Source organism: Anomaloglossus baeobatrachus, chromosome 3 (genome assembly GCF_048569485.1).
Source record: "Anomaloglossus baeobatrachus isolate aAnoBae1 chromosome 3, aAnoBae1.hap1, whole genome shotgun sequence".
NCBI lineage: Eukaryota > Metazoa > Chordata > Amphibia > Anura > Aromobatidae > Anomaloglossus > Anomaloglossus baeobatrachus.
The window spans coordinates 473071134-473359491 of NC_134355.1; the positions used below are offsets into that span (position 1 = coordinate 473071134).

Here is a 288358-nt window from a genome sequence, read left to right on the forward strand (position 1 = left end):
ATGTAGCCAGTCGCCGTCTTATAGGGCATAAAAATTCAATGTTTGAAAATTGCAAAATTTTCAACATTATTGATATTTTCACAAATAAATACAATAAATATCATCCTCAATATCTCGCTATCATTAAGTAAAATGTGTCCTTTAACTACAGTCTCAGAATCACTGGGATCCGTTGAAGCGTTCCTGAGTTATTACCTCATAAAGTGACACTGGTCAGAATTGAAAAAACTGGCCTGGTCATGATGGTGAAAACCAGAGCAATTTTATTTTATCTTTGGTATTCTTGGGGTTTGAACTTGCAGTAGATACTTCTAAAGGCCACTTTACACACAGCGACATCGCTAGCAATGTTGCTGGTGAACGTACCCACCCCCGTCGGTTGTGCGTCACAGGCAAATCGCTGCCCATGGCGCACAACATCGCTTACACCCGTCACACGTACTTACATCCTAACGACGTTGCTGTGGCCGGCGAACCGCCTCCTTTCTAAGGGGGCGGTCCGTGCGGCATCACAGCGGCGTCATTAAGCAGCCGCACAATAGAAGCAGAGGGGCGGAGATGAGCGGGCCGAACATCCCGCCCACCTTCTTCCTTCCTCATTGCGGGCGGCCGCAGGGACGGTGATGTTCCTCGTTCCTGCGGTGTCACACATAGCGATGTGTGCTGCCGCAGGAACGACGAACAACCTACGTCCTGCAACAGCAACGATAATCGGGATTAGAGCAACCGGACAACGATCAACGATATGGTGAGTATTTTTCATCGTTAGCTGTCGTTCGTGCGTTTCACTTGCAATGACGTAACTGATGAGGCCGGATGTGCGTCACGAATTCCGTACCCCCAACGACATCTCAATAGCGATGTCATTGCGTGTAAATCGGCCTTAAGAATAGACATTGGCAGCACTGTATCTTTTTAGCAGATTGACCCACTGTTCTGTATATGTAGGGCTTGCTTGACTACCCAAAGTGGATATTAGGTAGTAAGGAACAAACGTAACTGTAGGCTATGTGCGCACGTAGCGTAATTTCATGCATTTACGCTGGGTTTAGCACTGCAGCGTAAATGCATGCGTCCTGAATCCCCTGCACAATCTATGAAGATTGTGCATAATCTGTACGCATGATGCTTTTTTGAACACAGCGTTTTCAGAGTCAAAAATTTGACAAAAATCCGTGCGTTCAAAAATGCAGCATGTCACTTATTCCGTGCGCTTTGGATGCTGCTCCCACTCTGTCTATGGGAGAGGCAGTATCGCGAGTGCATGAATTTGGCATCTATTCTGTAGCCACACTGCATCCATTACGCAGTGTTTCTGCAGCGATTTGAAGCGCACATGCACTGCCAAATCGCTGCAGAATTTGCAGCATGGACATGACGCAATGTGTGTAGCCTAAAACTCCACTTCCTATATGATCTGCACAGGGGTATATTCCTCTGATTCAGCCATTTATTTAAATGCTTGATAATATCAATACATTTGTAAAATATACGGTACTTTTTGAGGCTGATTATGAAAAGCTGCATCAATTTTGTCCGCTGAGATTATATATATATATATATATATATATCTCTATCTATCTATCTATATATATAGATAGATATAAATAGATATATATACAGTGCCTACAAGTAGTATTCAACCCCCTGCAGATTTAGCAGGTTTGATAAGATGCAAATAAGTTAGAGCCTGCAAACTTCAAACAAGAGCAGGATTTATTAACAAATGCATAAATCTTACAAACCAACAAGTTATGTTGCTCAGTTAAATTTTAATAAATTTTCAACATAAAAGTGTGGGTCAATTATTATTCAACCCCTAGGTTTAATATTTTGTGGAATAACCCTTGTTTGCAATTACAGCTAATAATCGTCTTTTATAAGACCTGATCAGGCCGGCACAGGTCTCTGGAGTTATCTTGGCCCACTCCTCCATGCAGATCTTCTCCAAGTTATCTAGGTTCTTTGGGTGTCTCATGTGGACTTTAATCTTGAGCTCCTTCCACAAGTTTTCAATTGGGTTAAGGTCAGGAGACTGACTAGGCCACTGCAACACCTTGATTTTTTCCCTCTTGAACCAGGCCTTGGTTTTCTTGGCTGTGTGCTTTGGGTCGTTGTCTTGTTGGAAGATGAAATGACGACACATCTTAAGATCCTTGATGGAGGAGCGGAGGTTCTTGGCCAAAATCTCCAGGTAGGCCGTGCTATCCATCTTCCCATGGATGCGGACCAGATGGCCAGGCCCCTTGGCTGAGAAACAGCCCCACAGCATGATGCTGCCACCACCATGCTTGACTGTAGGGATGGTATTCTTGGGGTTGTATGCAGTGCCATCCAGTCTCCAAACGTCACGTGTGTGGTTGGCACCAAAGATCTCGATCTTGGTCTCATCAGACCAGAGAACCTTGAACCAGTCTGTCTCAGAGTCCTACAAGTGATCATGAGCAAACTGTAGACGAGCCTTGACATGACGCTTTGAAAGTAAAGGTACCTTACGGGCTCGTCTGGAACGGAGACCATTGCGGTGGAGTACGTTACTTATGGTATTGACTGAAACCAATGTCCCCACTGCCATGAGATCTTCCCGGAGCTCCTTCCTTGTTGTCCTTGGGTTAGCCTTGACTCTTTGGACAAGCCTGGCCTCGGCACGGGTGGAAACTTTCAAAGGCTGTCCAGGCCGTGGAAGGCTAACAGTAGTTCTATAAGCCTTCCACTTCTGGATGATGCTCCCAACAGTGGAGACAGGTAGGCCCAACTCCTTGGAAAGGGTTTTGTACCCCTTGCCAGCCTTGTGACCCTCCACAATCTTGTCTCTGATGGCCTTGGAATGCTCCTTTGTCTTTCCCATGTTGACCAAGTATGAGTGCTGTTCACAAGTTTGGGGAGGGTCTTAATTAGTCAGAAAAGGCTGGAAAAAGAGATAATTAATCCAAACATGTGAAGCTCATTGTTCTTTGTGCCTGAAATACTTCTTAATACTTTAGGGGAACCAAACAGAATTCTTGTGGTTTGAGGGGTTGAATAATAAATGACCCTCTGAATAAACTTTTCACAATTTAAAAAATAAAAATAAAAAAAGAAATAACATTCTTTTTTGCTGCAGTGCATTTCACACTTCCAGGCTGATCTACAGTCCAAATGTCACAATGCCAAGTTAATTCCGATTGTGTAAACCTGCTAAATCTGCAGGGGGTTGAATACTACTTGTAGGCACTGTATATATAGATATATATATATATATATATATATATATATATATCTATATATATAATTGCCTTATTCTGTCTGTCTGTCTTGCTCCAAAATGACGTCATTACAGTGAAACCGTCGCCACACCGCTTGCGCTAAAGAGCCTGTGACCAACGGCTCAGCTAACTGAACAGCCCGAACTACGGGCCAACAGGACGATGCCTGACACTTTTCCCCGCAACCACAAGGAGCCCCGACTTCCTGGTGAGTGCTGCACCTCCGGGAGCCCAAACCGGCAACCCAGCCGACACATACCCACGTCTCGCCTCCGCCCCCGCACACATTACCCCACTCAGCTCCACCCCCCGCATGTATACACTGAACACACACATACACACACACACACACACACACACACACACGAATAGTCACCTGCTTCCAGCCATGCAGTCCCCAGCACTGACATCCTCAGCCGCGCGGCGTCGCTCAGTCCCACAGATGAAGGAGATGGCAGTGCCAGACAGCGACCCCCAGCACAGCACTTCCCTCTGGTGCTGTGTGGGCCCCCTCTCCTTCATGACCAAGTGGTTTGTGCTACACCCCTCCCCCCCACTCAACCTGTATGTTATTTCCCAGCCACCCCGGAGCCGCCTGTGTGGGCCCCCCGGAGCTGCGTGTGTGGGCCCCCAAGAGCCGTGTGTGTGTCTATGTGTATGCAGCAGAGTTGTGTGTGTCTATCTGTATGTATGCAGCAGAGTTGTGTGTGTCTGTCTGTCTCCTGGCACTTAGTTTGACTTCAACTTGATGGCCCGGTAGCATGGAACTAGCCGGGCCCCGCTCCCTACTATGGCTAAGTATGGGAGCTTGCTCTCAGGGCTCACGCTTGGGATTTTCTGGACCGTTTTGGATTGGAAAGTCCTATCCCCCTCGTTGCGCTAATGCTCCGATTCTGGAGTGGGTGGGAACAGATCATAAAGGCTCCGTTCTCCTCAGGTGAATTGTCGGGTTACCTGAAGCTATTCCCCGACATAGGGTCCGTGTACCCCGTTGTGCCAACGGTTCCAGACCAGTGATGGTGCTAGGCTGCCAGCTGTCCTCCTCGACAGGTCCGAGCACCTCGCCACAATCACAATTCCTCTAGGCCCAGACCACTGTCTGCAACCTAGATAGTTCTAGAAATATCCTAGAAATATCATCCGAATCATCTGGATGAAACTCGGACTATATTTCATTCTCCAGTCTGTTGGATTCAACCAATTAAGCATTTGTCCCTGTGCTGCTTCTCACGCACCCCCTGCGGAGTGGCAATGGCTTCTTGCAGAGGAGATGCAGTTATTAGTACTCTGCGGGCAGCTTCCTCCCGGAGAAATTCATTTTAGGTTAGGACAACAAAGTCCTAATATTAAGAAGCTTATCACTGTATGAAATACTTTTACTTTTCCATGTTTGTAGAGAAACAGAAATATTTTTAACAAAAAAAAATGAAATGTGCACATGATAACAAGAATTTTTACTGTTTTAAGGGAAGCCTTTTCTCCTGTACCCGGCAAGGCAAAAAGAAAAGAGAGCAGCACCGATGGGGTGAGAGCTGCAGATAAAGTGAAGAAACAGGTATCCAATGCTGGAGAAGACAGGGCAATGCTGTTGGGGTTCACTATGATGGGGCTCTCTGTCCTCATGTTCTTCTTGCTGGGGATCGCAATTTTGAAACCATTCATGCTCAGGTGAGTAACTTCCAAACAATGTAGTGAAGTAATGGAAACAGCAGGTTGCTTGTGTTTACTAGTTGACTTTTAGCTGGAACCATTTGATAGACGCAGGAGCTTCAGAAGCACAAAACAATTACAGAAAATTTAGATACACATAAAATGATAATGAAGTAATTGCTTTCAGTACAGAAAACCATAGGAACGTCATGGACAGACCACCCCATAGGGCTTGTTCACATATGTTCTCTCGTTGCTTTTCTCTCCCCAGCATAAAACCAACATGGCAAAAGAAAATTAATCACAAAACAGATCCCATAGGTTTATGTCTAGTCAGGCTTGTGTCTGGTCCCTCAGCTGGATAGCGAAATGCTGCATGCAACGTTGATTTGTCCTTCTTTGGATGTTGGACAGGTGGACCACTCAGTTATGTCTAGTTTGAGGAAAGGAACTACCCACAGAGGACCTTTCTGAACCAGGCCTTGGAATCCAAAATGTTGAAAAACTTGTGTATGATGCAAGATTTATGACGCCACACTACAAAACAGCAGCGAGGAAGTGTCACGCTTGGTATGGGGGAATACCAGACGAACAGCAAAAGGGGGAAGGTGAAATCCTGCCTCTAGGGAAAGGGAAGGTGGTAACCCCTGGTAAAACCTACTGCTGGCCCTCGGCTCCCCTGACGTCCCTAGATAGGTTACGCACCTATCTGCTGAACAGGATACCTAGGCCCTGGCTGACCCTGAACTGGTCCCTAGGTAATGACCGGACAGGATGAGCACTAGTCAATCCCACTAGATCCTAAAGAGCACACAGAAAAAACCAACAGAGGAATGCAAATAGACAACTTATCTCCAAGATGACTTTGGGAGAGAAACAGCAACATGCAACAATGTTTTTCCAGGAGATTACAAGCCAACTGCTTGTAATCTGGACAGTTTAGGAGTAAAATTCTATCTCGGGCAACAAGCCAAGGGGAAATGCAAGTATATAAAGACACAGGAAGTGGGGATAAGGATTTGCAGCTGAAAAGATCAAGATGTCCGCATGGTCCTAAAGGCAAAGAGTTAAGGCCCAGTCACACACAACGACTTACCAGCGATCCCGAAAACGATGTGACCTGATAGGGATCGCAGGTAAGTCGCTGGGAGGTCGCAGAAGAGATGTCACACAGTCAGATCTTACCAACGATGCAGGAACAATAGAGGTCGCAGTAGCGACCTGTATAACGATCTCAGCAGTCACTGTGACCCTGTCACACAATGTCACACACAGTGATGTGTCCTGCCCAGCAGGACATCGCCTTTGAGGAAAATGGCCTGGACCATTCTGCAACGACTAGAGATCTCACAGCAGGGGCCTGATCGCTGGTAGGTGTCACACAGAACAAGATCGCTAACGGGATCGCTACTGCGTCACAGAAACCGTGACTCAGCTGCGATCTCGCTAGCGATCTCGTTATGTGTGACGGTACCTTTAACCTTAATAGAAAATATACATAGAACTCCATTCATATAAAAAAGAAAGAATGAAAATCAAGGAACAGTTTGTGCAGCGAAAAGCAGCGACCTTCTACAGCCGGACACCACAGGGTTGTCTATCAACCGTGACACACCAGTGACAGGAAGGGAAAGCATTAGAAGTTACTGATATTCGTTTAGCCTTAAAAAAAAGTTATTATTTCACCATATGACAGACTGTGTCCCATTCACAGCCAGTGGTCTTAAAATGAGAAGAAAAAAAAGCAAGTTTGAAGATAGATTTAATTAAGAATTTACTATTAGTTTGTATATAATGCTTCCATGCAAAGCTATGCTTTTTCATGGTAATAGAGAACAAAGAAACCCTTTTTGATCTGATCCTGTAGTTACATTCCCTACTATACACTACTTATGTCTTCCTAAGCCTTTACCATGTTCAGTTTTGTTCCTGAAAAAAAAAAGGTCCAAAGTCCATGATTTGTGACAAGTCTATGAAACAAGCAGCACATGGACGTTTTTTTGTGTATATTTCATTTTTTTCTCACTCCTATTGACTATAATATCTGAGTCTAATCCTCAAAAACAGATTAGAATATCAGATTTCTGGGTTTTTCTGATATCAGGATCTAAGGTCCATAAAAGAAATGGACACTAGAAAAAAAGAAATCCTAAAAAGTCAGGATTGTGGCTAACCTACTAACCCTCTGTATCCCAAGCAGAGACTAAGCTGCACAAAAGTAAAATAAAAGTATAAAATAATGCCTATGCTTAGATGTACATATGATCAAATATGCAGCAGAACGCAATAGACTATAAATCTCGTTGATCCAGATGTCAGTAAAAACCAGAACACATCAGTCATAAAGATGATAATTGGCCTCATTAGGCACAGCGGGGGACTGTGCACAACTGTGCATCTTATCATTCATTTAGCAGAAAAATAGACAATCTGAATGTCACAGAGCTCATGTACTCATGGGGAGAGAGGGTGATAACATGAAAAAAGTTCCTGATTTCCCCCTCTAGGGTCACTAATGTCTGTACTTGGAGAAAGATGACAGTTAATGGGCTGATATTGTTCTTTCTGATGTATTTTGCGGCATTCTCCATCTTTTACACATAAATAGGCAGTAAATAGTTTTATTCTGCTTCCTGACTTAAACTGAGTGCTGTTCTACAAAATATTTCCACCTTGCTATTTACCTGCAAATATAGGGTTAATTTGCAGGTAAATAGCCTTACAATGCTTTACAATGTGCAGTCACCTTATTGTAAGTTTGGCTACCAAGAAAAATTAACTCATTTCCTCCAGGGAGCTGCTTGCTTTCAGTCATGGGTACATGCACAAAGCAATTACAGTTACCGCTAACAGCACCACTCTTTATAAAGTGAGTGGCGGCTGCAAGCATGCCCCGGGACTTTGACTGATAGCTCGCTGAGCATGGATGTGCTGTATAGCCGGCTGTCAGTCCAAGTGCTTGGGCACCCTCTAGTAAGCGGTGATGTAAGCGCTAACTGTAATTTCTCTGTGCACACCCCCATGACTGAAACCTGTGGCTCCTGGGAAGCAAAAACTTGATTATCTCCTGGTAGCTGCACTTTCAATAAGGTGGCCGTACAGTATTGTAACACTATTTACCTGCAGATTACCTCTATTTTCACAGGTAACAGCACTTTCTGAGGTGAGGGGTTCACTTTAGGCCTGCCATTATTTGAACGCTTAATGTGGGCTTTAATGTGACTATGACTCTAGTTGTGGCAAGTGATTAAAGGGATCCAATCACCAGGATTTTCATATATATAAGCTAAAGTCAGTGCTATACTGCCGCTATCAGGCTGATTCTATACATACCTGTAGTGGTCAGCTCGGATGTTTAGGTTTTGAGTAAAGTTTATAAAATTAGCTGCTTGTTGAGTGATATGAGCTGAGGAGCAGATAATATATTCATGAAAAAATGAATGAATTCATGAACAGGAAAAAAGAAAAAAAGAAAAGAGAAAAGCTAAGGGGAATGTACATAAGAGGGGGAGGGGGGTGGGGGGGGGAGGGAAAGGAAAGGGGGTAGGGATTGGCTGGGGGGGGGGGAGGGGGGGGGGAAGGGGGGAGGAGGGGAAAAGGGGGGGGGAGGAGGGGAAAAGGGGGAAGGGGAAGGGGGAGGGAAGGGGAAGGAAAGACTATGGAAGAAAGGGATCAAGGGAAAATTAGTAATGTATAAAAAAAAAAACTAAAACTAGGGAAAAAGCAGGAATTACACAGATCAATGAATAAAATATAAAACAATTTCAGTTGAATGCTTTGAGTGCTGGATTTTTTTCAATTTTTTGATCTGGGGTGGGACCCTATCCAAGCACCAGCGATTATAGAAGGAGTGCCACATTTCTATATTTTATATAGATTGGGACAAAGTCATGGTAACTGGGGATACCGAACATAAATGGGGTAAGTTTAAGGATATACTACTAGAGTCCTGTAAAAAACGTATACCCTCTGGTAATAAAATGTCCAGGAATAAAAAGAAACCACTATGGATAAATAAGACTGTACAAAGTATAATAAAACAAAAACAAAGGGCATTTAAAATCTTAAAGGCTGAGAATACAGAAATAGCATTGCAGGAGTATAAAGATATCAATAGGAAATGTAAAAAAGAAATCAAACAAGCAAAATTAGCTACTGAAACAAAAATCGCCAATGACATTAAAATAAATCCCAAAATCTTTTATAAATACATTAATGCCAAAAGGAAAACAAAGGATAGTATCGGCCCCTTAAAATATAACTGTAATACTATTGTATGTTTTGAGGATTTCGATAGCGTTAGGGCAATGACAGCCAGAGACGAGTTTGTGGTACAAGATGTTTATGATATGTAACCACGGTAGATACACAACGGAAATACACAGTATAACAAACACATGAAAATACCTTTCCGAAACGGAGCGAAGGGGATTCCCGGGGCCACGCACCGGACTCTCCCAGGGAGACCACCAGAGCGAACCCCTATACAGGGACTGTCCGGCAATCAACCCCGGAAGGCCTAAATGCGCCGCAGCCGGGACACAAGGGGCAAGCGGTAAAGTCCAGAAGTGTCCGTACGGGATGAAAGTCCAGAATGGTTATGAACCGGAAGAAACCGGGCAGACGTGCTGACCAAAGACGGCAGACGGAGTCCGGGCACAGTTTGAAGAAACCGGGTGTGGTCCAGAGTCGGTCGGTAGATTTTCAGGAGGATCCAAAGGTAATCAAGTAGCAGCAAAGCAGGAGCACACAGCAAGCAGTATACTCAGGCACTGGACTAGGCTTAGAGGCGGCCTTTTAAGCAGCTGGACAGGAAGTAGGGCAACAGAACATAAAACTCCATGTTAACCGAGGGCAAGCTCTTTCAAAAGAGGACTGGAAAACCCGGAAACCTGACATTAGTCCCCCCCCCAGAAACGGCCTCAGGACGGGTCAGGGCCCGGCTTGTCCGGGTACCGTCGATGAAACTGAGCGATCTTCCGGGGTGCTCGAATGTTACCCACCGGTTCCCAGGAATCGTCCTCGGGGGCGTACCCCTGCCAACGTACCAGATACTGAAGCCGACGACGATGGAGCCGGGAGTCAATAATGTCCTCAACCACGAACTGCTCCTCGCCGTCGACCATCACAGGCGGAGGAGGAGGCATGACACGACCATGAAACGTATTGGGAGAGACGGATTTGAGGAGAGAAACATGGAAGACCGGGTGTACCTTTAGATGGTGCGGTAACCGCAGCCGACAGGCCACAGGGCTCACGATCCCGGTGATCTTGAACGGACCGATGAATTTTTGTCCCAGCTTCTGCGAAGGGACACCCAATCTCAGGTTCTTGGTGGATAACCATACAGAGTCCCCTACCTTATACATGGGTGCCGGTTTCCGGTGAGCGTCTGCCGACCTCTTGTAACGCTCCTGAGCTGTAGCCACAGTGTCCTTCAGAACCTCCAGATTTTGTCGTAGCTCTGTCAATCTGTCCTCCACCGCAGGCACTGAGACCGCAACCGGTGACCTAGGCAAAATAGTCGGATGGTAACCCAAGTTAGCAAAGAAGGGCGTTACCTTAGTGGAGCTGCTCTGAGTGTTGTTATACGAGAACTCCGCCAACGGAAGCATCTTCAACCAATCGTCCTGCAGATGGCTGACATAACAGCGAAGGTATTGTTCCAGGGTTTGATTGGTCCGTTCGGTTTGCCCATTTGTCTGAGGATGGTATGCAGAAGACAAACAGACATCAATCTGGAGTGCCGTACAAAACCCCTTCCAGAACCTAGACGTGAACTGCACGCCCCGGTCAGAGATGATCTCGTCTGGTACCCCATGCAATCGGAATACGTTCTGGATAACCAGATCCACTGTCTCTGCGGCTGAGGGAAGACCGGCACACGGAATAAAGTGAGCAGCTTTAGTCAACCGATCCACCACCACTAAAATGGTATTGTGACCGTCTGAGACGGGCAACTCCACAATAAAATCCATTGAGATAGACCCCCAAGGGCGAGATGGCACGGGTAACGGTTGGAGGAGTCCTTTAGGAGCCACACGAGGGACCTTGCACCGGGCACAAACCACACATGAGTGGACATAGTCCTTTACGTCCTTTAAACAGGTAGGCCACCAGAAAAAACGGTTCAGAAATTCCTGCGTCTTCTGTACCCCCCTATGACCAGCCAACACTGAGTCATGGACCAACTTGAGAACCCGAAGTCTTACGGCCTCCGGGACATAAATGCGTCGCTCTCTCAACCACACACCATTCCGAAGAACAAGAGTTACATCATTCGGGGGGGCAGCAAGAAATACGTCACCATCATAGGCCAGCTTGATGTCCTTCCACAAGTCCTGGTCCTGGATTACTCCAACGAAATTGGCATCCGATAACACGGTCTGAGACGGGGTTCCAGGCACGGAGTCCACGGCGTGGATTCGGGACAAGGCATCGGCTTTCCCATTACGTGAACCTGGACGGTATGTAACGACAAAATTGAACTGGTTAAGGAATAGGCTCCAACGGGCTTGCCGTGGAGACAGGCACCTGGCAGACTTAAGAAATTCCAGATTACGATGATCTGTGAGTACTATCACTTGCTGCGCGGCTCCCTGTAAGTGGTGTCTCCATTCCTTGAAAGCGGAAATAATCGCTAACAATTCTTTGTCCGCAATGTCATAGTTCCTTTCTGCAGGGGACAACCGGCGGGAAAAGAAAGCACACGGATGTAAGAGACTCTTGTCCCCAGTCCTTTGAGAAAGGATGGCCCCTAATGCGTAGTCGGAAGCGTCGACTTCCACGATAAAGGGAAGTGCGGGATTCGGATGTACTAATATTGGCGCTGAGGTAAAACATACCTTGAGACGATTGAAAGCTTCCTGGGCCTGGGCGGACCACACAAACTTCTGTCCTTTCTTGGTTAACAGAGTGATGGGACGAACGATCTCTGAAAAATTACGGATAAAACGTCGGTAAAAGTTGGCAAAACCGACAAAGCGTTGTACCTCTTTGATGTTTCCCGGTTCCGGCCAGTCTAGAATTGCTTGTATTTTGCCAGACTCCATGTTCAGTCCCTGAGGAGAGATGACATAACCTAAGAATTGTATCTGTGAGCAATGGAATTCGCATTTCTCCAGTTTGATGTACAGGTGGTTTTCCCTCAGCCGGGTAAGTACGGTCTTAACGTGCTCCTGGTGTTCCTGTAGGGAATCAGAAAAGATTAGGATATCGTCCAGATAAATCACCATGAATTGGTCCATGATATCCCTAAAAATATCGTTAACTAGATGTTGGAAAGCCGCGGGAGCGTTACAAAGTCCAAAAGGCATCACTAGGTACTCAAAATGTCCATACCGACATCGGAACGCGGTCTTCCACTCGTCTCCGGGACGTATGCGGAGTAGATTGTATGCCCCACGGAGGTCCAATTTGGTGAATATTTTTGCCTGTTGGACCCTCTCCAATAGCTCAGGAATCAATGGTAACGGATACCGGTTCCGGATGGTTATTTTATTCAGTTCCCGGTAGTCAATACAGGGTCTTAGAGTCCCCTCTTTCTTTTTCACAAAAAAGATGGGTGCCCCTGCTGGTGAGGTAGACGGACGAATATATCCCTTAGCTAGACTTTCATCAATGTAGTTTTTTAGTGCTTCTAGCTCAGGTGCCGCCAACGGGTAGACATGACCAAACGGGATCTCCGCCCCTGGGAGTAAGTCTATGGGGCAATCATACGGTCTATGCGGGGGAAGCCGATCGGCTTTTCTTTTGTCGCATATGTCCGCAAAGTCGTTATACACCGGGGGTAGAACAGGTACCTGTACAGTGCCCTCCGCATTCGGTGTTACTGGAACCGGAACAGTTGGACTAATGGTCGGAATACTCTGCGGTGGGAAGGATATTTCCTTAGTTTCCCAATCGATGACCGGATTTGTAGACCGTAGCCACGGAATACCTAAAATAATCGGAAAATGAGGAGAAGAAATTAGCATGAAAACAAGGGTCTCCTGCTGACCTGGCTTCATGACGCATTCTAGCGGTACGGTTTCCCGATCAACTGGTCCAGAGATTAACGGAGATCCGTCTACCGTCTCCATGGTAACCGGTGAGGCTCTTTGCTGAGTCCGGATACCGTGTTTCCTGGCAAAAGAGGAGTCCATGAAATTTCCCCCTGCCCCAGAATCTATCATTGCAGAGGTAGGTATTAGCTGTCCCTCCCACCGGATCTGAATGGGGAGCGAGCAATGGGTATATTTCCCTTCCGAGTCCTTCGGTGAGGTTGACATTACAGTCAAGGGAAATACCGCATCCAAGTGTCCACTTGCCTCAGAGATATCGGACTCTGCGTCCGTGTTGTCACACTCTGCCATGGCTGCCAATACCTTATTTGGGCGATTCGGACGTTTCGGGCAGTCGATCAAGAAATGATCCGATTGACCGCAATAGAAACACAAACGCTCACGGAGCCGGTGTTCGCGACGTTCGTTGGTCTCTCGTTTTTGCAGAGAGTCCACTTGCATAGGAACGTCCTCGGCCTCCCGTGGCGTCCTGAGAGCGGGTTCTCTGGAAGGAAATGCAAAGTTGTTTACACGGTTTACAGCTGCCCATTTTTCCTGTCTACGTTCCGTCAAGCGGGTATCAATACGCACACAGTGCTGGAGAAACAGTTCAAAATCCCCTGGAGATTCAGAACGAGCTAACTCGTCCTTGATGGTACCGGACAACCCCTTTCTGAAAACAGACAATAATGCATTGTTTCCCCAGTCGGTGTCTACCACTAACCTCTTAAATTCAGTGGCGTATTCAACGACAGAACGCTTTCCCTGACGTAAGGAAAGGAGAGCCGATTCAGCGGTAGCACGGCGATTCGGATCATCAAATATCTGCGCCATTGCGGTCAGAAAATCATCTAGGTGATTTAAACGGATGTCCCGGTTCTCTATCATAGGATTAGCCCAAGCCAGTGCTCGTGAGGTTAATAACATAATTATACATAACACTTTGGACCGGTCAGAACGGTAATAATCGGCATGTACATCAAAAAACAGTATACATTGGTTCACAAATCCACGAAACTGACTACGGTCACCATTGAAACGGAATGGGGGTAACCTAGGCATACCGGCAGCTGATACGGACGTAGTGGGGCCGGCTTCCTGAGCCTCCACTCTGACTTGCAAGTCCTGTATAGCCGGACCCAGTACCTGGTGATCATGGCCCAGCTGTGCCTCCACATCTCTAAGTTTAGTCTGCACCACCTGCATCTCCTGCTGCAAGGAGTTAATCATAGAAAAGAGCTGATCTACTCCTCGTGTCTCAGTCATTGCCCCAGCGAAATCCTCTTAAGGCCTGAGTATAATGTAATACTATTGTATGTTTTGAGGATTTCGATAGCGTTAGGGCAATGACAGCCAGAGACGAGTTTGTGGTACAAGATGTTTATGATATGTAACCACGGTAGATACACAACGGAAATACACAGTATAACAAACACATGAAAATACCTTTCCGAAACGGAGCGAAGGGGATTCCCGGGGCCACGCACCGGACTCTCCCAGGGAGACCACCAGAGCGAACCCCTATACAGGGACTGTCCGGCAATCAACCCCGGAAGGCCTAAATGCGCCGCAGCCGGGACACAAGGGGCAAGCGGTAAAGTCCAGAAGTGTCCGTACGGGATGAAAGTCCAGAATGGTTATGAACCGGAAGAAACCGGGCAGACGTGCTGACCAAAGACGGCAGACGGAGTCCGGGCACAGTTTGAAGAAACCGGGTGTGGTCCAGAGTCGGTCGGTAGATTTTCAGGAGGATCCAAAGGTAATCAAGTAGCAGCAGCAGCAAAGCAGGAGCACACAGCAAGCAGTATACTCAGGCACTGGACTAGGCTTAGAGGCGGCCTTTTAAGCAGCTGGACAGGAAGTAGGGCAACAGAACATAAAACTCCATGTTAACCGAGGGCAAGCTCTTTCAAAAGAGGACTGGAAAACCCGGAAACCTGACAATAACAACAAGTTAGTTATAGAGGACAAACAAAAGACTGAGATATTAAATAGGCATTTCTCATCTGTATTCACCAAGGAACTGACTGTACCAGGGATCATTCAACAAGTGAAAAATCAAAGTCCACCACCCGATATAATTAATTTAACACAAGATGAAGTACGCCTACATCTGAGTAAATTAAACATTGACAAATCCCCAGGGCCAGATGGCATTCATCCACGAATATTGAGGGAATTGAGCTCCGTAATCGACAGACCGCTGTATCTCATCTTTTTAGACTCACTTGTAACAGGGTTGGTGCCTCAGGATTGGAGGATTGCTGATGTGGTACCGATATTTAAGAAAGGTAAGAGGGTAGATCCAGGCAACTACCGTCCAGTAAGCCTGACATCAGTAGTATGCAAAGTTTGTGAGGGCATTTTAAGGGATGACATGCAAAAATATATTGCAGAAAATAATATAACTGACAAACAGCATGGATTCATGAAAGATAAGTCGTGTCTAACCAACCTGTTGGGGTTCTATGAGGGGGTAAGTTCAAACCTGGATATTGGTAATGCAGCTGATGTGATTTATTTGGACTTTGCAAAGGCATTTGATACTGTACCACATAATAGCCTTATACTAAAGCTCCAGAAGCAAGGACTAGGGGACACAATATGCAACTGGGTAAGGAATTGGCTAAAAGATAGGAAACAAAGAGTAGTCATAAATGGTACATTCTCTAAATGGGCTATAGTCAGCAGTGGGGTGCCGCAGGGATCTGTGCTTGGACCGATTCTTTTTACTCTCTTTATTAATGACCTTGTGGATGGGATTGATAGTACAGTGTCAGTCTTTGCCGATGACACCAAACTATGTAGGATATTAAAAACTGACCTGGATAGTACAATATTACAAAAAGATCTGGATAAGATGTCAGAATGGGCAGATACTTGGCAAATGAGATTTAATGTTGATAAATGTAAAGTAATGCACCTAGGACGGAGTAATCCTATAGCTGCGTATACATTAAATGGAAGTAAACTCGGGACTACAGAACAGGAGAAGGACTTGGGTATTCTCATTACAAATAAGCTGAGCAGCAGCACTCAATGTCAAGCAGCAGCTGCTAAAGCAAACTAGATTTTAGGGTGTATAAAAAGAGAGATTAGATCCCGTGATCCCAACGTATTGTTACCCCTCTATAAATCACTTGTAAGGCCACATCTGGAATACGGGATCCAGTTTTGGGCTCCACATTTTAAAAAGGACATTCAGAAGTTAGAGTCAGTTCAAAGGCGGGCAACTAGACTATTACAAGGAATGGAAGGTCTCCCATATGATGACAGGTTGAAAAAGTTAGATATGTTTAGCTTAGAAAAAAGACGTCTCAGAGGAGATCTCATTTATATGTAGAAATACATGTGTGGTCAATATAAAGGACTGGCACATGACTTATTTCTTCCAAAGACAGTACTAAGGACCAGGGGGCACTCACTGTGAGTGGAAGAAAAGCGATTCTGACACCTAAATAGGAAAGGGTTTTTACAGTTAGAGCGGTCAGACTGTGGAATACACTACCACAAGAGGTAGTAATGGCAGATACTATAACAGCTTTTAAAAAAGGGCTGGATGATTTCCTCAGTACACACAACATTGTTGGTTATAAATGACTTAGTGACTAAATGTACAACTGGTGGAGGAAGGTTGAACTAGATGGACCTAGGTCTTTTTTCAACCTAAGTAACTATGTAACTATGTAACTACTTTCTTGGATTTCAAAACCTATATATTCGAGCTGACCACTGCAGGTATGTAAAGAATCAGCCTGATAGTGCCACTATAGCACTGGCTTTAGCTTATATATGAAAATCCTGGTGATTGGTTCCCTTTAAAAGAAAGAATATTATATAATAATTAAGGGGCTTGACAACAGAGCATATGTACCACCATAATCATCAGATGGTCCTTGAAGGACTCAAGATCAGGACAAATGACAAACCAAACCTTTTTATTGCTTACTAGTGTTTGGAACGAAGAGGCGAACTGCACAATTATCCAAACTGATATTATGGATGACTGGATAGACTGTTCATTCACATGTGGCGTTGATTGCCATGGACAATCCAAGTATCCCTGTCTTCAGATACTGGTGAACGTATCCGGCTCTGACTATGTGGCCGCTCTGCATTACAACGAAGAAGCTATCCAGATAAATCCCAAAGTAAGTTCCATACAAATCTGAAGTGCAGTGGATGCTAAGTGATGTAGACGTCTATTGTCATGTTACATCTATTTACTAAGTTTAACAGTACCTCCCATAGTAATATCATGTGTTATCTGTTACTGATTTCGGCCTCACATTGGTATCATTGTCAGTAGGTCAATACAAGTGTTATTTTTCTTTTTTTTTTTACAAGAGCAATTCAGTATGTGCCACTAATTTCTGTTCCTAAATTCTGGATTTCTCACTGAAATCTACAGAAGCCAAGTGACTTGGGTTAATTTGGAAGTAGCTATTTGCCAATTTATGTGAGATAGCTGTCATGGCCAATTATAACTGGAGAATTGTCACTGAATTTTTGGGACGGAGAACTAAATAGAATTAATCATAATCAAATCTCCCAATTTAGATAACTAATCTCTTAAACCAACATACGGTATACCAATAACTCAATATTTTGTACCATGGTTTTCCCTTTGGAGAATGGACCCAAAAGTGTTAGGGCTCTCTCACACAAGCGTATAATTCAGACTAGCGCTATCCCTTGTTTTATCAGATAGCAGTCGCTCCAGTGTAATACTATGGGGCAGTGCCGTCCAGTGCTTTTTTTTTCGCATGCCTGAGAAAATAGTTGTTGCATGCTGCAATTGGCAGCGTATATCGGATTCTGTGAATCCATTCATGTGAATAGGTGTGTACAAAACATCAGGCTGCACTCAGATGTCATCCGAGTGCAGTCCAATTTACGTTGACACAAACAAGAGAAGATGGAGAAATTAAGTTCTCCATCTTCTCCACACCTGTGCACCAATTCTTGCATGCCAGAGAATCGGATCATAGTCAATGACAGTCGGCTCACACTCGGAGCAGTGTTTGTGCCAAGTATCATTTGCATACAGTTAGGTCCAGAAATATTTGGACAGTGACACAAGTTTTGTTATTTTAGCTGTTTACAAAAACATGTTCAGAAATACAATTATATATATAATATGGGCTGAAAGTGCACACTCCCAGCTGCAATATGAGAGTTTTCACATCCAAATCGGAGAAAGGGTTTAGGAATCATAGCTCTGTAATGCATAGCCTCCTCTTTTTCAAGGGACCAAAAGTAATTGGACAAGGGACTCTAAGGGCTGCAATTAACTCTGAAGGCGTCTCCCTCGTTAACCTGTAATCAATGAAGTAGTTAAAAGGTCTGGGGTTGATTACAGGTGTGTGGTTTTGCATTTGGAAGCTGTTGCTGTGACCAGACAACATGCGGTCTAAGGAACTCTCAATTGAGGTGAAGCAGAACATCCTGAGGCTGAAAAAAAAGAAAAAATCCATCAGAGAGATAGCAGACATGCTTGGAGTAGCAAAATCAACAGTCGGGTACATTCTGAGAAAAAAGGAATTGACTGGTGAGCTTGGGAACTCAAAAAGGCCTGAGGGTCCACGGATGACAACAGTGGTGGATGATCGCCGCATACTTTCTTTGGTGAAGAAGAACCCGTTCACAACATCAACTGAAGTCCAGAACACTCTCAGTGAAGTAGGTGTATCTGTCTCTAAGTCAACAGTAAAGAGAAGACTCCATGAAAGTAAATACAAAGGGTTCACATCTAGATGCAAACCATTCATCAATTCCAAAAATAGACAGGCCAGAGTTAAATTTGCTGAAAAACACCTCATGAAGCCAGCTCAGTTCTGGAAAAGTATTCTATGGACAGATGAGACAAAGATCAACCTGTACCAGAATGATGGGAAGAAAAAAGTTTGGAGAAGAAAGGGAACGGCACATGATCCAAGGCACACCACATCCTCTGTAAAACATGGTGGAGGCAACGTGATGGCATGGGCATGCATGGCTTTCAATGGCACTGGGTCACTTGTGTTTATTGATGACATAACAGCAGACAAGAGTAGCCAGATGAATTCTGAAGTGTACCGGGATATACTTTCAGCCCAGATTCAGCCAAATGCCGCAAAGTTGATCGGACGGCGCTTCATAGTACAGATGGACAATGACCCCAAGCATACAGCCAAAGCTACCCAGGAGTTCATGAGTGCAAAAAAGTGGAACATTCTGCAATGGCCAAGTCAATCACCAGATCTTAACCCAATTGAGCATGCATTTCGCTTGCGCAAATCCAGACTTAAGACGGAAAGACCCACAAACAAGCAAGACCTGAAGGCTGCGGCTGTAAAGGCCTGTCAAAGCATTAAGAAGGAGGAAACCCAGCGTTTGGTAATGTCCATGGGTTCCAGACTTAAGGCAGTGATTGCCTCCAAAGGATTCGCAACAAAATATTGAAAATAAAAATATTTTGTTTGGGTTTGGTTTATTTGTCCAATTACTTTTGACCTCCTAAAATGTGGAGTGTTTGTAAAGAAATGTGTACAATTCCTACAATTTCTATCAGATATTTTTGTTCAAACCTTCAAATTAAACGTTACAATATGCACTTGAATTCTGTTGTAGAGATTTCATTTCAAATCCAATGTGGTGGCATGCAGAGCCCAACTCGCGAAAATTGTGTCACTGTCCAAATATTTCTGGACCTAACTGTAATTGATCCATTTCTGTCATATGAGAGAATCAACGACCGTGTGAGTGCAGCCTCAGGGTATGTGCACATAGCGTCTTCGGTGGATTCCGCCTGGTTTCCACCAGAAAAAAACCCTTAAAAAAAATGAAAAAAAATAATCAATATCTGCTCAGCAATGTCAAAATGACTCACTTTGTATATGTTCAGTCTTTTGTAATTTCTTTAAAGGCCATGAAGCGGCTAAAATAAGTGACTGGTTCATACTTCAGGCAGTTTTTGTGAAACCCAGTTACATTTTGGTACCTCCTGAATATTTTGGATTTAGTCAGCAAGGAATCTACATTAAAACCCCATGGAAATCAATGAGAAACAATTGATGAAATTCTTTAACTATAATTATGTGTAAAATAATATTTAAATACCCTCTGTCCTGTTAAATTCCCTCATTACTGCCGTTCCAGTGGTCCTTGCCTGTGTTTGTTTACTTCTCTGCAGTGATGCATTGTACAAACAAGTGTATGTTGTGGACCACCGAGGCCAATGACTGGATGCAGCAGCCATGTGGTTCTACATGATGTCATTGCTGCAGGACAAGTAAACCCAGAATAACTGGAATTACCAGAGCATTGATCCTGGAGTCATGCAGGATTTAGTTGTTGGTTATTTTTTATTTTACCACATTGCCTGATAATAGGATATATTCTTTTTAATGTTGGATAACTCTTTAAAGGGAACCTGTCAGCAGGTTTTTGCTACCTCATCTGAGAGCAGCATGATGTAGGCGAAGAGATTCTGAATCTAACAATGTATCACTTAGATTACTGAATGCAGCTATTGTGACACAATCAGAATTTTTAGATTTAGCCACGTAGCAGAGCTGAGTGGGTTTCCATGCACACACCAGGGTCTCAATAGAGATAGTAAATTGACAGTGAGGTTTTAATTAGAATAGGGGGTGTGCCAGACTGCTGTGTGTGTGATATTGTAGTCTGAATAATGATAAGCAGCAGGATTTAAACATAGTAAATAAACAGGTCGGACCTTGACATGACAGGCATCCCTGAATTTTCTGTATTAATCCTTGCAGCATGCTGGCTTCAGCTTACATAGCAAAAACCTGCTGATAGAATCCCTTTTAAGTTTCCGCTTATGGTTTTCAGTTCCTGGGGTTTTTTTTGTGCTTTTGTTTGCTGCCTGATTAAATTTCATTACATTTTTTGTCATATGTAACTGAAATATTTCTTCATACAGTGCTTTTATGTTCCTAAGTGCCAGCGAGACAAAAACGATTTGCTGGGTGGAGTGCTTGATGTGAAACAATATTTCGAACGCAAGAATGACACTCCTTTTGCGTGTTTCCATCCACCTGACAGTAAACCAGAAGATGTCATACTGATTAAAAAGTATGACCGGACTGTGGTCTTTCACTGCTTGTTTTGGCCAACACTAATGCTGATTGGAGGAGCTTCCATAGTTGGAATGGTTAAATTAACGCAGCATTTATCCTTACTGTGTACGATGTATTGCAATTCACCAAGAGAAGAACAAGGAAGCATGACACCGCGGGCAGACTCTCAGCAGAGCAGAACCAGAAAAGACGATAAAACTTTAAGGTGGAGATCAAATTCCCATACTACAAATACAATTTAATTAACGCTGGACAGGAGCTGTGCGTAATTAGTGTCAGGAGGCTAATATGGCAGACGCAACTGTAGCATATAACAGGTATATATTATGAAGAGTAAATGTTTTCTAGTTGTAAATTTATTTTTATAGAATGTTATAATGTGGTGAAAATGTTTTTAGTACTTACAATGTTTATAATAAACATAATAAACCAATTGTTGCCTACATTCTGTCATAGAAATTGATTCCGAATACATAGTGTAAAGTGCATCTCTACCTTGAGATCTGTAGATTACATTATTGGATAAACATGTTTTTAGATTAAATGCTCCTACGGTATAATAGGTTGTGTCACATTGAGAAAATAATGTGCAAGCAAAACAAATATATATTCATAACATTTTTCTTGTTTTTGTTGACCTAGTAGAACATTATCTGCATGTGTGAATACAATCCTAGGACCTTATGTACATATCATGGAGGCTGTTTGGCAGCACAATTAGTCCAATATGGCTCTACAGAATAGATCATCCTGGGACGTATGTTGTCGTACAATGATTCAGTTGGGGCAGTTTTATTAAAACCCAGTTTTAGGGCTAGCTCACACGAGCATATAATATGTCTGAGTGCCATCCACTGTTTTGTTGGATAATGCTTTACCCAATGTTATACTGTGGGGTAGTGCCGGCCGGTGCTTTTTTTCTCATGGTGACTGCATGCTGTGATTGGCAGCATATACTAGACAGTGCACACCCATTCAAGTCCATGGGTGCATGCAAAACATCAGACTGTACTCGGATGTCATCCGAGTGCAGTTTGATATAAGCTAATGTACCACCCTGGGCTCGGCTGCAACTGAGCTGCTCGGATCCGGGCTCGCTGGTGGGTGGCTCAAGCGTCTCCGGACCCGGGGGCCCTGTGGTCACTCCGATCTGAAAGGGGCTGGCGTTTTCAGGGATGTAGGTTTACGGCCGGAGCCGTGGTTAAGTTCATGACGCCACCCACGAGATGTGGTGAAGGTTGACACCACCGCTGCAGTTATGGGGCACCCAGGGGAGTTATGCAGCAAGTTGTTAAACCCTCCGTGGGCAGGGATGGTGGCCCCGAGACCCTTTGGGGGAAGCCCTGGCGGTGCAAGGAGCTGGGCGGCCAAAGGGCACTGGTGTACTCACTATTGGAATGAAACACTCGAGTCTCTGGTAAACCAAGATGATGGTGGTTGGTGTCCGCAGCCAGCTGCAGTCTGGTCCCCCACCCGGTTGGTGGTCTTTGCCTTTTTCCTGCACCGTGTTGTGTATCTGTGGACTGCCTGCGCTTCAGCGACGGGAGTCCACTCCCTGGCTTCGTGGATGTCGGGAGAGCCCTTTTGCCCGCAGACGCTGGCCCGTGGGATCTCTGTGACTGTGCGGTGGCTTTCAATCCCCCTCGTTGGGCTGTTGTCTTCAGTCGGGACTTTGGGTGGGAAAGGACCTATAGTCCAGACCGCAATCAGTTAATTAACTCGGTCCAGTGGCTTCTCGACCTCATTTCAGGGTCTGAATACCCCCCTTTGTGCTTCGGTTTCCGAGTCTGTTCCCCGGGTCGGTACCGGCGGGCCACTACCCTGTCCCGGTCCACCACGGTTCCACCGAGCCGTCTTCCCGGCTCCTGCAGGCTGAGGCCACTGCTTGCCTCATAGCCAAAGGTGCCCGGGTTCCAACCCCGGCACCTGTCAGTCTGTCACAGGCCTGTCACACCGGCCTGACCTCCTCTACTGCACTCTCAAACTCCACTCTAAACTGAACTCAACTCCAACTGTTTCCTGCCTCAGGCTCTCTGAACTCCTCGGTGGGCGTGCCAACCGTCTGGCTCCACCCCCCTGGTGTGTCCATCAAGCACTGAGAGAGGTGACTATGGTTTAATGGTTGGCTGAAGACACCTTTTTAGGGGACTGGTGTTGTGCGGGGCGCTATCTGTGACTACCTGGCTAGTCCAGGGCGTCACACTAACATAGACAATGGAGAAGATGGAGAAATTAAGTTCTCCGTCTTTTCCACACCTGTGCTCCGATTCTTACATGCAAGAGAATCGGATCACTGTAAACTGACACTTGACTCAAGCTCTGCTCAGAGTTTGAGCCGAGTGTCATTAACATAATCGGCGCAAAAATCGTACGAGAGAATCTATGGCCTTGTAAATGAGCCCTTAGATTGTGTAAGCTTAGACCAGACCATCTCAAATGCCCCAGATTTGTCACAGTGGTTCATGCTGATTGGTAAATTTTATGCTAATTTAGACTGTCTATTCCATGTTTACACTTTTTATTAGTCTACTTATTTTATGCAAGAAATTTGGCAACATTTTTGGCCTTTATGCTGATGCATGATCCCCTATCCTGGTACATGGTCCCACATCTTGGTACATAGCCCCCCCCCATCCTATTACATACCCTCCCATTCTGGTACATATGATCTCCCATCCTGGTACATGGCAACCATCACACCACACAATAAAAAAAAAATTATACTCTCCCTCCCTATGGTACACCGCAAGGTGGCATCCTCATCTCATGCAGTAAGCTGGTCAGCGTGTGAGAGCGCAGCACTCACGCGTCGATCAACTGACTGTTCTCACACGCCAATCAACTGACAGCTTTCACACGCCGATCAGCTGACGACTCTCACACGCTGATCAGTTGACCCGCTCTCACACGCAGATCAGCTCACTTCTCTCATGCGCTGATCAGTTCATCAGTCGCACACTCTGATCAGCTGCCTGCCTGCATGAGATGAGGACGTCGTGCTGTGGGGGATCGGAGGGAGGGTGTGTATAAACTGTTCATACGTCACATTTCTGCTCACATCATGAAGCAAAAAAAGAGACAGAGCGACAGCTCGTATCTTGAAAAATTCGTAACTTGGTGCACTCTTAAATCAAAGTATTACTGTATTTCTATATACCATATATAAAGAAATCTGTGTGCTAGCCCATTGAATACAAAACCACAGTTTCACCCACTTTGAGTGAAAGCTTTAACTGCCCATCTTTAACACCAGATTAAAAATGTTGTGAACATTAAAACACAAACGTTCTCCCTTCTATGAGATTTACCCCCAAATTTAGGCTCTATAGAAATAAAGGAGAAAATGGGTGTCTGTGTGTTGAATGCAAAACCACAGTTTTTGCCCAAAAGGTTTTAAAGAATTAAAGCAATTCCATCCAAATAGTCGCCCTTAGGGCCAGCAACCATATAGTCTGCAATGTGGGCAATCTGATAACTGGCCCTAAAGTCTATAACTATAGCAAAAGCTGTCAACCACAAGTGCACAAGTAACTGGGGCCTCATTTATGAAAATGGCTTCAAATTAAGATTGTTATGGTTGCCTATAGCCCCTGCAAAAGTAACTAAGGCCTTATTTATGAAAATTGCCTCACAGTAAGATTGTGCTGGTTGCCTATGGCAAACAGAATGCAGCTTTCAGCATTCAAACTGGTTAGATCAAGTGAAACCTGAGCGCTGATTAGTTGCTATGGACAACTAGAACAGTCTGACTGTGAGGCGGTTTGTATAGTTGAGATGTGAGATCCTCCAGGACACATTTTCTGATATATATATATATATATATATACATAAACACACATACAGGGTGGTCCAAAGGTAGGTGGACTGTGTAAAGTGAAACTGACCCAGTTGCCCTTAGCAACTAATCAGATTCCACTTTTTATTCTTCACAGACTCTTTGGATAATGAAAGGTGGAATCTGATTGGTTGCTAAGGACAACTCACTCAGTTTCCCAGATCCAGTTTTCACAGATAAATCTCCCCCAAATCTGTTTTCTTTTCAGATAATTCAGATAAACCATGATGGCAAATAATTTAAATACAGATCAAGGAAAATGGATTTTAAAAGCGTATTGAAAATCTCAAAATGATGAAACCGTTGAAGCAAATTGTTGTTATTCTCTGTCCACCTACTTTTGGACCACCCTGTCCAAATGTAGGTGGACAGTATGTGTAATAGGGTTATCAAACATGGTGTAAAGTGAAACTGACTCAGTTGCACTTAGTAAACAAATCAGATTCCACCTTTCATTTTCCAAAGAGTCTGTCAAGAATAAAAAGTGGAATCTGATCGGTTGCTAAGGGCAACTGAGTCAGTTTCACTTTACACCATCTTTGATAACCCTATTACATATACTGTCCACCTACTTTTGGACCACCCTGTATATTCACCTTTTAGTTCTCTGATAAGTGTGAGGTGTCATAATACTAAGGATTGTTCTTTTACATGCTGCTCAAAAATGACCATCTATTGGGCAAGTAAATCGAAAAGCTAAAAAAGCAAAACTCTCTCAAACAGCGGAGACAAATGAACAACGCGAGTCTCGGCTTGACAGGAAACGGAGAGTACATTTTCATATTTAATAAAAATTTGTTCAAAAAGTAGTTGTTATTCTCAGAGTTACAACAAATGTGTTATATTAAACAACTGTTATCGACAAACTTACAATAAAGAAGACTTGAAAAAACACATTTTAAACGCTAAAGACGTCAACTTCAGGGTGAAACTGAAAATGTAACCTTAGCAAGCATAATCAACAATTCAACATTTTATTTTACGAGAGAAAAACTGCTGGTACAGTGGTACCTCGGTTTTCGTTGAATTTTTCCAGTAAATATTTGCCTCGGTTTTCGTTGATTGCCTCAGGTTCGTCTGTTTTTGTCTGCATGCCCATGTGACTACGATGCTATTTTTGCAAACAACAACAAAGGGTGATCCATGCATTCTCCTGCGGTGTGTGGCATTATGTGTGTCACCCCGCTTGTCAGTTTCAAAATGTAAGTAAGAAAAGTAAGATGTATTTATTCTTTACATTAGTATTTTATATTCATTTAATATTCCTTTTATATTCATTACTTATTGTTTTTAGTATTAATCACGATCTTTATTCCCTATGTATTTTAGAGTGTCTAAGGCTAGTTTCACACATCCGGCTTTTCGCCGGTTTGTCGGATTCGGCGCACGCCTTTACAGTGTATACAGTACAATGGCAGTGCGACAAGCGCAGGTCACATGCTGTCATGTGACCGGAGCATGTGACCCGGAAGTTGCGGCGCTGCCATTGTACTGTACACATTGTACTAGCGTGTGCCAAATCTGGCAAACCGGCGAAGAGCCAGATGTTTGAAACCGGCCTAAAACGGATTAATTGGATTTACATTGATTCCTATGGATTGACGGTTTTAGTCGGTTTCGGTTTTCATTGATTTTAGTCAGATGGATTATCAACAAAAACCGAGCTATCACTGTATTTTGCTAGTATTACAATGAAATGAAGCTCTGGTGTGCAGGGCAGCAATGAACGAGTCAGGGATAGATGGGCAGAAGGATGGAATTGTGGTAATTTGTAATTAACTATTATGGTTTTGCAGTGAGGTTTTTGGTCATATGACAAATTACCATCACACGGCTAAAGCATGTGAACCTAGTGTAACACATTGAGGGTTTCCTTAAAGGGAATCTCTCAGTAAGATCAACCTTGCTAAGCTGTCTTTATGAGCATGTAGGTCATAGGAAGCTGAATAAAATGATAGGTTGATATCTGTGATCTGATGTCTTATTTTAGAGAAATCCATGTTTTCCTTATATGTAAATGATCTGTTTGAGGCTATGGGCCGGACATGGATCTGCATGAGAATCTGCGTCCAGAGATTATTTTAATAAAAGGGAGCAGCGCAATGCTGGTAATCAGTGTGAGACCTGTAACTAATACAGAACAGTAGACCTGAACTTTGTTTTCTTATAATCTTGTTAGCAGCTGCAGCTCTCACAGCTCTGCTGTATTTCACCAATAATGTAACACTGGCTGCCTGTGAGATGGAAGCTGAAGCTGAGAGTAACCTGCAGATGTGTCAGTTATAATCACACACAGCTCTGCAGAGAGATCAGGAGAGTGGAGAGCGGCCATCACATATCACATTAGTAACTCCATCTGCACTTCAAATAGTCTCTGGAGGCAGCTTCTCCTATAGATCAGTGTCCAACCCATAGCCTGGAACAGCTCATTTACATATAAGAAAAGCGTGAATTTCTCTGGAATAAGACTTTGGATCGCAGATATCAATATGCAAAATTGTTGCAAGTCAAATTTATGCATGAGATAGCCAAGATGATTGTCTATAGAATAACAATAGTCTCACAGTCGAAGCTGTAGTGGATGGTGGGATATGGAGCCTGAAAATCAAAAGTTCTTTCTCTCTCAATTCATGGGAAATATCTTTATTGATAAAATATGGACTTTACCATTACTGAGATAGTTGATGACAATTGGTGCTTTTAATATTCTGGGAAGAGGGAAGGGGACTTAGAGGCAGATACAAACATTCTGCTGCAAGTTATCTAAAAATGACTGAAGACACGTTTTACCCATGAATTGAGAGTTTTGAGAATGAAGGAGAAAGAAGCAGATTTATCTCAAACAATATATTACAAAGTTTCTTATTTTCACATGTACTATTGATGTATTAAAAAGAATAAATTAAAATGACTGTTACACTGCAAGTACAATGTGTAATGAGGCCAGCATCTTCTCAGTAAAACTGGAAAGCTCAAATAATCAGCTAAAAAACACAGTTGGAGAAATCAATACAGCATAGACCATGAATAAAGAGATTATAAAGAGATTAGTTTAATATCTACTGTGCTACAACAAATATTTCTAATCTCTATAGAACCTATCTCTTCAAAAGGTACAAACTGCAACACAATTGGATCAACATGTTAGGGTTTAGATTGAACTAGATGTAATTGTGTCTTCTTCCATCTTAAAAGGAATCCGTCAGCAGGATTTTAGTGGAATCAGGGTCTGTTTCTACATTATGTTGCTCTCAGATTAGGTGCTATGTTGCATTTAGAACCATCGAGGTTCTACAACAGAAACCTCGCAATAGTGACAGCATTTTGAAAACTACAACCCTCAAGGAATTTATCTAAGGGTGTGGTGAGAAATTTGGACCTATTGGTGTTTCACAGAATTTTAGAATGGCCAAATGTAAGGGCAGCAAGCGGTGGACTCACTGGACCACAGGGGGAACCTGGGCTTACACTTTAGTGGGAGGGGCTTAACTAAGTGCCTACTGCAAGCCAGACGCCAGGTACTACTCCCACGGAAGTGACAGGGACTGTGCCAGCTGACCCCCAGGACAGGAGACGGACTCAGGTATAGACACAGGTGCAGGCAGGATGGCTGAGGCAGGCAGACAGACAAGTGGAAATGGACAGGTATGGTGGGCACAGTAGGGACAGATAGGTATGGGAAGACAGGTAAAGGTGACAGACACAGGGATAATGGGACAGGAGCTCGAGACCTGACAACTAGCTAGCAGACTGGTAACCAAACAAAGGATTTTGCGCAGGCACCTCCCCTAATGGGATGGTGGCTTAAATACATAGTGCCTCTCAGTCATAGGCTGAGAGGCATTTCCTGAAAATAGTGCACCGACCCTTTAAGAGGATTGCTGCTGCGCTAAGCACACTTCCGGGAGACCTGAGCTGCGTGCACAGGCCCCAGGAGGAGGAAAAAGCAGGAGCACATGTGGACGGCCGCAGGGCAGCAGGGGATGAAGAAACCCGGCCAGAGCGGTGAATAAGACGGCGTCCCTTCAGGGACGCTGGTACTACACCATGAAAATTAAATATTATGTTTTTTTCAACAAAAATGATGCTAAAGGCCCAAGTTTTAAATTTTGACAAGGGTAACAGGAGAAAATGGACATCAAAATTTGTTACACAATTTCTCCCGAACATGGCAATACCCCATATGTGGTCGTAGCTACTTTTCAAGCAGAGTACAATGCTCAGAAAGGAAGGAGCGCCATATCGGAGTGCAGATTTGACTGGAATGGTTTGCAGTACCATTTCACAGTGACAGAGAGGTGTCAGGACAGCAGAACCTCCCATTAGTGATGCCATCTTACAAACCACACCTCTCAATGAAATAATCTAGCAGTGCAGTGAGCATATTGACACCACATTTTTCACAAAATGTTAGACAAATTGGGTAATAAAGAACATTTTGTATCAGTTCACATTTATCATGTGTGCTACACTGAGCACTTACATCAGTGTCTGCATCTAAATCTACATAATATGTGATTCAGCTGAAACGTCCAACTGATCCATTCACGAATAAGACAACGGAGATACTGTGGACTCTGTATGGATAAGTTCACACAGGGCATCTTTTGATGCATTTTTGACATTACAAAGATGCACCAAAATGCATGCATTTCCTTCCTCCAGCAAAGTCTATGAGATTTCTATTTTGCTGTCCACACTGGGCATCTTTTGTTGGCTGTATCTTGGCTGCGTTTTTGAAGATGCACCCAAGATGCAGCATGTCAATTATTTTTGCGTTTTTGCAGCGTTTTGGAGCCTTCCAGTCAATAGATTTGACTTAAAAACACATTGGGCAAAAAACGTGGCAAAAACACAATGCGTTTTTACCGCGTTTTTGGTGCATTTCTGATGCACCCAAGATGCACTGGCAAAAAGATGTCACGTGTGAACATAGCCTAAAGTGTTTGTTTGGCAGGATCCAGCTTTTAAGATGTGCACAAATGAGGTGGTCAATTGCACTTTTATGCATGCCTAAAAAGACTGATATGGCTGGATTATAGGCCACAGAGATTCCAAAGTGTTTCCATCTGCCTCATTATAGGGAATTTCCTGTCTGAATCATGGAAACCCCCCAAATAAGTGCCCATCGTAGAGTACAGGATAAATGTGAGCTGAGCCGTACTGTGAACTTTGGGAGGCAGAATAAACAATTATTTTTTTGCCACTCACCATGCGGCATAAGTGATTAGACAGTGCTATGGGTCAGTACAATTACAGCAACACCAGATTCATATCGGTTTTATGTTTGGCTTATATCACACACTAAAACCCGCTTTTATAACAAAAAAACGTTTTTGCATCACCATATTTTGAAAGCTATAATTTTTCTATATTTCTGCACATCATCATGTGAGGGCTTGATTTTTGCGAGATGAGTTGACAATTTAATTGGTTACATTTTCAGGCACATAATATATATATTTTTTTATCACTTTCTATTCTGATTTTTGGAATGCAGAATGAACAAAAACCATCAACTCAGACATTTTTTTGGTAGCATTTTTTTTTTATGCAGTTCATCATTTGGTAAAAGGGTCAGTACGATTACAGTGATACCACATAATTTTTTTATGTTTTGCCACTTTTACATGGTACCGATATGTAAGAAAGGTAAGAGAGTGGATCCAGGCAACTACTGTCCAGTAAGTCTGACATCAATGGTGTGCAAGGTTTTTGAGGACATTTTAAGAGATGACATGCAACAATATATTAGAGAAAATAATATAAAAACTGACAGACAGCATGGATTCATGAAAGAGAAGTTGTGTCTAACCAACATGTTGGTGATCTATGAGGAGGTAAAAGCAAATCTGTATATTGGTAATGCAGCTGATGTAATTTATTTGGACATTGCAAAGGCATTTGATACTGAACCACATAATAACCTTTTACTAAAGCTCCTGAAGCAGGGACTAGGAGAAACTATATGCAACTGGGTAAGGAATTGGCTAAAAGATAGGAAACAAAGAATAATCATAAATGGTAAATACTTTAAATGGGCTATTTTCAGCAGTGGAGTACCACAGGGGTCTATGTTAGGACTGATTCTTTTTAATCTCTTTACTAATGACCTTGTGGATGGGATTGATAGTAAAGTGTCAGTCTTTGCTGACGACACCAAACTATGTAGGATATTAAAAACAAAATGCATTTGTAGGTAGTGGTACTTTTTAGTACCTTCACAATATTGCCAGCTCAGACAGGAAAGTAATGATTAATCTTTTGTGTCAGGTGTCTGAACCATGAGTTGTAAATCACGACGAGGTTGTCATGGAAAGGGGAATAGGCGAGGAGTTGGAGGTGCACGTGTGGGAAGTTCTGTTAGTCATGGGTCTAGTGCTAGAGAGCAAACACCCGGATAGTTGCTGCAACAGATTGCATAACAAAATAATTTATGTACAAACTGTCAGAAACAGTCTCGGGAAAGATCATCTGTCTGCTTGATGTCCTCATTGGGGTCTGCATCCTGACTGTAGTTCGTTGTCTTAATTGACTTGATTGACCAAATGCTCAACTTTGATGGAGTCTGGCAAGTCAGAGAGGTATTCTCTTCGCAGATGAATCCCGGTTTTCACTGTACAGGACAGGTGGGAGACTGCGTGTATGGTGTCATGTGGGTGATCGTCATCATTGTAAATCAAGTGGCCCATGGGGGCAATGGGGTTATGGTATGGGCAGACATATGTTATGGACAACGAACATAGGTGCATTTTATTGATGCCATTTTAAATGCACAGAGACTGTGCAGCGATCCTGAAACCCACTGTTGTGCCTTTCATCCATGACCATCACCTCATGTAGCAGCATGATAATGCACAGCCCCATACTGCAGGGATCTATAAAAAATTACTAGAAGCTGAAACCATCCCAGTTATTGCATGGTCAGCATACTCACCAGACAGGACACTGGCATGTTTGGTATGCTTTGGAATCGGCGCATAGGACAGCCAGGACGAGCTCCAGTACAATAATCATGCCGTCTAATCAGATTGATTTCCCACACTTGTGAAGTGAATGGATTATCTCAGCAAAGGAGAAGTGCTCAAATACACAGATTTACACAAATTTGTGAACAATATTTGAGAGGGAAAAGGCCTTTTGTACATAGAAAAAGTGTAAGATCTTTGAGTTCAGCTCATGAAAATTCTGAGCAAAAACAAGTGTTGAATTTATATTTTTGTTCAGTATATATTTGTTGACTACATCATGGGCAGTGAGTCACTTTTGTCAAGCACCATTTTTCTTTGTAAATCCAAATATTACGAGTGTTTAAAGTGAATCTGTCACCATATTTTTAAATTTAACATTTTAATTGATTTTCATAACATAAGCAATCCCAATCATTGATCATTGACATACAAAGTAGAGAGAGTAGCATCAAGGTGCACTCAATAACAACACTCTATATTCCATAACATTAGAGGCAGGAATCACTTAAAGGAGAGAAGGAAAGAGTGAAGAAGGAGGAGAGAGAAATAGAAAAGAAGAGAGGTATGCTATGAACACCCCCGTCCGTCCGGACCAAGACCCATAATTAAATAGCACTCAGGAAGGTCTCACTTCGTTCACACGAGTGCATGTCACAATTTACCTCGTGTTACAGAAACTAGGACTAGTCAGGAAAGATTCCCAATGGGACCACTTTGTAACGGTGGTCTCAACATCATTACGAGATTGGGCCAGAATTCGCTCCATCCGGTAGATTAAGTCCACCTCACTTATCCATTCCTCCACAGAAGGCGACTCGGCGGTCTTCCAGTGGCGAGGTATAACAGTCTTGGCCGCCTGAAGGAGGTGCCTGAGTAGCGATTGTTTATATATTTTTTTTGGCAGCGAGAACATATATAGGAGAACGGCCTCGGGTCGTCTGGGCACCGCCACCCCCGAGATCTCCTGAGTCGCTCTCAAGACACTGTCCCAAAAGGCAGCCAGGACTGTACATGACCACCATATATGGGTCATGGTACCTTCCTGCCGTCCGCAACGCCAACACACATCTGGGACCACCGGGCACCACCTGTGGAGCAAGGAGGGGACCCTATACCACCTTGAGATAACTTTATAACTTGTCTCCTGGGACCTGGTGGCAGTTGCTGACTTGTGAGATAGATGGAAGCAGCGGTCCCATTGTTCTCTAGAGAACTCCTGTCCAAGCTCATTCTCCCAAGCTCTGCAAAAGGGAGGAAGGTGGACCGAGTCATTGATGGTCAGTAACTTATAATTGACGGATATGGCTGGATTATAGGCCACAGAGATTCCAAAGTGTTTCCATCTGCCTCATTATAGGGAATTTCCTGTCTGAATCATGGAAACCCCCCAAATAAGTGCCCATCGTAGAGTACAGGATAAATGTGAGCTGAGCCGTACTGTGAACTTTGGGAGGCAGAATAAACAATTATTTTTTTGCCACTCACCATGCGGCATAAGTGATTAGACAGTGCTATGGGTCAGTACAATTACAGCAACACCAGATTCATATCGGTTTTATGTTTGGCTTATATCACACACTAAAACCCGCTTTTATAACAAAAAAACGTTTTTGCATCACCATATTTTGAAAGCTATAATTTTTCTATATTTCTGCACATCATCATGTGAGGGCTTGATTTTTGCGAGATGAGTTGACAATTTAATTGGTTACATTTTCAGGCACATAATATATATATTTTTTTATCACTTTCTATTCTGATTTTTGGAATGCAGAATGAACAAAAACCATCAACTCAGACATTTTTTTGGTAGCATTTTTTTTTTATGCAGTTCATCATTTGGTAAAAGGGTCAGTACGATTACAGTGATACCACATAATTTTTTTATGTTTTGCCACTTTTACATGGTACCGATATGTAAGAAAGGTAAGAGAGTGGATCCAGGCAACTACTGTCCAGTAAGTCTGACATCAATGGTGTGCAAGGTTTTTGAGGACATTTTAAGAGATGACATGCAACAATATATTAGAGAAAATAATATAAAAACTGACAGACAGCATGGATTCATGAAAGAGAAGTTGTGTCTAACCAACATGTTGGTGATCTATGAGGAGGTAAAAGCAAATCTGTATATTGGTAATGCAGCTGATGTAATTTATTTGGACATTGCAAAGGCATTTGATACTGAACCACATAATAACCTTTTACTAAAGCTCCTGAAGCAGGGACTAGGAGAAACTATATGCAACTGGGTAAGGAATTGGCTAAAAGATAGGAAACAAAGAATAATCATAAATGGTAAATACTTTAAATGGGCTATTTTCAGCAGTGGAGTACCACAGGGGTCTATGTTAGGACTGATTCTTTTTAATCTCTTTACTAATGACCTTGTGGATGGGATTGATAGTAAAGTGTCAGTCTTTGCTGACGACACCAAACTATGTAGGATATTAAAAACAAAATGCATTTGTAGGTAGTGGTACTTTTTAGTACCTTCACAATATTGCCAGCTCAGACAGGAAAGTAATGATTAATCTTTTGTGTCAGGTGTCTGAACCATGAGTTGTAAATCACGACGAGGTTGTCATGGAAAGGGGAATAGGCGAGGAGTTGGAGGTGCACGTGTGGGAAGTTCTGTTAGTCATGGGTCTAGTGCTAGAGAGCAAACACCCGGATAGTTGCTGCAACAGATTGCATAACAAAATAATTTATGTACAAACTGTCAGAAACAGTCTCGGGAAAGATCATCTGTCTGCTTGATGTCCTCATTGGGGTCTGCATCCTGACTGTAGTTCGTTGTCTTAATTGACTTGATTGACCAAATGCTCAACTTTGATGGAGTCTGGCAAGTCAGAGAGGTATTCTCTTCGCAGATGAATCCCGGTTTTCACTGTACAGGACAGGTGGGAGACTGCGTGTATGGTGTCATGTGGGTGATCGTCATCATTGTAAATCAAGTGGCCCATGGGGGCAATGGGGTTATGGTATGGGCAGACATATGTTATGGACAACGAACATAGGTGCATTTTATTGATGCCATTTTAAATGCACAGAGACTGTGCAGCGATCCTGAAACCCACTGTTGTGCCTTTCATCCATGACCATCACCTCATGTAGCAGCATGATAATGCACAGCCCCATACTGCAGGGATCTATAAAAAATTACTAGAAGCTGAAACCATCCCAGTTATTGCATGGTCAGCATACTCACCAGACAGGACACTGGCATGTTTGGTATGCTTTGGAATCGGCGCATAGGACAGCCAGGACGAGCTCCAGTACAATAATCATGCCGTCTAATCAGATTGATTTCTCACACTTGTGAAGTGAATGGATTATCTCAGCAAAGGAGAAGTGCTCAAATACACAGATTTACACAAATTTGTGAACAATATTTGAGAGGGAAAAGGCCTTTTGTACATAGAAAAAGTGTAAGATCTTTGAGTTCAGCTCATGAAAATTCTGAGCAAAAACAAGTGTTGAATTTATATTTTTGTTCAGTATATATTTGTTGACTACATCATGGGCAGTGAGTCACTTTTGTCAAGCACCATTTTTCTTTGTAAATCCAAATATTACGAGTGTTTAAAGTGAATCTGTCACCATATTTTTAAATTTAACATTTTAATTGATTTTCATAACATAAGCAATCCCAATCATTGATCATTGACATACAAAGTAGAGAGAGTAGCATCAAGGTGCACTCAATAACAACACTCTATATTCCATAACATTAGAGGCAGGAATCACTTAAAGGAGAGAAGGAAAGAGTGAAGAAGGAGGAGAGAGAAATAGAAAAGAAGAGAGGTATGCTATGAACACCCCCGTCCGTCCGGACCAAGACCCATAATTAAATAGCACTCAGGAAGGTCTCACTTCGTTCACACGAGTGCATGTCACAATTTACCTCGTGTTACAGAAACTAGGACTAGTCAGGAAAGATTCCCAATGGGACCACTTTGTAACGGTGGTCTCAACATCATTACGAGATTGGGCCAGAATTCGCTCCATCCGGTAGATTAAGTCCACCTCACTTATCCATTCCTCCACAGAAGGCGACTCGGCGGTCTTCCAGTGGCGAGGTATAACAGTCTTGGCCGCCTGAAGGAGGTGCCTGAGTAGCGATTGTTTATATATTTTTTTTGGCAGCGAGAACATATATAGGAGAACGGCCTCGGGTCGTCTGGGCACCGCCACCCCCGAGATCTCCTGAGTCGCTCTCAAGACACTGTCCCAAAAGGCAGCCAGGACTGTACATGACCACCATATATGGGTCATGGTACCCTCCTGCCGTCCGCAACGCCAACACACATCTGGGACCACCGGGCACCACCTGTGGAGCAAGGAGGGGACCCTATACCACCTTGAGATAACTTTATAACTTGTCTCCTGGGACCTGGTGGCAGTTGCTGACTTGTGAGATAGATGGAAGCAGCGGTCCCATTGTTCTCTAGAGAACTCCTGTCCAAGCTCATTCTCCCAAGCTCTGCAAAAGGGAGGAAGGTGGACCGAGTCATTGATGGTCAGTAACTTATAATTGACGGATATGGCTGGATTATAGGCCACAGAGATTCCAAAGTGTTTCCATCTGCCTCATTATAGGGAATTTCCTGTCTGAATCATGGAAACCCCCCAAATAAGTGCCCATCGTAGAGTACAGGATAAATGTGAGCTGAGCCGTACTGTGAACTTTGGGAGGCAGAATAAACAATTATTTTTTTGCCACTCACCATGCGGCATAAGTGATTAGACAGTGCTATGGGTCAGTACAATTACAGCAACACCAGATTCATATCGGTTTTATGTTTGGCTTATATCACACACTAAAACCCGCTTTTATAACAAAAAAACGTTTTTGCATCACCATATTTTGAAAGCTATAATTTTTCTATATTTCTGCACATCATCATGTGAGGGCTTGATTTTTGCGAGATGAGTTGACAATTTAATTGGTTACATTTTCAGGCACATAATATATATATTTTTTTATCACTTTCTATTCTGATTTTTGGAATGCAGAATGAACAAAAACCATCAACTCAGACATTTTTTTGGTAGCATTTTTTTTTTATGCAGTTCATCATTTGGTAAAAGGGTCAGTACGATTACAGTGATACCACATAATTTTTTTATGTTTTGCCACTTTTACATGGTACCGATATGTAAGAAAGGTAAGAGAGTGGATCCAGGCAACTACTGTCCAGTAAGTCTGACATCAATGGTGTGCAAGGTTTTTGAGGACATTTTAAGAGATGACATGCAACAATATATTAGAGAAAATAATATAAAAACTGACAGACAGCATGGATTCATGAAAGAGAAGTTGTGTCTAACCAACATGTTGGTGATCTATGAGGAGGTAAAAGCAAATCTGTATATTGGTAATGCAGCTGATGTAATTTATTTGGACATTGCAAAGGCATTTGATACTGAACCACATAATAACCTTTTACTAAAGCTCCTGAAGCAGGGACTAGGAGAAACTATATGCAACTGGGTAAGGAATTGGCTAAAAGATAGGAAACAAAGAATAATCATAAATGGTAAATACTTTAAATGGGCTATTTTCAGCAGTGGAGTACCACAGGGGTCTATGTTAGGACTGATTCTTTTTAATCTCTTTACTAATGACCTTGTGGATGGGATTGATAGTAAAGTGTCAGTCTTTGCTGACGACACCAAACTATGTAGGATATTAAAAACAAAATGCATTTGTAGGTAGTGGTACTTTTTAGTACCTTCACAATATTGCCAGCTCAGACAGGAAAGTAATGATTAATCTTTTGTGTCAGGTGTCTGAACCATGAGTTGTAAATCACGACGAGGTTGTCATGGAAAGGGGAATAGGCGAGGAGTTGGAGGTGCACGTGTGGGAAGTTCTGTTAGTCATGGGTCTAGTGCTAGAGAGCAAACACCCGGATAGTTGCTGCAACAGATTGCATAACAAAATAATTTATGTACAAACTGTCAGAAACAGTCTCGGGAAAGATCATCTGTCTGCTTGATGTCCTCATTGGGGTCTGCATCCTGACTGTAGTTCGTTGTCTTAATTGACTTGATTGACCAAATGCTCAACTTTGATGGAGTCTGGCAAGTCAGAGAGGTATTCTCTTCGCAGATGAATCCCGGTTTTCACTGTACAGGACAGGTGGGAGACTGCGTGTATGGTGTCATGTGGGTGATCGTCATCATTGTAAATCAAGTGGCCCATGGGGGCAATGGGGTTATGGTATGGGCAGACATATGTTATGGACAACGAACATAGGTGCATTTTATTGATGCCATTTTAAATGCACAGAGACTGTGCAGCGATCCTGAAACCCACTGTTGTGCCTTTCATCCATGACCATCACCTCATGTAGCAGCATGATAATGCACAGCCCCATACTGCAGGGATCTATAAAAAATTACTAGAAGCTGAAACCATCCCAGTTATTGCATGGTCAGCATACTCACCAGACAGGACACTGGCATGTTTGGTATGCTTTGGAATCGGCGCATAGGACAGCCAGGACGAGCTCCAGTACAATAATCATGCCGTCTAATCAGATTGATTTCTCACACTTGTGAAGTGAATGGATTATCTCAGCAAAGGAGAAGTGCTCAAATACACAGATTTACACAAATTTGTGAACAATATTTGAGAGGGAAAAGGCCTTTTGTACATAGAAAAAGTGTAAGATCTTTGAGTTCAGCTCATGAAAATTCTGAGCAAAAACAAGTGTTGAATTTATATTTTTGTTCAGTATATATTTGTTGACTACATCATGGGCAGTGAGTCACTTTTGTCAAGCACAATTTTTCTTTGTAAATCCAAATATTACGAGTGTTTAAAGTGAATCTGTCACCATATTTTTAAATTTAACATTTTAATTGATTTTCATAACATAAGCAATCCCAATCATTGATCATTGACATACAAAGTAGAGAGAGTAGCATCAAGGTGCACTCAATAACAACACTCTATATTCCATAACATTAGAGGCAGGAATCACTTAAAGGAGAGAAGGAAAGAGTGAAGAAGGAGGAGAGAGAAATAGAAAAGAAGAGAGGTATGCTATGAACACCCCCGTCCGTCCGGACCAAGACCCATAATTAAATAGCACTCAGGAAGGTCTCACTTCGTTCACACGAGTGCATGTCACAATTTACCTCGTGTTACAGAAACTAGGACTAGTCAGGAAAGATTCCCAATGGGACCACTTTGTAACGGTGGTCTCAACATCATTACGAGATTGGGCCAGAATTCGCTCCATCCGGTAGATTAAGTCCACCTCACTTATCCATTCCTCCACAGAAGGTGACTCGGCGGTCTTCCAGTGGCGAGGTATAACAGTCTTGGCCGCCTGAAGGAGGTGCCTGAGTAGCGATTGTTTATATATTTTTTTTGGCAGCGAGAACATATATAGGAGAACGGCCTCGGGTCGTCTGGGCACCGCCACCCCCGAGATCTCCTGAGTCGCTCTCAAGACACTGTCCCAAAAGGCAGCCAGGACTGTACATGACCACCATATATGGGTCATGGTACCCTCCTGCCGTCCGCAACGCCAACACACATCTGGGACCACCGGGCACCACCTGTGGAGCAAGGAGGGGACCCTATACCACCTTGAGATAACTTTATAACTTGTCTCCTGGGACCTGGTGGCAGTTGCTGACTTGTGAGATAGATGGAAGCAGCGGTCCCATTGTTCTCTAGAGAACTCCTGTCCAAGCTCATTCTCCCAAGCTCTGCAAAAGGGAGGAAGGTGGACCGAGTCATTGATGGTCAGTAACTTATAATTGACGGATATGGCTGGATTATAGGCCACAGAGATTCCAAAGTGTTTCCATCTGCCTCATTATAGGGAATTTCCTGTCTGAATCATGGAAACCCCCCAAATAAGTGCCCATCGTAGAGTACAGGATAAATGTGAGCTGAGCCGTACTGTGAACTTTGGGAGGCAGAATAAACAATTATTTTTTTGCCACTCACCATGCGGCATAAGTGATTAGACAGTGCTATGGGTCAGTACAATTACAGCAACACCAGATTCATATCGGTTTTATGTTTGGCTTATATCACACACTAAAACCCGCTTTTATAACAAAAAAACGTTTTTGCATCACCATATTTTGAAAGCTATAATTTTTCTATATTTCTGCACATCATCATGTGAGGGCTTGATTTTTGCGAGATGAGTTGACAATTTAATTGGTTACATTTTCAGGCACATAATATATATATTTTTTTATCACTTTCTATTCTGATTTTTGGAATGCAGAATGAACAAAAACCATCAACTCAGACATTTTTTTGGTAGCATTTTTTTTTTATGCAGTTCATCATTTGGTAAAAGGGTCAGTACGATTACAGTGATACCACATAATTTTTTTATGTTTTGCCACTTTTACATGGTACCGATATGTAAGAAAGGTAAGAGAGTGGATCCAGGCAACTACTGTCCAGTAAGTCTGACATCAATGGTGTGCAAGGTTTTTGAGGACATTTTAAGAGATGACATGCAACAATATATTAGAGAAAATAATATAAAAACTGACAGACAGCATGGATTCATGAAAGAGAAGTTGTGTCTAACCAACATGTTGGTGATCTATGAGGAGGTAAAAGCAAATCTGTATATTGGTAATGCAGCTGATGTAATTTATTTGGACATTGCAAAGGCATTTGATACTGAACCACATAATAACCTTTTACTAAAGCTCCTGAAGCAGGGACTAGGAGAAACTATATGCAACTGGGTAAGGAATTGGCTAAAAGATAGGAAACAAAGAATAATCATAAATGGTAAATACTTTAAATGGGCTATTTTCAGCAGTGGAGTACCACAGGGGTCTATGTTAGGACTGATTCTTTTTAATCTCTTTACTAATGACCTTGTGGATGGGATTGATAGTAAAGTGTCAGTCTTTGCTGACGACACCAAACTATGTAGGATATTAAAAACAAAATGCATTTGTAGGTAGTGGTACTTTTTAGTACCTTCACAATATTGCCAGCTCAGACAGGAAAGTAATGATTAATCTTTTGTGTCAGGTGTCTGAACCATGAGTTGTAAATCACGACGAGGTTGTCATGGAAAGGGGAATAGGCGAGGAGTTGGAGGTGCACGTGTGGGAAGTTCTGTTAGTCATGGGTCTAGTGCTAGAGAGCAAACACCCGGATAGTTGCTGCAACAGATTGCATAACAAAATAATTTATGTACAAACTGTCAGAAACAGTCTCGGGAAAGATCATCTGTCTGCTTGATGTCCTCATTGGGGTCTGCATCCTGACTGTAGTTCGTTGTCTTAATTGACTTGATTGACCAAATGCTCAACTTTGATGGAGTCTGGCAAGTCAGAGAGGTATTCTCTTCGCAGATGAATCCCGGTTTTCACTGTACAGGACAGGTGGGAGACTGCGTGTATGGTGTCATGTGGGTGATCGTCATCATTGTAAATCAAGTGGCCCATGGGGGCAATGGGGTTATGGTATGGGCAGACATATGTTATGGACAACGAACATAGGTGCATTTTATTGATGCCATTTTAAATGCACAGAGACTGTGCAGCGATCCTGAAACCCACTGTTGTGCCTTTCATCCATGACCATCACCTCATGTAGCAGCATGATAATGCACAGCCCCATACTGCAGGGATCTATAAAAAATTACTAGAAGCTGAAACCATCCCAGTTATTGCATGGTCAGCATACTCACCAGACAGGACACTGGCATGTTTGGTATGCTTTGGAATTGGCGCATAGGACAGCCAGGACGAGCTCCAGTACAATAATCATGCCGTCTAATCAGATTGATTTCTCACACTTGTGAAGTGAATGGATTATCTCAGCAAAGGAGAAGTGCTCAAATACACAGATTTACACAAATTTGTGAACAATATTTGAGAGGGAAAAGGCCTTTTGTACATAGAAAAAGTGTAAGATCTTTGAGTTCAGCTCATGAAAATTCTGAGCAAAAACAAGTGTTGAATTTATATTTTTGTTCAGTATATATTTGTTGACTACATCATGGGCAGTGAGTCACTTTTGTCAAGCACCATTTTTCTTTGTAAATCCAAATATTACGAGTGTTTAAAGTGAATCTGTCACCATATTTTTAAATTTAACATTTTAATTGATTTTCATAACATAAGCAATCCCAATCATTGATCATTGACATACAAAGTAGAGAGAGTAGCATCAAGGTGCACTCAATAACAACACTCTATATTCCATAACATTAGAGGCAGGAATCACTTAAAGGAGAGAAGGAAAGAGTGAAGAAGGAGGAGAGAGAAATAGAAAAGAAGAGAGGTATGCTATGAACACCCCCGTCCGTCCGGACCAAGACCCATAATTAAATAGCACTCAGGAAGGTCTCACTTCGTTCACACGAGTGCATGTCACAATTTACCTCGTGTTACAGAAACTAGGACTAGTCAGGAAAGATTCCCAATGGGACCACTTTGTAACGGTGGTCTCAACATCATTACGAGATTGGGCCAGAATTCGCTCCATCCGGTAGATTAAGTCCACCTCACTTATCCATTCCTCCACAGAAGGCGACTCGGCGGTCTTCCAGTGGCGAGGTATAACAGTCTTGGCCGCCTGAAGGAGGTGCCTGAGTAGCGATTGTTTATATATTTTTTTTGGCAGCGAGAACATATATAGAACGGCCTCGGGTCGTCTGGGCACCGCCACCCCCGAGATCTCCTGAGTCGCTCTCAAGACACTGTCCCAAAAGGCAGCCAGGACTGTACATGACCACCATATATGGGTCATGGTACCCTCCTGCCGTCCGCAACGCCAACACACATCTGGGACCACCGGGCACCACCTGTGGAGCAAGGAGGGGACCCTATACCACCTTGAGATAACTTTATAACTTGTCTCCTGGGACCTGGTGGCAGTTGCTGACTTGTGAGATAGATGGAAGCAGCGGTCCCATTGTTCTCTAGAGAACTCCTGTCCAAGCTCATTCTCCCAAGCTCTGCAAAAGGGAGGAAGGTGGACCGAGTCATTGATGGTCAGTAACTTATAATTGCCCGAGATAGCGTGTTTGGGGCTGGGACTCGAGGTACATAGATTTTCAAAGGGTGACATAGGTTGTGTGGGCTCGTGTGACCGACTAGCAGATGAAAGGAAGTGCTGAAGCTGTGCATATTCAAAATGATAGCGTGGCCTCAGCGGGCGGTCCCCCAAGACCAGAGTGAGTGGGAGAACCGTCCCCTGGGGTGCCACGTGGAGCACGCGTAACGGGGCCTGTCTGGTACCGCCCAGGAAAAGGGCATTAGACGCACCAGGGGGGAACTTCAGGTTATCGGTTATTGGCATCAACGGGCCTAGTGGCTGGATCAGAGTATTTTTCCCCCCGGGAGCATTTCAGGGTTCGCAAGGTCTGCCTCACACTACAAACCACCATGAGTTTGTTCTTGTTCAAAAAGGGCCAGGTCCCAGGCAGGGTTGGTACTGACAAGGTGCATGCATCGTGAGCAATGTTTACCCATAACTTGGAACCCCTACCATGCAACAGGTCAAGAACCCTCGCATGGGCTGCCGCTTGATGGTACCTCCTACAGTTCGGTAGCCCCAGGCCACCCGCATCCTTCGGGCGGGACAGAACCGCTCCCCGAATTCTAGGACGGCCCTTGGACCATATAAATTGGATAAATAATTGCTGAACTTTGCGCCAGAACGACGCAGGGAAATGAACGGGCACCGTCTGCAGGAGATATAGTAGTCTAGGAAGTACAGTCATCTTGAGTGCACCAACCCTGCCAAACCAAGACAAGACCCCCCGATGCCACGTCGCAAGATCCTTCTCCAGCCTAATAGCAAATTGTTGGAAATTAAGGGAGAACAGCCTGGAGAGGTCAGATGGAATAGTAATACCCAGGTAACCAATACTGTTGCCACAGGGCCATCTGAAGGGAAAACCGGACTGCAGCGAAGAAACCTGACACTGGGGTAGGGTCACATTCAGAGCCTCTGATTTGTCAAGATTAATTTTGAAACCGGACCACTTCCCAAATCGCTCCAGCTCGGACATCAACACCGGGAGTCCAACCAAAGGGTTGGAGAGATAAATCAGAAGATCATCGGCGAATGCCAAACATTTATATTCACTATTCGCTATTTTAATTCCCCGAATGTCCGGGCTGGTCCGAAGAGCCACCATCAGATGCTCCATCACCAGAATGTATAATAAGGGGGACAGGGGGCATCCCTGTCGAGTCCCATTGCGTATAGTAAAGGGGGCGGACAGAGTACCATTAATTTTTATACGTGTTGACGGGGAACGATAGAGTGCCAATATTTTAGAAGTGATGTTGGGGCCCAACTCCAAGTGGTTCAAGGTTTGCGAGAGCGAGTCCCATGATATTCTGTCGAAAGCCTTTTCCGCATCCAGTGACAGTATCATGAGTGGCAGTTTATTAATATGAGCATAATGGATGATGTCCAGGGTTTTCAGGGTGTTGTCCCTGGCTTCTCTTCCAGGGACAAAGCCCACCTGGTCCGGGTGTATCAAGTCCGGCAGGAGGGGGTTCAATCTGTTAGCAATAAGTTTGGCATACAATTTGAGGTCCACATTGAGTAGGGAAATTGGCCTGTAGTTCCCACATGTGTTCGGATCCTTCCCTGTCTTAGGGATGACCGTAATGTGTGCTAACGTGGAATCAGCCGGAAAGGATGCAACCTCCGAAATAGAGTTAAAGGATTCCAGCATTAGAGGGGCGAGAAGTTCCGGAAAGGCTTTATAAAATTTGGCTGTCAGGCCATCTGGGCCTGGGCTCTTATTTGCAGGTGTGTCCCGGATGACTTGCAGAAGTTCCTCCAATCCAAACGGGGCCTCTAAATCATCAATTATGGTTCTAGCCAGTTTTTTAAACGGGGAGGGGGGGGGAGTGCCTTTCCTCACCAGGGACTACCGGAGGTGGGGTCAGGTTATATAGCTTAGAATAATAGTTGTGGAAGGCGCCAGCGATATCGGGTGTAGTGTGCACCAACGTATCCAGGGAATTTTTAACACAGGAAATAAGAGATGTTGCTTTTTTGGCCCGTATCGCATTGGCTAACATTCTACCCGGTTTGCCCCCGAATTCATAAAATCGACTTTTACCTAGTTGGATAATATGGCTGTATGCTGAGTCCATCAGTTTCTTAACCTCCAGTCGTGCCCCTAGAAGCGCCCTCAAAGTGGGAGCACTCAGTGCCCGCTTGTGAAGAAGTTCTAAGTTTGCGACCTTCTGTAGGGCTTCTTTTATAGCCTGGGCTCTCAGTCTTTTAATCCTCACACCATGTTTAATTAATACACCCCGTAGGACGCATTTAAGGGCCTCCCACTTGAAAGAGAGTGCCGTAGTGTCCGACATGTGATCCACCCTAAAATTGGAAATAGAAGCACGTATATCTGAGGCACAGGGCTCATCCAGGAGCAGGGATTCGTTCAGCCGCCACGACCCCATCGTCCTCGACAAGGAGGGGACACGTATAGAGCAAAACACCGGGGCATGATCTGACCACAGGATGTTTCCGATCCCCGTGAATGAGAGCCAGGACAGCGCAACATGCTGAACCAAGATGTAGTCCAGGCGGCTGTAAGAATCCTGCGGGTGTGAATAAAAACTGTAGTCCCTCTCTGAAGGGTGTTGTATTCGCCATGCATCGAACACTTGTAAATGTAGTAATGACCTCTTAATCCGCTTGATAAATGTATAGGAGAGACTGGATTTACCCTTAGAATTATCTAGCGCCGGGTCCAGTGTCACATTCAAATCCCCACACAAAAGTACCGTACCTCTCACCAAAGGCAGGGCGGTATCCACCAGGCCGGTGACAAACAGGTCCTGACCTCGGTTAGGGGCGTATGCGTTAATAACCGTAAAAATATGGTCACCCAGGGACAATGACAGGATAATGTAGCAGGCACCCTCATCTATTTTGAGGTCCAGGATTTGATGGGGCAGCGATCTATGCACTGCAATTGCCACCCCCTTTGAACGTGACTCTGGATTATTGGCGAAAAACCAAGTAGGGCAATATTTGTTTTTAATCTTAGGGGAATGGTTGGTCTTAAAGTGGGTCTCCTGAAAACAAGGTATGTGTATCTTACGTTTGTGGAGGTGGTACAGAATCTGTGCCTTTTTCTCCGGCTTGTTGAAACCTTTCACGTTGAAGGAGGCGATGTTCAAATTTGCCATTTATGACATAATCGGGGTTCTGCACTCGTATATAAACTGGGTCGTGACCTCAGCGGAGGGTGCCCGTGGCTAGAGCGAGCAGAAGAAAGAGAAGGCAGAAAAGGAACAAGAGATGAGAAAACAGAGAACACACAAACAAGCAGAGGGACAGTCTCTGCGCTTAACTTAAGGCGCTCAATTGCGCACCGTCGGAGCATGCCCAGCACCAACCGGCAGGGCAGAGGTTCCCGACCTATGTGGGGGAGAAAATGGCAAGGCATAACATGAGAACAGCTCTTGTAAAGGAAAAAACCAGTAAGCACTAATAAACGGATGATACTATATGAAACACCGGCATCCGAGTAGGCAATTAATACTTGAACTTCTGGGCAAATAACCTAAGAGAGGGAACCTTAATCGAACAAAGGCCACATAGGGGGTCTCAGGTCGTCCCTCCCCCTATAATCATCCTCCCAGGTGTAGGGCGGTTGGGCTCACTAGGAGGAACCCAAGACACCAGTCACCCTTCTGTTGGACACAAGTAGTCCGCCTAGGTCTGGTCTCGTGACCTCTGGGGACCCGGGCACGGGTGCCTCCTCTCTCCAGGTCGAGCCACCCTCTGCGGCAGGCCCGTCAACTGCACACGGGCTGTTGGATTCTTGGGTGGCCCAGAGCTCCTCCCCGGGTGCCAGGGACGAAGCAGAGTGTCGGGCCAAAGGGGGAGAGTCATAGTTGGCAAGTCCAGTCTGGACAAAAATGTTGGTAAGTCCTCCGGGGAACGCAGGACATGATTTATAGAACCTCTGCGGACCGACAAGGAAAAGGGAAAGCCCCACCGGAACTGGATCCCCCTCTCTTTCAGGAAGTCCAGCAGGGGGTTTAAGGGCTGCTCTTTGGGCCAGGGTATGTCTGGATAAGTCCGGTAAGATCCTTATCGGCTTCCCATTATGGGCAAGGCCGGATTTCTTTCTGGCCACCTGCAGGATGGCTTCTTTAAGTCCATAGAAGTGGACGCGGCACACAATGTCCCTTGGTCTGGGGTCCTCTGGATCTATGGGACGGAGCGCCCTGTGGGCTCTATCAAGCTCTATTCTGGTTCCCGGTGGACGCTTGAGGAGGTTGTTGAAAATGGAGATCAAAACTGAGGGAATGTCCGCTGGAGCGATGGATTCGGGCAAGCCCCTTACACGGAGATTATTTCTTCTGTTTCGATTTTCTAGGTTATCAATATTTTGTTGTAAGGAAAACAATTGCTTGGATTGGTCTTGTAATTTGGTTTGCAGCACTTGTATGGAAGCAGTATTAGAATCTTGGGCGGAAGAGAGATCACCCACTCTGGAGGCGAGAGATGAAAGGTCTGATCGGAATTGTGCAAATTCCTGCTTGCACTCCGCCACCACCTGGTTTGCCAAGGCCATTATATCATTTTTAGTAGGTATTGCCTGAAGAAGCGTGCGGAGATCCGCCAAAGAGGCTGGCCTATCATCTCCCACCGGGGCCATTGGAGGGGCCAGGGGGGTCCCATCTGGTAAGGGCCACACGGATTTGTATAGAAAGTCCATTGTGGTGCACTGGACATGTGGGGTCCCTCCCTCAAGGACACAAGCGCTGTTTGCTGGGGAGCAGGCTGGTGTGGGTTAGGGCCCAGCAAAGCAAGATAATGCAGCGTTTCTGGTAGCATATGTGGGCCCCGGGGGGGGCTGCCTGCCCAGGAAGAGCCCGACGACCACTGAGGTGAGTTGCTGGAGGTTTGGGTCCCCCCCGGCAGTGCCCACGCTGGCACCTCTGTGTCCTCCGTGGGCTGGGGGGAGGGTAGACTTTTGTCAGCTTGTATATCCTCTTGTGCATTTATATAGGCCTCACTTAGCCCTCCAATGCTTCCTCCACACTGTGACCTAGCGGAGATATGGTCACAGATCGGAGCTGCCTGGGTAAGCAGCACTTTGCGTGGGTCTCCCTCCCCCCCGCAGGAGCCGCCTGGTGCTTCTCCCTGCTGGGATCCCCCTGGCAGTGCGGCCTTCTGCTGGCTCCGTCGGCCATCTTGTGATGACGGTTCCCCCACGTGGCGTCCCCCAGGGTCTGGGATCAGGGCTTCTCCCGGGGCATCCAGGCACTCACCCCTCTCCTCGGTGGCCTCGGCTGGCTCCGGATGGTGGCAGGATCCGGTCTCCCCCGCCGCGTGGATATCAGCCGCGTCCCCCGGCTCCGTCTCCTGAGCAGGCCGCATGGGAGCCTCGGCTGACAGGCTCCTCGCTCCTGACAGATAGGGAATGATGTTGTCGCTCCTCTGTGGCCCCGGGCGGGTAGAGGAGCGAGCCCTGGATTGCTTGATGCCAGTCTTGCCCATTCTAATAGTCTGATGCCGGTGGATTGTGCTGGAAGTGCTGTGGAGCTGGAATGGTGCACGTCCTCATTCGGCCATGTCAGGCCACACCCCCCCGTCACCATATTTTGGCTACCTCATCAAAAGATTAACATGATGTAGGAAGGAGAAAAAAATAAGAGGGAGAGGGGATTATATAATTTATAATAAAAAAAAATAAAAAGGAGGGAGCAGAGACCCATATTCCAACGATGTATCACTTAGTTTACTGGGTGCAGCAGTGGTGATACAGAGTTGTTACATGTAGCCCTGCCGACACCACGGCTCTTTGTGTAAATTGGCTGCTGCTTATCAGAGGACAAGGCATGGTTGGTCTAGCAGGTGCGTAAGCGTAATCTCCTGGTGACAAAAACTTCATTGTAAATAAACAGAAGCACACATCCTAGTAAAAGAATCATCACTGAATTCAGTGTTTTAACCTCTACATCATATGGTCCTCAGGTTACATAGCAAAAACCTGTTGCCAGATTCCCTTTAATGTAAGCATTTTTAACTTAGTTTTATACTCTACATACATGTATAACCCGACAATCACATTTAAGGATCAGCAAAACATGACTGCCTTCAAGACTCCAGTGAGAAATATCCACCCACTTGGACTTAGCTCATGCTAACTTATTAGGCGCCAAATACTTTAATTGCAAATACACAACAGTTCAAACGTTTAGGGTCACTTAGAAATGTCCTTATTTTTGAAAGGAAAGTACTTTTTTTTTTTTTTCCAATGAAGCTAACATTAAACAGAAATACTCTATACATGGTTAATGTGGTAAAATCCCCTCAGAGCCTGGATCTCCTCCTCTCCCGCACCTCAAGCTCAGTATCAATATTCGAGCCTGTCACAGAAGAAGTGACGTGTCTCCTCGCCTCTTCCCGCCCAACAACATGCACCAGTGACCCTCTTCCCTCACATTTCCTTCAGGCTCTCTCCCCAGCTGTCACTACCTATCTAACCAAAATGTTTAACCTCTCTCTTTCATCAGGTAGCTTCCCTTCATCATTGAAACATGCCATCATAACCCCTCTACTTAAAAAACTTCCCTCAATCAGAACTGTGCCGCTAATTACAGATCAGTCTCTAACCTTCTCTTTATCTCTAAGCTCCTGGAACGCTTGGTCCACTCTCGGCTAATCCGCTATTTATCGGAAAACTCACTTCTTGATCACTCTCAATCTGGTTTCCGCTCTTTACACTCCACCGAAACGGCCCTCACCAAAGTCTCAAATGATCTATTAACAGCAAAATCTAAAGGCCACTATTCCCTATTGTTGCTCTTGGATCTCTCAGCTGCTTTTGACACTGTGGATCACCAACTTCTCCTCACCATGCTCCGCTCTATTGGCCTCAAGGACACCGCTCTCGCCTGGTTCTCCTCCTATCTCTCCGACCACTGATTCACTGTTTCCTTTGCTGGCTCTTACTCCACTACTCTCCCCCTCACCTTCGGGGTTCCTCAAGGCTCAGTCTTGGGCCCTCTCCTTTTCTCTCTATACACCGCCCCTATTGGACAAACCATCAGCAGATTCGGTTTCCAATACCATTTCTATGCTGATGACACCCAATTATATACATCATCTCCAATCATCACCCCTGCTTTGTTACAAAACACCAGAGATTGTCTGTCTGCTGTCTCTCAAAGCATGTCCTCCCTCTATCTGAAACTGAATCTCTCCAAAACGGAGTTTCTCGTGTTTCCTCCCTCTACTAACCAACCTACACCCAACATTTCAATTACCTTTGATGATTTAATCATCATTCCCAAGCAGCATACTCGCTGTCTTGAGGTCATATTTGACTCAGAACTCTCCTTCATTCCCCATATACAATCACTCACTCGCACATGTCACCTGCATCTCAAAAACATCTCCAGAATCCGACCATTTCTTACTTTCGAAACTGCAAAAACCCTTACTGTCGCTCTTATTCATTCCCGCCTGGATTACTGCAACTCTTTATTGATTGGTCTTCCTCAGACCAAACTCTCCCCTCTCCAATCTATCTTGAATGCAGCAGCCAGGGTCATATTCCTGTCCAGCCGTTTCACCTATGCTTCCACCTTGTGCCAGTCACTACCCTGGCTAACTATCAGCTACAGAATAGAATACAAACTCATGTCCCTCACTCACAAAGCTCTCCACAGCTCTGCACCACCATATATCTCATCCCTCATCTCTGTGTATAATCCTACCCGCCCTTCGTTCCGTAAATGATCTTAGACTAACATCCTTCATAATACGAACCTCACACCTTCGTCTCCAAGACTTTTCTCGTGCTGCGCCAGTTTTCTGGAATGCACTACCCCAAAGAATGCAACTAATATCCAGCCCCCATGTTTTTAAGCGTACATTAAAAACACATCTCTTCAGACAAGCTTATCTTAATAACTTACTAACCTAACTCTCCCCTGTCCCACCTTCTAAATGCTACTCGTAACCTTCTCTCTCTTATTTCTGTCCTCACATCCTACATACAACCAATAGCATGTAAGGGCACCCAAAAGGTTACTGTCTAATGACCAGATCATTCATCTTTATATGTAACCAATAAACTAGCATAACGATGGCCGGCCAGATCTACAAGTGTGCTTCACCTTTTGTGTCCCCCTTCTTCCACATAGATTGTAAGCTTTCAAGCAGGGGCCTCATTCCTACTGTAGCTGTTGAATTATGTACTATTTTGTTTTGTTTTTGTCTATACAAGCCCCCACCTGATTGTAAAGTGCTGCGGAATATGTTGGCGCTATATAAATAAACATTATTATTATTATTATTAAATGACTATTCTAGCTTCAAACGTCTGGTTTTTAATGCAATATCTACATAGGTGTACACAGGCCCATTTAAAACAACCACCACTCCAGTGTTCTAATGGTACATTGTGTTTGCTGTGTTAGAAAGCTAATGGATGTTTAGAAACCCCTTGAAAACCCTTGTTCCTTAGCCCAGCTGAAAACAGTTTTGCTAATTAGAGAAGCTATAAAACGGACCTTCCTTTGAGCTAGTGAAGAATCTGGAGCATTGCATTTGTTGGTTCCATTAAACTTTCAAAATGGCTAGAAAAAGAGAACTTTCATGTGAAACGCGACAGTCTATTCTTGTTATTAGAAATGAAGGATATTTCATGCGAGAAATTGCCAAAAAACTGAAGATTTCCTACAACGGTGTGTACTACTCCCTTCAGAGGAGAGCACAAACAGGCTCTAACCAGAGTAGAAAGAGAAGTGGGAGGCCTCGCTGCACAACTGAGCAACAAGTACATTAGAGTCTCTAGTTTGAGAAATTGATGCGTCACAGGCAGGGCTGTGGAGTCGGAGTCGTGGAGTCGGAGCTCATTTTGGTGGAGTCGGTATAAAGTGCACCGACTCAGACTCCTAAAATATATAATAAATTGGGGACAGTAGTGCAATGCAGAATGTGCTGAATATTTTTTCATAGGAAATTGGGAAAGTTATGAAATGTCCTATAAATATGTGTTCTATTCATGATCTAAGGCTACATTCACACACAGCGTTTTTGCTGCATTTTTTGAGGATACATTTGTCAGCTGCAAAAGTAGATCCGCTTTTTAAAAAACCGCATCACCTGAAAGGTTTTTGAGCTCATAAACAATGCTTTCAATAGCAAAAGCAGATTAGAAAACTGCCACAAACTGACTTGCTCATTCTTTGTGAGGATCTGTTTTTGAGCACAAAACTGGATCCTCACAAAACGATGTGTCTGAATGTCCTATCTTGAAACCGATAGCCTTTGCTGGGACGCCCGAAGTCACTGCATTTCACTGAATTATTTTGCCATCAATGTTCGATATGTTTGTGACAAGAAAGAAATTGTTAGCAAGACACTGGCAGTAAAAGATACTAACGCTCATCACAGCAGCCAGTTTCTCCAGGCCTTAGTGGAAAAAGTTCTGCAAGATTACAAACTCAAAAAAGAACAGGTTCTTGCTATTGTAACGTACAATGCTTCAAACATGATAAGTTTAATTAAACTGATGAATGAGAGTAATGAACAACATCTAGAAGAAAATTTAGGATTCAGTATGTTTGAGATGGAAGGCCACAGTGCTGTTCATGTAACTGAGGAACAAACAGATAATACAACAGAAGAACAGCAAAATGATACTTTAGGATTATATGATCTTGTTGAAGCTGCTTCAAAACACTTTCATATTCATCACATGTGCTGTGTTGTGCACACGCTGCAGCTGGCAATAAGAGATAGTCTGCAAGAGGGACCCCGATTTCACACATCCGGTTTTTCGCTGGTTTGGCGGATGCGGCGCACTCCAGTACAGTGTATACAGTACAGTGGCAGCGCAACAAACGCCGGTCACATGCTGTCATGTGACCCGGAAGTTGCGGCGCTGCCACTGTACTGTAGCTTACTGTACTGGCGTGCGCCACATGCACCAAACCGGTGAAAAGCCACATGTGTGAAACTGAGCAGACATGCTGGAAATCTAATTGGGCGGCACGGTGGCTCAGTGGTTAGCACTGAAGTCTTGCAGCGCTGGGTTCCTGGGTTCAAATTCCACCAAGGACAACATCTGCAAGGAGTTTGTATGTTCTCCCCGTGTTTGCGTGGGTTTCGTCTGGGTTCTCCGGTTTCCTCCCACACTCCAAAACCATACAGATAGGGACTCTAGATTGTGAGCCCCAATGGGGACAGTATTGCCAATGTATGTAAAGCGCTGTGGAATTAATAGCGCTATATAAATGAATACAATTATTATTATAATTGGAATAGTGAGGAAATTGGTTATTGCCGCCAGAACCCCTATAATTGATTCCATCTTGAAGAGACGTGCTGGGAAAGGGGCAATTGTTGATCAAGCCACTCGGTGAGGTAGCACTTATTTAATGATTGAGCGATTGCTTGAACTAAAATAATTTCATAGATATGGTGAACCCTCAAGTAACCTTAAATGAAAGTCAATGGACACAGGTGGCTGAATTGAAGGAATTGCTTAATCACCCATTTACCTTGACTAAAAAATTACAAGCTGAGGATTTAACTCCTGACATTTTCATAAGGGAGTGGAATAACTTGCTATTTTGCTTGTCCCAAAGAGGAGATTTAATCCCAGATGGCATTTCTGCTTCAATGAAACGGAGACACAGATATTGGAGAATAAAATTCTTCTGGCAGCTTTTTATGTGGACCCAAGTCATCATATACTGCTTGATGATCAACAGCTTACTAAAGGAAAAGAAGCTTTGAGTGAGGTAGCAGTTAGGATAAGTGGCTACAGGACTGCCAGGCGGAAGAGGACTTGGGCCCTGACAGTGCTACTGCTGCCATATCTTCATCCTCATCAGATGAGTTTAACTTTGACAAGTATTTGGATGACATGGAGCAGGCAAAGCGTTGGCGCAAGGAAAAATATTTCACTCAGTCTCCTATAGCAAGCAGATTGACTAGATTTCAGTAAAATTTTGCACTTGCTCTCAAAGAAATAGAAAATGCAACCATTCATCAACACTGACTGCGCATGAGACAATTCCTTTATACCCAAAAATTGTTAGGGATGTCACCCATGTGCTTTCCATCAAACTTGATGTTTGCTCACTCTCCCCAGTCTCACAAGCTCGTTGCCTTGGAGTAACCCTCGACTCTGCTCTATCCTTCAATCTACACATCCAAGCCCTCTTCACCTCATGCAGACTACAACTCAAAAATATCTCCCGGATCTATGCTTTCCTTAACCAAGAATCAGCAAAAACATTAGTGGATGCCCTCATCATCTCCCGCCTCGACTACTGCAACCTCCTGCTCTCTGGCCTCGCCTCCAACACTTTCGCACCCCTCCAATCTATCCTAAACTCTGCAGCCCGCTCAATCCACCTCTCCCCTCGCTATTCCCCAGCCTCACCACTCTGCCAATCCCTTCATTGGCTTCCCATCGCCCATCGACTCCAGTTCAAAACATTAGCCATGACATACAAAGCCATCCACAACCTGTCTCCTCCTTACATCTGTGACCTAGTCTCCTGGTACCTACCCACACGCAACCTCAGATCCTCACAAGATCTCCTCCTCTACTCCTCTCTTATCTCCTCTTCCCACAATCGCATACAAGATTTCTCCCGTGCCTCCCCCCATACTCTGGAATGCTCTACCTCAGCATAATCAGACTCACCCCTAACGTGGAAAGCTTCAAGATGAACCTCAAGGCCCATATCTTCCAACAAGCCTACAACCTACATTAACCCCCAGTCTAGTACACCACTGTGCAACCAGCTCTGTCCTTACCTATTGTACCATCTCCCATTACCTGTAGACAGTGAGCCCTCGCGGGCAGGGTCCTCTCTCCTCCTATACCAGTCTGTTTTGTACTGTTAATGATTGTTGTATGTATACCCTCTTTCACTGTAAAGCGCCATGGAATAAATGGCGCTATAATAATAAAATAATAATTTATTTTCCAAAGCCTTTAAATATATCAACAGATAAACCAAAAAATATATATATATATATATATATATATATATATATATATATATATATATAAAACACATGCACACAGCACTGTGCAAAAGATTTAGGCGGGTGTGGAAAATATTCTGCAAAGTAAGAATATCGTGAAAAATAAGTGCTAGGAGTTTATATTTATTAATTAAAATGCTAAGTAAGAAACAAGAGACATCAAATCAGTATTGGCTGTGACTAGTTTTGAACGAGTACGGTTTGCAACTTACATATTCGTTACGAGTAGTGGGTACGATGTAAGTCAAAGGAGAATACTCACCAAGTAGCGAGTAACCCGTACTATTCGCTACTCGCATGAAAAGTATGGCTTTCGGGTTACTCGCTACTTTGCAAGTATTTTCCATTGACTTGCATGTTCGTTACGAGTAGTGGGTACAATGTAAGTAGCGGACAGTACTCGCTAACAGCATAGCGAGTACAAATAGCCAACTACTCACTCAACTCTAGAGGTCACCACCTTTTCTCTCCACAATAGCATCATTTTTTCTAGGTACACTTGTAGTTTACCAGCACTCAGCAGAGACGCTCTAAACACTTTGCAGACCTAAACCCAAATCTTCTGATGATGGTGATATTAGGGCTGTAGCTACCATTTCATCACTTCAAGGACTCCTTGTTCTTTACGCCGAAGATAGTTCTTAATGACATTGGCTGTATGTTTTGGAGTCGTTGTCCAGCTGCAGATTACATTACTCTGAGGGCATCGTATGATGGATAAGTATCACCCTACATTTCTCAGGACTTAGGGTATTTGGCCAAGATTAATGGTGTCCTAACTCAATTTGCTTAAATTCGAACAGACTTCAGGAACCACCATGCTTCACTATTGAATGCAAACCTAAGCCACGTTTCAGTCCTTTAACTGTAACAGAAGGCTGTTCACCATACATTTCACATTTTAATTCAGTTTATAGCACAAGCTGACAGTTTTCTGCTTCCAGTTGATTCCTGTTTTTGGTAATAATTGAGCCGCTCGTCCTTGCCTTCATGTCCAGCGTACGGTTGTTTTTTTTTTTTTGGGTTTGTTTTTGGCCGCCATTCTAGCATGAAGACCACTTTTGGCTAGCACCATAAGACCAGTACTTGGATGCAGCTAGGTCTTACTGGATACTGCTAATAAGGAGCGAGCACTACAATGCACAGGTGCTTGTAAAGAGCAAGGAGATGGGCTCGACTCGTGTACAGAGTATAATGGAAGTCAAAGGGGAACTAGAGTATTTTGCAGGAAGCCTCTGGAAATATACTCAAGTTCCCCATTGACTTCCATTATACTCAGTACACGAGTCAAGCCTGTCCAAGCATTAAACTGCTCGTTATGAGTACAGAGTATGGTAGTGCTCATTTACCGTTCTGAGCCGATATCTCTCCTGTACATCTTCTAGTTTAGAAGGAAAGTAAAAGTGATGTGTCTTTCATCTGCTGCACTAAATTTCATTGGCCAAGTACTGAGCTTTCATTTCAGTGTTCTCAAAGCTGAGAAAATTAGATACTTATCAATTATGAAGTACCATCAGAAGGCATTTGATTGTCCTTTTGCAGAATAAATTTGTAGCCAATGACTCCAAATACACAGTAAATGTAACTAAGAACAATAAGTCAAGGAAGTGATTAGCTATGATCTTAACATAATCAAATCTGTCAGATTTCACAAGCCTCTATCCACAGATAATCTGTGGTTAGCTCTCCAAGGTGTTTCAAACAACCTACCTGCTGAGTTTCTTCAAAGATTGTGGACAAGGGTACTTAGAATTGATGCTTTGATACTGTTTGAATGCAAATGGCAGTCATACCAAACTTGCTGCCCCTGTTAAAATGCCAGCGTTTCTGTAATGTGGATGTATATTTAATAAGCAATTAGAACTTTTGCCCCATGTGTTTTTTTTTTTTTATGTGACCCCCCTCCCCATTCATTTGAACAGGTGAAAATACTGGAAAAATCAACATGCTGCAGCTGTGACACAGATTCAAATCTGCAAGGAAAAAAAAAAGCAGCTTGTGCATGACATTTTAGAAATCTCATTCACTTTGCTTGTACAGTAAAGCACGTTTTCACACCAAACACAAAAGGTCAGTACACAGATGCCATCATGTTAACTGATTGGAAAATCCTAGAATAGATGGACAGTATGTGATTATTTCTAGCAATTTTCTTAGTTAAATTTAACAGCAAAAACCATAATCCATAAACAGCTTACAACACAGTAAAGGTATCCCATTGTTAAAAGTTATCAGATGAAGCCTACAACAAATTTTCAAGGCATTAGATATACCATGGAACATTGGGAAGACAGGCATCGGGAAGTGGTACAACAATGACATTACTTGGACTGACATCCCTCTAAAATTGATGAAAAAACAAGAAATTTGGTCTCTTTCTGGCAAGTGAATAAAATCTAAACGAAGTTTGACTCAACGAACAGATTTTTTTTTTTATTCCAATATAGGTTACATGATTAAGGGTGGAAACATACCTGAAACATGTAGATGGGAGTGCAATACATGTGCTATTTTATGTGCCCTGTAAATGACCCGATTGTAACTCATTTTTTAATAAAGAAGACTCTGTTCGTCGAGCCGGACTTAGAGTTTATTGACTGAACTTAGACCATGGCAGAGCCAATGCCCGAGCAAAGGGGGACTGGCACTAATGGTGAGCTGGATTCTACAATTATTTCTGGCTCATACTGGTGGTGTACTGCATGCAACAGTATTCTTTAGGGCTGCTTCTCACTTGAGAGTTTCTCGCAGTAGAGCAATGCGAGAAAATCTCGCATTGGAATCGGACACATGTTAGTGAATGATTCAGCTCGCATTTGCGATTTTTTTCTCAGTCCAAATCGGATTGAGAGAGAAAAAAAAAAAAAAAAATCGCAGCATGCTGCTTTTTTGCGAGTTTCTACTGCGAGTCTCTCCAATGCAAGTCTATGGGAGCGTGTAAAAAAAAAAAAAAAAAAAAAAAAAAAAAAAAATCGGATGCCACGGGACGGCACTCACACCATCCTAGTGACATCCGATTTTCTAAATACATTTCTCGCATGTTTCCTAAAACACTGGAAACGAGTGATGTCTCACAAGGTCTGTCAATCACTATTCTCTGTCAGTCGGTCTCTCCCTCTCGCTCTCTGTTCTCTCTCTGTCGGTCGGTCTGTCGGTCACTATCTCTGTCCCTCACTCTCTGTCCATGTCGGTCTATCCCTCTCCCCCCCCTCTCTCATACTCACCGATCACCAGCGCGACGCTGCATGGCGTTCACACTGCTCCGGCGGCTTCTCGTCTTTTGAAAAAGCCGGCCGCTTATTATTCAATCTCGTACTCCCTGCTTTACCCGCCCACCGGCACCTATGATTGGTTGCAGTCACACGCCCCCACGCTGAGTGACAGCTGTCTCACTGCAACCAATCACAGCAGCCAGTGGGCGTGTCTATGCTGAGCAGTAAAATAAATCAATGAATAATTAAAAAAAACAGCATGCGTTCCCCCCCCCCCCCCCCACAATTTTAATACCAGCCAGATAAAGCCATACGGCTGAAGGCTGGTATTCTCAGGATGGGGAGCTCCACGTTATGGGGAGCCCACCAGCCTAATAATATCAGTCAGCAGCCGCCCAGAATTGCCGCCTACATTATATGCGACAGTTCTGGGACTGTACCCGGCTCTTCCCGATTTGCCCTGGTGCGTTGGCAATCGGGGTAATAAGGAGTTAATAGCAGCCCATAGCTGCCACTAAATCCTAGATTAATCATTGCAGGCGTCTATGAGACACCCCCAATGATTAACCTGTAAATTAAAGTTAATAAACACACACAGTGAAAAAATCCTTTATTTGAAATAATAAACAATAACAAAGACCCTCGTTCACCACTTTATTAAGTACGCAAAAACCCCATCCTTGTCCGACGTAATCCATGGAGGTCCCTCGACGCTCTCAGCTCTGCTACATGAAGGTGACAGGAGCTGTAGAAGACACCGCCGCTCCTGTCAGCTCCACGCAGCAACTGAGGTGAGTATCGCGATCAGCTGATGATGTCAGTCAGGTTACTCGCGACCACCGCTGGATCCTCCAACAGTGACAGCAAGTCGCCCTAGTGACAGCAATGCAGTCACAGGTGAGTTGCGGTCACGGGGGGGGGGGGGAATCCAGCTGGCCGCGGCTAATTTGAGTGACGGCAGCGCTAATCGCGCTGCTCAATTCAGTCACTCAGGGGATTAGCGGTCACCGGTGAGTGCTTCACGGGTGACCGCAAATCAGGACGCGACACAGACAGAGCCACGGCATGACAATGAAGTCAGGTGAAGTTCACCAGAGTTCATTCTGATCGTGCGGCTCTGTCTGTGTCTGCTGTCATCTGCCATTCAGCTCTACTACATGGCTGTCTGTGGCTGCTGTCAGCGGCCATGTAGCAGAGCTGAATGGCAGATGACAGCTGCTGACAGAAAAAAAAAAAAAAGGATCAGACACTGATCACACACGCATTGCACACGCACTGCAATCATGAGAAAAATCTCAGGATTGCAGTGCAGTTGCATTGCACTCTGACCTAACGTGAACTAAAATCAGCCGAGTTTTTTTTCAGCTAACTCGGACCGATTTTACTCGCATAGATGTGTTTCCAGCCTTAAATGTTCAGTTTGTGGTGTAGTATGGCAAGACAGAAGCCTTTTCAAGAAAAACATCCAAGCCCGACTAGGTTTTTCCAGAATCCTGCATGGAAAACATTGTATGTTCTGAGGAGACCAAGGTTGCACATTTTGTCCATAATTCCAAAAGGTAGTTTTTCTTTTTGGACCTGAAAAGATTTTTTCCAATTGAAATCGTACAGATTAGAGTAAACAGTAAATGGGAGGAGGGGGGAGAATGTTCTAAGCAACTCTTCTTGATATTTTTTCTTTTTGCAGGTCAGAAAAATGACATCTTAACAGGGATGGTAAGCCTTTTTATCTAATGTATGATAGACATACAGTATGTGTATGCAAGGCACAAACCCTATAAAGAAGGGAATTTTGTTTACTTACCGTAAATTCCTTTTCTTCTAGCTCCTATTGGGAGACCCAGACAATTGGGTGTATAGCTTCTGCCTCCGGAGGCCACACAAAGTATTACACTTTAAAAGTGTAACCCCTCCCCTCTGCCTATACACCCTCCCGTGCATCACGGGCTCCTCAGTTTTGGTGCAAAAGCAGGAAGGAGGAAAAACTTATAAATTGGTCTAAGGTAAATTCAATCCGAAGGATGTTCGGAGCACTGAACCATGAACCAAAAGAACAATTCAACATGAACAACATGTGTACACAAAAGAACAACCAGCCCGAAGGGCACAGGGGCGGGTGCTGGGTCTCCCAATAGGAGCTAGAAGAAAAGGAATTTACGGTAAGTAAACAAAATTCCCTTCTTCTTTGTCGCTCCATTGGGAGACCCAGACAATTGGGACGTCCAAAAGCAGTCCCTGGGTGGGTAAAAGAATACCTCGATAAAAAGAGCCGAAACGGCCCCCTCTTACAGGTGGGCAACCGCCGCCTGAAGGACTCGCCTACCTAGACTGGCGTCTGCCGAAGCATAGGTATGCACCTGATAGTGTTTCGTGAAAGTGTGCAGACTAGACCAGGTAGCAGCCTGACACACGTGCTGAGCCGTAGCCCGGTGCCGCAATGCCCAGGACGCACCCACGGCTCTGGTAGAATGGGCTTTCAGCCCTGAAGGAAGCGGAAGCCCAGAAGAACGGTAGGCTTCAAGAATCGGTTCCTTGATCCACCGAGCCAAGGTTGACTTGGAAGTCTGCGAACCCTTACGCTGGCCAGTGACAAGGACAAAGAGCGCATCTGAACGACGCAGGGGCGCCGTGCGAGACACGTAGAACTGGAGTGCTCTCACCAGATCCAAAGAGTGCAAATCCTTTTCACATTGGTGAATTGGATTAGGGCAAAATGAAGGCAAGGAGATATCCTGATTGAGATGAAAAAGGGATACCACCTTAGGGAGAAATTCCGGGACAGGACGCAGAACCACCTTATCCTGGTGAAAAACCAGGAAGGGGGCTTTGCATGACAGCGCTGCAAGCTCCGACACTCTTCGGAGTGATGTGACTGCCACTAGAAATGCCACCTTCTGCGAAAGACGTGATAAAGAGACATCCCGCAGCGGCTCGAAAGGTGGTTTCTGAAGAGCCGTTAGCACCCTGTTAAGGTCCCAGGGTTCCAGCGGACGCTTGTAAGGTGGGACTATGTGGCAAACTCCCTGCAGGAACGTGCGGACCTGCGGAAGCCTGGCCAGGCGCTTTTGAAAAAACACGGAGAGCGCCGATACTTGTCCCTTGAGAGAGCAGAGTGACAAACCCTTGTCCATTCCGGATTGGAGGAAGGAAAGAAAAGTGGGTAAGGCAAACGGCCAGGGAGAAAAACCATTATCAGAGCACCAGGATAAGAAGATCCGCCAAGATCTGTAATAGATCTTGGCGGACGTTGGTTTCCTGGCCTGTCTCATAGTGGCAATGACATCCTGAGATAATCCTGAAGACGCTAGGAGCCAGGACTCAATGGCCACACAGTCAGGTTGAGGGCCACAGAATTCAGATGGAAAAACGGCCCTTGTGACAGCAAGTCTGGGCGGTCTGGAAGCGCCCACGGTTGACCCACCGTGAGATGCCAAAGATCCGGGTACCACGATCGCCTCGGCCAATCTGGAGCGACGAGAATGGCGCGACGACAGTCGGACCTGATCTTGCGTAACACTCTGGGCAGCATCGCCAGAGGAGGAAATATGTATGCGACGGCAGTGGCGTTGTCCGACTGTATACGGATCTGTCTGCCCTCCAGCCACCGATGGAAGGCCAATAAGGCTAGATACACTGCCCTTATCTCCAGAACATTGATCTGAAGGGAGGACTCTACCGGAGTCCAGGTTCCCTGAGCCCTGTGGTGGAGGAAAACCGCTCCCCACCCTGACAGGCTCGCGTCCGTGGTGACCACAGCCCAGGTTGGGGGTAGGAAGGATTTTCCTTGCGATAGAGAATTGGGAAGGAGCCACCACTGAAGAGACGTCTTGGTTGCAAGGGACAGAGAGCCGTTCCTGTCTAGGGAAGTCGACCTCCTGTCCCATTTGCGGAGAATGTCCCATTGGAGTGGCCGCAGATGGAATTGCGCGAACGGCACTGCCTCCATCGCTGCCACCATCTTCCCCAGGAAGTGCATGATGCGCCTCAAGGGGTATGACTGACCCCGAAGAAGAGATTGCACCCCTGCCTGCAGAGAAAGCTGTTTGTCCAGCGGTAGCTTGACTACCGCTGACTGTGTATGAAACTCCATCCCGAGGTAAGTCAGTGATTGGGTCGGTGTCAACTGGGATTTTGGGAAGTTGATTATCCACCCGAACTGCTGGAAAGTCGCCAGAGCGACTGTAAGGCTGTGTTGACACGCCACCCGGGAAGGTGCCCTGACTAGGAGATCGTCTAAGTAGGGAATCACCGAGTGGCCCTGAGAGAGTGTAGGACCGCTACAACGGATGCCATGACTTTGGTGAACACCCGTGGGGCTGTCGCCAGGCCGAAAAGCAATGCCACGAACTGAAGGTGTTCGTCCCCGATGGCGAAACGCAAGAAGCGTTGATGTTCGGGTGCGATCGGCACATGGAGATAAGCATCCTTGATGTCGATCGATGCTAGGAAGTCTCCTTGTGACATCGAGGCGATGACCGAGTGGAGAGATTCCATCCGAAACCGTCTGGTGCTCACATGTCTGTTGAGCAGTTTGAGGTCCAGAACGGGGCGGAATGATCCGTCCTTCTTTGGCACCACGAACAAATTGGAGTAAAAGCCGCGACCCTGTTCCTGAGGGGGAACAGGGATCACAACTCCCTCTGTCTTCAGAGTGTCCACTGCCTGAAAAAGTGCGTCAGCCCAAGCGGGGGGCGGAGAGGTTCTGAAGAACCGAGTCGGAGGACGAGAGCTGAACTCTATCTTGTAACCTTGAGACAGAATGTCTCTCACCCATGGGTCTTGAACATGTGGCCACCAGGCGTCGCAAAAGCGGGAGAGCCTGCCACCGACCGAGGATGCGGTTCGGGGATGCCGAGAGTCATGAGGAGGCTGCCTTGGAGGCAGCGCCTCCGGCGGCCTTTTGGGGGCGTGACTTAGACCGCCACGCATAGGAGTTCCTCTGGCCTTTCTCCGGCCTGCTGGACGAAGCGGATTGGGACTTGGCGGAGGGACGAAAGGACTGAAACCTCGATTGGATTTTCCGTTGCTGAGGTCTCTTAGGTTTGGACTGGGGTAAGGATGAGTCCTTTCCCTTGGATTCCTTAATAATCTCATCCAATCGTTCGCCAAACAATCGGTCGCCAGAAAACGGCAAACCGGTTAAGAACCTCTTGGAGGCCGAGTCTGCCTTCCATTCGCGCAGCCACATGGCCCTGCGGACTGCCACAGAATTAGCGGATGCCACCGCTGTACGGCTAGCAGAGTCTAGAACTGCGTTCATGGCGTAGAAAGAAAAAGCTGACGCTTGAGAAGTCAGAGACGCAACCTGCGGAGCAGAATTACGTGTGACAGCATTAATCTCAGCCAGACAAGCTGAGATAGCTTGGAGTGCCCACACGGCCGCAAAGGCCGGGGCAAAAGACGCGCCCGTGGCCTCAAAGATGGACTTCACCAGGAGCTCTATCTGCCTGTCAGTGGCATATTTTAGCGATGAACCATCTGCCACCGATACCACAGATCTAGCCGCCAATCTAGAGACTGGAGGATCCACCTTGGGACACTGAGCCCAACCCTTAACTACGTCAGAGGGGAAGGGGTAACGTGTGTCAGTAAGGCGCTTAGTAAAGCGCTTGTCCGGAACCGCTCTGGGCTTCTGGACAGCATCTCTGAAGTTAGAGTGATCGAAAAACGCACTGCGTGTACGTTTGGGGAACCGAAACTGGTGTTTCTCCTGCTGAGAAGCAGACTCCTCTACAGATGGAGGCGGGGGAGACAGATCTAACACCTGGTTGATGGACGAGATAAGATCATTTACTAAGGCGTCCCCTTCAGGTGTATCAAGATTGAGTGCAACGTCAGGTTCAGAGCCCTGAGCTGCGACGTCCGCCTCATTCTCCAGAGAGTCCTCGAGCTGGGAACCCAAGCAGCGTGAAGAAGTCGGGGAAGATTCACAGCGGGCCCGCTTAGTCTGTCTGGGACTGTGGTCCGGGCAGGAGTCCTCCGCGTGGGACCTAGGGCCCAACCTGGGAGCGAGCTGCGGCGCGGAGCGAGAGGGGCCTGGAGGCGACGAGCTAACGGGGACCGGGGCCTGTGTAAGGACCGGTCTGGACTGCAAAGCTTCCAGCAGCTTGGCAGACCATTTGTCCATACACTGAGCCATGGTGTGAAAGTGACTCAGAGAGTTTCTCAGCAAACGCAGCAAACTCTGTCCCTGCCGCCTGGACAGGGGGAGCAGGGGGGTCTACATAAGCCGAGGGGTCCACTAGTGACCGAGGCTCCGGCTGAGCAAGTGAAACAGGGGTCGAGCATTGCGCACAGTGAGGGTAGGTGGAACCCGCAGGTAACATAGCCCTACAAGAGGTACAGGTCGCAAAAAAAACCCTGTGCCTTAGCACCTTTGCTCCTTGTGGACGACATGCTGTTGTCTCCTAGGAGAGTGATCACTGAGGGTATATGGGAAGGGGTATACAGCCAGACCGAACAGAAATATGTATATAAATACGTATCTATTCCGGCACCCTGGGGGGGGGACCAGCACCGGGTGACCGGTGTGGCTTACCGACCGCTAAAAAGCGGAATGTGTGTCCTCCAGATTCCCTGCCTTAGGTCTCCCAGAGCTGCAGAGCTCTTCTTTGATAATCCTCCACCGGCAGAATGCCAAAAACATGGCTGCCGGAGCTCTCAGGGGAGGAGTGGAGCCATGGGCGGTGCTAGAAAAGTGCGGGAATCTGGGGTCCCCACAGTGATCAGTGAGGGGGGAGGAAACATACAGGATGCTCTGGCCCGCACAGCCGACATCAGGCCGGCCGTCCCGCCCTTACCCCTGACAGGCAGGCCCGGGGGCGGGATTTTTGCTACTAGGCCGCGATGAAGCCGGGGACTAAATTTAAGACCGCGGCCGACAAGCAGGCGCGGTCGGCGCGGAAGTCCGCCGGTCTTCACAAATCAGCAGCTGCTGCAGCGTCCGGGAAGAAGGCGCTCCATGCACAGTCCCCATGGGGACACAGAGTACCTTATAGATGCAGGGCCCGGTCCCTGAGGATGAATAGACTCCTGTCCAGCAGATTCCCACAGGGGCTGCGGAGGGAGCCCGGTCCCAGTGAATGGATGACCGGTCAGGATCCCACTTCTCCCAGAGCCACTAAGGGATGGTGAAGGAAAACGGCATGAGGCTCCGGCCTTTGTACCCGCAATGGGTACCTCAACCTTAACAACACCGCCGGAACATGCCGGGGGCCCCGTGGGGGTCCTCTTTTCTTCCAACCGATATAACTAATCTGAGAATGCATGAGTGGATGTGTGCCTCCTTCCACACAAAGCATAAAACTGAGGAGCCCGTGATGCACGGGAGGGTGTATAGGCAGAGGGGAGGGGTTACACTTTTAAAGTGTAATACTTTGTGTGGCCTCCGGAGGCAGAAGCTATACACCCAATTGTCTGGGTCTCCCAATGGAGCGACAAAGAAAGGTTTATCTTTGACTATTACCAAACACTAGAAACCATATTGCATTTTACTCTACAAAACAAGGCCTGGTGTATGCAACTGTAAGGACTAAAACACACGACGAGTAAAACAGACCAAGTGGAATGCAATATAATAAAAAAAAATTTTGCATTCCACCTGGACCTATGTTACTCTGTGGGGCTGTTCCCATCTGCGATTTTCTTTCTCAGCCCTAATCGTAACGAGAAAACAGTCAATAGCATAATGCGGGTAGAATCTCATCAGTTTTTACTCACAACCATACAAGTCTTTGGGTGTGGGAGAAACTTTACACTGCACTCACATGACACAGGAGTGCAGTGCGATAATCGCATCAGCTGATAACAAAGGAGATAGGGAGATTAGTCCCTCCCTCTTCTCTGCAGCTGTGATCGGATTGCAGGATCACATCACAGTATAAGGACACCCAGCTTGCACTCACAGCATAGCAGGAGCTGGGGGTCATTAGAATAACGCATCCGATGCACTCGCATCGCATGCTAAATGCTTGTGTGGCCTTAGCCTAACCTAAATTTTTATTTTTTTAGCAGATGTCACAGTATCATTTTTTACAAAATTAAAAAGCAAAAACAATAGAAATACGTTCTAAAACGTATTGCCATCTATGAATTCAGCATCGTATAGAGCCCTATAACATCATGTCTGCAGTATGCCCTACCTTCAGCAGAATACAGAACCCCAGATATTGCTTGGTGTCCTCATAACTCTACAGTAAAGTCCTATTGGAACATAATGTCCTCAAACTCATTGAGGAAAGGCGTATTGATTATGAAAGAACTTGAATGTCCACACATTATGCTGCTGTATTGTTTTTTTTTTTGTTTTTTTTTTTTTAAGTAATTGTCAGTGGTCGTCAAACATCCCCAGAAATAATTCAAAATGATGCATGCTGGATCAGGCTCAGATATGCTACAAAAAAGCAGGGCGTGTAATAATATATATACACCATTGTAGGGTATAAGTATAAAATCTGAATCTGTGGATCTGACTTCCAGTAGTGGAGTTTAATATAGTTTATAAAAAAAGCCATCTGTAAATTTATTTTACGTAAATCTTAATGGATAAATGTATCTGTGTGCAAAAACCGTAGGCATACATAAAGTCAGGTACACTCAAACTTGCAGGCATCAGAAGACGGGGGATTGGGAATAACATAACATAACTGCATAAACCTTTATAAAAAAACAAAAACATCCAGAGAACTGAACATGGATACATAGTACTCAAAATAACTTCTGAAACAAAAGAGAAAATGCTTACAGGGAAGATTAAAATAAACCTAGTTTTTTTTAACATAGTCGAGGAAGACTATATATAAAAAAAAAAAAAAAAAAAAAAAAAAAAAAAAAAATATAAGAGCAACATTCTTCAGTGCAATAAGCAGTTATCTTAAAACAATGCAAAATCCTTCTGGTCTCATTTTGTAGTATTTAACAAAAAAAAAGAATATTGTAATACATACATATATATATATACATACGAGTGTGCGCCTGTGCATAATATATATATACACGTACACAATACCTCTCAGTTTCGCAATGACCACACACCGGTACAGTGTGCATATCAGACACGTCAGGAAAGTTGTGTTCTTAACAACGGTGCAACTTTTGCAGAGTATAAAACAAAGGCTTAGAAAAACAAAAATAAAGGAGAAAGACAGAACAAGACCATTATCCTCTTCACAAGACTTGTATGGTATCTCATTTTCAAAAGAAAAAAAAATGGACACTTGTCAAGCGCATCTAAAGTTGCATTGCAGTTAAAAACAATACTGTGAGGCATTTGGGAAGGGTTGTGCCCTTCAGTTTCCTAGTTTTTACTGCACCAAGGTAGAGAAATCAGCATTCCAAAACGCACATGGGAATCACAAAAATATTCTCTATGGCAAACTTCTATTTGTATCAAACAGACCATGACCATATACATTGGGTGCTAAAACGCAAGTTAAGAGGGTTAGCCTCCTGTTTGACCTTAAGGCATAATATATGAAATCCAGACTCTTGAAATGTATTCCTTTAGTGTTGTAGACCCTGTTAGTGTTAATGGTTCTGGTAACGCCTTCTGTGATAGTAATGCTCTTTGTGACTTGTGCAATTCCCATGCAGCTGGTCTATGCTGCTTGTCCATATTAATAGTGCAGTGTGTGACCCACAAAGTGGCTGGCAAGACCACCGACTTTTTTCGGCTCAGTTCAATGCTCGCTGTTTTATCGTGTGGAAGATCCAGTCCACTTTCGTTGTCCAGCCACCATGATGAGCGTCATTCATCTGTTTCATGAAATACTCCAGAGCTTCCTGCTCAGTTTTGTCCAGTGCCAGTGTCTTCCTAATGTACGCAATGTCGTCAAAAGACTGCAGTTCAGGCATGCCAGAGCCAAGCATCATCGAAAATAAATTGATGAACAGATTGGCGTGCTGGCGAATGGCCAAATAAGCTTTGTAACACATCTCCTGAAACCTAGGAGGAGAAGACAAATATTGTGACGTCAAGAATTTCCCATAGTGTTACTACTTACTAAAAAAGTAAAATGACTATTTCCGATGCGCACTGTAAAATCTGTTTCTCATAGTCTTCATTTGTGGATACAGGAACCATGGAGCAAAAGCGACCACTTCTCCATGGTTCCTGTGTCCCCCAATGAAGCGACTGAGAAAGATTATTGGAAGAGGGACACTGACTTGTGACCAGCACAGAAATACTCATTGCCCAATAGGGATGCTGGCTGGGATAGTTACCACTAAATGACTTCATTGGCACACTGTATAAAATACAGACAAGTACAACTGTGATAAAATGGGACAGTTTGACGGATCACTTTATATTGTCCCAAAATTATACTACAAAAAAAATAAAGTAAATAAATAAACCTACCATTTAAGATCTAGTTGTGCCTTATCCTTAGGGGTGCCAAGGGTCATACCTGTCAATCAGCTTTCTGACGTGCATATAGGAAACCAGCCAAGGCCATTTTGATCAATAAAGCACTTTGTTTAGTAGAGACTAAGAGGCCGGTTTCACATCTGCGTCATTTTTACGGAAACAGAATCCAGCACAGATGCAGTACAGTTCATTTATTTACAGTGGAAGCGCGACACCATGTGGACACATGCGGGTAGTGTATGAAGCACATAACCACATGGTGTCTCGCTTCCAATGTAAATAAATGAACTGTACTGCATCTGTGCTGGATTCAGTTTCCGTAAAAATGACGCAAATGTGAAACCGGCCTAAGACTGGTATTGCAGCGTAGTCCCGCTCAATTGAAGAGTACAGTCAGACTTGCATATTCAAGATATAATAATTTTTATGTTCCCATTTAAAAAGGACATCATAGGCTTCACAATTTCTATTAGATTTTTTGGGGGGGGGGGGGCAAAACTGTCCTGTGTGAAAGTGTTCCCATGCCTTAATTTCTACAGCTACTCTTCTTTCTTACCTTTCAAAGTCCCTGGTCTTTGTACACTCCTGAATTCCCTTACTGATCACAATTAAGAAGTCCTGGGTTAAGACAAATGGTACACGTTCTCGCTTGTAACCAAATTTTTTCTTCTTATGATCCAAAAAGTGCCCAAAATCTATATGAAATAGCTGACAAAAATAAAAAAATTCAGTTTTAAAAACACAAGAAAACGCTATGTGAAGAACTACCACCAACTGTATCATTTATACAACCTCACCAGTGCTCAGCATAAAACAAAGACTTAAGACATCACTGCAGTTACAACTACCTCTTTATTGCATCATAACTGTGAAACTTGAAGAAATTAAGCAGACATTAGGTTCCAACGTACTTGCCCATTGTCTTTCACCATAATGTTACTGTTGTGACGATCACCTATTCCAAGAATGAAAGTGGCAACGCAGTACCCAGCACATGATCGAGTGAATAAGTCAATGGCAGCATCATACCTAAGAGAGAAGAGAGGCAGATGGATTAGAGGCCTAGTGATCATTTCTATAAGTAAAAGTGGCCACACGTGACATGCTTAGTGAGGCCTCTTGCACTTGGAAATATTCAGGACTTCTGTAAAATAGATCCCAAACAAAACCTTGACCCTACTGTACCTCACTGTGCCTTGGAAGCACACAAACCTTCTGGATCCTCTACTAATATACACAAGATAGTTTTCACCATTGCCTTTTGGGAAGGGAGGGGCGGGTAAGATAAGGGGTGGGTGGTGGGGGGGGAGAAATACCATGCCTCCCTGATAACCTCACACTTCGCCAGTGAGTGAAATAGAAGAAACTGTGCTAGTTATAGCAGCATGCAATTACTTGCTGCAGGACGGATCGCTGCTAACAGGTAAATTTAGGGCAGTGGTCTGGGCCTGTGATGTGTGGCTTGAGGCCTTCCGCCAGCTTGGCACATTAGCAGCAGGTCTAGCAAACAGTTATGCAGAGCAGATTTCCAGGTAATGCAGGAGATTGATGTCACTACTCGGGGGGCTCTGGAAATAAGTTCCCGACTCTCCACGAGAGCTGAAAACTGCCTCTCAGTTTGGGATCCATCATGTAGGGAGTAGCAACCTGCTCCTGCCAGGACAAATGGAAGACTGAAATGGTATGCATTAGCCCAGCTCTGTGTGTTCAGCAGTGGCAGCTGCATGTTGGTAGAGTGTAGAGTAAATGTTCTGTGGGTACTCAGAGGGACTGTCAACAGAGAATGACTGTTCAAACCAAGCACAGGCGCTCATGCATCATGGCAGGGATAAAACATATAATACACCTTCCCATCTACTTGTTTTCGCCTCTATAGGGTGGCTTTACACGCTGCAACATCACTAACGACATACAGTTAGGTCCAGAAATATTTGGACAGTGACACAATTTTGGCGAGTTGGGCTCTGCATGCCACCACATTGGATTTGAAATGAAATCTCTACAACAGAATTCAAGTGCAGATTGTAACGTTTAATTTGAAGGTTTGAACAAAAATATCTGATAGAAATTGTAGGAATTGTACACATTTCTTTACAAACACTCCACATTTTAGGAGGTCAAAAGTAATTGGACAAATAAACCAAACCCAAAAAAAAAATTTTTCTTTTTCGCTCCTAATTGGGAGACCCAGACAGTGGGTGTATAGCTACTGCCCTCTGGAGGCCGCACAAAGAACTACACTTAAAAGTGTAAGGCCCCTCCCCTTCTGGCTATACACCCTCCCGTAGGAGTACAGATTCCTCAGTTTTAGCTTTGTGCGCAAGGAGGTCAGACACGCACGCATAGCTCCATTGTTTTTAGTCAGCAGCAGCTGCTGACTATGTCGGATGGAAGAAAAGAGGGCCCATACAGGGCTCCCAGCATGCTCCCTTCTCACCCCACTGTATGTCGGAGGTGTTTGTAAGGTTGAGGTACCCATTGCGGGTACGGCGGCAGGAGCCCACATGCTGATTCCTTCCCCATCCCTTTTTACAGGGCTCTGGGTGAAGTGGGATTTACTGGTCTCCAGGCACTGAGACCGTGCTCCATCTACAGCCCCTGGAGAAGATGCTGGATGGAGCGGAGTACATCAGGGACATGGCCCTGCTTCCTCAAGGTACTCTGTGTCCCCGTGCATTTGGCGCTCACACCGCAGCATGCTGGGTGTTGTAGTGCGCCGGGGGACATCAGCGCTACGGCGCTTGTGCCATGGCCTCATTCAGCTTCGCTGAAGCAGGCACACTTCTAGGAATCGGTCGCGCCGGCCGCTGGGACTGCGGCGCGGCTGGCACTTGTGGTGCGCCGGGGACTTCAGCGCGGCCCGCGCTTTTACGGCGGCCGCGCTGATAACTCGAGTCCCCGGCTTTTGCGGCCTGCTTCCATTCGTTCCCGCCCCCGGACCTGCCAGTCAGGAGAGGGGCGGGACGCTGGCCACGTCTAGGAATCGGTCATGCCGGCCGCTGGGACTGCGGCGCGGCTGGCACTTGTGGTGCGCCGGGGACTTCAGCGCGGCCCGCGCTTTTACGGCGGCCGCGCTGATAACTCGAGTCCCCGGCTTTTGCGGCCTGCTTCCGTTCGTTCCCGCCCCCAGACCTGCCAGTCAGGAGAGGGGCGGGACGCTGGCCAGTGCATCAGCGCTGAGGGCTGGAGTCGTTTTTACATACTCCAGCCCTCACAATCGGCACAGAGGGGACACTGTTTCCCGCACTTTTGTTTGGGAACTCCCACGGACCGCCCCTCTCCACAGACGCCGGCAGCCATTCCTGCTGACACGCTGAGCTGCAGAGGGGAGCCGGGGAGACCCAGACAAGGAATTCTGCAGCCTCTTACCCGCTATTCAGCGGGCGGTAAGCAGCCCTCAGGGCTCACCCCCTCTTGTGCCAGTAGTATTCTTAGTATTTTGTTTCTACAAATACTTTGTATTGCATAGCGCTGGTCGCCCTTTGGCTATAGACTCTCTCACATTGCAGAGAGCCAGCAGCATGTCGTCCGTAAAACGCAAGGGTGCCAAGGCACAGACATTATATGCTTCCTGCACCGCATGTGGGACTTTTCTACCGGCAGGCTCCACGGACCCCCATTGTGTGCAGTGCTCGGCCCCTGCGGCGCTTGCACAGTCGGGACCTCTGCTGGACGTGACCCAGGGTGTACCACCTGTGAATGCTGTCCAGGTGACAGGAACTGAGTTTGCAGCTTTTGCTGACAGAATGTCTCTCACTATGTCACAAATTCTTGACACATTGCGAGCTAGGCCTGTACTTCAGGCCACGGACACTGTGCAATCATTGCCCCCTGGTCCCCCTCAGCTCCAAGCTCCGGGACGGGCATATACACCTCAGGGTGAAGACTCTGACTCGGACGATGGCCCCGGGCAGCCTAAGCGGGCTCGCTATGACGGGCCTTCACATTCATCTCAATGGTCAGGATCCCAGCGAGATGAATCTATGGGTGATGAGGCGGACGTAACTGATCAGGATTCTGATCCTGGGACCGCTCTCAATCTAGATACACCAGATGGTGACGCCATAGTTAATGATCTTATATTTAACATCAATAAGATGTTAAATATTTCCCCACCAGCTCCTCTTGTGGAGGAGTCAGCTTCGCAGCACGAGAGAATCCATTTCAGATACCCTAAGCGTACTTTAAGCACTTTTCTGGACCACGCTGACTTTAGAGACGCAATCCAGAAACCCCACGCTTATCCTGAAAGGCGTTTTCCTAAACGGCTTAAAGATACACGCTATCCTTTTCCCCCTGAGGTGGTCAAGGGTTGGACCCAGTGTCCAAAAGTGGATCCTCCAATTTCCAGGCTTGCAGCTAGATCCTTGGTTGCAGTTGAAGATGGAGCGGCACTTAAAGATGCCACTGACAGGCAGATGGAGCTCTGGCTGAAATCCATCTATGAAGCGATTGGAGCGTCATTAGCGCCTTCTTTTGCAGCCGTATGGGCACTCCAAGCTATCTCAGCCGGGCTTGCGCGAGTTGACTCCGTCACACGTGCATTTGCCCCGCAGGTAGCACCATTGACCTCGCAAATGGCGGCATTCGCGTCGTACGCGATTAATGCTGTTCTTGACGCTACAAGCCGCACGGCAGTGGCATCAGCCAACTCCGTTGTTTTGCGTAGGGCCCTGTGGTTGAGACATTGGAAAGCAGATTCTCATTCCAAGAAGTGCTTAACCAATTTGCCTTTTTCTCGTGACCGATTGTTTGGAGAGCGTTTGGATGAAATCATCAAACACTCCAAGGGTAAGGACTCATCCTTACCGCAACACAGACAAAACAGACCCCAACAGAGGAAGGGTCAGTCTGGTTATCGGTCCTTTCGAGGACCGGGCAGGTCCCAATTCGCCTCGTCAAAAAAGACTCAAAAAGACCAGAGACGCTCAGATTCTTGGAGGTCTCAGTCACGCCCAAAAAGGACAGCCGGAGGAACCGTTGCCAAGACGGCGTCCTCCTGACTTGCGGTCTCCGATTCCCACACCCGCGGTCGGTGGGAGGCTTTCCCACTTTGGCGACATCTGGCTGTCACACGTCAAAGACCGTTGGGTGAGGGATATTCTGTCTCACGGGTACAGGATAGAGTTCAGTTCTCGTCCGCCAACTCGTTTCTTCAGAACTTCTCCACCACCAGACCGAGCCGATGCTCTGTTGCAGGCGGTGGCCGCTCTAAAGGCGGAAGGAGTGGTGACCTCCGTCCCTCTTCAGGAACAAGGTCACGGTTTTTACTCCAATCTGTTTGTGGTCCCAAAAAAGGACGGATCGTATCGGCCCGTCCTGGATCTAAAGTTGCTCAACAGACACGTAAAGGTCAGGAGGTTCCGGATGGAATCCCTACGCTCCGTCATAGCCTCAATGTCTCAAGGAGATTTTCTAGCATCAATAGATATCAAGGATGCGTATCTCCACGTGCCGATCGCACCAGAGCATCAGCGTTTCCTACGCTTCGTCATACACGACGAACACCTGCAGTTCGTAGCGTTACCTTTCGGTCTGGCAACAGCCCCCCGGGTCTTCACCAAGGTCATGGCAGCAGTAGTAGCTGTTCTGCACTCGCAGGGTCACTCGGTCATCCCGTATCTAGACGACCTGCTTATAAAGGCACCCTCTCAAGAGGCATGCCAACACAGTCTGAAGGTGGCACTAGACACTCTCCAGAGTTTCGGGTGGATTATCAACTTTCCAAAGTCTCATCTAACCCCGACCCAATCTCTGACTTATCTTGGCATGGAGTTTCATACTCTCTCAGCGATAGTGAAGCTTCCACTGGACAAGCAGTGCTCGCTACGGACTGGAGTGCAATCTCTCCTTCAGAGCCAGTCGCACTCACTGAGGCGCCTCATGCATTTCCTAGGAAAGATGGTAGCAGCAATGGAGGCAGTCCCGTTCGCGCAGTTTCATCTGCGCCCTCTACAATGGGACATTCTACGCCAATGGGACGGGAAATCGACGTCCCTCGACAGGACTGTCTCCCTCTCTCAGACTGCCAAGGACTCTCTGCGTTGGTGGCTTCTCCCCACCTCATTGTCACAGGGAAAGTCGTTCCTTCCCCCGTCCTGGGCAGTGGTCACGACGGATGCGAGCCTATCAGGGTGGGGAGCGGTGTATCTCCACCACAGGGCTCAGGGGATGTGGACTCTGGAAGAGTCCACCCTGCAGATCAATGTTCTGGAAATCAGAGCAATCTATCTTGCCCTGCGAGCCTTCCAACAATGGCTGGAAGGCAAGCAGATTCGGATTCAGTCGGACAATTCCACGGCGGTGGCGTACATCAACCACCAAGGGGGAACACGCAGTCGCCAAGCTTTTCAAGAAGTCCAACGGATTTTGACGTGGGTGGAAAGCAGAGCGTCCACCATATCCGCAGTTCACATCCCAGGCGTGGAAAACTGGGAAGCAGACTTTCTCAGTCGCCAGGGCATGGACGCAGGAGAATGGTCCCTTCACCCGGACGTGTTTCAGCAGATCTGTTGCCGCTGGGGGACGCCGGACGTCGATCTGATGGCGTCACGGCACAACAACAAGGTCCCAGTTTTCATGGCACGGTCTCACGATCACCGAGCACTGGCGGCAGACGCCTTGGTTCAGGATTGGTCGCAATTCCGACTCCCCTATGTGTTCCCACCTCTAGCATTGTTACCCAGAGTTCTCCGGAAAATCAGGTCCGACTGCCATCGAGCCATACTCGTCGCTCCAGATTGGCCAAGAAGGTCGTGGTACCCGGATCTGTGGCATCTCACGGTAGGCCAACCGTGGACACTACCAGACCGTCCAGATTTGCTGTCTCAAGGGCCGTTTTTCCATCTGAATTCTGCGGCCCTGAACCTGACTGTGTGGCCATTGAGTCCTGGATCCTAGCGGCCTCAGGTTTATCTCATGAAGTTGTTGCCACAATGAGACAGGCTAGAAAACCATCCTCTGCTAAGATCTATCACAGAACGTGGAAGATATTCTTAGCGTGGTGCTTGGCTCAAGGGTTTTCTCCCTGGCCATTTGCATTGCCAATTTTTCTTTCCTTCCTGCAGTCTGGGTTGGAAAAAGGTTTGTCGCTTAGCTCGCTTAAGGGTCAAGTCTCCGCGCTATCCGTATTCTTTCAGAAGCGCTTGGCACAGCTTTCTAAAGTACGCACGTTTCTCCAAGGAGTTTGTCATATCGTTCCTCCTTACAGACGGCCATTGGAACCCTGGGATCTGAACAAGGTTCTCATTGCTCTCCAGAAGCCGCCTTTCGAGCCTTTGAAAGAGGTTCCCCTTTCTCGGCTTTCACAAAAGGTAGTTTTTCTTGTGGCGGTCACGTCTCTTCGAAGAGTGTCCGAGCTAGCGGCGTTATCTTGCAAATCTCCCTTCCTGGTGTTTCACCAAGACAAGGTAGTACTGCGTCCAATTCCAGAGTTTTCTCCCAAGGTGGTTTCTTCCTTTCATCTCAATCAGGATATCACTTTACCATCTTTGTGTCCGCATCCAGTTCACCAATTTGAAAAGGGTTTACATCTGTTGGACCTGGTGAGAGCACTCAGGATTTACATTTCTCGCACGGCGGCTCTACGCCGTTCTGATGCGCTCTTTGTCCTAGTCGCTGGTCAGCATAAGGGATCGCAAGCTTCCAAATCCACCCTGGCGCGGTGGATCAAGGAACCAATTCTTCACACATACCGTTCTGCTGGGCTTCCGATTCCATCTGGACTGAAGGCCCATTCTACCAGAGCCGTGGGTGCGTCCTGGGCATTGCGGCATCAGGCTACGGCTCAGCAAGTGTGCCAAGCGGCTACCTGGTCGAGTCTGCACACGTTTACCAAACACTATCAAGTGCATACCTACGCTTCGGCAGATGCCAGCCTAGGTAGACAGGTCCTTCAGGCGGCGGTGGCCCACCTGTAGGAAGAGGCTGTCTGACAGCCCGTTCATGTGGTATCTTTTTACCCACCCAGGGACTGCTTTTGGACGTCCCACTGTCTGGGTCTCCCAATTAGGAGCGAAAAAGAAGAAGGGAATTTTGTTTACTTACCGTAAATTCCTTTTCTTCTAGCTCCAATTGGGAGACCCAGCACCCGCCCTATTTGTTCTTAGGGTTTCGTTTTTCGGGTGCACATGTTGTTCATGTTGTTTCTTAAGTTCTCCGATCGTGTTATCGGATTGAATTTGTTTTTGAAACTGTTATTGGCTTTCCTCCTTCTTGCTTTGGTACTAAAACTGAGGAATCTGTACTCCTACGGGAGGGTGTATAGCCAGAAGGGGAGGGGCCTTACACTTTTAAGTGTAGTTCTTTGTGCGGCCTCCAGAGGGCAGTAGCTATACACCCACTGTCTGGGTCTCCCAATTGGAGCTAGAAGAAAAGGAATTTACGGTAAGTAAACAAAATTCCCTTCTTTATTTTCAATATTTTGATGCGAATCCTTTGGAGGCAATCACTGCCTTAAGTCTGGAACCCATGGACATCACCAAACGCTGGGTTTCCTCCTTCTTAATGCTTTGGCAGGCCTTTACAGCCGCATACTTCAGGTCTTGCTTGTTTGTGGGTTTTTCCATCAAGTCTGGATTTGAGCAAGTGAAATGCATGCTCAATTGGGTTAAGATCTGGTGATTGACTTGGCCATTGCAGAATGTTCCACTTTTTTGCACTCATGAACTCCTGGGTAGCTTTGGCTGTATGCTTGGGGTCATTGTCCATCTGTATTATGAAGCGCCGTCCGATCAACTTTGCGGCATTTGGCTGAATCTGGGCTGAAAGTATAACCCGGTACACTTCAGAATTCATCCGGCTACTCTTGTCTGCTGTTATGTCATCAATAAACACAAGTGACCCAGTGCCATTGAAAGCCATGCATGCCCATGCCATCACGTTGCCTCCACCATGTTTTACAGAGGATGTGGTGTGCCTTGGATCATGTGCCGTTCCCTTTCTTCTCCAAACTTTTTTCTTCCCATCATTCTGGTACAGGTTGATCTGTCTCATCTGTCCATAGAATACTTTTCCAGAACTGAGCTGGCTTCATGAGGTGTTTTTCAGCAAATTTAACTCTGGCCTGTATTTTTGCAATTGATGAATGGTTTGCATCTAGATGTGAACCCTTTGTATTTACTTTCATGGAGTCTTCTCTTTACTGTTGACTTAGAGACAGATACACCTACTTCACTGAGAGTGTTCTGGACTTCAGTTGATGTTGTGAACGGGTTCTTCTTCACCAAAGAAAGTATGCGGCGATCATCCACCACTGTTGTCATCCGTGGACGCCCAGGCCTTTTTGAGTTCCCAAGCTCACCAGTCAATTCCTTTTTTCTCAGAATGTACCCGACTGTTGATTTTGCTACTCCAAGCATGTCTGCTATCTCTCTGATGGATTTTTTCTTTTTTTTCAGCCTCAGGATGTTCTGCTTCACCTCAATTGAGAGTTCCTTAGACCGCATTTTGTCTGGTCACAGCAACAGCTTCCAAATGCAAAACCACACACCTGTAATCAACCCCAGACCTTTTAACTACTTCATTGATTACAGGTTAACGAGGGAGACGCCTTCAGAGTTAATTGCAGCCCTTAGAGTCCCTTGTCCAATTACTTTTGGTCCCTTGAAAAAGAGGAGGCTATGCATTACAGAGCTATGATTCCTAAACCCTTTCTCCGATTTGGATGTGAAAACTCTCATATTGCAGCTGGGAGTGTGCACTTTCAGCCCATATTATATATATAATTGTATTTCTGAACATGTTTTTGAAAACAGCTAAAATAACAAAACTTGTGTCACTGTCCAAATATTTCTGGACCTAACTATCGTCGGGGTCACGTCGTTAGTGACGCACATCCGGCGCCGTTAGCGACATCACAGCATGGTGACACCAAGAAGCAACGATCGCAAAAACAGCAAAAATCATTGATCGTTGACACGTCGCTCCTTTTCATAATATCGTAGGTGGTGCATGCCGCTGGTTGTTCGTCGTTCCTGCGCCATCACACATCGGTATGTGTGACACCGCAGAAACGAGGAACATCTCCTTACCTGCGTCCACCGGCAATGAGGAAGGAAGTAGGTGGGCGGCATGTTCCGGCCACTCATCTCCGCCCCTCCTCTGCTATTGGGCGGCCGTTAAGTGACGCCGCTGTGAAGTTGCTATGATGCCGAACGCACCTCCCCCTTGAAGGGATTGTTCGGCGGTCATAGCGACATCGCTGAAAAGGTATGTACGTGTGATGCTGTTGTACCGATAATGTTCGCTACGGCAGCGATCACCAAATGTTGCACCGACGGGGGCGGGTGCTATCGCTCGCGACATTGCTAGCGATGTTGCAGCGTGTAAAGCACCCTTGTCTCCACCTTCTCTTTCTTCAATTAACAGCTCTGGCTTCAAAACGCCTGGAAGTGCAGAGATTTAGGGAAAACCAGCAGGTGGGAAGGTGTATTAAATGTTTAGCCCCATCATGATGTACAGTACGACTTGCTTTTTCCCCCTAATTCTCTGCACTTCCCAGGCTTTTTGAAGCTAGAACTATCAATTAAAGAAGAGGGGAGGGTGGAGATAGAGGGGAAAACAAGCAGGTGGGAAGGTGTATTAAATGTTTGCCCCTGCCATGATGCATGAGTGCCTGCGCTTGGTTTGAACAGATATTCTGTACTGTGCTGTCCATTTAGCTTGATAGTTTGCTGAACAACCAACTCAAGAAAACTGCTTAAGTTAAGATCAAAAACATGTATACGAGACACATTAGAAAATAGCGTGGAAGATTGCAACTCACGTTTCTCCCTTGTTTTTATCCCTGAGCCATTGATGTAAGGTATGACTGTTGAACTGCAGAGCACCTTTTAATCCTCCTTTACATTGAATTTGCATAATAGTATGAGAACATCTGACCACTTCAATGAGTCCTACGCAATCTCCTATAGAGAGGCACCCATAAGGAAGCATCCTGAAAGAGATTATGGCATTTACACAGTGACCATCGAATGCAACATTTCCCTCAGTGTCGCAGGGACATGGGTTCTGTTCCATTTCAGTGCAGTAAAGTCAAAGTCTAAGATTTCCTGCTTCTCTGGGAGGTACCAGCTGCAAACGTGTATCTAAGTGACACATGGAGGCTTGTGCTCAGATGTAACCGGGTTAGGCTGCTTTCACACATCCGGTTTTTGCAGTGCGGCACAATACGGCGCTTTTTGGAAAAAACGCAACCGTTTTTTTTGCCGCCGGTTGCGTTTTTTTCCACATAGACTTGCATTAGCGTCATATTGTGCAGCATGCGGCATATTTAGCCCATGCGGCGGCCGGATGGAACGTTGCCTGGCACGTTTTTTTGTGCGGCGAAAAAACCGCATTGCAACGGATCCGGCGCGATGCGTCGCAATTTACAATACAAGCCTATGGACGCCGGATGCAGTTTTTTGCACGGCGCATGCTCAGTATCAAGCCGCATCCGTCAAACGGACGGGCCGCGTGGAAAAACGTATGCAACGGATCCGTTTTTTTCGCCGCATCCGTTGCATAGGTTTTTGAGCCGGATTGAGCCGCACTGCAAAAACCGGATGTGTGAAAGCAGCCTTAGGAGTACCTGAATTCTCTCAGCATTTTGTTAAGCTGAACAGATCAAATACAAATTTAGTTTTTTTGTTTCTAATCATTAATTTGATAATCCTGGTAAATTATTTGCCAACGCATTCTAGTAGCCACTGGATCATACAAATTGTCAAAATGCAAATTGGCTGATATTTTTTTTTGATCTTTAGACAAAGCCTAAATGTCAAAAATTATATTTTATCAACCATATAACAACAGTGCTTTATAAGCCCAGCCAGGTGTCAGCTGATTTTAAAGAGTTAACTTTAGTATCTACAATCACAGTGTGCAGCCATATGACAAAAGCGGAGAACAGGAGAAACCGGTGTGACCGCATTTATTATTTTATATCTGCTACAGCTTCCTCCTCCAGCTACATGGGAAAATCATACATTTACAGCAAGTCATATCCATCCTGGAGAAAACCAAAATGCCAGGAACGAGCATATATATATATATATATATACATATATACATATATACATACATACATACATACATACATACATACATACATACATACATTATATATATATATATTATATATATATATATATATATATATATATACACACACATACACACACACACAGCCTTGCTAAAGTATTCAGCCCCTTTGAATGTTTCTACCTTTTCTCACATTTCAGGCTTCAAACATAGAAAGATAAAAATTTTAATGTTCTGGAAGAATCAACAAGTGTGCCACAATTGTGAAGTTGAACGAAACTTATTGCTTATTTTAAACATTTAGAAAAAATAATAAATTGAAAATTGGGGCGTGCAATATTATTCGTCCCCTTTAAGTTAATACTTTGTACCGCCACCTTTTGCTGCGATTACAGCTGCAAGTCACTTTGGGTATGTGTCTATCAGTTTTGCACATCGAGAGACTGAAATTCTTGCCCATTCTTCTTTGCAAATCGCTCGAGCTGAGTGAGGTTGGATGGAGAGCGTTTGTGAACAGCGATTTTCAGCTCTTTCCACAGATTCTCGATTGGATTCAGGTCTGGACTTTGACTTGGCCACTCTAACACCTGGATATGTTTATTTGTGAACCATTCCATTGTAGATTTTGCTTTATGTTTGGGATCATTGTCTTGTTGGAAGACAAAGCTCCGTCCCAGTCTCAGGTCTTTTGCAGACCAACAGGTTTTCTTCAAGAATGGTCCTGTATTTGGCTCCATCCATCTTCCCATCATTTTTAACCATCTTGCCTGTCCCTGCTGAAGAAAAGCAGGCCCAAAGCATGATGCTGCCACCACGTTTGACAGTGGGGATGGTGTGTCCAGAGTGATTAACTGTGTTGCTTTTTCGTCAAACATATCATTTGTCATTGTGCCCAAAAAGTTCGATTTTGGTTTCATCTGACCAGAGCACCTTCTTCCACATGTTTGGTGTGTCTCCCAGGTGGCTTGTGGCAAACTTTAAACAACACTTTTTATGGATATATTTATGGAAAGTGGCAAGAAGAAAGCAATTTCTCAAAGGCCAGATTTGTGCAGCGTACGACTGATTGTTGTCCTATGGACAGACTCTCCCACCTCAGCTGTAGATCTCTGCAGTTCATCCACAATGATCATGGGCCTCTTGGCTGTATCTCTAATCAGTCTTCTCCTTGTTTGAGATGAAAGTTTGGATGGACGGCCGGGTCTTGGTAGATTTGCAATGGTATGATACTCCTTCCATTTCAATATTATCGCTTTCACAGTGCTCCTTGGGATGTTTAAAGTTGTGGAAATCTTTTTGTAACCAAATCCAGCTTTAAACTTCTCCACAACAGTATTACAGACCTGCCTGTTGTGTTCCTTAGTCTTCATGATACTGTGCTTTAAACAGAACACTGAGACTATCACAGAGCAGGTGCATTTATACGGAGACTTGATTACACACAGGTGGATTATATTTATCATCATCAGTCATTTTAGGACAACATTGGATCATTCAGAAATCCTCAATGAACTTCTGGAGTGAGTTTGCTGCACTGAAAGTAAAAGGGGGTGAATAATATTTCCCACGCCACTTATAAGTTTATTCTTTTTAACAAAAAAGAATTTTGTTTACTTACCGTAAATTCTTTTTCTTATAGTTCCGTATTGGGAGACCCAGACCATGGGTGTTTAGCTTCTGCCTCCGGAGGACACACAAAGTACTACACTTAAAAGTGTAGCTCCTCCCTCTGAGCTTATACACCCCCTGGTAGCCAGTCCTAGCCAGTTTAGTGCAAAAGCTGAAGGAGAATAGCCACCCACAAGTAGAACCGAGCAAGAACCGGAACAACCGGAGACTCTGTCCATGACAACAGCCGGTGATAACACGGAACAAGAAAATTGCCAACAGACAACAGGGAGGGAGCTGGGTCTCCCAATACGGAACTATAAGAAAAAGAATTTACGGTAAGTAAACAAAATTCTCTTTTTCTTTATCGTTCCTTTGGGAGACCCAGACCATGGGACGTTCCAAAGCTGTCCCTGGGTGGGAATAAACAGAAAAAACTAAGAAGTAGGCGGAGCCTAACTTCACAAGTGGGCGACAGCCGCCTGAAGGATGCGTCTGCCCAAGCTCGCATCTGCCGAAGCATGAGCATGCACTTGGTAGTGCTTCGAAAAGGTATGCAGGCTAGTCCAAGTGGCAGCCTGACAGACTTGCTGAGCCGTAGCCTGGTGCCTAAATGCCCAAGAGGCACCGACAGCTCTGGTCGAGTGTGCTTTGATCCCCGGCGGGGGAGGCACCTGAGTACTCTGGTAGGCGTCCGAAATGGTCGATCTAATCCAACGGGCCAAGGTCGGCTTAGAAGCAGAGAGACCCTTGCGCCACCCTGTGGTTAGCACAAAAAGAGAGGTGCACCGCCTAAGCGCAGCGGTGCGAGACACATAAATCCGGAGAGCACGCACCAGATCTAGAGTATGCAGCGCTTTCTCAAAGCGATGAACAGGGGCCGGACAGAAGGAAGGCAAGGAAATGTCCTGGTTAAGGTGGAAGGGAGAGACGACCTTAGGAAGAAAGTCCGGAGTCGGACGGAGAACTAGCTTGTCTTGGTGAAAAGCCAAAAAAGGTGACTCCGAGGAGAGCGCAGCCAAATCAGAGACTCTCCTGAGAGAAGTTATGGCAACTAGAAAGGCCACCTTTTGAGAAAGACGATACAAAGAAACCTCCCTAAGGGGCTCAAAAGGGGGTTTCTGCAATACCGTGAGGACCAAGTTAAGGTCCCAGGGATCCAAGGGCCGCCGATAAAGCGGAATGATGTGAGACGCACCTTGCATGAAGGTGCGGACCTGAGCCAGCCTGGCGAGACACCGCTGGAACAGCACTGATAGAGCTGAGACTTGTCCCTTGTGCAGAGAATGAACCCCAGGGAGAATATACAGAGGTCCACAACCGGAGACCGGCTATGGCTTACCAGACTGCTGGGCGCGGTGTTGTGTGCCCTCCAGGTCCCGAAGCCCAGTCCCCCAGAGCACAGCACCTCAGCAGAGATGCAGAATGTCCCAGAGCAGAGTGAACTCTGCATGAGAAATGGCCGCCAAAGCGGAGAGGGGGCGGGACTAAGGGGCCGTTCCTATAGAAGAGCGGGAACTGGAGGGCTATAGAGACCTGCAGGGAAGGAGGGACGCCCCAGCAGTGGGGAGTGTCCCTCCCCTGTGTAGCACGGCCGCCGGGAGGAGCCGAACCTGTCCCTCTGCATGAGTGACATGCGAGGGCAGGAAAACCAAACTAGGCCTCCGGCGAAGCCGGGGCCTGAATTTAAGCGGCGAGGCCGACAAGCAGGCACCATCGGCGCGTTTCTCGGGCAAAAGCTAGAGAACCCACCGGAAAAGTCAAAACAAAATCACATACAGCATACTCTCCCCATACAATAAAGAACCGGGACCCCCAACACATAAACGTCTCAGGTACTTAGCTAATGAGACGCAGGGCCAGGTCCCTGGGGATGAGTGCTCCGGTCCAACAGAATCCTCAAGGGGCTGTGGATGGAGACCGGACTCCTGCCAGGCATGGAGACCGTGCTGGCTCCCACTTAAAGCCAGAGCCCAGAAGGGATGGTGAAGGAGCGCGGCATGTAAGGCTCCAGCCTTGTAAATCAACCTTAACAACACCGCCGACACAGTGGGGTGAGAAGGGACATGCCGGTAGTCCAGAACTGGACCCGCTTTTCTTCAAACTCTTTCCAAAATTCAAACAAATCAGATGAGAATGCATGTGTGGATGTATGCCTCCTGAACACAAAGCGATAAACTGGCTAGGACTGGCTACAAGGGGGTGTATAAGCTCAGAGGGAGGAGCTACACTTTTAAGTGTAGTACTGTGTGTGTCCTCCGGAGGCAGAAGCTAAACACCCATGGTCTGGGTCTCCCAAAGGAATGATAAAGAAAGTTTAAAATAAGCAATACATTTTGTTCAAATTCCCAATTGTGTCCCACTTGTTGATTCTTCACCATAACATTAAAATTTTTATCTTCATGTTTGAAGCCTAAAATATGGGAAAAGGTTGAAAAATTTAAGATGGCAGAATACTTTCGCAAGACACTGTATATTATACCGTGTATATATATTTCGAGAAAGCTTTTAAAAAAAAGTGGAAGTGTCCTATTTGGGTTAAGTTCCCGCAATGAGTTTTTGGCTCGGACTGCACAAGAAATTCCAGATCTTACCGTTACAGCAAAGTGTATGTGGTTATAGAAATCTCATGCCCACTGTTTTGTTTATTTTTTTACATGCAGCATAAACTGATCTGTGGTGCATGTTTGAAATTCGCAACATGGCAATTTCTCGTGAGTGTGCTGAGTTTTAGGCTTCTCCCAACAGAACTGCACTAGATGGGGAAGAATCCGAAGGTAAAAGACGCACGTGTTTTTAATGTGTTCCATTGCACAGATGCACTAAGACCGCATGTAATCCACACATGACTGCATCAATAAGGTTTTGTCAAAGCCAAAAACTAGGAATCAGCTATCCATTTGTACTGGAAAAGAAACGAGAAAAAAAAAAAAAAAAAGTATTTAACCCCTCAACGACCTCCGATAAGCATAAAAAGGGTGGTCGTTAAGGGGGCTTATTCTCTCAGCTGTTTTGAAACAGCGATCTGGAATAAGTGTACACTGAATTGCAATTCTCCAGAGGGGGAAAAAAAAAAAAAAAAAGGAATGGCATGGATATGACAAGATCTGACAATAGATACTGCAGTCGTATACGAATTCATGGGGTTTCTATTTGTACAGTGAGGTCACTTTTGCGTTTTTTCCTGCTTTTTTGGCACCTCAGGGGCTCTGCAATGTAACTCCCTGTCCAAATTTGCGTTCCAAAAATTAAAAAGCGCTCTTTGCTTTCCGTTTTTAAATGTGCCCAAACATTAGTTTTTGACCACATATTGTGTTCGGGAGAAAGTGCATAACAAATTATGATATTTTTTTCCCGATTACCCCATTTTGTACTAAAATACTATTTTAGTGAGGAGAGAAAAAAAAATATAAGTCTCAGAATCACTGGGGTCCGTTGAAGCAATTCAAAGTTCTTACATCATAAAGTGACACTGGACAGATTTCCAAAATTTAGCCTGGTCATTAAGGTACAAAATTGGCTTGCTCAGAAAGGGGTTAAACGGATATTTCTATTTACTTAATTTGGTATCCATTTGACAAACGTTTGTGCAGATATCCATATTTTATTTACAAAAAGAAAAGCAGAGATCACTGGTTAGTGTGTGGTACGGATTGAAGGATATCTTACTGGGGATCCCACTGTTATAACCAGTAATTCAACCTTTATACTAAATTATTGCCACTGATCCAGATACCAACTCGGCAATTATGGAAGGGCAGTTCTCTGGCTATGTACAGTGCCATGCAGTGCCATCACTCCGGTCTACCACAGGCAGGGACACAATCACACAGTGGTGGCACTTTAAATTGATATTATTCACGTTTTCCATCATTATTCATATATGTTTGATATTTCTTTGCTTTCATCTTTAAGCAAGAAAAAAGGGAATTTTGTTTACTTACCGTAAATTCCTTTTCTTCTAGCTCCAATTGGGAGACCCAGACAATTGGGTGTATAGCTACTGCCTCCGGAGGCCACACAAAGCATTACACTTAAAAGTGTAAACCCCTCCCCTCTGCTATACACCCTCCCGTGCATCACGAGCTCCTCAGTTTTGGTGCAAAAGCAGGAAGGGGGAAACTTATAAATTGGTCTAAGGTAAATTCAATCCGAAGGATGTTCGGAGAACTGAAACCATGACCAAGAACAGTTCAATCTGAACAACATGTGTACACAAAAGAACAAACAGCCCGAAGGGAACAGGGGCGGGTGCTGGGTCTCCCAATTGGAGCTAGAAGAAAAGGAATTTACGGTAAGTAAACAAAATTCCCTTCTTTGTCGCTCCATTGGGAGACCCAGACAATTGGGACGTCCAAAAGCAGTCCCTGGGTGGGTAAAAGAATACCTCGGTAAAAGAGCCGTAAAACGGCTCCTTCCTACAGGTGGGCAACCGCCGCCTGAAGGACTCGCCTACCTAAGCTGGCATCTGCCGAGCGTAGGTATGCACTAGACAGTGCAGCGTGCAGACTCAACCAGGTAGTCGCCTGACACACCTGCTGAGCCGTAGCCTGGTGCAGCAACTCCCAGGACGCACCCACGGCTCTGGGAGAATGGGCCTTCAGCCTTGAAGGAACCAGAAGCCCAGCAGAACGGTAGGCTTCGAGAATTGGTTCCTTGATCCACCGAGCCAAGTTGACTTGGGAGCTTGCGACCCTTTACTCTGGCCAGCGACAAGGACAAGAGCGCATCCGAGCGGCGCAGGAGCGCCGTACGAGAAATGTAGAGTCTGAGTGCTCTCACCAGACCTAACAAGTGCAAATCCTTTTCACGTTGGTGAACCGGATGAGAACAAAAGGAAGGTAAGAAGGTATCCTGATTGAGATGAACAGAGGATACCACCTTCGGGAGAGATTCCAGAACAGAGCGCAGAACCAGCTTGTTCTGGTGAAACACCAGGAAGGGGGACTTGCATGACAGCGCTGCTATGTCAGACACTCTGCGGAGTGACGTGACTGCACTAGGAAGACCACCTTCTGCGAAAGGCGTGAAAGAGAATATCCCTCATTGGCTCGAAGGGTGGTTTCTGATCCCAGGGTTCTAGCCGACGCTTGTAAGGAGGGACTATGTGGCAAACCCCCTGCAGGAACGTGCGTACCTGAGGGAGTTTGGCTAGACGCTTTTGAAAAAAACACAGAAAGCGCCGAAACTTGTCCCTTAAGGGAACCGAGAGACAACCCCCTTTTCCATTCCGGATTGAAGGAAGGACAGAAAGTGGGCAAGGCGAATGGCCAGAGTAAAACTCTGATCAGAGCACCAGGATAAGAAGATCTTCCACGTCCTGTGGTAGATCTTGGCGGACGTTGGTTTCCTGGCCTGTCTCATAGTGGCAATGACCTCTTGAGATAACCCTGAAGACGCTAGGATCCGGGACACAATGGCCACGCAGTCAGGTTGAGGGCCGCCGAAATCAGATGGAAAAAACGGCCCTTGAGACAGCAAGTCTGGCCGGTCTAGTAGTGTCCACGGTTGGCCTACCGTGAGATGCCACAGATCCGGGTACCACGACCTCCTCGGCCAGTCTGGAGCGACGAGGATGGCGCGGTGGCTGTCGGATCTGATCCTGCGTAACACTCTGGACAGCGGGGCCAGAGGAGGAATACGTGAGGCAGGGAAACTGCGACCAATCCTGCACTAATGCGTCTGCCGCCAGAGCTCTGTGATCTTGAGAACGTGCCATGAATGCCGTGACTTTGTTGTTGTGCCGGGACGCCAATATGTCGACGTCCGGCTTCCCCCGGCGGCAACAAATCTCTTGAAACACGTCCGGTCGAAGAGACCATTCCCCTGCGTCCATGCCCTGGCGACTGAGAAATTCTGCTTCCCAGTTTTCTACGCTCGGGATGTGAACTGCGGAGATGGTGGAGGCTGTGGATTCCACCCACAGCAGAATCCGCCGGACCTGCTGGAAGGCTTGCCGACTGCTTGTGCCGCCTTGGTGGTTGATGTATGCCACCGCCTTGGCGTTGTCCGACTGAATTCGGATCCGCCTGCCTTCCAGCCAGGCTGGAACGCCTTTAGGGCTAGAACACTGCCCTTATCTCCAGAACATTGATCTGGAGGGAAGACTCAGCTGAGTCCATGTACCCTGAGCCCTGTGGCGGAGGAAGACTCCCTGACAGACTCGCGTCCGCCGTGACCACAGGCCAGGATGTGGGCAGGAAGGACTTTTTCCTTTGACAAGAGTGCGAAGAAGCCACCACTGAAGGGAGGCCATGGCTGCCCGAGAAGGAGCAACGTCCTTGTCGAGGGACGTCGATTTGCTGTCCCATTTGCGGAGAAAATCCCATTAAAGTGGGCGCAGATGAATCAGCGCAAACGGAGCTGCCTCTATTGCTGCCACCAACTTCTCTAGGAAGTGCATGAGGCGCCTCAAAGGGTGTGACTGGGCTCGAAGGAACGATTGCACCCCTGTCTGTAGTGAACGCTGTTTGTCCAGCGGAAGCTTCACTATCGCTGAGAGAGTATGGAACTCCATGCCGAGATATGTCAGTGATTGGGCCGGTGTCAATTTTGACTTTAGGAAAAATTGATGAACCACCCGAATCTCTGGAGAGTCTCTAGAGCCATGTTCAGGCTGTGCTGGCATGCCACCCGAGAGGGGGCCTTGACCAGCAGATTGCCTGAGAGAGTAGGACCGCTACCACAGTTGTCATGACCTTGGTGAAGGCCCGTAGGGCTGTCACCAGGCCGAAAGTTAGTGCCACGAACTGAAGGTGTTCGTTCCCTATGTCGAAGCGCAGGAAGTGCTGATATCCTGATACAATCGGCACGTGGAGATAAGCATCCCTGATGTCGATTGATGCTAGGAAGCCTCCTTGGGCCATCAAAGGCGATGGCAAGCGGAGAGATTCCATCCGGAACAGTCAGGTTCTCTGTCCGTTGAGCAGTGTGAAGTCCAGAACGGGGCGGGGTGATCCGTCCTATCTGGTACCACGAACAAGCTGGAGTAAAAAGCCGCGACTACGTTCTTGAAGGGGAACGAGGATCGCAACTCCTCCTGCCTTCGGAGTGTTCACCGCCTGGAAACGTGCATCGGCTCGCTCGGGGGACGGAGATGCTGTGAAGCAACGAGTCGGAGGACGAGAACTGAGCTCTATCCTGTGACCGTAAGACAGAATGTCTCCTACATCGGTCTTGGACATGTGAGGACCACTCCCCTGACCTGGACCGCCATGCAGAAAAGGTTCTCTGTGCCCGGCGGAGGATGAAAATACCCTCGCCTGAGACGTCAAAGACGCTAATTGCGGAGCCCAGGATGACTGCATTGATCTGAGACAGAGCAGCTGAGATAGCCTGGAGTGCCCACCACTGCAAAGGCCGGGGCAACGGACGCGCCTATGGCTTCATAGATGGATCCCATTAGGAGTGCCATCTGTCTGTCCGTGGCATTTTTGAGCGTGGACCCGCCAGCCACTGCTACTACTGATCTAGCCGCCAGTCCAGAGACTGGAGGGCACCTTATGACACTGAGCCGAAACGTTAACGTCAGAGAGGAAGGGGCAACGTGTGTTATAAGGTGTTCAGTAAAACGCTTGTCCGTCCGTCGCAGACAGATAGAGGCCTGGGGCGATCCCGCAGTGCCCGGGCCTGTGTAAGGGGCCGGTCTGGACTGCAAACTCCTAGTCTCTTAGCCGACCATTTGTCCATAGCCTGAGACATGGATAGTGAAAATGACCCAGAGAGTTTCTCAGCAAAGCTGTAACTCTGTCCCTGCCGCCTGGACAGGGAACGCCGGCGAAGTTTTCATCATGCAAACTCTGTCGCTGTCATCTGTGCAGTGCCCGTAATATAGGCGCACAAGAGGTTAAAATAAGCCAGTGTCTTGGCACCCTTACTCTTTAAGAGCAGACAACAGCCTGTCGTCCGCAGAGTAATCAGTGAGGGTATACAGCCAAAAACAAATAATGCTGCCGAACAGTGAAATCATATACCATATAAATAAACACACATTATAATTATATATATATATATATATATATATATATATATATATATATATATATATATATATATATATATATATATATATATATATATATATATATATATTATATATATATATATATATATATATATATATATATATATATATATACACACACACTGCGGCACCAAGGGGGGGACAACACCCTAGGAAGACCACCTTTGAAAAACTGGTGCCCCCCAGTGCTCAGTGAGGGGGGAAGGAGGATAGCAACGTATGCTCCAGCCCTCCCTACGTTATGATGCAGGGCTCTGTCTGCGGGAATCCGGTGGTCTATAGTGATCAGTGAGGGGGGGTGGAGGACAGCGAGGTGTGCTCCAGCCCTCACTGTCGGCAACATACCGACCATCCCGCCCTTCTCCCTGAATGGCAGGCTCAGGGGCGGGAGTTTAACACACTAGGCCGCAAAAACCGGGGACTAAAGTACAAACCGCGGCCGGCAAACGGGCACGGTCGGCGCGGTAGTCCCGGACAAAAAATGCACACCGCAGTCGCAGCTGCGTCTGAGGCCAAGGTGCTTCATGCACCGTGCCAACGGGGACACAGAGTACCTGTAGCTGCAGGGTGTCCCTGACGATACTCCTTCTCCTGCCCGGCAGGGGCTGCGGATGTGGCTTGTAGCCATCAGATTCTCTGCCCCGGGTCTCCCTCAGCTGCAGCCAGAAGTTGCTGAAAAACATGGCTGACGGCATTCTCTGAGGAGGAGGGAGGCGTGGGCGTAGTCACAAAAAAGTGCGGGAATCTGGTGCCTCAGCGTGGGTAGTGAGGGGGGCGGAGGACAGCTCAATGTACTACAGCCCTCACTGTCGGCGTCATACCGACCGTCCCGCCCTTTTTCCTGACTGGCAGGTCTGGGGGCGGGAGACTCCCATACTAGGCCGACCTCAGTGCTGACTTCTCGTACAGCGTCCCGCCCTTCCCCTGACTGACAGGCCTGGGGGCGGGAAAAGAGTGAGACTAGGCCGCAAAAGCCGGGGACTAAAGTTATAAGCGCGGCCGGCGTATAAGCCCGGTCGGCGCGGTAGTCCCCGGCGCACTAACAGTCCCAACCGCGCCGCAGTGTAAAAATGGCAGCGGCGGTCAGCGCGGTAGTCCCCATAAACTAACACACCCAGCCACGCTGCAGTGTGTGATGGCACAAGCGCGGTCAGCGCTGCGGTCCCCGGCGCACTAACACACCCAGCAATGCTGGAGTGTTTCTGTGCGCGGTCCCCACGGGGACACAGAGTACCTTAAAGTAGCAGGGCCTTGTCCCTGACGATACTCGGCTCCTTATCCAGCAGAGTCCCCAGGAGCTGTGGATGGAGCACGGTCTCAGTGCCTGGAGACCGATTAGGATCCCACTTCACCCAGAGCCCTAAAGGGGATGGGGAAGGAAAACAGCATGTGGGCTCCAGCCTCCGTACCCGCAATGGATACCTCAACCTTAACAACACCGCCGACAAGAGTGGGGTGAGAAGGGAGCATGCTGGGGGCCCTGTTATGGGCCCTCTTTTCTTCCATCAGACATAGTCAGCAGCTGCTGCTGACTAAGCTGTGGAGCTATGCGTGCATGTGTGCCTCCTTCGCACAAAGCTTAAAAACTGAGGAGCCCGTGATGCACGGGAGGGTGTATAGCAGAGGGGAGGGGTTTACACTTTTAAGTGTAATGCTTTGTGTGGCCTCCGGAGGCAGTAGCTATACACCCAATTGTCTGGGTCTCCCAATGGAGCGACAAAGAAAAAAAAAAATCTGACACTCACCGTAAATCAAGTCCCTGATTTTGCCAAATATTTTCCATAATGCGTAAGATTTGAAGTGTTAGCATATCCTGACGCAAGTCTGGGGGAAAAAAAAGGAAAATTAGGAAACATACCCTGTGTTGCAATAATACGTAAGCCGATATAACAAGTTGTCTACTTATTTAGCCTGTGACATTGGAACATGTTTTCCCACCCTAAATTTAATACTATAGAGTAAGGCTGGGTTCACACTGTGTTGCACATTTCAGAAATGTCACCAGAATGGATCCGCCTTTGCCGTTTTTTCTGGTAATGCACACAGTTTTTATCTATGTTGTTAAACTAATTCTCATCATGGATAGTCTATTTCAATCACGCAATGGCCTCCAGATCAATGAATGTGCCTGCATAGTGCGCTCACTTCCGCATGGCAATATCGTAGCGCTTGGTATTAGAAATGATGATAGTCATTGCTCCATATATATTACACATCTTTACATCACTGGCATTTTCACTTTAACATACCATCTCCATTTTTAAAGATTATCTCATTATTCAGAAACAGCATTTCAGACATAATATCAGGGTTCTCCCAGTTTAGCCAAAGTGGTCTTTTAGCAGAAGACATTATTCTGCATTCTTCAAGCCTAAAGAACAAAGGAATGGTTTAGAAAACATATCAGCAGGATGATCAGACAAAGGGGAAATAAGGGAAAAAGAAATTAACACATGGACATACCTGAGGGTCCCCAACTGATGCGCAGGATTGAGAGGAGAGGTAAAGTTTTGTAATGCATCCATAAAGTCTGGCCTCTTCATCTGCTCAACAAGAAACTTCATCTGCACCTACAACAAATATAGCTGTTATTTTACAGCCTCCAATACAAATAAAATATATACATAGGAGCCCTTTAAAGGCATTTCAGCATTTAATACATAAGCAAAAGCAAAATTGGGGGATGCCCCACTGCTTCTGAGGACAGGGGGTCCAAAGTTCCCAATTTGTATGAGGCAGTAATGCACATGCGTGATCACAGCTACTTTCGCATTCAAGAGACTGATGAGATAGCCAAACTGTCAGTCCCATACCATTAAATGGGGCAGTGGTTACATGCGCACTACCACTCCATTCACAAATGCAACTTAATAATCTTGCTTTTCAAGGGTGTTCGCGGTCTTGCATAAATTGCCTTTCCTGCAGCTAAATGAAACGTTGATAATAAGAAAACCCTCTAACAACCAGACAAGAGAATAAGAACATCACATTTCCTAATGGCAATGTTGTCACAAGTGACCTTAAAAAGGGAACCTGTCACCACATTTTCAGCCTATAAGCTGCAGCCACCAACACGAGGCTCCTATATACAGCATTCTAACATGCTGTATATAAGAGCCCAGGCCGCTGTGAGAACATAAAAAACACTTTATAATACTTACCCAACGGTCGTGCGGTTGGCCATATGGGCATCTGTTCTCCGGTCCCGCCTCTTTCGGCCATCCTCAGCCTTCTCTAGCCGCGGTACATGACAAGTCCGACGTAATCCACACTCGCCGGCATTCAGGTCCTGAGCAGGGCAGATCAAAGTATTGTAGTGCGCCTGCGCAGGACCGGCGAGTGTGTATGACATAGATGCGTCATGCACACAGGCTTCTGAAAGAAGACGAAGATGGCCGAAAGAGGAGGCGCCAACACCGGAGACGCCCATATGGCCAACCGCGCGACCGTTAGGTGAGTATTATAAAGTGTTTATGTTCTCACAGCGGCCTGGGCTCTTAGATACAGCATGTTAGAATGCTGTATATAAGAGCCCGGTGGTGGTGGCCGCAGCTTATACGCCAAAAAAGTGGTGACAGGTTCCCTTTAAAAGGGGTGGTTCACCCGTATTTTTTATTGTCTAGTTCGATATTATATTAATAAACAAGGTTTCTCTCAAATACCTTATGTTGGCAATAGTGCCTGTGAGAGTCAATATTGCAGACCGCTGTTCCCCGTTCCGGTGACGTCACGTCAAGTGCCGCACACGTCCCATCCCTGCGGTCGGCTGCAGTCTTCTTGACTCACTGAGCTGTGAGCGGTGTTTCACCACTCGTCACAGCACATCTGCTCCCTGATCCCTCCTCCCTCACAGCAGAACGCTGCAAGCAGGAGACGCGCTGTGCTGTGACAGCGGTGAAACACTGCCCACAGCTTAGTGAGTCAGGAAGACTGCAGCCAGCCGTAGGGATGTTGTGACGTGTGTGGCACTTGACGTGACATCACCGGAGCAAAGAACAGCGGTCTACAATAGCGCCTCTCACAGGCACTATTGCCAACACAAGGTATTTGAGAGAAACATAGTTTCTCAATATAATATCGAACTAGACAATAAAAAATATGGGTGAACCATCCTTTTAACTTTCCAATTAATTATAAGGCAAAAAAATGTACAGAGTGTTAATTTTTTTTTTTTATCTAGGCAAAACATTGTTTTCTAGAATACACCTTGAAGTGAAAATGTTCCATATTCTGGAAACACCGCTAGGTAGACTGAATGCTGCCCTTACTTTGTGAGGCTCATCCTTCTTCTCCTGCTTCAGGATGTCGGTGAGGTTAATGAGTTTCTCCATTGCCTCCACTTGTCGGCTTAAATGCTTGAGGTACATGCCACAGGCTCTGCAGTAGGATTCCAGCAGCAGGCCGAACCTCTGACTGACCGTCTTGTTGTGCATTTCTGACCTAATATGAGTTTAATAGGCATCATGGTTAGATAATAAAAAGGCTAGCAGCCAAACATTGAACGTGTTAGTGATGCATGCCTACAAATGTCTTAGACTATGTTCTTCCTAGACTGACACATGACAGATGCACTGTCGAAGAAAATCCCAAAAAGGATTAAATCACCCCTTCACTTCGCCAACCAAATGAACTACAGGAACTGAAGCAGATGCCAGAGTGTCAGTGTAGGAGCCCACTGGGTGCGCACATACAACTTTCCTAGCTGCTGCTCGCCAACACACCTCTGTGGATAAGTAGATGGATGTGTGTGCACCCATTAGGCCCATACTTTCTCTCACACAGATTAGTATTCAGTTCAAGCAACCATTGCTCAAAGCACTATAAGGCTCTGTGCGCACTGGGAAATGGAATTTTCTTGAGAAAATTCCGCATGCCCTCAAAGATTACCGCACCCGCGGTAAAAAACCGCGGGAAACCGCACCCGAAAACCGCATGCGGTTTGCCGCGGTATTATTCGCGGTATTGCCGCGGTTTTGGGATGGGATTGGGATGTGCTTTATTGCATTCAATGCAATAAAGCACATTGAAAAAAAAAAAAAATACATTTAATTCTGATAGTGGATAGACAGAAGAATAGATAGAGGGATAGATAGATAGATAGAGGACAGATCGCTGCATTTCCCACGGTCGGCAGTGAGTTCACATTACCGGCCGTGGGAAATGACCGGTAATTACCTCTGCTGTCTGCTGCATTCAGCCTGTGTCTGTGACAGTCGCGGCTGGATGTCAGCAGTGCAGGACGCCGGAGCCGGAGCTGTGGATTATGTCGGACCTGTGGACTACGCCGGAGCTTTGTTTGGGGGGGGTTAATAAAAGGGTGAACGAGGCTTGTTGGTTTTATTTAAAATAAAGGATTTTTCGGTGTCTGTGTTTTTTTCACTTTACTTACGGGTTGATCATGTCAGCTGTCACATAGACGCTGCCATGATCAAGCCTGGGGTTAATGGCGGTGGTCCCCCATCACCATTAACCCCTTGTATTACCTTGCCACCACTGCTACACGGTGGCAAGAAGAGCCGAGGACACGCCGGTATTGTCGCATAATGCATGCGACAGTGCCGGGGCAGCTGCGGCTGATATTCTCGGCTGCCGGAGGGGGAGTGAGGCGGGGGACATTATCCCTGCCCCTCTCCCTCCCCAGCCTGAGAATACCGGGCCGCCGCTGTGTGCTTACCTCGGCTGGAAGGTGAATATACAGCGGAGCCCACGTTCTTTTTTTCCTGTGTGTCTGTGTGTGTCTGTGTGTGTCTGTGTGTGTCTGTGTGTGTCTGTGTGTGTCTGTGTGTGTCTGTGTGTGTCTGTGTGTGTCTGTGTGTGTCTGTGTGTGTCTGTGTGTGTCTGTGTGTGTCTGTGTGTGTCTGTGTGTGTCTGTGTGTGTCTGTGTGTGTCTGTGTGTGTCTGTGTGTGTCTGTGTGTGTCTGTGTGTGTCTGTGTGTGTCTGTGTGTGTCTGTGTGTGTCTGTGTGTGTCTGTGTGTGTCTGTGTGTGTCTGTGTGTGTCTGTGTGTGTCTGTGTGTGTCTGTGTGTGTCTGTGTGTGTCTGTGTGTGTCTGTGTGTGTCTGTGTGTGTCTGTGTGTGTCTGTGTGTGTCTGTGTGTGTCTGTGTGTGTCTGTGTGTGTCTGTGTGTGTCTGTGTGTGTCTGTGTGTGTTCTGTGTGTGTTCTGTGTGTTCTGTGTGTTCTGTGTGTTCTGTGTGTGTCTGTGTGTTCTGTGTGTTCTGTGTGTTCTGTGTGTTCTGTGTGTTCTGTGTGTTCTGTGTGTTCTGTGTGTTCTGTGTGTTCTGTGTGTTCTGTGTGTTCTGTGTGTTCTGTGTGTTCTATGTGTCTATGTGGTCTATGTGGTCTATGTGTTCTATGTGTTCTATGTGTTCTATGTGTTCTATGTGTTCTATGTGTTCTATGTGTTCTATGTGTCTGTGTGTTCTATGTGTCTGTGTGTTCTATGTGTCTGTGTGTTCTGTGTGTCTATGTGTTCTGTGTGTCTATGTGTTCTGTGTGTCTATGTGTTCTGTGTGTCTATGTGTTCTGTGTGTCTATGTGTTCTGTGTGTCTATGTGTTCTGTGTGTCTATGTGTTCTGTGTGTCTATGTGTTCTGTGTGTCTATGTGTTCTGTGTGTCTATGTGTTCTGTGTGTGTGTGTGTCTGTGATCTGTGTGTTTACTCTGCACGGCTTCCTCTTCCTGTAATGACATCACTTCCCTGCAAAACCGCAGACAAGCGATGCACATTACCGGAGGTAAACCGCGAAATACCGCAGGGAATAACGCAGGAAAACGCAGAGAACCGCACAGAATTTGCTGCCTGCGTTATTCCCTGCGGGATTTCATGATTAACATTGAGTCAATGGAGTGAAATCCCGCAGCGATGTGCGGAAAAGAAGTGACATGCACTTGTTTTTGCTGCGGGATTCCCGCAGCAAAACATGCAGCTGTCAAATTCCGCCCAGTGCGCACAGGATTTTTTTTCTCCATAGGATTTGCTGGTGATTCACTGCAGAGATGTTATGAACATTTTCTGTAGCGAAACATGCAGCAAATCCGCGGAAAATCCGCGGCAAAATCCGGTAAGTGCGCACATAGCCTAAATGTAGGGACAGGAGGCAGTACGGTGCATAGCGCCTGGACACGTCATAGGAATTTCCCAAGCACCAATATTTGCATAATAAAAAAAACATTTTTCTGAATAAACATATCTGAGGAAACTAGACCAGGAAGAGGATTTCATCAGAGGCCACATTCCGTATCACTATCTGATTACGGTAGTTTTGATTGCACTTTGCAGGTGACAGAGCCCCGTAACAGGAGCTTCCCTACAAGAGGAGCTCAGCCAGTGGATCGAAGCAGAACAATAAATGACCACTTATAAATCTAGATTAACTAAACTGTATTTGTCTTATAATAGGTGCCCACTGAGAATGAAAATTTAGGAATTCTACAGCAATATGAATAAATAGAAGTTACAAAATTGAAGGCTTCAATGGTAAGATGTTGGTATCTCATTAGTAAGGAAAAGACATGTTTATAGGTTTCTAAATTCTTCCTACTGGCCATAACTTCTTCCATAAACCCACAAGTACAGTGCACATGAAAAAGCAGTACAAAAGCCCGGTATAGTTGTAAACCTACTTCAAATGCCAGAAAAAGAAGTGTCCGATTCTCTGATTGGTCAGGGCCTTCTTCAGCAGAAATCTAACTAGTAAATTGTCAAGGTACTGTTCATACTTCAGAACCTGCAGAACATAATAGAGTAGTGAAGCAATAGGATTCAAATGAGGTGATTGCTATGTTCTCATGTATTTATATAGATACCATATGAACATTCGCATAGATAAACACTGTTAAAAAGAAATATGTCTTCCAACACTCAAAATAGAGTTAAATTTGCTGCGACTTGTAAGCCTATTGAATGACTGAATGCTGCCATCTGTTTTTAAAGTTGCTTATATAGCCATAAAATTGCTACAGACCGTTTTTAACTGCTTATTAAAAGCAGTCTTCCTATTAGTTATACCAACTGCGTATTCAACACATCTAAATAATATGATTATATATAAAATGTTACGTTATTACTTTAAGTGTTTCTTAAAGCGTTTTGTGGAAAAACCAGACATTACTGAAGGAAACAAATGTGATATTTGGATTCAGCACACCAAAATAAGGATCACATGTTATCAGTTCTCAGTGTCACCGGGCCTGAGTTTATCGCATATCATGTAACAATTCGTTATTTTCCTGTGAAATGCCGCTCTATCTGAATCATGGTGGATAAAAATCAGTTTTGTTTTTTTTTAAAAAAAAAAAAAACACGGATTTTTTTGATTTAAAAATCGGATTTTTTTCAATAAACTGCTTTTTGAGGAAAATATTTTACCATCCAAATGTTCTTCCATCATGAGATAAAGCTGAGTTGTTTAACTCAGTAGAATAAAGGCTGTATATGTGTAACATTCACAATGCCATGCTCTTCCAGAGGTTTCTGTAGGATTAATGGGCAGTTTCTCTCCTATATTATCACAGGTGCTCGCTTTACTTACACAGTTCTCAAAACTGAATTTGACTCCGCAGAGGTCCCAGCCTCTTCTTCACGGCAAAAATATTACAACATGAACAGAGTTGAGAAAAAGACCTTAATCCTATTGTTCTACAAACCTATGAATACAGAATCAACCCCTTCAGTGTCAAGTCCAAGAAGTTAGACAATATGTTTGATTGTTTGGAGTGGAATAGATCTGCACAACACAAGAAGAATGTGAATCTAAGTGTGAGTAGGAGGAAGGGCAAGCAGACAAGAAAATGAAAGTGAAACTTTGAGCACAATACTGCAGCATAGCCACAGACAGACAAGTCTGGATCTGTTTGTGTGTACGATCTGAGGTTTATTACATTCTTTCCTTATAATGGCAGCAGCCCGCAAAAGAGACCCAGTTTGGGAATATTTTAATGAAGCTCCTTCGCCTATCGGTAAGGCAGGCATGCGTGCAAAATGCAAACGATGCAACAAAGAGATGCAAGGCCTTGTGGCGCGAATGAGGCAACATCATGAGAAGTGCGGTGATGAAGATGACCAAAGAAACACTTCTGAACAGGCAGGATCTTCAGGTTGGTAAACATTTTTATTGAATCCTATTTCTAAAGACTGAACTGTCATGTGTGAGAAAGAAGGGAATTTTGTTACTTACCGTAAATTCCTTTTCTTCTAGCTCCTATTGGGAGACCCAGACGATTGGGTGTATAGCTACTGCCTCCGGAGGCCACACAAAGCATTACACTAAAAAGTGTAAGGCCCCTCCCCTTCTGGCTATACACCCCCCGTGGGATCACGGGCTGCTCAGTTTTAGTGCTAAAGCAAGAAGGAGGAAAGCCAATAACTGGTTCAAACAAATTCACTCCGAAGTAACATCGGAGAACTGAAAACCGTTCAACATGAACAACATGTGTACCCGAAAACAACCAACAATCCCGAAGGACAACAGGGCGGGTGCTGGGTCTCCCAATAGGAGCTAGAAGAAAAGGAATTTACGGTAAGTAACAAAATTCCCTTCTTCTTCGGCGCTCCATTGGGAGACCCAGACGATTGGGACGTCCAAAAGCAGTCCCTGGGTGGGTAAAGAAATACCTCATGTTAGAGCTGCAAAGACAGCCCTCCCCTACGGGGAGGCAACTGCCGCCTGCAGGACTCTTCTACCTAGGCTGGCGTCCGCCGAAGCATAGGTATGCACCTGATAATGTTTGGTGAAAGTGTGCAGACTCGACCAGGTAGCTGCCTGGCACACCTGTTGAGCCGTAGCCTGGTGTCGTAATGCCCAGGACGCACCCACGGCTCTGGTTGAGTGGGCCTTCAGCCCTGATGGAACCGGAAGCCCAGCAGAACGGTAGGCTTCAAGAATTGGTTCTTTGATCCATCGAGCCAGGGTGGCTTTGGAAGCCTGCGACCCTTTGCGCTTACCAGCGACAAGGACAAAGAGTGCATCCGAGCGGCGCAGGGGCGCCGTGCGGGAAATGTAGATTCTGAGTGCTCTCACCAGATCTAGCAAATGCAAATCCTTTTCATACCGATGAACTGGATGAGGATAAAAGGAAGGTAAGGAAATATCCTGATTAAGATGAAAAGAGGATACCACCTTAGGGAGAAACTCCTGAATGGGGCGCAGCACTACCTTGTCCTGGTGGAACACCAGGAAGGGAGCCTTGGATGACAGCGCTGCTAGCTGAGACACTCTCCGAAGAGACGTGACCGCTACTAGAAAGGCCACTTTCTGTGAGAGTCGAGAAAGTGAAACATCCCTCAGAGGCTCGAAAGGCGTCTTCTGGAGAGCAACTAGTACCCTGTTTAGATCCCATGGATCTAACGGCCGTCTGTACGGAGGGACGATATGACAAACCCCCTGCCGGAACGTGCGCACCAGAGAAAGTCGTGCTAGACGCTTCTGAAAAAACACGGATAGTGCCGAGACTTGCCCTTTAAGGGAGCCGAGCGACAAGCCCTTTTCCAACCCAGATTGCAGGAAGGAAAGAAAAGTAGGTAACGCGAATGGCCAGGGGGATACTCCTTGTGCAGAGCACCAGGATAAGAAAATCCTCCACGTTCTGTGGTAGATCTTAGCAGAAGTGGACTTCCTAGCCTGTCTCATGGTGGCAACGACCCCTTGGGATAATCCTGAAGACGCTAGGATCAAGGACTCAATGGCCACACAGTCAGGTTCAGGGCCGCAGAATTCCGATGGAAAAACGGCCCTTGGGACAGTAAGTCTGGTCGGTCTGGTAGTGTCCACGGTTGGCCGACCGTGAGATGCCACAGATCCGGGTACCACGACCTCCTCGGCCAGTCTGGAGCGACGAGTATGACGCGGCTGCAATCGGATCTGATCTTGCGTAGCACTCTGGGCAAGAGTGCCAGAGGTGGAAACACATAAAAGAGCCGGAACTGCGAGCAATCTTGCACTAGGGCGTCTGCCGCCAGAGCTCTTTGATCGCGAGACCGCGCCATGAAGGCCGGGACCTTGTTGTTGTGCCGAGACGCCATTAGGTCGACGTCCGGCACCCCCCAGCGGCGACAGATTTCCTGAAACACGTCCGGGTGAAGGGACCATTCCCCTGCGTCCATACCCTGGCGACTGAGGAAGTCTGCTTCCCAGTTTTCTACGCCCGGGATGTGAACTGCGGATATGGTGGATGCCGTGTCTTCCACCCACATTAGAATCCGCTGGACTTCCTGGAAGGCTTGCCGACTGCGTGTCCCTCCTTGGTGGTTGATGTATGCCACCGCTGTGGAGTTGTCCGACTGAATTCGGATCTGCTTCCCTTCCAGCCACTGCCGGAAGGCTAGTAGGGCAAGATACACTGCCCTGATTTCCAGAACATTGATCTGAAGGGTGGACTCCTGCTGAGTCCACGTACCCTGAGCCCTGTGGTGGAGAAAAACTGCTCCCCACCCTGACAGACTCGCGTCTGTCGTGACCACCGCCCAGGATGGGGGTAGGAAGGATCTTCCCTGTGATAATGAGGTGGGAAGAAGCCACCATTGCAGAGAGTCCTTGGCCGTCTGGGAAAGGGAGACTTTCCTGTCCAGGGAAGTTGACTTCCCGTCCCATTGGCGGAGAATGTCCCATTGAAGTGGGCGCAGATGAAACTGCGCAAACGGGACTGCCTCCATTGCTGCCACCATCTTCCCTAGGAAGTGCATGAGGCGCCTTAAGGGGTGCGACTGACCATGAAGGAGAGACTGCACCCCTGTCTGTAGTGACCGCTGCTTGTCCAGCGGAAGCTTCACTATCGCTGAGAGAGTATGAAACTCCATGCCAAGATACGTTAGTGATTGAGTCGGTGACAGATTTGACTTTGAAAAGTTGATGATCCACCCGAAAGTCTGGAGAGTCTCCAGCGCAACATTCAGGCTGAGTTGGCATGCCTCTTGAGAGGGTGCTTTGACAAGTAGATCGTCCAAGTAAGGAATCACCGAGTGTCCCTGAGAGTGTAAGACTGCTACCACTGCCGCCATGACCTTGGTGAAAACCCGTGGGGCTGTCGCCAGACCAAATGGCAGAGCTACGAACTGAAGATGGTCGTCTCCTATCACGAAACGTAGAAAACGTTGGTGTTCTGTAGCAATCGGCACGTGGAGATAAGCATCTTTGATGTCTATTGATGCAAGGAAATCTCCTTGAGACATTGAGGCAATGACGGAGCGGAGGGATTCCATCCGGAACCGCCTGGCGTTCACATGCTTGTTGAGCAGTTTTAGGTCCAGAACAGGACGGAACGAGCCGTCCTTTTTTGGAACCACAAAGAGATTGGAGTAAAAACCTTGCCCTTGTTCCTGAAGAGGAACAGGGATCACCACTCCTTCTGCTCTTAGAGAGCCCACCGCCTGCAGAAGGGCATCTGCTCGGTCGGGATGTGGGGAAGTTCTGAAGAACCGAGGCGGAGGACGAGAACTGAACTCTATCCTGTACCCGTGAGACAAAATGTCTGTTACCCACCGGTCCTTGACCTGTGGCAGCCAAATGTCGCCAAAGCGGGAGAGCCTGCCACCGACCGAGGATGCGGAGGGAGGAGGCCGAAAGTCATGAGGCAGCCGCCTTGGAAGCGGTTCCTCCGGTTGCTTTCTTGGGGCGTGAGTGAGCCCGCCAGGAATCTGAGCTCCTTTGCTCCTTCTGAGTCCCTTTGGACGAGGAGAATTGGGCCTTGCCCGAGCCTCGAAAGGACCGAAACCTCGACTGCCACCTCCTCTGTTGAGGTTTGCTTGATCTGGGCTGGGGTAAGGAGGAGTCTTTACCCTTGGACTGTTTAATGATTTCCGCCAATTGCTCACCAAACAGTCTGTCTACAGATAATGGCAAGCTGGTTAAACATTTTTTGGAAGCAGAATCCGCTTTCCATTCCTTTAACCACAAGGCTCTGCGCAAAACCACAGAGTTGGCGGACGCCATTGAGGTACGGCTCGTAGAGTCCAGGACAGCGTTGATAGCGTAGGTCGCAAACGCAGACATTTGCGAAGTTAAGGACTCCACTTGCGGCACTGCTGGACGTATGATAGAGTCCACCTGTGCCAGACCAGCTGAAATAGCTTGGAGTGCCCACACGGCCGCGAATGCTGGAGCAAACGACGCGCCGATAGCTTCATAGACAGATTTCAACCAAAGGTCCATCTGTCTGTCATTGGCATCTTTAAGTGAAGCCCCATCCTCCACTGCAACTATGGATCTAGCCGCAAGCCTGGAGATTGGGGGATCCACCTTTGGACACTGGGTCCAGCGTTTGACCACGTCAGGGGGAAAGGGATAACGTGTATCCTTAAGACGTTTGGAGAAACGCTTGTCTGGATAAGCATGGTGTTTCTGGACTGATTCTCTGAAGTCAGCGTGGTCCAGAAAAGTACTCAGTTTACGCTTGGGATACCTGAAAAGGAACTTCTCCTGCTGTGCAGCTGCCTCTTCTGCTGAAGGGGCTGGGGGAGAAATATCCAACAGTCTATTGATGGCCGCTATAAGGTTATTTACCATGGCGTCACCATCAGGAGTATCCAGATTGAGAGCGGTCTCAGGATTAGACTCCTGATCACCCTCCTCTGTCTCATCATACAGAGACTCGTCTCGCTGAGACCCTGACCAGCGTGATGACGTGGAGGGTCTCTCCCAGCGAGCTCGCTTAGGCTGCCTGGGACTGTCATCCGAGTCAGAGCCTTCAGCCTGAGATGCCTGGGACCCCCTAGAAGCACGGATTAGCTCCAACTGAGGGGGACCGGGGAACATTGACACAGCAGTGTCCATGGTCTGAGTAACTGGCCTGGCCTGCAAGGTCTCTAGGATTTTTGTCATAGTCACAGACATCTTGTCAGCAAAAACTGCAAACTCTGTCCCCGTCACCGGAACAGGGTTCACCGGTGACTCTGCCTGGGCCACTACCACCATAGACTCCGGCAGACGAAGTGGCACAGGGACTGAACATTGCACACAATGTGGGTCATTGGAACCTGCCGGTAGATCAGCCCCACAAGCGGCACAAGCAGCGTATACAGCCTGTGTCTTGGCACCCCTGCGTTTTGCGGATGACATGTTGTTGTCTCCTCAGAGCAATATAGGGTATACAGCCAAGAAGCGACCTTACAGTGCTATATATATATATATATATATATATATATATATATATATATATATATATATATTATATATATTATATATATATATATATATATATATATATATATATATATATATATATATATATATATATATATATATATATATATATATATATATATATATGGTACAGAGACGCGGGTGTGTGGTCGCCCGAATCCCTTGCCTGGGTCTCCCAGAGCCTGTGTCCGTTCCCCAGCCAGACTGCATGCAGGAATGGCTGCCGGCGTCCTGTGGAGAGGGGCGGGCCCTGGGTGTGTTCAGACGAAAAGCGGGAAACTTGCGTCCCACTGTGCCCAGTGAGAGGGCTGGAGTATGTAAATAAGACTCCAGCCCTCGGCGCTGACTATAGGACAGCGTCTCTCCCTTTCCCTGATTGACAGGGTGGGGGCGGGAACGAAGCGGAGCTAGGCCGCAAAAGCCGGGGACTAGATTTATAAGCGCCGCCGTCCGGTCGGCGCGAAGTCCCCGGCGCACCACAAGTCTCAGCCGCGCCGCCGCTCCAGGGGCGGCCGGCGCGGCGGTCCCCAACACATAAAGTCCCTCAGAGAAGCTGCAGTGACTGTAACCCCCGCGCGCAGCGCTACTGTCCCCGGCGCACTAGCACACCCAGCAAGTCTGGAGTGTGCGCGGCCTGTCCAAACGGGGACACAGAGTACCTGAATGTTGCAGGGCCTTGTCCCTGAACGGTACCCAGCTCCGTATCCAGCAGGTTCTACGGGTCTGTGGATGGAGCCCGGCCTCAGGGCTTGGGGGCCGGTAAGATCCCACTTCCTCAGAGCCCCTCAGGGGGATGGGGAAGGAAAGCAGCATGTGGGCTCCAGCCTCCGTACCCGCAATGGGTACCTCAACCTTAACAAACACCGCCAATAGGAATGGGGTGAGAAGGGAGCATGCTGGGGGCCCTATATGGGCCCTCTTTTCTTCCATCCGATATAGTCAGCAGCTACTGCTGACTAAACAGTGGAGCTATGCGTGGATGTCTGACCTCCTTCGCACAAAGCTTGAAAACTGAGCAGCCCGTGATCCCACGGGGGGTGTATAGCCAGAAGGGGAGGGGCCTTACACTTTTTAGTGTAATGCTTTGTGTGGCCTCCGGAGGCAGTAGCTATACACCCAATCGTCTGGGTCTCCCAATGGAGCGCCGAAGAAAATTATATTTCTTATTATTACTGCATGTTACTGTCATTTGGTACAGTTATGAAGAAAAACAAATATTCCTTTTGGGGCAGGGGCAGTGATGTGTTGTGTACAATAAGCAGAAATTGTATAATAAACAATAAAATAACAGCATTGACTTTTTTTGTTTAGGGGAATTCATGGATTCTGGAAACTATCCACCTCCAAGATTACCATCATCCTGTTCTACAGTTTCAGACTTATCCATCCAGGATAGTGCTTCATTAGCAGCATCATCATCATCAGACACCCACAGCCACATATCACCATCACCCAAAAGGAAGAAAAAACCTTTACCTCCTGGAACCATCATAGATAGGTTTGTGATAAGAACTAGCAGATTAGAAAAAGTTGATTGATGAAAAAATTGCCCAGTTTATTTATGCAACGAACTCTTCTTTCCGTCTGACACAGAACCCACATTTCATTAATATGGTTCAGTCACTGAGACCAGGATACAGTCCACCCAGCAGAGCTGATGTTGCAGGGAAACTGCTGGATCAAGTGTATGACAGAGAAATGGAGCAATGTGCAACAGCTCTGGAGGGTAAAATTGTTAACCTAAGTATTGATGGGTGGAGTAATGTCCACAATGATCCTATTGTATGTGCTTGTATAACAACAGAAGAAGGTAAAGTATTCCTTGCACAAACAACTGATACGTCAGGAAATGCACACACAGCAGAATACTTACAAGAAGTGGCAGTAAAAGCTATAACAACATGTGAACAAAAATTCAAATGTCTAGTACGCAGTTTGGTCACTGACAATGCTGCAAACGTATCCAAGATGAGAAAGAGATTTAGAAGAGCAGGGAGGGAATACAAAGCTGCTAATAACATATGGTTGCAGTGCTCATTTGCTGCACCTCTTAGCCAAAGACTTAAGTGTTCCAGAAATAAAAGCTAATGTTGTTGAAATTGCTAAATACTTCCGTAATAATAATTTTGCTGCAGCAACTCTGAAAAGGATGGGTGGAACCAAGCTAACGCTCCCACAAGATGTTAGATGGAACTCTGTGGTGGACTGTTTTGAGCAGTATATCAAAAACTGGCCTATTCTGATGACACTTTGTGAAGAAAATCGAGATAAAATAGATGGTACTGTCACGGCCAAAATCTTCAACAATGGGCTTAAGAGAAATGTTGAACATATGCTGAGTTTCCTGAAACCCATCTCTCAAGCTTTAAACAAAATACAGAAAAATAGCTGTTTTATTGCGGATGCTGTTGAAATTTGGAAGGAACTGAGTGAACACTTAAAAACAGAACTACACATGGACAGAATTAAATTACAAGCAGTAAACAAACGAATGGGACAAGCACTGACTCCAGCTCATATTTTGGCAAATATTGTCAATATCCAATATCAGGGGCAAAACCTAAGTGCTGAGGAAGAGGAGTTAGCTAGGACATGGGTATCCAGCAATCATCCATCTTTAATGCCAACTATAATAAACTTCAGAGCTAAGGGGGAACCATTCAAGAAATATATGTTTGCTGAAGATATTTTAAGGAAGGTCACACCAGTAAACTGGTGGAAGTCACTTAAGCGCTTGGATTTAGAGACTGTTCAAGTAATGATTTCCCTTTTAACAGCAGTAGCTTCTTCTGCAGGCGTTGAAAGAATATTCTCTTCCTTTGGACTCATTCATTCTAAATTGAGAAATCGGTTGGGACCCAATAAAGCAGGAAAGCTTGTTTTTCTTTTCCAGATTATGAATAGGAACAAAGAAGAAGATGATGATGATGAAGATGACGACAAGTAAACTACAGAGGACAGCAGGGACAGTAGTATTTAAGTTTTTCATGTGTTGGCTGGGCTGACAGTCTAAGTTTCTTAAAATGAAGGGAATTTTGTTTACTTACCGTAAATTCCTTTTCTTCTAGCTCCAATTGGGAGACCCAGACAATTGGGGTGTATAGCTTCTGCCTCCGGAGGCCACACAAAGTATTACACTTAAGTGTAAAGCCCCTCCCCTTCTGCCTATACACCCCCCCGTGCATCACGGGCTCCTCAGTTTTGGTGCAAAAGCAGGAAGGAGGAAACTTATAAATTGGTCTAAAGTAAATTCAATCCGAAGGAAGTTCGGAGAACTGAAAACCATTCAACACGAACAACATGTGTACACAAAGAACAACAGCCCGAAGGGAACAGGGGCGGGTGCTGGGTCTCCCAATTGGAGCTAGAAGAAAAGGAATTTACGGTAAACAAAATTCCCTTCTTTGTCGCTCCATTGGGAGACCCAGACAATTGGGACGTCCAAAAGCAGTCCCTGGGTGGGTAAAATAATACCTCGTAATAGAGCCGTAAAACGGCCCCTTCCTACAGGTGGGCAACCGCCGCCTGAAGGACTCGCCTACCTAGGCTGGCATCTGCCGAAGCATAGGTATGCACCTGATAGTGTTTCGTGAAAGTGTGCAGGCTCGACCAGGTAGCCGCTTGACACACCTGCTGAGCCGTAGCCTGGTGCCGCAAAGGCCAGGACGCACCCACGGCTCTGGTAGAATGGGCCTTCAGCCCTGAGGGAACCGGAAGCCCAGAAGAACGGTAGGCTTCGAGAATTGGTTCCTTGATCCACCGAGCCAGGGTTGATTTGGAAGCCTGTGAACCTTTACGCTGGCCAGCGACAAGGACAAAGAGTGCATCCGAGCGGCGCAGGGGCGCCGTACGAGAAATGTAGAGCCTGAGTGCTCTCACCAGATCTAACAAGTGCAAATCCTTTTCACATTGGTGAACTGGATGAGGACAAAAAGAAGGTAAGGAGATATCCTGATTGAGATGAAAGGGGGATACCACCTTAGGGAGAAATTCCGGAACCGGACGCAGAACCACCTTGTCCTGGTGAAACACCAGGAAAGGGGCTTTGCATGACAGCGCTGCTAGCTCAGACACTCTCCGAAGTGATGTGACTGCTACTAGGAAGACCACTTTCTGCGAAAGGCGTGAAAGAGAAATATCCTTCATTGGCTCGAAAGGTGGTTTCTGAAGAGCCATCAGCACCCTGTTCAGATCCCAGGGTTCTACCGAACGCTTGTAAGGAGGGACTATGTGACAAACCCCCTGCAGGAACGTGCGTACCTGTGGAAGTCTGGCTAGGCGCTTCTGAAAAAACACAGAGAGCGCTGAGACTTGTCCCTTAAGGGAGCCGAGCGACAAACCCTTTTCCAATCCGGATTGAAGGAAGGAAAGAAAAGTGGGCAAGGCAAATGGCCAGGGAGTAAAACCCTGATCAGAGCACCAGGATAAGAATATCCTCCACGTCCTGTGGTAGATCTTGGCGGACGTTGGTTTCCTGGCCTGTCTCACAGTGGCAATGACCTCTTGAGATAACCCTGAAGACGCTAGGATCCAGGACTCAATGGCCTCACAGTCAGGTTGAGGGCCGCAGAATTCAGATGGAAAAACGGCCCTTGAGACAGCAAGTCTGGTCGGTCTGGTAGTGCCCACGGTTGGCCCACCGTGAGATGCCACAGATCCGGGTACCACGACCTCCTCGGCCAGTCTGGAGCGACGAGGATGGCGCGGCGGCAGTCGGACCTGATCTTGCGTAACACTCTGGGCAGCAGTGCCAGAGGAGGAAACACATAAGGCAGTTGAAACTGCGACCAATCCTGAACTAAAGCGTCTGCCGCCAGAGCTCTGTGATCTTGAGACCGTGCCATGAATGCCGGGACCTTGTTGTTGTGCCGGGACGCCATTAGGTCGACGTCCGGCATCCCCCAGCGGCAACAGATCTCTTGAAACACGTCCGGGTGAAGGAACCATTCCCCTGCGTCCATGCCCTGGCGACTGAGAAAGTCTGCTTCCCAGTTTTCTACGCCTGGGATGTGAACTGCGGATATGGTGGAGGCTGTGGCTTCCACCCACAGCAGAATCCGCCGGACTTCCTGGAAGGCTTGCCGACTGCGTGTTCCGCCTTGGTGGTTGATGTATGCCACCGCGGTGGAGTTGTCCGACTGAATTCGGATCTGCTTGCCTTCCAGCCATGGCTGGAACGCCTTTAGGGCAAGATACACTGCCCTTATCTCCAGAACATTGATCTGAAGGGAGGACTCTGGCTGAGTCCAGGTACCCTGAGCCCTGTGGTGGAGAAAGACCGCTCCCCACCCTGACAGACTCGCGTCCGTCGTGACCACCGCCCAGGATGGGGGTAGGAAGGATTTCCCCTTCGACAATGAAGTGGGAAGAAGCCACCACCGAAGGGAGGCTTTGGCTGCCTGAGAAAGGGAGACGTTCCTGTCGAGGGACGTCGACTTCCTGTCCCATTTGCGGAGAATGTCCCATTGAAGTGGACGCAGATGAAACTGCGCAAAAGGAACTGCCTCCATTGCTGCCACCATCTTCCCTAGGAAGTGCATGAGGCGCCTCAAGGGGTGTGACTGGCCTTGAAGGAGAGATTGCACCCCTGTCTGTAGTGAACGCTGTTTGTCCAGCGGAAGCTTCACTATCGCTGAGAGAGTATGAAACTCCATGCCGAGATATGTCAGTGATTGGGCCGGTGTCAGATTTGACTTTGGGAAATTGATGATCCACCCGAATCTCTGGAGATTCTCCAGAGCAATGTTCAGGCTGTGTTGGCATGCCACTCGAGAGGGTGCTTTGACAAGCAGATCGTCTAAGTAAGGGATCACCGAGTGTCCCTGAGAGTGTAGGACTGCTACCACTGTTGCCATGACCTTGGTGAAAACCCGTGGGGCTGTCGCCAGGCCGAAAGGCAGTGCCACGAACTGAAGGTGTTCGTCCCCTATGGCGAAACGCAGGAAGCGCTGATGCTCTGGTGCAATCGGAACGTGGAGATAAGCATCTTTGATGTCGATTGATGCTAGGAAATCTCCTTGGGACATTGAGGCGATGACGGAGCGGAGCGATTCCATCCCGAACCGCCTGGTTTTTACGTGTTTGTTGAGCAGTTTTAGGTCCAGAACAGGACGGAAAGATCCGTCCTTTTTTGGCACCACAAACAAGTTGGAGTAAAAACCGTGACCCTGTTGCTGAAGAGGAACAGGGATCACCACTCCTTCTGCCTTCAGAGTGCTCACCGCCTGAAGAAGAGCATCGGCTCGCTCGGGGGGCGGAGATGTTCTGAAGAATCGAGTCAGAGGACGAGAGCTGAACTCTATCCTGTAACCGTGAGACAGAATGTCTCTCACCCAACGGTCTTGTACCTGTGGCAGCCAGGCGTCGCAAAAGCGGGAGAGCCTGCCACCGACCGAGGATGCGGTTTGAAGAGGCCGAAAGTCATGAGGAGGCCGCTTTGGGAGCGGTTCCTCCGGCGGTCTTTTTAGGACGTGACTTAGACCGCCATGAATCGGAGTTCCTCTGACCCTTCTGTGGCCTGTTGGACGAGGAGAATTGAGACCTGCCCGCGGGCCGAAAGGACCGAAACCTCGATTGTACCTTCCGTTGTTGAGGTCTGTTTGGTTTGGACTGGGGTAAGGATGAGTCCTTTCCCTTGGATTGTTTAATGATTTCATCCAAATCGCTCACCAAACAGGCGGTCGCCAGAAAATGGCAAACCGGTTAAGAACTTTTTGGAAGCAGAGTCTGCCTTCCATTCACGTAGCCACATGGCCCTGCGGACTGCCACCGAATTGGCGGATGCTACCGCCGTACGGCTCGCAGAGTCCAGGACAGCATTAATGGCGTAGGACGCAAACGCCGACGCCTGAGAGGTTAAGGACACCACCTGCGGAGCAGAGGCACGTGTGACTGCATTAATCTGCGAGTGACAAGCTGAGATAGCTTGGAGTGCCCATACGGATGCGAATGCCGGAGCAAAGGACGCGCCGATAGCTTCATAGATGGATTTCAACCAGAGCTCCATCTGTCTGTCAGTGGCATCTTTGAGTGAAGCCCCGTCTTCCACTGCAACTATGGATCTAGCCGCCAGTCTGGAGACTGGAGGATCCACCTTGGGACACTGAGCCCAACCCTTGACAACGTCAGGGGGGAAGGGATAACGTGTGTCCTTAAGGCGCTTAGAAAATCTGGACAAGCTCGGTGTTTCTGGACTGCCTCTCTGAAGTCGGAGTGATCCAGAAACGTACTCATTGTACGCTTGGGAAACCTAAAACGGAATTTCTCCTGCTGAGAAGCTGACTCCTCAATTGGAGGAGCTGGGGGAGAAAGATCCAACACCTGATTGATGGACGCTATAAGGTCAATCACTATGGCGTCTCCTTCAGGTGTATCTAGGTTGAGAGCGGCCTCAGGATCAGAATCCTGATCTGCCACCTCCGCTTCATCCTCTAGAGAGTCCTCTTGCTGAGACCCTGAGCAGTGTGATGAAGTCGAGGGAAGCTCCCAGCGAGCCCGCTTAGGCGGTCTGGGACTGCGGTCCGTGTCGGAGACCTCACCTTGGGACCTATGAGTCACCCCAGGAGCACTTTGCTGCTCCAACCGAGGGGGGCCTGGGGTCAATGATTCAACAGTGCCCGGGGCCTGTGTTACCGGTCTGGACTGCAAGGCTTCTAGTATCTTAGCAGACCATTTATCCATAGACTCAGAAAGTTTGTCAGCGAATACTGCAAACTCCGTCCCTGTCACCTGGACAGTGGTAGCAGCTGGTTCCACCTGGGCCACCAGTGGCAGAGGCTCCGGCTGAGTAAGTGCCACAGGGGCCGAGCATTGCACACAATGAGGGTAGGTGGAACCTGCCGGTAGCATAGCCGCACATGAGGTACAGGTTGCAAAGTAAGCCTGTGCTTTGGCACCCTTGTTTTTTGCGGACGACATGCTGTTGTCTCCTCTGAGTACAATCCGGGAGGGTATATAGCCAAAAACCAACAGTGCGACCGTACAGAGTATATGTATAGCATATAAATATATATAAGTATATATATATATAAATATATATATATATAAATATATATAAGTATATATATATATAAATATATATATATATATATATAAATATATATATATATATATATAAAATATATATATATATATAAAATATATATATATATAAATATATATATATATATATATATATATATATATACATACATACATACATACATACATACATACATACATACATACATACATACATACATACATACATACATACATACATACATACATACATACATATATATATATACACTAGTAACAGGTGCGGCTTACCGACCGCCCAAAGCGGTTGTGTGACCACCAGATTCCCTGCCTGGGCCTCCCAGAGCCGTGTTGTCTCTCCTCTCCAGCTTCAGAAGTGCTGACAGGAATGGCTGGAGGCGTTCTGTGAGGAGGAGGGGGCCGTGGGCGTACCCTAGAAAGTGCGGGAATCTGGTGCCCCACGGTGCTCAGTGAGGGGGGAGGAGGATACAAAGTATGCTCCAGCCCTCAGCGCTGACTTCCAGTGCAGCGTCCCGCCCTTCCCCTGACTGGCAGGCCCGGGGGCGGGAGTATGCGGTACTAGGCCGCAGAAGCCGGGGACTAAAGTTATAAGCGCGGCCGGCAAACAAGCGCGGTAGTCCCGGCGCACTAACACACCCAGCAGTGCTGCGTGTATAACACAAGCGCTCCATGCGCCGTCCCCAAGGGGACACAGAGTACCTCACAGTAGCAGGGCCTTGTCCCTGACGATACCCGGCTCCTGTCCAGCAGATTCCTCAGGGGCTGCGGAGGGAGCACGGTCCCAGTGCCTGGAGACCGATTAGGATCCCACTTCACCCAGAGCCCTTAAGGGATGGGGAAGGAAAACAGCATGTGGCTCCTGCCTATGTACCCGCAATGGGTACCTCAACCTTAACAGCACCGCCGACCAGAGTGGGGTGAGAAGGGAGCATGCCGGGGGCCCTGTTATGGGCCCTCTTTTCTTCCATCCGATATAGTCAGCAGCTGCTGCTGACTAAATTGTGGAGCTATGCGTGCATGTGTGCCTCCTTCGCACAAAGCATAAAAACTGAGGAGCCCGTGATGCACGGGGGGGTGTATAGGCAGAAGGGGAGGGGTTTACACTTTTAAGTGTAATACTTTGTGTGGCCTCCGGAGGCAGAAGCTATACACCCCAATTGTCTGGGTCTCCCAATGGAGCGACAAAGAAATATATATATTTTGTTTAGTCAAATTAGTTAACAAACATGGATGTTTGTTTAAGCAAATAACTTATGCTGTAATGTTATTGCTTCAGTTGAATAAATCTATTTAAATTGTTAAGGTCAGGATTATTTTTCTCCTTCCTAAGTACAACAGAACAGTGGTGTCCAAATATGAATGATTAACCCATTAAACTGGGGAGAAAAAAGTAATATAAAAAGTGATCCTAAAAATCTTCATCTACTTGCATGTTAAAGTAGCAAGAACTAGTTTAGGTAGAAATTTTGATTTAAATCAAGCCTTACTGACTAGTGATTTAAATCGTGATTTAAATCAGTTAGATTTAAATCAAATCCACCCTGATCTGAATTGGTCACATCACTTCCTATCTTAGTGGCTAATCTCCAGAACGTCATGGACACAAGAAGTAGTTATGAAAGCTGGCCAGAGAATTTAGTGTCGCACACCGGCTAGTCAAGCATATGAAAATCCCAACTGAGCATGCACTGCTCCCCATGCCCACCTCTCCCATGCAGGCATCAGTGATAGTAAATGACAGTAAAGATTTTTACTATCACTGTGGAGAGGTGGAAGTGCGGAGCAGTGCATAATCAGTTTGGATTTACACATGACTAGCCAGTGCGCAACACTGAATTCTCCAGGACTCACAGCAAAATATCAGGAGAAGGTGGAGAAAAAGAGAATTTTGTTTACTTACCGTAAATTCTTTTTCTTATAGTTCTGACATGGGAGACCCAGACCATGGGTGTATAGCTACTGCCTCCGGAGGACACACAAAGTACTACACTCAAAACGTGTAGCTCCTCCCTCCGGGCTATATACACCTCCTGGATGACAATCTAACCAGTTCAGTGCAAAAGCTGAAGGAGGACATCCACCCATAAGTAGAGATAGAGTAAAACTCGGAAAAAACTGAACTCTGTCTACAACAACAGCCAGTGAAAACACACGGAACAAAAACTGCCAACAGGCAACAGGGAGGGTGCTGGGTCTCCTATGTCGGAACTATAAGAAAAAGAATTTACGGTAAGTAAACAAAATTCTCTTTTTCTTCATCGTACCTTATGGGAGACCCAGACCATGGGACGTTCCAAAGCAGTCCATGGGTGGGAAATAAACCAAACTGAGAAGTAGGCAAAACCTAACTTCACAAATGGGCGACAGCCGCCTGAAGGATGCGTCTGCCCAAGCTCGCATCTGCCGAAGCATGAGCATGCACTTGGTAGTGCTTCGAAAAAGTGTGCAGACTGGACCAAGTGGCAGCCTGACAAACCTGCTGAGCCGTAGCCTGGTGCCTGAAAGCCCAGGAGGCACCGACAGCTCTGGTCGAGTGCGCCTTAATCCCCGGCGGGGGAGGCACCTGAGAACACTGGTAGGCATCGGCGATAGCCGACCTAATCCAACGAGCTAGGGTCGGTTTAGAAGCAGAGAGACCCTTGCGCTGACCCGTGGTTAGCACAAAAAGTGAGGTGCACCGCCTAAAAACGGTGGTGCGTGACACATAGATTCGGAGCGCCCGCACCAAATCCAAGGTGTGCAATGCCTTCTCAAAGCAATGCACAGGGGCCGGACAAAGAGAGGGCAATGAAATGTCCTGGTTAAGGTGGAAAGAAGACACCACCTTAGGGAGAAAGTCCGGAGTCGGACGAAGAACCACCTTGTCTTGGTGAAACACCAAAAAGGGGGATTCCGAAGAGAGCGCAGCCAAATCAGAAACTCTCCTGAGAGAAGTTATGGCTACTAGAAAAACAACTTTCTGTGAAAGTCTAAACAAGGGAATCTCCCTAAGAGGCTCAAAGGGGGGTTTCTGTAAGGCCGTGAGGACCAGATTAAGGTCCCAGGGATCCAAAGACCGCCGGTAAGGAGGAATGATGTGAGCTGCGCCCTGCATGAAGGTGCGCACCTGAGCCAGTCGGGCGATACGCCGCTGGAATAATACCGACAGAGCCGACACCTGTCCTTTGAGGGAATTGAGGGACAGTCCTAGCTGTAGACCAGACTGTAGAAAAGACAGGATGGTCGGCAAGGAGAACGGCCAAGGAGCATGGTCGGAAGAGCGACACCAGGACAGGAAGATCCTCCAAGTCCTGTGATAAATCTTGGCCGAAGAAGACTTTCGAGCCTGAGTCATGGTGGAGATGACCTCAGAGGGAATGCCTGAAGCCGTCAGGATCCAGGACTCAAGAGCCACGCCGTCAATCTGAGAGCCGCAGAATTCTGGCGGAAAAACGGACCTTGAGAGAGAAGGTCTGGGCGGTCTGGGAGATGCCACGGCACCTCTACAGACAGGCGGAGCAGGTCTGGGTACCAAGCTCGCCTGGGCCAGTCCAGAGCAATGATTATGACCCGACGGCCCTCCATTCTGATCTTGCGCAGAACCCTGGGCAAGAGAGCTAGAGGGGGAAACACGTAGGCCAGACGGAACTGGGACCAATCCTGAACCAGCGCGTCCGCTGCGAAGGCCTGAGGATCGTGGGAGCGAGCCACGTAAACCGGAACCTTGTTGTTGTGCCGGGATGCCATTAGATCCACTTCCGGAGTACCCCACTTGCGGCAGATTGACCTGAACACTGCCGGGTGCAGGGCCCACTCGCCGCTGTCCACGGTTTGACGGCTGAGATAATCGGCCTCCCAGTTTTCTACGCCTGGGATGTGGACTGCTGATATGGTGGACTTGGATTCCTCCGTCCACTGGAGGATTCGTTGAACCTCCAACATCGCCAGGCGGCTGCGAGTTCCGCCCTGGTGATTGATGTAGGCAACCGCTGTCGCGTTGTCCGACTGGACTCGAATGTGCCTGCCCGCCAACAGGTGGTGCAAGGCTAGGAGAGCTAGAAACACAGCTCTGATCTCCAGCACATTGATCGGGAGGGCTGATTCGGACGGAGTCCAAGTGCCCTGTGCTCGGTGATGGAGAAACACTGCTCCCCAACCGGAGAGGCTGGCATCCGTGGTGAGAATCACCCAGGACGGAGTCAGGAAGGAGCGTCCCTGTGACAGAGAGAGGGGCCGAAGCCACCACTGAAGAGAGCTCCTGGTCTGTGGCGACAGAGCCACTAGCTTGTGCAGGGAAGAGGTCCGCTTGTTCCAACAGCGGAGAATGTCCAACTGCAGGGGACGCAGATGGAACTGTGCAAATGGAACCGCTTCCATTGACGCCACCATCTGACCCAGCACCTGCATGAGGTGTCTGATGGAATGACGGCGGTGCCTCAGCAGAGAGCGCACCGCTAGCTGAAGGGACTGCTGTTTGACCAAGGGCAACTTCACAAGTGCCGGCAGAGTCTCGAATTGCATCCCTAGGTACAGAAGTCCCTGGGTCGGGGTCAGAGTGGACTTGGGCAGGTTGACAAGCCACCCGAACTGAACAAGCGTGGCGAGAGTGAGCGAGACACTCCGCTGGCAGTCTGCCCTGGATGAGGCCTTGACTAGAAGGTCGTCCAGGTAGGGGATTACTGCCAACCCCTGAAGATGCAGGACCGCAACCACTGCTGCCATAACCTTGGTGAAAACACGAGGGGCCGTGGCTAACCCGAAGGGGAGAGCCACGAATTGGAAATGTTCCTCTCCGATTGCAAAGCGGAGCCAACGCTGGTGTGAAACCGCGATAGGCACGTGCAGATAGGCATCTCTGATGTCGATGGATGCCAGAAAATCTCCTTGGGTCATTGATGCAATGACCGATCTCAGAGATTCCATGCGAAAACGCCGCACCTGAACATGCTTGTTGAGAAGCTTGAGATCCAGGATGGGCCGGAAGGAACCGTCCTTCTTGGGGACTAGAAAGAGGTTGGAGTAGAAACCTCTGAACCGTTCCCGAGCGGGAACCGGAACAATAACACCGTTGGCCTGCAGGGATGCCACGGCCTGAGAGAAGGCGGCGGCTTTGGAGCAGGGGGGGGGGGGGGTGGACAGAAAAAAATCTGTTTGCCGAGCTGGAAGAAAATTCTATCCTGTAGCCGTGGGAGAGGATATCCCGCACCCACTGATCGGAGACGTGTTGAAACCACACGTCGCCAAAGTGGGAGAGCCTGCCACCGACCAAGGACGTTGCTGGCGCAGCCAGAAAGTCAAGAGGGGGCTGCCTTAGTGGTAGCGGCTCCTCCGGACTTCTGAGGACGCGGCTTCGCGCGCCAGATGGGTTTACGATCCTTGGCTGCGGTAGTGGACGAGGCTGAGGGCTTAGAGGATGACCAGTTAGAGGAACGAAAGGAACGAAACCTCGATTGGTTCCTGCCCTGGACAGGTCTCTTGGCTTTAGCTTGTGGCAAGGAAGTACTCTTCCCTCCAGTAGCTTCCTTAATTATTTCATCCAGTTGTTCACCAAACAGCCAGGACCCAGCAAAAGGGAGGCCCGCAAGGTACTTCTTAGAAGAAGCGTCTGCTTTCCACTCTCGAAGCCACAAGATCCTGCGGATCGCGAGAGAGTTAGCGGAGGCCACCGCCGTGCGGTGAGAAGCCTCCAGAATGGCAGACATGGCGTAGGATGAAAAAGCCGAAGCCTGAGAAGTTAAGGCCTCCATCTCAGGCATAGAGTCCCTGGTGAGGGAATGTATCTCCGCCAGAGAGGCAGAAACTGCCTTAAGAGCCCACACTGCCGCAAAAGATGGGGAGAAGGAGGCTCCTGCCGCCTCATATGCAGACTTGGCCAGAAGGTCAACCTGGCGGTCAGTGGGATCCTTAAGAGAGGTGCCATCGGCCACCGCTACGACTGTGCGGGCTGAGATTCTAGACACCGGAGGGTCTACCTTTGGGGACTGAGCCCACTCCTTCACCACATCTGGTGGAAAGGGAAAACTGTCATCAGAACTACGCTTTGGAAAGCGTTTGTCAGGACAGGCCCTGGGTTTGGTGACAGTGGCCTGAAAACTGGAGTGGTTAAAAAACGTACTCCGAGCTTTCTTAGGTGAGGCAAACTGATGTATCTCTACCAGAGAGGCTTGTTCCTCTGACACTGGTGGAGTGAGGTTCAGAACGGAGTTAATGGACGCAATCAAGTCACTAACATCCGCATCATCCTCAGACAAGGCAATGGGGTACCTAGAGCTAGCGTCTGAACCCACAGTAAAAGTATCCTCCTCGCCCCGTGAATCAGAGCCGTGGGACGAGGAAGGAGAAGGGTCCCTACGTCTCCGTTTAGGAGAACGGGGTCCTAGAACATGCTCTGAGGGCTCTGCAGAGCTCGGAGCAGCAGAGGCGCCCTGAGAAGGGGGCTGATGCATGGTCAGCAGTGTCCGGGACAGTTGTCCCATAGAGTCGGCAAAAGACTGGGAAATAGCTCTGGAAAAAGATGCTACCCAAGCCGGGGGATCAGTCACCGGGGCTGGAGCAGCCGGAGGAACCCCTGAGGAGGCTCCAGGCTGAGGGACCACCATATCAGAGCAGGCATCACAATGTGGGAATGTGCTTGGCTCTGGCAGAATGAGCTTACATGCAGTGCATATAGCGTACAGCTTTGCAGCCTTGCTCCTAGTGACAGACATGCTGCTGAGGTGGAGGCTCTGCAGCAAGAATACACTCCTGTAGAATGCCCTGAGAGTGTATAATAAAAAGCCCACAACCAGAGGTTGTGGCTTACCAGACCGCTCTCTGTGTGCCCTCCGGATTCCACAGCTCAGACCCCCAGTGAAGCGTCAGTCTTCCTAAAAAGCAGCAGCTGCAGCATCCAGCGCCGATCAGTGTAAGAACGCTGAGAAAATGGCGCTGGAAGGAGGAGGTGGGCGGGGAGAAGCCCAAGAGCGGGAAACCGGAGGGCCAAGGAGAGATACAGGGGAGGGAACATCTCCTCAGAGAGGAGTGTCCTCCCCTCTGCTGGCCGGCCGGTGGGCGGCGCCACGCTATGCATCTGCATGAATGACATGCAGGGAAGCCGAAACCGAAACTAGGCCCAAACTGAAGCCGGGGCCTAGATTTTAACATGCGGCCGACGAGTAGGCACCCCCGGCGCGGTTCTCCGGAAAAACACCGAGAACCGGCCGGAATTACAGTAAAAGACAAAAAACATACTCTCCCCTCAATAAAAGTACCCGGGACCCCTGAAAAACGTCTCAATACTTAGCTTTTGAGACGCAGGGCCATGTCCCTGAGGGAAGGTCAAACGCTCCGTCCAGCAGGAACCTGACAGGGCTGCGGATGGAGACCGGTCTCCTGCACAGCAGAGAGGACAGAGACGGCTCCCACTTCAAACCAGAGCCTGAAAAGGATGTTGAAGAAGCGCGGCATGTGAAGGCTCCAGCCTTGTAAAGTCAACCTTAACAGCACCGCCGACACAGTGGGGTGTGAAGGGACATGCCGGGAGTCCAGATTGGACCCGCTTTTCTTCCATATCTTTAAAAACAAAATCTTAAAAATGAAAAATCAGAGAATGCATGTGTGTGTGTGTGACCTCCTGAAACACAAAGCATTGAACTGGTTAGATTGTCATCCAGGGGGTGTATGTAGCCCGGAGGGAGGAGCTACACGTTTTGAGTGTAGTACTTTGTGTGTCCTCCGGAGGCAGTAGCTATACACCCATGGTCTGGGTCTCCCATAAGGAACGATGAAGAAATAAAAGTTACTCAACCTGAAAGGGATGGCAAAGCTCTATTCCAGGATACTATTAGTTTTGTACTAGAAAATCAGTTGAAATATCCAAAGTGTCATCAGCCTTGAAAACGTATGTCTTATATGATCACAAAGCTTGATCTCATGGGGACACAGAATTGTCATTGAACACTAGTTTAACATTGATTGCCTATCCACATTGATCAGCTGTTCTCTGTCTCAGCAGCGAGCTGCCCCTTTTTTTTTTTTTAGAGAGTGGCTGCTGCCGGGTACTGCACATCCGCATCCTATTGATTTGAATGGGAGGTGGATATGGAGTATCCTGCCGCAGTCGCTATCTATCGACAGGGCAGCTCCGGAACTAAGCATTTATGTCTGCTTTCTGCTGCGGCACCGAAAACAGTTGATCAGTGGGGGTGCAGGGTGTCTGACTCCAGCTGATGAGACATGACGTATCCTAAGGATAGGCCAATGTTAAAGTAGTGACCAACCTCTAATTTCCCCCTCCTGCCCTACAAAGTCATAAAATGTACTGGTACGTCATATATCAGGTGCAGATCTATAAAGTGGGTTCAGCAACTGAGCTCATACAATACCAAAAACATGCAGGCTGTAATACACAGCCAGCATTTTTCTGTAAAAACTGAAAATAGAGCTAGCTCTGATATCTGATATTGAATTACTCACATGCAGCTGTCAATCACTTACAGATTAATTTACATAGCGTGCAATAGGGTTGTACTTCAGTATAGCAGACAAGCGGTAATATAATTGCATTTTAATAATGATGGAATCTTGGTTTAAGAGTAACTTTGTTTGAGAGCGTTTTGCAAGACAAGCAAAGCTTTTTAAAAATGTGTTACTTTGTTTAAGAGCAATGCTTTGCAATAAGAGCAAATTCCCACAGTGCAGACTTCTGGCTCTATCCTTTCAACGCACTCTGACCCGCTCTGGAGGTAATTTTCTGTCCATATGTGCTGTACACAGTATACCATTGCACAGTACAGACAACCGAGGAAAGGAGAAAAAAAAAAAAAAATAATAATCAGCTCACCCAGTCCAATGGAGGCGCCAAATGAGGGACAGGTGCACGGAGGCACCCTCCCCCACTCTTTCCCTTTAAATCTCCACCATGCTTTGAAACATTATGAATTGGGATTAGGAGCGTTAAGCTCAAACGCGTACCATCTGTACATTCTTTATCTCCATGGGGATTTTTATGCCCAGGATGTGAAATTTGTCATCCTCCTTTTTAAATGGATATTTAATAAAGATTCATTTTTTATTGCACCTGGACGTGGATGCTGGATCTTTCTTTGCATGGCACAGTACAGTATTTACTACCGTGTTTCCCCGAAAGTAAGGCCCTGTCTTACATTAATTTTACCCCCAAAAGTCCCACCCTGCCTTACTTTCGGGGGAGGCCTTAAACCATTTTTTTTTTAACAATAAAGAAGGGAATTTTGTTACTTACCGTAAATTCCTTTTCTTCTAGCTCTTATTGGGAGACCCAGACGATTGGGGTATAGCTACTGCCCTCCGGAGGCCACACAAAGCACTACACTAAAAAGTGCAAGGCCCCTCCCCTTCTGGCTATACCCCCCCGTGATATCACGGGTTCTCCAGTTTTAGTGCCAAAGCAAGAAGGAGGAAAGCCAATAACTGGTTTAAACAAATTAACTCCGAGTAACATCGGAGACCTGAAAAACCGTTCAACATGAACAACATGTGTACCCGCAAACAACAAAAAAATCCCGAAGGACAACAGGGCGGGTGCTGGGTCTCCCAATAAGAGCTAGAAGAAAAGGAATTTACGGTAAGTAACAAAATTCCCTTCTTCTTCAGCGCTCTATTGGGAGACCCAGACGATTGGGACGTCCAAAAGCTGTCCCTGGGTGGGTAAAGAAATACCTCATGTTAGAGCTGCAAGACAGCCCTCCCCTATGGGGAAGCCACTGCCACCTGCAGGGCTCTTCTACCTAGGCTGGCGTCCGCCGAAGCATAGGTATGCACCTGATAATGTTTGGTGAAAAATGTGCAGGCTCGACCAGGTAGCTGCCTGTCACACCTGTTGAGCCGTAGCCTGGTGTCGTAATGCCCAAAACGCACCTACGGCTCTGGTAGAATGGACCTTCAGCCCTGAAGGAACCGGAAGCCCCGCAGAACGGTAGTCTTCAAGAATAGGTTCTTTGATCCATCGAGCCATGGTGGCTTTAGAAACCTGCAACCCCTTGCGCGTACCAGCGACAAGGACAAAAAATGCATCAGAGCGGCGCATGGGCGCCGTGCGGGAAATGTAGATTCTGAGTGCTCTCACCAGAACTAACAACTGTAAATCCTTTTCATACCGGAGAACCGGATGAGAACAAAAGGAAGGAAAGGGTATATCCCGATTAAGAAGAAACGCGGATACAACCTTAGGGAGAAACTCCTGAATAGGGCGCAGCACTACCTTGTCCTGGTGGAACACTAGGAAGGGAGCCTTGAATGACAGAGCCGCCAGCTTAGACACTCGCCGAAGCGACGTGATCGCAACCAGAAAGGCCACTTTCTGTGACAGGCGCGAAAGGGAAACTTCCCTCAGAGGCTCGAAATGCGGCTTCTGGAGAGCAACTAGTACCCTGTTCAGATCCCATGGATCTAACGGCCGCTTGTACGGGGGCACAATATGACAAACCCCCTGTAGTAACGTGCGCACCTTAGGAAGACGTGCTAGACGCTTCTGAAAAGAACACGGATAGTGCCGAGACTTGCCCTTAAAGGGAGCCGAGCGACCAACCTCTTTCCCAACCAGATTGCAGGAGGGAAGGCAAAGTAGGCAATGCCGATGGCCAGGGAGACCCTCCCTGAGCAGAACACTAAGATAATAATATCTTCCACGAGTTGTGGTAGATCTTGGCAGACCGCGGCTGGCTAGCCCGTCTCATGGTGGCAATGACGTCGTGCTCACGGTCGACCGACGGTGAGATGCCACAGATCACGGTACCACGACCTCCCCGGCCAGTCTGGGGCGACGAGGATGGTGTGGCAGCAATCGGTATCTGCCTGGAATCACTCTGGCGCCTTGAGATGCTCCAGATCAGGGCGGCCAGGGTCATTGCAACCATATTGCCCACGGTCTGCTTGGGGTGCAAAGTCTGTAAGATGTCAGTCATAGTCACAGACAATATATCAGCGGAAAAACTGCAACTTCGTCCCTGTCTCTGGACAGAGATCACAGGTGGTTCCTTTGGCCACATATAGCAGAGACCCCGGTTGAGCAATTGCACGCACTGGGGGTCCTGAAACCGTATGACATGCAGTACAAGCAGCATAGAAAGCCCGTGCATTGGCAACTTGTCTTTTTCTGCTGTTGTTGTCTAGCTATCTAAGAGCCTAGCCGAGGATAGCGACCGTACAGTGAATAGTCATACAAGCATGAAGTACAAATAAACACTTCAGCACATGTAGTACACGCAGCATTGAAAACTTGTGGCTTGGCACATTTGCTCTTCTGCTGCTGTTGTCTATTTATCTAGGAGCATGAGACAAGGATAGCGACATACAGTGAATGTATAGCATACAGCATGACAGTAAACACTGCAGCCCATGCAATCCAAGCAGCATTGAAAGCTTGCGCGTTAGCACCCTAGCCTTTCTGCTGCTGTTGTCTATTTATCCAGGAACATTAGCCAAGGATAGCGACATACAGTGAATGTATAGCATACAAGCATGACAGTAAACACTGCAGCCAATGGAAGTCAAGCAGCATTGAAAACTTGTGCCGTAGCACCATTGCTCTACTGCTGCTTTTGTCTGTTTATCTGGGCGCATTAGCCAAGAATAGCGACATACAGTGAATGTATATCATAACAATAAACCGTGCAGCACATGCAAGCGAAGCAGCATTGAAAGCTTGTGCCTTAGCACAAATTGCTCTACTGCTGCTGTTGCCCAATCTGACAGTAAACACTGCAGCACATGCAAACGAAGAAGCATTGAAAGCTTGTGCCTTAGCACAAATTGCTCTACTGCTGCTGTTGCCCAATCTGACAGTAAACACTGCAGCACATGCAAACGAAGAAGCATTGAAAACTTGTGCCTCAGCAGCATTGCTTATTTGCTGCTGTTGCCCAGGATAGCGACAGTACAGTACAGTGCATAGCATATCAGCACACAGCCCAAAAGCCCACTTCAGCATTAGTGGTGTCAGTTGCTTACCGCCCGCACAAGAGCGGGTGCGAGGTCGCCCAAAAACCTGTGACTGGTTCCGTTCTCCCAGAGTGGAAACCATAATGGCTGCCGGCTTCTCTTCCCCGTCCTGTGCAGAGGGGCGGGCCGTGGGCGAGCCCCAGCCAAGAGCGGGAACCCGGCGTCTCACTGTGTTCAGTGAGAGGGGGCTGGAGAATGCAAAGCAGACTCCAGCTCCCTGCGCTGAGCTACTGTACAGCGTCCCGCCCCTCCTCTGACTGGCAGGGCTGGGGCGGGAACGAAACGAAAACTAGGCCGCAAAGCCGGGGACTCTAGTAATAAGCGCGGCCGTCCTATGTGCACGGCCGACGCCGAAGTCCCCCGGCGCACCACAAGTCCCAGCCGCGCCACAATGTAAAAAACAACCAGCAGCGGCCGGCGCGGCCGTTTTCAATACATAAATTCACTCAGCAAAGCTGCAGTGAATAATAGCACCAGCGCTCCGCGCTGTTGTCCCCGGCGCACTAACACTCCCAGCAATGCTGGTGTGTGTGGGCGCGATGTGCATGGGAACACAGAGTACCTTGATGTAGCAGGGCCCTGTCCCTGACGATACTCAGCTCCATATCCAGCAGGTTCTTTTGGGTCTGTGGATGGAGCTCGGTCTCTGTGCCTGGAGACCGGTAAGATCCCACTTCACCCAGAGCCCCTCATGGGGATGGGGAAGGAAAAACAGCATGTGGGCTCCGGCCTCTGTACTAGCAATAAGTACCTCAACCTTACAACACCATCCACGGGTGAGAAGGGAGCATGCTGGGGGCCCTACATGGGCCCTCTTTTCTTCCATCCGACATAGTCAGCAGCTGCTGCTGACTAAAATCTGTGGAGCTATGCATGGATGTCTGACCTCCTTCGCACACAAAGCTAAAACTGGAGAACCCGTGATATCACGGGGGGGTATAGCCAGAAGGGGAGGGGCCTTGCACTTTTTAGTGTAGTGCTTTGTGTGGCCTCCGGAGGGCAGTAGCTATACCCCAATCGTCTGGGTCTCCCAATAGAGCGCTGAAGAAATTAACATTTATTAACAGGCTGAACAGTATGGTCTAACAAATAATCAAACAAATGTCTGTTGTACAGTACGGCATCCCTCCCCATACAGTATCCCTACAGCCTCCACATTGTTGTACGGTACAGTACGGCATCCCCTGCAGCCTCCCCATTGTTTGAGAGTCCGGCATCCACCCCATCCTCCCTCCTGCAGCCTCCCCATTGTTTCACAGTCCGGCATCCACCCCATCCTCCCCCCTGCAGCCTCCCCATTGTTTCACAGTCCGGCATCCACCCCATCCTCCCCCCTGCAGCCTCCCCATTGTTTGAGAGTCCGGCATCCACCCCATCCTCCCCCCTGCAGCCTCCCCATTGTTTCACAGTCCGGCATCCACCCCATCCTCCCCCCTGCAGCCTCCCCATTGTTTGAGAGTCCGGCATCCACCCCATCCTCCCCCCTGCAGCCTCCCCATTGTTTCACAGTCCGGCATCCACCCCATCCTCCCCCCTGCAGCCTCCCCATTGTTTCACAGTCCGGCATCCACCCCATCCTCCCCCCTGCAGCCTCCCCATACAGTGGTTCTGCCCCCCACTCTGCCACCACACACACTGACACATACGGTACCGGTACAGCCCCACACACATATCGTACCGGTACCGTACACACACACACACACTGACACATACAGCCCCATACGGCACCCATACTCATACCATACACATACCGTACACACACACACACACACACACACACACACACACACACACACACACACACACACACACAGAGAGAGTTTCGGAACTTACCGTTACTTTCCTTCTGTTTCGATCTCCTCTGCGGTGCCGGGCTGACGATTCGGATGCCGGGGACGCTGAACCAATCGGAGCGAGCCTGCAGGCGGTGACGTCGCGGCTGATTCGGCCAATCAGCTGCGAGCCGGCTGACTGGCCAATCACAGCTCGAGCTGATGGCCAGCAGGGAGCCTGTGACGAACAGGCTGATCGGCCAATCAGCATCGAGCAGGTAAGTTCCTGTACTTTCCCCAGGGACCCCACCCATATGCGGCCATACTGTCCCCAGTGACCCCACCCATATGCGGCCTTACATTACGCCGCGACCACCACCCATAGGCGGCCTTACATTCCCCGGGCCCCCCCGCTACCCTGCCTTACAATCGGGGGGGTGCCCTACATTGGCGGACCCCCCCGAAACCCCCACCCTGCCTTACTTTCGGGGGGGTCCTACTTTCGGGGAAACACGGTATATAGCATTTCTATCAATTTGCATTTTTGGATACAGTATTGTACTCTTTCGGCAAACCAGTACAGCACATTGCTTGTACTGTACCTCCCGAGCACCAACAATTCTACTGGAAGCTAATGTGCAGTTTAATTTTTTTTAGTTTTACTGTACAGTATTTTGCATTAGTGTACTGTAATAATTGTATATGAACACAGTACATTTTGTATTACTGTAATAAGTTTGTATAAATACTGTAAATTTTGTTGGGTTGTGGAACGAATTGTCTGCATTTCAATTATTTCCTATGGGAATTCGCTTTGATATGAGTAACTTGGTTTAAGAGCATAGTCCTGGAATTATGCTCGTAATTCAATGTTCCACTGTACAGTTAATGTTCAATAAATAAAACATTGTTCAAAAGAAAATTACCTGTACTAGCTGGATAAGATACTGTGACAGCTTGTCGTCGGTCAAATACTTCTCAAGGCAAGTAACTGCAAACGACCGTACCATCCGGTCTGAGTAATTAAAATCCAGCAGTTCCATCGCCTGCTCTGGCCGGATGGGGGGCCAGTCCTTCAGCAGACAGTACATCTGTATATTTTTAACAATAGGAATGTTAGGAGTTAGACTAGTGATTAAAACAGTCATAAATATAAGGATCTATCACTGCACAGAAAGAAAGTTTACGTGCATATCCCTTCCAGGAGGAGTGCCACAATTTTTTTTTTTTCTTAATGAGCATGATTGTGCACTACATCTTTTAGTGTTAAGCACCATCCTTATGGTCTGGTATCCGGGAAATGCATGATAATCTGACATGGTTGCTTTAGGAGAGCAGCCAAGTCATCTATAGTGGTAGACAGTTTCCCTCTACTTTTTTTTCCGTTTTTATAGTTCCTTATCAAATCAGACAGACATGGATCACAGGTTATCTAATCAGGGTAAACCTAATAATGGAGTTTGATACAGATACTACAAGTCATGAAACACAAGGTGCTCCAGTGTAGTTCTCAACGAGGGGTGCCAAAGTGCAGGCACATTTTTTAGCTCATGGAACTTATAAAGAATGAATTACAAATTCTAAGCACAAAGAAAAATATGTACGCTTATTTTGGACTGTTAATTCATTGCGATCCTGTGATGCATGCGGAAGAGCTCCACATGGATTAAGATCATATGGGGAACTAACACAATATTACACAGCTGAATCTTTAAGGAATGGCAAAAAGTCCTTAAAAAAAACAAAACAAAACCAGGAGTTTGGGGTTTTAGGGGGGGGGGAGGGAGGGGGGGTGGAGTGTGTTATTCATATTCTCAGAAAAGAAGGCAAAGAAAGCAAAAAAAATCTGCCGAGCACATCTGTATTTGGGGGCAAATCTAGTGTTTGAACGCACGGCAGAGCTCGGAAGAAAAAAAAAAAAAAGCAGCATTTGAATGAAGTATTGTCTAGAATAAATAGAACAGTGCAGCTCCCCCACAAGTGACTCCATTTTGTAAACTAGATCCCTCAGAAAACATATCTAGATGTTTGGTGAGCTTCTTAAACCCCAAGGTGCTGCACAGAATTTTATAACGCTGAGCCGTGAAAGAAGTGAAGGAGTGCCATATTTAGCTCAGATATCATTGGAGAGGTTTGCTGATGCCAACTCATATTGGCAGAGCTTCCGAGAGCATTTATCCCCCACAAGTGATCCCATTTCAGAAACTACACCCATCAATTAACTCATACAGTGGTGCAGCGAGCATTTTGACATCACAGGTGTGTTCCATTGGGCGGCAAAGAAAAAATAATGACATGTTTAAACACTATAATGTTGGAAATTAGGTGTTAAAACAATTTTCACGCAGGAAATAGGTTTTAAGAAAAAAAAAAAAAGGGAATTTTGTTTACTTACCGTAAATTCCTTTTCTTCTAGCTCCAATTGGGAGACCCAGACAATTGGGTGTATAGCTTATGCCTCCGGAGGCCACACAAAGTATTACACTTTAAAAGTGTAAAGCCCCTCCCCTTCTGCCTATACACCCCCCGTGCATCACGGGCTCCTCAGTTTTGGTGCAAAAGCAAGAAGGAGGAAAAATTATAAATTGGTTTAAAGTAAATTCAATCCGAAGGAATATCGGAGAACTGAAACCATTCAACATGAACAACATGTGTACACAAAGAACAACAGCCCGAAGGGAACAGGGGCGGGTGCTGGGTCTCCCAATTGGAGCTAGAAGAAAAGGAATTTACGGTAAGTAAACAAAATTCCCTTCTTCTTTGTCGCTCCATTGGGAGACCCAGACAATTGGGACGTCCAAAAGCAGTCCCTGGGTGGGTAAATAATACCTCATAATAGAGCCGTAAACGGCTCCGTCCTACAGGTGGGCAACCGCCGCCTGAAGGACTCGCCTACCTAGGCTGGCGTCTGCCGAAGCATAGGTATGCACCTGATAGTGTTTCGTGAAAGTGTGCAGGCTCGACCAGGTAGCCGCCTGACACACCTGCTGAGCCGTAGCCTGGTGCCGCAAAGCCCAGGACGCCCCCATGGCCCTGGTAGAATGGGCCTTCAGCCCTGAGGGAACCGGAAGCCCCGAAGAATGATAAGCTTCGAGAATTGGTTCCTTGATCCACCGAGCCAGGGTTGATTTGGAAGCTTGTGACCCTTTACGCTGGCCAGCGACAAGGACAAAGAGTGCATCCGAGCGGCGCAGGGGCGCCGTACGAGAAATGTAGAATCTGAGTGCTCTCACCAGATCTAACAAGTGCAAATCCTTTTCACATTGGTGAACTGGATGAGGACAAAAAGAAGGTAAGGAGATATCCTGATTGAGATGAAAGGGGGATACCACCTTAGGGAGAAATTCCGGAACCGGACGCAGAACCACCTTGTCCTGGTGAAACACCAGGAAAGGGGCTTTGCACGACAACGCTGCTAGTTCAGACACTCTCCGAAGTGAAGTGACTGCTACTAGGAAGACCACTTTCTGCGAAAGGCGTGAGAGAGAAATGAAGGGAATTTTGTTTACTTACCGTAAATTCCTTTTCTTCTAGCTCCAATTGGGAGACCCAGACAATTGGGTGTATAGGCTATGCCTCCGGAGGCCGCACAAAGTATTACACTAAAAGTGTAAAGCCCCTCCCCTTCTGCCTATACACCCCCCGTGCTCCCACGGGCTCCTCAGTTTTGGTGCAAAAGCAAGAAGGAGGAAAAGAATTATAAACTGGTTTAAAGTAAAATCAATCCGAAGGAATATCGGAGAACTGAAACCATTCAACATGAACAACATGTGTACACACAAAAAAACAGGGGCGGGTGCTGGGTCTCCCAATTGGAGCTAGAAGAAAAGGAATTTACGGTAAGTAAACAAAATTCCCTTCTTTGTCGCTCCATTGGGAGACCCAGACAATTGGGACGTCCAAAAGCAGTCCCTGGGTGGGTAAAATAATACCTCGTGATAGAGCCGTAAAACGGCCCCTTCCTACAGGTGGGCAACCGCCGCCTGAAGGACTCTTCTACCTAGGCTGGCATCCGCCGAAGCATAGGTATGCACCTGATAGGGTTTCGTGAAAGTGTGCAGGCTCGACCAGGTAGCCGCCTGACACACCTGCTGAGCCGTAGCCTGGTGCCTCAAAGCCCAGGACGCACCCACGGCTCTGGTAGAATGGGCCTTCAGCCCTGAGGGAACCGGAAGCCCAGCAGAACGGTAAGCTTCGAGAATTGGTTCCTTGATCCACCGAGCCAGGGTCGATTTGGAAGCCTGTGACCCTTTACGCTGGCCAGCGACAAGGACAAAGAGTGCATCCGAGCGGCGCAGGGGCGCCGTCCGAGAAATGTAGAGCCTGAGTGCTCTCACCAGATCTAACAAGTGCAAATCCTTTTCACATTGGTGAACCGGATGAGGACAAAAAGAAGGTAAGGAGATATCCTGATTGAGATGAAAGGGGGATACCACTTTAGGGAGAAATTCCGGAACCGGACGCAGAACCACCTTGTCCTGGTGAAACACCAGGAAAGGGGCTTTGCATGACAGCGCTGCTAGTTCAGACACTCTCCGAAGTGAAGTGACTGCTACTAGAAAAACCACTTTCTGCGAAAGGCGTGAGAGAGAAATATCTCTCATTGGCTCGAATGGTGGTTTCTGAAGAACCATCAGCACCCTGTTCAGATCCCAGGGTTCTAACGGCCGCTTGTAAGGAGGAACGATGTGACAAACCCCCTGCAGGAACGTGCGTACCTGTGGAAGTCTGGCTAGGCGCTTCTGGAAAAAACACAGAGAGCGCTGAGACTTGTCCCTTAAGGGAGCCGAGCGACAAACCCTTTTCCAGTCCAGATTGAAGGAAGGACAGAAAAGTGGGCAAGGCAAAAGGCCAGGGAGAAAAACCCTGAGCAGAGCACCACGACAGGAATATTTTCCACGTCCTGTGGTAGATCTTGGCGGACGTTGGTTTCCTAGCCTGTCTCATAGTGGCAATGACGTCTTGAGATAACCCTGAAGACGCTAGGATCCAGGACTCAATGGCCACACAGTCAGGTTGAGGGCCGCAGAATTCAGATGGAAAAACGGCCCTTGAGATAGCAAGTCTGGTCGGTCTGGTAGTGCCCACGGTTGGCCGACCGTGAGATGCCACAGATCCGGGTACCACGACCGCCTCGGCCAGTCTGGAGCGACGAGGATGACGCGGCGGCAGTCGGCCCTGATCTTGCGTAACACTCTGGGCAACAGTGCCAACGGAGGAAACACATAAGGGAGCTGAAACTGCGACCAATCCTGAACTAAGGCGTCTGCCGCCAGAGCTCTGGGATCTTGAGACCGTGCCATGAACGTCGGTACCTTGTTGTTGTGCCGAGACGCCATGAGGTCGACGTCCGGCACCCCCCAGCGGCAACAGATCTCCTGAAACACGTCCGGGTGAAGGGACCATTCCCCTGCGTCCATGCCCTGGCGACTGAGATAATATGCTTCCCAGTTTTCCACGCCTGGGATGTGAACTGCAGAGATGGTGGAGGCCGTGGCTTCCACCCCCATCAAAATCCGCCGGACTTCCTGGAAGGCTTGCCGACTGCGTGTGCCGCCTTGGTGGTTGATGTATGCCACCGCTGTGGAATTGTCCGACTGAATTTGGATCTGCTTGCCTTCCAGCCACTGCTGGAACGCTTTCAGGGCAAGATACACTGCCCGTATTTCCAGAACATTGATCTGAAGCGAGGACTCTTGCTGGGTCCACGTACCCTGAGCCCTGTGGTGGAGAAAAACCGCTCCCCACCCTGACAGACTCGCGTCCGTCGTGACCACCTCCCAGGATGGGGGTAGGAAGGATTTCCCCTTCGATAATGAAGTGGGAAGAAGCCACCACCGAAGGGAAGCTTTGGTCGCCTGAGCGAGGGAGACGTTCCTGTCGAGGGACGTCGGCTTCCTGTCCCATTTGCGTAGGATGTCCCATTGAAGAGGACGCAGGTGAAACTGCGCGAAAGGGACTGCCTCCATTGCTGCCACCATCTTCCCCAGGAAGTGCATGAGGCGCCTCAAGGGGTGTGACTGGCCTTGAAGGAGAGATTGTACCCCTTTCTGTAGTGACCGCTGCTTGATCAGCGGAAGCTTCACTATCGCTGAGAGGGTATGAAACTCCATGCCAAGGTATGTCAGCGATTGGGCCGGTGTCAGATTTGACTTTGGAAAATTGATGATCCACCCGAAACTCTGGAGAGTCTCCAGGGTAGCGTCGAGGCTGTGTTGGCATGCCTCTTGAGAGGGTGCCTTGATCAACAGATCGTCCAAGTACGGGATCACCGAGTGACCCTGAGAATGGAGGACCGCTACTACAGTAGCCATAACCTTGGTGAAAACCCGTGGGGCTGTTGCCAAGCCGAACGGCAGTGCCACGAACTGCAGGTGTTCGTTTTCTATGGCGAAGCGCAAGAAGCGCTGGTGCTCTGGAGCAATCGGTACGTGGAGATAAGCATCTTTGATATCGATCGATGCAAGGAAATCTCCTTGGGACATTGAGGCGATGACGGAGCGGAGGGATTCCATCCGGAACCGCCTGGTCTTTACGTGTTTGTTGAGAAGTTTCAGGTCCAGGACAGGACGGAAAGACCCATCCTTCTTTGGGACCACAAACAAGTTGGAGTAAAAACCGTGGCCCTGTTGCTGAAGAGGAACAGGGACCACCACTCCTTCTGCCTTCAGAGTGCCCAGCGCCTGCAGAAGAGCCTCGGCTCGCTCGGGAGGCGGGGATGACCTGAAGAATCGAGTCGAGGGACGAGAGGTGAACTCTATTTTGTAACCGTGAGACAGAATGTCTCTCACCCAACGGTCTTTTACCCGTGGCAGCCAGGTGTCGCAAAAGCGGGAGAGCCTGCCACCGACCGAGGATGCGGAGTGAGGAGGCCGAAAGTCATGAGGAGGCCGCTTTGGTAGCGGCACCTCCGGTGGTCTTTTTAGGACGTGACTTAGACCGCCATGCATCAGAGTTCCTTTGATCTTTCTGAGGCCTTTTGGACGAGGAGAATTGGGACCTGCCCGCGCCCCGAAAGGACCGAAACCTCGACTGCCCCCTCCTCTGTTGGGGTATGTTCGGTTTGGGCTGGGGTAAGGATGTATCCTTTCCCTTGGATTGTTTGATGATTTCATCCAAACGCTCGCCAAACAATCGGTCGCCAGAAATTGGCAAACTAGTTAAGTGCTTTTTGGAAGCAGAATCTGCCTTCCATTCCCGTAGCCACAAGGCCCTGCGGAGTACCACCGAATTGGCGGATGCAACCGCCGTACGGCTCGCAGAGTCCAGGACAGCATTAATAGCGTAAGACGCAAATGCCGACGTCTGAGTGGTTATGGACGCCACCTGTGGCGCGGACGTGCGTGTGGCTGCGTCAATTTGCACTTGACCTGCTGAGATAGCTTGTAGCGCCCATACGGCTGCGAATGCTGGGGCAAAAGAAGCGCCGATAGCTTCATAGATGGATTTCAACCAGAGCTCCATCTGCTTGTCAGTGGCATCCTTGAGTGACGCCCCATCTTCCACTGCCAGTATGGATCTAGCTGCCAGTCTGGAGATTGGAGGATCCACTTTGGGACACTGAGCCCAACTTTTGACCACGTCAGGGGGAAAGGGATAACGTGTATCCTTAAGGCGCTTAGAAAAACGCTTATCTGGACAAGCATGGTGATTCTGGACTGCCTCTCTGAAATCAGAGTGGTCCAGAAACATACTCGGTGTACGCTTGGGAAACCTGAAACGGAATTTCTCCTGCTGAGAAGCCGACTCCTCCGCCGGAGGAGCTGAGGGAGAAATATCCAGCATTAGATTGATGGACGCAATAAGATCGTTCACTATGGCGTCCCCGTCCGGAGTATCAAGATTGAGAGCGGCCTCAGGATCAGAATCCTGATCAACTGTCTCCGCTTCATCAACCAGAGATTCCCCCCTCTGAGACCCTGCACAATATGATGATGTCGAGGGAAATTCTAAGCGAGCTCGCTTAGTCGGCCTGGCGCTGGGGTCTGTGTCAGAACCCTCAGCCTGGGACCCATGAGATACCCCGGGAGGACATTGTTGGTCCAACTGAGGTGGGCTAGGGAACAAAGATTCAACAGAGTCCCTGTGCTGAGATACCGGCCTGGACTGCAAGGCTTCTAGTATCTTAGCCATAGTCTCAGAGAGTTTTGCAAACTCCGTCCCCGTCACCTGGACAGTGTCAGCAGGTGGCTCCCCCTGGGCCCCTCTTAGCAGAGGCTCTGGCTGAGTAAGTGCCACAGGGGCCGAACAGTGCACACAATGAGGGTCAGTGGAACCTGCCGGTAGCGGGGTCGTACATGCGGCGCAGGCAGCATAAAAAGCCTGTGTTTTGGCACCCCTGCCTTTCGTGGGCGCCATGCTATTATCTTCCCTGAGCAACACAATAGGGTATATAGCCAGAAATCAACTGTGCACCGTACAGTGTAAAGTATATATACCATAAACATATAATGTTACACTACTGCACAATGGGGCTAGCACCACAGGTGCGGCTTACCACCCGCTTAAAGCGGTTGTGAGGCCACCAGAGTCCCTGCCTGGGTCTCCCAGAATTTGTCCCCCTCTGCAGCGTCCGAGGAGCTGACAGGAATGGCTGCCGGCGTCCTGAGGAGAGGAGGGAGCCGTGGGCGTGACCCAGAAAGTGCGGGAACTGGTGCCCGCACTGTGCACAGTGAGAGGGGTGGAGTATGCAAAGCATGCTCCAGCCCTCAGTGCTGCTCGTTCTGTGCAGCGTCCCGCCCTTCCCCTGCCTGTCAGGGCTGGGGGTGGGAAGAAAGGAAACTAGGCCGCAAAAAACCGGGAACTCTAGTAATAAACGCGGCCGCCGTAAAAGCGCAGCCGGCGTGGAAGTCCCCGGCGCACTACAAGTCCCAGCCGCGCCGCGGTGTTTCCATGGCAGCGGCGGTCAGTGCGGCAGTCCCTATACATAAACACACTCAGCAACGCTGAGTGTGTAATGGCACATATTAACCCGGTCAGCGCCGCGGTCCCCGGTGCACTAGCACACCCAGCAAAGCTGGAGTGTTGCTGTGCGCTGTCCCCACAGGGATACAGAGTACCTCCAAGTAGCAGGGCCATGTCCCTGAACGATACCCGGCTCCTATCCAGCAGGCTCCACAGGAGTTGTGGATGAAGCACGGTCTCAGTGCCTGGAGACCGATAGGATCCCACTTCACCCAGAGCCCTGAGGGGGATGGGGAAGGAAAACAGCATGTGGGCTCCAGCCTCCGTACCCGCAATGGATACCTCAACCTTAACCACACCGCCGACAAGAGTGGGGTGAGAAGGGAGCATGCTGGGGGCCCTATATGGGCCCACTTTTCTTCCATCCGATATAGTCAGCAGCTGCTGCTGACCAATCTGTGGAGCTGTGCGTGCATGTCTGCCTCCTTCGCACAAAGCAAAAAACTGAGGAGCCCGTGGGAGCACGGGAGGTGTATAGGCAGAAGGGGAGGGGCTTTACACTTTTAGTGTAATACTTTGTGCGGCCTCCGGAGGCATAGCCTATACACCCAATTGTCTGGGTCTCCCAATGGAGCGACAAAGAAATCCCTCATTGGCTCGAACGGTGGTTTCTGAAGAGCCATCAGCACCCTGTTCAGATCCCAGGGTTCTAACGGACGCTTGTAAGGAGGGACGACGTGACAAACCACCTGCAGGAACGTGCGTACCTGTGGAAGTCTGGCTAGTCGCTTCTGAAAAAACACAGAGAGCGCAGAGACTTGTCCCTTAAGGGAGCCGAGCGACAAACCCTTTTCCAATCCGGATTGAAGGAAGGAAAGAAAAGTGGGCAAGGCAAATGGCCAGGGAGAAAAACCCTGAGCAGAGCACGACGACAGGAATATCTTCCACGTCCTGTGGTAGATCTTGGCGGACGTTGGTTTCCTAGCCTGTCTCATAGTGGCAATGACCTCTTGAGATAACCCTGAAGACGCTAGGATCCAGGACTCAATGGCCACACAGTCAGGTTGAGGGCCGCAGAATTCAGATGGAAAAACGGCCCTTGAGACAGCAAGTCTGGTCGGTCTGGTAGTGCCCACGGTTGGCCGACCGTGAGATGCCACAGATCCGGGTACCACGACCTCCTCGGCCAGTCTGGAGCGACGAGGATGGCGCGGCGGCAGTCGGACCTGATCTTGCGTAACACTCTGGGCAACAGTGCCAGAGGAGGAAACACATAGGGGAGTTGAAACTGCGACCAATCCTGAACTAAAGCGTCTGCCGCCAGAGCTCTGTGATCTTGAGACCGTGCCATGAATGTCGGGACCTTGTTGTTGTGCCGGGACGCCATTAGGTCGACGTCCGGCATGCCCCAGCGGCAACAGATCTCCTGAAACACGTCCGGGTGAAGGGACCATTCCCCTGCGTCCATGCCCTGGCGACAGAGTCTGCTTCCCAGTTTTCTACGCCCGGGATGTGAACTGCGGATATGGTGGAGGCTGTGGCTTCCACCCACAGCAGAATCCGCCGGACTTCCTGGAAGGCTTGCCGACTGCGTGTTCCGCCTTGGTGGTTGATGTATGCCACCGCGGTGGAGTTGTCCGACTGAATTCGGATCTGTTTGCCTTCCAGCCACGGCTGGAACGCCTTTAGGGCAAGATACACTGCCCTTATCTCCAGAACATTGATCTGAAGGGAGGACTCTGTCTGAGTCCAAGTACCCTGAGCCCTGTGGTGGAGAAAAACCGCTCCCCACCCTGACAGGCTCGCGTCAGTCGTAACCACCGCCCAGGATGGGGGCAGGAAGGATTTCCCCTTCGACAGAGAAGTGGGGAGAAGCCACCACTGAAGGGAAGCCTTGGCTGCCCGCGAAAGGGAGACGTTCCTGTCGAGGGACATCGACTTCCTGTCCCATTTGCGGAGAATGTCCCATTGAAGTGGACGCAGATGAAACTGCGCAAAAGGAACTGCCTCCATTGCTGCTACCATCTTCCCTAGGAAGTGCATGAGGCGCCTCAGGGGGTGTGACTGGCCTTGAAGGAGAGATTGCACCCCTGTCTGTAGTGAACGCTGTTTGTCCAGCGGAAGCTTCACTATCGCTGAGAGAGTATGAAACTCCATGCCAAGATATGTCAGTGATTGGGCCGGTGTCAGATTTGACTTTGGAAAATTGATGATCCACCCGAAACTCTGGAGAGTCTCCAGAGCAATGTTCAGGCTGTGTTGGCATGCCCCTTGAGAGGGTGCCTTGACAAGCAGATCGTCTAAGTAAGGGATCACCGAGTGTCCCTGAGAGTGTAGGATTGCCACCACTGTTGCCATGACCTTGGTGAAGACCCGTGGGGCTGTCGCCAGGCCAAAAGCCAGTGCCACGAACTGAAGGTGTTCGTCCCCTATGGCAAAACGCAGGAAGCGCTGATGCTCTGGTGCAATCGGTACGTGGAGATAAGCATCTTTGATGTCGATTGATGCCAGGAAATCTCCTTGGGACATTGAGGCGATGACGGAGCGGAGCGATTCCATCCGGAACCGCCTGGTTTTTACATGCTTGTTGAGCAGTTTTAGGTCCAGAACAGGACGGAAGGATCCGTCCTTTTTCGGCACCACGAACAAGTTGGAGTAAAAACCGTGACCCCGTTGCTGAAGAGGAACAGGGATCACCACTCCTTCCGCCTTCAGAGTGCACACCGCCTGCAGAAGAGCATCGGCTCTCTCGGGGGGCGGAGATGTTCTGAAGAAACGAGTCGGAGGACGAGAGCTGAACTCTATCCTGTAACCTTGAGATAGAATGTCTCTCACCCATCGGTCTTGTACCTGTGGCAGCCAGGCGTCGCAAAAGCGGGAGAGCCTGCCACCGACCGAGGATGCGGTTTGAAGAGGCCGAAAGTCATGAGGAGGCCGCTTTGGGAGCGGTACCTCCGGCGGTCTTTTTAGGACGTGACTTAGACCGCCATGAATCAGAGTTCCTCTGATCTTTCTGAGGCCTTTTGGACGAGGAGAATTGAGACCTGCCCGCGGTCCGAAAGGACCGAAACCTCGATTGTACCTTCCGTGGTTGAGGTCTGTTTGGTTTGGACTGGGGTAAGGATGAGTCCTTTCCCTTGGATTGTTTAATGATTTCATCCAATCGCTCACCAAACAGGCGGTCGCCAGACAATGGCAAACCGGTTAAGAACTTTTTGGAAGCAGAGTCTGCCTTCCATTCACGTAGCCACATGGCCCTGCGGACTTACAATGAGGGTCAGTGGAACCTGCCGGTAGTATAGCTGCACATGAGGTACAGGTTGCAAAGTACGCCTGTGCTTTGGCACCCTTGCTTTTTGCGGACGACATGCTGTTGTCTCCTCTGAGTACAATCCAGGAGGGTATATAGCCAAAAATCAACAGAGCGACCGTACAGTGCAAATGTATAGCCTATATATATATATATATATATATCTATATCTATCTATATATATACACACACACACTTCGGCACTCAGTGGGGCCAGCACCACAGGTGCTGCTTACCGACCGCTCAGAGCGGTTGTGTGATCACCAGATTCCCTGCCTGGGTCTCCCTGTGTTGTCTCTCCTCTCCAGCGTCTGAATCGCTGACAGGAATGGCTGCCGGCGTTCTGTGGGGAGGAGGGGACCGTGGGCGTGCCCAAGAAAGTGCGGGAATCTAGTGCCCCAGTGTACTGAGTGAGGGGGGAGGAGGATATTAAAGTATGCTCCAGCCCTCAGCGCTGACGTCCTGTGCAGCGTCCTGCCCTTCCCCTGACTGGCAGGCCTGTGGGCGGGAATATGCGATACTAGGCCGCAGAAGCCGGGGACTAAAGTTATAAGCGCGGCCGCGCGGTAGTCCCCGGCGCACTAACACACCCAGCAGTGCTGCAATGTGTATGGCACAAGCGCTCCATGCGCGGTCCCCACGGGGACACAGAGTACCTCACAGTAGCAGGGCCTTGTCCCTGACGATACCCGGCTCCTATCCAGCAGATTCCCCAGGGGCTGCGGAGGGAGCACGGTCCCCGTGCCTGGAGACCGATTCGGATCCCACTTCACCCAGAGCCCATAAGGGATGGGGAAGGAAAACAGCATGTGGCTCCTGCCTATGTACCCGCAATGGGTACCTCAACCTTAACAACACCGCCGACAAAGTGGGGTGAGAAGGGAGCATGTCGGGAGCCCTGTTATGGGCCCTCTTTTCTTCCATCCGACCTAGTCAGCAGCTGCTGCTGACTAAGCTGTGGAGCTATGCGTGGATGTCAGCCTCCTTCGCACAAAGCATAAAAACTGAGGAGCCCGTGATGCACGGGGGTGTGTATAGGCAGAAGGGGAGGGGCTTTACACTTTTAAAGTGTAATACTTTGTGTGGCCTCCGGAGGCATAAGCTATACACCCAATTGTCTGGGTCTCCCAATGGAGCGACAAAGAAAAAGCCCATATTGTGTTACACAATTTTTCCTAAGCAATGCCTCATATGTGACTGTAAAATACTGTTTGGCCGCACCACAGGGCTTGGGAGAGAAAGAGCGCCATTTGATTTTTGGAGCACAGATTTTCCTAGAATAGTTTGCGGACTCCATTTGCAGAGTACCTAAGTGCCAGAACAGCAGAAACCCCTCAAGTGACTATATTTTGGAAATTAAACCCAGTTGGGAACATCTACAGGTGTAGGGATGATTTAGTCTTTGGAAAAACACCCATGGTGTCAAGCATAATGAATGCTGAAGAATTAAAAAACGGCAATTAAGGCCTTGTTGTGCTCAGTACATTGTAGTGCCCGTATATTGTGCCCAGCTTGCTTGTGCTTGGGGTAACCTGCACCCTGTAAATTAAGCAGGCTCACCTCACTACAATAATGTCAAATATGTGGACACTAAAGGCCGCTTTACACGCAGCAACATCGCTAGCGATCGCACCCGCCCCCATCGTGCATGCATCACGGGCAAATCGCTGCCTGTGGCGAACAATATCGGAGGTACGCTTCACACGAACTTACCTTCCTAACGACGTCACTGTGGCCAGCGAACAACCTCTTTAAGGGGGCAGTTCGTGTGGCGTCACAGCGACGTCACACAGCAGGCCACCAATAGAAGCGTAGGGGCGGAGAGCAGCCGCATGAACGTCACTTCCACCTCATTGCCGGAGGACGCAGGAACGCTGTTCCTCGGGTGTCACACGTAGCGATGTGTGCTGCCTCAGGAACGACGAACAACCTGCGTCCAGAACGAGCAACGATATTTAGAAAATTAATGACGTGTCAACAATCAACGATTTTGTGAGTATTTGGGATCTTTAGTGGTTGCTCGTGTCACACGCAACAATGTCGCTAATGAGGCCGGGTGTGTGTCAGGAATTCCGTGACCCCAGTGATATCTTGTTAGCGATGTCGCTGCGTGTAAAGTAGCCTTAACTGTGGTTTAGGCACATTGTGGTGCTCAGGAGGAGCAAATTTAGCTGGATTTCTTTTTTGGGAGGGGGGGGGGGGAGGGGGAAGGAAGCCACAGCACTTTTCAGATCTTTCGTGCTACCGGTAACATGGAAGCCCCCTATATTTCCGTTAATGGATGACGGACTTGAGTGAGAACTTGTGTTTTTGTGGGTTGAGTTGAATGCTATTTGGCGATGTGGGTACAGAACATTTTGGATCAGTTCACATTAATCTGGTGTTCTATGCTAAGCCCTTACATTGGGGATTTCATCTACATCTCTGAATTATGTGATTCAGATGAAACGTCAACGGATCCATTCACTAATGAGACAACAGAGATGCTGTGGACGCTGTATAGCTTTTTCTCAGCGGTATCCAGTTTTTAAGATGTGCACAAATGAGGTGGGTCAACTGCACTTTTAGGCATAACTAAAAGACGGTCATGGCCAGATCATAGAAAGCGCTTTTTTACAAAATAAAGGTTTTTTTGCATCACTAAATTTTGAAGGCTATAGTTTTTTTATTTTTCTGCTGACAGTCATGCGATGGCTTGTTTTTTTGCAGAAGGAGTTGGAGTTTTTATTGGTACCATTTTGGGCCACAAAATATTTTCTCTTTCTATTCCGCTTTTTGTTAGGCGGGATCATGACGAATTAGCTAATCAGGAATTGGGTTTTTTTTTACGTCATTAACTGTGCCGTAAAAGTGAACGACAGCTTTATTCTTCGGGCCAGTACGATTACAGTAATACCACATTTATATAGGTCTTTAGGTTTTGCTACTTTTACACCATAAAATAATTTTATAGAAGAAAAAAAAAAAAAAAATGGTTTTTGCATTCCTGTATTCTGAAAGCTGTAACTTTATTCGCTGATTTAGCTGTATGGCTACTTATTTTTGCGGGAGAAGATGAAATTTTCAGCGGCACCATTTTTTATTTATATATAACTTTGATTGCGTTTTATTCCACTTTTTTGGTCATCTGTATCATGAAAAGATAAGTTTTTGCTGTTTTATTTCTAGCGTTTCACCGAAAAGGTTAACCAGTGTAACAGTTTTATAGAATGCGTTGTTATGCACACTGCAATATAACATGTAGCTTTTTTTTATTTTTTACATAAATATTTATTGGAATTTGAGATTTTTAATTTTTTTAATAAATATTTTTTCTTCTTTACTTAGTCCCTTTATGGGACAATTACTTTTCTTGCCCCCTGATCCTTCATATAATCTACTGCAATGCTCGATCATTGTCTTGGATGAAATGTCAGTGCTGGTTACTATGGCAGTGATTGGGTCCCTGTGATTTCATTACACTGACCCAATCTTTTGGGAGAGGAGCGCAATCCTCTCCCTGTCACCTGCATGCTGTGATCACTATTGATTGCAGCATTTAGGGTAGTAAACTGCTAGGGGCGGTGCAGGCACCACTCCCATCAGCGATAGCCAAGTCTTGGCCGTAACATCAGCTAGAGACCAGGTGGCAAATGTGGGGGTACAGTGCATGAACCTCTGCAATTCTTCAGGTGATTTGAAGCACAAAGAGGGGGCATAATCCTAAAAAAAACACAGGTAGAGACACTCCTGCCTGGTCTGTGTGTAGAGAGGTTCAAGTCCACTGAAGAATCCAATGGGTAGAAATGCGTCGGGACACACTCATGGAGAGAGTAGGGTTTACTAATAAGGGCTAGCTGTGGACTGCTCTTGTTAGAAATTCCTAGCCCTGCTTCTGTCCTTCCTATGTTATCTGAAGGGACTCCCAGGGTCAGCGATCTTTACCACCCAGAAAGACCGAATACAGAGCATGATGACATAATTCCCTGCTTCCCGTCCATGTAGTTGGTGAGATTGTTCCAGTCATCATTCTTTATGTATGAAGTTTTCCCTAACCTGTGATTTACATGACCACTATCATTTTAAGTGTATTATTTGATTATAAAGTTTTTTCCGCTTCGTTCCATTTTTGCAAAAATGCAGACTGGGCCGTATATAGCAGCATATTAACCTAGTTTTCTGTATTGTTTTGTTTTTCTCGTGCACCTATTGGCCACTGGTACCTCCACGTATGTCACCTAAACTATATCTTGCACACTTTCTTGCAAGATTCTCATTACATTTTAACCCAAAAGAACACACAATGAGCAATATAGTGGGTAGTTGGACGGTTTGCAACTAGATAGCTTGTTGTATTTAACTGTCCACAGAGTCTTCGTCCTATCAGGACACTCTTAATATACCTTATATAAGGTTATTATTTTTTTTTAATATTTGTCACCCTTGCTGTGAAACAAACAAAATCTAAATTCCTATCATCAATCTCATCAACACACATACTTCAGAGATAGCAAGCAGACTTCAATATTCCCTATAGGAAATGCACTAAGGGATCTGGTACACATGAGGTGTATTTTACCTGTGCAACATCATCTCTGCAATTCCATTTCACAGCAAGGAGCAGCTTAGGAAGGATTTCTGGGGTATTTCGGCAATAGAGCCTGTAAAAACAGAATGGAAATTACTGTGAACGAATGTAGAAAAATAAGCCTCACCTTTGACCAACACTGGCTTTGTATTCCGCACAAATAACACCCTGCATCCTTGGCATTTCTCTTTATTACTTCTGAGCCTTCAATTATTATTTCTTTCTTTTTAAAACCACCAAATGAGATGACAGGTGATGGTTGTGCCTTTATTCTAAATATCCCTTCTGATAATACCACAAGCAGTCAGGCCCATGTCAGAAACTGTAGAAAAAGCTTTCTATGTAAGAAAAATCAGAAATTAAAAAGGACTCATATCAAAACTGCGCTGCTGGGCACTGCAATAAAAGGAACCTTACAATTTTAGGCCATTGGGATGGTAGTGTTGCATGACATTGTAAGTGCCAATATATGAATTATTAACCCTTTCCCAGTCAGGAAATGTAACCTAACATTTTTAAATTAAGGCTGCATTTACAAGGCAGCCGGCAATAAGTCGCATAGCTAAAAACACACTCCATGCCTCTGCTACATTGCAGTGTAATGTAAGTTATTGGGGGTCGCTTTTCAACCTGCAGAGCACATGAATTGTAAAACTGCCTGGGGTATCCCTTACACACAACAAAGAAATCAGTGCTGCTCCCAAAATATTGCACCTGAGTTCTGGGCTTTAGCATGATAGCAGGAACTTGGCTCGACTGCCTATATTTTAGTTGTGGCATGTGTTTAAAGTCATCATGAATTACATATATCCTTGGTGGAAAAAGGGTTAATATATAGCTATTTTTGATTAATCTGCAGATTGGAGATCATTTATGCTGCATGCTAAAACAGGCGCGATGTTCCCATATTACACACATTAACAATTTCTCTTAAAAGGTGTGTGGTTTAGAATTCAGGCAGTTGTAAAATAGTGTAGAGGGCACCAGAGATATGTAACTGGGATCTAAACCAATTACACCCTGATACAATGTGGATACAAAAAAGAAAACAAAAAACAAAAGACAGTGTGTATAGCAATTGGGATCACCACAAAATGTATGAGATTATGAAATACTTTATTCAGAAAAACATCAAAATTCAAGACAACACGAACATATAACATTTAAAAACAGACTGGGTAAAATTCCAGCATGTATAGAATCACACCATCCCCCAACATGCACCAAATTCACAATAGGATAAATAGTATTGCAATAAGCAAACAAATCAATCACAAATTTGTACTACCATCAACACAAAGAAAGGCCATTTTAATGCTGTTGGAAAAAGAAAATGAAACAGGACCCAGGAAAACAATAACAGGATGGGAAGAAAATGGTGTATCAAGATGGAAAATAAAATTACATGTGGCTGACCAAGCCATACATGGTAGATTGGACCCATAGAAAAAAAAAACCCACCATAAATTATGATGTTGCAGAGGCACCTGGTAATCTGAAGGACACCTTCACGTGTGAGGAAGCCACAGGTGGGTGGCGTAATGTGTAGGGTCGTTCTGCATCCCCCACATTTTTCACCACCATCTTCATCAGGTCCTTTTATTGTTTGGCAGGTTATCATAATATATGGTGTTTTTTGTTCTAGGAGTCCAATCTACCATGAATGGCTTGGTCAGCCACATGTAATGTCATTTTCCATCTTGGCCCCCCATTTTCTTCCCATACTGTTATTGTTTTCATGGGTCCTGTTTCTGATTTTCTTTTTCCAACAGGATTAAAAAGACCATTCTTTAGGTGTTGATAGTAGTACCCATTTGTGAAATCTGTTATTTGTTTGCTTATTGCAATACTATTTATCCTATTGTGAATTTAATGCATGTTGGGGGATGGTGTGATTCCATACAGGAACACACATGCTGGAATTTTACCGTCTGGGTTTTTAAATGCTTTTATATGTTCATGTGGTCTTGAATTTTGGTGTTTTTAAATATAGTATTTCATACGCATATGGTGGTGATCCCAATTGCTATGCACACTGTCTTTTGCTTTCTTTTTTACTATCCACATGGTTTAGAATTAAATTTTTGCAATAAAATTGTTAAACATCTATATTTCTACGCAAACCCACTTAAAACACAGAAGTATTAAAGACCTGTGGCTCCAAAGGAATTCTTTTTCTTGCTCAGTGATTTCAGAGAGAGGGTCCCGAGTAGAAATGGCTTTGAGCTGCTCTTTATCACTTTCTCTGACTTCATTGTCTCTGGCTATTCTGCTAGTCTGAAAAATAACATTACCATAATACATAAATATTACTGATGTTTTTATCCTCCCCACCAGCGTTTTCTCCAATTCTCAATACACAGTGAACTAGATGTCTGCACATGGTGAGAACACCATGATCGCTCCCATACATGGAGCATTGGATACACAATGGCTGTATTAAACAAGAGACAATAAAGGAAACAAGCATTCACTTTGGATAACAGAAATAGCACTGTCAGAGCAATGAAGTGGCAAGAGAAAGAACATCTAATACAGTCTAGCACGTGTATGTTTATTCCAGACAACGAGATCACATCTCCTATGGATGAAATATAGTGTTCACATTGTTATTTACCAGTCCGGAATGGCTGTAATTGTAGCCCATCTCTCGCTCTAAAGCTTTGTTCGCATGATCTTCTATTGCCGTCATATCTGGGAACTTGACCGGGCTACTGAAACAGTCAAATTCAAGCTCTAGGCAGGGAGTTTCCTGGAAAAGAGTGCAACAACAAAACAGCATAAAGAAACGGGTAGCCAAGAAAACAAATGGTGACACGGGCTAGAAACAAGTCCCGGGTAAGTAGCAGAACTTACAAAGCAGACCTTGCCCATTAAGGCTACTTTCACACAATCCGGCGCTCTGCTGAAAAAACGAAAGGTTTTTTTTTTTCCTGCCGATTTCATTTTTTCCAGCATTGACTTGCATTGGCGCCGCATTGTTCCGCATGGACTTGCGTTCCGTCCATTTTTTGCCGCATGCGGCAGATTTAGCCGATGTGGCGGCCGGATGTAACGTTCCCTGGCATGTTTTTTTGCTCTGGCAAAAAAAAACAAAAAACGCATCCGGCCACTGTGGCACATTTTCAATGCATGCCTATGGACGCCGGATGCGGCAAAAATCGCATCCGGCCGCCGCATGCGGTTTCTTCCACTGCGCATGCTCAGTAGCGTGCCGCAACCGGAAAAAAGAGAATTTTGTTTGCTTACCGTAAATTCTTTTTCTTATAGTTCCGTATTGAGAGACCCAGACATTGGGTGTATAGCTTCTGCCTCCGGAGGACACACAAAGTACTACACTTAAAAGTGTAGCTCCTTCCTCTGAGCCTATACACCCCCTTGAGAACCAGATCTAGCCAGTTTAGTGCAAAAGCTGAAGGAGAATAGCCACCCACAAGTAAAAACAGAGCAAGAACCGGAACAACCGGAGACTCTGTCCACGACAACAGCCGGTGATAACACGCGGAACAAGAAATTGCCAACAGGCAGGGAGCTGGGTCTCCCAATACGGAACTATAAGAAAAAGAATTTACGGTAAGTAAACAAAATTCTCTTTTTCTTTATCGTTCCTATGGAAGACCCAGACATTGGGACGTCTCAAAGCAGTCCATGGGTGGGAATAAACAGAAAAACTGAGAAGTAGGCGGAGCCTAACTTCACAAATGGGAGACAGCCGCCTGAAGGATGCGTCTGCCCAAGCTCGCATCTGCCGAAGCATGAGCATGCACTTGGTAGTGCTTTGAAAAGGTATGCAGGCTAGTCCAAGTGGCAGCCTGACAGACTTGCTGAGCCGTAGCCTGGTGCCTGAAAGCCCAAGAGGCACCGACAGCTCTGGTCGAGTGTGCCTTGATCCCCGGCGGGGGAGGCACCTGAAAACACTGGTAGGCATCCGAAATGGTCGACCTAATCCAACGGGCTAAGGTCGGCTTAGAAGCAGAGAGGCCCTTACGCCGACCTGTGGTTAGCACATAAAGAGAGGTGCACCGCCTAAGAGCAGCGGTGCGAGACACATAGATCCGGAGCGCCCGCACCAGATCCAGAGTATGCAACGCTTTTTCAAAGCGATGAACAGGAGCCGGACAAAAGGAAGGTAAGGTAATGTCCTGGTTAAGGTGGAAAGGAGAAACCACCTTAGGGAGAAAGTCCGGAGTCGGACGGAGAACCACCTTGTCTTGATGAAAAATCAAAAAAAGGTGACTCCGAAGAGAGCGCAGCCAAATCAGAGACTCTCCTGAGGGAAGTTATGGCCACTAGAAAGACCACTTTCTGTGAAAGACGAAACAAAGAAACCTCCCTAAGAGGCTCAAAGGGGGGTTTCTGCAAAACCGTGAGAACCAAATTGAGGTCCCAGGGATCCAAGGGCCGCCGGTAAGGCGGAATGATGTGAGACGCACCTTGCATGAAGGTGCGGACCTGAGCCAGCCGGGCGATACGCCGCTGGAACAGCACTGACAGAGCCGAGACTTGTCCCTTGAGAGAGTTGAGGGACAGTCCCAGCTGCAGACCGGACTGTAGAAAAGACAGAAGGGTCGGCAAGGAAAAAGGCCAAGGAGGATGGCCGGAAGAGCGACTACAGGACAGGAAAATTTTCCAAGTCCTGTGATAGATCTTGGCAGAGGAAGACTTACGGGCCCGAGTCATAGTGGAGACGACTTCAGGGGGGATACCGGAAGCAGTCAGGATCCAGGACTCAAGAGCCACGCCGTCAATCTGAGAGCCGCAGAATTCTGGCGGAAAAACGGACCTTGTGAGAGAAGGTCTGGATGGTCCGAAAGATGCCACGGCACCTCTACGGACAGATGGAGCAGGTCTGGATACCAAGCTCGCCTGGGCCAGTCCGGAGCAATGAGGATGACTCGACGGCCCTCCATTCTGATCTTGCGCAGGACTCTGGGCAAGAGAGCTAGAGGGGGAAACACGTAGGACAGACGAAACTGGGACCAGTCTTGAACCAGAGCGTCCACGGCGAATGCCTGAGGATCGTGGGAGAGAGCCACGTAAACCGGAACCTTGTTGTTGTGACGGGATGCCATTAGGTCCACGTCCGGAGTGCCCCACTTGCGGCAGATTGACTGAAACACTGCCGGATGCAGGGACCACTCGCCACTGTCCACGGTTTGGCGGCTGAGATAATCTGCCTCCCAGTTTTCCACGCCTGGGATGTGGACTGCGGATATGGTGGACTTGGAGTCCTCCGTCCATTGAAGGATACGTTGTACCTCCAACATTGCCAGGCGGCTGTGTGTCCCGCCTTGGTGATTGATGTAGGCAACCGCTGTCGCGTTGTCTGACTGGACTCGGATGTGCTTGCCCGCCAATAGGTGGTGAAAAGCTAGGAGAGCCAGGAGCACGGCTCTGGTTTCCAGCACATTGATCGAGAGGGCTGACTCTGACGGAGTCCAAGTGCCCTGTGCTCGGTGGTGGAGACATACCACTCCCCAGCCGGATAGACTGGCATCCGTGGTGAGGATCACCCAGGACGGGGCCAGGAAGGAGCGTCCCTGAGACAGAGAGAGGGGCCGAAGCCACCACTGAAGAGAGCTCCTGGTCTGTGGCGACAGAGCCACTAACCTGTGCAAAGAGGAAGGCCGCTTGTCCCATCAGCAGAGAATGTCCAGCTGCAGTGGACGCAGATGGAACTGGGCAAAGGGAACAGCCTCCATTGACGCCACCATCTGACCCAGCACCTGCATCAGGTGCCTGATGGAATAACGGCGGGGCCTCAGCAGAGAGCGCACCGCCAGTTGGAGGGACTGCTGTTTGATCAAGGGCAACTTCACAAGTGCCGGCAGAGTTTCGAACTGCATCCCTAGGTACGTGAGCCTCTGGGTCGGAGTCAGAGTGGATTTGGGCAGATTGACCAGCCACCCGAATTGGGCTAGAGTGGCGAGAGTGAGCGAGACACTCCGCTGACAGTCTGCGCTGGATGAAGCCTTGACTAGAAGGTCGTCCAGGTAAGGAATCACTGCCAACCCCTGGAGGTGCAGAACCGCAACCACTGCTGCCATGACCTTGGTGAATACCCGAGGGGCCGTGGCTAACCCGATGGGGAGAGCCACGAATTGGAAATGTTCCTCTCCGATTGCAAAACGTAGCCAACGCTGGTGTGAAACTGCAATTGGCACATGGAGATAGGCATCTCTGATGTCGATGGATGCCAGGAACTCCCCTTGGGTCATTGAGGCAATGACTGACCGCAGAGACTCCATGCGAAAATGCCGCACCTGAACATGCTTGTTGAGAAGCTTGAGATCCAGGATGGGCCGGAAGGAACCGTCCTTTTTGGGGACTAGGAAGAGATTTGAGTAGAAACCTCTGAACCGTTCTCGGGCGGGAACCGGTTCAATTACTCCGTTGGCCTGCAAGGATGCCACGGCCTGAGAGAAGGCGGCGGCCTTGGAGCAGGGGGGAGTTGACAGAAAAAAATCTGTTTGGCGGGCTGGAAGAGAATTCTATCCTGTAGCCGTGGGAGATAATATCCCGCACCCACTGATCGGAGACGTGTTCAAACCACGCGTCGCCAAAGTGGGAGAGCCTGCCACCAACTAAGGACGTTGCTGGCGCGGACAGATAGTCAAGAGGAGGCTGCCTTAGTGGCAGCACCTCCTGCGGTCTTCTGTGGACGCGCCTTTGTGCGCCAGTTGGATTTTTGGTCCTTGGCTGAGTTAGTGGACGAGGCCGAGGGCTTAGAGGACGACCAGTTGGAGGAACGAAAGGAACGAAACCTCGACTGGTTCCTACCCTGGACAGGTTTCCTGGTTTTGGTTTGTGGCATGGAAGTACTCTTCCCGCCAGTAGCTTCCTTAATAATTTCATCCAGCTGTTCACCGAACTTTTTGAAGAAGCATCTGCCTTCCACTCTCGAAGCCACAAGATCCTGCGGATAGCGAGGGAATTAGCCGAAGCCACCGCAGTGCGGTGAGAAGCCTCCAGCATGGCAGACATGACATAGGATGAAAAAGCTGAAGCTTGGGAAGTTAAGGTAACCATTTCGGGCATAGATTCCCTGGCGAGGGAATGCATCTCCTCTAGAGAAGCAGAGATGGCTTTGAGAGCCCACACTGCTGCAAAAGATGGGGAGAACGAGGCCCCTGCCGCCTCATATACAGATTTGGCCAGAAGGTCAACCTGGCGGTCAGTGGAATCCTTAAGAGAGGTGCCATCAGCCACTGATTCAACGGTCCGGGCTGAGAGTCTAGACACCGGGGGGGTCTACCTTTGGTGAATGAGCCCACTCCTTGACCACCTCAGCTGGAAAGGGAAAACGGTCATCAGAACCACGCTTTGGGAAGCGTTTGTCAGGACAGGCCCTAGGCTTGGTCAGAGCGGCCTGAAAACTGGAGTGGTTAAAGAACACACTCTTTGTCCTCTTAGGCGAGGTAAACTGGTGCTTTTCTGCCAGAGAGGGTTGCTCTTCTGATACTGGCGGATTGAGGTCCAGTACAGAATTAATGGACGCAATCAAATCACTAACATCTGAGTCACTTTCGGACAGATCAATGGGGCACATGGAGTTAGCCTCCGAGCCCCCTCTAAAGGCATCCTCCTCGTCCCGCGAGTCAGCTTCTGAAACAGAGCCGCGGGACGAGGAAGGAGAGGGAGCCCTGCGTCTCCTCTTAGGAGGACGGGGTCTGGGACCAGATGATGAATGCTCTGTGAGCTCCGCTGATAGAGCCCTAGCAGCAGAGGCACCCTGTGAAGGGGGCTGATGCATGTTCAGCAAAGTCCTGGACAGCTGTCCCATGGAGTCGGCAAGAGACTGGGAGATAGACCTAGATAAGGATTCTACCCAAGCCGGGGGTTCAGCCACAGGAGCCGGAGCAGCCGGAGAGACCACTGGGGGTGCGAGTCCAGGCTGAGGCATTGTCAGGTTAGAGCAGGCATCACAATGTGGATAGGTGCTCGGTTCAGGCAGTAGGAGCTTACATGCAGTGCATAATGAATACAGCTTTGGAGCCTTGCTCCTCGTGTGAGACATGCTGCTGAAGTGGGGGCTTGCCAGAAAGACCCCCAGAGAGTATATACAGAGGTCCACAACTAGAGGTTGTGGCTTACCAGACCGCTGGAGCGGTGTTGTGTGCCCTCCAGATCCCGAAGCCCGGACCCCCAAGCACCTCAGCAGGGATGCTGCAGACCAGTGCTAATCGCAGAGAAAACGCTGAGAAAATGGCGCCGGAGCGAAGAGAGGGGGCGGGACCTACTCTGAGAGCGGGATCTGGAGGGCCAAAGAGACTTACAGGGGAGGAGACATGTACCCAGTGAGGAGTGTCCCTCCCCTGTGCAGAACGGCCGCTGGGCGGAGCCGCGCTGTCCCTCTGCATGAATGACATGCGAGGGCAGTGAAACCGAAAGTAGGCCTCCGGCGAAGCCGGGGTCTAAATTTGAGCGGTGCGGCCGGCGCGCAGGCACCATCGGCGCGGTTCTCAGGCGACAGCCAGAGAACCCGCCGGAAATGTCAGAAAACTCACTCAGCACACTCTCCCACAACAATAAAGTACAGGGACCCCCAATATATAAGCGTCTCAGGTACTTAGCTTGCTGAGACGCAGGGTTCCAAGTCCCTGGGGACGAGTGCTCCGGTCCAGCAGGATCCTGAAGGGCTGCGGATGGAGACCGGTCTCCTGCCAAGCATGGAGAACCGTGCTGGCTCCCACTTCAAGCCAGAGCCCAGGAGGGATGGTGAAGGAGCACGGCATGTAAGGCTCCAGCCTTGGAATCAACCTTAACAGCACCGCCGACACAGTGGGGTGAGAAGGGACATGCCGGGGGTCCAGACTTGGACCCGCTTTTCTTCAAACTCTTTCCAATAATGAAAAATCAGATGAGAATGCATGTGTGGATGTATGCCTCCTAACAAAGCGATAAACTGGCTAGATCTGGTTCTCCAGGGGGTGTATAGGCTCAGAGGGAGGAGCTACACTTTTGAGTGTAGTACTTTGTGTGTCCTCCGGAGGCAGAAGCTATACACCCAATGTCTGGGTCTCCCATAGGAACGATAAAGAAAAAACGGACGGGCCGCATGTAAAAACTTATGCAAAGGATGCGGTGTTTTCGCCGCATCCGTTGCATAGGTTTCACAGCTGGATTGAGCCGCACTGCTCAAACCGGATGTGTGAAAGTAGCCTAACTCTGTAAATAAAACAGATCCAGGCTTCAACATGTGGCCGGAGTGGGGCATCACCTGACCATCAGATAGCGGGACCACAGGGATGACAAGGGTCATTACATGGTAACGTGCGGTACATTCAGAAGCAAAAACTGAGTTAATAATGGTTTCAGACTGTTCTCTGAAGGCAGGCACAAAGATGAGTGAATGTATATTGTACATTGAACTATTCTCAATAGATTTCAATACAGTTTGATTTGTCAACGACACAAAATACGTTATTACTCGGTAACTTACGTTACACAAAAATAGACGTAAGTTACCAAGTAATAACATTGTATTTTGTATCGTTGACAAATCAAACTGTGTTGAAATCTATTAAGAATAGTTCAATGTTCAAATATACATTCACTCATTTTTGTGCCTGCCTTCAAAGAACAGACTGAAGCCATTATTAACTCAGTTTTTGGCTTCTGAACGTAACGTAAGTTACCATGGAATGACCCAAAACAGAACCAAGTGCAGTGGAAAGTGACTTATCAGGTGGGAGAGTGCAGGATTTATTTTTTTGTATGTATGTGTGTGTCTTTCACCACATGGGTAACTTTTAACCTCTGAAGAAGAAGGAAACCTGACTGCATACAGCTGCTGTGCCGGAAAAATTTATTTTTTAGGAATTTTCTCCATCAGTGCAGGTAAAATAAGCGGGAGGTAACCTGGATGAGAGTCCCTCCAGGAGGACGACGGCCGTTTCGACCTGCCAATCAGGCTTCTACGGGTACACCCGTAGATTGTGAGCCCCAATGGGGACATTGTTCCTGATGTATGTAAAGCGTTGCGGAATATGTTAGCGCTATATAAGATTTATTTTTTTTTTTAAAAATGAAATGTAACAGCGGTTTATGACAGGCGTTACAGCAGCATGGGGACATTACTATAAGATGTTGGCTGAGATTACTATATGATGCTGTTAATTGTGCAACAATATTACAAGGTGATAAAATGTATAAAAAAAAAAAAAAATTCAAAATAAAGTATGACATTTTTTGCCATTAAAAATTTAAAAAAAAAAAAAAAAAGTGATCCAAAAAAGGTGTATAGGGAAAAAAAACAAAAAAACAAAACACATGAAATCATTAAAAGAAGGGAATTTTGTTACTTACCGTAAATTCCTTTTCTTCTAGCTCCTATTGGGAGACCCAGACGATTGGGGGTGTATAGCACTGCCTCCGGAGGCCACACAAAGCATTACACTAAAAAGTGTAAGGCCCCTCCCCTTCTGGCTATACACCCCCAGTGGGATCACTGGCTCACCAGTTTTAGTGCAAAAGCAAGAAGGAGGAAAGCCAATAACTGGTTTAAACAAATTCACTCCGAAGTAACGTCGGAGAACTGAAAACCGTTCAACATGAACAACATGTGTACCCGAAAAACAACCAAAAATCCCGAAGGACAACAGGGCGGGTGCTGGGTCTCCCAATAGGAGCTAGAAGAAAAGGAATTTACGGTAAGTAACAAAATTCCCTTCTTCTTCGGCGCTCCATTGGGAGACCCAGACGATTGGGACGTCCAAAAGCTGTCCCTGGGTGGGTAAAGAAATACCTCATGTTAGAGCTGCAAAGACAGCCCTCCCCTACGGGGAGGCAACTGCCGCCTGCAGGACTCTTCTACCTAGGCTGGCGTCCGCCGAAGCATAGGTATGCACCTGATAATGTTTGATGAAAGTGTGCAGACTCGACCAGGTAGCTGCCTGGCACACCTGTTGAGCCGTAGCCTGGTGTCGTAATGCCCAGGACGCACCCACGGCTCTGGTAGAATGGGCCTTCAGCCCTGATGGAACCGGAAGCCCAGCAGAACGGTAGGCTTCAAGAATTGGTTCTTTGATCCATCGAGCCAGGGTGGCCTTGGAAGCCTGCGACCCTTTGCGCTTACCAGCGACAAGGACAAAGAGTGCATCCGAGCGGCGCAGGGGCGCCGTGCGGGAAATGTAGATTCTGAGTGCTCTCACCAGATCCAACAAATGCAGATCCTTTTCATACCGATGAACTGCATGCGGATAAAAAGAAGGCAAGGAGATATCCTGATTAAGATGAAAAGAGGATACCACCTTAGGGAGAAACTCCTGAATGGGGCGCAGCACTACCTTGTCCTGGTGGAACACCAGGAAAGGAGCTTTGCATGACAGCGCTGCTAGTTCAGACACTCTCCGAAGAGACGTGACCGCTACCAGAAAGGCCACTTTCTGTGAGAGTCGAGAAAGTGACACATCCCTCAGAGGCTCGAAAGGCGGCTTCTGGAGAGCAACAAGGACCTTGTTTAGATCCCACGGATCTAACGGCCGCCTGTACGGAGGTACGATATGACACACCCCCTGCAGGAACGTGCGCACCTGAGAAAGTCGTGCTAGACGCTTCTGAAAAAACACGGATAGTGCCGAGACTTGCCCTTTAAGGGAGCCGAGCGACAAGCCCTTTTCCAACCCAGATTGCAGGAAGGAAAGAAAGACAGGTAACGCGAATGGCCAGGGGGATACTCCTTGTGCAGAGCACCAGGATAAGAAAATATTCCACGTTCTGTGGTAGATCTTAGCAGAAGTGGACTTCCTAGCCTGTCTCATGGTGGCCACGACCCCTTGGGGTAATCCTGAAGACGCTAGGATCCAGGACTCAATGGCCACACAGTCAGGTTCAGGGCCGCAGAATTCCGATGGAAAAACGGCCCTTGGGACAGTAAGTCTGGACGGTCTGGTAGTGCCCACGGTTGGCCGACCGTGAGATGCCACAGATCCGGGTACCACGACCTCCTCGGCCAGTCTGGGGCGACGAGTATGACGCGGCCGCAATCGGATCTGATCTTGCGTAACACTCTGGGCAAGAGTGCCAGAGGTGGAAACACATAAGGGAGCCGGAACTGCGACCAATCTTGCACTAAGGCGTCTGCCGCCAGAGCTTTTTGACCGCGAGACCGCGCTATGAAGGTCGGGACCTTGTTGTTGTGCTGAGACGCCATTAGGTCGACGTCCGGCACCCCCCAGCGGCGGCAGATTTCCTGAAACACGTCCGGGTGAAGGGACCATTCCCCTGCGTCCATGCCCTGGCGACTGAGGAAGTCTGCTTCCCAGTTTTCTACGCCCGGGATGTGAACTGCTGATATGGTGGATGCTCTGTCCTCCACCCACAACAGAATCCGCCGGACTTCCTGGAAGGCTTGCCGACTGCGTGTCCCTCCCTGGTGGTTGATGTATGCCACCGCTGTGGAGTTGTCCGACTGAATTCGGATCTGCTTTCCTTCCAGCCACTGCTGGAAGGCTAATAGGGCAAGATACACTGCCCTGATTTCCAGAACATTGATCTGAAGCGTGGACTCCTGCTGAGTCCACGTCCCTTGAGCCCTGTGGTGGAGAAAAACTGCTCCCCACCCTGACAGACTCGCGTCTGTCGTGACCACTGCCCAGGATGGGGGCAGGAATGATCTTCCCTGTGATAATGAGGTGGGAAGAAGCCACCATTGCAGAGAGTCCTTGGCCGTCTGAGAAAGAGAGACTTTCCTGTCTAGGGAAGTTGTCTTCCCGTCCCATTGGCGGAGAATGTCCCATTGAAGTGGGCGCAGATGAAACTGCACGAACGGGACTGCCTCCATTGCTGCCACCATCTTCCCTAGGAAGTGCATGAGGCGCCTTAAGGGGTGCGACTGACCCTGAAGGAGAGACTGCACCCCTGTCTGTAGTGACCGCTGCTTGTCCAGCGGAAGCTTCACTATCGCTGAGAGAGTATGAAACTCCATGCCAAGATACGTTAGTGATTGAGTCGGTGCCAGGTTGGACTTTGAAAAGTTGATGATCCACCCGAAAGTCTGGAGAGTCTCCAGCGCAACATTCAGGCTGTGTTGGCATGCCTCTTGAGAGGGTGCTTTGACAAGTAGATCGTCTAAGTAAGGGATCACCGAGAATGCAAGACTGCTACCACTGCCGCCATGACCTTGGTGAAAACCCGTGGGGCTGTCGCCAGACCAAATGGCAGAGCTACGAACTGGAGATGGTCGTCTCCTATCACGAAACATAGAAAACGTTGGTGCTCTGTAGCAATTGGCACGTGGAGATAAGCATCCTTGATGTCTATTGATGCAAGGAAATCTCCTTGAGACATTGAGGCAATGACGGAGCGGAGGGATTCCATCCGGAACCGCCTGGCGTTCACATGCTTGTTGAGCAGCTTTAGGTCCAGAACAGGACGAAACGAGCCGTCCTTTTTTGGAACCACAAAGAGATTGGAGTAAAAACCTTGCCCTTGTTCCTGCAGAGGAACAGGGATCACCACTCCTTCTGCTTTTAGTGAGCACACCGCCTGCAGAAGGGCATCTGCTCGGTCGGGATGTGGGGAGGTTCTGAAGAACCGAGGCGGAGGACGAGAACTGAATTCTATCCTGTACCCGTGAGACAAAATGTCTGTTACCCACCGGTCTTTGACCTGTGGCAGCCAAATGTCGCAAAAGCGGGAGAGCCTGCCACCGACCGAGGATGCGGAGGGATGAGGCCGAAAGTCATGAGGCAGCCGCCTTGGAAGCGGTTCCTCCGGTTGCTTTCTTGGGGCGTGAATGAGCCCCCCAGGAATCTGAGCTCCTTTGCTCCTTCTGAGTCCCTTTGGACGAGGAGAATTGGGTCTTGCCGGAGCCTCGAAAGGACCGAAACCTCGACTGCCACTTCCTCTGTTGAGGTTTGCTAGATCTGGGCTGGGGTAAGGAGGAGTCCTTACCCTTGGATTGCTTAATGATTTCAGCCAATTGTTCACCAAACAGTCTATCTACAGATAGTGGCAAGCTGGTTAAACATTTTTTGGAAGCAGAATCCGCTTTCCATTCCTTTAACCACAAGGCTCTGCGCAAGACAACAGAGTTGGCAGACGCAATTGAGGTACGGCTTGTAGAGTCCAGGACAGCGTTGATAGCGTAAGTCGCAAACATTTGCGAGGTTAGGGACGCTACTCGCGGCACTGCTGGACATATGATAGAGTCCACCTGTGCCAGGCCAGCTGAAATAGCTTGGAGTGCCCACACGGCCGCGAATGCTGGAGCAAACGACGCGCCGATAGCTTCATAGACAGACTTTAACCAAAGGTCCATCTGTCTGTCATTGGCATCTTTAAGTGAAGCCCCATCTTCCACTGCAACTATGGATCTAGCCGCAAGTCTGGAGATTGGGGGGTCCACCTTTGGACACTGGGTCCAGCGTTTGACCACGTCAGGGGGAAAGGGATAACGTGTATCCTTAAGACGTTTGGAGAAACGCTTATCTGGGTAAGCATGGTGTTTCTGGACTGATTCTCTGAAGTCAGCGTGGTCCAGAAAAGTACTCAGTTTAGGCTTGGGATACCTGAAATGGAACTTCTCCTGCTGTGCAGCTGCCTCTTCTGCAGAAGGGGCAGGGGGAGAAATTTCCAATAGACTATTGATGGCCCCTATAAGGTCATTTACCATGGCGTCACCATCAGGAGTATCCAGATTGAGAGCGGTTTCAGGATTAGACTCCTGATCCCCCTCTCCTCTGTCTCATCATGTAGAGACTCTTCTCGCTGAGACCCTGATCCGCGTGATGACGTGGAGGGTCTCTCCCAGCGAGCACGCTTAGGCTGCCTGGGACTGTCATCTGAATCAGAGCCGTCAGGCTGAGATGCCTGGGACCCCCTCGAAGCACGGATTAACTCCAACTGAGGGGGACCGGGGAACATTGCCGCAGCAGTGTCCATGGACTGAGTAACTGGCCTGGCCTGCAAGGTCTCTAGGATTTTTGTCATAGTGACAGACATCCTGTCAGCAAAAACTGCAAACTCTGTCCCCGTCACCGGGACAGGGTTCACCGGCGACTCTGCCTGGGCCACTACCACCATAGACTCCGGCTGACGAAGTGGCACAGGGACCGAACATTGCACACAATGGGGGTCATTGTAACCTGCCGGTAGATCAGCCCCACAAGCGGCACAAGCAGCGCTCACAGCCTGTGTCTTGGCACCCTTGCGTTTTGCAGATGACATGTTGTCGTCTCCTCAGAGCAATTGGGGTATACAGCCAAGAAGCGACCTTACAGTGCAAAATATAGATATATATGGTACAGAGAAAAAAGTACACAAATATAACACTGTGGCACTAGTGGGGCCAGCACTTAAGTGCTGCTTACCGCCCGCTTAACGCGGGTGTGTGGTCGCCAGAAATCCCTTGTCTGGGTCTCCCAGAGCCTGTGTCCGTTCTCCAGCCAGACTGCATGTAGGAATGGCTGCCGGCGTCCTGTGGAGAGGGGCGGGCCCTGGGCGTGTGCAGACAAAGAGCGGGAAACCTGCGTCCCACTGTGCTCAGTGAGAGGGCTGGAGCATGTAAATAAGACTCCAGCCCTCGGCGCTGATTAAGCGTACAGCGTCTCTCCCTTGCCCTTATTGACAGGGTGGGGGCGGGAACGAAGCGGAGCTAGGCCGCAGAAGCCGGGGACTAAATTTATAAGCGACGCCGTCGTAAAAGCACGGTCGTCGCTAAGTCCCCGGCGCACTACAAGACGCAGCTGCGCCGCCGCTCTAGGGGCGGCCGGCGCAGTAGTCCCCAACACAAAGTCACTCAGAAAAACTGTAGTGACTGTAACCCCAGCGCGCAGCGCTACTGTCCCCGGCGCACTAGCACACCCAGCAAGTCTGGAGTGTGCGCGGCCTGTACATACGGGGACACAGAGTACCTTAATGTCGAAGGGCCTTGTCCCTGAACGGTACCCAGCTCCGTATCCAGCAGGTTCCATGGGTCTGTGGATGGAGCCCGGCCTCAGGGCTTGGGGGCCGGTAAGATCCTACTTCCTCAGAGCCCCTCAGGGGGATGGGGAAGGAAAACAGCATGTGGGCTCCAGCCTCCGTACCCGCAATGGGTACCTCAACCTTAACAAACACCGCCGACATAAAGTCGGGTGAGAAGGGAGCATGCTGGGGGCCCTAGTATGGGCCCTCTTTTCTTCCATCCGACATAGTCAGCAGCTGCTGCTGACTAAACAGTGGAGCTATGCGTGGATGTCTGACCTCCTTCGCACAAAGCAGAAAACTGGTGAGCCAGTGATCCCACTGGGGGTGTATAGCCAGAAGGGGAGGGGCCTTACACTTTTTAGTGTAATGCTTTGTGTGGCCTCCGGAGGCAGTGCTATACACCCCCAATCGTCTGGGTCTCCCAATGGAGCGCCGAAGAAATCTCACTTTGTCCTGCAAAGAATGCAGCCCCTCAATTTTTTTTTCTATATGCGGCCCACACACCCAGCTGAGTTTGAGAACCCCGCCCTAGGGGAACTATAAGTAAACAAAAATCAGAGAAAGTGCTGGAGTGGATAAGTCAACATTTGATGTTTATAGGTGCTGTCTACCCCCTTATAGGAACTTATTATACTCGGTCATACTGCATACGTATAGTCACATTTTTGTAACAAACGCACACTTCAGCAGCAACGATATATAACTATATCCAGCATAGAGTGATAAAATTTCCCCATGTGTTTACTTCCCACACCAAGGGATAGCTCCCATTTCAGGTGCAGGAGGTTCCACACAGCTGTCAAAACAGTGAGACAGCAGAGACCAATTTTTGCTGACACCAATCTCCTGGTCTTCCGCAAAGTTTTAATTACCAAAGTTAGAAAGAAAAAAATGAATAAATAAATCACACACGAACAACAACAACCACACACACTTTTTTTGTGTACTCACTGTAAAATCGCTTTCTCTTAGCCATCATTGGGGGACACAGCACCCACCCTGTTGCCCTGCGGGGCCTTGGTTCTCTCAGTACCTTATTTGGTTTTGACTCTTCTTTTCTCATGTTCCTCTGAGAACTTTTTTACTGCTTTTTTTTCTCCTACTGCTTGTGTACTAAAACTGAGACTGCCTGGCCCGGCCAGGGGGTGTATACTGCAGAGGAGGAGCTATGCTTTTGCATCTACTTAGTGTCCTCCTATGGATAGGCAGCATAGCCAAGTAGATGCAAAAGCATAGCTCCTCCTCTGCAGTATACACCCCCTGGCCGGGCCAGGCAGTCTCAGTTTTAGTACACAAGCAGTAGGAGAAAAAAGAAAAAGCAGTAAAAAAGTTCTCAGAGGAACATGAGAAAAGAAGAGTCAAAAGCAAATAAGGTACTGAGAGAACTAAGGCCCCGCAGGGCAACAGGGTGGGTGCTATGTCCCCCAATGATGGCTAAGAGAAAACGATTTTACAGTGAGTACACAAAGAAGGGAATTTTGTTACTTACCGTAAATTCCTTTTCTTCTAGCTCTTATTGGGAGACCCAGACGATTGGGTGTATAGCACTGCCTCCGGAGGCCACACAAAGCAATTACACTAAAAAGTGTAAGGCCCCTCCCCTTCTGGCTATACACCCCCAGTGGGATCACTGGCTCACCAGTTTTAGTGCAAAAGCAAGAAGGAGGAAAGCCAATAACTGGTTTAAACAAATTCACTCCGAGTAACATCGGAGAACTGAAAACCGTTCAACATGAACAACATGTGTACCCGCAAACAAACCAAAAATCCCGAAGGACAACAGGGCGGGTGCTGGGTCTCCCAATAAGAGCTAGAAGAAAAGGAATTTACGGTAAGTAACAAAATTCCCTTCTTCTTCGGCGCTCTATTGGGAGACCCAGACGATTGGGACGTCCAAAAGCTGTCCCTGGGTGGGTAAAGAAATACCTCATGTTAGAGCTGCAAGACAGCCCTCCCCTACGGGGAGGCAACTGCCGCCTGCAGGACTCTTCTACCTAGGCTGGCGTCCGCCGAAGCATAGGTATGCACCTGATAATGTTTGGTGAAAGTGTGCAGACTCGACCAGGTAGCTGCCTGGCACACCTGTTGAGCCGTAGCCTGGTGTCGCAATGCCCAGGACGCACCCACGGCTCTGGTAGAATGGGCCTTCAGCCCTGATGGAACCTGAAGCCCCGCAGAACGGTAGGCTTCAAGAATTGGTTCTTTGATCCATCGAGCCAGGGTGGCCTTAGAAGCCTGCGACCCTTTGCGCTTACCAGCGACAAGGACAAAGAGTGCATCCGAACGGCGCAGGGGCGCTGTGCGGGAAATGTAGATTCTGAGTGCTCTCACCAGATCTAACAAATGTAAATCCTTCTCATACCGATGAACTGCATGAGGACAAAACGAAGGCAAAGAGATATCCTGATTAAGATGAAAAGAGGATACCACCTTCGGGAGAAACTCCTGAATGGGGCGCAGCACTACCTTGTCCTGGTGGAAGACCAGGAAGGGAGCCTTGGAAGACAACGCTGCTAGCTCAGACACTCTCCGAAGAGATGTGATCGCTACCAGAAAAGCCACTTTCTGTGATAGTCTAGAAAGTGAAACCTCCTTCAGAGGCTCGAAGGGCGGCTTCTGGAGGGCAACTAGTACCCTGTTCAGATCCCATGGATCTAACGGCCGCTTGTACGGGGGAACTATATGGCAAACCCCCTGTAGGAACGTGCGCACCTTAGAAAGTCGTGCTAGACGCTTCTGAAAAAAGACGGAAAGCGCCGAGACTTGCCCTTTAAGGGAGCCGAGCGACAAACCTTTTTCTAACCCAGATTGGAGGAAAGAAAGAAGGGTAGGTAATGCAAATGGCCAGGGAGACACTCTCTGAGCAGAGCACCAGGATAAGAATATCCTCCACGTTCTGTGGTAGATCTTAGCAGACGTGGGCTTTCTAGCCTGTCTCATGGTGGCAACGACCCCTTGGGATAAGCCTGAAGACGCTAGGATCCAGGACTCAATGGCCACGCAGTCAGGTTGAGGGCCGCAGAATTCCGATGGAAAAACGGCCCTTGGGACAGTAAGTCTGGTCGGTCTGGTAGTGCCCACGGTTGGCCGACCGTGAGATGCCACAGATCCGGATACCACGCCCTCCTCGGCCAGTCTGGAGCGACGAGTATGACGCGGCTGCAGTCGGATCTGATCTTGCGTAGCACTCTGGGCAAGAGTGCCAGAGGTGGAAACACATAAGGGAGCCGGAACTGCGACCAATCTTGCACTAGGGCGTCTGCTGCTAGAGCTCTTTGATCGCGAGACCGTGCCATGAAGGTTGGGACCTTGTTGTTGTGCCGGGACGCCATTAGGTCGACGTCCGGCCTTCCCCATCGGCGACAGATTTCCTGAAACACGTCCGGGTGAAGGGACCATTCCCCTGCGTCCATGCCCTGGCGACTGAGGAAGTCTGCTTCCCAGTTTTCTACGCCGGGGATGTGAACTGCGGATATGGTGGAGGCCGTGGCTTCCACCCACATCATAATGCGCCGGACTTCCTGGAAGGCTTGCCGACTGCGAGTCCCTCCTTGGTGATTGATGTATGCCACCGCTGTGGAGTTGTCCGATTGAATTCGGATCTGCTTCCCTTCCAGCCACTGCTGGAAGGCTAGTAGGGCAAGAAACACTGCTCCGATTTCCAGAACATTGATCTGAAGGCTGGACTCCTGCTGAGTCCACGTACCCTGAGCCCTGTGGTGGAGAAACACTGCTCCCCACCCTGACAGACTCGCGTCTGTCGTGACCACCGCCCAGGACGGTGGTAGGAAGGATCTTCCCTGTGATAATGAGGTGGAAAGGAGCCACCACTGCAGAGAGTCCTTGGCCGTCTGGGAAAGAGAGACTTTCCTGTCCAGGGATGTCGACTTCCCGTCCCATTGGCGGAGAATGTCCCATTGAAGTGGACGCAGATGAAACTGCGCAAACGGAACCGCCTCTATTGCCGCCACAATCTTCCCGAGGAAGTGCATGAGGCGTCTTAAGGAGTGCGACTGACTTTGAAGGAGAGCCTGCACCCCTGTCTGTAGTGACCGCTGCTTGCTCAGCGGAAGCTTCACTATCGCTGAGAGAGTATGAAACTCCATGCCAAGATACGTTAGTGATTGGGTCGGTGACAGATTTGACTTTGGGAAGTTGATGATCCACCCGAACACCTGGAGAGTCTCCAGTGCAAAATTCAGGCTGAGTTGGCATGCCTCCTGAGAGGGTGCCTTGACCAGTAGATCGTCCAAGTAAGGGATCACAGAGTGTCCGTGAGAGTGCAAGACTGCTACCACTGCTGCCATGATCTTGGTGAACACCCGGGGGGCTGTCGCCAGACCAAATGGCAGAGCCACGAACTGAAGATGTTCGTCTCCTATCACGAAGCGCAGAAAGCGTTGGTGCTCCGTAGCAATCGGCACGTGGAGATAAGCATCTTTGATGTCTATTGATGCTAGGAAATCTCCTTGGGACATTGAGGCAATGACTGAGCGGAGGGATTCCATCCGGAACCGCCTGGCGTTCACATGCTTGTTGAGCAGTTTTAGGTCCAGAACAGGACGGAAGGAGCCGTCCTTTTTTGGAACCACAAAGAGATTGGAGTAAAATCCTCGCCCCCGTTCCAGAGGGGGGACAGGGATCACGACTCCTTCTGCTCTTAGAGAGTCCACCGCCTGCAGCAGGGCATCTGCTCGGTTGGGGTGTGGGGAGGTTCTGAAGAACCGAAGTGGAGGCCGAGAACTGAACTCGATTCTGTACCCGCGAGACAAAATGTCTGTTACCCACCGGTCTTTGACCTGTGACAGCCAAATGTCGCAAAAGCGGGAGAGCCTGCCACCGACCGAGGATGCGGAGGGAGGAGGCCGAAAGTCATGAGGTAGCCGCCTTGGAAGCGGTACCTCCATTTGCTTTCCTGGGGCGTGAGTGAGCCCGCCAGGAATCTGAGCTCCCTTGTCCTTTCTGAGTCCCTTTGGACGAGGAGAATTGGGGCTTGCCCGAGCCTCGAAAGGACCGAAACCTCGACTGCCACTTTCTGTTGAGGTTTACTTGCTCTGGGCTGTGGCAAGGAAGAGTCCTTACCCTTGGACTGTTTTATGATTTCAGCCAATGGCTCACCAAACAGTCTGTCTCTAGATAATGGCAAGCTGGTTAAGCATTTTTTGGAACCAGCATCTGCTTTCCAGTCCTTTAACCATAAGGCTCTGCGCAAAACCACAGAATTGGCGGCCGCCATGGAGGTACGGCTCGTAGATTCTAGGACAGCATTGATAGCATAGGTCGCAAACGCAGACATTTGCGAAGTTAGGGACGCCACCTGTGGCACTGCTGGATGCATGATAGCATCCACCTGTGCTAAACCAGCTGAAATAGCTTGTAGTGCCCACACGGCCGCGAATGCTGGAGCAAACGACGCGCCGATAGCTTCATAGACAGATTTCAACCAAAGGTCCATCTGTCTGTCGTTGGCATCTTTAAGTGAAGCGCCATCCTCTACTGCGACTATGGATCTAGCCGCAAGCTTGGAAATTGGGGGATCCACCTTTGGGCACTGGGTCCAGCGTTTGGCCACTTCAGAGGGAAAAGGATAACGGGTATCCTTAGAACGTTTAGAGAAACGCTTGTCTGGATGAGCGTCGTGCTTCTGGATTGATTCTCTGAAGTCAGAGTGGTCCAAAAAAGCACTTAATTTACGCTTGGGATACAGGAAATGGAACTTCTCCTGCTGTGCAGCTGCCTCCTCTGCTGAAGGAGCTGGGGGAGAAATATCCAACAGTCTATTAATCGCCGATATAAGGTCATTAACCATGGCGTCACCATCAGGGGCATCCAGATTGAGAGGGGTCTCAGGATTAGAATCCTGATCACCGTCCTCAGTCTCATCACAGAGAGACTCTTCTCGCTGAGACCCTGAGCAGTGTGATGACGTCGAGGGTCTTTCCCAGCGAGCTCGCTTAGGCTGCCTGGGACTGTCATCTGAGTCAGAGACTTCAGCTTGTGATGCTTGAGACCCCCTTGAAGTACGGATTAGTTCCAACTGAGGGGGACCAGAGAGCATAGCCACAGCAGTGTCCATGGTCTGAGGAACTGGCCTGGCCTGCAAGGTCTCCAGGATTTTTGTCATAGCCTCAGACATTTTATCAGCAAACACTGCAAAGTCTGTCCCCGTCACCGGGGCAGGGTTCACAGGCGTCTCTGCCTGGGCTACCACCACAATAGGCTCTGGCTGACGAAGTGCCACTGGGACTGAACATTGCACACAATGTGAATCATTGGAGCCTGCCGGTAGATCAGCCCCACATGCAGTACAAACAGTGCACACAGCCCGTGCCTTGGCAGCCTTGCGTTTTGCGGATGACATGTTGCTGCCTCCTCAGAGCAGTACAGGGTGTCCAGCCAAGAAGCGACCTTACAGTGCAACTAAATATATATATGGTACCAAGAAAAAAGTACACTAATATATCACTGAGGCACTAGTGGGGCCAGCACTACTGTGCAGCTTACCGCCCGCTTAGGAGCGGTGTGTGGTCGCCAGAAATCCCTCTAGTCTGGGTCTCCCAGAGCCTGCTGCCTTTCCCCAGCCAGACCGCATGTGTAATGGCTGCCGGCGTCCTTGTGGAGAGGGGGGGCGGGCCCTGGGCGTACACCGACGAAGAGCGGGAAGTCTGCTTCCCCCTGTGCCTAGTAAGAGGGCTGGAGCATGTAAATAAAGCTCCAGCCCTCGGCGCTGCCATTGAGCAGCGTCTCTCCCCTACCCTGATTGACAGGGTGGGGGCGGGAACGAAGCGGCGCTAGGCCGCAGAAGCCAGGGGCTAAAGTTAGAAACGCCGCCGCCGTAAAAGCGCGGTCGGCGCAAAGCCCCCGGCGCACCACAAGTCGCAGCTGCGCCGCCGCTCCAGGAGCGGTCGGCGCAGTAGTTCCCAACACACAACGTCACTCAGCAAAGCTGCAGTGACCTAACCCCCAGCGTACAGCGCCACTATCCCCGGCGCACTACAACGCTCAGCAAGCCCTGAGAGTGTCCGTGCCTGCCGGGGACACAGAGTACCTGAAAGTTGCAGGGCCTTGTCCCTGAACGGCACTCCCGCTCCCAATCCAGCAGGTTCTATGGGTCTGTGGATGGAGCCCGGCCCCAGGGCTTGGGGGCCGGCAAGATCCCACTTCCACAGAGCCCTCCAGGGGATGTGGAAGGAAAACAGCATGTGGGCTCCAGCCTCTGTACCAGCAATAGGTACCTCAACCTTACAAGCACCACCGCAGGTGAGAAGGGAGCATGCTGGGGGCCCTATATGGGCCCTCTTTTCTTCCATCCGATAGAGCCAGCAGCTACTGCTGACTACAAACAGTGGAGCTATGCGTGGATGTCTGACCTCCTTCGCACAAAGCAGAAAACTGGTGAGCCAGTGATCCCACTGGGGGTGTATAGCCAGAAGGGGAGGGGCCTTACACTTTTTAGTGTAATTGCTTTGTGTGGCCTCCGGAGGCAGTGCTATACACCCAATCGTCTGGGTCTCCCAATAGAGCGCCGAAGAAAATCCGTTTTTCTCTGACGCCTCATTGGGGGACAGGACCATGGGACGTCCTAAAGCAGTCCATGGGTGGGAAACATAAAAGAAGACAACACAACCCAAGGACTAGGAACCAGTCCCAGACAGCCTGGAGCGCCTACTGAGAGAGGTGCTCTACTGCCGTTTGCAGAATTTTCCTACCCAGATTTGCCTCAGTTGAAACCTGGGTATGGACTCTGTGATGCTTTGAAAAAGTATGTAGGCTAGACCAGGTCGCAGCCTTACACACCTGTTCCACTGAAGCCTGATGCCGAATGGCCCACGAAGCGCCAACTGCTCGCGTGGAATGAGCCCGCAGCCCACTAGGAATGGGCTTGAGTTGCAGGCGGTAGACTTCCTGGATCGCAGAGCGAATCCAGCGAGTCAGAGTCGCCTTTGAAGCTGCCTGTCCCTTCTTAGGCCCCTCAGGAATGACGAACAAAGAGTCAGTTTTCCTAAAGGGGGCTGTCCTGGATATGTAATATCTGAGAGCTCTGACTAGGTCTAACGAATGCAGAGACCTTTCCACCCTATGAACCGGATGTGGACAAAAAGGAAGGCAGAACAATGTCCTCGTTCAAATGAAACGGGGTAAGAACCTTTGGAAGGAAATCCGGAAGGGGGCGCAGAACCACCTTGTCCTGGTGAAAGATCAGGAAAGGCTTGCGGCAAGAGGAGTGCTGCTAGCTCCGAAACCAGTCTGATGGACGTAATTGGCACCAGGAATGTTACCTTCCAGGACAGAAGAGCAAGGGAGGATTCCTTGAGGGGGTTCAAAGGGAGACCTCTGGAGACCGTCCAGAACGAGGTTGAGGTCCCATGGGTCCAGCGGCCTTTTGTACGGGGGAACTAGATGGGAAACGCCCTGGAGGAAGGTCTTGACTTGCGGTTTTTGAGCCAGGCGGCATTGGTAGAAGATTGAGAGCACTGAGACCTGCCCTTTAAGGGAACTGAGAGCCAACCCCGCTTGCAAGCCAGACTGTAGAAAGTCGAGAATTCTGGGGATGGCCAGAGGCATAGGCTGGACGTTAGTTTCTCTGCACCATGAAAGGAAGATTTTCCACGTACGGTGGTAAATGCGGGATGAAGCAGGCTTTCGGGCGCTGATCATGGTGGAAATAACCGCGGGGGAAAATCCCGCTCTTGTTAATACCTAGGTCTCAATGGCCATGCCGTCAGCTTCAGGGCTCTGGAGTTCTGATGGGAAATGGGCCCTTGGGTTAGCAAGTCTGGGATGTCTGGAAAGCGCCACTGTGCGTCTGAGCATTTGTACTAATTCGGCGTACCAGGCGCGCCTGGGCCAGTCCGGTGCTATCAGTATCACCGGGTCTCCCTCTGCCTTGATCTTCCTGATCACCCGCGGCAGCAGGGGTAGAGGTGGAAATATGCAAGGCAGGCGAAAGTGGTGCCAGGAGCAGACTAGAGCATCCGCGCCGATGGACTGCGGGTCGCGTGACCTGGCTATGAACGCGGGTACCTTTGCATTCAACCTTGAGGCCATTAGGTCCATGTCTGGAGTGCCCCAGCGAGTGCAGATGTGTAGAAACACATCTGGGTGGAGAGACCATTCTCCGGCGGCCAGGCCTTGGCGACTTAGAAAGTCTGCTGCCCAGTTCTCTACCCCCAATATGTGTACCGCTGATATCACTGATCCCGTCGATTCGGCCCAGCTGAGGATCTTGTGGGCCTCGAGATAAGCCGCTTTGCTGCGGGTGCCCCCCCTGCCGAGTGATATAGGCTACAGCTGTCGCATTTTCCAATTGGACTCAAATCTGATGACCCGCTAACAGAGGGAAGAAGGCTCTGAGCGTGAGGAAGATCGCGCGGAGTTCCAGGATGTTGATGGGTAGGAAAGACTCCTGGGGCGTCCAACGTCCTTGAGCAGTGTGGTGCCGATACACTGCTCCCCAGCCTAGGAGGCTGGCGTCCGTGGTCAGGACCAGCCAGTTCACTGGGAGAAAGGATCTCCCCTTCGATAGGGATCAGGACTGAAGCCACCACAGTGGAGTGCGTACCTGACTGAAGGCGTCAGGTGAAGATGTCTTTCCAGGGAGAAGGGGCTCTTGTCCCAGGCCGCTAGAAGGGCTAGCTGCAGTGGGCGGAGGTGCAGTTGAGCAAAAGGATACTGCTTCCATAGCCGCCACCATCCTGCCGAGCACTTTCATGCTGAATCGAATGGAGCGAGACGGAGGACGTAGAAGGCAACGTACCGCTCGTTGAAGAGCGATCGCCTTGTCCTGAGGGAGAAGGATCAAGCCCCGACAGGTATCCAGGGACATGCCCAGGAAGGTGATGGATCGTGATGGGACCGGGGATGATTTGTCCAGATTCACTAGCCACCCTAAGCGGGATAGGGTGTCCACAGTGATCTGTACGCTGGTTGAGCAGTCGCGGAAGGAGGGGGCCTTGATGAGGAGGTCGTCCAAGTAAGGGAGAACGACCACTCCCCTGGCGTGAAGGATGCTCATGGCGGCCGCCATGACTTTGGTGAAGACCCTTGGTGCGGTGGCAAGGCCGAAGGGTAGAGCTACGAATTGAAAGTGGGAGTATTGAATTGCAAAGCGGAGGAACTTTTGGTGATCTGGGGCGATGGGTATGTGCAGGTACGCGTCCTTGATGTCTATAGATGCGAGGAATTCCCCTTCGACCATGGATGCAATAATGGACCTTAGGGACTCCATTCTGAATCTCCGTACGTGCACATGTTTGTTCAGGTGTTTGAGGTCCACGATGGGTCAAACTGACCCATCCTTTTTGTGGATCACAAAGAGGTTGGAATAAAAACCCCCGAACTTCTCGTCGTCTGGGACAGGTATTATCACTCCTGCTGTTAGAACAGACTCAGGGGTCGGGTCCGAAATTCTATGTGGTAACCGGAAGACACAAGGTCTCGCACCCATTTGTCGTCTGAGGCGGCAGCCCAGATGTGTTGAAAGAGCCGCAGTCGACCTCCTACAATGAGTGTGTCTTCCGGGGCGCCGAAGGAGTTATGAGGGGAAAAACGTTGTGGCCGAGTCTCCCTAGTCCTGGACTGTTTTGGTCTAGGCTGCCCTGCGTAGTCCGCGGCTGGTGGCGTGGACAGCACGGGGTGTCGACCAACCAAATGAGTTCCTAAAGGAGCGGAACGAGGACTGTGGACGTCTAGTGAAGGACGTCCTGGACTTCAGCTGGGGGAGGGAGGTACTCTTTCCTCCCGTGACGTCAGAAATGAGCTTGTCCAGACGTTCGCCAAACAATCAGTCTGGAAAAAAGGGGGAGGCCCGTGAGAGACTTCTTGGAGGCAGAGTCCGCTCGCCATTGTCTGAGCCAGAGAGCTCTACGGATGGCTATGGTATTTGAGGCGGCAAACGCTGTAAAGATAGCAGCGTCCATGGAGGCCTGTATGAGGTACTCCGCCGCAGCGGCAATTTGAGCTGTTACCTCTGTGAAGGTATGAGTGAACTGGGATTCCTCAAGCGAAGTGTTAAGGGATTCTGCCCAGACAGAGATCGCCTTTGCAACCCACACAGAGACAAAGGAGGGCGAGAGGGAGGAACCCGCAGCCTCAAAAGCAGAGCGGGCGAGGTGCTCCACCTGTCTGTCTGTCGGGTCCTTGATGGAGGAGCCATCGGGTAAAGACAGGAACGTCTTTGTGGTAAGGCGGGAGACCGGGGGTGGGGGGGTGGGGTGGGATTCGACCGAGGACTGATCGGCCCAGTCCTTAGGGGCAGGTGAGGCAAAAAGGGTACCGGGACTCCATGAGTTTTCGGTTACCGAAGCGCCTGTCAGGCTTCTCCCTTTGCTTTGTGAGGATATCCTGAAACGCTGGGTGATCAGCGAAAACCTGTTGGGGTTTCCTTGCCCTCTTAAAAGGAGACCGCATGGTCAGTGATAGTGGATGGGGGATCCTCCACATGCAGAGTTTGGTTGATTGCTGCTATAAGGGAGTCTATTGCAGTTTGATCATCTGGGGAGGCTGAAACCAAGGAATCATCCTGGTACAAACAGCATTCTCCCTCCTCCAGCTCTTCAGAAGCCGTGGAGCGTGTGGGAGAGCCTGCTCTGTGTGCTCCCGAGGGAGAGCCCGCTGGAGACACCCGGCCGTGTGCTCTTTTCCTGATCCCTGCAACCGGTGAAGCATGTGCCCGGATTACCTGAGAAGGATCCTCCATAGGGGTATTCTCAGGCTGCGTTCCGTCCAGGGACCCAGAAGGGTGTGGAGGACGACATTGCATAGCCAGCACCAGCTTCTGTGACAGTTTTTCCATGGATGGATTTCCATGGATTGGGACAGAAACTGTGCCCATTCCGGTGGGCTGGGAGCCCTAGGCTCTGGGCTGACGATTGCGGCGGTGATGGCAGGGGGGGTCTTGGAGGGCTATAGGGGCACAGAACTCACAGAGAGAAGAGGTGTGTTTACGTGGTAGCTCAACGTGGCAGGTAGTGCAGGCTGAATAATAGACTATGTGAGCCTTAGCCCTCTTAGTGCCTTTTGAATACTGCATGTTCCTGATAGGAGTATGCTAGGAGGGGGAGCAATGCTCAGCAGAGCTACAGTGAGCAGCACCTTGCCAGAATCAGCCAATGGCTGGAGATCTTCCCACGCTTGCCTGGGGTGGGGGCTTAGTGCTAAAAAAGCGCGAAGAAGTAGTCAGCCCTGGGCTTTGGAAAATCGGTGTCTATGGAACCCGTCGCCCAGCCCAGGATCCAGCGTCGCCGGAGGGGGTACGTGTATGGTAGTGGAAGATCGGTCCCAAAAGGAAACCATCGCCCTCAAAAAATAACAAAACCTTGAAAGGAAGTGCCTCCTATAGACACTAAGCTAAAACTGAGACTGCCTTGCCCGGTCAGGGGGTGTATACTGCAGAGGAGGAGCTATGCTTTTGCATCTTAGTGTCCTCCTATGGATGGGCAGCATAACACCCATGGTCCTGTGTCCCCCAATGAGGCGTCAGAGAAATAATATAATATAAAATATAATATATAATATATATTACACACACACACACACACACACACGTGTGTGTATATATTACACACACACACACACACACACACACACACACACACATTTTAAATATCTAGTACTGCAGAAAACAAGTTTCCTCTATTAAATCATATTTACTCTTTTCTTAGTTGTACATCTATTCACATCCAGTGCCTATATAATTGCCACTATATTCTGTAATTAGGCATTGATCCAGGGTGCTAGTCTGGTTTACGTATGCGGAGACGGGAAGGAATTTTTCCCATAATATAGAGCTATTATTGTTTGCACCATGGGGTTTTTGCCTTCCTCTTCTTCAACATGTGAGCTTATAAGCCAAACTTGGAGTTATGTTTACCTTAAACTTAAAAAAAAACAAACAAAAAAAAACAAACTATGAAACTATGAGAAATGTATTAGTTTGATCTCCTCTACTTCATAAAAAGTGTAAAAAGGTAGTAAAAAGTACCCAATGTGGGGGCACAATTTTATCTAAAGTGTCAATCCAGCACTATTATTCAATTTCCCCATCTTTATCTACCTGTATTGTATGGTTAGTGTATGTATTACAATACTTAGCTGACGTAGTCTGACTTACAGCATCATGTGACCGCAGTCGTGACCAGCCGACTCACACAGCATCTGTGTGGACCATTGGTTACTTTCCCAATGTAAACCCATCAGACTCCGAATGAGGCGGATGGAGTCACACTTTCGTGAGGATCCCATCACCTGGATTGACCACTCACTCTGACAGCAGTGTGTGGCTGCATAAAACATACAAGCAGCTGACCTGCTCCGGTCAGGAGAGATGCAATCCTCATGGAAATGTGCCCCCAGCCTAACAAACGATAGAACAATCGGCTGTGTAAGCCAGCAAGATAGAGCTGCCGTCACAAGAAGAAGGACAGAGCAACATGAGAAACAGTGGACGACAGCGACCAGTGAGTATATTAACAGACACACTGAACATCCATCACTGATAGCTAATGATTAATAAGAAATAAAATCCTCTGGAGTGGTACTTTACAAAGATCACCAGACTGGGGGGGTGCCCATTTTTTTTTTTTTTAAATTAAAAACAGAAGTTACTTACAAAAGAAAGAGACAGAGCACTGCCTAATGTTGCATGAAAAGGCCTAACTTGTCATTTGGTCACTGGCAGTAAACATAGCACTGGGTTAATGCAAAGAGATGGGTCTGAAAGCCAGGATAACACAGCCCTGAAGTTCTAGCAAAAGTCAGGTCCTTTTGGTGCACATCATGGAGTGTTCTGCACAGTTTCGTCACTAATGCATGTGTATAAAAATCATCAGTCTGGGGCTGCGAACTTTCATATTTAAATGGAAAAAAACAGCCCCAAACTGGTGATAGGTAATCAGTAAGATTGCAAAGGACCATAGCTTTGTTGGCAATTGGGCAAATTATGTTGGACAAAAGGATTATTAGGATGCTTCAGAAACTCTGGTTCACACTACACATCCATGGATGTTAATAAACCTCATTTACAAGCATAATACTCTCGTAAAATGGCCTTCCATTAAATTACAGCAACTATTTAGGTTTATCAAAGTAATGTAGTCTGACTTGAGGCATCCTGTTGTCTATATTTTGAATGGAGACGTTTATTTTCCCCCCTTTTCTGCACGTGGTACATAGCCCAGAAATCTCATTAGTTTCAGCATCTATCAAATTGTCCCTCCAGTGAGTAAAGAGAAACTCTAGCGCCACCTATTGGAAGTAGCAATCCTACGATGCAAAAGTGGCCTTTTAACAAGGCTTTTCATAAGACTTAGGATTTATACCAGATCAGAACCCCAATTTGCAGACATGGTGTTTCGGGGCGATTGACCCTCGTCAGTGCAAAGTACCCAGAAACAGACGAGGGGCAATCACCCCGAAACACCATGTCTGCAAACTGGAGTTCTGATCTGGAATAAATCCTAAGTCATATGAAAAGGCTTGTTAAAAAGCCACTTTTGACTTGTAGGATTGCTACTTCCAATAGGTGGCGCTAGAGTTTGTCTCCTTCCTCACTGGGGAGACTATTTGAATATTGTCAAGAAGGGCATTGCAGCTAGAAGTCCCCTCACTGGCAGCCAGGCTGTCAGGTCTCCGCAAGGAGAATAGTCTTCCCTGTCAGACTCTATCAAGGACATTTTTAGACTCTCACATGCAAAATGGTAGATAAACACAGTGCTCCACTGACTAACGATGGGATGATTATTTCAGTACCTTGTTTGGATTGGACCCTGTGACACCAATTGGATTGAGCAAGTCTTCAAGTCCATGAGGTACAGGCCACAAGTTCAATGCCATTTTCCCAGAGACTAATGTATCTGTGTAATCAAACAAGTTTATATTGCCCCATGCCAATGGGCAGTGTTCCTGTGGGGAGATGAAACATAAGCATTAGAATGGCAACGGTCACATCTATACGGGTAAGGATTGCTTACTTATCACTCTATTTGTGACCAAAAACCTGGTCAAGGTAAGTGACAGCTGCTTGGGAACTACAGGGTTCCAGGCTCCATACAGCACAGGCTCACTAATTTACAGCCACACAGGACTTAAGGTGTCATAGCACAAACATTTCTCACCTATCTACACAATAGATGATCATTTGATAAATTATATCTGGGGGCCAGGCTGGTGAGACTCCCACCAGGTGTCCTATGTGAATAGTCATAGTGAGCATGTGCAACCCCTGCTCTGAAGGTCCAGTCACACATAACGAGATTGTTACTACGTCACAGTTTCAAGATAGTTAAAACCGTTGGTGAGATGTCACACAGTCATTTTCCCAACGACTTTAGTAACGACGCAGCGAACTGTATAACGATCTCGTTGGGACCCTGTCACACAGCAGCTATGTAACGAATCCGACCTCGAATAGGGGCGTAGTGTTTGACGCTGTAAGCCACGTAGGCGTGCATAGGCGTTGCCTTTTCCACACCCCTCCGCTCCGATTGGTGGTCAATACTGCGCTCTGATTAGGCGGCCGGCCTAGAAGGAAACTTTGTATCGCTTCATCTTTTGTCCCTTTTTGAGCCTTGCTTTGAGGATAGAACCTGCAACTCCACCCGGATTCATTTGTATTTTGTTCCCGGTTGCTTGCTTGCTTTTCGGATCGAAGCTGCATCTGCACCCGGATTCATCCCTCCTTCGTTCCTGAGTGTTTGCTTACTGTTCTCAGCGCCAACCAATCGGTGCAGAGGGGGCGTGGAAAAGGTGACAACTACACGCCTACATGTCACACTTTAAGTTCTCATCTAGGTCGTTAACGAGATCGTTGGTAGGTGTCAAACATACAGATCCATCCTGCCCAGCAGGACTCCAACTAGCAAAAAAAAATGGCCCAGGACATTCAGCAACGACCAACGATCTCTCAGCAGGGGGCGGATCATTGGTACGTGTCAAACATAACGAGATCACTGGTGAAGTCGCTGTTTCGTCACAGAAACTGAAGAAGCAACGATGTCGTTAGCAATCTCGCTATGTGTGAAGTGGCCTTTACAGATTCTGAATAGAGAAGTGGTTATACAAGGGCTTTGGGAAGCCCATTCTACCAGCTGTCAGACCCCAGCAATCACACATTTATCACCTTTCCCATAGACAGTGGATATATGTGCTTATCAGACAAGCCTATCAGTCACAACTAGGTGAAGAGTTACAGATATCTGTCTATCCTTATTGGACAAACAAATCCTGTAAGGGTGCTTTCACACATCCGGATTTTTGCTCTGCGGCACAATACGGCGTTCTGCAGAAAAACCGCCACCGGCTTTTGAAACGCCGGTGGCGGTTTTTTTTGCATAGACTTACATTAGTGCGGTATTGTGCCGCATGGGCTTGCGTTCGGTCCGGTTTTGGCCGCATGCGGCAGATTTAGCCGATGCGGCGGCCGGGTGGAACGTCCCCTGCAACGTTTTTTGCTCCGGCAAAAAACACCGCATCGCGCCGCATCCGGCCGCTGCGGCGCATTTTTCAATGCATACCTATGTAGGCCGGATGCGGCGCGATGCGGAAAGAAGGGAATTTTGTTTACTTACCGTAAATTCCTTTTCTTCTAGCTCCAATTGGGAGACCCAGACAATTGGGTGTATAGGCTATGCCTCCGGAGGCCGCACAAAGTATTACACTAAAAGTGTAAAGCCCCTCCCCTTCTGCCTATACACCCCCCGTGCTCCCACGGGCTCCTCAGTTTTGGTGCAAAAGCAAGAAGGAGGAAAAAAATTATAAACTGGTTTAAAGTAAATTCAATCCGAAGGAATATCGGAGAACTGAAACCATTCAACATGAACAACATGTGTACACAAAAAAACAGGGGCGGGTGCTGGGTCTCCCAATTGGAGCTAGAAGAAAAGGAATTTACGGTAAGTAAACAAAATTCCCTTCTTCTTTGTCGCTCCATTGGGAGACCCAGACAATTGGGACGTCCAAAAGCAGTCCCTGGGTGGGTAAATTAATACCTCGTAATAGAGCCGTAAAACGGCCCCTTCCTACAGGTGGGCAACCGCCGCCTGAAGGACTCGTCTACCTAGGCTGGCATCCGCCGAAGCATAGGTATGCACCTGATAGTGTTTCGTGAAAGTGTGCAGGCTCGACCAGGTAGCCGCTTGACACAACTGCTGAGCCGTAGCCTGGTGCCTCAAAGCCCAGGACGCGCCCACGGCTCTGGTAGAATGGGCCTTCAGCCCTGAGGGAACCGGAAGCCCAGCAGAACGGTAAGCTTCGAGAATTGGCTCCTTGATCCACCGAGCCAGGGTTGATTTGGAAGCCTGTGACCCTTTACGCTGGCCAGCGACAAGGACAAAGAGTGCATCCGAGCGGCGCAGGGGCGCCGTACGAGAAATGTAGAATCTGAGTGCTCTCACCAGATCTAACAAGTGCAAATCCTTTTCACATTGGTGAACTGGATGAGGACAAAAAGAGGGTAAGGAGATATCCTGATTGAGATGAAAGGGGGATACCACCTTGGGGAGAAATTCCGGAACCGGACGCAAAACCACCTTGTCCTGGTGAAACACCAGGAAAGGGGCTTTGCACGACAACGCTGCTAGCTCAGACACTCTCCGAAGAGAGGTGACTGCTACTAGGAAAACCACTTTCTGCGAAAGGCGTGAGAGAGAAATATCCCTCATTTGCTCGAATGGTGGTTTCTGAAGAGCCATCAGCACCCTGTTCAGATCCCAGGGTTCTAACGGCCGCTTGTAAGGAGGAACGATGTGACAAACCCCCTGCAGGAACGTGCGTACCTGTGGAAGTCTGGCTAGGCGCTTCTGGAAAAACACAGAGCGCGCTGAGACTTGTCCCTTAAGGGAGCCGAGCGACAAACCCTTTTCCAGTCCAGATTGAAGGAAGGACAGAAAAGTGGGCAAGGCAAAAGGCCAGGGAGAAAAACCCTGAGCAGAGCACCATGACAGGAAAATTTTCCACGTCCTGTGGTAGATCTTGGCGGACGTTGGTTTCCTAGCCTGTCTCATAGTGGCAATGACCTCTTGAGATAATCCTGAAGACGCTAGGATCCAGGACTCAATGGCCACACAGTCAGGTTGAGGGCCGCAGAATTCAGATGGAAAAACGGCCCTTGAGACAGCAAGTCTGGTCGGTCTGGTAGTGCCCACGGTTGGCCGACCATGAGATGCCACAGATCCGGGTACCACGACCTCCTCGGCCAGTCTGGAGCGACGAGGATGACGCGGCGGCAGTCGGCCCTGATCTTGCGTAACACTCTGGGCAACAGTGCCAGCGGAGGAAACACATAAGGGAGCTGAAACTGCGACCAATCCTGAACTAAGGCGTCTGCCGCCATAGCTCTGGGATCTTGAGACCGTGCCATGAACGTCGGTACCTTGTTGTTGTGCCGGGACGCCATGAGGTCGACGTCCGGCACCCCCGAGCGGCAACAGATCTCCTGAAACACGTCCGGGTGAAGGGACCATTCCCCTGCGTCCATGCCCTGGCGACTGAGATAATCTGCTTCCCAGTTTTCCACGCCCGGGATGTGAACTGCAGAGATGGTGGAGGCCGTGGCTTCCACCCACATCAAGATCCGCCGGACTTCCTGGAAGGCTTGCCGACTGCGTGTCCCTCCTTGGTGGTTGATGTATGCCACCGCTGTGGAGTTGTCCGACTGAATTCGGATCTGCTTGCCTTCCAGCCACTGCTGGAACGCTTTCAGGGCAAGGTACACTGCCCGTATTTCCAGAACATTGATCTGAAGTGAGGACTCTTGCCGGGTCCACGTACCCTGAGCCCTGTGGTGGAGAAAAACCGCTCCCCACCCTGACAGACTCGCGTCCGTCGTGACCACCTCCCAGGATGGGGGTAGGAAGGATTTCCCCTTCGATAATGAAGTGGGAAGAAGCCACCACCGAAGGGAAGCTTTGGTCGCCTGAGAGAGAGAGAGACGTTCCTGTCGAGGGACGTCGGCTTCCTGTCCCATTTGCGAAGGATGTCCCATTGAAGAGGACGCAGGTGAAACTGCGCGAAAGGGACTGCCTCCATTGCTGCCACCATCTTCCCCAGGAAGTGCATGAGGCGCCTCAAGGGGTGTGCCTGACCTTGAAGGAGAGATTGTACCCCCTTCTGTAGCGACCGCTGCTTGATCAGCGGAAGCTTCACTATTGCTGAGAGGGTATGAAACTCCATGCCAAGATATGTCAGCGATTGGGCCGGTGTCAGATTTGACTTTGGAAAATTGATGATCCACCCGAAACTCTGGAGAGTCTCCAGAGTAGCGTCGAGGCTGTGTTGGCATGCCACCTGAGAAGGGGCCTTGATCAGGAGATCGTCCAAGTAAGGGATCACCGAGTGACCCTGAGAGTGGAGGACCGCTACTACAGTAGCCATAACCTTGGTGAAAACCCGTGGGGCTGTTGCCAGGCCGAACGGCAGTGCCACGAACTGCAGGTGTTCGTCTCCTATGGCGAAGCGCAAGAAGCGCTGGTGCTCTGGAGCAATCGGTACGTGGAGATAAGCATCTTTGATATCGATCGATGCAAGGAAATCTCCTTGGGACATTGAGGCGATGACGGAGCGGAGGGATTCCATCCGGAACCGCCTGGTCTTTACGTGTTTGTTGAGCAGTTTCAGGTCCAGGACAGGACGGAAAGACCCGTCCTTCTTTGGGACCACAAACAGGTTGGAGTAAAAACCGTGACCCTGTTGCTGAAGAGGAACAGGGACCACCACTCCTTCTGCCTTCAGAGTGCCCAGCGCCTGCAGAAGAGCCTCGGCTCGCTCGGGAGGCGGGGATGACCTGAAGAATCGAGTCGGGGGACGAGAGGTGAACTCTATCTTGTAACCGTGAGACAGAATGTCTCTCACCCAGCGGTCTTTTACCCGTGGCAGCCAGGTGTCGCAAAAGCGGGAGAGCCTGCCACCGACCGAGGATGCAGATTGCGGAGGCCGAAAGTCATGAGGAAGCCGCTTTGGTAGCGGCACCTCCGGTGGTCTTTTTAGGACGTGACTTAGACCGCCATGAATCAGAGTTCCTTTGATCTTTCTGAGGCCTTTTGGACGAGGGGAATTGGGACCTGCCCGCGCCCCGAAAGGACCGAAACCTCGACTGCCCCCTCCTCTGTTGGGGTATGTTCGGTTTGGGCTGGGGTAAGGATGTATCCTTTCCCTTGGATTGTTTGATGATTTCATCCAAACGCTCGCCAAACAATCGGTCGCCAGAAATTGGCAAACTAGTTAAGCGCTTTTTGGAAGCAGAATCTGCCTTCCATTCCCGTAGCCACAAGGCCCTGCGGAGTACCACCGAATTGGCGGATGCAACCGCCGTACGGCTCGCAGAGTCCAGGACAGCATTAATAGCGTAAGACGCCATTGCCGACGTCTGAGCGGTTATGGACGCCACCTGCGGCGGGGAAGTGCGTGTGGCTGCGTCGATTTGCGCTTGACCTGCTGATATAGCTTGTAGCGCCCATACGGCTGCGAATGCTGGGGCAAAAGAAGCGCCGATAGCTTCATAGATGGATTTCAACCAGAGCTCCATCTGCCTGTCAGTGGCATCTTTGAGTGAAGCCCCATCTTCCACTGCAAGTATGGATCTAGCCGCCAGTCTGGAGATTGGAGGATCCACCTTGGGACACTGAGTCCAACCTTTGACCACGTCAGGGGGAAAGGGATAACGTGTATCCTTAAGGCGCTTAGAAAAACGCTTATCTGGACAATCATGGTGATTCTGGACTGCCTCTCTGAAATCAGAGTGGTCCAGAAACATACTCTGTGTACGCTTGGGAAACCTGAAACGGAATTTCTCCTGCTGAGAAGCTGACTCCTCCACCGGAGGAGCTGAGGGAGAAATATCCAACATTCGATTGATGGACGCAATAAGATCGTTCACTATGGCGTCCCCGTCCGGAGTATCAAGATTGAGAGCGGCCTCAGGATCAGAATCCTGATCAGCTGTCTCCGCGTCATCAACCAGAGATTCCCCCCGCTGAGACCCTGAACAATATGATGATGTCGAGGGAATTTCCAAGCGAGCTCGCTTAATCGGTCTGGGGCTGGGGTCCGTGTCAGAGCCCCCAGCCTGGGATCTATGAGATACCCCGGGGGGACATTGTTGGTCCAACTGAGGGGGGCCAGGGAACAATGATTCAACAGAGTCCCTGTGCTGAGATACCGGTCTGGACTGCAAGGCTTCTAGTATCTTAGCCATAGTTTCAGAGAGTTTATCCGTAAAGACTGCAAACTCCGTCCCTGTCACCTGGAGAGTGTAAGCAGGTGGCTCCCCCTGGGCCCCTCTTAGCAGAGGCTCCGGCTGAGCAAGTGCAGTAGGGGCCGAGCAGTGCACACAATGAGGGTCAGTGGAACCTGCCGGTAGCGGCGTCGTACATGCGGCGCAGGCAGCATAGTAAGCCTGTGTTTTGGCACCCCTGCCTTTTGTGGGCGCCATGCTATTGTCTTCCCTGAGCAACACAATAGGGTATATAGCCAGAAAACAACTGTGCACTATACAGTGTAAAGTATATACCATAAACATATAATTACACTTCTGCACAATGGGGCTAGCACCACAGGTGCTGCTTACCACCCGCTTAAAGCGGTTGTGAGGCCACTAGAATCCCTGCCTGGGTCTCCCAGAATTTGTCCCCCTCTGCAGCGTCCGAGGAGCTGACAGGAATGGCTGCCGGCGTCCTGAGGAGAGGAGGGAGCCGTGGGCGTGACCCAGAAAGTGCGGGAACTGGTGCCCCACAGTGCACAGTGAGGGGGGTGGAGTATGCAAAGCATTCTCCAGCCCTCATTGCTGCTCGTCTGTACAGCGTCCCGCCCTTCCCCTGCTTGTCAGGGCTGTGGGCGGGAGGAAGAAAGACTAGGCCGCAAAAGCCGTGGACTCGAGTAATAAGCGCGGCCGCCGTAAAAGCGCGGCCGCGCGGAAGTCCCCGGCGCACTACAAGTCCCAGCCGCGCCTCAGTGCTGAACATGGTGGCGGCGGTCAGCGCGGTAGTCCCCCTACATAAACACACTCAGCGACGCTGAGTGTGTAATGGCACATTTAACCCGGTCAGCGCCGCGGTCCCCGGTGCACTAGCACACCCAGCAATGCTGGAGTGTTGCTGTGCTCGGTCCCCACGGGGACACAGAGTACCTCCAAGTAGCAGGGCCATGTCCCTGAACGATACCCGGCTCCTATCCAGCAGGCTCCCAGGAGTTGTGGATGAAGCACGGTCTCAGTGCCTGGAGACCGATAGGATCCCATTTCACCCAGAGCCCTAAGGGGGATGGGGAAGGAAAACAGCATGTGGGCTCCAGCCTCCGTACCCGCAATGGATACCTCAACCTTAATAACACCGCCGACAAGAGTGGGGTGAGAAGGGAGCATGCTGGGGGCCCTATATGGGCCCACTTTTCTTCCATCCGACATAGTCAGCAGCTGCTGCTGACCAATCTATGGAGCTGTGCGTGCATGTCTGCCTCCTTCGCACAAAGCATAAAAACTGAGGAGCCCGTGGGAGCATGGGGGGTGTATAGGCAGAAGGGGAGGGGCTTTACACTTTTAGTGTAATACTTTGTGCGGCCTCCGGAGGCATAGCCTATACACCCAATTGTCTGGGTCTCCCAATGGAGCGACAAAGAAAAAACGCATCTGGCCGCCGCATGCGTTTTTTTCCACTGCGCATGCTCAGTAGCATGCCGCAACCGGAAAAAACCGGACGGGCCGCATGTAAAAACTTATGCAAAGGATGCGTTGTTTTCGCCGCATCCGTTGCATAGTTTTCACAGCTGGATTGAGCCGCAGGGCTCAAACCGGATGTGTGAAAGTAGCCTAACTTTTTAGAAAGACTGCGGTAGGAAGAACGGCTGAGGATAGACATCCACAACTCCACTACAAACATGGGAAATGAGCAGAAAAGGTTCACGGGTAAAATGAGCATTCAACTGGTGTCAATACAACTGCAAACTACACACACAATGATAAAATACATGGATCAAAAGTGCCAGAATCCAGCAACACTTACTTCTTTAGCCCCTTTTCTGCCTTTTACTGAGCAGATGGAAAGACAAAGGCGAGCTGCCCTGGGTAAATCTGGGATGAACATATCATACAAAAGCCACTCATTCCACCTGGAAAAGGACGACATTTTTTAGATTGGAAGCAAACAAAAAAATATTTAACATGTGACCAGCAACATATAGCTTTTAAGACAAAACAATCACTGATCTCGGGGAGACCAGCCAGAGAAAACACTGCCGGCAGCCAATGAGGGCGCTCAACAGTGAAATCCTAGCTGAATTGCCCCCTGGGAAATATGCAAATCAAAAAAGTCCATGGAGCCTCTGTTGGGAGTCTCGACACAGAAACTAATTAGATATCCCTCCGGGAAGGACCTAGCCACGGAGTGGCTATTTTTAGGAAACCACCATATTAAGTGGCCCTTTTAGTCAATATCCAACTCTTTGACAAGTTTAAAAAGATATGACAAGGGAAATACCAAGGCCAGGTATCCATCCACAGACAGCTGTTTCGGGGTATTACGCCTCATCAGTGTGGAGTAGGATTCTGGCCAGGTGGGAGCAATCCTAGTAGACCAACAAGACAAAACAATCAATGATTTCGGGGAGACCAGCCATGGTGGTTTCCTAAAAAGAGCCACTCCTTGGCTAGGTCCTTCCCAAAGGGATATCTGGCTAGTTTCTGTGTTGAGACTCCTAACAGAGGCTCCACAGACTTATTTGATTTGCATATAGCTTTTAAAACAGACATTTATATAACAATCAACTGTACTGATACACACGCTGGCTAAGATTCTAAAAAAAAAATAAATTTAGAAACTTGATGCAATTTTATTAGTCTACTGACTGCAACAGCATCACTGCTCATTTATCAAGTGTTGTTCCTAAAATTATAAATAACTATGATGCAAATTACACCAGCACAACATAACCTAAGTTTCTATGCTAATCTGGAACTTTTGATATTTTTTCTAGCGGGCTAAAAACTCACTGGCCGGCAGTAGCCAACTACCTCCCTGATCTCTGCCAGCTCAGGATATTACTTTCCTGATTTCTTTGACCTCACATCAAAATCAGCCCTCTCTCTGCTGGTCCGTCTATGGCGCCATCACAGTCAACATCATGCTAATTGACAGCTGCCTCCCCACAGTTAGGAAGCTGGTCAATCAGTATGATATCGGCAGTGATACCCAATCAATAGAAGCAGAGGGAAACAAGGAAGCTGCTCTGTCGATGTGAGAGGAGGCAGGAGAATCACCAGCAGGAGCTATCGATGACCACTCTGAGCCAACAGAGCTTGTTGCAGAGTAAAGCAGGAAGGTAATTAGCCACTATCTGCCAGTAAATTCTTGGCTCCAAGTTCCTATACAAACCCCATGAAAGTCTCAATTAGTCACATTTTTACAGCTTCAGTGGACCAAACTACTCTGCTGTTATCACATCTTTCTTTTAGAGTATTTCATAACAAGGAAAACTACACCGTAATATACTGTTTTACTGAATGCAATTCAAAAGATCCTGTTCCTGATAGTCATAGAGGAAGATCCTTAAAAGGATGGCACAAATAGGCAAAATAAAATAAATAAATAAAAAACAAATTATGCAGGTATTACCCAAAGCTACATAAAAAAAAAAAAAAAAAAAACAAAAACCCACAACAAAAACAATCAATTACCTTGGATTTGAGCAGGGGACCCGCTGAGTGTTAACGTTGTCACACAATGGTTCAGCTCCATGAAACATACCAGTTCGAACATAGATCTAAAGCAATAGAGGTTTACACAAAAGATTAACGAGGCACAAACAATAAGCAAACAAGAAGCAAGAACATAACCAGAATGATAAATGTACCTTATCGATATCTCGAATGTTCACGTTGACATAGGTAGCACAGAGGATTCTTATTCGGAGAGTACTGTTGATCGCCCATAGAGATTTAGCAGAAGCTTCTCCATTCATGTAAGGTGTTGCTGTCGAAATTCTTCTTGAATATGATGGCATAGTGAAAGTGTCAACTGGGATCTGGTTGTATAGACTGTCCTTGGCCATCAACATTAAATTGGGCATCCGACCAAGCATAATGCAGCTTCTTATATACTGAAATATAATTAAAACACTATGTATACATTGGGTATAGTAAAAAATAGTGTCATTATTCAGAATACCCATTCTTTCCTAAAGTGGTAAAATCGCAAGCAAAATAATTGAATACTTGGTTCAAAACCTACAGCAATACACATGGGATTAGCCGGAAAAATCCTCACCTTATATTGACTCAGAGGATACTTTTCCAGCAAGTATTCGTCACATCCGCACACTTTTAATATATATTTCCCTTGGTACTCCAGGACACAAAGCTTGAGCTGTTCAGTGGACAGAAGCATACTCCGTGTCTTTTTCCTGATGGCTTCTGCTATTACATGTTCAGGCACACAATCATGGGTGATCTTTAAAGAATACTTCTGCTTCTCATTGTTAGGGGATACGATGACCCAAATAACCACAATTATATGCCCTGTAGGAATGAAGACGGCAATGGGATTAATAGAAAGGAAGATAACGTTACTCATAAGGAAGAAGGGAATTTTGTTTACTTACCGTAAATTCCTTTTCTTCTAGCTCCAATTGGGAGACCCAGACAGTGGGTGTATAGCTACTGCCTCTGGAGGCCGCACAAAGAACTACACTTAAAAGTGTAAGGCCCCTCCCCTTCTGGCTATACACCCTCCCGTAGGAGTACGGATTCCTCAGTTTTAGTACCAAAGCAAGAAGGAGGAAAGCCAATAACAGTTTCAAAAACAAATTCAATCCGATAACAAGATCGGAGAACTTAAGAAACAACATGAACAACATGTGCACCCGAAAAACGAAACCCTAAGAACAAATAGGGCGGGTGCTGGGTCTCCCAATTGGAGCTAGAAGAAAAGGAATTTACGGTAAGTAAACAAAATTCCCTTCTTCTTTTTCGCTCCTAATTGGGAGACCCAGACAGTGGGACGTCCAAAAGCAGTCCCTGGGTGGGTAAAAAGATACCACATGAACGGGCTGTCAGACAGCCCTTTCCTACAGGTGGGCCACCGCCGCCTGAAGGACCTGTCTACCTAGGCTGGCATCTGCCGAAGCGTAGGTATGCACTTGATAGTGTTTGGTAAACGTGTGCAGACTCGACCAGGTAGCCGCCTGGCACACTTGCTGAGCCGTAGCCTGATGCCGCAATGCCCAGGACGCACCCACGGCTCTGGTAGAATGGGCCTTCAGTCCAGATGGAATCGGAAGCCCAGCAGAACGGTATGTGTGAAGAATTGGTTCCTTGATCCACCGCGCCAGGGTGGATTTGGAAGCTTGCGATCCCTTATGCTGACCAGCGACTAGGACAAAGAGCACATCAGAACGGCGTAGAGACGCCGTGCGAGAAATGTAAATCCTGAGTGCTCTCACCAGGTCCAACAGATGTAAACCCTTTTCAAATTGGTGAACTGGATGCGGACACAAAGATGGCAAAGTGATATCCTGATTAAGATGAAAGGAAGAAACCACCTTGGGAGAAAACTCTGGAATTGGACGCAGTACTACCTTGTCTTGGTGAAACACCAGGAAGGGAGATTTGCAAGATAACGCCGCTAGCTCGGACACTCTTCGAAGAGACGTGACCGCCACAAGAAAAACTACTTTTTGTGAAAGCCGAGAAAGGGAAACCTCTTTCAAAGGCTCGAAAGGCGGCTTCTGGAGAGCAATGAGAACCTTGTTCAGATCCCAGGGTTCCAATGGCCGTCTGTAAGGAGGAACGATATGAGAACTCCTTGGAGAAACGTGCGTACTTTAGAAAGCCGTGCCAAGCGCTTCTGAAAGAATACGGATAGCGCGGAGACTTGACCCTTAAGAGAGCTAAGCGACAAACCTTTTTCCAACCCAGACTGCAGGAAGGAAAGAAAAATTGGCAATGCAAATGGCCAGGGAGAAAACCCTTGAGCCAAGCACCAAGCTAAGAATATCTTCCACGTCCTGTGATAGATCTTAGCTGAGGATGGTTTTCTAGCCTGTCTCATTGTGGCAACAACTTCATGAGATAAACCTGAGGCCGCTAGGATCCAGGACTCAATGGCCACACAGTCAGGTTCAGGGCCGCAGAATTCAGATGGAAAAACGGCCCTTGAGACAGCAAATCTGGACGGTCTGGTAGTGCCCACGGTTGGCCTACCGTGAGATGCCACAGATCCGGGTACCACGACCTTCTTGGCCAGTCTGGAGCGACGAGGATGGCTCGATGGCAGTCGGACCTGATTTTCCGGAGAACTCTGGGTAACAATGCTAGAGGTGGGAACACATAGGGGAGTCGGAATTGCGACCAATCCTGAACCAAGGCGTCTGCCGCCAGCGCTCGGTGATCGTGAGACCGTGCCATGAAAACTGGGACCTTGTTGTTGTGCCGTGACGCCATCAGATCGACGTCCGGCGTCCCCCAGCGGCAACAGATCTGCTGAAACACTTCCGGGTGAAGGGACCATGCTCCTGCGTCCATGCCCTGGCGACTGAGAAAGTCTGCTTCCCAGTTTTCCACGCCTGGGATGTGAACTGCGGATATGGTGGACGCTCTGCTTTCCACCCACGTCAAAATCCGCCGGACTTCCTGAAAGGCTTGGCGACTGCGTGTTCCCCCTTGGTGGTTGATGTACGCCACCGCCGTGGAATTGTCCGACTGAATCCGAATCTGCTTGCCTTCCAGCCATTGTTGGAAGGCTCGCAGAGCAAGATAGATTGCTCTGATTTCCAGAACATTGATCTGCAGAGTGGACTCTTCCTGAGTCCACGTCCCCTGAGCCCTGTGGTGGAGAAACACCGCTCCCCACCCTGATAGGCTCGCATCCGTCGTGACCACTGCCCAGGACGGGGGAAGGAACGACTTTCCCTGTGACAATGAGGTGGGGAGAAGCCACCAACGCAGAGAGTCCTTGGCAGTCTGAGAGAGGGAGACAGTCCTGTCGAGGGACGTCGATTTCCCATCCCATTGGCGTAGAATGTCCCATTGTAGAGGGCGCAGATGAAACTGCGCGAACGGGACCGCTTCCATTGCTGCTACCATCTTCCCTAGGAAATGCATGAGGCGCCTCAGTGAGTGCGACTGGCTCTGAAGGAGAGATTGTACTCCTGTCCGTAGCGAACACTGCTTGTCCAGTGGAAGCTTCACTATCGCTGAGAGAGTATGAAACTCCATGCCAAGATAAGTCAGAGATTGGGTCGGGGTGAGATGAGACTTTGGAAAGTTGATAATCCACCCGAAACTCTGGAGAGTGTCTAGTGCCACCTTCAGACTGTGTTGGCATGCCTCTTGAGAGGGTGCCTTTATAAGCAGGTCGTCTAGATACGGGATGACCGAGTGACCCTGCGAGTGCAGAACAGCTACTACTGCTGCCATGACTTTGGTGAAGACCCGGGGGGCTGTTGCCAGACCGAAAGGTAACGCTACGAACTGCAGGTGTTCGTCGTGTATGACGAAGCGTAGGAAACGCTGATGCTCTGGCGCAATCGGCACGTGGAGATACGCATCTTTGATATCTATTGATGCTAGAAAATCTCCTTGAGACATTGAGGCTATGACGGAGCGTAGGGATTCCATCCGGAACCTCCTGACTTTTACGTGTCTGTTGAGCAACTTTAGATCCAGGACGGGTCGATACGATCCGTCCTTTTTTGGGACCACAAACAGATTGGAGTAAAAACCGTGACCTTGTTCCTGCAGAGGGACGGAGGTCACCACTCCTTCCGCCTTTAGAGCGGCCACCGCCTGCAACAGAGCATCGGCTCGGTCTGGTGGTGGAGAAGTTCTGAAGAAACGAGTTGGCGGACGAGAACTGAACTCTATCCTGTACCCGTGAGACAGAATATCCCTCACCCAACGGTCTTTGACGCGTGACAGCCAAATGTCGCCAAAGTGGGAAAGCCTCCCACCGACCGAGGGTGTGGGAATCGGAGACTGCAAGTCAGGAGGACGCCGTTTTGGCAACGGTTCCTCCGGCTGTCCTTTTTGGGCGTGACTGAGACCTCCAAGAATCTGAGCGTCTCTGGTCTTTTTGAGTCTTTTTTGACGAGGCGAATTGGGACCTGCCCGGTCCTCGAAAGGACCGATAACCAGACTGACCCTTCCTCTGTTGGGGTTTGTTTTGTCTGTGTTGCGGTAAGGATGAGTCCTTACCCTTGGAGTGTTTGATGATTTCATCCAAACGCTCTCCAAACAATCGGTCACGAGAAAAAGGCAAATTGGTTAAGCACTTCTTGGAATGAGAATCTGCTTTCCAATGTCTCAACCACAGGGCCCTACGCAAAACAACGGAGTTGGCTGACGCCACTGCCGTGCGGCTTGTAGCGTCAAGAACAGCATTAATTGCGTACGACGCGAATGCCGCCATTTGCGAGGTCAATGGTGCTACCTGCGGGGCAAATGCACGTGTGACTGAGTCGACTTGCACAAGCCCGGCTGAGATAGCTTGGAGTGCCCATACGGCAGCAAAAGATGGCGCTAACGACGCTCCAATCGCTTCATAGATGGATTTCAGCCAGAGCTCCATCTGCCTGTCAGTGGCATCTTTAAGTGCCGCTCCATCTTCAACTGCAACCAAAGATCTAATTGCAAGCCTGGAAATTGGAGGATCCACTTTTGGACACTGGGTCCAACCCTTGACCACCTCAGGGGGAAAAGGATAGCGTGTATCTTTAAGCCGTTTAGAAAAACGCCTTTCCGGATAAGCGTGGGGTTTCTGGATTGCGTCTCTAAAGTCAGCGTGGTCCAGAAAAGTGCTTAATGTACGCTTAGGATATCTGAAATGGATTCTCTCGTGCTGCGAAGCTGACTCCTCCACAAGAGGAGCTGGTGGGGAAATATTTAACATCTTATTGATGGACGCTACAAGATCATTAACTATGGCGTCACCATCTGGTGTATCTAGATTGAGAGCGGTCCCAGGATCAGAATCTTGATCAGTTACGTCCGCCTCATCACCCATAGATTCATCTCGCTGGGATCCTGACCATTGAGATGAATGTGAAGGTCCCTCATAGCGAGCCCGCTTAGGCTGCCCGGGGCCATCGTCCGAGTCAGAGTCTTCACCCTGAGGTGTATGTGCCCGTCCCGGAGCTTGGAGGTAATTCAGCTGAGGGGGACCAGGGGGCAATGATTGCACAGTGTCCGTGGCCTGAAGTACAGGCCTAGCTCGCAATGTGTCAAGAATTTGTGACATAGTGAGAGACATTCTGTCAGCAAAAGCTGCAAACTCAGTTCCTGTCACCTGGACAGCATTCACAGGTGGTACACCCTGGGTCACGTCCAGCAGAGGTCCCGACTGTGCAAGCGCCGCAGGGGCCGAGCACTGCACACAATGGGGGTCAGTGGAGCCTGCCGGTAGAAAAGTCCCACATGCGGTGCAGGAAGCATATAATGTCTGTGCCTTGGCACCCTTGCGTTTTATGGACGACATGCTGTTGGCTCTCTGCAATGTGAGAGAGTCTATAGCCAAAAGGGCGATCAGCGCTATGCAGTACAAAGTATTTGCAGGAACAAAATACTAATAATACTACTGGCACAAGAGGGGTGAGCCCTGAGGGCTGCTTACCGCCCGCTGAATAGCGGGTAAGAGGCGCAGAATTCCTTGTCTGGGTCTCCCCGGCTCCCCTCTGCAGCTCAGCGTGTCAGCAGGAATGGCTGCCGGCGTCTGTGGAGAGGGGCGGTCCGTGGGAGTTCCTAAACAAAAGTGCGGGAAACAGTGTCCCCTCTGTGCCTACTGTGAGGGCTGGAGTATGTAAAAACGACTCCAGCCCTCAGCGCTGATGCACTGACCAGCGTCCCGCCCCTCTCCTGACTGGCAGGTCTGGGGGCGGGAACGAACGGAAGCAGGCCGCAAAAGCCGGGGACTCGAGTTATCAGCGCGGCCGCCGTAAAAGCGCGGCCCGCGCTGAAGTCCCCGGCGCACCACAAGTGCCAGCCGCGCCGCAGTCCCAGCGGCCGGCGCGACCGTGTCCCAATAGTGTGCCTGCTTCAGCGAAGCTGAATGAGGCCATGGCACAAGCGCCGCAGCGCTGATGTCCCCCGGCGCACTACAACACCCAGCATGCTGCGGTGTGAGCGCCAAATGCACGGGGACACAGAGTACCTTGAGGAAGCAGGGCCATGTCCCTGATGTACTCCGCTCCATCCAGCATCTTCTCCAGGGGCTGTAGATGGAGCACGGTCTCAGTGCCTGGAGACCAGTAAATCCCACTTCACCCAGAGCCCTGTAAAAAGGGATGGGGAAGGAATCAGCATGTGGGCTCCAGCCGCCGTACCCGCAATGGGTACCTCAACCTTACAAACACCTCCGACATACAGTGGGGTGAGAAGGGAGCATGCTGGGAGCCCTGTATGGGCCCTCTTTTCTTCCATCCGACATAGTCAGCAGCTGCTGCTGACTAAAAACAATGGAGCTATGCGTGCGTGTCTGACCTCCTTCGCACAAAGCTAAAACTGAGGAATCCGTACTCCTACGGGAGGGTGTATAGCCAGAAGGGGAGGGGCCTTACACTTTTAAGTGTAGTTCTTTGTGCGGCCTCCAGAGGCAGTAGCTATACACCCACTGTCTGGGTCTCCCAATTAGGAGCGAAAAAGAAATAAATTTTACTTAACTTATTGTATGAACGTGTGAAATGAATAACCTTTAACTTTCAATCAGGGATTGCTTAAATTGTGTGACATTTCTCAAGACCAATGTCGTCACATATCTGCCCTGACGTTAGTCGATTTGGGCTAGGGCTACAAGACGAGTTTGACTGTGGCACGTGCCATGAGACCAAGGTTCGTATGGAATCACTGCTACATTGCGCACAACACAAGTGAATGGGTTCACATTGCAGACCTGACAGTCCTACTTGTCACCTTGTCGGATTTTTTTTACAACTTTCTTACAACAGTCGCAGTATTCTCAAAAGTCAATCCAATTCCCAGATTCACTTGTACTGCGCTGCAATGTACAGCGACACCGAGCAATCCTTGGTTACATGACAAAGTATAGCAGACAAAGTCACTGTTTCCCCTCGCCTTTAAAGTAACACTGTGGCAGCTTTATTTTTTTTTATACCGCTGGAGTGGTGCTTTTACCCTTTCAATCTCATCCTCCAGAAAGAGGCTCTCAGAAATTTGCATTGGAGACCTCCAGGGCAGCTCCAAGAAACACTGGAGTGATGCGGGAGATCACAACCTGTCGAAGATCATTGGGAGTGGTGCTCATAGAAGATGAAGACGCCGGAGGAGGAGTATACTACTACTACTACGTGCAGACAGCTTAGATTAGAAGCACCACTCCAGCAGTAAAATAATAATTATAAAAAAAACAAAAACACAAACCGCTGGAATGCTGCTTTAATATAGGGTAACAATATACTGAATGGGTGTATAATGCCAGCTAATCATGGCAATAGATATTTACAGATGTAACCAACATTAACACATTGATGCCATTATGCAGCAAACCTAAGGCAACATTTTCAAAGGATTTTGAAGTGTTAAAATAAAGGTTAAGGTTTGCTCCATAATAGCATGTAATGTGCTGTCAAGTTAAAGGGAACCTGTCACCAGTTTTTCGGCAACCACCAGTGGGCTCTTATATATACACAGCATGTTAGAATGCTGTATAAGAGCCCAGGTCACTGTGTAAAACATAAAAAACATTTTATAATACTCACCTACCGCGCTGCAGTGGATTCTAGTCAGATGGGGTTGTCTCTGTTCTCCGGTGCTGGCACCTCCTCTTACGGCCATCTTTGTCCTCCTTCTGAAGCATGTGTGTAGAACGCGTCCTTCGTCATACACACAATCGCCGGTCCTGCGCATACTCACTACAATACTTTGATCTGCCCTGCTTGGGGCAGATCAAAGTGCGCCTGCGCAGGACCTCATTGCCGGCGAGTGTGGATGACGTAGGACGTGTCATGTACACGCTCATCTGACTAAAATACACTGTAGCGTGACCGTTAGGTATTATAAAGTGTTTATGTTTTACACAGCGGCATGGGCTCTTATATACAGCATGTTATAATGTGTATCTAAGAGCTCACTGCTGGGAGCTGCAGCATATAGGGCAAAAAACTGGTGACAGGTTCCCTTTAACATTTATCACATTTGAACCTCCCAATCAGGAAGCAAATTGCATCAACCAAGATTATCCCTCCCAAGTTGTTGAAGTCGCTCCTCGTTCTCTATAAAGCAACGATAATGTAAACAAAATTATATTTTTCATTCCTTTTTAAAGAATGCTGATGAGAATAAACTTAAATGATTGTTCGATCTGGGATAACATTGAAAATGCCATAAATGTTCAATAATTTCTGTATGAAGCCAGCTCTACAATTTTTAGTGCCCTCATAAAAATTAATGGAGGGAGCAGTGTATACCGGACCAGACCTACATTCATGACTGGGATCGGTGGGCCTCCTGGGCTCTCGGGATTGAATGCTGGTCCCATTTAGGAAATATCCCGTTGAAGTTGGGACAACCTCATTACCTGTATTCCTATTTATAGGAAGATATAGAATATAATGAAGTCTATACAACTTTGATAAACAAAAAAAAGACTTTCTGAAGGACGAGTCTTGCATTAATAGGAGTTGTGTAGCATCTGGCAGGTCTCATCGATGGCAGCAGAAGCACTTACCTTTGTCCAGTTTGCTTTCTATGTGCTTTGGAAGCTCGGAAGAGGATTCTACATTGGGAGGATAAACATAAAGTGCTCGACTGATTGGGCCATTTGCATCCCGAAGTTCCACTGCATCTTTACAGACATTGAGAATATTCTTCCTGAAGTCCTGAACCTCTGGATCCTTCACCATGTCAAACTCACAAACGGGCATCCCTATTGCAAAACCTTTCAAAAGCAAGAAAAAATAAATGTTACATAATAATCTGTACAGCCATCATGTGAGCTTTTACATAAACACAGGCTACACTTACACCTGGTATTCAGTACATGAGACTTCATGCCATCACTGAAATCATATACCGTATTTTCCGATGTATAAGACGACTGGGCATATAAGACGACCCCCAACTTTTCTAGTTAAAATATAGTTTGGGATATATCATAAATACTCGAGTGTAAGCCGACCTGAGTAATGTCTCCATTGTTTAGAGAAATCCCCTATGTCTCGTGCAGTAATGTCTCCACTGTTTAATAATGCCCTCCTGCTGGTTCCCTTCTGTCCCCTATCAGACAGTTGTTTACACATAAAACATTCTCACCTGTCCTTTGTGCCCGCGCTGCCTCCTGCTGTTTCTTGCAGTCCGCACACAGACGTCATCGCTTTACTGCAGTTGAATGCTTTACGGCGTCACAAAGCATTCAACTGCAGTAAAGCGCGTCCAATGCATAGGGCCGCCGTTACTGTCAGCGCTTTACTGCAGTTGAATGCTTTGTGGCGCCGTAAAGCATTCAACTGTAGTAAAGCCATGACGACATCCTGCAGCAGGTGCTCTGTGCACGGATGCTATCACGGATGAGTCCGTGTGCGGACTGCAAGAAACAGCTGGAGGCAGCGTGGGAACAGAGGACAGGTGAGAATATGTTTTATTGTGCGTAAAGTGATGACACCCAACGTATAAGACAACCCCCGAGTTTTGAGAAGATTTTCAGGGGTTAAAAAGTCGTCTTATATGTCGGAAAATACTCCATCACAGGCGAAATGGTCAGACTGTCCGTGGAGAGAAAGCACATAATGGCTTTCATATGATTACAGCACTTTGTGAGCCTGCTTGGGTGTATATCAGAAAATGACCTACAGTAGGGCAACAGGCTACATGAATGTAGCGGTCGAGCAACAGAGGGAGCGTCTTTGAAGTAGAGTGCAAAGAGGTAATGAAGGCCGCTGCTGTAACTAATGGGAGAGTCGCTAGCAACTATTACAGGCTGCTGAGGAAACAGGAGGGTCTTTATGGTAATAACTAGAAAGGGGGGTTTCTGGGACTACAGGGGATGAGTGTGCAAGCAAAGGAGGTCAGTGTGACTACCATTAAAGACTGCGCGAACAATACTGATGACTTTAAACGGTCATGTTCTGACCTTGCTGACATTGGGATAGAGAGGAAATCAGACAGATGGATTTCTAATGACCAATCCTTTTATTCTGCAAGAAATAAGCCACTGCGGCACGCTCTCATGACCGAGCATTCCTGGTTAATGGGGTGTGGGGGGGAAATCGCTGTTGGCAATATTATCACTATCTAATGTGTATGGGGTCTTTACCATTCAGTGTAATCAATCATTTTGTGACTGTTATGAGGCTCAGTGACTAGTGTGGAAATAAGTACTGCACACAGAAATAATATGGAACTATTCCTACAAGAGTCACCAGTTGGTAACCTAGGCACTACTCACCTGCTTTATCTTATGGATACATTTGAACGACATTCTTAAAATGATTCTAGCAAACAGCAAAGGAATTCCACCATTTTTTTTTTCTTTATTAATGAGGGGTATATTTTTACTATACAAATGAGAGCTGCAGCATGCTTTAATAAGGCATATCCTAAAACAAAAGAATAAACCCCCCCCCTGGCATCCCCACCGTAGTTGTATAGAGCACTAGGATGGGAACACCCCCATCAACTTGTCCAATACAACCAAGCTAGTCCCTAAAAATAACGTAAGCAGTTTAGTACTAGAGGATTATTTTACATTTGTACTTAAGATATGTTAATGTTTACAATTAAATATCAGAACAAAAATAAAAGTGAGAGAATAGTTTAACAGAAAACTGCCCAAATTAATTTTATATGATGCTAAATTTTAGCGGTATTAATATTAATGTGTTATTAGGATAGGTCAGCCACCAGCCAGCTAAAGGTTTGACACTGGCATACCCACCTTCAGCGGACTGAATGGCCAGTGGCTGAGAAATAGCACAGTGCCACAGCTCATGTAGTGGCCATGAATGGTACTGCAGCTCTCTCATTCAAGTAAGGGTTGTCAACCAATATTAAAACGACCCTCCATTCTGCACTAAAAAGTGACTATATGTTTGTCTTGTATAATAACTCTACCCGACGTGACTATCAAGACAAATGTAAAGTCACATTTCAGTGCCAAAGTGCAGAATCACTTCAAGATGCCAGAAAACCCACTTTCAATGGTTTAAGAAAAGAGCAAGTCTTTACCAAGTCTCAACTATTACAAGTCTTTACAACAGCATACACATCTTCCTATCTATAACAACTTAGTGGTACAGATTTCAACAGAACTCACCAATTTCTCGATTTAGGATTTTCTCTTCCCGATTGCCTACAGGTTCAATTACTTTGAGGAACGGTTGGAACAGCCTAAGGTCGCACAGACGACGGGTTTCATCGAAGAACTCTTCTCTTTCTGCTTCTTGAGTAACACTAACAAATATATAAGAGGACTCATCCTGGAGTAAGTGGTGAAGAGGGTACTTCCGAGCCTCCTTAAATAATTCATGCTTAATGTTCACGAGAGTGGCCTCACGAAGGCACTCTAATGTCACCATCATTCCATTTGGTAGTAAACAATCCACCAGTATCCTGGGGGGCATTAAGTGGATCCCCCATAGTTCACCAGAGGAAGGTCTTGGTGGCATGACTGCCAAGCTAGACTGGTTACCTCTCTAGGAGAAAGCTATCAGCACAACATGTATCCTGCATATGGAACCTGCAAAGAAAAAAAAAAAAATTACACTAATTTAGCAGCTCCCAAACCACAAAAAAAAAAAAAAAAGAAAACTATAAAAATCCATCCTAAAGCGGCGATAGGGCTGTCTACTATACCAGACTTCAGATATAAAAAGGTTGAAACTTAAAAAGGGTTTGCCACTAGTAGGACAACCCCTTCTGATTCCAGTCATGTCCCCCCAGTTGAAATAGACCTTCTAATCACCTCCCGTTCTAGCGCCGTTCCAGTGATGTCGGTAGCTCTGGTTCAGGGCTCACGTGACCTTGTGACGTGACGGGAGCCCTGCAGCCAATCACCGCTGGCTTCTCTCTCCACGCTTTCGTATCAAATTAAGCAACAGGAAGTGACGCTGTGGCTGACATTCACTTCCTGGTGATTGCTCATTTGGTCCAAAGGCAGGGAGACAGAAGCCAACAATGATTGGATGAAGGGCGTGACCTCACAAGGTTACGTGAGCCCCAAAGCAAGGCTACCGATAACAATGGACCTGCACCAGAGTAGGAGGAGAGTACAGGATTTTTTTTATTTAAACTGGGGGGGAAAACAAGTGGAATCAGAAGGGGTTGTCCTAGTAGAGGAAAACCCCTTTAAGTTGCATATACTTGCAAATGCAAGAGAATGCAAGTACATGTCTGAAAACTGTGCAACTGGAATCCAACTCTAAGGCTACATTCACACACCATCAGTGTACTGTCTGCTTTTTACTAAGTGGGTAGAAGGACCTTTGCTGATGTTATACCCATGTGGCCAAAAGGGGCGGGGCTTCAGCCAACATAGCCGATACCAGGAAGAAACATTTTTCTGTTGGATGAGGCCCCGCCCCTTCTGGTCACATGGGTATGACATCAGCAAAGGTCCTTCTACCCACTTAGTAAAAAGATTCTATAATAGAATTAGCATAAATAACAAGCAGGGGGTGGAAATCACTATGAATATCCACCCCAGCTATTAGCTGGTTGGCAGTTGCTGCCGATCAAAAAGCTGTTCATTTTACAAACTTTACTTGCTTGTGTTTCTAAAACATTGCATCCTAGCTGACAACTAAAAGGTATGTATAGAATCAGCATGATACAGCCAGTATAGGACTGGCTTTAGTTTATATAGGAAAATCCTGGTGATTGGTGTGCTTTAAAGGGTGTGTGTACCCTTCAGGGTTAGTGACAAAACTGAGAAAAGAAAAAAAAAATAAAACACATTATTTGATCAGCAGTAATACTATTTAGTGCCTGTACACACGATTCAAAGTATACAAAGTGTTTAACTAGTTTAAGAAAAAACAAATTCTCTACTTCATAGAACATTTAGATCCTTCCCAAATGTTTCCACAGTTCCAAGAAATTGAGAAGTTGTCCAGGTTGTCCCCACCACGGATGGACATGCTGGTGAGGAGCGCAGGCAAAGTGAGAATGGCGAAACTTGCAAGGTAGTAATATGAACTATCATGAGAATAAAATGTAAGCAGGAAAGCAATCACAAGAAAGTTCAGCTTGTGAGGGCAATAAGGCTATAAAAGAAATGAATGTCGGTAAACAAGTATATCCGATTTGCAAATACCATACAGCAACACGGCCGAACGTTTTCATGTTACTTCTACAATATCACAGAGACTTTCAGCTGATCAGATAAGTTTGTGTTTTCAGCCGCTGGCACAGCCTCATAACATCAGATGTTGCCTTCCTGCTATTTTTTTTATTATTATTAATAACAGAATTATATGTTTTTCTTTTTTAAATATACATCCTTATCACTGAAAAAACCTCGTAGAAAAGATTTCGCAAAAAATACAGAATTAGTGGCAACAATGTATGGCAATGACAAACTTGAGTATCCATGTTCTTAGGTTTTATTACGGACTGAGGCTGCAGGACAAGCAGTAATAATGGATATTTCTGCAGATATACAGTGAAGAATAACACCATCCTGCTCCAAAACAAGTACTCATCTGTAGGAGATTCTGAGAAATGTCAGGAAGTTCAGCCATGATTAACCCATGACACAACGAGGCAGGACTTGGTCTTCAGAGCAGCACATTCACTGGCAGGAACGCTCAGTGGTGACAGATATAACAGTAGCCATTATTTGAAGTAAAAATGTTTTGCCTCCAGAGATTAAAAGCTGTGACCAGTTTGTTGTGTGTAAAGATCAATGATATGTTGACAAATTAGTGACCGTTGAAAAAATGCTTAAAATGATGCCTGAGTATGTTCTGCATCTTCCCATTGACTTGTATTGTAAACAGCGCACTGCAAGTGGAAGACGCCTGAAGATAGGGCATGTACCTTCTTTATAGCCACATGACAGCTTTGGAAACCTGAAGCAGCTAAAAAAACCACAAAAAAAAAAACAAAAAACAACTAGACATAGGCAACGCAGGTTGTATTTACACTGAAATGCAGATGTTCATCTTTTTGAGCCTTTTCTGAACACTTTTCAGGAAGGTTTCAAGGTGGACCCACCTGAAAAAGTCATTGTGTGCACATACCCTAACAAGCCACTGAAATCAATCAAGCGGCTGAAACCTCATTCAGGAGACTTTTAGGGATCCCAGAGATTTGAACCTAATATCAAACATTAATGACCCATCTGAAGGCTAGGCCACCAACAGTTTAACTCTAAAAAAAACAAAAAAAAAAGCGAGAAAAAAAACCAACCATGCACTGGGAAGGTGGTATGCATGCGCGGCCATCTTTCACCATTCAAGCAGAGCACTTCGAAGCTAAGCTGCTAAATTGGGACAACCCATTTAAAAACTGCAACCAGCATATTCATGCTTAGTTCCTTATTGGTGATCAGTATTCCACCAACTCCAGTCCTCAAGAGCCACCCACAGATCATATGTGCGGGACTTTTCACCTGGACAATACTAAGGAAACCCTGAGAACAGAATCCGAGGGTGACTCTTGAGGACTGGAGTTGGGGACACTGGTCAGGATCGCTGCTGCATCGCTACATGGTCGCTGGTGAGCTGTCAAACAGGCAGATCTCACCAGCAACCAGTGAACAGCCCCCAGCCAGCAGCGACGTGCAAGTGACGCTGCGCTTGCACGGAGCCGGCGTCTGGAAGCTGCGGACACTGGTAACTAAGGTAAACATCGGGTATGGTTACCCGATGTTTACATTAGTTACCAGCGCACACCGCTTAGCTGTGTGTGCAGGGAGCAGGGAGCTGCGCACACTGAGCGCTGGCTCCTTGCTCTCCTAGCTACAGGAGCCGGCGTCTGGCAGCTGCGGAGGCTGGTAACTAAGATAAACATCGGGTAACCAAGGTGGTTACCCGATATTTACCTTAGTTACCAGCCTCCGCAGCTCTCACGCTGCCTGTGCTGCCGGCTCCGGCTCTCTGCACATGTAGCTACAGTACACATCGGGTTAATTAACCCGATGTGTAATGCAGCTACATGTGCAGAGAGCAGGGAGCCGCGCACACTGCTTAGTGCTGGCTCCTTGCTCTCCTAGCTACAGTACACATCGGGTTAATTAACCCGATGTGTACAGCAGCTACATGTGCAGAGAGCCGGAGCCGGCAGCACAGGCAGCGTGAGAGCTGCGGAGGCTGGTAACTAAGGTAAATATCGGGTAACCACCTTGGTTACCCGATGTTTATCTTAGTTACCAGCCTCCGCAGCTGCCAGACGCCGGCTCCTGCTCCCTGCTTGCTTCATTTGTCGCTCTCTCGCTGTCACACACAGCGATCTGTGTGTCACAGCGGGAGAGCGCCTTTGAAGAAAACGAACCAGGGCTGTGTGTAACGAGCAGCGATCTCGCAGCAGGGGCCAGATCGCTGCTCATTGTCACACACAGCGAGATCGCTAATGAGGTCACTGCTGCGTCACAAAAAGCGTGACTCAGCAGCGATCTCGGCAGCGAGCTCGCTGTGTGTGAAGCACCCCTAAGTCGTTGTGTGTGACTGGGCCTTAATACAGAAGCCCAATGTAAATCAGGCTGGGTGGATACATGGGGCAGTCAGTGCTGTTAGGAGGAGCAGAGCACATCTTCGAAACCCCCCCGTACACCTCCAGCCTGATTTACTTATGGCTTGTATAGTAAATTGCTCATGCCTGCCACATAGGTTCTCTCTTAAAAAAAAAAATAAGCTTACAGGGAAACATATGCCTTCACAGCTATACTACTGTGGCTTTTAAAAAAAAAAAAAAAAAAAAAAAAAAAAAAAAAAATACCCAAAACATAACAGAAAACACTCCTCTCACCATGGCTCAATATCGAGTTAGAGAATAACTCATGCTAGCCTTACAGAGCCCCTGCCAGGGCGTTTCTTCTTTCACCAATTTATAATAAAATCCCTAGACCCAACGTAGGTGCAACACAGCTTTACATTTATAGGTATTGCATTATGAATCCACACAATATGGCTCTGAAATAAGGTCACATCCATCAACCTTAAAGGAATTTTCCAGGAAGTAAATGCTAAATACACTGAGTTGATAACAGGGCCAGAAGCAAAGCTGTGAGGATTGAGGAAGAGATGGCTGCAAGCAGAGCGCCTGGACGAATACTACTATAGTAGTAAGTTATTGAACTTGCTTTGTACAACTGCTATAGCTAGACTACACCTTACTGCACAAAAACAAACAAGGAGTGGAACCTAAACAGGACAAAAAGATAATGGAAAGAAAATCACCTGGCTGACTCCTGGTTTTAGCCTGGGCAATATGCGCAGATAATTATGTAACTGTCAAGAAAAACAAAACCAAAACAAAATATGTACGTAGCAATATGTAACCATTTGTGTCATGAAAATGATAAACATGCCCACTGACAAAAAAAAAAAAAAAAAGCCACAAAAGACATTACCTAAATATAACACCAAAATAACCAGTAGGTAAAATTAGAAAAGTGATAACATGAAAAGACCCTACAATGTTACAGGGTGGAGGAGGGGCTAATGTCCCTTTGTGATGAAAAGTGAAATATTCTAAAATCTTGGGAGACAATACTGCTGTGTGAGCTTGCACGATGAATGGCATATCCTCCATTCTCTCTGCTTCCGCTCTCACAGGAAAAGGTTCAGGAAAGTGTTGTACCTACAGCTCGAGGAGACAAACACCAGAGAGAATAGAAAACCGTCCTCCTACATGTAACCCCTCATCCTCAGGCAGCTTAGTGCCTCAGAAGGAAAATCTGCTGTGTAATAAGACCGTGAAGTAATACTGAAGAGGCTTCAAAAAGTTATCCTCTCACCCATAACGCCGGCAGAGGCTGCAGGGACTGCTGTATTCATCAACGCTGTGCAGGACATAGTGTGTGTGTGTGAGATAGAGATTGAATGAGAGATGATGAGATTATAGAGAGATATATATATATATATATATATATATATATATATATATATATATATATATATATATATATATATATATATATATATATATATATATATATATATATATATATATATATATATATATATATATATCTATCTATCTATATATATATATATCTCTATCTCTATCTATGGCAGGTAACAGGTGTGTTCAATATGGACACCATCTGAAACCAGATAAAGAGGGGAGAAGTTAACACAATCTTTGCATCGTGTGTGACACACTGGGCATGAAGAACAGAAAAGGTGCCGTCACACATAACGAGATCGCTAGCGAGATCGCTGCTGAGTCACGGTTTCTGTGACGCAGTAGCGATCTCCTGTTAGCGCTCTCGTTATGTGTGACATCTACCAGCGATCAGGCCCCTGCTGTGAGATCTCTAGTCGTTGCAGAATGGTCCAGGCCATTTTCTTCAAAGGCGATGTCCTGCTGGGCAGGACACATCGCTGTGTTTGACACTGTGTGACAGGGTCACAGTGACTGCTGAGATCGTTATACAGGTCGCTACTGCGACCTGTATTGTTCCTGCGTCGTTGGTAGGAGCTGACTGTGTGACATCTCACCAGCGACCTCCCTAGCGACTTACCTGCGATCCCTATCAGGTCGCATCGTTTTCGGGATCGCTGGTAAGTCGTTGTGTGTGACTGGGCCTAAATAGAAGAGAAGCAAGATTGTTGAAAAATATCAACAATCTCAAGGTTACAAGTCCATCTCCAGGGATCTTAATAATCCTTTGTCCACAGTGCACAACATAATCAAAAACTTTTACAACCCATGGCACTGTAGCTAATCTCCCTGAACGTAGATGACAGACAAAATTTGCAGAAAAGTTGCACGCAGGATAGTCTGCATGATGATGGATAAGCAAACCCAAATTAAAAAAAAAACAAACAAAAAAAACAGCTATGGTGCATCAATGTCAGCGTAAACCAGTACTTCCCAAACTCCAGTCCTCACAACCCCAAGAGGTCATGTTTTCAGGATTTCCTTAATATAGCACAGGTGATGTCTTGATAATGATTCGATCACTTGTTCAATAGTAGGGAAATCCTGAAAACATGACTTGTTGGGGGGCCTTGAGGACAGGAGTTTGGGAAACCCTGGCGTAAACTATAGGTCCATATGTGAATGAAATAAAACGCTATGGCAGGAGACCCAGGAGGACCCCACTGCTAACAGTGATCTAAACCTAGACTGCAGTTTGCCAAAATGTATGCAAGCCAAAATCCTTCTAGGAGAGTGGAAGATGTGGACAAATGAGACCAAGATGGAGCTTTTTAGTAAAGCATATCATTCTACTATTCACTGAAATGAGCCTACAAAGAAAAGAACACTGTACCTACAGTCAAATATTGTGGAGGTTCAAAGATGTTTTGCTGTCTCTGCACAGGGTGCCTTGACTGTGCACAAGGCATCATGGAATCTGAAGATTATTAAAAGATTTTTGGTCACAATGTAGTGCCCAGTGTCAGAAAGCTGGGTTTACGGTCTAGGTAATGGGTCTTCAAGCAGGACGATGACACCAAACATACTTTAAGAATCCCCCAGAAATGGATAGAAACCAAGTGCTTCAGAGTTGTGAGTGGCCAGCGATGAGTGATCTAAACCCCATTGAACACTTATGGAGAGATCTTACAATTACTGTTGAAAGAAGGCATTCTTCCAATATGAGAGACCAGCAGTTTACAAAAGAAGAGTGGTGCAAAAGACCAGCAGAGAGGTGCTAGAAGCTTGTGGATGGTTATAGGAAGCGATTGACTGCAGTTCATTATTCCAAAGGGAGTGCAGACAAATAAGATGAGGGGGGGGGGCAACAATTTTGTCTGGACTATTTTTGGGGGTTGTGTGTTAAATGTCTAATTTGCTTTTTTCTGCTTTTGTTGTGGTGTCTAATACACACAAAGGAAATAAACATCTGTAATTGAAAACACTGTCTGGGAGAAATACTTAATTTTTCGGGACAATTTCAAGGGTGCCAACACTTTCGGCCATGGCACACACACACACATATATATATATATATATATATTATATATATATTACACACACGCGCGCGCTGACTTGTACAGTCGGTAAGCCAAGCTTACACTTCTCTTTCCCGCAGACGCTTCATCAGTGGCAGGGATGAGTAGCGGCCGGCTGCTGCTGCTGCCGCGTGCTATTGGTGACAGATCAGCGGTCACCATGGTAACCAAGCTGCCGGGGATGATCAGGGAGCGCCGGGGACAGTCAGCCCTTCACTGTGTCCAGCTCACATCTATGACCGAGCCCCGGAGCCGCCGTACAGCCGAGCACAGTGACTTATACCCGGGTCCCTCCGGTGTCTGTCATTGTAGTGGGTGGCGCACTATAGCTGACAGGACACCCGGCTATTCTCCAGCTCTCTCCTGAGGCCGGTGACAGCAGAGCCCCCGCTCCCGGCACACAGTGACCCGTGCTCGAGCTCCAGTGCACCCCCCTGTAGCGGCCGGCAGCTGCCCCGGACCGTCACACAGCTGCCTCTGTACTGGGGCTGACACCTCGCTCTCTCACCGTCCCTCAGTGAGGCTCCTACCTTCAGTCTCTCGGCTCCAATCCTTGCAGTGCCCTTACCGAGCTGTGTCCGTGTCCATCCTCCCCGGCGGCGGTCACCGGGACAGGCGGGAAGCTCAGCCTCCGGTTCTCACCCTGTCCGGTTCCCACTCCTTGCACTCGGCTGGTTTTGTTATTTTCTTCCTCCTCCTCCTCTGCCGCTCCGTTTCCGCTCCCGCTTCCGGCATCCGGTGACGTCACTCCCACCTCACACGTTGGGCTCCGATTTTTTTTTTCTTCAAAATCATTGATACTTTATTTAGAAATGGGACATAGCAGTGTGATTAGCGGTAATGTTACTGTGTACCGTCCGTGAGTCAGGAGAGACGGCGGACAACGACCACTCAGCATGTACACCGGCATAATACCGGGCTCAGCGTATACACCAGCACAATACCGGGCTCAGCATGTACACCGGCATAATACCGGGCTCAGCGTGTACACCAGCACAATACCGGGCTCAGCATGTACACCGGTCTAATACCGGGCTCAGCGTGTACACCGGTCTAATACCGGGCTCAGCGTGTACACCGGCATAATACCGGGCTCAGCGTGTACACCGGCATAATACCGGGCTCAGCGTGTACACCGCTCTAATACCGGGCTCAGCGTGTACACCGCTCTAATACCGGGCTCAGCGTGTACACCGGTCTAATACCGGGCTCAGCGTGTACACCGGCATAATACCGGGCACAGTGTGTACACCGGCATAATACCGGGCTCAGCGTGTACACCAGTCTAATACCGGGCTCAGCGTGTACACCGGCATAATACCGGGCTCAGCGTGTACACCAGCATAATACCGGGCTCAGCGTGTACACCGACATAATACCGGGCTCAGCGTGTACACCTGCATAATACCGGGTTCAGCGTGTACACCGGCATAATACCGGGCTCAGCGTGTACACCGGCATAATACCGGGCTCAGCGTGTACACCAGCATAATACCGGGCTCAGCGTGTACACCGACATAATACCGGGCTCAGCGTGTACACCGGTCTAATACCGGGCTCAGCGTGTACACCGGCATAATACCGGGCACAGTGTGTACACCGGCATAATACCGGGCTCAGCGTGTACACCGCTCTAATACCGGGCTCAGCGTGTACACCGGTCTAATACCGGGCTCAGCGTGTACACCGGCATAATACCGGGCACAGTGTGTACACCGGCATAATACCGGGCTCAGCGTGTACACCAGTCTAATACCGGGCTCAGCGTGTACACCGGCATAATACCGGGCTCAGCGTGTACACCAGCATAATACCGGGCTCAGCGTGTACACCGACATAATACCGGGCTCAGCGTGTACACCGGCATAATACCGGGCTCAGCGTGTACACCAGTATAATACTGGGCTCAGCGTGTACACCGGCATAATACCGGGCTCAGCGTGTACACCGGCATAATACAGGGCTCAGCGTGTACACCGGCATAATACCGGGCTCAGCGTGTACACCAGTATAATACTGGGCTCAGCGTTTACACCGGCATAATACAGGGCTCAGCGTGAACACCGGCATAATACCGGGCTCAGCGTGTACACCAGTATAATACTGGGCTCAGCGTGTACAGCGGCATAATACTGGGCTCAGCGTGTACACCGGCATAATACTGGGCTCAGCGCGTACACCGGCACAATAGCGGGCTCAGCGTGTACACCGGCATAATACCGGGCTCTGCGTGTACACCGGTAAAATACTGGGCTCAGCGTGTACACCGGCATAATACCGGGCTCTGCTTGTACACCGGTATAATACCAGGCTAAGCGGGTACACCGGCACAATACCGGGCTCAGCGTGTACACCGGCACAATACCGGGCTAGGCGTGTACACCGGCACAATACCGGGCTCAGCGTGTACACCGGCACAATACCGGGCTCAGCGTGTACACCGGCATAATACCGGGCTCAGCGTGTACACCAGTATAATACTGGGCTCAGCGTGTACAGCGGCATAATACTGGGCTCAGCATGTACACCGGCATAATACCGGGTTCAGCGCGTACACCGGCACAATACCGGACTCAGCGTGTACACCGGCACAATAGCGGGCTCAGCGTGTACACCGGCATAATACCGGGCTCTGCGTGTACACCTACATAATACCGGGCTCAGCGTGTACACCAGCACAATACCGGGCTCAGCGTGTACACCGGCACAATACCGGGCTCAGCGTGTACACCGGCACAATACCGGGCTCAGCGTGTACACCGGCACAATACCGGGCTCAGCATGTACACCGGCACAATACCGGGCTCAGCGTGTACACCGGCACAATACCGGGCTCAGCGTGTACACCGGCACATTACCGGGCTCAGCGTGTACACCGGCATAATACCGGGCTCAGCGTGTACACCGGCATAATACCGGGCTCAGCGTGTACACCGGCACAATACCGGGCTCAGTGTGTACAATGGTATAATACCGGGCTCAGTGTGTACACTGGCATAATACAGGGCTCAGCGTGTACACCGGCATAATACCGGGCTCAGCGTGTACACCGGCATAATACCGGGCTCAGCGTGTACACCAGTGTAATACCGGGCTCAGCGTGTACACCAGCATAATACCGGGCTCAGCATGCACACTGGCATAATACCGGGCTCAGCGTGTACACCGGCACAATACCGGGCTCAGCGTGTACACCGGCATAATACCGGGCTCAGCGTGTACACCAATATAAGGCTGGAGTCACACTTGCGATTAACTCACATGAGTGCAATGCGAGAAAATCTCGCATTGCACTCGGACCAATGTTAATCAATGAGGCAGCTCCAGCTGCTATTTTTTTCTCAGTCCAAATCGGACTGAGAAAAAAAATTGCAGCATGCTGCGTTTTGGTGAGTTTCTCGCGCGAGTCTCTTCAATAAAAGTCTATGGGTGCTTGAAAAAACCGGATGTCACACGGACGACACACACACCATCCTAGTGACATCCGTTTTTCTTAATAGATTTCTATCATGTAGCAGAGAACAATGTAAATGCTGCTGTACATAACAGTACATGAGTAGCAGCTGCTGAAAAACTGATTGCACACTGACAGCATACTGATGAAATGTGAGAAGAAATCGTTCTACTTTCTGGCATGAGAATCAGACCGATTTTACACTCGCAAGTGTTATTCCAGCCTAATACTAGGCTCAGCGTGTACACCGGCATAATACCGGGCTCAGCATGTACAGTCATATGAAAAAGTTTGCGCACCCCTATTAACCTTTTTTCTTTATAACAATTTGGGTTTTTGCAACAGCTATTTCAGTTTCATATATCTAATAACTGATGGACTGAGTAATATTTCTGGATTGAAATGAGGTTTATTGTACTAACAGAAAATGTGCAATCCGCATTTAAACAAAATTTGACCGGTGCAAAAGTATGGGCACCTCGACATAAAAGTGACATTAATATTTTGTAGATCCTCCTTTTGCAAAAATAACAGCCTCTAGTCGCTTTCTGTAGCTTTTAATGAGTTCCTGGATCCTGGATGAAGGTATATTTGACCATTCCTGCTTATAAAACAATTCCAGTTCAGTTAAGTTTGATGGTCGCCGAGCATGGACAGCCGCTTCAAATCATCCCACAGATGTTCAATGATATTCAGGTCTGGGGACTGGGATGGCCATTCCAGAACATTGTAAGGCTATGTGCGCACTAGAAATGTGAATTTTCTCAAGAAAATTTCTTGAGAAACTTCTGGGAGTGGAAGATTTCCGCACCTGCGGAAAAATCCGCGGCAAAAACGCATGCGGATTTGCCGCGGATTTGCCGCGAATTTGCCGCGGATTTACCGCGGATTTACCGCAGGTTTGTCCCTGCAATAAATAATAAAGATAATCAATAGACAGATAATGGATAGAGGGAAAGATGGATAGATGAATAGATAGATAGATAGAGGGATAGATAGATAGATGAATAGATGAATAGATAGATAGATAGAGGGATAGATGGATAGATGAATAGATAGATAGATAGAGGGATAGATGGATAGATAGATAGATAGAGGGATAGATGGATAGATAGATAGATAGATAGATGGATAGAAAGATAGATAGATAGATAGAGGGATAGATGGATAGATAGATAGATAGATAGAGGGATAGATAGATAGATAGATGAGAAAAACCTATATAATGTTCCACCTCCCTGCATTTTCTAAGCTGGCACCCTTTAGTGACTTTCATGTGGCACTAAAGGGTGCTTAGCCTTGTATTTAGCCATAAAATAAATAATTAAAAAAAAACGACGTGAGGTCCCCCCATATTTTGTAGCCAGCTTGGGTAAAGCAGACGGCTGCAGCCTCCAGACCACCGCTGGCAGCTTCACCTTGGCTGATAATCCAAAACAGTGGGCACCCCACGCTGTTATTTTAAATTATATAAATAATTTAAAACAAAAAACGTGCGGTCCCCCCCATATTGGATCACCAGCCAAGGTAAAGCGGACAGCTGGGGTCTGATATTCTCAGACTAGGGAGGTCCACTGTTATTGGACACTCCCCAGCCTAAAAATAGCAGGCCGCAGCCGCCCCAGAAGTGGCGCATCCATTAGACGTGGCAATCCTGGCGCTTTGCCCCAGCTCATCCCGCGCCCTGGTGCGTTGGCAAACGGGGTAATATATGGGGTTGATGCCAGATGTGTAATGTCACCTGGCATCAAGCCCTGGGGTTGGTGAGGTCAGGCGTCTATCAGATACCCGACATCACCAACCCAGTCAGTAGTAATTAAAAAATAGACAACAAAAAAAGTTTTATTTGAAAAAACACTCCCCACATAGCCTCTTTAACCAATTTATTGAAAAGAACAATCAATCCACGTCCGGCGTAATCCAATAGGGGGGGGGGTCCCACGGCGATCCATACCATAGTCGCTGTCCCAGTCAATGAAGAACAGAATGTTCCCCATTGGCTGGGAGAGCAATGCAGTGACCTGAGCTAACATCAATAGGTCAGCCCAGGTCACTGCAGGGGATGCCGAGCGCTGCCATCAGGAGCATAGATGAGATCATTACCTTCTGTGATCATCTCCTGTACTGCTGACGTCAGCGCTGTCACTGACTGCGTTGTCAGAAGTATCGCGAGAGCCCGTGACGTCACCGCTAGTGACAGTCTCGGGCCGCTCGTGAGACGGGCATAGACAGCGCTGACGTCAGGAGGCAGGAGATCGTCACAGCAGGTAATGATCTCACCTCCTGACAGCAGCGATCGTCATCCCCGCGGCTCCCAACACTGCAGGGTGTCAGTGTCTGCCTGTGTCAGTGTCTGCCTGTGCTGCAGCGTGACAGGCTGCTGACACTGCGGGCAGACACTGATACCCTGCAGTGCAGGCAGCCGCGAGGCCGGAGCAGGACACAGACTGGCACCTGGAGGTCGCACGGAAGTGCTTCTGTGCGGCGTCCAGGGAGTGTGACGTCTGCTCCGCTTCCTCTTCCTGACATAATGACATCGCTTCCTGCAAAACCGCAGGCAGCGATGATCATTCCCGCAGTTAAATCGCGGCTATTCCGGTGGTATACCGCACATCATTGCTACCTGCGGAATACCCCCGGAATACCCCCGGTACCTGCGGAAATTAATGGACATGCACATTTTCTCAAGAAAGTTTCTCGAGAAAATTTTCTCAAGAAATTTTCTTGAGAAAAATCCGCACAGTGCGCACAGCTATTTTTTTTTCTCATTGAATTTCATGGGAAATGTCTGCACAAAGATTGCAGACATTTCTCAAGAAATTTCCGGGGCAAATCCGCGGGTAAATCCGCAGGTAAAAAGCTCTAGTGCGCACATAGCCTAATTGTTCCTCTGCATGAATGCCTGAGTAGATTTGGAGTGGTGTTTTGGATCATTGTCTTGCTGAAATATCCATCCCCTGCGTAACTTCAACTTCGTCACTGATTCTTGCACATTATTGTCAAGAATCTGCTGATACTGAGTTGAATCCATGCGACCCTCAACTTTAACAAGATTCCCGGTGCCGGCATTGGCCACACAGCCCCAAAGCATGATGGAACCTCCACCAAATTTTACTGTGGGTAGCAAGTGCTTTTCTTGGAATGCCGTGTTTTTTTTGCCTCCATGCATATCGCCTTTTTGTATGACCAAACAACACAATCTTTGTTTCATCAGTCCACAGGACCTTCTTCCAAAATGTAACTGGCTTGTCCAAATGTGCTTTTGCATACCTCAGGCGACTCTGTTTGTGGCGTGCTTGCAGAAACTGCTTCTTTCGCATCACTCTCCCATACAGCTTCTCCTTGTGCAAAGTGCGCTGTATTGTGGACCGATGCACATTGACACCATCTGCAGCAAGATGATGCTGCTGGTCTTTGGAGGTGGTCTGTGGATTGTCCTTGACTGTTCTCACCATTCTTCTTCTCTGCCTTTCTGATATTTTTCTTGGCCTGCCACTTCTGGGCTTAACAAGAACTGTACCTGTGTTCTTCCATTTCCTTACTATGTTCCTCACAGTGGAAACTGACAGTTTAAATCTCTGAGACAACTTTTTGTATCCTTCCCCTGAACAACTATGTTGAATAATCTTTGTTTTCAGATCATTTGAGAGTTGTTTTGAGGAGCCCATGATGCCACTCTTCATAGAAGATTCAAATAGGAGAACAACTTGCAAGTGGCCACATTAAGGGTATGTGCGCACGTTGCTTTTTACCTGCTTTTTACCTGCTTTTTTGCTGCTTTTTCTTCTGCGCTGTTTAATGCCAAAATGGATGTGTTCTTCTATTCAAGCAAAGTCTATGGGAATTTGGGTTTCTTGTTCACACTATGTTGTTCAAAATGCTGCCTTTTTGTGGCAGAACTTTGGTCAAAAACTTAGCTTTGCAGTGCAAAACCCAAATGGCAAAAACAATTGACATGTTGCTTCTTTGAAAAGCTGAGTTTTTGACCAAAGTTCTGCCACAAAAAGGCAGCATTTTGAACAACATAGTGTGAACAAGAAACCCAAATTCCCATAGACTTTGCTTGAATAGAAGAACACATCCATTTTGGCATTAAACAGCGCAGAAGAAAAAGCAGCAAAAAAGCAGGTAAAAAGCAGGTAAAAAGCAACGTGCGCACATACCCTAAATACCTTTTCTCATGATTGGATACACCTGCCTATGAAGCTCAAAGCTCAATGAGGTTACAAAACCAATTTAGTGCTTTAGCAAGTCAGTAAAAAGTAGTTAGGAGTGTTCAAATCAAGAAATTGATAAGGGTGCCCATACTTTTGCACCGGTCAAATTTAGTTTAAATGCAGATTGCACATTTTCTATTAGTACAATAAACCTTATTTCAATCCAGAAATATTACTGAGTCCATCAGTTATTAGATATATGAAACTGAAATAGCTGTTGCAAAAACCCAAATTGTTATAAAGAAAAAAGGTTAACATTAATAGGGGTGCCCAAACTTTTTCATATGATTGTACAACGGCATAATACCGGGCTCAGCGTGTATACCGCTATAATACCGGGCACAGTGTCTACACCAATATAATACTAGGCTCAGCGTGCACACCGGTATAATACCGGGCACAGTGTGTACAGTGGTATAATACCTGTCTCAGCGTGTACACTGGTATAATACTGGGCACAGTGTGTACACCAATATAATACTAGGCTAAGCGTGCACACTGGTATAATACCAGGCAAAGTGTGTACACTGGTATAATACCGGGCACAGTGTGTACACTGGTATAATACCGGGCTCAGCGTGTATACCGGTATAATACCGGGCACAGTGTGTACACCAATATAATACTAGGCTAAGCGTGCACACTGGTATAATACCAGGCAAAGTGTGTACACTGGTATAATACCGGGCTCAGCATGTACACTGGTATAATACCGGGCACAGTGTGTACACTGGTATAATACCGGGCTCAGCCTGTATACCGGTATAATACCGGGCACAGTGTGTACACCAATATAATACTAGGCTCAGCGTGCACACCGGTATAATACCGGGCACAGTGTGTACACTGGTATAATACATGGCTCAGCGTGTATACCGGTATAATACCGGGCACAGTGTGTACACCAATATAATACTAGGCTAAGCATGCACACTGGTATAATACCGGGCAAAGTGTGTACACTGGTATAATACCGGGCTCAGCATGTACACTGGTATAATACCGGGCACAGGGTGTACACTGGTATAATACCGGGCACAGTGTGTACACTGGTATAATACCGAACTCAGCGTGTACACTGGTATAATACCGGGCACAGTGTGTACAGTTGTATAATACCGGGCACAGTGTGTACACTGGTATAATACCGGGCACAGTGTGTACACTGGTATAATACCGGGCTCAGCGTGTACACTTATATAATATTGGGCACAGTGTGTACACTGGTATAATACCGGGCTCAGCATGTACACTGGTATAATACCAGGCTCAGCGTATACACTGGTATAATACCGGGCACAGTGTGTACACTGGTATAATACTGGGCTCAGCCTGTACACTGGTATAATACCAGGCTCAGCGTGTACAATGGTATAATACCGGGACGTGTGTACACTGGTATAATACCGGGCACAGCGTGTACACTGTATAATACCGGGCTCAGTGTGTACACTGGTATAATACCAGGCACAGTGTGTACACTGGTATAATACCGGGCTCAGCGTGTATACCGGTATAATACCGGGCACAGTGTGTACACCAATATAATACTAGGCTAAGCGTGCACACTGGTATAATACCGGGCAAAGTGTGTACACTGGTATAATACCGGGCTCAGCATGTACACTGGTATAATCCCGGGCACAGTGTGTACACTGGTATAATACCGGGCACAGTGTGTACACTGGTATAATACCAGGCTCAGCGTATACACTGGTACAATACCAGGCTCAGCGTATACACTGGTATAATACCGGGCACAGTGTGTACACTGGTATAATACCAGGCTCAGCGTATACACTGGTATAATACCGGGCACAGTGTGTACACTGGTATAATACTGGGTTCAGCCTGTACACTGGTATAATACCAGGCTCAGCGTGTACACTGGTATAATACCGGGACGTGTGTACACTGGTATAATACCGGGCACAGTGTGTACACCAATATAATACTAGGCTCAGCGTGTACACTGGTATAATACCGGGCACAGCGTGTACACTGTATAATACCAGGCACAGTGTGTACATTGGTATAATACCGGGCTCAGCGTGTATACCGGTATAATACCGGGCACAGTGTGTACACCAATATAATACTAGGCTAAGCGTGCACACTGGTATAATACCGGGCAAAGTGTGCACACTGGTATAATACCGGGCTCAGCATGTACACTGGTATAATCCCGGGCACAGTGTGTACACTGGTATAATACCGGGCACAGTGTGTACACTGGTATAATACTAGGCTCAGCGTATACACTGGTACAATACCAGGCTCAGCGTATACACTGGTATAATACCGGGCACAGTGTGTACACTGGTATAATACTGGGACGTGTGTACACTGGTATAATACCGGGCACAGTGTGTACACCAATATAATACTAGGCTCAGCGTGTACACTGGTATAATACCGGGCACAGCGTGTACACTGGTATAATACCGGGCTCAGCGTGTATACCGGTATAATACCGGGCACAGTGTGTACACCAATATAATACTAGGCTAAGCGTGCACACTGGCATAATACCGGGCAAAGTGTATACACTGGTATAATACCGGGCTCAGCATGTACACTGGTATAATACCGGGCACAGTGTGTACACTGGTATAATATCGGGCACAGTTTGTACACTGGTATAATACCAGGCACAGTGTGTACACTGGTATAATACCAGGCTCAGCGTATACACTGGTATAATACCAGGCTCAGCGTGTACACTGGTATAATACCGGGACATGTGTACACTGGTATAATACCGGGCACAGTGTGTACACTGGTATAATATCGGGCACAGTGTGTACACCAATATAATACTAGGCTCAGCGTGTACACTGGTATAATACCGGGCACAGCGTGTACACTGGTATAATACCGGGCTCAGTGTGTACAATGGTATAATACCAGGCACAGTGTGTACACTGGTATAATACCGGGCTCAGCGTGTATACCGATATAATACCGGGCACAGTGTGTACACCAATATAATACCGGGCTCAGCATGTACACTGGTATAATCCCGGACACAGTGTGTACACTGGTATAATACCGGGCACAGTGTGTACACTGGTATAATACCAGGCTCAGCGTATACACTGGTACAATACCAGGCTCAGCGTATACACTGGTATAATACCGGGCACAGTGTGTACGCTGGTATAATACCGGGCACAGTGTGTACACTGGTATAATACCAGGCTCAGCGTATACACTGGTATAATACCGGGCACAGTGTGTACACTGGTATAATACTGGGCTCAGCCTGTACACTGGTATAATACCAGGCTTAGCGTGTACACTGGTATAATACCGGGACGTGTGTACACTGGTATAATACCGGGCACAGTGTGTACACCAATATAAGACTAGGCTCAGCGTGTACACTGGTATAATACCGGGCACAGCGTGTACACTGTATAATACCGGGCTCAGTGTGTACACTGGTATAATACCAGGCACAGTGTGTACACTGGTATAATACCGGGCTCAGCGTGTATACCGGTATAATACCGGGCACAGTGTGTACACCAATATAATACTAGGCTAAGCGTGCACACTGGTATAATACCGGGCAAAGTGTGTACACTGGTATAATACCGGGCTCAGCATGTACACTGGTATAATCCCGGGCACAGTGTGTACACTGGTATAATACCAGGCTCAGCGTATACACTGGTACAATACCAGGCTCAGCGTATACACTGGTATAATACCGGGCACAGTGTGTACACTGGTATAATACCGGGACGTGTGTACACTGGTATAATACCGGGCACAGTGTGTACACTGGTATAATACCGGGCACAGTGTGTACACCAATATAATACTAGGCTCAGCGTGTACACTGGTATAATACCGGGCACAGCGTGTACACTGGTATAATACCGGGCTCAGCGTGTATACCGGTATAATACCGGGCACAGTGTGTACACCAATATAATACTAGGCTAAGCGTGCACACTGGTATAATACCGGGCAAAGTGTATACACTGGTATAATACCGGGCTCAGCATGTACACTGGTATAATACCGGGCACAGCATGTACACTGGTATAATACCGGGCTCAGCGTGTATACCGGTATAATACCGGGCACAGTGTGTACACCAATATAATACTAGGCTAAGCGTGCACACTGGTATAATACCGGGCAAAGTGTATACACTGGTATAATACCGGGCACAGTGTGTACACTGGTATAATATTGGGCACAGTGTGTACACTGGTATAATACCAGGCACAGTGTGTACACTGGTATAATACCAGGCTCAGCGTATACACTGGTATAATACCGGGCTCAGCGTGTACACTGGTGTAATACCGGGACATGTGTACACTGGTATAATACCGGGCACAGTGTGTACACTGGTATAATACCGGGCACAGTGTGTACACCAATATAATACTAGGCTCAGCGTGTACACTGGTATAATACCGGGCACAGCGTGTACACTGGTATAATACCGGGCTCAGCGTGTATACCGATAAAATACCGGGCACAGTGTGTACACCAATATAATACCGGGCTCAGCATGTACACTGGTATAATCCCGGGCACAGTGTGTACACTGGTATAATACTGGGCACAGTGTGTACACTGGTATGATACCAGGCTCAGCGTATACACTGGTACAATACCAGGTTCAGCGTATACACTGGTATAATACCGGGCACAGTGTGTACGCTGGTATAATACCGGGCACAGTGTGTACACTGGTATAATACCAGGCTCAGCGTATACACTGGTATAATACCGGGCACAGTGTGTACACTGGTATAATACTGGGCTCAGCCTGTACACTGGTATAATACCAGGCTCAGCGTGTACACTGGTATAATACCGGGACGTGTGTACACTGGTATAATACCGGGCACAGTGTGTACACCAATATAATACTAGGCTCAGTGTGTACACTGGTATAATACCGGGCACAGCGTGTACACTGTATAATACCGGGCTCAGTGTGTACACTGGTATAATACCAGGCACAGTGTGTACACTGGTATAATACCGGGCTCAGCGTGTATACCGGTATAATACCGGGCACAGTGTGTACACCAATATAATACTAGGCTAAGCGTGCACACTGGTATAATACCGGGCACAGTGTGTACACTGGTATAATACCAGGCTCAGCGTATACACTGGTACAATACCAGGCTCAGCGTATACACTGGTATAATACCGGGCACAGTGTGTACACTGGTATAATATCGGGACGTGTGTACACTGGTATAATACCGGGCACAGTGTGTACACTGGTATAATACCGGGCACAGTGTGTACACCAATATAATACTAGGCTCAGCGTGTACACTGGTATAATACCGGGCACAGCGTGTACACTGGTATAATACCGGGCTCAGCGTGTATACCGGTATAATACCGGGCACAGTGTGTACACCAATATAGTACTAGGCTAAGCGTGCACACTGGTATAATACCGGGCAAAGTGTATACACTGGTATAATACCGGGCTCAGCATGTACACTGGTATAATACCGGGCACAGTGTGTACACTGGTATAATATCGGGCACAGTGTGTACACTGGTATAATACCAGGCACAGTGTGTACACTGGTATAATACCAGGCTCAGCGTATACACTGGTATAATACCAGGCTCAGCGTGTACACTGGTATAATACCGGGACGTGTGTACACTGGTATAATACCGGGCACAGTGTGTACACTGGTATAATATCGGGCACAGTGTGTACACCAATATAATACTAGGCTCAGCGTGTACACTGGTATAATACCGGGCACAGCGTGTACACTGGTATAAAACCGGGCTCAGTGTGTACACTGGTATAATACCAGGCACAGTGTGTACACTGGTATAATACCGGGCTCAGCGTGTATACCGATATAATACCGGGCACAGTGTGTACACCAATATAATACTAGGCTCAGCGTGTACACTGGTATAATACCGGGCACAGCGTGTACACTGGTATAATACCGGGCTCAGTGTGTACACTGGTATAATACCGGGCAAAGTGTGTACACTGGTATAATACCGGGCTCAGCATGTACACTGGTATAATACCGGGCACAGTGTGTACACTGGTATAATACCGGGCACAGTGTGTACACTGGTATAATACCAGGCTCAGCGTATACACTGGTATAATACCAGGCTCAGCGTATACACTGGTATAATACCGGGCACAGTGTGTACACTGGTATAATACCGGGCTCAGCGTGCACGCTAAATGATGTGCCCAAACTGTACCCTAAATAATGCTGCTATATATAGAGCACAGTCTACTCCCATCCCAGCACCTGTCAGGCTTGGTTCACACATGGCCTCTCCGCTGAGCACTGCAGCAGAATTTCTATCAGTAACCCTGAAAAACAACTCTGATGGAGTCACTCACTACTGTGAGGCCGACAGTCATCCTGGACTCCATCTTGGCGATGTTCCTAGTTTTTCAGATGTAAACAAAAATAGTTTGGGCCATGTTATGTGCATGTCTGAAAAAATACCAACACTACCAAGATGGAGGACAGCAAGAATCCAAAGTGACTCCAACGACCTCACAGTAGTGAATTACTTGATTGGGAGTTTCTGTCAGAATCCATTTTTTTTGGTGTTTCCAACAGAAATCCCACCGCAGGACACGCTTGGCCCTGTATTCGTGACCCTAGCCTAACACTTATATATAGTTTACATGATACAGTCATATAAAGCACACATAATCCTTTAACTATCCACGCCAACATTTGTTTTTTTTCTTTTTTTTGAGAGCTGGAGAGGTACTTTAAATCTAAGTCTCCTGCCATCTTGTGCCCATAACTTCTGACTGGCCGGAAGTCTGAAGTTACGTCTCAAGCTTCCAATGCATCTCTATGAGACCCAGAGCAAGGCCAGAACCGAGGCTCTTATAGACTTGTATTGAATTGTGACCTCGTGCTCCATGAATCACTGGAGTTGCTGGGTGGTCACATCACCGAGACCGACCGATTTAAGGTAAAACCTCCGGAAGGTGAGTATTACACCGGGGGCAGTGGAGTTAGATTTAAAGCATCAGTCCAGCAGTGAAATAAAAAAACAAAATGCTGGATTGGTGCCTTAATTGCATATTCCCATTTGGTAACATTATCTCCACAGGATAGGTGATAATTTACTGTTTGGTTGGGTCTGACCCTGGGACTACCACTAATCCCGAAAATTAAGCTACGGTATGTTCCCACAGCGAGGTTTCAGTGAGTTTCTCATGTGTATTTTCGCTGCATTAAAAGGGCAGCGTGTTACAGTTCCAGCAAAGTCCAGCAGAGACACAGAGACAGACAGGGAAAGAGACAGACAGAGATACAGACAAAGACAGACAAGTAAAAAGACGGGGAAAGAGACAGATGGGGAATGAGACAAGCGGGGAAAGAGACAGACGGGGAAAGAGACTGACTTGGAAAGAGACAGACGGGGAAAGAGACAGATGGGGAAAGAGACAGACCTGGAAAGAGACAGACCTGGAAAGAGACAGATTGGAAAAGAGATGGACAGACAGGGAAACAGACAGATGGGAAAAGAGACAGATGGAAAAAGAGAGACGGGAAAAGAGACAGACGAGAAAAGAGACAGACGGGGAAATAGACAGACGCGGAAAGAGACAGACCTGGAAAGAGACTGACCTGGAAAGAGACTGACCTGGAAAGAGACTGACCTGGAGAGAGACAGACCCGGAAAGAGACTGACCTGGAAAGAAAAACAAACATTTTTTTTTGTCAGCTCACCAAACCACAGCATATGTGAAGTCTGGAGGAGTCCAATCAATCCAGGACGGTGCATCTGGAGGAATCTTTATACCAAATTTGATACTAGAGAGACTTTTCTATAAAATGGCTGAAGGTGAAGTGTCACCCTGCACCGCCCTGGATTGATTGGACTCCTCCAGACTTCACAAATGCTGTGTTTTGGTGAGCTGACAAAAAAAAATATTTGTTTTTCTTCTATTTGTAGCCGTTTTTTTTGTCTTGCTCCTTAAAACCACTAGTTAAGAAAATACAATAATTTTAATCTATATCTGGAGGAATCTTTATACCAAATTTTATACTAGAGAGACTTTTTTCTATAAAATGGCTGAAGGTGAAGTGTCTTTTAAGACCATGCACTGACCTGGGAAGAGACAGACCTCGAAAGAGACAGACGAGGAAAGAGACCTGGAAAGAGACAGACCTGGAGAGAGACAGACCTGGAGAGAGAGACAGACAGACACATAGATAGAGAGAGACAGAGATAGAGAGAGACAGAGAGACTGATACAGAGACAGACAGAGACATAGACACAGACAGACAGACAGACCGAGACTGGGAGAGAGACAGAGACAGTTACTATCCCAGGCAATGCTGGGTACTACAGCTAGTAGTTTATAAATTCTGCTATATTAAAATCTCGCCAAAAGCTCATGGCAAGAACATAGTCTTAGGCTCTGCAATGCCCTGTTAGAACTAAGGCGTAGTCGGACATAACTGACTACAGAGTATTAGTGTTTCTGACTATCCAATACATAAGGGGTCCCCAACCTGTAGTTCAGGGACCACAAGTGGCTTGAGGGCATGTGATGTGTGGCTCGTGAATGTCTTCCAGCTTGGTGCATTAGTACTAGGTCTAGCAGACATCTATAAAGAGCAGGTTTCCAAATGGTGAATTATGTTAGTAGCCCCACATAGAAAGCAGATGTGAATGGAGTTAGAAACCCCTGGATCTTGGTATATTGCCTCTTTGTGTTTTCTGTTGAACAGCTATGACTGTCACTATAGCGATAATGTCACTACTGTGATGGGGTGGGATCTGGATGTGGCTCTCGACCTTCTGTCAGGGCTGTATGTGGCTTGTGACCTCTCAGAGCTGAATCTGGCTCTCAAGGTCAGAAGGATTGGAGACCTCTGCCATGCAGAATGCACATATGTGCTTGGACTCCCTATTATTGTCAGTTTATCATCTCTACACCTCCAAACCATCCCGGATTCAGCGGGACTGTCCCGATTTGAGGGCTCGCTCCTGCAGTCCCGCTGTTCATTGCTTTTGTCCTGGCTTCTCTCAGTTCAGTGAATAAATTAACTGAGTGCAGTGCATAAATTAAATTCTCATCTGCTCTGGTTTCCCAGGCCAGGGAAGAACTCATGACTTTGTGGTGAGCTCCTTGTCTGTAGGCAGCAACTCTACCACTGAGCTACTGCCTACACTTTGTGATTGAGGAGGATTTGGTAATCTTGACCTGTATTGCAGGCAGAGAAGCTAGAAGCAGATTATTGTCACGCTCCCCGGGTCCTCTGCTCCGCTCCCCGGCTCACCTGCCACGCTCCCCGCTCTCCAGCCTCCAGTCCCAGCGCTTCCCAGGCCCCCTGGTCCCCGCTCCCGGCGCCCGTCGGCTTCCCAGTCCATGGCCGGCTCTGCTGCGTCCTCCTCTCAGCTTCCTGTGTTGGCTTCTGGCACCCGGGCCGCGCGCATGCGCATTAGGGCGCGCGCGCGGTCACTGACCCTTTCTTAAAGGGCCAGTGTCCACGAACAGGAAATGATGCACACAGGTACAGGGTATATAGGGGGTTAATGTCCAAGGGAGCGGGGCCTGTTCTTCGTGTTTTCCCAAGCTAGGAGTCAGGTCTCCTTGTGTTCTGTGAGATACTTACCTCTCTGTCTTCTAGAGCCGATCCTGCATCGCCATCTGGTCCTGCTGTGTCTCGAACCCCGAACGCTGCCCATCTGCCATCCTGACAGTCCGCACCATCTCGGTTCCCTGCGGTGACCCGTCATCTCGCTCCAACGGTTCCGGACCCCGCCTGACATCATCACGGCTTCCGAACCTGAGCTCCGTCACCCGGACCACCATCAGTGACCTTGTGGTCCCAGGGACTTCTCCATTGTCTTCCAGTGCACGGACTGTTCTGCTACCTAAAGTGCTCCGGCTACCGGACTCCTTTCCCTCATCGGGGAGTTCGGCCCAGTGGATCCACCTCCCGGGTCTGCCCGTCCATCTGGCCCTAACAGTAAGAACAGGCCATGGATCCCGCCGAAGCACTAGCGGCCTTGCATGAGGAACTCCAACGCCAGCGTGAAGTCCAGACCCGCATGCTGAACTTTATGACTTCCGTGGACGCCCGCTTGAACACGCTACAAGCCTCGGTCACATCTTCAGCGTCCCGGGCCTCCACTAGTCAATCCACGGCCCCCGCTCCCGTGGCAGCCTCCTCGGATGCTTCCAGACTGCGTTTGGCCTCACCACCCCGGTACGCCGGAGATCCCAAGACCTGCAGGGGGTTTATAAACCAATGCTCCCTCCATTTCACGCAGCTGCCACATTTGTTTGCCTCCGACCAAGCCAAGGTCGCCTTCATCATGTCTCACCTAGAGGGCGAGGCACTGGCGTGGATGATCCCCTTGTGGGAGAAGGAGGACCCTATGACCAAGAACCTCCAGGACTTCCTACAGGCCTTTCGCAGCACCTTTGACGAACCCGGACGCGCCTCCGCGTCTGCTTCATCTCTTCTCCGGTTACGTCACGGAACTCTGACGGTGGGTCAATACGCCATCCGTTTCCGCACCTTGGCTTCAGAACTCGGGTGGAATAACGAGGCCCTAACCGCCGCCTTCTGGGAAGGACTCTCGGGTCGAATCAAGGATGAGCTGGCTGGACGTGACGTACCGTCCACCCTGGACGCCCTGATTACCCTAGCGACTCGAGTGGACATACGCTTCCAGGAGCGGTCCAAAGAGGTGTCCCGTGAGAGACGTCCGGTACGGCATTCCTCTCCTCCACAGAAGCCCGCCGTACTCCAGTCAACGGCCTCAGGCGTCTCCGTCCATGAGCCCATGCAGATCGACCGTGTGCGACAGTCGGAACAACGTCGAGCAGAGCGGCTCGCCAAGGGTCTCTGCTTCTACTGCGGAGAAAGCACACACCTGCTACGCGCCTGTCCTGAGATGCCGGGAAACTCCAAAGCCTAGGGTTGGTAGGAGAGGCCACCCTAGGTGCTGGGACTCTCTCAGACCCGGTTACATGGACTGTGCAAGTGACAACGGGAGAGACGCGGTTTACGGCTGAGGCGTACCTCGATTCTGGGGCAGCAGGCAATTTCATCCAGCAGGCCACGGTGGACAAGTACCAGGTGCCTGTTACTCCACTCGCCAAACCTCTTGTGATTGCCTCTGTGGATGGGAGACCCCTCTCTGACACCATCTCCTGGATCACCAAGCCGCTTGAACTGCGTATCGGTGCTCTGCACACCGAGAACATCGCTCTCTACGTCCTCCCACATATGTCACATCAAATCCTGCTGGGCCTTCCCTGGTTGCGGACACACGAGCCTTCAGTCAGCTGGGGCACGGGCGATATCACTCGATGGGGGTCTTCTTGCCATGAGAAGTGTCTGAAGACCATACAACCTATCCGGCGACCTCCGGTTCCCGAGTCCCTACCGGGACTGCCTTCAGCCTATTGGTCCTTCGTGGACGTCTTTGATAAGAAGGAGTCCGAAGTACTTCCGCCACATCGTCCTTACGATTGTGCCATTGACCTGCTCCCGGGAACTACACCACCTCAAGGACGGATATATCCACTGTCTCCAGCCGAAACAAGAGCCATGTCTACGTACATCACAGAGAGCCTGGCTAAGGGATTCATTCGGAGATCCTCCTCTCCTGCTGGAGCAGGCTTCTTCTTCGTAAAGAAGAAAGAGGGCGACCTACGCCCATGTATAGACTACCGGGGATTGAACCTAATCACCGTAAAGAACAAGTACCCCCTGCCGCTCATCCCCGAATTGTTTGATCGACTCAGAGGAGCTCGTGTGTTCACCAAGTTGGATCTTCGGGGTGCCTACAACCTGGTCCGTATCCGCTCAGGGGATGAATGGAAGACCGCGTTCAACACTCGCGATGGGCATTATGAATACTGCGTGATGCCCTTCGGCCTGTGTAACGCACCAGCAGTCTTCCAAGAATTAGTGAACGACGTGTTCCGGGACCTTCTCTACGTTTGTGTGGTGGTATATCTGGATGACATCCTTGTCTTCTCTCCGGACCTCCAGACCCACCGAGAAAACGTGCAACTGGTCCTACAAAGACTGAGAGAGAATCGTCTGTACGCCAAGTACGAGAAGTGTGTCTTCGAACAGTCTTCTCTCCCCTTCCTGGGGTACCTCATCACCGACACCGGACTGCAGATGGATCCAAAGAAGGTCTCTTCCGTTCTCAACTGGCCTCCCCTTTCTGGACTGAAGGCAATCCAGCGCTTCCTGGGATTCGCCAACTATTACCGCCAGTTTATTCCTCACTTCTCGGCTCTGACTGCTTCTCTCTCCGCCTTGACCAAGAAGGGGGCTAATCCAAAGGACTGGTCACCTGCGGCCGACGCCGCGTTTGGCTCTCTAAAGCGAGCCTTTGCCTCCTCTCCTGTACTCCACCGTCCAGAGTTAAACCGCCAGTTCACCTTGGAGGTGGATGCCTCCTCCTCGGGAGCCGGAGCAGTACTCATGCAGAAGTCCTCCTCCGGGAAGATGGTGACTTGCGGTTTCTTCTCCAAGAGCTTCTCCGCGCCTGAACGCAATTACACCATCGGTGACCGAGAGCTATTGGCGGTCAAACTGGCTCTGGAAGAATGGCGCTATCTTCTGGAAGGAGCAGTGTACCCCGTCATTATTTACACGGACCACAAAAACCTGGAATACCTGCGGACTGCTCAGCGACTGAACCCACGGCAAGCCAGGTGGTCCTTGTTCTTTGCCCGGTTCGACTTCCAGCTTCATTTCCGACCCGCGAACAAGAATGTACGCGCTGATGCCTTGTCTAGGTCTTTCATGCCCATGGAGCAGGAGGAAGAGACATCTCAACCCATCATCTGTCCAAGTAAGATTATTCCAGTGGCTCCTGTCACCCTGGCCCAGATACCGCCTGGGAAGACCTATGTCTCTGAGACTGACAGGCAAAAAGTGTTACACTGGGGCCATGCCTCGAAAACAGCCGGTCATGCAGGTCAGAAGAAAACATGGACTGCGATTGTGCGTCATTACTGGTGGCCATCCCTTCGCACGGACGTCGCCTCTTTTGTCTCTGCCTGCTCCTCCTGTGCCAGGAACAAGACTCCCAAACACCTGCCATATGGCCGTCTTCTGCCTCTGCCCATACCCTCAGTTCCCTGGCAACACATAGCGATGGACTTTATTACGGACTTGCCATTGTCCTCCGGACACACAGTCATATGGGTCGTGGTGGATCGGTTCTCTAAAATGGCCCATTTCGTTCCTATGGCTGGATTGCCCTCTGCCCAGGAACTCGCGGACGCTTATATACATCACATCTTCCGCTTGCATGGCTTTCCATCACACATCGTGTCCGATAGAGGAACTCAGTTCACCTCCCGCTTCTGGAGGGCTCTCTGTAAACATCTGGGAGTGACTTTGGACTTTTCTTCGGCCTACCATCCTCAGTCGAACGGCCAAGTGGAACGGGTCAATCAGATATTGACCTCTTTCTTACGTCACTACGTCAACGCCCATCATGACGATTGGTCCACGCTTCTTCCTTGGGCTGAATTCTCCCATAATCACCACGTCAGTGAGTCCTCCTCCAGTTCTCCCTTCCATGTCGTCTACGGACTTCAGCCGTCTGTCCCATTGCCGGTATCCTCTTCCTCGGACATCCCTGCTGCTGATGCAGTGCTCCGTGACTTTGCTACCATTTGGGACTCAGTTAAGGCGTCCCTTGCACGTGCATCCCTGCGGATGAAGAGACACGCGGACAAGAGACGTCTGGATCCTCCGTGTTTCTCTCCGGGAGATCTCGTCTGGCTTGCTTCCAAGTACATCCGACTGAAGATACCATCCTACAAGCTGGGACCTCGCTACATCGGACCATTTAAAGTCCTCAGCAAGATCAATGAGGTCTCCTACAAACTGCAGCTCCCGGCCACGATGAGGATACCCAACTCCTTCCACGTCTCTCTGCTCAAGCCGGTTGTCCTTGGTCCCTTCTCCGCTGCCGCCAGTCCGGCTCCTCCCCCTATTGCTGAGGACGACATCTATGCGGTAAGGGATATCGTGGCCATGAAGACCGTACGAGGTCGACAGTTCTTCCTGGTGGACTGGGAAGGGTATGGTCCTGAGGATAGGTCCTGGGAGCCCAGGGAGAACGTGGGCACTCCTCTGATCCGTGCCTTCCTGTCCCGGTTGCGGGGAGGGGGGCGTGGGGGGGTGGGTACTGTCACGCTCCCCGGGTCCTCTGCTCCGCTCCCCGGCTCACCTGCCACGCTCCCCGCTCTCCAGCCTCCAGTCCCAGCGCTTCCCAGGCCCCCTGGTCCCCGCTCCCGGCGCCCGTCGGCTTCCCAGTCCATGGCCGGCTCTGCTGCGTCCTCCTCTCAGCTTCCTGTGTTGGCTTCTGGCACCCGGGCCGCGCGCATGCGCATTAGGGCGCGCGCGCGGTCACTGACCCTTTCTTAAAGGGCCAGTGTCCACGAACAGGAAATGATGCACACAGGTACAGGGTATATAGGGGGTTAATGTCCAAGGGAGCGGGGCCTGTTCTTCGTGTTTTCCCAAGCTAGGAGTCAGGTCTCCTTGTGTTCTGTGAGATACTTACCTCTCTGTCTTCTAGAGCCGATCCTGCATCGCCATCTGGTCCTGCTGTGTCTCGAACCCCGAACGCTGCCCATCTGCCATCCTGACAGTCCGCACCATCTCGGTTCCCTGCGGTGACCCGTCATCTCGCTCCAACGGTTCCGGACCCCGCCTGACATCATCACGGCTTCCGAACCTGAGCTCCGTCACCCGGACCACCATCAGTGACCTTGTGGTCCCAGGGACTTCTCCATTGTCTTCCAGTGCACGGACTGTTCTGCTACCTAAAGTGCTCCGGCTACCGGACTCCTTTCCCTCATCGGGGAGTTCGGCCCAGTGGATCCACCTCCCGGGTCTGCCCGTCCATCTGGCCCTAACAATTATTCAGCTATATAGAGATATAGAAGGATATACACTACATCTCTTTGTAGGTGAAGGGAAAAGTCAGATTCTTTTGTTCCTATTATACTACTATAAAGAAATGAGAAAAAATTATAAAAGTAAAATGTTATCATTTACTTTCATTGTAGACTGTGAACCCTCGTGGGCAGGGACCTCTCTCCTCCTGTACCAGTCTGTGCCTTGTATTGTTTATGATTATTGTACTTGTCCCTATTATGTATACCCCTTTCACATGTAAAGTGCCATGGAATAAATGGCGCTATAATAATAAATAATAATCTGAAAACAACACCTTGGACCACTGAGCAACTGTCCAATTCTTTTTCTCCTTGGCCCAGGTAAGATGCTTCTGGTGTTGTCTATTGGTCATGAGTGGCTTGACACAAGGAATGCGAGACTTCTAGCCCATGTCCTGGATTCGTCTGTGTGTGGTGGCTCTTGAAGCACTGACTCCAGCAGCAGTCCACTCCTTGTGAATTTCCCCCAAATTTTTGAATGTGCTTTTCTTAACAATCCTATCAAGGCTGCAGTTATCCCGGTTGCTTGTGCACCTTTTTCTACCACACTTTTTCCTTCCACTCAACCTTCCATTAATGTGCTTGGATACAGCACTCTGTGAACAGCCAGCTTTTTTAGCAATGACCTTTTGTGGATTACTCTCCTTGTGGAGAGTGTCAATGACTTCCTTCTGGACATCTGTCAAGTCAGCAGTCTTTCCCATGATTGTGTAGCCTACTGAACCAGACTAAGGGACAATTTTAAACGCTTAGAAGACTTTGCAGGTGTTTTGTGGTAATTACTCAAATTTTCTGAGATAATGACTTTTGGGTTTTCATGACTGTAAGCCATAATCATCAACATTAACAGAAATAAACACTTGAAATAGATCACTTTGTTTGTAATGACTCTATATAATATATGCATTTCACTTTTTGTATTGAATTACTAAAATAAATTAACTTTTTGAGGATATTCTCATTTATTGATGCACTTATATTACATCTTGTAAACACTTTTTGTAGCCAGCAATGAGTCTTTCAATTCTTGTTTGAGGGATTTTCATCCAATCTTCCTTGGAAAAGTCTTTCAGTTCTGTGAGATTCCTGGGTCACATTGCATGTACTGCTCTTTTCAGGTCTAGCCACAGATTTTCAATGATGTTCAGATCAGGGGACTGTGAGGACCATTGTAAAACCGTCAGCTTGATCCTTTTGAGGCAGTCTATTGTAGATTTTGACATGTGTTTAGGATCATTATCCATTTGTAGACACCATCCTCTTAACACATATCCCCCCCCCCAAAATAAAAAGGAAATGTGTCATTTTTAACTCCTTTACCACCCAGCAGCGGTTCTCGTAGGAGTGGCCAGTGTGTATAGTTACAGCATCAGCAGCGTATATCGTAGGGGCGGTTTCAGAGGATATTCACAGCAGTGGCAGCAGATATCATAGGAGTGGCTGGTGTGGGTAGTTGCAGCAGTGGACTTGACATGTTCTGAAACACAGGAATCAGCAACAGCACAGTAAGAGCAGCGGCAGCACAAAGGGACATGAGAACTAGCGACGTATAGAAGTCATTGCCCAGGCACCTCCTTTAAGGGTAGGGTGCCTTAAATTCCTGCTGCCTCTCAGTCATACTGAGATACACTTCTGGGTCAGGGTATACTGACCCTTTAAGAAACGGAGCGTGTCCGTGTGCACACCCTATGGGCGATCCCGGGAGGCCTGTGCAGTGTGTGCAGGCCCTGGGAGCCAGCAATAGAGATCGGGGATGGGGCAGACAATGCTGGGTGGCCAGGAAGGTGAGAACGCCTCCGTCCCTGCCATGGGAGGGAGGCAGGACATTGTGGGGACGCCAGTACAGGCGTTACAGGAGGACTCCATGTGGATGACGTAGGACGTGTCATCCACACAAAGCTGGGAAGCAAGACGGTGATCACAAGAAGATAGGAGGTGACTGACTGAGAGCAGCAACGCCCATCAGACCTGACCGCCACGCAGGTGAGTATAATACAAAATGTTTGTTATGTTATACAGAGTGGCCTTATATACAGCATTTTAGAATACTGTATATAATGACTCACTGGTGGTGGCCGCAGCTTATAGGGGAGAAAATGTGGTGACAGATTCCCTTTAAAGGGGTTGTCCATTACTTGGACAATTCCTTCTCATTCTCCATTTGCACCCCCATAAAAATAATAAAGCCTATATGGTGCGGTTTCAGCAATGTTGTAATTTGCGTTCCCAGAGCTCACGTGGCATTGTTATGACACGCGCGCCCCATGACCAATCAGCACTGGCTTCCTTCTCCCAGCTTTCATATTGTTAAGTAATTAACAGAAAGTGAGCGGCAGCCGCAGTAATTAGTAATTACTAAAATGTTGTGCTCCATGTTCAAGAAAATAACTGATGTAATACTGCCATCTATAGACAATATTATAACCAGTATATTACTGCACCTATCAAAATTATTAAAAAGGCTATTATTATGTGCAAGATAAAATGGCCCTTATGGAGCAGGTTAAAATGACAAGTGTGTAGGTGAAAGGATACATTTAATTTGTAGGCTCTTAGTGATAAAAGCTGAAGGACTCTGGCATATAAGTTCCTCTATTGGAAACCTCTTTTTAAAGGGAACCTGTCAGCAGAAATTTCTGCTAAAACCTAACAGATTCCCCCTCTGCAGCTCCTGGGCTGCATTCTAGAAAGGTCCCTGTTAGTATTGTGCCCCCTTTCTGACCAAAAAAAAGAGTTTATATAGAGGTACCTTTTTGGCTTCGGATTCTCTAAATGGGACACGGGGGCGGGCTGCCTGATGGCCGTTATTCTGCCCCCTGGTCCTGTATGCCGCCCCCATCGCTGATTTCCATACTTCTGGACGCCGCCCACTGCTCCAGCCATCCCCGCGCATGCCCAGTGCTCATCTCTCGTGGATGAGCACTGTGCCCAGTGTCACCGCTGGTGACGTGCACGCAGGGTTTAGATTATGGGCGGTGCTGTGATGTTTATTAACAAGCAACCGCCCATAATCGCGGGACCGCGCTTTCCCCCTCAGCCTGCTTCTTTCTGCGCAAGCGCGCTGCTGCTGACCTCACGTCACCTCCTTCCCATCTTGCCCTGAGGCAGGAAATAGATGGGAAGAGCGGTCCCGCAATTATGGGCGGTTGCTTGTTAATAAACATCACAGCACCGCCCATAATCTAAACCCTGCGTGCACGTCACCAGCGGTGACACTGGGCACAGTGCTCATCTACGAGAGATGAGCACTGGGCATGCGCGGGGATGGCTGGAGCAGTGGGCGGCGTCCAGAAGTATGGAAATCAGCGATGGGGGCGGCATACAGGACCAGGGGGCAGAATAACGGCCATCAGGCAGCCCGCCCCCGTGTCCCATTTAGAGAATCCGAAGCCAAAAAGGTACCTCTATATAAACTCTTTTTTTTGGTCAGAAAGGGGGCACAATACTAACAGGGACCTTTCTAGAATGCAGCCCAGGAGCTGCAGAGGGGGAATCTGTTAGGTTTTAGCCGAAATGTCTGCTGACAGGTTCCCTTTAACAGATCCAAAGTGCATCATAAAATAATAAAAGGTGTACTTAACTCCTGATTTGACGTTGGTCCTGTCACCGGATTGCAAAGTTATATCCACTAATGATCATGTGACCACTACAGTCAATCAGCAGTTACTGATCACCTGCAGACTTTTTTATTCCGTGAGCGGAAGTCTAGTCTGACAAAACAGTGTAGGATGCGGCTCTCACATGACATTGTGTCTTCCTGGGGACACAGTGCTCCAATTGTAGGATCGGCAACAGTCTGCATGATATATACACCTTTTTTTATTCAAAGCATAAATGTTGTTTTAATTTTTATGTTATAGATCATTAGTACACATGAAAATAAACAACTTTGTAATATATCTTATTAGACAAATTTACTACTTTTTCTGCCAGAATTGATCAGTCATTATCAAAATTCTCAATTCTGAGGTAAAATCTGTATTCAGTGAAGACTTTCCCATTACTGAGATAGGAGATGGCAGATGGTGCTGATGAGATTCTATGTAGATAGAAGGAGGAGGAGCTCAGTGTCTAGCTCCTCCCTCTGCCTCTAGCTTCCACCTGATGCCTCTAGTTCCTTCTTCTGACTCTAGGTTCCCCATCTATCTCTAGCTCCCCTCTCTGACTCTAGCTTCCCAACTCTGCATCTATCCCCTCCCTCTGTCTATAGCTCTTCCCTCTGCTGCTAGTGCCTCCCTCTACCTCTAGCTCCTCCCTCTGTCTAGAGCTCCTTGCTTGGGCTATAGAATCTCATCAATAACAACTGCCATCTCCTATCTCCATAATGGGAATGTCCTAGTGATGGGAGGACCTGGTCTGTAAAAGTCCAGATCCACGTGGTTTCAAAAGTATCCGGGTGCCAGACCAGGGCCCAATGCTCCGAATCTGGCAATTCAGGAAATAAGAAATAAATAAAGGAAAAATAAAATAATGCAAGCACACTATACTTAACAAGTCTCCAACGCAGCTGTAACTACTTCCGGGCCGCTCACTCTTCTTCCAGGGCAGCTTATTAGCCTCATACATATTCACTGCTTCCCCTGCCCACCAGCAGTCCTGGTGTCTGTGATTAGTTGTATATAGAGAGAAGGTATGCACACCAGTGACTATGCAAGGGGAATACATGTAAAGCAGAAACTGCTGTGTGAATACTGGCATGAAAAATACAATAGCTATATGTAAGAATGAAAATATGAAAATGGAATCTGCATTACTGCCATGAACATATGAATAGAGAGAAATTTAGCTATTGAATTGATCAATGCAACAGAGCCCCAAACCTCGTCATGGTATTCTCTTACATTTGGGTCCCTAGCTAATGTGTGTCCTCTCATGCAGTTAAAAATCTTACCGTGTATGGGAAGCTGAGACCCAGGCTATATATGTATAATGTGGACCGGCAATTTTCACATGGAGCTATTGTATTTTTCGTGCCAGTATTCACACAGCAGTTTCTGCTTTACATGTATTCCCCTTGCATAGTCACTGGTGTGTATACCTTCTCTCTATATAGTGAAGTTTTTTTATTTTTTTGCACCCAGTTCAGACTTAAGCGGGCTTTACACCCTGCGATCTCGCTAGCGAGATCGCAAGCGATTGTACCCGCCCCCGTCGGTTGTGCGACACAAGCAAATCGCTGCCCGTCGCGCACAACCTCGCTTACCCCGTCACATGGACTTACCTGTCCTGCGACGTCGCTCTAGTCGGCGATCCGCCTCCTTTCTGAGGGGGCGGGTCATGCGGCGTCACAGCGACGCCACATGGCAGCCGTCCAATAGAAGCGGAGGGGCGGGGATGAGCGGGACATAACATCCCGCCCACCTTTTTTCCGCATAGCCGGTGGAGGCAGGTAAGTAGATGTTCCTCGCTCCTGTGGTGTCACACATAGCGATGTGTGCTGCCGCAGGAACGAGGAACAACATCGCTAATTAGAAGAAAACGATTTTTTGGTTTAGCACGACCTCTCCGCGGCAAACGCTTTTTGCCACTTTTGCGATCGTTTTAGGTCGCACATAACTGTTACACGCTACGATATCGTTAATGACGCCGGATGTGCGTCACAAACAACGTGACCCCGATGATAATTAATTAACGATATCGTAGCGTGTAAAGCCCGCTTACGAATGGTGTTCCAGATGTTATTTCTTAAATTCTTTGTAGGTTTTCGTTTGTGAACCCGACCCCACCCTTACCTATTGCCGGTCCACATTATACATATATAGCCTGGGTCTCAGCTTCCCATACACGGTAAGTTTTTTAACTGCATGAGAGGACACACATTAGCTAAGGGCCCCAATGTAAGAGAATACCGTGACGAGGGTTTGGGGCTCTGTTGCATTGATCAATTCAATAGCTGCATTTCTCTTTATTCATATGTTGATGGCAGTTATGCAGATTCCATTGTCACATTTTCATTTGCACATATAGCTATTGTATTTTTCATGCCAGTATTCACACAGCAGTTTCTGCTTTACATGTATTCCCCTTGCATAGTCACTGGTGTGCATACCTTCTCTCTATATAGTGAAGTTTTATTTAGGTTTTTGCATCCAGTACAGACTTAAGGCCCCATCACACACACAGAGATAAATCTTTTGCAGATCTGTGGTTGCAGGGAAATCATGGACATATTGTTCCATTCATACACAGCCACAAACCTGGCACTGATTGTCCACAATTTCACAGCAACCACAGATCTGCCGCAGATTTATCTCTGTGTGTGACAGGGCCTTTAGAATGGTGTTCCAGACGTTATTTCTTAAATTGTGATTAATTGTAGTCAGATGTGCCCCCAGCCTGTGTGAAAGCGTCTGACTGCTTGCAATCGCAGAACCTATCTGCTTGTCACTATCTTGGTATAAAAATAAATTGGCGTAGAGTCCCCCCATATTATGATACCCAGCACAGATAAAACATATGACTAAAGGCTGCAGTCCCCAGCCATACGCTTATCTTGGCTGTGTATCAAAATAAGAGGAACCACGTGGATTTTTTTAAAAAATATTTAAACAAATAATTTAAAAAACTGGTGTGTGGTCCCCCCCCAATTGTAATACCCAGCCATGATAAAGCTCGACAGCTGAAGAATGGAATTCTCAGATTGGGGAGATCCATGCTTATTGGGCCCTCCCAGCCTAAAAATAGCAGCCTGCAGCTGCCCAGGATTTTCGCATCCATTAGATGTGACAATCCTGGAACTATACTCAGCTCTTCCTGATGGCCCTGGTGTGGTGGCAATTTGGGTAATGAGAGGTTAATAACAGCTCACAACTGCCACTAAGCCCTAGATTAGTAATGGAAGACCTCTATGAGACCCCCCTATTACTAATCTATAAGTGACAAGAAATAATCACAAAAACAGAAAAAATCCTTTAGTTGAAATAAAATACAAAAGAAAACCCACTCTCTTTTATCAATTTATTAACCCCCAAAACACCCAGGTCCAATGTAATCCAGACAAGGTCCCATGACGATTCCAGTTCTGCTACATCTAAAGTGACAGGGGGTGGCCACAGAACATGACTGCCCGCTGTGAGTGCCAGGCAGAGAATGAATGAGCCACGCGATGAGTGGTGACGTAACTCAGGTTACCACAGTCCTCCACCTGTGATCTCTGATTAGCTGACCTCGGTTGACCTCAGTAAAGTCAATGACCTCACCTCAGTAGAGATCACTGAGTTAACAGACTTGCATCTCTTGGCAGAAAATCGTGTTCTTTTTTGGGAAAAAACTTATATGGGGACCAGCATCCGGCCAGATATCTGGGATCAATTCTGGATTCCCACCGATCCCAAATATCTGCGAGTTTGCCCATCACTAGTCTTCACTGAATACAGTTTTGATATAATTGAGAATTTTGATAATGAGTGATGAATTCTGGCAGAGAAAGAAGCAAATTTGTTGATAAGATACATTACAAAGTTGCTTATTGTCATGTGCACTATTGATTTATAAAGACATTTTAAAATGACGGTAATTCTTTGAAAATTAAGTGTTTTATTGGTTTTCATGAAAAAAGGCAACAAAACGGGTCAGGTCATACAGATACATGTTGCATAACAATTATGAGTACCAGGACCATGAGGTCCAACAAGTAAAGGAAAGAAGGGGAGAGAGGGGTCTGGAGGGCACTGCACACAGGCGATATTGTGAAAATCATCCACTACACAACCTAAAAGAACTCCTGGCGCACAGACTCCCCCTTCCACCCCTCTCTCATTCCCCTAAAGGAAACTTACCATAAAAGAAACTCCTAATAAGAAAGGTCAGAGAGTGGAAAGAGAAAGGAAGGAAGACAGAAAGGGAGAAAGAGTATCGAAAGAGGGTGCCATGGGGCCTTCACCTGCCCGCCATGTTTATGTAAGGAGGTAAAAGGTACCGATCAACAAGGGGATTTGGGTCATGTCATGGGTTTGAGCCAGACCCTGCCAAATAAGACTCCCAGTGGGACCATTTTGTGATTACAGACTCTGCATCCCCCCGCGACTGGGCCAGAACCCTCTCCATCCGATATATTGCATTCACCTCGTCAATCCACTCTTCCAAGGTTGGAGAGTCTGCCTTCTTCCAGTGACGGGGTATAACCGTCTTGGCCGCCTGTAGGAGGTGTCGCAGAACAGATTTTTTGCACGCAGCCTGCGGCATAGGGAACATGTAGAGCAGAACTGCCTCAGGGCGTCTAGGCACGATCACTCCTGAAACCTCTATGATCGCCTCTAGCACCCCCCCCAAAAGGACTGCAAGGCTAAACACGACCACCATATATGCGTCATGGTGCCCCCCTGGCTTCCGCACCTCCAACATTTATCCGGGGTCTCAGGCCACCACCGATGCAGGAGGGAAGGGACCCGATACCATCGTGATATAACTTTATAACTGGTCTCCTGGGACTTAGTAGCAGTCACCGACTTGTGTGACAAATGGAAGCACCGCCCCCATTGTTCTCTAGAGAATGTTTGGTTGAGCTCCCTCTCCCATGCTCCGCAAAAGGGGGGGAGATCATCCAAGCCCCCGGAGACCAGCAATTTGTATATAACTGAAATGTTGTGATTCGGGGCAGTCGTTGTTGTACACATGGCCTCATAAGGGGATGGAGAGAGTGAAAGCTCGTGCGTCTGTGTAAGTGATGTAATAAAATGCTAGAGTTGGGCGTACTCAAAATTGTGGCGTAGTTTTTGGGGTCTCTCCCCCAAAATTATAGAGAGTGGTAGTGTCCGTCCCTGTGGGGCAATATGGATGAGCCGAAGAGGCGTCCGTTTAGTTCCTTCCAGGAGGTGAGTAACAGAGGTACCTGGAAGAAAATCCGGACTATCGGTCACCGGCATCAGCGGTCCATATGCACGAATCAAATCGCATTTCCTACCAGGGGCGTGTATGGTGCGCAGAGTCTGCTCGACACAGTACCCCACCACCAGTTTGCGACGGTTCAGCCGTGGCCACGTCCAAGGCAGAGTTGACGCCGACAGAGAGCATAGATCATGGGCCAAACGCACCCATACTTTAGACACCTCATCATGCAACAGGTCCAGGACACGGGCATGGGCCACTGCTAGGTGATACTTTCGGCAGTCCGGCAGTCCCAACCCTCCCGCATCCTTTGGTCTGGTCAGAACACTACCTCGTAATCTGGGTCGGCCCTTGGCCCAGACAAACTGGATAAATAATTGTTGAATTTTGTACCAGTATGACGCAGGGATGTGGACGGGTACCGTCTGCAGGAGGTATAATAAGCGAGGCAGGACTGTCATTTTGAGGGCGCCAACCCTACCAAACCAGGACACCACCGCCGGATGCCAGGTGGCTAGATCCCTCTCTAATTTGGTAAGAAATTGTTGGAAGTTAAGTGAAAACAGTTTGGACAGGTCAGATGGAATGGTGATACCCAGATATCGGATACTATTGTTTTGTGGCCACTTAAAAAGGTGTTTGGATTGTAGGCAAGAAACTAGATTTGGAGGAAGGGAGATATTCAAAGCCTCTGATTTGTCGAGGTTTATCCGGAAATTGGACCATCTCCCAAAGCTATCCAACTCCGACATCAGGGATGGGAGTGCCTCAAGCGGGTTAGTGAGATAAACTAAGAGGTCATCGGCGAAAGCCGAGCATTTATATTCATGGTTCGCTATCTTGATCCCGTGGATGTCCGGGTTGGCTCGCAGGGCCGTCATGAGATGCTCCATCACTAGGATGTATAGAAGAGGGGATAAGGGGCATCCCTGTCTCGTCCCGTTACGGATGGTGACAGTGTCCGATAAGGTGCCATTGATTTTTATACGTGCCGACGGGGTGTGGTACAGTGCAAGTATTTTAGCCGTTAGGTTTGGGCCCAGCTGCAGATGATTTAATGTTTGGGCGAGTGACTCCCATGAAATCCTGTCGAAGGCCTTCTCGGCATCTAAGGACAGGATCATCAATGGTATCCCTCGATTGCGAGCAAATTGAATAATATCTAGAGTTTTAAGGGTATTGTCTCTAGCCTCTCGTCCCGGGACAAACCCAACCTGGTCTAGGTGGATCAGATCCGGAAGGAGAGGATTGAGCCTGTTGGCAATAAGTTTAGCATAGCACTTAATATCTACATTGAGCAGGGAAATCGGTCTATAGCTACCGCAGACGCCCGGGTCCTTGCCCACTTTGGGAATGACTGTAATGTGCGCCGCTGTAGAGTCTGTTGGAAAGAAGGTGGTGTCTGAAATTGAATTAAAAGACTCCAACATCAGAGGCGCAAGTAGGGTCGAAAAGGATTTATAGAATTTTGCTGTTAGCCCGTCCGGACCTGGACTTTTATTGCCAGGAGCGCTCTGGATAACCTGCAATAGTTCTTCTATCGTGAACGGGGCCTCAAGGTTTTCTAATATGGTGCTATTCAGTTTTTTAAAGGGGGAAGGGGGGGCATCCGTTGAGGCGTTGGGGGACACCCTAGGAGGGGGTAGATTGTACAACCTAGAATAGTATTTATGAAAGGCATTTGAAATCTCAGGGGTAGTATGCACCAGGCCACCCGATGATTCCTGAATATGTGAGATCAGGTTTGTTGCCCTTTTGGCACGTAACGCGTTGGCTAGCATTTTGCCTGGTTTGTCGCCGAACTCGTAAAATTTGCTCCTGCCCAATTGGATAATGTGTCTATATGAGGAGTCCAGTAATTTCCTAACCTCCAACCTCGCTCTCAGAAGTGCTTGGAGTGTCGAGGCCGCCAGAGCACGTTTATGGAGGAGTTCAAGTGTTGTGACTTTTTGAAGAGCGTCTTTGATGGCTTGTGCCCTACTTTTTTTAATTCGAGAGCCGTGTTTAATGAGAGTCCCACGAAGGACATATTTCAGGGCCTCCCACTTAAACACAGGCGCAGTGGTGTCTGATGCGTGGTCCCCCACAAAATTTGTGATAGAGGTGCAAATGTCTGAAGTGCAGCCTTCATCCAAAAGCAGTGACTCGTTAAGCCACCAGGATCCTGCCGTCTTTGCCATGGATGGAACCTGTATGGAACAGAACACTGGAGCGTGATCCGACCATAGGATGTTTCCAATCCCGGTATGGGACAGCCAAGATAATACCTTATGCTGAACCAGGATATAATCTAAGCGGCTGTACGAGTCCTGCGAGTGCGAGTAAAAGCTGTAATCCCTGTCTGAGGGGTGCTGTATGCGCCACGCATCATACAGTTGGAGCTGTAATAAAGATTTTTTTACTCGTTTAATTAGTGTATAGGAGAGGCTTGATCGACCCTTGGAGTTATCCATAGCCGGATCGAGCATGATGTTCAGGTCCCCACAAAGAACCACTGAGCCCCTAACCAAAGGGAGGGCCGAACGTACTAATCCGGCGACAAAGCAGTCTTGGTTCTGATTGGGTGCGTACGCATTAATTATAGTAAAATCCTGTCCACTAAGAGATAATGATAAGACAATATAACGTGCTGCCTCATCTATTTTAACGTCCAATACTTGGTGAGGGAGTGATTTGTGTATCCCTATCGCCACCCCCTTTGAGCGTGTCTCTGGATTGTTGGCAAAGAACCATGTGGTGTAGTATTTGTTTTTGATCTTTGGGGTGTGGTTAGTTTTAAAGTGCGTCTCCTGGAGGCAGATCAGGTGTACCTTACGCTTGTGCAAGTGATAAAGGATCAGGGCCCGTTTCTCTGGGGTGTTGAAACCCTTCACGTTGAAGGATGTAATATTCAGGTCTGCCATTTAGAAGGGAATCCGGATGTTGCAATGGAAGGAGGGCAGGTTTGCAGTTTTGGTGGACGGTCCCCATGGCGAGGTCTAGTACAGAAAAAGAAGATTAGGAAAAAGAGAGAAAAGAGGAAGGGAGACGATTCAGAGGAACAAAACAAAAGCAGAGGGAAAGCCTCCGCACTTAACACTAAGCAAGTTAATACACACAACGGGAGCATGTCCGCCGCACACCGGCGGGGCAGGGGCTTCCAACCTATTGGGGGGAGAATCTGATCAGACATAGCCAAAAGACCACTCCTTTCCAATTGAGCATGAATATAGCGAGACAAATAACATTAGCATGGTACGAAACCATCGGCATCCCATGTGAATCAATATCATGTACTATAGATATCTTAGAGAGGTTCCTTCAGGCGCGGTCCGGACTACAGCGGCTCAGATGTGGGCGTCTCTTGCCCCGGGATCTCTCCTCTCTCCGCGGGAGTCCCACAGGTTGCCGATTTGTGGAGGGGCTCTCGAGAGGACCCGCGCGTAGCCCCATACCCCATGGGCGGAGCAGCGTGTTAGGCCACTGGGGGAGAAGAATCGGCGGCAAGCCAAGGCCCGAAGTAAAAGAGGGCAAGTCCTCGGGCGTACGGAGGGTGAAGTATTTCGAGCCCTGGCGGACCGAAAGGGAGAAAGGGAATCCCCATCGGAACTGGATCTCTTTATCCTTTAAAACATCTAATAGAGGTTTGAGGGCCGCTCTTTGAGCTAGTGTATGGCGAGAAAGGTCCGGTAAGATTCTAATAGGGGTCCCATTATAGGAGAGGTCAGCTTTTTTCCTACTCGCCAGTAGGATTGCCTCCTTGAGAGCGTAGAAATGGACCCGGCAGATAACATCCCTTGGGTGGGGGTCCTCCGGATTGAAAGGGCGAAGTGCTCTATGAGCTCTGTCCAATTCTATTCTGACCCCTGGCGGGCGCCCGAGCAGCTTGTTGAAAATTGTGGTGAGCACCGATGGTACATCCACGGAAGCAATAGATTCTGGCAATCCTCTGACACGGAGATTGTTTCTCCTATTGCGGTTCTCTAGATCGTCCATATTTTGCTGCAAGGAGAACAATTGTTTGGCGTGTTCTGTCACTGTAGCTTGCAAGGCATGGATAGAGGTAGAATTATTTTCTTGTATCGTGGAAACTGTATCCACTCTATCTGTTAGAGATGAGAGTTCCGCTCTGAATTGGGCAAATTCCAGTTTGCATTCTGCAACAACTTGGTTTGCTAGAGCCGCGATGTCACTTTTGGTAAGTATCGCCTGCATGAATGCTCGGAGGTCCGCCAGGGAGGCCGGCCTATCCTCACCCCCTGCAGTCGGCGAGAAGGTCACATGGGAGGTATGGAAGCTTGATTGTGGCCTTTATATTTGTGGTCTCCCCTCTCTCGGAGTTGCGATCATGATTGGGGCGTGAGGTACCATTTGAGTGTCAGGGCCCTCTAGAAGCAAGGTGGGATGCCTCTCAGGTGTGGCCGGGTGCTTGGCGGGGGGGCTGTCTGCCCATGATGAGCCAGTGGACCATCTAGCTGGGCAGCTTGATGCTGCCTCCTCCCTCTGTAACACTTCTCGCATGACAGCATCCTCTTTCTGCGTGGTGGACTCCCCATCTTCCTCTCCCATATGTTGGGGGCAAGTGTCCCCAGCTCTCTGTGAGACCCCGGCCTCTGTGTTTCCACCCCTATTGGGATCGCAGTCTGTGGTGGAGGGGGGGCCTGGACAGACTCCAGCTATTCCCATCTGTGGCTCCGGATTTTCAATCAGGGGCAGAGGCAACTGGTGTTTCAGGCATAGTCCTCCCCCTCCCTCTTGTGTGGCCTGGCCGCCGCTTGTCAGCTGCTGCAGCTGCAGGGTCTGTGGCCTGCTTACCCGGTCCGTCTTGGCTGGGGAGCTGCTGTGGCGGCCATCTTGGAATGGCGCCGCCGCCGCGCCAGGCCTCTCCACCTCCGGTGTGGGGGTCCCGATTGCTCCGGTCCCATTCCTCCGGGTCTGCGCTGGGGTGCTTCCCGTTTCCTCTGGTGCCCGGGTCCCGCTCGCCGCCGCGGCGGATTCAGCTGGATAACCTGATCCCTGGGCCGGACGCATGGAGGCCTCAGATTTTTCACTCCCCGGACTGGTGAGGTAAGCCTCCATAGTAGGCTGTGGGGACGTCGGGCGGGCAGCAGAGCGGGACCGGGCCTTCTTGGCAGCGGTACGCACCATTTTGGTGTGGGGATGCCGGTGGATCGTGGAATTCTGCAGCGGAGCTCAGGAGCTGCACGTCTCTACACGGCCATGTCTAGCCACGCCCCCTGTGACGGTTATTCTTTAACCGTTTGATGACTATTGATGTACGTTTATCTAATGGTCGGGAAAAGGTTCCTGCAAATGACGTAAACTTATGTCATGGCATTCATGCATGCACAGGAACTGTGCCCTTACGATTGTTGCCAGGAGCTCGACTTAAGTGATAGCTGAGCTCTGGCTGTTACAGCCAGGGCTAATCCCGCACCAGCCCTGGCTGTTTAACATCCTAAATATTGAATAAAAGTGCGGTCAACCACAGTTTTGCCCGGAGTAACTCAGCTGCCTCATTAGTGAATGAATCTGTCTTAGATTTCACCCAAATCACGTATTTCAGAGATGTAGATGATAAAACCCTGATTGTAAGCGTTTAGCATAGAGCACAGGATAAATATGAACTGATCCAAAATGTTCTGTACCTTAAATTGCCACCAATAGCATTCATCGGTCCCCACAAAAAACAAGTCCCCACAAAGGACCATCATCTGTTAACAGAAATATAGGGGGCTTCTAAGTTACTGGTCGTGCAAAAGAGCAAAAGCGCTATGGCTACCCCCAAACAGAAATCCAGCAAAACCTGTGCTCCCAAATCCAAATGCCCCCTCCCTCCTGAACCCCACAATGTGCCTAAACCACACAACATTGTTGTAGTGAGGAGAGCCCGCTTAATTTACGAGGTGTGTATTTCCAGAAGCATGAGCTGGGCACAATGTACGGGAACTACAATGTACTGAGTACTAAAGGGCCTATTTCCAATTTTTAATTTTGCGACATTCACTGCATTTTTTTTTAATTCTTTATTTAACAGCAAACAAGGAAACAGTCCACTCTGAAAAATTACATATGACATTTTACCACCAGGATAGGTCAAGTTAACATCATTCCGACTTTTGCATATGGAAATAACAACACCTTGGCCCTTGACACTCGGATCTTGATGGGCAAGGTCTGGAGGAGGTACAGCAGATGCGGAAAAATATTCATCTTAAGGATTGCGCACCTTTTAAACCAAGTGAACGTGCTTTTTGACCAAGTTTTACAGTCTTCTTTAATTTTTTGAAGAAGAGGGATATAGTTCAACCTGAATAAGGAGCCAACATTGGCAGCCAACTTAAGTCCCAGGTATCACAAAGAATGCGAGGCCCAGTGAAAATCAAAGGCTCCCCACAACTGCGAGACCACACCCAAAGGAAGGTTGATGCTTAATGCCTGAACAACTGGATTTTCTTGTTAACTGGTTAAGCCTGGAATCAGCAGAATGCATTGAGACTATAAGAGCAGTTCATGTGGACTATTGAGATGCAGGTCTAATTGCAGCATGGAAGAGACTGGAACAAACCTACGACAGCTCTGAAGCCCAAGATCTTCGTGACCTGCTAAAGGAAATACAATTAGCAAAATTAGACCCAGGTCTTTCAGGACTGAGTTACCTTAATACTTCTCATGGTATGAATCCAGTGGTGTCCAACTTGCCATTCAACATTCAGGAAAAATGGGAAGAACAAGATGCAAAAGAGAGCATAATGTGTCCTTTCCACCCTTTTCACATTCTTCTAGGTATGTCAGTGATTAAGCTCGTAAGAAGAATGATCCCAGCTTCAACCTCACTGAACCTACTCCAGCAGCATCATCGTCATCATCCACAAGGTATGACAACACTACCACCAAACGTAGAGAGTTACGGGTCACAGTATCTGTGAGGAAGATCGATGTTCCACTCACTCTACTCTATATCACTAAACCCAATGCTTTTGCTCCTAAAGTTATGGACAGCAACCATACGTGCCCTATCCACAAAAGGCCTCACCCGCTTAAAGAATGTCATAGGCTAAATTCAAAGACAATTTGTCGGAGCATAGAGATACTCTCAAAAGGCTGGGGATATGTTATAAATGTTGCACATCTTGAGAGCACATTAATAAGGACTGTAAAGCTGTTATCAAATGCACTGAATGCAGTAGTGATAAACACATTATGGCTATGCATCCCACACCAGCTCCACACAATTCACAACCTTCTCTAGCATCCAACCCTGCTCCAAAGCATGGCGGGGAGCCACAAGCTATGGATCCAACTCTTACTGCTGTTTCATGTATTGAAGTATGTGGAGAAGGAACTTGTCCTAAATACTCTGCCAAACAAGAATTGAAAGACTCTTGGCTGGCTACAAAAAGTGTTTACAAGATGTGATATAAGTGCATCTCAATAAATTAGAATATCCTTAAAAAAGTTAATTTATTTCAGTACTTCAATACAAAAAGGAAAACACATACAGTACAGACCAAACGTTTGGACACACCTTCTCATCTCTAGAACAACTGTTAAGAGGAGACTTTGTGCAACAGGCCTTCATGGTAAAATAGCTGATAAGAAACCACTGCTAAGGACAGGCAACAAGCAGAAGAGACTTGTTTGGGCTAAAGAACACAAGGAATGGACATTAGACCAGTGGAAATCTGTGCTATGGTCTGATGAGTCCAAATTTGAGATCTTTGCATCCAACCACCATGTCTTGGTAGAAAAGGTGAACGGATGGACTCCACATGCCTGGTTCCCACCATAAAGCATGGAGGAGGAGGTGTGATGGTGTGGGGGTGCTTTGCTGGTGACACTGTTGGGGATTTATTCAAAATGGAAAGCATACTGAACCAGCATGGCTACCACAGCATCTTGCAGTGGCGTGCTATTCCATCCGGTTTGCATTTAGTTGAACTATCGTTTATTTTTCAACAGGACAATGACCCCAAAACACACCTCCAGGCTGTGTAAGGGCTATTTGACTAAGAAGGAGAGTGATGGGGTGCTACGCCAGATGACCTGGTCTCCACAGTCACCAGACCTGAACCCAATCGAGATGGTTTGGAGTGAGCTGGACCGCAGAGTGAAGGCAAAAGGGCAAACAAGTGCTAAGCATCTCTGGGAACTCCTTCAAGACTGTTGGAAGACATTTCCGCTGACAACCTCTTGAAGCTCATCAAGAGAATGCCAAGAGTGTGCAAAGAAGTAATCAAAGCAAAAGGTGGCTACTTTGAAGAACCTACAATATAAGACACATTTTCAGTTGTTTCACACTTTTTTAAGTATTTCATTCCACATTTTTTAATTCATAGTTTTGATGCCTTCAATGTGAATCTGCAATTTTTAGAGTCATGAAAATAAAGAAAACTCTTTGAATGAGAAGGTGTGTCCAAACTTTTGGGCTGTACTGTATATTATATAGAGTCATTACAGAGTCATCTATTTCAGGTGTTTATTTCTGTTAATGTTGATGATTATGGCTTACAGCCAGTAACTCAGAAATGTTGGCCTACTGAAAAGTATGTACGGTAAATGCACTCAATACGTGGTCGGGGATACTTTTGCATGAATTACTGCATCAATGCGGCATGGCAGGAAGGTGATAAGCCTGTGGCACTGCTTACCTGTTATGAGAGCCCAGGTTGCTTTGATAGCAGCCTTCAGCTCGGCTGCATTGTTGGGTCTGATGTCTCTCATGTTCCTCTTGACATTACCCCATAGATTCTCTATGGGGTTTAGGTCAGGCGAGTTTGCTGGCCAATCAAGCACACTGATGTGGTTATTAAAGAAGGTATTGGTACTTTTGGCAAGGTGGACAGGTGCTAAGTCCTGCTAGAAAATGAAATTTTCATCTCCAAAAAGCTTGTCGGCAGAGGGAAGCATGAAGTACTCTAAAATTTCCTGGTAGACGGCTGCGTTGACTTTGGTCTTGATAAAACACAGTGGACCTACACCAGCAGATGACATAGCTCCCCAAACCATCACTGATTGTGGAAACTTCACACTAGACCTCAAGCAGCTTGGATTGTGGCCTCTCCACTCTTCCTCCAGACTCTGGGACCTTGATTTCCAAATGAAATGCAAAATTTACTTTAACCTAAAAACAACACCTTGGACCACTGAGCAATAGCAAGTTCTTTTTCTCCTTGACCCAGGTAAGACACTTCTAGCGTTGTCTATTGGTCATGAGCAGCTTGACACAAGGAATGCGACAGTTGTAACCCATGTCTTGGATATGTCTGTGTGTGGTGGCTCTTGAAGCACTGACTCCAGCAGCAGCCCACTCCTTGTGAATCTCCCCCAAATTTTTGAATGGCATTTTCTTAATCCTATCAAGGCAGTGGTTATCCCGGTTGCATGTGCACATTTTTCTACCACGCCTTTTCCTTCCACTCAACTTTCCATTAAGATGCTTGGATACAGCACTATGTGAACAGCCAGCTTCTTTAGCAATGACCTTTTGTGGCTTACCCTCCTTGTGCAGTGTGTCAATGACTACCTTCTGGACATCTATCAAATCAGCAGTCTTCCCCATGATTGTTTAACCTACTGAACCAGACTAAGAGACTATTTTAAATTCTTAGGAATCCTTTGCATTTGTTTTGTGGTAATTATTCTAATTTTCTGAGATAATGACTTTTGGGTTTTCATTGGCTTTAAGTCATAATCATCAAGATTAACAAAAATAAACACTTGCGTTATGATCCAGGCCGGCTTTTCCCTTCTGTGGTTACACCCAGCTCTAGCCTGGTCATGTCAGGACACTATATCTTGCCTCTTTACCTATCGTTCAGTGCTAGTGATATTTCAGACTTGCCGCATATATACTGGCTCTGGTGAGTGTTCCTGCTCTGTTCTGCCTCCCTGTCAATGAATCCTGACTTGTACCATTTCCCGTTCGTCTGCCTGTGCCGGTCCCTGACTTCCCGCTCCTGTCTGTTGTTTGTGTTTCCCTCTGCATACCTGATCTCCCGGCTTCCGACTCAGTTCTGTTTTCTAACTTGATTTTGATACTCCTCTTGCAGTGACTTGACGTTTCTGGCTAGACCCTGACTGTTTGACTACTCTATTGCCCCCTGGTGGTTCGCCTGTTAACTGGCAGCTGAAGGTACTCTGCTGTACTTCAGCTGCCTTTCTGTTACAGTATGACTTTGTCTCTCCTTCACTACTCTACTGCCACATACTGGGGAATATGCTGTACTACGTCTTACTACCCCTTTGTGCAGTGTGACAACGTGACTCTATAAAATATGCGCTTCCTTTTTGTATTGAATTACTAAAATAAATTAACTTTTTGATGATATTCTAATTTATTGAGATGCACTTGTATGTCTTGTCAAAGTGTATCCAAAAAGACAACCCAACAAGGCCTCCAGGGTGTATGCCATAATAGATGAGCCAAGTAACTGGTCTCTAGCAAAACTCAAATTCTTTGAGATCTTCAAGGTAAAGGGATACGCGGCTCCATACACCCTTAACACCTGCTCTGCTCTCTATGGAGATTTCAAACAAGGGGAATATGCCCAAAGCCTTGCCAACCTTAATTGAGTGTGAGCATATACCTGATATTGGGAAAAAAATTCCTACTTCGGAAGCTGCGCTTCATCATCCCCACTTAAGGCACCTAACTAACGAAATTCCTCCTCTGGACACAAATGCTGATATTCTAATCCTACTTGGGAGGGATATTCTGAAGGTCCACAAGGTACATCAACAATGCAATGGCCCAAATAATTCTCCATATGTTCAAAGACCTGGGTAATCGTCGGCGATGTATGTTTGGATAAGAGTCATAAGGCATCAAAAGTCGACTCCATTAAAAATTATGTGCTTCATAATGGTCAACTCACATTAAGTCATGTTTTCATTACTATGAAGTGAAAGAAAGGTTTCCTGACCTCATCCAAGAGCCTGACATCATTCCCACTCAATATGATGACAACTTATGGAGAACTGTGTTTTGCGCAATGTAAGATGACAATAAATGTTAGATGACAACAATAAAATGGCCTTATCCATAGAAGACAAGGAATTTATTAAAATAATGGACAGTGTATTCTTCAAGAGCGAATTTGACCGCTGGGTTGTTCCCTTACCCTTCAAGGCTGGAAAAGCCAAGGTCCCAAACAATGAAAACAGGTTTAATCCACATTAATCTCACTGCAGAGAAGATTGAGAAACAAGCCTGAAATGAAGGAACTTTTTTGGCCTTTATGGACAAGATATTTCAAAACGACTATGCAGAACCAGCTCCACCCTTGCAAGAGATTGAAGGGTGCTTGAATCTCTTTTTATTGGAGTCTATCACCCAAGAAACCCTAAACAAATCAGAGTGGTGTTCGATTCAAGTGCAAAGCTTCATTATGTATCTCTGAATGATGTTCTCCTCACTGATCCCAACCTAACTAATAACTTGGTGGGAGTGCTCATCAGATTTAGAAAAGTGCCAGTCACTATTATTGCTGACATCGAACAAATGTTCCATTGTTTCAACATACGACAAGATCACAGAAATTATATCAGGTTTCTGTGGCACCAAGACAACAACACCAACAAGGAAATGGTTGAATACCGCAGGAAGGTGCACGTGTTCAAGAACAGTCTTTCTCTTGCAGTCACTACCGTGTTTTTCCAAAAATAAGACACTATCTTATATTTTTTTTGCCCCCCGAAAAAAGCTCTAGGGCTTATTTTTGGAGGAGGTCTTATTCTTGGAGAAACACGGTTGGGGGTAAGTTTATCCCCCCAAAAAACAGACCCCCCCACTTCCCAGGAGACTCATACTCCCCAGACCCGGACGTCTGCATGGTTCCCAGGTCCTCTCTGTGATCTCCGGTGGTTGCTGCACGCTGTTCTCCCCTGCTGCTGGCTGACACACTGACACACACAGCCGATCCCAGACACACACAGCAAATCACACACTCACACAGCAAATTGTGGCGCCCTAGGACCTGGTCGCCACAACGGCATTGCCCTCCTGAGGGTTAATGCTGAGCCTGGAGGTAATGGGGAAATCTACTGGCCAGTAAGTTAACATCCACCGCAGTTTCTCCCTCAGGCCAGTAGGGGGAGCTCTGAACCTGAAGTTTCAGGGAGCTTCCTTAAGCCTGACCTGGGGGAGGAGTTAGTTAGTCTGTAGGGAGCAGCAGAAGTGAACAGACACAGAGTGAGCTGTCCTGTGAATCTGGGGCCTAGAGCTGGAGCAGTTTGGCCCAGAGAAGCAGGAGTAGCTGAGAGGCAGCAGAGAGACTCGGACATCGGAGTCTGTGGTTGCCAGGGTATAAAATCCGTCCCTGGTAGCCGAATCCGAAGGGCAGGGGAGCTGCAAGCCCCTGGCCCAGACACATCCAAGGTACAGCGGCAGCATCAGGGCCCGGTGTGGACCCCAGCGGAGAAGCACCAGGGAGTGGGCCTGCGCAGCCACCTACAGAGGGAAGGGACGTGCTATTGGTCCCAGCAGCGAAGAGGGCCATTGCTGGATTCAGAGAAGCAGGGTCCTATCATCACCAAGAAAGGTACAGGAGTAGGCCTCATACTCATCTGGCCAGAAAGATCACCCCAAGTACTTCCAGGCCGACCGGATCCCCATCACCACCTGTAACGGTCTCCCAGGACTGGACTGTTCCCAGAGTAAAAGAGGAAAAGGTAAAGAGACTGTTGTTTGTGCCTGGTTCTTTCCTCGCCTGTCGGCCCTGCACCGTGTTAGTCACACAGCACCATAGACTTTCACAAGCACCAACTGTGCCCCGGGCATTGCTCCACCTGTGGGGAGCAGTACCATCATAGCTGCCATAATATCATCCCGGAGGCCTCACACGGCAGCGGCGGCTTATTAGCCGCATACCACAGGTGGCGTCACGAACACAACCATTAACAAGCAAGCCACATATTCTACTGACACCCACCAGGGCCACGGAGCCGGGCCCAGCCACCACTGACTACCACCGGACTAGTCCAGCCCGGCACCGGGTGTCCCATAGCCCTGGGGTGGGCGAGTCAACTTTTGGCGTCACGAACAGGATTTCGTGCCCGGTCACACCGGGTACTGTGCGCCTGAAGAACTGTGTAAAAGACTGTGTACTGGTTGTAAATTGCCGCCGCCATTAGCCGCGCCGAGCGCAGGAAGAAGGGGGGCGTGCCTGACAAAGAGCGCGAAGGGAGCGCGCCATCAGAGCAGAGCGCTGTTAACCCCGCGCGACCCGGAAGAAAATTTGAAAAGTGAACGGAGCCTGGTAAGGTTCACTAAGGGGGAGGAAGATGTCCGACTCCGAGGGAGAGCAGGTGGCTGCCATCGCCCAGGGCGCCGCAGCACCGGCCGAAGTAGTCCCAGTCGCCGTCGCCCCAGCCCCCACTGTAGCGCCGGTAATGCCGATCACCATGCCGTACATACCAGGAGCAGAATGGCTGCCGCAGTACTCCGGGGAGTCCCATACCTTGAGTGACTTCAGAGAAAGCCTGCACAGCTTGTTCCGGGTGTATCCTCTGACTGAGAGCCAGAAGGTGGGCATAGTAATGGGACAGCTAGCCGGCGCAGCCCAGCGTGAAGCGAAGTCCTGGCCTGATACAGATAAAGGGACAGCAGCCCAGATACTGGCCAAGCTAAAGAGTACGTTTGACACCCGCACCGCAGCAGAGATAAAGATGAGATTCTTTGGGTGCAAGCAGCGGGCCACAGACAGCATAAGGGACTATGCCTTAAACTTGCAGGAGGCCCTGAAAGCAGTTAAACAGGTGGATCCAGAGAGTGTACGTGAAGAAGACAAACTCCTAACTGAGCAGTTCATAGAGGGGCTCCTGTCAGATGCCCACAGGACCCAGCTGCGTATCATGGTCCTGCAGAACCCTGCTCTGGACTTTGCCAAGTTTAAGGACCAGGCCATCAGGGTACTGAGAGAATCTACACCGAATGACCCAGTACCCCTCCGGCCTCTTGCTATCACGTACCCTGGGGTGGTGCCTGCAACACGAGCCACTGCAGGGGCTGAGGCGCAGTCCCTGGATAAGGATCCCACTGCAGAGCTCAGACAGCAGTTCCAGGAGCTGACCAAGACTGTGGCTGCCCTTGCCAAGACCGTGCAGTCTCTACAAGTGACCCCCTCGCCTGCAAGAATCGAGTTGGCCTCCAGCCCAGATGACGTCCCATGGATGCGACAGAGGAGGATTCCGCCGACCCGAGGCAGAGACACAGACCGGTATGATTCAACTGGACAACCGATCTGCCGCCACTGCAACCAGGCGGGCCACATTGCACGACGCTGTCCTTTAAACGGGCCGAGCCTGGGGCCAGGAGCCAACCCCCAGGTGTGAGGAAGCCCGGCTCAAACCCCAGCCGCAGCAAGTATGTGGGAGGACGCCCGGTCCTTCCCATTGTGCTGGATGGGATCCCTTTGAATGCCCTCCTGGATACGGGGTCCCAGGTAACAACCATCCCCCACAAACTGTACAAAAGATATTGGGCTGATTCAGACATTGACCATGGCCCAGATGATGATTTAACGATTGTGGCCAGTAATGGTCAGCCCTTACCTCAAATTGGGTACAAAGAAGTAACCATTAAAGTGGGGCGGGTGGAATTGCCATGTCAGGGGATGATAATTGTAGATATAGATCGCAAAGAATCTGACCCACTGCTAACCCTTGGTACAAATGTGATAGAAAATTGTATTGCCGAAGTGATAATTTTGTTGCAACAGGCGTCTGAAACTGCCAGCTCCGGGCAGCAGCGTGTCCTACAGAGGGAGATCAGAGCCCTGATGAGGAGGCAGCAGGTAGAGCTGGCCGGAGGAGAAATTGGCAGTGTGAGGGTAAGTGACCCCCTCCCCATTGTAATACCCCCAAGAAGTGAAATGTTGATATGGTGTCGGGCAGCAATAGGCCTCAAGGGTCAGGATTACCATGCCTTGGTAGAACCAGTGTATTCAGACAGTAGGCCTGGAGTCCTGATAGCCAGAGGGGTAGCGGACGTCCGCAAGGGGAGAGTGCCCGTCCGTGTCCTGAATTGTGGGGAGGAGGAGGCCAAATTGCCCCGGTACGCCACTGTAGCAAAACTGTACACTGTCAGTAACAATACCATTAAAGCAGTGGAACCCTTGATCCCGTCCGACCAGGCGGAAGACAATGGCTCCAAGGGGCAGCCGGAAGACTGGTGCCAAAAATTACATGTAGGCACCGACTCCACCCCCTCGCACCAAAAGCATGGGGTTTACCGGGTGGTACAGGAGTACGAGCGGGTCTTCAGCAAACACCCCCTAGATTTTGGGCAGGTGAAAGGGGTTAAACATCAAATCCCCACGGGTGATCATCATCCCATTAAAGAGAGATACCGCCCTGTACCCCCCGCACAGTATCAGTGTGCCAAGGAAATGTTACGGGAAATGAAGGAGGCTGGGGTTATCAGAGATAGTTGTAGCCCCTGGGCAGCTCCACTAGTGCTCGTAAAGAAAAAAGATGGTACAATGAGAATGTGTGTAGATTACAGGCAAATTAACCGCATTACACATAAAGATGCTTATCCACTGCCCAGAATAGAGGAGTCACTCACAGCCTTAAAGTCAGCTAACTATTTCTCCACCTTGGATCTCACCAGTGGGTATTGGCAGGTTCCCGTGGCAGAGGCGGACAAGGAGAAGACTGCATTCACGACACCAATGGGCCTCTGTGAGTTCAATTGTATGCCATTCGGGCTCTGCAACGCCCCAGGGACATTCCAAAGGTTGATGGAGTGCTGCTTGGGCCACCACAACTTTGAAACCGTGCTGTTGTACCTGGATGACGTAATAGTCTACTCCAAGACTTATGAGGACCACCTGAAGCACTTAGCAGAAGTGTTTGAATCCTTGTCGAAATATGGCCTGAAGATCAAGCCGTCCAAATGTCACCTCTTGAAGCCAAAGGTACAGTACCTGGGTCATGTGGTCAGCGCAGAAGGTGTGGCACCTGATCCGGAGAAAGTCACTGTAATCAAGGACTGGCCAAGACCCACCACAGTGAAGGAGGTGCGGCAGTTCCTTGGACTGGTGGGCTACTACCGAAGGTTCATTGATGGTTTCACCAAGATAGCAGCGCCCCTTCAAGATCTCCTGGTGGGCCAGCCAAAGCAGGCTAAGAAGCAGAGCCCTCCATTTGAATGGAGCAGCCAACTGGAAACATCCTTTGTCCGGCTGAAAGGGGCTCTCACGGGAGAAGAAATTCTGGCCTACCCTGACTACAGCCAACCGTTTGTACTGTATACAGACGCCAGCAACGTGGGACTGGGAGCAGTTCTGTCCCAGGTACAGGGAGGCAGAGAGAGGGTGATAGCGTACGCCAGTAGGAAGCTTCGGCCCACAGAAAGGAATCCAGAAAACTACAGTTCCTTCAAGCTGGAGTTCCTCGCTATTGTTTGGGCAGTGACTGAATGCTTCAAGCACTATCTGGCATCGGCCAAGTTCACCATCTTCACGGACAACAATCCGTTGACACACCTGGCAACAGCCAAGTTAGGTGCGATGGAACAGCGATGGATGGCCCGGCTGTCTAACTTTGACTTTACCATCAAGTATCGGGCTGGCAAGAAGAATAACAATGCTGATGCGCTGTCCAGAATGCCTCACTTGCCCGAGTCTGGAGAAGACATGGATGAACTCGAAGAGATAGAGTTACCGGCTTTCCATCACCAAGGTGTGTCCCAGTGTGAGCATGCTGTGGGAGTGAAGCGCTCAAGCCAGCACGGGGTCTCGGTCAACCCCTTACTCCACCATAATTGGGAAGAAACACAGAACGGTGACCCGGCCGTGCGATTGGTCAAAGAGAAGCTAGCGCAAGCTGAGACCCATCTTGGCCCAGACGCTCCAGAGGAAGCCCAGCAGCTGTGGAAGGAGAGGGGACGACTGTTCACCTACCAGGGCAAGCTCTGCAAGAGATATGTCAACTATCGAACAAATGAACTTGTCTGGCAGATAGTGGTTCCGCAGAGGGATGCTCCAATGGTCCTAGCAGCGTATCATGATAACGCCGGGCACTTCGGGTGGAAGAAGTTGGAGGCCTTACTCCGTGATCGGTTCTACTGGGTGCACATGAGAAAGATGATCGAGAAATGGTGCCGAGACTGTGGCCCGTGTAACTTGAGGCGGAAGGATGATGCCAGCCAAAGGTCTCCCCTACAGCCAATTGTCACGAAACAGCCCCTGGAGTTGGTGGCCCTGGACCACGTGAAGTTAACACCAAGCCGGTCAGGCTATGTGTACGCCCTCACCATTGTGGACCATTACTCTCGTTTCCTGGTAGTAGTGCCTGTGAAGGACCAGACAGCCAGGACGGCAGCTAGAGCGTTCCAGGCATCCTTTTGTCGACCGCACGGCTATCCGGAAAGGGTACTGACGGATCAGGGTCCTGCATTCGAGGCTGAAGTGTTCCAAGAGTTCTGTAACATGTTCGGTTGTAAGAAAATTCGAACCACACCGTACCACCCCCAGACCAATGGACTGTGCGAGAAAATGAACCATGTGGTTATTGATATGCTGAAGACCCTACCGCTGGAAGAGAGGAACCAATGGCCAGAAAAGTTGCCAGATCTGGTAGACTTGTACAACCACATCCCAGTGAATTCGACCAACTGCAGCCCCGCTTACCTGATGCGAGCCAGACCAGGCAAGTTGCCTGTAGACTTTGAGATGGGGACTGTGTCGCCTGAGGCGGTTCAAGAAATAGAGGATTGGGACACAGAACGGCAGCAGCGGTACCGTAAGGTCCAGGAGTGCGTAGAGAGGAGCCTGTCTCAAGCAAGAACGAGACAAGAACAGCATTACAATCAAACAGCCCCAGCAACTCCCTTAGCACCTGGAGAACAAGTCCTCAAGAAGAAGCGGAAGGCGCATAAATTGGATGATCAGTGGGAAAGCGAGCCCTACACCATTATCCCCTCCAACTTTGACAATAGTAAGGTATGCCTCATAAGCAAAGATGAAGGCAAGACCTATCAAGCAATTTCCCGAGACCGCCTGAAAGCGTGCCCTGAACGGTGCAGAATCCAAAGAGAAATGGAAGGAGTACAAGGAAGTCCCCAAAGTCAAGAGAAAGAAGGGGAGATGATTCAAACCATCCTTGGAAAGTTCCCCAAAACTTGGACCCGAATAAACAATGCCATAGTGGTACCAGTTTTGACGTTTCCGCAGTTGGTCGAGCCAGAAACGGAAAAGGTTCCGGATCCACCTAAAGAATCGTCCGCTCCAGCACGAGATGACACGCCAGCAGTGGAACAGGAGGATCAACCCCCTGTCAGTGGTGAACCTGTCATACCCTTGGCGACTCTTAGATCACAAAGGCAACCATCACGCTTACCTATGGGGGTTAGGCCCACCTGTAGTGCTGAGATAGAAGACGTACCACGTAGTCAGGGGCAAACACCAGAGCTACGTAGGTCCCAGCGCAGCACTCGGGGACAACCCCCTTTAAGGTATAGGGAGTCTACTGTATAAAGTAAAGAGTACTTATTAGAGTGTAAATAGTTATGCAAAATGTCTGTCATGTTGTGCACAAAATGTTTTCTTTTTCTTTGATTGCGAAAATGGACAATTGGGCCACTGGACTATGGGTGGCCAACACCTAAATTGTTCATAGTTAGCACCAGTGTGCTCAAACACCCCTGAAGAAAAACCCGTCCGGCGTGCATAGAGTGGGGTCATCAATGCTCTGACGCACGCCCAGAGCCTACGTTGGGGGTTTGATCGCGGCGGGTCCCCCATGGAGCAGTGTAATGGACACCCGGCAGGGAGCCACACTGGACTCATATAGAAATGTTTAAGATTGTAACGTTAAAGAGAATGTGCCTCCCATATTGGGATGAAATGTATGACATGTTATGTTTTGTTTCTACAGTCCGGGAGTACTGAATTTAACTAAGGGGGAGTGTGGCGCCCTAGGACCTGGTCGCCACAACGGCATTGCCCTCCTGAGGGTTAATGCTGAGCCTGGAGGTAATGGGGAAATCTACTGGCCAGTAAGTTAACATCCACCGCAGTTTCTCCCTCAGGCCAGTAGGGGGAGCTCTGAACCTGAAGTTTCAGGGAGCTTCCTTAAGCCTGACCTGGGGGAGGAGTTAGTTAGTCTGTAGGGAGCAGCAGAAGTGAACAGACACAGAGTGAGCTGTCCTGTGAATCTGGGGCCTAGAGCTGGAGCAGTTTGGCCCAGAGAAGCAGGAGTAGCTGAGAGGCAGCAGAGAGACTCGGACATCGGAGTCTGTGGTTGCCAGGGTATAAAATCCGTCCCTGGTAGCCGAATCCGAAGGGCAGGGGAGCTGCAAGCCCCTGGCCCAGACACATCCAAGGTACAGCGGCAGCATCAGGGCCCGGTGTGGACCCCAGAGGAGAAGCACCAGGGAGTGGGCCTGCGCAGCCACCTACAGAGGGAAGGGACGTGCTATTGGTCCCAGCAGCGAAGAGGGCCATTGCTGGATTCAGAGAAGCAGGGTCCTATCATCACCAAGAAAGGTACAGGAGTAGGCCTCATACTCATCTGGCCAGAAAGATCACCCCAAGTACTTCCAGGCCGACCGGATCCCCATCACCACCTGTAACGGTCTCCCAGGACTGGACTGTTCCCAGAGTAAAAGAGGAAAAGGTAAAGAGACTGTTGTTTGTGCCTGGTTCTTTCCTCGCCTGTCGGCCCTGCACCGTGTTAGTCACACAGCACCATAGACTTTCACAAGCACCAACTGTGCCCCGGGCATTGCTCCACCTGTGGGGAGCAGTACCATCATAGCTGCCATAATATCATCCCGGAGGCCTCACACGGCAGCGGCGGCTTATTAGCCGCATACCACAGGTGGCGTCACGAACACAACCATTAACAAGCAAGCCACATATTCTACTGACACCCACCAGGGCCACGGAGCCGGGCCCAGCCACCACTGACTACCACCGGACTAGTCCAGCCCGGCACCGGGTGTCCCATAGCCCTGGGGTGGGCGAGTCAAAATCACACACAGCAAATCACACACACACAGCAAATCACACACACACAGCAAATCACACACACACACACACAGCAGATCACACACACAGCAAAACACACACACACACACACACACACAGCAGATCACACACACAGCAAAACACACACACACACAGCAGATCACACACACACAGGAGATCACACACACAGCAAATCACACACACAGGAGATCACACACACAGCAAATCACACACACAGCAAATCACACACAGAAACACACACACAGCAAATCACAAACACAGCCAATCACACACACAGCAAATCACACACACAGCAAATCACACACACAGCAAATCACACACACACACACACACACACACACACACACAGCAAATCACACACACAGCAGATCACACACACAGCAGATCACACACACAGCAAATCACACACAGCAAATCACACACACACACACAGCAAATCACACACAGCAGATCACACACACAGCAAATCACACACACAGCAGATCACACACAGCAAATCACACACACACACAGCAGATCACACACACAGCGAATCACACACAGCAAATCACACACAGCAAATAACACACACAGCAAATCACACACACAGCAGATAGCAGACACACACAGCCGATCGCAGGCACACACAGACGATCACAGATACACACAGCCGATTGCAGGCACACACAGCCGATCACAGATACACACAGCCGATCGCAGGCACACACAGCCGATCACAGATACACAGCCGATCGCAGGCACACACAGCCAATCACAGATACACAGCCGATCACAGACACACACAGCCGATCACAGATACATACAGCCGAACGCAGACACACACAGCCGATCGCACACACACACACACACAGCCGATTGCACACATCACATCCAGCGCTTACGGCCACAGGGAACGATGAGAGCAAGTCACGTGTCACGCCACAGGTCCTGTTCATTGCGCTCCACCGCACAGCCTCTCAGGATTCTGCCGGCGAGAAGACATCGGTGTCGCTGGATGAGGTGAGTGTGTATGCGATCCGATGTGTGTGCGATCCGATGTTTGTGTGTGTGATTTGATGTTTGCGTGTGATCCGGTTTGTGTGTGCGATCTGGCTGTGTGTGCGATCCGATGTTTGTGTGTGAGATCTGGTGTGTGAGTGAGATCGGATTGTGTGTGTGTGTCGCGGGCGGGGAGGAGGGTGTCAGCACACTACGCTCACCCCTTCTGCTCGGGTCCGGCGGTCGCTGCTCTTTGGTGGCTCGATCTGTAGGCCGGATCCCGGGGGTTTCTCGAGCGGCACTCCTTGCCCGTGAGTGAAAGGGGGTTTGTTGGGTGTGGGAATTGTTTATTGTCCGTGACGCCACCCACGGTTGTGGTGATTTCACCACCGCTGCTCTATATGGGGATCCCGGGGATGGTGATGCGGAGCAGCCAGGTGTTGTGTTGCCCCTCCGTGGGTAGGGGTTGGTGATCCCGGGGCCTGGTGATGGCTTGGGGGTGCAGGGCCTGGTGGGCGCAGGGACGCGGGGGCAGCGCTGTGCCTTGCGGCACTGTGGTACTCACTCAGCCTGAGACGTTGACACAGTTTTTACGGTAAACCAAACGGCTGGTAAGACGGTCCCACGGACGGCTGCACTTGCTCTCCTGGTAGGTGACGGTGATGTCCCTTTTCCTAGCACCTTGGTGTACTTGTTGGTTGCGATGGGTCCCCACCGGTAACCCGCTCCCCGGCTTCAAGCTGGACCGGAGGAGCTCTACTCTTTGCCCGCAGGCACTGGCCCTAAGAAACTGGTGCCTTGGCGGTGGCGGTGTCTCTCTTACACTGGCTGGACTGTTGCCTTCAATCGGGACTTGGTTGTTGGGGGATCTACGTCCCCTTCACTGACGGATTCGGCAAATTACGGCGACTCCAAGCCTTGCCGGGGTCCGAGAGGCCCCTGCCCTGGTGCTGACTGTCCTTCGGAACACTGCTCCAGACCACCGGGCACACAGCCTACGGGGTCCTTCCAGGAACTTCCAAACGGTCCCCCTTCAGACAGTCACCGCCGTTGCTGACCTTGCTGACCTGCCCTGCACTCAGCTGGACTCTTCAGGCTTTGTACACTCTTTCTGTTCTGTCACCACTCTTGCTGTCCTCCTTCACTACTTTTCTTCCTTCACTTTCACTTAGCTCTGTCCTTTAGCCCTGTCTGGGCTACTCCTCCACTCCTTCCACTTCCTCCTCCCTGACTCAACTCTGTTGTTTACTCAAGCTCGTCCCTGAGCTGACTGCCTGGTTTCTCCCGCCTCCAGAGCTGTGATCTCCTCGGTGGGCGGAGCCAACCGCCTGGCCCACCCCCTGGTGTGTATCATCAGTCTCTGGAGGAAGGCAACAAGGATTTTTGGTTAGCTTAGATGTTCCTACCTGGGATGTAGGGTGTGGTGGTGTGTGACCTGTGTCCCCTGGCTTGCCCAGGGCGACACATTCCCCCTTAGCAAAATGCAGACCGTCCGCGGGCTGCCGTCCAACACCGGTTTTATTTTTCTGCAAAAGATAACATGGTAAAATAACATATGTACATTTTTAATAACTCTTCCCAAAACGGGAGGCACATTTCTTTAACGTTGCATAACGGTTTACGGTTACAGTTTCCACTCTCTCCCACCCAAGCAACCTGGCCCTGATGCTGCCCCTAAAACCCAGGCAGCACCCCTTGACCCACAGTCCAGCACACGGTACCCGAGCGGGATCTGTCCTTCCCTCCAGAGGGTAGCCACCGGTTCCTTTGGTGGCTGGGCCCCAGCCTGCTCTGCTGAGGGCCCTCCCTCCAACCTGCCTCTCCGGAGGCGGCATTGCGGAAACGGTAACGGCAAACAACATATTTACAAGCCACTTAACGTTTGTGGGTGCCCTGCAAGTTCACGGGCTTGTCCATGGAAAGTCCTCCATGCAAAATAACTCTTTAAACGGTCCCCACGGGGACAACGGTGCCGGCTCCTGCCGGTTGCAAATCAACAAAGCAAATCAGGTTACTGTTCGGTAATCATTTTCATCATTGGCAGAACTTTCAAACTTTCAAACAAACAAACACTCTTTACATTCCCTGACCCCTTGTACTCACAGAACGGTCTCCCTGTACCTAAGTGGAGGTCTACCTAGGTTGGAACGGGTGGACCTTCGGGGACCGGTGTCAGTGGTGCTAGACAGTGGGGTAGAGGGAACAATCGGCTCCTCCTCCCGGCTATAGTGTGGGGCAGGCGGAGGCGTAGGGGAGCTGGGTACAGGTTCATCCCTGGGCTCTGGCACTGGTTCTGGCTCACGGTTAACCGCTTCCACTACTTCTTCATCCACGGGTTGTGGGAACAGTATCACTGGAAGAATCACCGCGCCGTTCTGTGTAGGCCAGTTTGCTGGGAAGTCACCCATTACCGTGTGGATTACCTCTGCTGCCTTTTCCGCTGGTGGAGGAACCGGTACTTCAGCCTCTGCCTTCAACGCTGGGGGGCACCTTTTTAGATGGTCCCGGGAAACTGTGGCCAGGGTGCCCCCTTGGTCACAACTGATCTGGTAGGCCTTCCCATCTTCCCATTCTGTGGGTTGTATGACGTAAGGGACTTGCTCCCACTGATCATCCAGCTTGTGGGCCTTCCTCTTCCGTTTCAACACTACATCTCCTGGCTGGAAAGGACCCGCGGACGCCTTCTGATTGAACCGGTGCTCCTGCTGTTCTCGACTTCGGTTTTTCTCCACATACTCCTGGATTTGCCGGTATTGTGCTCTCCTCCGACTTTCCCACTCCGCCGTCGAAGGGAGTGCTTCTGGGACCTCCAACCCCATCTCCAGGTCCACCGGCAGGCGGCCAGGCCGAGCCCTCATCAGATACGCTGGGGTGCACTTCGTCGAGCTAGAGGGAATATTATTGTACATGTCGACCAAGTCGGGTAACTTTTCCGGCCACAGGTTCCGTTCTTCCAGCGGTAGCGTCTTGAGAAGCCCCAGGACCAAGTGGTTCATCTTCTCGCACATGCCGTTGGTTTGGGCGTGGTACGAAGTGGTCCGGATTTTCTTGCAGCCGTACAACTGGCAGAATTCGTGGAACACCTCTGCCTCAAAGGCCGGGCCTTGGTCAGTCAGCACCTTTTCGGGGTACCCATGAGGTCGGCAAAAATAAGCCTGGAACGCTCGAGCAGCAGTTCGACCAGTCAGGTCCTTAACGGGGACTACCACCATAAATCTTGAGTAGTGGTCTACAATGGTCAATGCGTAGGTGTACCCACTTCGGCTAGGGGTGAGCTTGACATGGTCTAGGGCTACCAACTCCAGCGGCTGATGGGTGACTATTGGATGTAAGGGTGCCCTCTGGCTAGTCTCGTCCTTTCTCCTCAGCGTACAAGGACCGCACTCTCGGCACCAGGCTTCCACTGATTCACGCATCCCACTCCAATAGAACCGCTCCCTCAACAGCATCTCCAGCTTCTTCCACCCGAAGTGGCCAGCACCATCATGGTATGCCCGCAGGACAGTAGCGACGTCAGCTTGAGGAATGACCAACTGGCATATTTTCTCATGGGTCTTCGGGTTGATCAGCTCACGGTACAGCCTCCCTTGGTGTAGGTAAAGCCGTTTCCGTTCCTTCCACAAGCGTTGGGCTTCGGCTGGGGCGGCAGGGTCTATTCCCGTAGCACCTTGTTCCACCAGAGTCTTGACGAGGCGAACAGCCGGCGCTTGGTCCTGAGCTTCCTGCCACTCTTGACTGGGCCGTGGGTCCAGATCCACTCGTTGCTGATGTACTTTTACCCTCTCAGTGGGCGGCTGGTGAAACGCAGGCAACTCAATCACCTCGAGGTCGTCGTCCTCGCACTCCTCTTCTGACAAATGGGGCATTCGGGAGAGTGCATCCGTATTTATGTTGACGCGACCGGCTCGGTACTTTATGGTGAAATCATAGTTGGCTAGCCGGGCTACCCACCGCTGCTCCAACGCGCCCAACTTGGCCGTGTTCAGGTGAGTCAGCGGATTGTTGTCCGTAAACGCGGTGAATGTTGCTGCCGCCAAGTAGTGGCGGAACCGCTCCATGATAGCCCACACCAACGCCAATAGCTCGAGCTTGAAGGAGCTATAGTTCTCAGGGTTCCTTTCAGTCGGCCGGAGTTTTCGGCTAGCATAGGCAATCACCTTCTCCCTTCCATCCTGGACCTGGGATAGGACCGCTCCTAGCCCCACGTTACTAGCGTCCGTGTGGAGGATGAACGGGCGCCCATAATCAGGGTACGCCAGGACCTCTTCTCTGGTCAAGGCCGCCTTCAACTGACAAAAGGACTCTTCATGCTTGTCCTCCCACGACAGTGGGGCTCCAATGGGTCTACCACCTTTGGTCTGTCCCACAAGGAGGTCTTGCATGGGGGCAGCCATCTTCGTATACCCCTTTATGAAGCGCCGATAGTACCCCACCAGACCCAGAAACTGCCTTACTTCCCTTACTGTAGTTGGTCTCGGCCAGCTCTGGATGGCAGTAATCTTCTCAGGGTCGGGGGCGACACCATCCGCACTCACCACATGCCCTAGATACTGCACCCTGGATTTCAGCAGGTGGCATTTAGAGGGCTTCAATTTCATCCCGTACTTGGCAAGGGACGCGAACACCTCGGCCTTGTGCTCCAGATGGGCCTCATACGTCTGGGAATAAACAATCACATCATCCAAGTACAGCAGGACAGTCTCGAAGTTTTAATGTCCCAGACAGCACTCCATCAGCCGTTGGAAGGTTCCGGGGGCATTGTACAGCCCAAACGGCATGCTATTGAATTCGCAAAGCCCCATCGGGGTGGTGAAGGCGGTCTTCTCCCGGTCCTCTGGGGCCACGGCCACTTGCCAGTATCCGCTGGTGAGGTCAAGGGTCGAGAAGTAGTTTGCAGTTCTCAGTGCAGCCAAAGACTCTTCAATACGAGGTAATGGATAGGCGTCTTTATGGGTTATCTGGTTGATCTTCCGGTAGTCCACACACATCCGCATGGTACCATCCTTCTTCTTGACCAGTACCAACGGAGCGGCCCAGGGACTACAGCTGTCCCGAATAACCCCTGCCTCCTTCATATTCCTCAACATATCCTTGGCACACTGGTAATGTGCAGGGGGAATAGGTCTATACCTCTCTTTGATAGGGGGATGTTCACCGGTGGGGATGTGGTGTTGGACCCCCTTGATCTGCCCAAAGTCTAGGGGGTGCTTACTAAAAACCTGTTCGTACTCCTGCACCACCCTGTATACCCCTGCCCTGTGATGTGTAGGGGTATCATCAGTGCCTACATGTAGCTGTTGATGCCACTCCTTTGTCTCCCCCTGGGGTGGGGAAGTGCCGGTGGTAGGTGGGAGTGTGGATGGACTGGCTTCATGGATAGTGTGAGGGTCCATGGTGAGCAGCTTGGCAATGGTGGCATACCGGGGAAGCCTGACTTCTTCCTCTCCACAGTTCAGCACTCTCACAGGCACTCTCCCTTTCTTCACATCCACCACCCCTCGGGCAGCCGTTACAGTGGGCCAGTGCTCGGAAGGCATGGGCTCCATCATCGCAGGGTAGTCACGCCCCTGAGGCCCTACTGCTGCCCTACACCAGATCATCATCTCACTCCTAGGGGGCACAGTCAATGGAGCAACATCCATCACTCTCACTCCACCAATCTCCCCTCCTGTTGAGCTTACATGCTGGCGGTACATCAGGGCTCGGATCTCACGCTGCACAGCCCTCTGCCGGCTCCCTGCCGCTGTGGCGGCTAGCTGTTGTAATAGGGTTAACACATCAGCCATGCAGTGCTCCATCACATTGGTTCCCAGCACTATTTTCGGGTTATGATCACTGGGCTCATTCATGATCACAATCATACCCTGGTGTTGCAGTTCGGCTTGCCCCACTGTCATAGCCACTTGTTTATACCCCACCTGGGTCAATGGGAGTCCATTAGCGGCAATCAATGTTATACTATTGTCTGGGGGCGCCAGTTCGTCTACGGCCCAATACCGCTGGTACAACGTGTACGGTATGGTAGTTACCTGTGATCCAGTGTCCAAGAGAGCCATCACTGGTATGCCGTCCACAGCCACGGGGATGATAGGGCGGGCCCCGATATATCGGTCCCGCCAGTCCGGGGGGCCACGATGTTCTACTCCTGAGGATTGGCCCGGGGCCCCAGGGGTTGCTCGTTTAACGGGCACTGTCGGTAGTAATGACCCGGCTTACGGCACTTGTAGCAGATTGGGGGTCTGCTCCGCGGGTTGTTAGCACTTTTCCGCTGCATCCAGGGAACATCCTCGGGACTGTCAGCAAGCTGTATCTGCGCCGGAGGCTGAGGTCTGGTCAGAGGTTGTAGTGCAGCCAGGATTTTGGCAAGGTCTCCGTCCATGCGACGGACCTGGGCTGCCAGTTCTTCCACTGTGCTGCTCGGGGCTGCAGGTGTTGGAGAGGTTGATTTGGCTGAGGCCGCCACAACGGGAGCCGTCTCGATGGGCCACGGGGCGGGTTCCAGAACTTCGGTTGCTGGGGGCTGTAGTGCTTTAATGGCCCGCTCCTTTAACACAGCAAAGTCCACATCAGGGTGTTCCAGGGCCCACAGTCGGAGTTGTTTACGATCCTCAGGGGACCTCATCCCCTGCGCAAATTGCTCCACTAACATCTTGTTGCTATCCGCCTCATTAATAGGGTTCGCCCGCTTCAGCGTGCGGAGGGCGGTCTGCAGACGTAGAGCATAGTCCCGAATGCTATCCCCAGCTCGTTGCCGGCACTGGTAAAACTGCATCCTCAGCTCAGCTTCAGTCCGGGTCTCGAAGGCAGTCTGTAGCTTCTCAAAGATGGTGGCTACAGAGAGCCGGTCCCCCTCGGCCCAGGTCTCCGCTTCCTGCTCCGCCGCACCGGTTAACTGGCCTAGCACTATCGCTGCACGTTGCTTATCAGTCAGGGGGTACAGCTCTAGCAACGGGTTAAGCTTTTTCCGGAAGGCCTGTAGGGCATCCGGTTTCCCGTCATACTGCGGTAGCCAGGCAGCTCCGGGCGCATAGGGCAAGGAGAACGGCATGACCTGAGCGAGCGTGGGGGCCGCGGCACCTCCCGCCGGTACGGCCGGGACCTGGGCAGGTCCATTCCCATCCGCGGGTGCCGCTGCGGCTGCGACCACCGCTCCTCCAGCGGCTCCGTCGGGCGCAGACATCTTGTTTCCGTCCCCCTTAGCTCTTTCCGGCCCCTCCTATCTCGGGGCGGGGTTTTGGCCTTCGCGCCTCTACTGCTCGAGAAGACGCTCGAGCGGGAACTTTTCGCGCCAAAGATGGCGGCTTCTGAAATTTTTCTGCCGGATACCTCCGGCGGTAACAAGGCGCACCTCTACCAGACGGCAGAGCGGTAAGATCCTGTTCGTGACGCCAAGTTGTCGCGGGCGGGGAGGAGGGTGTCAGCACACTACGCTCACCCCTTCTGCTCGGGTCCGGCGGTCGCTGCTCTTTGGTGGCTCGAGCTGTAGGCCGGATCCCGGGGGTTTCTCGAGCGGCACTCCTCGCCCGTGAGTGAAAGGGGGTTTGTTGGGTGTGGGAATTGTTTATTGTCCGTGACGCCACCCACGGTTGTGGTGATTTCACCACCGCTGCTCTATATGGGGATCCCGGGGATGGTGATGCGGAGCAGCCAGGTGTTGTGTTGCCCCTCCGTGGGTAGGGGTTGGTGATCCCGGGGCCCGGTGATGGCTTGGGGGGTGCAGGGCCTGGTGGGCGCAGGGACGCGGGGGCAGCGCTGTGCCTTGCGGCACTGTGGTACTCACTCAGCCTGAGACGTTGACACAGTTTTTACGGTAAACCAAACGGCTGGTAAGACGGTCCCACGGACGGCTGCACTTGCTCTCCCGGTAGGTGACGGTGATGTCCCTTTTCCTAGCACCTTGGTGTACTTGTTGGTTGCGATGGGTCCCCACCGGTAACCCGCTCCCCGGCTTCAAGCTGGACCGGAGGAGCTCTACTCTTTGCCCGCAGGCGCTGGCCCTAAGAAACTGGTGCCTTGGCGGTGGCGGTGTCTCTCTTACACTGGCTGGACTGTTGCCTTCAATCGGGACTTGGTTGTTGGGGGATCTACGTCCCCTTCACTGACGGATTCGGCAAATTACGGCGACTCCAAGCCTTGCCGGGGTCCGAGAGGCCCCTGCCCTGGTGCTGACTGTCCTTCGGAACACTGCTCCAGACCACCGGGCACACAGCCTACGGGGTCCTTCCAGGAACTTCCAAACGGTCCCCCTTCAGACAGTCACCGCCGTTGCTGACCTTGCTGACCTGCCCTGCACTCAGCTGGACTCTTCAGGCTTTGCACACTCTTTCTGTTCTGTCACCACTCTTGCTGTCCTCCTTCACTACTTTTCTTCCTTCACTTTCACTTAGCTCTGTCCTTTAGCCCTGTCTGGGCTACTCCTCCACTCCTTCCACTTCCTCCTCCCTGACTCAACTCTGTTGTTTACTCAAGCTCGTCCCTGAGCTGACTGCCTGGTTTCTCCCGCCTCCAGAGCTGTGATCTCCTCGGTGGGCGGAGCCAACCGCCTGGCCCACCCCCTGGTGTGTATCATCAGTCTCTGGAGGAAGGCAACAAGGATTTTTGGTTAGCTTAGATGTTCCTACCTGGGATGTAGGGTGTGGTGGTGTGTGACCTGTGTCCCCTGGCTTGCCCAGGGCGACACATGTGCGTGTGTGTGTGTGTGAGATCTGATGTGTGCGGGTGTGCGATCACTGCAGGTCCTGCCGCTCAGCATCAGGTGAGTGTAATCGCTGTCTACAATGAAGTGTCTTGCAGTATCTGTAACCTCTTTTAGCTGCACGGACACTTCATTATTGAACCACGACTAGGGCTTATTTTCGGGGGGAGGGCTTATATTTAAGCCTTGCTCCGAAAATGCTGAAAATCCCTGCTAGGGCTTATTTTTGGGGGAGGGCTTATTTTTGGAAAAACACGGTACATATGGCTTACGTAAAACTGCCTGTGATGGCAAATCAGAGTACAGAAAGGACGCCAATTTGATGAAAAGGACTTCTATGTGGACGATGGACTCAAATCCCTGCCCACAGCGGAGGAGACCATAGATGTACTTAAATAGACACAAGGTATGCTTTCTAAAGCTCCTCTGAAATTACATAAACTCGCCTACAACAGTGCTGTCGTCATGAAGGCCTTTCACCCTAACGATCACGCTGCAGAATTCAGAGACTTGAATCTAGGCTCAGACAATCCACCACCAGTACAGAGAAGTCTGGGCTTGAGATGGAACTTGTTGAAAGACTCCTTCGGCTTTCAGGTTAGCTGCGCAGAAAAACCATTTAGTACGTGGGGTTCTGTCAGTGGTGAAGAGTCTGTGTGATCTACTTGGATGTCGCACCCTTGATTATACATGGCAACCTTCTGCTAAGACAGCTCTAAGAGTCTATTAACCCCTTAACGACCAGCCGATTTTGTGCTTTCCTTTTTTTTTCTCGCCACCCTTCTTCTGAGAGCCGTAACGTTTTTATTTTTCTGTCAATATAGGCATGTGAGGGCTCATTTTTTAAGGAAGGAGTTGTACTTTTAACTGAAGTCATGAGTTTTGCCATATAATGTACTGGAAAACAGCAAACAAATTCCAAATGCAGAAAAATAGCAAAAAAAGTGTGATTGCACAATTGTTTTTGAGATACTTTATTCACCGTGTTCACTATATGGTAAAACTGATGTGTGGGTGTGATGGCTCAGGTCAGTGCGAGTTCGTAGACACCAAACATGAATAGGTTTACTTTAATCTAAGGGGTTAAAAAAAATCAGGCGTTTGTCCAAAAAAAGTGGCGTACGTTTTGCGCCGTTTTGCACCATTTTCCGCAACCCGTAGCATTCTCATTTTTTGGGATCTATAGTTTAGTGATGGCTTTTTTTTGCGTCTCAAGCTGATGTTTTTAATGGAACCATTTTTGTGCCGATGCTCTGTTTTGATCGCCTGTTATTGCATTTTGCGCAAAATTTGTGGCAACCAAAAAATTTAATTTTGGCGTTTGGATTTTTTTTGTCGCTACGCCATTTACCGATCAGATGAATTGATTTTATATTTTAATTGATTGGACATTTCTGAACGTGGCGATTTTACGGCCCGCGGTCATTAAGGGGTTAAGAACTGGTAAGCACCACTGCCCTCTGACACACAAAGTGGAAGTCTTGGAGGGAATCTTTGTGCCTTGGATAGGATCCACATACTGCGCTGTTAGGCTATGTGCGCACGTTGCATATTTGCATGCAGTTACGCTGCGATCTGCACCGCAGCGTAACTGCATGCATCCTGCGTCCTCAGCACAATGTATGAAGATTATGCAGGAGATGTGCGCACGTGGCGTATTAGAGCTGCTGCCCGAAGCGCGCGTTCTAAGAAGTGACATGTCACTTCTTTCCTGCGCTCTGCATGCAGTCCCCGCTCTGTATGGGAGGGGCTGCACTTAGAGCGCATGGAATCTATTACGGACTCTTTCTGCAGTGATTTGAAGCGCACGTGTGCTGTTCAAATCACTGCAGAAATTTCTGCAGGGACAAACGCTACTTGCGGACATAGCCTTACACTGTAGCTTCCCTCGCTGTGATCGAAAGCAAAGAGATCCATATATTCTATGCCGCCTCTACTGAAGCTATTGTAGCTGTTGCCTATTTGAAGTTTATAGACTCTAACAATGAAGCTCATGTTGGATTTCTATTTGAAAAGGCTAAATTGCCTCCTAAACCTAATCACACCATACCCAGACTTGAACTGTGTGGGGCTTGTACTAGCTGTAGAGATTGCAGACTTCATACAGAGTGAACTAGCTATTCTGTGGATGACACAAGATTTTACACAGCAAGGTTGTTCTGGTTTACATATACAACCAGACAGGGCCGGACTGGGACTAAAATTCAGCCCTGGCATTTTGGGGTACACAGGCCCACTTTTCGCGTGGTAAATGTGCTATATATTTCCGCACTTGTATATGTGAGTACTGTATGGCATTATGTGACACTGTATCACTCTATGTCACACTATATGGCGCTATGTAACACTGTATGGCACTGTGTGACACTGTACACTGCGTGCAGACTTATTAGGCAAATTAGTATTTTGATCACATGATAATTTGTATACATGTTGTCCTACTCCAAGCTGTATAGGCTTGAGAGCCAACTACCAATTAAGTAAATCAGGTGATGTGCATCTCTGTAATGAGGAGGGGTGTGGTGTAATGACATCAACAGCCTATATAAGGGGTGCATACTTATTAGGCAACTTCCTTTCCTTTGGCAAAATGTGTCAGAAGAGAGATTTGACGGGCTCTGAAAAGTCCAAAATTGTGTGATGTCTTGCAGAGTGATGCAGCAGTCTTGAAATTGCCAAACCTTTGAAGCATGATCACCAAACAATCAAGCGTTTCATGGCAAATAGCCAACAGGGTCGCAAGAAGCGTGTTGGGCAAAAAAGGCGCAAAATAACTGTCCATGAATTGAGGAAAATCAAGCGTGAAGCTGCCAAGATGCCATTTGCCACCAGTTTGGCCATATTTCAGAGCTGCAACGTTACTGGAGTATCAAAAAGCACAAGGTGTGCCATACTCAGGGGCATGGCCAAGGTAAGGCAGGCTGAAAAACCACCACCTCTGAACAAGAAACATACAGTCATATGAAAAAGTTTGGGCACCCCTATTAATGTTAACCTTTTTTCTTTATAACAATTTGGGGTTTTGCAACAGTTATTTCAGTTTCATATATCTAATAACTGATGGACTGAGTAATATTTCTGAATTGAAATGAGGTTTATTGTACTAACAGAAAATGTGCAATCTGCATTTAAACAAAATTTGACTGGTGCAAAAGTATGGGCACCTCAACATAAAAGTGACATTAATATTTTGTAGATCCTCCTTTTACAAAAATCACAGCCTCTAGTCGCTTCCTGTAGCTTTTAATGAGTTCCTGGATCCTGGATGAAGATATTTTTGACCATTCCTGTTTACAAAACAATTCCAGTTCAGTTAAGTTTGATGGTCACCGAGCATGGACAGCACGCTTCAAATCATCCCACAGATTTTCAATGATATTCAGGTCTGGGCACTGGAATGGCCATTCCAGAACATTGTAATTGTTCCTCTGCATGAATGCCTGAGTAGATTTGGAGCGGTGTTTTGGATCATTGTCTTGCTAAAATATCCTTCCCCTGCGTAACTTCAACTTCGTCACTGATTCTTGCCCATTATTGTCAAGAATCTGCTGATACTGAGTTGAATCCATGCGACCCTCAACTTTAACAAGGTTCCCGATGCCGGCATTGGCCACACAGCCCCAAAGCATGATGGAACCTCTACTAAATTTTACTGTGGGTAGCAAGTGCTTTTCTTGGAATGCCGTTTTTTTTTGCCTCCATGCATATCGCCTTTTTGTATGACCAAACAACTCAATCTTTGTTTCATCAGTCCACAGGATCTTCTCTCAAAATGTAACTGGCTTGTCCAAATATGCTTTTGCATACCTCAGGCGATTCTGTTTGTAGCGTGCTTGCAGAAACGGCTTCTTTCGCATCACTCTCCCATACAGCTTCTCCTTGTGCAACGTGCGCTGTATTGTTGACCGATGCACATTGACACCATCTGCAGCAAGATGATGCTGCAGGTCTTTGGAGGTGGTCTGTGGATTGTCCTTGACTGTTCTCACCATTCTTCTTCTCTGCCTTTCTGATATTTTTCTTGGCCTGCCACTTCTGGGCTTAACAAGAACTGTACCAGTGTACTTCCATTTCCTTTCTATGTTCCTCACAGTGGAAACTGACAGTTTAAATCTCTGAGACAACTTTTTGAATCCTTCCCCTGAACAACTATGTTGAATAATCTTTGTTTTCAGATCATTTGAGAGTTGTTTTGAGGAGCCCATGATGCCACTCTTCATAGGAGATTCAAATAGGAGAACAACTTGCAAGTGGCCACATTAAATACCTTTTCTCATGATTGGATACACCTGCCTATGAAGCTCAAAGCTCAATGAGGTTACAAAACCAATTTAGTGCTTTAGCAAGTCAGTAAAAAGTAGTTAGGAGTGTTCAAATCAAGAAATTGATAAGGGTGCCCATACTTTTGCACCGGTCAAATTTTGTTTAAATACGGATTGCACATTTTCTGTTAGTACAATAAACCTCATTTCAATCTAGAAAGATTACTCAATCCATCAGTTATTAGATATATGAAACTGAAATAGCTGTTACAAAAACCCAAATTGTTATTAAGAAAAAAGGTTAACATTAATAGGGGTGCCCAAACTTTTTCATATGACTATAAGATCAAACGTCAAGACTGGGCCAAGAAATATCTTTTGCGCACTGGAAAATGGAATTTTCTCAAGAAAATTCTGCAGGGTCTGAAAGATTACCGCATCCGCGGTAAAAAAAAAACGCGGCAAACCGCACTCGAAAACCGCATGCGGTTTGCCGCGGTTTTACCGCAGTATTGTTCGCGGTATTGCTGCGTGAGGGTTGGTACATGTGCTTTAATGCATTCAATGCAATAAAGCACATTGAAAAAAAAAAAAAAGTCATTTCCTTAGATAGCAGATAGATAAATAGATAGATAGAAGAATAGATAGAGAGATAGCTAGATAGTAAGATAGAGGGATAGATAGACAGAGTCCCTGTGGGCACACGCTGCATTTCTCACGGTCGGCAGTGAGTTCAAATTACCGGCCATGGGAAATGCCCTGTGGTTACCTCTGCTGTCTCGCTGCGAGGCTGCATTCAGCGCTGTGTGTCAGTCGCGGCTGGATGCCAGCATCGCAGGACGTGGATTACGCCGGAGCTTGTGGCTTACGCCGGAGCGGTGTGTTTCGGGGGGGTTAATAAACAGGTGAACCAGGAGCTTTTTTGTGTTTTATTTAAAATAAAGGATTTTTCGGTGTGTGTGTTTTTTCACTTTACTTACGGGTTGATCATGTCAGCTGTCTCATAGACGCTGCCATGATCAAGCCTGGACTTAGTGGGGGCGATCTACCGCCATTAACTCCTTATTACCTGGATCGCCACTGCATCACGGCAGCATCTAGAAGAGCTGGGGACACTCCAGTACTGCCGCATAATGCATGCGACAGACCCGGGGCAGCTGCGGCTGATATTCTCGGCTGCGGGAGGGGGGAGGGAGGCGGGGGACATTAACCCTGCCCCTCGCCCTCCCCAGCCTGAGAATACCGGGCCGCCGCTGTGTGCTTACCTCGGCTGGAAGGTAAAAATACAGCGGAGCCCACGTGTTTTGTTTTCTATATTTCCGTTTGCTTTCTATGTGTATTCTATATGTTTGTGTCTGTGTTCTATGTCTGTGATGTCTGTGTGTGTGTGTGATGTCTGTGTGTTTACTCTGCTCCGCTTCCTCTTCCTGTAATGACATCACTTCCCTGCAAACCGCAGGCAGCGATGTACATTACCGCAGGTAAATCGCGAAATACCGCAGGGAATAACGCAGGAAAACGCAATGAACCGCACAAAATTTGCTGCCTGTGTTATTCCCTGCGGGATTTCACGATTACATTACAGTCAATGGAGTGAAATCCCGCAGCGACGTGCGGAAAAGAAGTCACATGCAATTGTTTTTGCTGCGGGAATCCCGCAGCAAAACATGCATATAAATTCCGCCTAGTGCACACAGAATTTTTTTTTCCATAGGTTTTGCTGGTAATTCACTGCAGAAATGTTATGAACATTTTCTGCAGCGAAACATGCAGCAAATCCGCAGGAAATCCGCGGGAAAAACAGTAAGTGAGCACAGGGCCTAAGACTGATTTTTCAAAGGTTTTATGGACTGATGAAATGAGAGTGACTCTTGATGGGCCAGATGGATGGGCCAGAGGCTGGATCAGTAAAGGGCATAGAGTTCCACTCCGACTCAGCCAGGCCTCTTTATGTTAGGCCTTGCATACTATACTCACTGTCCCTGCATAGAGCACATATTTAGTACTGGTGCAGCCCGCTTGCATCTATTGTGATGGGTGTAACTAATAGGCTGTATACCAGATACTGTGAATCTGCATGTGTGAACAGTGACCTATGCAAGCCACAAGTGTGCAATTTTACCATCTTCCTTTGCACCTGTGATGTCTCCATTTAATGGAGGTCTTGCTGCATCCTGGTAGTGCATTAGTCTTTTTGGCCAGGGCAGTTTACATCTTCTGCCATTAGTCTGTGAGTTTTTACTCTGACTCAGTCACCAGCAAGGTGGAGGTGGGTACTGGTATGGGCTGGTATCATCAAAGATGAACTTGTGGGACCTTTTCGGGTTGAGGATGGAATGAAGCTCAACTCCCAGACCTACTTTCAGTTTCTGGAAGACAACTTCTTCAAGCAGTGGTACAGGAAGAAGTCGGTATCATTAAAAAAAACATGATTTTCATGCAGGACAATGCTCCACCACATGCATCCAACTACTCCACAGCATGGCTGGCCAGTATAGGTCTAAAAGATGAAAAAATAATGACATGGTCCCCTTGTTCATCTGATATGAACCCCATAGAGAACCTGTGGTCCCTCATAAAATGTAGATCTACAGGGAGGGAAAACAGTACACCTCTCGGAACAGTGTCTGGAGGCTGTGGTGGCTGCTGCATGCAATGTTGATCGTAAACAGATCAAGCAACTGACAGAATCTATGGATGGTAGGCTGTTGAGTGTCATCAGAAAGAAAGGTAGCTATATTAGTCACTAAGTTTTTGGGGCTTTGTTTTTGCATGTCAGAAATGTTTATTTCCAAATTTTGTGCAGTTATATTGGTTTACCTGGTGAAAATAAGCAAGTGAGATGGGAATATATTTGGTTTTTATTAAGTTGCCTGATAAGTTTGCACAGTAGTAGTTACCTGCAAAAACAGATATCCTCCTCCAAATCTAAAAAAAACCCCACTCCAACTTCCAAAAATATTAAGCTTTCATATTTATGAGTCTTTTGGGTTGATTGAGAACATATAGAACCTCAAAAAAAGCGGAGTCATAATCCAAAATTATATTTAAAAAGGTATAATTTTATTCAATACAAAATTCGTAAAAATAACACACAGTAAAAGAGGGGGGGAAAAGAAAGGTGCAAGGAACAGCAGAATTACCACAATAGGAGTAGTTGGTAAGCATAAGGAGTTCCAAAAATGGCATAAGGTGCAGAAAGGTACAACCTACATCAAATGTATGGGTCTCACATTTGTACCATCTAATTTTGATTATTTTACAGCCTTAAAAGACTTGCACCTTTTTTCAAAGAAAATTATTTTAAAAAAATTACACTCCAAGAACAATCTTTCTGAATTGGGCCTCAACAGTCGTGCTGAACGGGAGGCGGTTGTGTACTGGAGGAATTGGCAAGTGAGTCCACCCCTGATATACCTGACAAGTTTCCCCGCTCTATTCTCCCCAGGTCTACCACATTCCCCTCACTGTCCATCTGTCCCCAGGTTGAGATCTTCACACAGTTGGTGGCTAATGATCTGAAACAAATCAATAATAAAAAGATAATCTTACTTCGGATCAAAGACTGGCCCTGTGTGAATTGAAATCTTGGGATGACGTACTTTTTAAACCTGCGGACAAGGGGGGGAATGTGGTTATTTGGCCTGTGGAGAAATATGAGCGTGAGGTGTTTAGGCAGCTCCGTAACAAGGAGGTTTATACTACTCTGACGCATAACCCCGTGGGAAGTTTTTCTTCCATCCTACTTAAAATTTTGGAGCAGGCACTAAATGCAGGTACTATCACCAAAAAAGTCTTTGATGGTCTCATGGTAAAAAATCCCATCATTCCTACATTTTACCTGCTGCCAAAAATTCACAAAGATCCTCAGAATCCACCTGGACATCCAATTGTTTCTGGCATAGGAGGGCTATGCGATCCAGTCTGTAAATTTATAGAGCATTATTTGCACCCTTTAGTGGAAACGCTGCCCTCCTATGTCAGAGACACTATGGACGTCCTTCAACGTCTTGATGGCATGACCTTGGAGCCAGACATGCTTCTAGTGGTTGCTGATGTTGAAAGCCTCTACACAAGTATAAAACAGGCTGATGGTTTGGAGGCATCACAATTCTTTCTTACCATGAGTAACCTTGATGGGGATTTGGTCAGTCTGGTGCTGGAGTTGTTGCGGTTCATACTTACACATAATTTTTTTATTTTTAAGGATAGGTATTTTTTACAGCAACAGGGTACAGCCATGGGAGCGGCATGTGCCCCGTCGTATGCCAACCTTTTCCTGGGACTCTGGGAGAGTGGCATTTTCGGCGGGGCAGATGCTGCTCCCCAGGTACAAGGATGGTATAGGTACATTGATGATGTATTGTTCATCTGGCAGGGTTCGGTTTATGATTTAAACACGTTTATGATGGGATTGAACTGCAACGACTCCAACATCAGACTCACCTATAAGGCTGACAAACAGGAGATTGACTTCCTGGATATAAAAATCCTGGTACAGGCTGATGGGGTTGTACACACTGACCTATATAGAAAAGAGACCTCTGTTAATGCCCTCCTGCACGCCTCTTCCGCCCACACACCATCTACCATCAGGGCAATTCCCATGGGCCAGTTCCTCAGAGCTAGAAGGATTTGTTCCACTGGCGTATTGTTTGAGGAACAGGCCAATGATTTGAGAGATAGATTTACTGAGAGAGGCTACAGCAGGAGGTGCATTAGGAGAGGTTATCTTAGGGCCAAATCCAGCAATAGGAATGATCTTTTAACACCTATTTCCAGGCAGTTGTCTCCTTGGGTCATCCGGTTTATCTCCACGTATAACCACCGGTGGGAGCTGATGCATCAAATTCTACAGAAGCATTGGTCCATTTTGCTTACTGAGCCAACCTTGGCTGACGTTTTACCTACATCTCCCTTGATGACAGCAAGGAAGAGCATGAACCTGAAGGACCATCTGGTCAAAAGCCACTATGTGGCAAAGGTGAAGAGTCCCTGGGCTGTGGGTGGGAGGAGGGTCGGTTTTTATCCTTGCAGTGACTGCCGTGCGTGCTCCAATATGGTGAGATCTACAGCATTCTCTTCGGCGGATGGATCGAGAGAATTTAAAATACTAAATTTTATATCATGCAGCAGTACATACGTGGTGTATTACGCCACATGAACCTGCAATTTAATCTACGTGGGCCTCACCTCTAGGGAACTGCGTGTTCGCATTCGTGAACACGTAAGAGACATTTTGGCAGCACGCACCGCTGAGGAGCCGTCTCTCCTCAAACCCATACCGAGACATTTTTTTGCCCATCATAACTGTGATCCTGTTGGATTCATGGTCCGTGGCATTGAACAGGTTAGGATAGGTGCTAGAGGGGGCGATATGAAGCGCCTTCTGGCACAACGTTAATGTCGCTGGATTCACATTTTGGGTACACTTAGACCAGGTGGTCTCAATGAGCAACAGAGCTTTGCTCCTTTCTTGTAATCTGTGCTGAGCTCTCTCTTTTTGGGTCCTTTTGTTTTTAATGTGTGTTTTTTAATTTTTTATTCTTGTTCTTTATCTATTTCTTGTATAGGCTGATGGGATCCATACTATTTTCAACTGTTGACATCATCGCCCTGAGCAAAAATATTTGTGATGGATATTACTATGAACAATCCTTGCTCTGTTTGCTTGCATTACATGTATTAAATTTTGTTATACTCTTGTTAAGACTATATGTATAATCTCCATTCCTATACTTACGTGTTTCATGATTCTTTGATTACTGTTTGTCTGTGAGATGGCTGGTGCGCATACGCGCCGGGAGCTGGCAGCTTGGATGTATCGCGGAAGGTCTCTTTGAGTGATGTGGGCGGGACTGTGTGACGTCACCAGGGATTTCCCTGACCCGCGACGTCACTCTGAGACCGGACGTTATGCACCCGTGGCGCCCGCTCGCGCTGCGCATGCGCCGCAGATGTCGGTCATCTCACGCTCATTCAGGGCTTTAAGTAGCCCGGCACACACAATCAAGACATGGCCCCCCGAGGAAGCCCTATGCGAAACGCAGCGTCGGGGCCCTCTGGACAGCTCTTACCGCTATTCTTCACTATGGGTGAGCATTTATAACCTTATGGAACCGGGCAACATGGTGGCTGAAGTGCAGGTTTGATGCACAGCCGATCTAACTAATCACATCATTTGTATGGAGTCTTGGACACCTGCAATTTACTACACCCTGGCAGCATTCCTCCATGCAGGTACTGGGATTCCTGTCTGCACCACCATATCATAAATACATACCTTAAATGTTACATGTGCTGTTGTGTCAGTGACGCCAGCTTATGTTATATGGTGCAAGGAGGTTTCCCAGGCTTACTGGCTCTACTGCAGTGTGTTTTATGACCTGGCTGACCCAGACATCAGTACTACTACTACGTAATTATCTATCACATTTGATGTAGGCTGTACCTTTCTGCACTTTATGCCATTTTTGGAACTCCTTATGCTTACCAACTACTCCTATTGTGGTAATTCTGCTGTTACTTGCACCTTTCTTCCCCCCCCCCCTCTTTTACTGTGTGTTATTTTTATGAATTTTGTATTGAATAAAATTATACCTTTTTAAATATAATTTTGGATTATGACTCCGCTTTTTTTGAGGTTCTATATTGTTGGGAGTTTCCATATGCAAAAAATATCCTCATGATATACCGGATGTATTTGATTGCATGATTGAGAACATAGTTGTTGATCAATAATAAAAAAAAAATCCGCTAAAATACAACTTGCCTAATAAGTCTGCACACAGTGTATGGCACTATGTGACAGTGTATCACTCTGTCACACTGTATGGCGCTATGTGACACTGTATGGCACTATGTGAGCACTGTATGGCATTATGTGAGCACTGTATGGCACTATGAGTACTGTATGGCATTATGTGAGTACTGTATGGCATTATATGAGTACTGTATTGCACTATGTGAGTACTGTATGGCATTATGTGAGTACTGTAAGGCACTATGTGAGCACTGTATGGCATTATGTGAGCACTGTATGGCACTATGAGTACTGTATGGCATTATGTGACTACTGTATGGCACTATGTGAGTACTGTATGGCATTATGTTAGTACTGTATGGCACTATGTGAGTACTGTATGGCATTATCTGAGTACTGTATGGCACTATGTGAGTACTGTATGCCATTATGTGAGTACTGTATGGCACTATGTGAGTACTGTATGCCATTATGTGAGTACTGTATGGCATTATGTGAGTACTGCATGCCATTATGTGAGAACTGTATGGCATTATGTGAGTACTGTGTGGCACTATGTGAGTACTGTATGGCATTATGTGAGTACTGTATGCTATTATGTGAGTACTGTATGGCATTATGTGAGTACTGTATGGCACTATGTGAGTACTGTATGGCACTATGTGACACATTTTTGCAGTGTGTAGCAGACCTTGATGTATTTTCTGCTCTTTGCTTCCCTGATTTGTGGATTGTTCTGCCACATACCTGTGCCCTATTCACTCTACAAGTGCTGCAGTCACTACAGAGGATTGTAGCTGTGCGGACAGGTCCAGGACTAATATCACTGATACACTAATTTTGTCCTCGATTATTGACTTCGAGACCCTCCCCACACACACAACACAATACAATGCACCCCCATTACTCCCCCACACACACAATACAATGCACCCCCATTACCACTCTCCCCCCCCCCCCCACACACACACACACACAATACAATGTACCCCCATTACCCCTCCCCACACACACACACACACATACAATACAATGCACCCCCATTACCCCTCCCCACACAAACACACACACACACACACACACACACACATACAATACAATGTGCCCCCATCCTCCCCCACACACAATACAATGCACCCCCATTAGCCTCACACACACAAACACACACACACACACACACTCAATACAATGCACGCTCCATTACCCCTCCCCCCACACACACAATACAATACACCCCCATCACCCACTACACACACACACACATACAATACAATGCAACCCCCATTACCCCTCCCACCACACACAATACAATGCACCCTCCATTACACCCTCCACCTGACATAATACAATGCACCCCCCATCACACCTACACACACAAATTACACTACCCCATCACTACACACTCCTGCCTCCCCCTCCCTCGGAATACAGTACTCCCCCTCTGCCTTTCACAAAGCTGTGTTCCTTCACAAATGTTCCCCGTTGTGTCCTCAGCCCCTCCCCACTCATCCCCATTAATTAAACCTGGCATCTTTGTTGCTTACCGCTTCCTGATGTCTCCTGTGTGCCGGCACCCGCAGCATTGTGATGACGTCAGCAAGGTGCTGATCTCATCAAGTTGCTGCACGTCGGGGCGGGGCCCAGTCCCGGAGCACTGTTCAAATGTATTTACGTCTGAAAGATGCAAATGCATTTGCATAGGAAGGAGGAAGCTGCGGTCACCGGCACCGGCATCGGCGTGCTCCTCAGCAGTGTGTGCATGCCGGGTCGGCACAGCACAGCGCTGCCTCCTGGTCCTGCGGCAGCTAGTGTGCCTGGAATGCACACACTGCTGAGGAGCGTGGCGGTGACTGCAGATACAGAAGCCCACTACAGGCACCGGCCCACCACAGGGACCGGCCCATCTGTCATTTGCCATTATTGCCCTATGGTCAGTCCGGGCCTGCAACCAGACAAAACGCTTCTATGTCTATGTCAGAAACCGCATTGAATCAGAAAATCTTCCAAACCTGAACAATGGCAGCATGTCCTATCTCAACTTAACCCTGCTGACCTTGCTACCAGACCAGTGTGTGTTAGTGCTTTTGCAAACTCTTCTTAGTTGACAGGACCAGAGTTCTTACTCGACCAGTTCAAAGAGGCTATCAATGAAGACGTGTTCAGCTTTCTTGATCCTAACATTGATCCAGAGATTAGTCCTGATGTCAGCATCCTCTTCACCAAACCTGAAAACAAGGTTGATTTGGGCTGTCAGTGATTTAAACCCTTCTCCAGATGGACAAGGCTTGTTCACCACTGCAACTTGAGAAGTAATTCTCCATGCATTTGAAAGGAGCCTCCGCGCCACTTGAGACGCTCATTTCACTGCATTGGAACTTGAACCATTGTATTGCCATGGGTTGGAGACAGTTTGGCCTAGTGCGGCTTCTCCAATCTGAAGATGAGTTATCCATTGGATTGTTCTAGGAACTTACTTAAAAACATTTGTTTACTTCATTGATCAGTTAATATTTTGTTGCCATGCATGTTTTTTGTCTTTCAGGTTGGGGTTTCTTTCAATGAACATCAGGAAAACACCTCCACTCTAAGACCATTAATATAGTGAAATCTAAGGATTTCAGAAGGGGTGTGTGCTGCCAGCCATTCTCTTCAGAAAAGGACATATATTTAATCTGATATGTTTCTTGCATTCATTCTATATAGTATAGTATACAGTGTTTGTTGTACTGTGCTGCCATCTACTGGCCTTTGTTATAATTTGTTTTTCATATATCATATTGTAATTTTCCCATAATGCCTCTCTCTCTCTCTCTGCAACTCCTGCTATTAGTGATGGGCAGTCCAGCTCTTTTTGGTGATCCGACTCACATGGCTCCATTCACCAAAAAGAGATGTCTCTTTTGGATCCTAAATAGATCCCTATTAAATGTGTTCACCCCAGGAGAACACATATTTAAGATTATATTAATGCCACTGAAACCCCGCCCACTCACAACGGGCCAATTAAAAGTGTGGAGTGGGCGGGGTTTCGTTCAGGTGTGCGGAATTCATCTATTGAACACCAGACTTTTATGCCCAGTGAGAGCCATTAAGAGAATTCAATCAGGGTAATAAGGGGTTAATAACTGCTCACAGCTGCTACTAAGCCCTAGATTAGTTATGGGAGGCGTCTATGAGACTCCTCTTTACTAATCTTTAAGGGAAAAGAAATAAACACAAACACTGAAAAAATCCTTTATTTGAAATAAAATACAAAAACTCCTACCCTCTTTTACCCTTTTAACTCCCTAAACACCCAAAGTTCGACATAATCCACATGAGGTCCCATGACGATTACAGCTCTGCTACATCTGAAGTGACAGCGCGTAGTCATAGAACATGACTGCCCGCTGTGAGCTTGAGGCAGAGAAGACTGAGCCACAGCGATGAGCAATGTCATCACTCAGGTTATTTGCGGTCACATTTGGAGGTTCCCACAGTCCTCCACCTGTGATTGCACGTAACCTCAACTGAGGTCTCTCAGCTCATTGAGGTCACCTAAGGCTAGGTTACCTGCGATCACAGGTGGAGGACCGTGGGACCCTCCAGCTAGGACCGCAAATAACCTATAACATCACCGCTCATTGCTGTGGCTCAGTCATTTCCTGCCTGAAGTTCACTTCAGATGTACCAGAGCTGGAATTATTGTGGGACCTCGTGTGGATTACATTGGACCTGGCGGTTTTTGGAGTTAATAAAGGGGTGAAAGGGAGTCTTTTGTTTTTGCATTTTATTTCAAATAAAATATTTTTTCGGTGTTTGTGTTTATTTCTTTTCACTTACAGATTAGTAATGGGAGAGTCTCATAGATGCCTCCCATTACTAATCTAGGGCTTAGTGGCAGCTGTGAGCTGTTTTTAACCCCTTATTACCCTGACTGTCACCACAACAGGGTAATTGGGATGAGCCAAGTAAAATTCTGGGATTGTCGCATCTAAAGGATACAACAATCCTGAGTGGCTGCAGGCTGCTATTTTTAAGCTGGGGGAGGGCAATACTCATGGGTCTCCCCAGCACCCAGCAGTCAGCTTTATCATGGTTGGGTATCAAAATTGGGCCACATGTGGTTCCTCTTATATTGATATACAGCCAAGATAAGCACAGAGCTGGGAGCTACAGTCTGTAGCCATATGCTTTATCTGTGCTGGGGGTCCCTACACCAATTTTCTTATTTATTTATTTTTACATCAATCTAGATGCAGACAAAGCACCTCTGATTGCAGTCAGACACGCTGTCACACAGGTTGGGGGCGCTGCATAACTGCAACCAGAGACGCCGGGACTGCCGGTGGGGGGGGGTGAAGCAGTGAATATGTATGAAGGATAATTTGTGACCCGGAAGTAGAGTGAGCAGTCTGGAAGCAGAGTTACAGCTGCATGGAGAACAGTAAGCATAAAGCACTTGCCTTATTCTTATTTTCTTTCTTTTTTCTTTGATTTTTTTATTGCCTGAGTGGCCGGACCCAGATCGTTACCCGGAGTTCCCTGAGAACTCTGGGGTTGGTGCTCGGGATCTTTTGAACCCACACGGATCTGGACTTTTACAGTCCAGATCCGCCCATCACTTCTCATAGCAAAAGCATCATGTGGAAATAATGACCCTCATGCATATCAACAATGGGGGCTGCTTCTTTAGGAGTCATTCTTTATCCATAATCCTACTAAACACACTATAGATACACTGGAGATCAAAATTAGAGAACAATGTATGATCACTTGCTTTTTTCAGAAATAATGTAATCTACATTGATCAATATTTGAAGGTTTTTTTGTAAGGGGTACACAATGCCACTAGAACAGTGTTCTACAAAAGATCCAAAGTTTATCAACATAAAATCTTTATTTTGCCCAAAACGTGAGGATCATAATTAGAGAACAACAATGACTGTAGAACAGAGGAAGATTATAACTACATTTTCTGAAGGTAACAACAGTCGCCAATCAGTAGGAAGTGTACAGGCCTTTGCTTTGATTGACTTTAGCACATCTGCGGCCACAGGAGATCCCTAGTCTCTAACACTACTCTGGTGTGATTTTGGTCCACTCTTCTTCAAGTCTCTTCCACAGTTCTTTGACCGTTGTGGGATCCTTGGCCATAACTTTGTCACCAAAGATTTTCCAGAGGTTTTCTATTGGATTAAGATCAGGACTATGGGCTGTGGCCATTTCATTGTTGCAATGTTTTCTGTTCAAGGAACTGCTTTACCTGTTTTGCGGTGTGACAGGGGGCATTGTCCTGCATGAAAATTGCTGGCTGATTGAGTGATGAATGCAAGTAAGGAACCACATGTTGTTGAAGAAGTTTCTGATACACACTTGCATTCACTCTGCCATGAAGCTGTATGAGAGGTCCAACTCCTGCTGCAGAAAACATTCCCCAAACCATGACACTTCCTCCACCACCTTTCACTGACTTCTTAACACACTTTGGGTTCAATCTTTCTCCAGTTTGTCAACAAACATAATATTTCCTATCAAACCCAAATAAATTAAACTTGCTTTCATCACTAAAATGAACTCTGTCCATACAACATGCTCCTCACCAAATGTGAAGCTAGCCTTTTGATTCTTTCTGCTAATGAGAGGTTTGGTCACTGCAGTGTGGGCTTTTAGTCTAAATGCTCTTAACCATCGTGACACTGTGTGATGAGACAGATCCTTACCCTGTTCCGTGCTGAACTGGCGAGCAATTTCAGCTGCAGTGTTGAAACAATTACCCATGGTGAATCTCCACATTGTCCTGTCCTGTCTTGCGAGGGTGACCAGCCTTCTTGGGGGTCTTGAAACAGTTTGTGATGTTGTAAAGATGCAATACTCTTAAAATCACAGACTTAGGGGTACTTTGCACGCTGCGACATAGCAAGCCGATGCTGCAATGTCAAGCGCGATAGTCCCCGCCCCTGTCGCAGCAGCGATATCTTGTGATTGCTGGCGTAGCGAACATCATCACTACGCCAGCTTCACATGCACTCACCTGCCCTGCAACGTCGCTCTGGCCGGCAATCCGCCTCCTTCCTAAGGCTGGAAACACATCTATGCGAGTAAAATCGGTCCGACTGGGCTGAAAAAAACTCGGCTGATTTTAGTTCACGTTAGGTCCGAGTGCAATGCAAGTGCGATGCTTTTTCTGAATAAATTAATTATTTTACTAGCGTGTGTAATGCGTGTGTATTGCGTGTGTAATGCGTATTTTTTACTTTGTTATCTGCCATTCAGCTCTGCTACATGGCCGCTGACAGCAGACACAGACAGCCATGTAGCAGAGCTGAATGGCCGGTGACAGCAGACACAGAAAGAGCCGCACGATCACAATGAACTCGGGTTAAATTCACCCGACTTCATTGTCATGCTGCGGCTCTGTCTGTGCCGCGTCCTGATTAGCGGTCACCAGCGAAGGACTCACTGGTGACCGCTAATGCCCCGAGTGACTGAAGTTAGTAGCCCTCTCTCATACTCACCGATCCCCGATCCGCGGCGCTGCACGGCATTCACACTGCTGCGGCGGCTTTTACTATTTTGAAAAAGCCGGCCGCTCATTAAACAATCTCGTATTCCCTGCTTTAACCGCCCACAGGCGCCTATGATTGGTTGTAGTGAGACACGCCCCCACGATGAGTGACAGGTGTCTCACTGCACCCAATCACAGCAGCCGGTGGGCGTGTCTATACTGTGTAGTGAAATAAATAATTAAATAATTAAAAAAAACGGCGTGCGGTCCCCCCCAATTTCAATACCAGCCAGATAAAGCCATACGGTGAAGGCTGGTATTCTCAGGATGGGGAGCTCCACGTTATGGGGAGCCCCCCAGCCTAACAATATCAGCCAGCAGCCGCCCAGAATTGCCGCATATATTAGATGCGACAGTTCTGGGACTGTACCCGTCTCTTCCCGATTTGCCCTGGTGCGTTGGCAAATCGGGGTAATAAGGAGTTAATGGCAGCCCATAGCTGCCACTAAACCCTAGATTAATCATGTCAGGCGTCTCCCCGAGATACCTTCCATGATTAATCTGTAAGTTACAGTAAATAAACACACACCTGAAAAAATCCTTTATTAGAAATAAAAAACACTAACGAATTCCCTGGTTCACCACTTTAATAAGCCCCAAAAACTCCTTCATGTCCGGCGTAATCCAGGATGGTCCAGCGTCGCTTCCAGCTCTGCTGCATGGAGGTGGCAGGAGCTGCAGAAAACACCGCCGCTCCTGTCAGCTCCACGAAGCAACTGAGGTGAGTAACGCGATCAGCTGAGCTGTCACTGAGGTTACCCGCTGTCACTGTTGGAGGATCCAGCGGTGGCCGCGGGTGACCTCAGTGACAGCTCAGCTGATCGCAATACTCACCTCAGTTGCTGCATGGAGCTAACAGGAGCGGCGGTGTCTTCTGCAGCTCCAGTCACCTTCATGCAGCAGAACTGGAAGCGACGCTGGACCATCCTGGATTACGCCGGACATGGAGGGCTTTTTGGGGCTTATTAAATTGTTGAACCAGGGAATTTGTTAGTGTTTTTTATTTCTAATAAAGGATTTTTTCGGGTGTGTGTGCGTTTATTTACTGTAGCTTAAAGATTAATCATGGAAGGTATCTCATAGATGCCTGACATGATTAATCTAGGACTTATTGTCAGCTATGGGCTGCCAATAACTCCTTATTACCCCGATATGCCAACGCACTAGGGCAAATCGGGAAGAGCCGGGTACAGTCCCAGAACTGTCGCATCTAATGTATGCAGCAATTCTGGGCGGCTGCTGACTGATATTGTTAGGCTGGGGGGCTCCCCATAACGTGGGGCTCCCCATCCTGAGAATACCAGCCTTCAGCCGTATGGCTTTATCTGGCTGGTATTAAAATTGGGGGGGACCGCACGCCGTTTTTTTAAATTATTTAATTATTTATTTCACTGCACAGTAGAGACACGCCCACCGGCTGCTGTGATTGGGTGCAGTGAGACACCTGTCACTCAGCGTGGGGGCGTGTCTCACTGCAACCAATCATAGGCGCCGGTGGGCGGGGAAAGCAGGGAATACGAGATTGTTTAATGAGCGGCCGGCTTTTTCAAAATAGTAAAAGCCACCGCAGCAGTGTGAATGCCGTGCAGCGCCGGGGATCAGGGAACGGTGAGTATGAGAGAGGAGGGGAAAATGACCGACAGACTGTGAGAGAGGGACAGAGATAGTGACGGACCGACAGAGAGAGAACAGAGACCAAGAGGGAGAGACCGACTGACAGAGAATAGTGATTGACAGACATTGTGAGACATCACTCGTTTCCAGTGTTTTAGGAAACATGCGAGAAATGTATTTAGAAAATCGGATGTCACTAGGATGGTGTGAGTGCCGTCCCGTGACATCCGATTTTTTACACGCTCCCATAGACTTGCATTGGAGAGACTCGCAGTAGAAACTTGCAAAAAAGCAGCATGCTGCGATTTTTTTCTCGGTCCGATTTGGACTGAGAAAAAAAAATCGCAAATGCGAGCTGAATCATTCACTAACATGTGTCCGATTCCAATGTGAGTTTTTCTCGCATTGCTCTACTGCGAGAAACTCGCAAGTGAGAAGCAGCCCTTAGGGGGCGGGTCGTGCGGCATCACAGCAACGTCACACGGCAAGCGGCCAATAGCAGCGGAGGGGCGGAGATAACCAGGATGTAAACAACCCGCCCACCTCCTTCCTTCCGCATTGCAGCCGGGACGCAGGTAGATGTTCCTGGCTCCTGCGGTTTCACACACAGCGATGTGTGCTGCCGCAGGAACGAGGAACTACATCGTACCTGTTGCTGCACCGGCATTATGGAAATGTCGGACCCTACACCGATGATACGATAACGACGCTTTTGCGCTCGTTTATCGTATCAAAAAGGATTTGCACACTACGATATCGACTGCGACGCCGGATGTGCGTCACTTTCGATTTGACCCCACCGACATCGCACCTGCGATGTTGTAGTGTGCAAAGCCCCCCTTAGAATGACAAATTTCTCTTGCTATGGCTGATAGGGTCACCCTTTTGGCCTTCATCTGGACAACCTGCTACCGGAGGGTTTTAGTCACTTTGGAACGGTACATCATTTTTGCAATGTCAGTGGAAACTGGAAAGTTAGGCTGTCAGTTACATAGGTTTGTCAGATAAGTAAGGAAATTAGCACCAGGTGCCAGATTAACACCAATAACTTGCAGGTATCTGAAAGTGTTCTCTAATTTTGATCAGTGTTCTTTTACATTTATTTCATTTACATTTTTATTATGTGCTTTTGAAAAAAATCAATTTTTGAAATGAGCTTAAAATACTGCTAGTTTCCTCATGCTAGAATATAATCACATAGGACTACACAATGACCTTAACATTTAGGAAATTGTGTGTTGTTCTCTAATTTTGATCTCCACTGTAGATTATCCTTGAGGCAAATCACATATCCATTTAAAGAGGATCTGTCATCAGGTCAATGGCAAGACTTTGCCCTTATTATATTCCTGCTGCTTACCTGAGTATTCCATTTTTTTTCTGTTTAAATGTGCCATATTGTCCCAGAGATATGGGCCTTTCAAATTTCAGGACTAATTTTTATGATTTTTACTAAGGAGAAGTAGTTCATAGGGTATTAAATCAAAACATCCTAAAGACACAACCCTGGCCAATCTTATGAACCTCGTCCCCTTGGAAAAGACCACAAAAATTAGAACTAAGTAAAAAGGCCCATATATCCAGAACAATATAATGAACTAGAAGGTGGCCCGATTCTAACGCATCGGGTATTCTAGAATTTATTGTGTAGTTAATGTATGTTTTTTGTTATATATATCGATGTTGTTGTGTGTAGTTGCCAGTGTTTGTGTAGGGCACTGTAAATGTTCTGAGTGTTGTCTGGGTGTGGGGGGGTGAGAGCGGTGTTGTATGTGTGTTGCGTTGTGTGTGTGGCGTTGTCTGTGTGTGTGTGGGTGTCTGTGTAGTGTGTAGGGCGGTGTTTGTGGTTCCCAGTGTGTGTGTGGTGTGTTGTGCAGTGCGCGTGTGGCGCTGTGTGTGTTTTGTGGGGAGGTGTGCACCCCCATCGTGCTCCATCCCCCATGCTGCGCACCCCCCATCGTGCTCCATCCCCCATGCTGCGCACCCCCCATCGTGCTCCATCCCCCATGCTGCGCACCCCCCATCGTGCTCCATCCCCCATGCTGCACACTCCCCATCGTGCTCCATCACCCATGCTGCACATCCCTATCGTGCTCCATCCCCCATGCTGCGCACCCCCCATCGTGCTCCATCCCCCATGCTGCGCACCCCCCATCGTGCTCCATCCCCCATGCTGCACACCCCCCATCGTGCTCCATCCCCCATCGTGCTCCATCCCCCATGCTGCGCACCCCCCATCGTGCTCCATCCCCCATGCTGCGCACCCCCATCGTGCTCCATCCCCCATGCTGCGCACTCCCCATCGTGCTCCATCCCCCATGCTGCGCACCCACATCATGCTCCATCCCCCATGCTGCGCACTCCCCATCGTGCTCCATCCCCCATGCTGCGCACCCCCCATTGTGCTCCATCCCCCATGCGGCGCACTGCCCATCGTGCTCCATCCCCCATGCTGCGCACCCCCCATCGTGCTCCATCTCCCATGCTGCGCACCCCCCATCGTGCTCCATCCCCCATTCTGTGCACCCCCCATCGTGCTCCATCCCCCATGCTGCGCACTCCCCATCGTGCTCCATCCCCCATGCTGTGCACTCCCCATCGTGCTCCATCCCCCATGCTGCGCACTCCCCATCGTGCTCCATCCCCCATGCTGCGCACTCCCCATCGTGCTCCATCCCCCATGCTGCGCACTCCCCATCGTGCTCCACAGTCACACATCAGACAGTATACACGCACACATCTGATCGCATACACTCACACCCCACTTCTCCCTGTGCCCTCCGGTGGGCGGTCCCAGCAGCTGTGCTGCACGCCGTGCTCCTCTGCCGACACTCACAGATCCGATCGCATACACTCACACATCAGAACACACGCAAACACCCGATCGCATACGCACACACCCGATCGCATACACGCACACACACACTGACGATATCGCACATACGCGCTCACACACTCACAACATCCGGAGATACCACATGCTTCCGGCCATGTGATCCTCCGGCAGGTCCTGGAAGGTCACTGCACGCACAGTATCGCCGCCGAGAAGTAAGCGATATCACTGGATGTTGTTGTGTGTGGATGCGATCTGATGTGTGTGTGAGGTGTGTGTGAGAGTGAGTGTGATCTGATGTGTGTGTGTCTGTTCTTATGTGTGTGTGTGTGCGTGTGTGTGTGTGTTCCACCGCTGCAGGACCTTGATGCGCTCACCTGCTCCCGGTCGGCGTCTGGTGAGTATGACTGCGGGGTCTTCTTTCTTCTGTCTTCTCTCTTCTGGGGGTGCGTGCGGAGGTCCGGGGCGAGCGGCTAATCCATGTGGGGGGCGGGGCCAGGCTGAGGTGAGCGGCCAATCCGTGGGGGGCGGTGCCAGGCCGAGCCCAGAGCGGCTAATCCATGCGGGGGGCGGGGCCAGGCCGAGGCGAGCGGCCAATCCGTGGGGGGGGGGCAGGCCGAGCCCAGCGGCCAATCCGACAGTTGTCAATTTTATGACACTTACGGTGACACTGTCACGTTACACAATTTTGGAGCAAGGCAGACAGACAGAATAAGGCAATTATATAGATAGATTTAAAGGGAATCTGTCACCATGGATTTGCTACCCCGTCTGAGAGTAACATGATGTAGAGGCAGAGACCCTAATTGCAGCAAAGTATCATCACTTACACTGTATAACCCCGCCTACATCACTGATTGGCAGGTCTCTGGTCAAATACAGTGTACACAAAAAGCTGCCAATCAGTGGTGGTGGCGGAGTTTTTATACAGAGCTCATGAATATAACAGTATACACGGCAGGCGGTTTACTAGTCCTCTACTGATATTATCCTGCTGATAAATGAGTGATTTTATTAAAACTGCAGAAAGCAGCTATGTAAGTGACACACCACTGGAAGCAAGGTCCTGTCCCTTCATTTTGCTGTTCTCACATCAGGTAGTAAAGACCTGGTGACAGATTCTCTTTAACCCCTTTACAACCAAGGATGTACCGTTACGTCCTTCCTTAGTCACCTATCTCCTGTTACCACTGGCTCTGAAGGCGAACCTGCAGTAATCCCTGCATTGTCTGCTGATCTGGTGAATCGGAGATCCGCCCGCACTTGTTAACCCTTTAGATTGGGCTGTCAAATACTGACAGCGCAATTTAAATGGCCGTGGCAAGGATCGCTCTTTTCCACACCGCCATCGGCGGCCCCCTGATGCAATTACGGGACGCCTTGGTTTTACCATGGTAGCACGGGGTCATCTGATGACTCCTGATGCAGGGCTGTGGAGTCTGAGTCGTGGAGTCGGAGCTCATATTTGTGGAGTCAGAGTTGGAGTTGGTGTAAAATGGACCTAAAATATATAATAAATTGGGTACAGTAGTTCAATGCAGAATGTGCTGAATATTTTTTCATACAGGTAAAATATATCTTTGTACCGTGTTAGCCAGTAGAGATAGGACCCGCAACACACGTCCGTTTTTTTTGTACGTGTGCGGTACGTATTTGCACGTACCGGAGACACGGAGACCCATGTTATTCAATGGTAGATGGCACACACACGTACAATCAGACAGAACGTGTGTCCGTGTGGTAAGTACGTGTGTGCGCTTTTCTACACGGACGACATGTCCGTTTTTGGCCGGCAGCACGCAGGCACGGACCCGCTTTAGTCTATGGGTCCGTGCCTGCATGGACCGCACACGGAGTATGTCCGTGTTCAGCACGTATCGTCCGTGTCCGTTTTTAATCACACAATCTGAAACACTTGTTACCAATCTATCATGTCAATTGATGGCAAACAACAACACCAGGATCTCATGATGAATGATTAACAACGTTAATTGGGTAAGAATGCGGGCCTTTAAAAACGGATGGCACACGGACAGCACACGTACGTATTTTATGTCAATACGGACATTCCACACGCACACACGGCTCGCATACGCCATCACACGGATGCCATACGTACCGGAGAAACGCCCCTAAAAAACGGAACACGGACCCGAAAAACGGACCATGAGACACGTACTTTTTTTTGCGGAAGTGTGTTTTAGGCCTAAAAAATTGTTTAAAAGAACTGAAGTTCTCGGTGGTTGATACCTTTTAATGGCTAACTGAAAAGATGGTAATGATAGCAAGCTTTCGATACTACTCAGGTCTCTTCTTCAGGCTCAATATAACACAAAATCTGAAGAGTAACATATTTATACACAACAGGACATAGAATGGGGCAGTAAATAAGACAAGTTATGTGAAGCAGAACTATCACTATGGCAAGAGGACAAACTGTTGTGGCCATAAATATTACTGCAGTTCAGTGTGAAAGTTTTATTGTCCTCTGATTA

At 48.2% G+C, this 288358-nt stretch overlaps 2 protein-coding genes across 4 annotated transcripts in view; one reads left to right on the forward strand and one right to left on the reverse strand.

Moving 5' to 3' along the window:
* The window catches only part of KCNMB3 (potassium calcium-activated channel subfamily M regulatory beta subunit 3), a 94733-nt gene extending 73248 nt beyond the window's left edge, over positions 1 to 21485 (forward strand). Inside the window, exons 2-4 of one of the 2 annotated variants that reach the window (XM_075338544.1) lie at positions 4713 to 4913; positions 16890 to 17088; positions 20868 to 21485. In XM_075338544.1, coding sequence (XP_075194659.1) covers positions 4713 to 4913; positions 16890 to 17088; positions 20868 to 21266 — 799 coding nt within the window. In that variant the 3' untranslated portion in view covers positions 21267 to 21485. The remainder of the gene's footprint in view (positions 1 to 4712; positions 4914 to 16889; positions 17089 to 20867) is intronic. The other variant, XM_075338545.1, reaches the window with a different exon arrangement.
* A 45061-nt stretch (positions 21486 to 66546) lies between these two features.
* Positions 66547 to 203452, reverse strand: PIK3CA (phosphatidylinositol-4,5-bisphosphate 3-kinase catalytic subunit alpha). Of its 2 annotated transcripts, none has more exons than XM_075340608.1 (21): positions 203290 to 203452; positions 194912 to 195334; positions 192329 to 192538; positions 183920 to 184170; positions 183507 to 183752; positions 183331 to 183416; positions 181661 to 181766; positions 173421 to 173573; positions 145378 to 145512; positions 144913 to 145037; positions 142752 to 142833; positions 126906 to 127070; positions 97719 to 97822; positions 94364 to 94535; positions 92559 to 92665; positions 92345 to 92466; positions 91841 to 91919; positions 79206 to 79376; positions 69352 to 69469; positions 68997 to 69148; positions 66547 to 68017 (listed from the first exon to the last, which is right to left on the reverse strand). In XM_075340608.1, exons 2-21 carry the CDS (start codon positions 195261 to 195263, stop codon positions 67747 to 67749), a joined length of 3207 nt encoding a protein of 1068 aa, XP_075196723.1. In that variant the 5' UTR covers positions 195264 to 195334; positions 203290 to 203452; the 3' UTR covers positions 66547 to 67746. The 2 variants fall into 2 exon arrangements, with proteins under 2 accessions (XP_075196723.1, XP_075196721.1); XM_075340606.1 differs by having other exon boundaries at positions 203252 to 203452.
* Positions 203453 to 288358: the final 84906 nt, after the last annotated feature.

Bases quoted from the DNA above. Each gene is read 5' to 3' on its own strand.
- PIK3CA (XM_075340608.1), bottom strand. From the start codon at position 195,263: ATGCCACCAAGACCTTCCTCTGGTGAACTATGGGGGATCCACTTAATG. The intron at 92,467-92,558 runs GTATGTCCATGT...TTTGTTCTTTAG, and splicing joins CATCAGTTGGGGACCCTCAG to GCTTGAAGAATGCAGAATAA. The intron at 69,149-69,351 runs GTACGTTGGAAC...TATTTTTGTCAG, and splicing joins TGGTGAAAGACAATGGGCAA to CTATTTCATATAGATTTTGG.